This window comes from Lepidochelys kempii, chromosome 4, assembly GCF_965140285.1.
Source record: "Lepidochelys kempii isolate rLepKem1 chromosome 4, rLepKem1.hap1, whole genome shotgun sequence".
Taxonomy (NCBI): Eukaryota; Metazoa; Chordata; order Testudines; family Cheloniidae; genus Lepidochelys; species Lepidochelys kempii.
In genome coordinates, this window is record NC_136383.1 from 80,590,004 (window position 1) to 80,878,361 (window position 288,358).

At 42.7% G+C, this 288,358-nt stretch overlaps 4 protein-coding genes and 1 pseudogene across 9 annotated transcripts; all 5 read left to right on the forward strand.

The window, feature by feature from the left end:
- The first annotated feature begins 5,249 nt into the window (after nucleotides 1–5,249).
- Nucleotides 5,250–31,379, forward strand: TLR3 (toll like receptor 3). 2 transcript variants are annotated; one of them, XM_073341859.2, is made up of 5 exons: nucleotides 5,250–5,788; nucleotides 10,409–10,857; nucleotides 18,433–18,624; nucleotides 21,872–23,700; nucleotides 24,646–31,379. In XM_073341859.2, exons 1-5 carry the CDS (start codon nucleotides 5,692–5,694, stop codon nucleotides 24,872–24,874), a joined length of 2,796 nt encoding a protein of 931 aa, XP_073197960.1. In that variant the 5' UTR covers nucleotides 5,250–5,691; the 3' UTR covers nucleotides 24,875–31,379. The 2 variants fall into 2 exon arrangements, with proteins under 2 accessions (XP_073197960.1, XP_073197961.1); XM_073341860.2 differs by having other exon boundaries at nucleotides 5,251–5,925.
- An 8,911-nt stretch (nucleotides 31,380–40,290) lies between these two features.
- On the forward strand, nucleotides 40,291–116,620 carry FAM149A (family with sequence similarity 149 member A). 2 transcript variants are annotated; one of them, XM_073341861.2, is made up of 14 exons: nucleotides 40,291–40,904; nucleotides 91,089–91,196; nucleotides 100,358–100,490; nucleotides 100,793–100,935; nucleotides 104,851–104,976; nucleotides 105,418–105,594; nucleotides 106,846–107,036; nucleotides 108,786–108,940; nucleotides 110,907–111,010; nucleotides 111,210–111,437; nucleotides 111,698–111,818; nucleotides 113,167–113,295; nucleotides 113,776–113,854; nucleotides 115,661–116,620. In XM_073341861.2, the coding sequence occupies exons 1-14, from the start codon at nucleotides 40,411–40,413 to the stop codon at nucleotides 115,732–115,734; spliced, it is 2,262 nt and encodes a 753-aa protein (XP_073197962.2). In that variant the 5' UTR covers nucleotides 40,291–40,410; the 3' UTR covers nucleotides 115,735–116,620. The 2 variants fall into 2 exon arrangements, with proteins under 2 accessions (XP_073197962.2, XP_073197963.1); XM_073341862.2 differs by lacking the exon at nucleotides 40,291–40,904 and adding an exon at nucleotides 87,235–87,634.
- A 25,148-nt stretch (nucleotides 116,621–141,768) lies between these two features.
- CYP4V2 (cytochrome P450 family 4 subfamily V member 2) lies at nucleotides 141,769–172,073 on the forward strand. Of its 2 annotated transcripts, XM_073341865.2 has the most exons (11): nucleotides 141,769–142,084; nucleotides 152,180–152,292; nucleotides 156,515–156,600; nucleotides 163,467–163,657; nucleotides 164,100–164,169; nucleotides 165,343–165,469; nucleotides 166,555–166,746; nucleotides 167,737–167,839; nucleotides 168,335–168,469; nucleotides 168,626–168,805; nucleotides 170,567–172,073. In XM_073341865.2, exons 1-11 carry the CDS (start codon nucleotides 141,874–141,876, stop codon nucleotides 170,737–170,739), a joined length of 1,581 nt encoding a protein of 526 aa, XP_073197966.1. In that variant the 5' UTR covers nucleotides 141,769–141,873; the 3' UTR covers nucleotides 170,740–172,073. The 2 variants fall into 2 exon arrangements, with proteins under 2 accessions (XP_073197966.1, XP_073197967.1); XM_073341866.1 differs by lacking the exon at nucleotides 152,180–152,292 and having other exon boundaries at nucleotides 141,969–142,084.
- Nucleotides 172,074–183,417: 11,344 nt separating this feature from the next.
- On the forward strand, nucleotides 183,418–221,880 carry LOC140910580 (cytochrome P450 4V2). 3 transcript variants are annotated; one of them, XM_073341867.1, is made up of 11 exons: nucleotides 183,418–183,687; nucleotides 191,031–191,143; nucleotides 193,821–193,906; nucleotides 201,410–201,600; nucleotides 202,062–202,131; nucleotides 205,040–205,166; nucleotides 206,408–206,599; nucleotides 210,558–210,660; nucleotides 213,971–214,105; nucleotides 214,915–215,094; nucleotides 218,627–221,880. In XM_073341867.1, exons 1-11 carry the CDS (start codon nucleotides 183,477–183,479, stop codon nucleotides 218,797–218,799), a joined length of 1,581 nt encoding a protein of 526 aa, XP_073197968.1. In that variant the 5' UTR covers nucleotides 183,418–183,476; the 3' UTR covers nucleotides 218,800–221,880. The 3 variants fall into 3 exon arrangements, with proteins under 3 accessions (XP_073197968.1, XP_073197969.1, XP_073197970.1); XM_073341868.1 differs by lacking the exon at nucleotides 218,627–221,880 and adding an exon at nucleotides 216,225–216,672; XM_073341869.2 differs by lacking the exon at nucleotides 191,031–191,143 and having other exon boundaries at nucleotides 183,568–183,687.
- Nucleotides 221,881–231,484: 9,604 nt separating this feature from the next.
- LOC140909991 (coagulation factor XI-like) lies at nucleotides 231,485–241,469 on the forward strand (annotated as a pseudogene).
- Nucleotides 241,470–288,358: the final 46,889 nt, after the last annotated feature.

The following is a 288,358-nucleotide window of genomic DNA, read 5'->3' on the forward strand; positions in this document are numbered from 1 at the left end:
GTAATGTTAACGTAAGGCACTCTTCTTTAATAAGTTATTATATGTACATAATCTTTTGCTGTTTGTAATATGAATGCAAGTGTGTGAGAGTATTTTATCATTTGATTTGTTGCTGAGGAACAAGCGATTCCAAACTGGAGCTGGGGGAAATTTTATAACAAGCAGTCTATTTTCTTTTGTTTGGTTTGTCAGTTTTCTGCCACTAGATTGAGAGTCCAAAATTTCTTCTGACTTTAGAGTCATTTAATTAATAATTTCAGTGAAAATGCCTCGTTCTGCAGCTCAATTGCAGGCAGCTAGTGGCAAATATTCCATATGCAAAATGGGAGCTGTTTTGATTAGGCAGAGTTCACAGAGCTTGTTTTTGTGAGGATAAGAATCAGGTTTTCAGGGCTTGTACTCATGGAGGCTGAAATCATAAGTCATTTCCTGAAATACACACTTCAAGTTCTTACTAGTGAACTTATATTACTTAATGATGGAGGGGGCTCGGGGATGAGCTAAGGAAGGTGATAAACCTTACACAGTAACCACCTCTCCTATATGCCCAGTGTATCAGACAATGTAGAAGCGTGACTCACCACCGGCATGCCCCTCATGGGATGGATGGATCCTCAGCTAGCACCCCCTACTGACAGCCACTTCAGCCCTGTGTTATCTGCCTCTTCTCATTAGCTCTTCAGCCAGGTCATTTAGAGTCACCCCCATACCGGTGGGGCACAAAATCCAAACAAACAATAATCCCCATGGCCTTAAACCAGGTCCCAGCTCAGTAATCCTTCAACCCCTGGTCTGCAGAATCTTCATACCACCTTTTTCCAGCTGCCAGTAGGGGAACCGAGCCTCCCCCACTTCTTGGGGACCTAGCTCAGGGACCTTGCATTGACAGGACCTGCTTCCTCCTTGTGGACTTCCTACCTCAGCCATTTGCCCACCTTCCCAACAGCCCCCTTTCCAGGCTCACTGTGTAGCAACACTCCTGTCAAACTCCCTAAGGTCTCGGCCTTCACGGCTACAACTTAAAGGATTCCCTCTGGAGTTCTCTAGTAGGTCCTCAACCAAAAGTGTAACTAACTTCTGCCCTCCCCAGGTTTGAACTTTAGCCCTTCCCAAGTACTCTGCTCCTTAGCTGAACACCAGCATCCCAGGACTGCCTCCCTAGAATCTTGCCCTTATTTTGAGACCCACCACAAGAGCTAACTCCCCTCCTTTGGCTTTTTCTCAATTCACTTGATTGCTATCAGACCATTCGGAGACAGCAGAAACACCCAACCTTCCACTTTCCTGGGTCTCTCCCTTTATACTCATCACTTGACCCAGCTTCTCCCGCAGTGGGCTTCATGTTAAGATAGGGCTGGCCCACTCTTCAGGTGCACTAACTGCTCTCTGTTTCCAGTTTACTCTGTGTGGGGTAGGTACATACAAGGATAGATATCAAAAGCAAAAGACCTCTAGGTCACCTAGTCTATCCTACTCTAAATGCATGATTGCTCCCTGCAGTACATTTTCCAGTGTTTTCTCCAGTCTAGTTTTAAATGTCCCGCATGATGAGGCTTCTTCTACACCTTTTCTTGGGAAATAGTTTCAGTGAGATCTATTAGGCTGGGGAACAAAGTTTTCCCTTTCTTAACGTTATCACAACTTCTGTCAGAGTTTCAACCACACTAAATAACTCTTCCCCTTCCTTAGTATTTTGGTATTGCTAACTCCAAGCTTTCAAAAACGAGTCAGGCCCCCAAAATCAGGAGATTGGTTTAAAAATCAAGAGACCTAAAAAAATTTAGGATCCTTTTTATTTACCGGTGCCCAAGTCTGGACTGTGGTGAGGTATATAGCTCTGCATAGCCATCCGTGAACAGAAGCCAGCCACCTGGAGTCAGATTAAATCTTTTGTTGTGGAACCCAGTTAGGTACTCCACATAGAATGACCAGAGGAGGAGGAGGTGCTGCCACCCATTTATACTTTTAGCCCAGTGATTAGAGCAGTCATCTAAGATACGGGAGGACCCTGATTCAATTCCCTCCTCTCTGCCAGAAGGGGAGAAAGGATCTGAACAGGAGAGTGCTCTGACCACTGAGTCAGGGAGCATTCTGAGGCATGGCTCCCTCAGTCTCTGATGCTGATGTTGTTGCACTGTGGATAACTAATAAAAGAGTCACTGGAGCGGGGAGACTGATCCCAGGGCTCCCAAGTCTGTCCTAATTAGGGTGACCAGGTGTCTGGTTTTTAACCAGAACACCCAGCTGAAAATGGATCCTGGCAGCTCCAGTCAGCACCGCTCACTGGGCCATTGACTGTCTGGTTGGCAGTGCCATGCAGCAGGGTTGGCAGTTCCCTGCTAGCCTCCGGGCCACATGCTCCCAGGAAGCAGTCGGCATGTCCCCACTCCGGCTCCTACACTGTCCCCCCCCCCCCCCCTCCAAGTGCCACCCCTGCAACTCCCACAGACTGTGGTTCCCAGTCAACGGGAGCTGTGGGGGTGGCGCCTGTGGATGGGACAGCAAGCAAAGCCGCCTGGCTGCACCTCCACATAGGAGCCAGAGGGGGGACATGCCACTGCTTCCAGGAGCTGCTTGAGGTAAGCACCGCCTGGAGCCTAAACCCCTGACCCCCTCTTGGGCACCAACCCCCTGCCCTCATCCCCCTCTTGCCCTCTGAACCCCTTGATCCCAGCCCAGAGCACCCCCCTGCACTACAAACCCCTCATCCCCACCCCCAGCCAGAGTCCTCACCCCCCCACCCCAGCCCTGATCTCCCTCCTACCCTCCAAACCCCTCAGTCCCAGCCTGGAGCACCCTCCTATACCCCAAACTCCTCATCCACAGCCAGAGCCCTCACACCCCCTGTCCCTGCCCAGAGCCCCCTCCTGCACCCTGAACCCCTCATTTCTGGCCCCACCCTGGAACCTGCACCCCCAGCTTAGAGTCCATACATCCTCCCACACCCCGATCCCCTGCCTCAGCCCAGAGCCCCCTCCCATACTCCAAACCCCTCAGCCCAACCCCCCAGCCTCCTCCTGCACCCCAAACTCCTCATCCCTGGCACCACCCCAGAGCCCACACCCCCCAGTTGGAACCCTCACCCTCTCTTGCTTCCCAAGCCACTGCATCAGCCTGGAGCCCCCTCCTGCACTCTGAACTCTTCATTTCTGGCCCCCCCCATCCCCTGTCTCAGCCTGGTGAAAATGAGTGAGTGAGGGTGGGGAGAGTGAGTGGGGGGTGGGTGTGGGGAAATGGAGTGAGCGCAGCTGGGGCCTTGGAGGAGAGGCAGGGCATGGGGCAGGGCAAGGGTGTAGTAGAAAGTTAGTAACCCTAGCCCTAACCACTGGATTAGGGTCAGTCATTCTCACTCACTCTCTCTAACCCTTTGAGGATAAATATAACCGTCACTGGGCTAGAGGTAGAGAAAGCAAAGAGTGTAAGAATTAACCTGTAGTCCAGCGGTTGATGCATAGTCAAGTATATTTAGCAGCCTGTTCTGATTTGTTGGTTTCTCCATGGCTGGAAGTAGAGATGGCAACTGTTTGCAGCTGAAGCACAGAACTCCAGGAACTGGGGCCTTACAATGAAAGGAAAAGGAGGGAGGATCCCTTCTGATGAATGAGACTTGGCAGTTCTGTTTATTTTACCACGGAAAAAAAGACCTTCTGAGGCAGAGCTTTATTGTTCCATAGGCTGCTCGGTGTTATCGCTTGCTTATCTGGTAATGGTAGAAAGAAATCAAAGGGCATAAGGAACAGGTGCCATTCATGCTCTCTAGAGGAGTCACTTCTGCTTCAAAACATTAGTGAGCAGCGCAGCCAAGGTGCTGTGCAGTGTATGGGGGAGGGGAGGGAAGGGAAAGGGCTTGTATTTGTTCGCTCTCTTTCTGCTGTCCTTACCCCTGTTAGGCTCTGTGGGCTCCAGGTAAATCAGACTCCTCAAGGCCTTCACCCCACATTGAATGGAGCAGAAAGAAAGTTTGCAAATGGCTAAAGTGCAGGGATGTAATTATTGCTTTTATATTTTACTGAACTGAGGGATCAAGCTGGAAATCTAATGTGATTACAACTTTTATTTTTAATATGGTTCAGCTTTAGAAGCTGGATGCGTTGTTCTGCTGCCCCTTAAGGCATTGTGTACGCTGGAAAAAGGCAAACCTGTATTCCAGCACCAGTGCAGCTGCACCAGTGCTAGCAATCATGTAAGCACTAGTGTGATCTGGGTGCTGGCATTTTGACCACTTTATCATGAAAGCTTCTTGCGACCAGGGTAGTAAAAACACCAGTGCCTTGGCTGCATAGAACGGGTGCCGAGTGCAACAGCACATTGCCAGAATAAGGGTATACATTTTTCTGGTGCAGACCCACTCTTAATGGAAAGACATGAAAATTAAGCAGAACTGGGCAGAAGGAGAGGGAGAATAGGGCAAAGAGAAGGGATTAAGAAGCCAGGCAATTTTGAAATACCTTGGAAAGATAATGGGGAATGGAAACTGTTAGGATATAGATATTCAGGCCTGTCTGCAAAGGCCTGTACTCTAAGAATTTAGGTGTATTCTTATCACTTGGCTAGTGATAGAGGTATAAAAGAAAGAATCAAAATCACTGTCTGCTGGTGTAAGGGCCTTCTCTTACTGTGACAGTCTGAGGCCCTGTTCTTAGGCTAAGGCCTTTGGCTAAGCAGCAGAGGCAGCCATAAGCTGGGAAGCGGTCACATCCTCACATTCCAAACTAGTCACATTGAAATAAGGTGCTATTGGGCTGTTAGGCACTATCAGGACAGGATTGTATTCCTATCACCTCCAGAGAAAGGGAAGTGCCTAGAAAATGTAAAAGGAAACTTAGTTTGATAGCATCCTGTCTGGCAAGAACTCACTTATCAATAGCTGGGATGTGAAATCCTCACTTCTGTATTGTTTTGTCATTATAGTTCCCACTTTGCTGCTGTTTGTCTGTATAATCTCTGTCTGGTTCTGTGATTGTTCCTGTCTGCTGTATAATTAATTTTGCTGGGTGTAAACTAATTGAGGTGGTGGGATATAATTGGTTACATAATCATGTTACAATATGTTAGGATTGGTTAGTTAAATTTCAGGAAAATGATTGGCTAAGGTATAGCTAAGCAGAACTCAAGTTTTACTATATAATCTGTAGTCAATGAGGAAGTGACTGGGGTGTGGGTGGGCATGTGTGAGATGGGAACAGGGAATGGGAGTAAGGAAGTTGGAATCATGTTTTGCTAAAGGGGGAGATGGGAACAGGGAAGGGGGGTAAGAAAATTGGAATAATGTTTTGCTAAAGGGGGAAATGGGAACAGGGAATGGGAGTAAGGAAGTTGGAATCATGTTTGGCTAAGGGCAGGAATGGGAACAGGGACACAGGTGTAAGGCTTTGTGGTGTTAGAGCTGGGAAGGAGGATACTAAGGAAGGAAACTGGAATCATGCTTGCTGGAAGTTCACCCCAATAAACATCGAATTGTTTGCACCTTTGGACTTCGGGTATTGTTGCTCTCTGTTCATGCGAGAAGGACCAGGGAAGTAAGTGGGTGAAGGAATAAGCCCCCTAACAGAAACTACTGCGGGCTGAAAAAAGTAACAATGCTTAATGGCTTGGATTAGTTGTTGGAAATGAACCTTGGGTAACATCAAGGCTTAAGGAGGCTGCTGTCTCTTTAAATGGAACGAGCTGATCAGATGCACGGAAACAGGAATGGTTTGTTCAAAGCAAACAATGAAGGAAGGGAGAAGTAGGAAGAGGGAGAGTTTTCTGTGCAGCTGCAAACAGGACGGTGTAGCTTCTCCTTTTGGTACTTTCCTCGGCTTTTACTGTATGACACAGCTTTTGCATAGAAGGTTTATCGCGGTGAAGTCCCCTTTCCTAAGAACAAACCAGCAGGAAAAAAGAGGGAACTTTCCCAAAGCAGACATTGTCTGCCGGAGTCTGGTGAGTGGGGGGGTGGGGAAATCCTATTTTTAACAGCTTTGAATTAAGGAAAAACTAGAGCGGGTTCTCAATAAACAGAAGTTACCAATAAAACATTGACAAGTGTGCAGCAATTACAAACGTAAAAACCCAGATGAGGATATGTACAAGCAATGTAGTTTTTAAACCTTAAAACGCTGTATTTGTTAGCCTCAGGTCTTCTGTTGATTTTCTATGACTCCACAGATCTGTGTGCTACTGGCTAAGGATTACATTATTTGTACGAAAAATTGAAAATTCTAATCTCCAAAGAGTCTGAGATTAAAAAAAATAAATAAATAGAGAAGCTACTCAACCTATTTTTTTTTTTAAAGTCGTATTTGTTACAGCAGAAAACGCCCACGGCATATGTACTCCCCTCCGGTATCATATTTCAAGGGATCTTTAAAACAATCCTGTAAAATGCTAATTGCTCCTTGGGAAGCACTAAGCATCCTCAGTTCTGAATGTCACTGGAAGTTGGGAATGTTCAGTATCTTCCAGATGGCGCTCATGACCATACAGGATTGGGCCCTGGACCCAAGGGTGAACGTTAGTGAGGTTTGCTTTGTTAAAATTCTGACCCTATTGAAGCCATTGATTTCAGGGTAGCCAGGATTTCACCTTATGTTTTTAAAAGCAAAGGAAGTTAGGGTTTGCAAGATCAGGCCCTTATTTATAAGAGTAAGTTTTACATAATGGGGATACTTGCATGAGCAAAGATTTTGTGCAGCAATAAGGATGTATTCCATAGAGTTTACAGCAAGCTTTAGAGTTGTATTGTAGTCTTATTAGGAAGAGGATCAGCATTTTCTTGTGGTATTGTGAAAAGTACAAGCAGGATCCTGTAGTCAGGGAGCTGTGCTAGTGACATCAAAGGACTGCTTTGGAGGGCTGGAGTCCAACTGGATTGCAGTGTTCTGCAGTGTGTATGAACAGAATGTATTCCTGCACAATAGATCTGGCAGAAATGTTTTAAAAAGCAATACAACATAACATGGGGAAGGGGAAAGCAGAAATGGCACATTTAACTGAAGTTGTGTTACGCTCAGCAGAATGGTGCTTCTGTGGCTGGCAGCAAACACAGGCTCAGATTTTGCAGTAGGATCTTCATGGTCAGATCCTTGCAATTGCATGAAGTCCGACTCAATTTAATTGAGCTGTGCTTGGGTTCAAGGGTCCCACACCAGATCTGATTAAAGGATTAGGACTGTAGGTGTGTGCTCTACTTATGGTAGATTTTAAACTAGTCCATAATCCAACAATATATATTTCGCAATATCACATGGTGGGAATATGGGGAAATGGAAAAATTTAAAGACTCAATGCAAAAATCTGTTAATGATTCATACAATGTATCAGTACATTAATTGAACCAATGGTCATAATGGGTCAAGTTCTTCTTTATAGCAGTGTAAATATGGAATAATTCCACTGAATTAGGCCTGTAATAAGCTCTATGAGAGCTTACTCTTGCTTCATTTCAAGAAAATAAGAGCTTTCATGGAGCAACAAGAGAAAGAAAGATTTAAAATATTATTGTAAAACAATTTGGCAGCAGAACACAGGTATAGAAGCAGTACCTGTAACTTAATTTGCTTTTTGAAATAGGCTTGTTATTTTTACTGTAAAACAAAAGTGTCTAACATGTTTAAACATTCATTTTTAATATCTTTTCAAATGAGCTAATTGAATAGTCTATAGAAACTGACTATCTACTTGTACTCTTTCAAAACGACACTTAAAAAAGAATGTTCTGTTGTATTGAGAACAAGAGTCAAAAAGATACCTGGCTTCAGAATACTTATTCTAATAAAGCAGGGATGGCCAACCTGCAGCTCTGGAGCCACATGCGGCTCCTTGTATAGACACCAACTCCGGAGCTGGAGCTACAGGTGCCAACTTTGCAAGGTGCCAGGGAATGCTCACTGCTCAACCCCTGGCCCTGCCACAGGCTCTGCCCCCACTCCACCCCTTCCCGCCCCCTCCCCTAAGCCTGCAGTGCCCTCACTCTTCCCCCACAAGCCTCCTGCATGCCACAAAACAGGTGATTGGGAGGTGAGGGGAGGGAGAGGGAGGCGCTGACCAGGGGGGCTGCTAGTGGGCAGGGGGCGCTGGGAGCGGGAGAGCTAATGTGGGGCTGCTGACATATTACTGTGGCTCTTTGGCAATGTACCCTGGTAAATTCTGGCTCCTTCTCAGGCTCAGGTTGGCCGCCCTTGTAATAAAGCATTGGAAACACTCTAAATTGGAAGGTTTCAGAGTAACAGCCGTGTTAGTCTGTATTCGCAAAAAGAAAAGGAGGACTTGTGGCACCTTAGAGACTAACCAATTTATTAGAGCATAAGCTTTCGTGAGCTACAGCTCACTTCTTCAGATGTGAGCTGTAGCTCACGAAAGCTTATGCTCTAATAAATTGGTTAGTCTCTAAGGTGCCACAAGTCCTCCTTTTCTTTTTTCTAAATTGGAAAGTTGTCTAAAAGGGACAATTCTGCTCTGAGGTCTATCTAGGACTGGATTTAGCCCCTGATTCTACAAAGCATTATGTATTTTAATTAATCCTTATTCAGTATGGCACACAAGTACATGGTAACTAAGTGCACGAGCAGTCTAACCAATGGGACTACTTGTGTTTATAGTCAGGCAGGTGCTTAAGCACCTTACTGCATCTGAACCTAAAATCATTGTGGATACATGGGTGTACCTAATTGCAGGATTTGGTCTGATATACTTGCAAGACCACAAATGTTCTTACCGCTATTCCCAGTAACATCACTGGTTAGTTGGATGAAGAATTTTATTTAAAGGTAAAAATGATCACTTCTGCATTTTATTTGCCCATTCTGGTGCTCTTACCTTAAATTTTGACTATTTAGTTTCACTTTCATTTCTTATCTGTTTCTTAGTAGCTTGTTTTTCCAATCCTCATGCAGTTAGGACAATGCTGAAATGTTTGGGTTCTAAAAGGGGATGTTTAAAGAAACATTGTTTAGTTTAAAAGATTAACTGTAAGTAAATCTCCTACCAATACATTAGAATATTAAAAATGGGAAAATGTTAAAAATCCAATATACCCATCACTTTAACTTGTTTTTTATATTTCTCAACTTGGAGAGAAGTCAGTCAGTTTCACTACTGGATTCTTAAGGTTGAAGTTTCAAAGAGTACAGGGAAGTGTTTATTTTTTGTTTGTAAAACCAGCTGGTTTAAGAGTGATATTGTTGGACTATTTCGGTTGGTGTTAGGTTTTATTAAAAATCCCCATGACAGGGTGACCTCACCTGAAGCATCTTCCAGCATCAGGTTGCAGCAGAGCAGGCATCCCGGCTTCAGCATTCCTCCTTCAGGGTGCCTAGTAACACCACACAAGTGTCTCTGATTCACTAATATCCTCCAGGGGTGGGCAGGGGAGGATTTACTAAAACATAGATCAAATAATCCATAGCAAAAGCCCCAACCAGTCCATTTCTCATACCCAGTGATATAGTTAGTAAAATCCTATAGCCTTTAGTCCATCCCCATAACACATACCACACTCCAGCATCTTCCACCACACACAGGTTCTTCTTCAGTCATCTCCTGTCCTTTTACCACAACAGTCACCCCAGCCCTCCTAGCTAAAGTGAAACCCTACTGTTCTCAGGAGGAATCCTCCACAGCCTCTCCGCTGGGAGTTCATCCTCACTAAGGTAGTGTCCCTCACTTCCCTTGACCTTCTCACTGGGCAGCTGAGCCCAGATGACCATGCTTGGAGACACCAGTAGGTAAGACCCACTGCTGTTCCCTGGCCTTTCACCTTCTGGCTTAGATGTCACAAGCAAGTCCCTCTGGCCTTCAACCCTCTCCAGTCCTGGATTTTTGGCTTGAGAATGCACCCCTCTTGTTAATCACCTACCTTCAGGCACTACCAAAAGCTTCCTTCAGAGACCCTTGCAACTCTCACCTGTCCTGACAGACCTTTCAAGGACCTCCTATTTATAGGACCCAGGTGCCCTCTCTTAAGCTTCACTTAGGAGGGAGCTGGTGAATAACAGGCACACTGGCTTCTTCCTTCTTTAGGGCTAGTACCACCCTGTGACACCTTGATTTTACAAAATTTTAATTTTGGGCCAAGTTTAAATTGGCATTTAAAAAAACAAAAACAAAAACCACCCCGTTTTCACTGAAATAAAAAAGTTAAAACATTTCCAGTCGGACTTTAAACAACAAAGACAAAGTTTAAACAAAACCTAAATTTTTGGTATGTGATTGAGTTTAATTTTTTCAACAAGGGAGTGCTACTGTATGGGAGGGGCAGATTAAATGTTTTAGGTAATTTTAAAATTATCAAATTGTGTTGTAGTGTATATAGCATAGGTGAGAGTACTTGATTATAAGTCTGGCTTACTTTACAGTAGGTGTTAATATACATATTTTACCAAAATGATTATAACTTGTACTGTATGTGTTCATTTTTCTTTTGTAGATAGAACAATGAGAGATCCTCTTCCCAGTTGGGCCTGCTTGTCTTTCAGCCTGTTGACCTTCTCCTTGCTTTGTGTAACGGCTGAGAACCAATGTAAGATCAGAAATCAAGTGGCTGACTGCAGTCATCTAAAGCTGAAACAAATTCCTTCAGATCTTCCAATTAATATAACAGCGTTGGACATTTCTCATAACCAGCTAAACAAGCTACCACCTGCAAATTTAACAAAGTACAGCCAGCTTATTTACTTGGATGCAGGATCCAACAGCCTCTCTAAACTTCAGCCAGAACTGTGTCAAACTTTGCCCCTGTTAAAAGTTTTGAAACTGCAGCATAATCAGTTGCGTGAGCTCACTGACAATGTTTTTGCTTCCTGTGCCAGCCTGACTGAGCTCAATTTAGGGTACAACATAATAGAGATCAAAAGCAATCCTTTCAAAAACCTGAAGGTAAGATATATAGAAATATTGCTTTTCATTTTCTAAAAGGGAAGAGAAGAAATTACTGAATTAAAATCCAATGCATCTCCAGAGCAGGTCATGGTCCTCATCTGGGAAGGTCCAATACACTTAAAATTCAATTTTTAATTTTGTCAGCTAATACTGATGTTTATTTTTAAGCATTTTATTATTTTTATCAGTTTGAATGGTCACAGCTATGGGAAATTATGGGTTGGGCGAGACAATTCTTTAATGGCAGTAGATGTTGAGATTCAAAAAGTTAAAGTTTATAACTGTTAAAACACAAGTTGTTAACATCATATGTCAAAATATACAAGGTAAATAACCTTAAATCAAACTCAAGCAGAATTTTTCTTACTTTTTGTATCTGTAAATTTTGATTATAATTGGTGGAAATATTTCCATCAGTCGGTTTGTGTGTGTACAGTTAAATTGATGTTTATCGACATTTACCTATAAATAGCTATGCCTTCCAAGCCTAAATATACCCTCCTTCTTTCTCTGGAGAAGAAGCAACCTATTGTTACTATTAACTTCTTGAGCCCTTTTATTTTCCCAAAGAATGTTCCAGATAGGGCCCACTGGATTAGAGCAAAATGGAGTCTCTGCCACCTCTGTGGGGTCCTTCCCTCTATCCCCTTCTTCCTCTTCTGAAGTCTCTGTGTCCAGGGTCTGTGATGGGGGAAGAGGGGCAAGTAGGCAGGTCTGGAGAGGTGGGTGAGGTGGAGGCGGAGTTTGAGGTTACATATCATTCCCCCTCAGTCCCTGTGGAAATGAGAGAAGATAATGTAACCTGAAGAAAATGAAAAATCAAATAGGAAAAACAGCAGAATGTAGAATGACTTAAAATCTCCTAAATTTACTGCAAGTTTTCTTCTTTTTGGCCAAGTCTAGTAGGTAGTATATTTTGTGTGTCAACTTTCCATACTCCAAGCACACACATTTGTGGCTTTTTTTACCAAGCTGAGGGGATTACATTTCTTTCCTTTTTCAGGCCTCTATGAGCTTTTTGGGGCCTATATGAATTTGTAGCTGCTAGCCAACATGGTCATCTGCTTAGAATTTGTTAGCATTCTTCTGCCTTGGGTGGTTGTCAAAGTAACCACAATTTATTTATCTGTAAACTGATCTCCAGCAGCTCAAGTGAGTGTTGTGGTTACCCTGACCAGCTAAGCTCTCTCTTGGCAGTTGGGGAATCATGAGAACACAGAATTGCTCTGGCTATGCTCCTGGCATTCCCCCTATGCTACTTGGTGATTACCCCAGAGTGTAGGGATATGATTATTTAGATAAACAGGTTTTGTGCCTTTAGCCACTTCAGGGTCTAGCCTTAGCTAATACTGTGAGGCTGGCAAAATAGTATTAAAATTCCCATTTTTTATTTTGAGGCAATAGAGCCTCAAATATATTAACAAGCTTGCCCAAGGTCACAAATTATTAGAATTCAAGTCTAACTGTGAAGGCCAATGTTTAATGTACTAAAATACAGTGCCTCCCAGTTTACTTTAACTGTCTGTTTGACCACTTATAAAAATAGGACTGTGGTCATACTTCATTTGTAATCTCAAAGGACATAGCAAAAGTGGGTAATAATTATTAGATACATTTTACATGTGGGTTAAGTAACATGGTAAGGAGAGTTTCGCGAGGGAGTTCTCCAGGTGAAGGAGGAGTGATTACGGTTGGGGTAAGTTTGTTGTCTGTAGCATGTGTGTGTTTGTGCTTGTGGTGTGCTGAACTGGAGGAGCAAAGGGAGACAGAGAGGTATAGAGACAAGACTTTCCATGACACAGTAGAATGGTCCTACCCCTGTTCTGACAGCCTTTGTGCTGTGGAGGAGGATGAAAGTCTCAGGGAAGGAGAACATCCAACTGGAGCAGAGGGAAATGAATCCATACTTGGGACCCTCCTTCCAGATGATGATGTGGTATCCTCTCGCACTGAGGTTACCTCTCCAAAGGAGGGAACTCCAGTTATTAGAAAGAGACAGGTAATCGTTATGGGGGATTCGATCATTAGAAACATAGGTAGCTGGGTTTGAGATGACCGGGAGAACTGCATGGTGGCTTGCCTGCCTGGTGCAAAGGTTGTAGATCTCTCAAGGCATCTAGGTATTATGTGTAGTGCTGGGGAGGAGCCGGTGGTTGTGGTACATATAGTACCAATGCCATAGGGAAGGATAGGAGAGAGGTCTGGAGGCCAAATTTAGGCTGCTATGTAAGAGATTGAAGTCCAGGTCCTCCATGGTAGCATCCTCTGAAATGCTTCCAGTTCCATGCGCAGCGCCACTTAGGCAGGCAGAACAGCAGGGTCTCAATGCATGGATGAGATGATGGTGTAGGTAGGGAGGAGGAGTTTAGATTTATTAGGAACTGGTGAAACTTTTGGGAAAGGGGGAGCCTATACAGGAAGGATGGGCTCCACCTAAACCAAAATGGAACCAGATTGTTGGCATTTAAAATTAAAAAGATCGTAGAGCAGCTTTTAAAATAAAGGCTGGGGGAAAGCCGACAGGTGTGGAGGAGCACATGGTTCGGACAGCGACATCCTTAGGGGAGGATCTACTAATGGAGATTCTCTGTATCCTAGTAAGGAGGAGAGGATGGAAGATGATAAAATACAGGTAGGCTCTGATGAGAAACAGTCAAATGAAGAAAAGTCCCATTCAATTACATCATGCAATGGCAGACAGCTGAAAAGTGACAAGTTTTTAAAGTGCTTATATACCAATGCTAGAAGTCTAAATAATAAGATGGGTGAACTAGAGTGCCTCATATTAAATGAGGATATTGATATAATAGGCATCACAGAAACTTGGTGGAATGAAGATAACCAATGGGACACAGTAATACCAGGGTACAAAATATCTTGGAAGGATAGAACAGGTCATGCTGATGGGGGAATAGCACTATATGTGAAAGAAAGCGTAGAATTAAATGACGTAAAAATCATAAATGAACCAAACTGTACCATAGAATCTCTATGGATAGTAATTCCATGCTCTAATAATAAGAATATAGCAGGGATATATTGTTATACCAATAAAATAAAAACCAGCAGGATCTTATTAAAGGGGATGAGACATAATGTCACATTTGTTGTGAATACAAAAAGAATCGTAGTAGGCAGTCAGTTATAGCTATAACATTTCATTCAGTTTCACATTCATTCACACTTTCGTTCATACACACATATTCTGCAGCTGCTGTATAGTTACTGGTCCTGAATGTAGCTTGAGTTTGTGGCTTGCATTTGTAGCTTGTGGCAGCTAACTGGCCAGGAAAGCTGGGCACAAGGAAGAGCTGGGTCTCTGTTGGGTATGCACCGATGCCCTTCCATGTTGGCAGCAGAATGTTGCCCTTCAAGGTCTTCCATCTCACCCATCCTTTTTGTAGGCTTTAGTTTGAATCCAGCGTCTATGGGTCTTGCTGTGTCACGCTGCCTCTGGGTCCGGTGTGATCGATCACCCGTCAAATGCAGACATGACTTTCAGCCTAGGACCTGGCTTTGATGTTTCTTCAAGTGTACTTTGGTTCTTTTCTTTTGAGGGTGGACTCCTCTTACTTTGTCAGGGCTGTTGTCTGCATCTTCAGCTGTTGGGTGTTTACACTTTATTTCATCAGGGCAGGCTGGGGCTGGAGGTTGAGTCCATCATCCATCCATACCTCATTCATACATCTAAACTGATAAGATTACAGCAGGGTTTTGCAAAAATGAAGGTTGCAGCAAGCTTTTACAAAATGAAGTGAGCATTTTAAAATGGAGTTTGGGACAAGTTAAAATGGAGTTTGAGTTACAATATGGACAAGTGTAAGGAATGTCAAATAGTGAACAGAAGTTACAATAGAGACAAGTATAATGAATGACAAACAGTGAGCAGAAGGTACGATGTTGAAACAGTGTAAGTTTCAGCGATTTAAGCAGCATTTGGATTGAAAGTGAAACTCAATTAGCCAGTTATTGGGGTAACCGGCTTTATGAATGAATGTTGTTTCATTCATAAAACTTTGCTTATGAAGTTATATTAATAAAGTGAACAATTAAAAACAATTTCATTGATCAGTTCTATGATATTACCGACCACCTGACCAGGATGGCGATAGTGGCTGTGAAATAATGAGGGAGATTAGAGAGGCTATTAAAATAAAAAACTCAAAAATAATGAGGGATTTCAATTATCCCCATATTGACTGGCTTCATGTCACCTCAGGACACAATGCAGACACCTTAAATGACTGCTTCTTGGAGCAGCTAGTCCTGGAACCCATAAAAGGAGAGGCAATTCTTGATTTAGTCCTAAGTGGAGCACAGGATCTGGTCCAAGAGGTGACTATAGTTGGACCACTTGGTAATAGTGACCATAATATAACTAAATTTAACAGCCCTATGGTGGGGAAAACACCACAGCAGCCCAACACTGTAGCATTTAGTTTCAGAAAGGGAGAATACACAAACATTAGGAGGTTAGTTAAACAGAAATTAAAAGGTACAGCGCCAAAAATGAAATCTCTGTAAGCTGCATGGAAACTTTTTAAAGACACCAGAATAGAGGCTCAACTTAAATGTATGCCCCAAATTAAAAAACATAGAGAACCAAAAAAGTGCCACTGTAGCAAAACAGCAAAGTAAAAGAAGCCGTGAGAGGCAAAAAGGCATCCTTAAAAAGGGGAAGTGAAGTCCTCATGAGGAAAATAGAAAGGAGCATAAACTCTGGCAAATGAAGTGTAAAAATATAATTAGGAAGGCCAAAAAAGAATCTGAAGAACAGCTAGCTAAAGACTGAAAAAGTAATAGCAACATTTTTTTTTAAGTTCATCAGAAACAGGAAGCCTGCTAAACAACCAGTGGGGCCACTGGACAATCAAGATGCTAAAGGAGCACCCAAGGATGATAAAGCCATTGCAGAGAAACTAAATGAATTCTTTGCGTCGGTCTTCATGGCTGAGGATGTGAGAGAGATTCTCAAACCTGAACCATTCTTTTTAGGTGACAAATCTGAGGAACTGTCTGAGATTGAGGTGTCATTAGAGGAGGTTTGGGAACAAATTGATAAACTAAACAGTAATAAGTCACCAGGACAAGATGGTATTCAAGAGTTCTGAAGGAACTCAAATGTATAATTGCAGAACTACTAACCATAGTCTGTAACTGATCATTTAAATCCACTTCTGTACCAAATGGCTGGAGGATAGCGAATTTGATGCCATTTTTTAAAAAGGGCTCTAAAGGTGATCCCGGGAATTACAGGCTGGTAAGCCTGACTTCAGTACCGGGCAAACTGGTTGAAACTATAGTAAAGAACAAAATTGTTAGACACATAGATGAACATAATTTATTGGGGAAGAGTCAACATGTAAAGGGAAATCATGCCTCACCAATCTACTATAATTCTTGAGGGGGTCAACAAGTAGGTAGATGGGGGGATCTAGTGCATATAGTGTACTTAGATTTTCATAAAGCCTTTGACGAGGTCCCTCACCAAAGGCTCTTAAGCAAATAAGCTGTCCTGGGATAAGAGGGAAGGTCCTCTCATGGATTGGTAACTGGTTAAAATATAGGAAACAAAGGGTAGGAATAAATGGTCAGTTTTCAGACTAGAGAAAGAGGGAAATAGTGGTGTCCCCCAGGGGTCTGTACTGGGCTCAGTCCTATTCAACATATTCATAAATGATCTGGAAAAAGGGGTAAATAGTGAGGTGGCAAAATTTGCCACATGATCCAAAATTACTCAAGACAGTTAAGTCCTGGGCAGACTTGAGAGATCCTTTTGTAGCTCTTCGCAAACAGCGTGACTGGGCAACAAAATGGCAGATGAAATTCAATGTTGATAAATGCAAAGTAATGCACACTGGAAAACATAATCTCAACTATACATATAAAATGATGGGGTCTAAATTAGCTGTTACCACTCAAGAAAGAGATCTTGGAGTCATTGTGGATTGTTCTCTGAAAATGTTCACTCAATATGCAGCAGCAGTCAAAAAAGCAAACAGAATGTTGGGAATCATTAAGAAATGGATTGATAATAAGACATAAAATTTCATATTGCCTCTATATAAATCCATGGTATGCCCATATCTTGAATACTGCATGCAAATGTGGTGGCCCCATCTCAAAAAAGATATATTGGAATTGGAAAAGGTTCAGAAAAGGGTAACAAAAAAGATTAGGGGTATGGATCAGTTGCCGTATGAGGAGAGATTAACAAGACTGGGACTTTTCAGCTTGGAAAAGAGACGACTAAGGGGAGATATGATAGAGGTCTATAAAATCATGACTTGTGTGGAGAAAGTAAATAAGGAAGTGTTATTTACACAAGAACTAGGGGTCACCAAATGAAATTAATAGGCATCAGGTTTAAAACAAACTAAAGGAAGTACTTCTTCACACAATGCACCATCAACCTGTTGAACTTCTTGTCAGAGGATGTTATGAAGGCCAAGACTATAATAGGGTTAAAAAAAGATCTAGATAAGTTCATGGAGGATAGGTCTATCAATGGCTATTAGCAGGGATGGTATCCCTAGCCTTGGTTTGCCAGAAGCTGGGAATGGGCGACAGGATGGATAGCTTGATTATTACCTGTGCTGTTCATTCCCTGGCATTGGCCACTGTAGGAAGACAGGATACTGGGCTGGATGGATCTTTGGTCTGACCCAGTATGGCTGTTCTTATGTTCTTATAAGCTATTGCCTACCGTGTCAGAGACAAAATATTTTATTCTCCATTTCATTTGATTAACACAGTGCAGGAGAGAGTGGGGGAAAGCAAAAATGGTTCTAAGCCTCCTTTACGCTAGTTCCTGCTGTTCTGGCTTGGCTGAATAGCCTCTCCTTACTATAGCATGGGGGGCTGTGATAAAGAGTGAACATAGGGTTATTCCATCAGCTCAGCATCAATCTGGGGGTCGCATAAAAGGGCCTTAGAACAACAGAGAACTGGTCCAATGGATAGGTTCTAAACACTTTTCTCACATTGGTTGGCTGTCTTAGGCAAGTCTGAGCAAACCCCTTAAACTCTGTGCTCCAGTTAACTGCTCTGTAAAATGTAGATACTTGCTTACCCCATCGGAATGTTGAAATGCAACTAAATAATGTTTACTAAGTAAAAGGATTAAGGCCACTCAGAGGGAGTGGTGAGAATAGAATTCAAGTCCTGGGCTACCTGTCTGCTGACCTTTAGGCCTTTAGCAGGAGGAGGAGTTTTAGATAAGCAGCTTGCTTTTTACCATGTCATGGCAGGTCAAGATCACCCAGTGGTTGAGGCTGGAGGTAGCTCGCTGGTTCCTTTTCCCTGTGTGTGATGTCAGAGGGCTTTCTCCTGCAGGAGGCTGGAGGTTGGCAGCCTGCTGCCATGTTGGTCATCTAGTTTAAGGATTCCCATAATGAGTGACATCTGATGTAGACAAACTATTGCCTTCCAACGTATGTGTTTCTCCCTGTTACAGTGTTTGTTCTGTTGCTCCCTTAATTGTGATGTGACCAATTTTTAACCTCAGAATGGCTAAAATAATTCCAAAGGTATCTAACTTGTTACTGTATTTTCACCTGTTCTTTTTTCCAGAATTTGAACATACTGGATGTATCTCATAATCATTTGCTTTCTACAAAATTAGGATCCCAGCCACAGTTGGACAGCCTTCGTGAGCTTGTGCTGTCAGAGAATAAAATCACTGAGTTAAAAAAGGAAGAACTAGATTTTCTTAGCAACACTTCCTTAAATAGGCTTGACTTATCATCAAACCCACTGAAAGAGGTAAGAAATACAAGACCACAACCTCAGCTGGTATAAATGATTTATACCATAATTTTTCTATTTTGCAATCACTGATAAAAGAACAGTATTCATTTTGGTCAGAGGTAATAATGTTCTGTTGTAATAAAATACACATTATTTTATTCTTGATATTGTGAGTTGATTTATTATGTAGGTGGAGTAAGATTTCTGATGCACTTAACTACTCATTTCTTTTTGTTTAAGCATTTGGGATTTGTAAAGATGCAATATTATCACTCAGTCTTAACTTGTTGTAAAGGGAATGATCCAGCTTCCACTGAAATAAATGGAAGCAGGATCGTGTCACAATTAGTAACCAAAAGTACATCTGTTGTACCAATAAAATAAAAACCAGCAGGATCTTATTAAAGGGAAAAAGGCAAAATACCACATTTATTGTGAATACAGAAAGAATCATAGTAAGCAGTTAGTTATAGCTATAACATTCCATTCAATCTCATATTTATTCACACATTCATTCATACAAACACACACACACACACACATACACACCCACACACACAGGTTCTGCAAGGTTGTTATCATAGTTACCAGCCTTAGAGTTGCTCATGCCAAGCCACTGGCCAGGTGGCCTGGACATGAGGAGGGAGCAGGGCCTTGTCAGATGCTCATCTGATGCTCCTGGAAGTTGGTTTGCAGAATCAGACCCCAAAGTTCTCACTTTTTAGAGTCTATTTTTATAGGAATTTCTTCCTATGCCAGTCTATGGGAATTGCTTCATCATGCTGTTGCTGAATCAATCAGCAGATAGCACATTCCTGACAGCTCCAAGATGTTATCTTGTTCTTTGGTTCTCCCATTCTTGAGGCTGTTGGGTGGATTCCAGTCTGCCCTCCGGGGGGTCCTCTGGTTATTTCCACTTGACGCCTTCTTCAGCCGATGGACACTGGATTCTTAGGCTGGCACCTCCCTGATCATTCAGTTATTATCTACACCAAGCATCCATCCACATACATCCTCTATCTCTATTTTAATCACAATTGTTAATACAACAAAAGGGCGGGGAGTCTCTGGGTGCTGTTTCTGTTGTTAGAGTATTGCTTTGAGTCTCTCTCTCTCTGTGAATTGCTTTGAGAACAGACTCTGTCTTCGAATGTACTAACACAATTAGCAGCTTGCAAGTTTCACACACAGAGGGAGAGAAACAGTACCAAAAACCAAGAGACCTCTTAATTAGTAATACCCTGGAATTTAAACTCTGGGGAATCAAACTCATTTGTGATTTTAATACAGAACTTCTTTAATATGATCCAACACATCTATGCTGCATTTTAAAACCTGTGGCAGTGAGTCTCAGAGCCCAGGTCTCGTACTAAAATCAGATAAATCAGCTACATGTGGACAAAGCGTTCAGGCTCTGAAGGTTGGGTTGGGGAGGGCTTCAGAGCCTGAGCTCCAGTCCAAGCCACAGCTTCTGCACTGCTGTTTTTAGTGCCATAGGTCGAGGCCTGTGAGTTTGAGTCTATAGACCAGGCCTCTGAAACTTGCTGCTGTGGATTTTAAAATGTAGTGTAGACATATCCTAAGAAACCACATTCAACCATAGTAGCTAGAGAAGATAAGCAGCAGCATGAATGCTCAAAATAGCCATACCATCTCTTCCCCCAAAACTTAGAGATTTTTCGACCAGGGAAACGCAACAAAATACTACAAAACCAAAAAATAAATGTACTAATCTCTTTTTTTCCACAATACTGTCTGTCTGTTTTATGTTTCTCTCTAGTTTTTTTCTTGAAAAGAAGCATTGGTTTTTTCTTTCCCTCTTTCTCCTTTGCATTTGTTCGCTGCTGTTCACTTCCTTTGCTCTCTTGCATTGTATTCTCTTCCCCATTGCCCTTCCTTTGTTCATTGTCACCCTCTTTCCTTGTTTCTTACCTGTGTGCCATTGCCCTCTTTTGCTTTTCGGTTTCTTGTCTTCCTTTCTTCTCTCTCCTGCATATTTCTCCCCCTCCTATGGCATCACCACTACCTCTCTGACTCTTTAAACTGAAGTTCCAGTGGCTCAGCTTATCAATGCATTGTACTAGAAATGCCAACATCTAGGTTTTATTCCTAGTTCTGCCATAAACAGTCCTCTGGTATCTTGGACAAACTAGTTAATCAGTCTGTCCCTTCATTTTCTAACCTTTGCCTAGCTCACAGAGATGGTGTTAAGCTAAATTCATTCATGTATGCAAAGTGCTCAGATACTATGGAAATGAGCACAATAGAAAAGCATACAAATAGATTAAAAAGTGGATGTCCTCTATCCAAGTTTACTCCATGTATGCTATTTTATGTACTACACATGCACACTCCAATCAATGCAGCATTAAAATATGGTTCTGCTCTGAAAAGTGATTGCAAAAATGACATTGTTGAGTTCTGAATTTGTCTCCCTGACTTTCAGGATAAGTGTACTCATTTCACAAGTAAATTGATGTTGGTTTTGCTTTGTTTTGTCTTCCCACGCCCCTGACAGCTCTGCAAACACAATGTGGGATCTGAAAGTCAAACTGTGTTCTTTCTGGCGCATGTATTTAAATTACTGCCACAAATGAGTACTTGTGCCTATCACTCATCAATTCTGGTAACGAATCAAGAAGAGGGGCAAATATTCTGATTTGTAGCTGCCATTCATTTTGAGGAAGCAAATGTTTGAGCTCTAGTTTTATGAGTGCATACTGTGCCCATAAAAAGGAGACTGAGTTCATCTTGACTGTTATTGTAGGCCTAAATACTCCCCCCGCCGTGTGCCAAAGTATTCCATGTTCTCTTTCATTTAGTGTCATATTGACACTTCTTGACAACAGATCAGTAAATGAAACCCCACAGAAAATGCATGGCAGAGAGATTTGTTGTATATATATTTACAAGTTACCTCTAAAGATTCAGAGTCAAATGAAAATTAGACACACAATTTCAAATCACTTTCATCTATTTACTGTAAAAGTAAGGTAGGTTTTTCCATTACTGATACAAAATATTAATTTTCAGGGGTATTACTACAGGGTTTTGAACCATTACTATAGAAATATAATGCATTTTAAACCAAAGTTTGGTTAAGTCCTGTGGAATTTAGTGAAAATCTATGAGTTAATTTAAATTGTGTGCTTGGTCTATGGTAGTGATTTGAAGAACTTTCTATGTTTTGGTTTTGTGGAACAACTTTCTTGGATGATTTTTTTCTTTTAATGTCAAAATCATTAATTTTTTTCCCTTCTAGTTTCACACAGGCTGTTTATGTGCAATTGGAAATCTGTATGGTCTTGTGCTGAACAATGTTGAGCTTGGTGAAAATCTCACAGAGAAACTTTGCTTGGAATTATCAGACACAAGAATTCAGAATCTGTCACTGAGCCAGATCCAGCTTTCTTTTATTCACAAGTCAACCTTTCACGGACTGCAAACAACAAACCTCACAGCTTTAAACCTTTCCAAAAATTATTTGAACATGATAGAAAATGACTCTCTTACCTGGCTTTCAAGCTTAGAGAATTTAAACCTAGAGGATAATAGGATTTATCACTTATTTTCTCATTCATTGTATGGATTATCCAATGTCAAATATTTGAATCTGAGAAGATCACGTGTCAGAAAAATTGATGATTTCTCCTTTCGTTGGCTAAGCCATTTAGAGTATCTTCTTATAGATAGTAATAGTTTTCAAGAAATTACTCCTAATATGTTCACAGGCTTGGACAATCTGAAATATCTGAGTCTATGTAACTGGACCAATGGCTTACAAATAATAACTAATAAAACATTTTCATCACTTGCTAATTCTACTCTGCAGTTTCTTAATCTTACAAAAAGTAGAATCACAAAAATAGAAGGTGGAGCATTTTCTTGGTTGGGACACCTAAAAATTCTTGATTTGGGACTCAATGAAATAAACCAGGTGCTCACAGGTCATGAATTTAAAGGTCTGCAAAATATTGAGGATATCTACCTTTCCTACAACAAAGAGTTGACTTTGACAAGCGAATCATTTGCTTTTGTTCCAAGCCTTAGAAAACTGATGCTACGGAAGGTAGCTTGTAGCAATCTGGACCTCTCTCCTTCACCTTTTCACCCTCTACGGAATCTAACCATCCTGGATATCAGCAACAACAATCTAGCTAACGTAAAAGATGACTTGTTTGATGGACTTCACAAACTTGAAATTCTGGATTTGCAACATAATAATTTGGCTCGACTTTGGAAACATGCCAATCCAGGTGGTCCTGTCCTTTTTTTAAAAGATCTTCTTAACCTGCATATACTTAATTTGAAGTCTAATGGCTTGGATGAGATTCCCGTACAAGTTTTCAAGGGCTTGTTTCAATTAAGAAGCCTGGATTTAGGATCAAATAATTTGAACTTACTTCCAGCATCTTTGTTTGATGACCAGATATCTCTGAATTCATTAATCCTTCAGAAAAATCTTATAACATCTGTTGAAGAAAAAGTGTTTGGTTCAGCTTTCAAGAATCTGAAAGAACTAGAGATGGATTCCAATCCATTTGACTGCACCTGTGAAAGTATCTCCTGGTTTGTTAATTGGCTTAATGTGACCCAAACAAACATACCTGGATTAGATACTCATTACCTTTGCAACACCCCACCTAAATATCATAGTACTCTGGTGATGTATTTTGACATTTCACCCTGCAAAGATAGTGCACCTTTTCAATTACTGTATATAATAAGCACCACTGTGATAATGCTCTTCATCTTTATTGTCATTCTTATCCATTTTGAAGGCTGGAGGATAGCATTTTACTGGAATGTGTCAGTAAATCGAGTACTTGGTTTTACAGAAATAGACAGGCAACAGGAAGAGTTTGATTATGATGCCTACATTATTCATGCAAGAAGGGACAGGAATTGGGTGTCCAAGAACTTCATTCCTCTGGAAGAAAATGATCAGTCTCAAATTAGGTTTTGTTTAGAGGAACGAGACTTTGAAGCAGGCATATCTGAATTTGAAGCCACTATTAATAGTATAAAAAGAAGTCGGAAGATTATCTTTGTTGTCACTGACCATCTCTTAAAAGATCCCTGGTGCAAAAAGTGAGTATGTGCATGCATGTATGAATAACACTTGTTCAGCAGATCTTTAATGCAGTCATCTCTAAGCCCTGGTCTACCCTGGGGGCGATTGATCTAAGTTACGCAACTTCAGCTACGTTGCATTACATTGACTTACCGTGGAGTCTTCCCTGCAGTGAGTTGACTACTGCTGCTCCCCCGTTGACTTTGCCTGTGCCTCTCGCGGCACTGGAGTACAGGAGTCGACGGGAGAGCGCTCGGGATCGATTTATCGTGTCTAGACTAGATGTGATAAATCGATCCCCACTGGACTGATTGCTGTCCGCTGATCCGGCGGGTAGTGAAGACATACCCTAAGACAGTGGTCTACTTTCTTGAAAACAGAAAGTACAGGGAAAATTATACTTTGTGACATGAGTGTAACTGTCTGAAATTTAATGGAGGTACTCCAGATGTACCCCGGGGTAACTGAAAGCAGAATTTGGCTCATAAACTACCTGCTTATCTAGTCAATCAAACCATCATTGCCCTTCAGATGATCTTCCATAAAAATAGATGTTTGAGACAAGACAGCGATTGGTGAGATTGTTAACATACAAAGATCATTTTTTGAGCCAGGGCCTTACCACTGCCGGTTTGTGTGGCTGACAGAAAGAAGACTGTATACTAAGGGAGCCTAAAATTAAGATGGTTAATTTCTTGGAGGGCAGATTATTCTCTTTTTTAGTTACATAAATAACTCATTTTTTAATTTATTACAAGTATTATCATAAAGGTTAAATGTTAAAAACTATATACAAATTAAAGCCCTGATCTGGCACTGACCTTTGTGGGGCTATCACAGAAAATTATTTGATGTCACTCATCCCTACATAAATCAGCTGATTCAATGATTCATAAGCTCTGTGTAGTTCTATAGCATGTACTTTCAAGACACCAGTTTTTAATTCTTATTTTTTGCTTAAGGTTCAAGGTGTACCATGCTGTTCAGCAAGCTATTGAGCAAAGTCGGGATTCCATCATACTGATCTTTCTTCATGACATTCCAGATTACAAACTGAATCATGCACTTTGCTTGAGAAGAGGAATGTTCAAATCTCGTTGCATCTTGGATTGGCCAGCTCAGAAAGAACGGGTCAATGCATTTCATCAGCAATTAAAAATGGCACTTAAATCTAGCAGCAACATACATTGAATTTCTAAAGTATAAGATTGAACTGTTAGGACACTTCATTTCAGACTGACTAAAGGACAACAGTCCTTGTGGGGAAAAATTAAACCAATCCACAGCAACTCCTCTATTTTTCCTATTATGTGTTTTTAATTGGTAATTGTTCTTATCCTTTGTATATTGTTTCACCTGTGTTCTGAGTTCATACAATGGTCACGACGGACACAAAAAATAGGACCAACAACTCTTTCAATCTGTGACCAAAAAGAATCAGCCTATTTAAAATAGAGCAGAAATAGAGTGAAGAAAGGGGTGGTGAGAAAGAGTAGGGGCCAGGTAAATTTCCACATGAAGGAGTGCTGAAAGACTGGAGGAAATGAGAGGAAATGAATAAAAGGGAGGAAATGTGATACAGATATACAAAGTAATGAATGCTAGAGAGGGAGTAAGTGCCTGGGCACGTAGACCTCATTTGTTAATTCCTTCAATGTTGCAGAGGGCTGTGTGCAGGCCCTCTGGATTAAGATGAATTTCAAGCAATGTGAGAGGATCCAGAACCTCTCTCCTGTTTCTTAATTCTAATAGTCTTCTATCTAGATGCCTCCCCTCTAAAATAGCTTGAATTTAGGGCATCCCCAAAGGAAATGTTATAGAATTCTATAAATTCAAGAACAGTAAATTGATATTTCTAGTCCTTAATTTTTTTTTCAAATGGAAGATGCAGTTTGATAAATATTGCTTCCATAGCAGATAGAAAATGTATTTCAGATAACTGGGTATAAGGACCTTATCTTGCAAAGTTCTAAGCACTCTCAACTCCCATTAAATTCAATCCATTGCAGTCTTGGGACCTAATTGCCACAGGTACAGTGTATATAGTTCTAATTCCTGAAATATTAGGATTACACAGAACTTTTTGTATATAAAACAAATAATATTAGAGGGGACATCCTGGCTCTACTGAAGTCAGTGGCATTTTGCTATTGCCATCATCTACAGTGCCTAATCTTGCTTCAATTCAGTGGGTGGAGATATGGATCAAAGAAATGAAATGTGCTTTGTTTTAGTCTTTTGTGCATTTGTATCATATATGCAGTATGGATGCGTCTAGTGTGTAGCATGTATTTTTAGTGTCTTAGATCAGTGCTACTTGAAGTGGTGGTCCGCGGACCAGTGCCGGTCTGTGAGCCATCGGCTGCCAGTCTGCATGCACATTGGAAAAAAAAATTGCCGGTCCCTCACATCAGACAGTGCTTCTCAAGCTATCTTAGATGATATGTACTTTTTTCTTTTTAGTTCTACCTTTTGGTTTTGTCACTTAAAATGAGTTGGAGAAAAGTGTTTAAATAAGAACAGCATACTAGTACTATGTGTTTTGTAAACGGTACGATTAATACTCAAAGGGAAAATAAGAGTTGTAAAAGTGACTTGACAAGAGCACACTCACAGCTACTCATAGGACAGAATTTGATGGAGGAACCAGGCTATTGCTCTGACAGTACTGAACATTGAGGCCCTAATTCCCTACTCCCTTGTACCAGGCTACTATTCTGATCTGGTGAAGTCTCAGGCTCATTTGTATAAATGACTATACAAGCTGCAAGGCAGTGAAGAATCAGCCCCTAAAACTTTTAAACCCTTTTAGGGGCAAATCTTCCATCTCCCATAATGGAATGTCCCCACTAAGCAGAGAAATTGGTATGATTCTACTGCATTGGGTGTCTAGACCATGGAAGCCTATGCAAGGGGGTATATACCTTCTGTGGTGCTTGGAGTTCAGCTTCCCAGCCATGTGGGGAGGATTCTTTCTACCTTGGTCTCTGTGGATTTCGCTGATATTAAGCCTGTTAGTTGTGCTGTGCACTGAATGGGGCCTTTGTAGTTTTGTACAGACATAATCACATACTATTCAAAATACAATATGTCTCTTTAAGAGGTTGTCTCTTTACCTAGAAATCTATTACTAAAACATAGGAAAATTCTTGTGGATCGTATCAGTGAAAGAAAACCACAGCATCCTGATTTGCATGACATTTTACATGCACATAAATCTTAGTGTGAATGACGGCAACAGTCAACTCCTCTTCTCCTGCTGCCAGCTTGAATCAAGTGGCAGCTAAAAATACATTCCTATTTAAGTATACAATTTCTTTGTTTCCCATAGGGAAACTGGGACCGTGACTAGCAAAGGAGGTTGCTTGTAGGATAGCCAATGATAGAGGAGGCGGTCCACATCACAATCTTTCTATTGAAATTTGATGCATGTTGTGGGGGAAACCTTTGAGGAACCCTGAACTAAGAAACAGGCTCTGTTTGAAATGTGTAGATTTTACATTGGATTTTTAACTATTTTTTCCTTGTAATTTTCAGATATCTATTTTTATTGGTAAGCTGTTGCACACTGGAGCTTTGCAAATCCTCATGGTTTTACAATTAACACGGTATTTAATTCAGCCCTGAGTTGTATATGCAGCTCACTTAGATTTTCCTCCTTCAGTGAAAACTGTTCTAATATGCATAAAACTCTAGAAGCAAGATAAGAAATAAGTGCTATTTCCTGTGAGCAGCTGGATAGAGTACCTACCAGAAATCAATATTTAGTTGGAGAATGTAAAAAATCCTATCATACTATTTTACCAATATTACTATTATTTCTTAGTGTTCCTAAAAAATATCTATAGGTACCCACCTCTGGCTTTGCGCTCCTCTCCCATAAATTAGAAATATACAAATGAAAGCTTCTCATATTCATCCACCAAATCCTCAGCCCCTCCCTTCTTCAATAAGTTGAGAGAACAGATGGGTTCTGCAGGCTTCCCAAATACAGGATCTGGTGGACCAAAGAGAAAATAGGTCCCACAATGAAGTACCCTTTTCAGAGAACACCCTGACAGCACCTCCCTTTCATTTACACTGAGGGTGATCAACCATGAGCATTCATGCTGATCTCTACAATGGCTTATGGCAGGGAAAGAGAGGTGGTTTCTCAGGTAACTATGTCCCAAGCTATTTACGACTTTAGAGTTAAAACCAATACCTAGAATTCCACCTAGAAGATTATTGTGAGGAAGCAGAGATCTTGGAGTACTATTAAGGTGCAGTTCCACTGAATAAGTGGCCCGCTACATGGTGCATTAGCTTCAGCTTCTGACTGGTCCCAAGGTAGCCTCCCATACCTCACATTACAGCAATCTAATCTTGAGGTGACAAAGGCATGAATAGCAGCATCAGAGAGGAAAGGCAGCATTCTTCTCACCAGGCTCAGACAGAAAAGTGCCCATGGTTGCAACCACTGTCTGAACATCCAAGAGCAGCTCAGGATTTAACAACACTGTTACAAATGATGGTCACAATCCCTCAGTGATGGGGTGCTCAGATAAGTTCCATTAAACCATGTGGCTGTTTCCCCAAGCCCACCCTCCTATCTGTGCCTTGTCTAGATTAAATCACAGCCAGCTCACTCTCATCCACATTCTAACTTCACCTGAGATGTTGTGTAATTCACTGGGTAACTTATACTTGGCTGGGTCACTCATGACTGAGACATAGAGCTGGATGAATGCATTGTGGCCTATATCATATAGCAAGAAAAAATCAATACTAAACCATGTGGGTGCACAAGGCTCAAAAACTAATTATGCTAGTAACCTCTGCAGGAAACTCCTCATAAATATTCTTCTGAGGAAAAAGTTATTCATGGGAAAAACAAACTCCCAAAGCAAGCATATGGAAGGATATTTTCTCATGCTCATAATTAATAATTTCTATGGATTGACCTGCTTGGTTGAACTTCCTCCCACTCTGATACCAAAATGTATATGCATATAAATTGTCCTGAGTGACTTGTCAAATGTTTTGTGGGAGGCACCTCTGCTATTCTACTTGAGCTCAACATGGATGTAGGATCTTCCAAAGATTTTGAAAGGTTTTTTTAAATTCATGAGTCAAAACCACATTTGATTTTGTAACTGAAATACAACACACATTTTCTCTCATCTGTAATATATCTTTTCTATTTGAAAAAAATTATATTGCAGTAGAAGTATGTCAGCACACTAGGAGAGTCCATTAAACTTTAGCATTACTCTGAAAATAGGCTAAATATAGCTCCTTACTCTGTGGGTATGTGTCTATATTCAAAGTAATAACTGCTTAGTTTAGGGGCTAAAGTGAGGGTTTTGTTTTACTCCTGTAGATCTGGAAAACTAAGAATAAACTGAGTTTTATTCCTTCTTGTAAATCAAAAGAGTTGTTCACTAAATTGCAGTTATAAGGCCCATCAGTTATATCTGTACAAACCAAATGAAGGCAGTGAAGTTGGACAGGGGTTGCTGTGGCATCTCTGTGACAATGGGGGCTGCACTGTGACTGTGGGCAGAATTACATTACCATTACTTTTATTACTGATGAAACATGCAAAGGAAAGAATTCAGGATAGCTGACTTGAAGAACAGCAGAAATCGTAATATGTGTTGTCTATATAAGCATTTTGTTAATATTGTAGCTGAAGACTAAAGCGCTGTAGATGTGAGTGGGGAGAAAAATCTTAAAAGTAAATTAACTACCCAGTTGTTTGTTCTATTGCCTTTTGCTTTGGATCACTTTCTTTTGATCCATAATCTTTTTTCCCCCCTTTGGCAGAAGGAAGGGAAGAATTATAAAGAATACTATAATTCAGCTGGGTGTGTATTGTACTCATTTGTTTCTGCTTTAATTGTATGACTTTTACTATATATATAGAATCCACACAAATATGGGTTAGCTGGCTTCAGCAAAGCATTCAGGCTCAAATCCTCAAAGGAAGATAGGTACTTGAACCCCAGATTTTGGGGTAGGAGTCAGAGGCCATCCATTTCCTTTCAGCTGTAGCCTTGGGTACTTACCTGAGTGTGGGAAACCTTGGTTCATTTCCCCATGCTGTTTGAAGAGAAGAGTTTTAAGCACACTCACTGATCTCCAGGAGATTCTGTTTGGGGGCTCTCCCAGTTTCTCTTGTTGAAGTTTTAATTGCATAATTAAATATTAATTAGGCCCAAGAGAGAGTGAAAACACCTCTAAAGCCCAGTAGTTAGGACAGGCACCTGAGAGGTGGGAAATCACTATTCAATTCCCTTCTTCTCATGACGTAGAGAAGGGAATGGAGCTAGGAATACTGACATCTTAGGTTAATACCCTAAACACTGGGCTAAAGGCTTTGAGGAAGGCTACTGCCTCCACTCCCCTGGTCATTTTATGTGGACTTAGGCAAGCACCCAACTCCTTCTCACAAGAAGTTGTTTAGTGGCCTAATTCATCTGACTGCAGGAGATGGGTTCTTCTTGGTTGTGGATTGCTAGCAGACATAGGCACCTCCCTGCAACCTGGACCTAGGTACTGAACTCAGAGACAGAGATAGAACTTTGGACATACCTTTCTCATCAGCTAACTTAGCCATTGGCTATCTTAGGCAGCTCTGCAGCTAGTGTACTGGCTTTTGTAGATCCCATTCTTCGGAACATCTCTCTCCCTATGCATTGTATAGGGAGCCTAGGTGCCTAACTCAGGGTTTGTGGAGTCCATTATTGTTCCAGTGACTTTCTAGGCAGTTAAAGTTAGGTGTTGCAACACTGAGTGTTGTAATGTCCTAATCCATTTGTCAACCTGGGCCAAAGCCACAGACAGATACATAACTGCGGAGGGAGTTGGGAATTAGCAAAGCCCCCACAAAGGGGACTGTGACTACTTGTGGACTTCTGTTACTGTAAAACCATTTGTTTTACAGTAACAGATTTCATACGATGTACCTCTTTATGTAAATAAGTCATACAAGAAAAGCTGTTTTGCCTGTCAAATGTACATGTCAATCTGTAAAAGCATCAGTTTTAAGAGCTTTTTTAAAAATGCACCGATTCTATGATAACAGATGCCATATAATAAAGTTTAGCTAAAGAGAAAAAATTAACAAAAAAGAACAAATACCCTTTGTGTGCATTGGTAGAGATTGAAGGATACATACAGCTGATTACAGAAGATCTAACATGAAAATAAAGGGCTTTGTTTACAGATGAACTGATATGTGATGATTCCTTAATTACAGTAACAGGATTATCCTCATTGTGATGCTCTCATCTCATCTTTCTCATCGTCTTTTCAGTCCAAGTGACAAATTCTCTCTTCTTGTTTAAGCCATGAAAGTTGAGGAGGCGAGGTGTTAAGGATGTGATGCCAAGTTTACACTTTCACTTACCCTTGCCTCTATTTAAAGATTAACTTGTGGACCATTCCTTGTGTGTTCTCTAAATCTTTACTGTAATGAAAAATAGCAAAATTAGACTTCTCATCCCAATTCAATATAACATGCTGTCTAACAAATGTTAGCTATTAACATGTGTAATAAAGGTATTAGTTGTGAAACAGACTAAATATTGTCTGTACTTCAATATTTACAAGTTAAAATTTTCATACTGAGTTCTTAAAAAATTGTTTGTTCTACAGAAGGGATTTCAAGGAAAACAATGTGCCTGAAATGACTGAGTAAAATGATATTAAATCAATACACTAATACTGTTTTTATATTATCATAGAATCATAGGACAGGAGGAGACCTTGAAAGGTCATCTAGTCCAGTCCCCTGCACTCATGGCAGGACTAAGTATTATCTAGACCAGGGGTTCTCAAACTGGGGGTTGGGACCCCTCAGCGGGTCGTGAGGTTATTACATGGGGGGTTGTGAGCTGTCAACCTCCACCCCAAATCCCGCTTTGCCTCCAGCATTTATAATGGTGTTAAATATATATATAAAAGTGTTTTTAATTTATAAGAGGGGGTTGCACTCAGGCTTGCGATGTGAAAGGGGTCACCAGTAAAAAAGTTTGAGAGCCACTGATCTAGACCATCCCTGACAGATGTTTGTCTAATCTACTCTTTAAAATTGCGAATGATGGAGATTCCACAACCCCCAGGGCAATTTATTCCTGTGCTTAACCACCCTGACAATTAAGAACTTTTTCCTAATGTCCAACCTAAATCACCCTTGTTGCAGTTTAAGACCACTGCTTCTTGTCCTGTCCTAAGAGGTTAAAGGGAACAATTTTTCTCCTCCTTGTAACAACCTTTTATGTACTTGTGGTTCATCCTGTACACTCATGCAGGGCAGATACTCCCCTGCGCAAGTGTACAGGATGAACCACAATGTGCCCCGTATGTAGCTATTTTCCTGTACATGGTTGTAAACCCAAATATTTCAAGATAGGGCTATTAGAGTGAAGCTCTACTGTCTCACTAACGAGTGTAGGGGTCCCTCGCTCTCCAGTCCAGAGGGAGGCCACTCTGCCTCACTAACCTCCCCCTCAAGTCCATCTCCAGGGAACTGGAGATGGCAATATCGCCTTCCCCCATCCGAGAGAAGAAGTAGGCGTTGGTATGGTCTCTACCTGCTTGATGACGTACCATGAAAGCATACAGCTGCAGGGCCAAATACCAGCGCATTAGTCACTGATTCGTTTCCTTAACAGTGTTCAATCACTTAAGTGTTCAGCCAGGCATGGTCGGTCACTAGCACGAAGGGCGCCCCTAGGAGGAAGTATCTCAGGGCGTCCACGGCCCACTTAGCCGCCAAGTGGTGTTGACTCTCTTGGCTTGAGCTTCCTTCTCAACAACTGAGTAGTTCTGTTCTCAGGGTAACAACTTGCAGCTGATATATAATATGGGGTGCTCATCTCCATTTACCTACTGGGAGAGGACAGCTCCCAGGCCCACCTCCGATGCGTCCGCCTGTAACATAAACTCCCAGTTAAAGTCCGGGCTGAAGATTATGGGCTCTCGGCAGAGTTGGTCTTTGAGGGTTTGGAAGGCCTGTCTGCACTCATCGGTCCAACACACACCTCAGGGGCTCTCCTTCAGGAGCTCTGTCAGCAGTGCTGCAATCAAGGCAAAGTCGGGGACAAAGCAGTGATAGTAGCCAGCTAGCCCAAGAAATTGCAACATCTGTCTCTTTGTGGTAGGGGCCGATTAGGCCTGCAGTGCCTGGATCTTCCCTACCAGGAGTCGTACTTGGCCTCATGCGAGGGTGTACCCCAAATAGGTGGTTTCCTGCCAGACAATTTTACACTTCTTGGGGTTGGCAGTCAGGCTGGTGTCCCGTAAGACTAAGGACGGCAACTAACTGGTTGAGATGGTCCTCCCAGTGGCTGCTGTAAATCACTACATCATTGAGGTAGGCTGCGGCACAGGCACAGGGAGGCTGTAGGATCTGGTCCATCAGCCGCTGGAAGGTGACCGGGGCCCCGTGGAGACCAAAAGGCACCCAGGCAAATTGGTAAAACCCAGTCAGGGAGGCAAAGGCAGTCTTCTCCCCGGAGCTTGGTCCAGGGGAATTTGCCAGTACCCCTTTGTGAGAATCAGAGTACTGATGTATTGGGTATCACCGAGGCGGTCTAGTAGCTCATCAATACACGGCATTGGGTACATGTCCAATTTCGAGATGGTGTTGACTCTCTTAAAATTGATGCAGAACCTAAGGGTCCCATCCGGCTTTGGGACCAGGATGATGGGGCTGTGCCAGTCACTTTGTGACTGCTCTATTACATCTAGCTCCAGCATGGTCTGGACCTCCTTCTCCACTATTTCATGGGTGTGGCAGGGCAATGACCTCTTGATCTCTCAGATGACTTCTCCCAGGTTCGTCAATATTCTATGTTGAACGAGTGTGGTCTGCCCTGTCTGCACCATGGAAGTTTTGGGGAACGACTTCAACAGGTTCCTGTTGCTCCTCAGTCAGGGTATCCCCCAGCTGGCTCCTCTGAGTTGGTGGAACCAGGGGGTTTGGGTCCTAGGTCTAGTTCCAGGGAGTGATTAGCAGCCTCTCCCACTCCCGCAATGCCTTTAACAAATTGACATGATAGACCTGTCATTTTTTTGTTTTGGTCAGGTTGGGACAACTCAGGTGACCGGCCCGACCTGACGAATAATTTCATAAGGCTCCTGCCAGCATGCAAGGAGCTTTGATTCTTCAGAGGGTAGTAGGAGCAGTATCTTTTGCCGGGTGCAAAGGTCCTCCTCTGGGCTCCCTTGTTATATATTCGCTCTTGTTCCTTCTGCGCATTCTGTAGATTTTTGTTCACCAGATCCCCCGCCCCAGTTATCTGCTCCTGAAGCTGCAGGACATACTGGAGGAGGCCCTGCAATGGAAATGGTGTTTGCTCCCAGTTTTCCCCCATAAGGTCTAGCAGCCCCCTTGGCTGCCAGCCATATAACAACTCAAAGGGGGAGAACCTGGTCAAAGACTGGGTGACCTCCCGCACAGCCAGTAACAGGGGTGGGATAAGTTGGTCCTGTGATGAGTTGGGTCACAGAAACCCCCTTGGGACTGTCACCTGATGTGCTGAGACTACCTCTGAGCCCGTTTTCCCTGCCAGCTTGGGACTTCAAAGCTTGGGATGTCCCCCCAAAACTGCCGACTTAACGGAAAACAGCTTAAGAAGTGCTTCTGTCTCTAGGACCCAGACATCCAGCTCCCAATGGGATTCAAACCCCAAATAAATCTGTTTTACTTTATATAAAGCTTATACAGGGTAACCTCATAAATTGTCCACCCTCTATAACACTGATAGAGAGATATGCACAGCTGTTTGCTCCCCCAGGAATTAATTGCTTACTCTAGGTTAATTAATAAACACAAGTGATTTTATTAAATATAACAAGTAGGATTTAAAGAAAAGGAGTACTTGTGGCACCTTAGAGACTAACAAATTTATTTGAACATAAGCTTTCATGAGCTACAGCTCACTAAGTGGTTCTAAGTAATAACAGACAGAACAAAGTAAGTTACCAAGCAAAATAAAATAAAACACACAAATCTAAGCCTAATACAGTAGAAAACTGAATATAGATGAAATCTCACCCTCAGAGGTGTTCCAATAAACTTCTTTCACCAACTAGACTCCTTTCTAGTCTGGGCCCAATCCTTTCCCCTGGTACAGTCCCTGTTCCAGCTCAGGTGGTAACTAGGGGATTTATCATGACTGTAGCCCCGCTTTGTTCTGTTCCACCCCCTTATATATCTTTTGCACAAGGCACGAATCTTTTGTCTCTTTAGGTCCCCACTCCTCCTTCTAAATGGAAAAGCACCAGGTTTAAGATGGATTCCAGTACCAGGTGACGTGGTCACATGTCCTGTGAGACCCCAAGCCTGACTCACAGGAAGGCTTGCAAGTAAACAGAGCCATTTGCAGTCAATTGTCCCAGTTGATGGGAGCCATCAAGATTCTAAACCAACATTAGTGGCCTCACTTTGCATAACTACAATAGGACCTCAGAGTTATATTTTATATTTCTAGCTTCAGATACAAGAATGATACATTCATACAAATAGGATGAACACACTCAGTAGATTATAAGCTTTGTAATGATACCTTACAAGAGACTTTTGCATGAAGCATATTCCAGTTACATTATATTCACACTTATTAGCATATTTTCATAAAATCATATGGAGTGCAACGTCACAGGTCCCACTGGTGAAGATCTTTTGGGGGGAACTTCCACAACATTTCCTTCAGTGTTTGGTTAAAAAGTTCCACCAGCCCATCCGTCTGTGGGTGGTATATGGAGGTCTGTAATTTTTTTATTCCCAGTAGGCTTGTGAGAGGGTGCTGAGTGAGAAGCACTTAATCAGCCCCTGTCACTCCAGCCCCAATCAAAGGTAATGAACTGGGGCTGGTCAGATAGCCCTGTGTCTGCTTGGTAACAGGCAGCCCCTGCCAGCCTCATTAGCCAGGGCTATAAAGGCTGGGCAGAAACCAGAGAGAAGGGGGAAGGGAGAAAGGCTAGGCTCAGAGGGAGGTGGGAGGTGAGAGCCAGGAGCCTTCTGGTCCGTTGCTGGCCAAGCCTGCACTTGGCAAAATTGGCTGTGAAACCTGTACACAGGTGCTGGGAAAACAACTGTAAATAAAGAACACTGGTATTACATCAAGCTGAGATGTTCCTGACTGATTGGAGAGGGCAACAGGGGCTGAAACCATAGGGGCCCAGTGTGGGCCTCGCTACAAGGCTACAGACTTGGCGAAAGAGTTTTGATGTGAAGTTTGTGCCCTAGTCTGTCAGGACTTCTGGTGGGAGGCCTACACAGGCAAAGACTTTCAGGAGCTTTGCGGCAATCATCCGGGCAGTGATGTTTCGACAGGGAATCAGCTCTGGAAACTGAGTGGCATAATCTAGAACCACCAGAATGAATTAGAATCCCCTGACACTCTTCAGGAGGGGCCCCATGAGATCCATGGCAATCCTCTCGAATGGGGTGCCAACCACTAGCAATGGGATGAGATGCGCCCTTGGTACGTCCCTCAGGACTGCTCACTGGCACTCAGGTCAGGAGTCACAAAAATCGTTCACCTCCCTATGCATTCCAGGCCAGAAGAATCAGGCCAGAACTCATGCTAGGGTTTTCTCATGGCCCAGGTGCCCAGCTGCTGAACAAGACACAAGACTGCACGTCGGTAGCACTGGCCTACCACCAGCTGGGCTCAAGTTTCATGGGTCTGAGGGTCACAGGCAGTGTTCCCTCAAATGTGCGGAATGAATTTTGTTTTGTGCTCCAATATGGAGGTGATTTTGTTCTGTGCACCAACATATCACCTCCATATTGGTGCAAAGAACAAAATTCATGTGGTGAGGGTGGGGCCAAAGGGTTTTTGTGGGAGGGGGCTCAGGGCTGGGGCAGAGGGTGGGGTGCAGGGCGTGAGAGCTCTGGGGTGGGGCCGCATGGTGAGCTGGGGCTAGGGGAGGGTTCCCTAAGCGCCTGCATGGCGCTAAATAGGCTGCTGTGCGGCTGCGCAGCTTACAGGGAATTTAGGTCACGGGTGGTCTAGGCCATCACCAGTCAATTTGAAGTGGGGGTATACCGTTGCCTGGTGGGGTTCCATCAGAGCCCTATTAATGCAAGCCAGCTGTTCATAGGCCTGGCTAAGTGAGGGATCCTCTCGTTGGTCCCAGCTGAAGTAGGCTCCCAAATTTGGGGATTCTTCCTGAGTTTTCTGGGCTCAATCTCTTTCTTTGGGGGTCAGGGTTAGGGTTGCTAGCCCGATGGTCCTCCCTGTTGGGGTCCTCAGAGATTCTGTCTGCTCCCCTTGTGGGCTACTTCAGGCTGGGGGGGGCCCTGTAGTCGTCATACACAGGACCTCTGGGAACCCCCTCCAGTCACGGCCCAAGATGATGGGGTATGCCAGCCTTGGTGCCAGCCCAACCATCATGGGCTGTGTCTCCCCTTTCGCAGTCAGGGTGGTTAGGGTCTTGGGATAGGGCTTCTCATCCCCGTGGATGCATTGCAGCTGAATGACACCCAGCGGTGGGTCTGGAGACAGGATGAGATCCTGGTGGATGTGAGTTTGCCTGCACCCCGAATCAAGGAGGGTGGATACCTGGACTCTGTTCACGCTAAGGGGGATTGTCAGCTTATCTGAGGGCTGCTTATGGGCCCAGGGCCTTCCCAGAACAGACTTGGCCAAAACTGCAGTCCATCATGGGACATTCCCATTTGAGATGTTCGAATCGGCCTCAAGTGAAACAAAGGCTGATCTTGGGGCATCAGAGCCGTTCTGCAGAGCTGGGTGAGAACATTGGCGTGCCTGCAGTCTGGGGCTTCCCCATGATGACTATGTCCTCAGGTAGTCCCAGCGCTGTAGGGGGTGGGCGTTGGGGCTTGCCAACCTCCCATCCCTCAGGCTGTCTTGGGCTGGGTCAGGGTTTGCTCCTTTGGCCCCTGGGGGGCATCACCAGGTTCATGGGCCGAGCCCCAGGCTATGCCACCAACAAGTTGTCCATCAGGGCCACAGTCATGCTCAGGGTCACTGGCTGGTGGTGGAGGACCCAGGTTCTTCCTTGCATTGGAAGGATATGTATGACTTGTTCGAGCACAACTCATTCAGTGACTTCGGCCCCCTACACCGTTCGGGCTGCAGCTGGAGTTGCCGCCAGAACGTCTCTGGTGTGATCTCAAGTGCATCAAGGATGGCGGCTTTCAACCACCAATACTCTTGAGCTTCCCTACTGGGAGCCCCCCAGTAGACAGCATGGGCCATGCCTCTCCAGTACGGAGCCAATAGGCTGGCCCATTGCTCCAGGGGCCACTTAGCTGTGTAGGCGACCCCGTCAAACATGATAAAGAAGGCCTTGGGATCATCTTTGGGGCCCATTTTTGCCAAGTGCACCGGCATCGTGGTGGGTGCTGCAGCACCCCTGGGGTTGGGGCCCATGGGGGTTGGCAGAAGTGCTGCAAGCTGCTGCAAGCACTGTTGTTGTTGCTCACAGTTCTGGGCCCCCAGTTCTTGAATCAGTTGCTGTTGCTGACTCCCAAGCTGTTGCAGCAGTTGTTGCTGCTGGCTCTTGGCAAGCCATTTAATCAACTTCTTGGCTTCCATCCTTCCTAAATTGAGGAAGGGTGAAGGGGTTCTGTCTACCGCTGTCATTGGCTTGTCCCCTTATCTCAGAGGAGGGGGTGCTACCTGTGTTCTCCACCAAGTGTAGTGGTCCCTTGCTCTCCAGTGGGGAAGGTAGGGAGGTCACTCTGCTTCACTACACCCACACTCCACTTTGTGTCCAAATCTGCTGCTTCTTTTTCCATAGAGTTTCTCTCTCGTTTCATATTTTCTTTCTATTTGGCTGCTGAAAGTCTTGTGCAGGCTCATCTCTTGTCTTGACTACTGTACCCTTTTTGACCTCTCTCTTTGGTCCAATCCTAAATGAATCCTCTGAATGGTATTTGTATTACTAATTCTTATTGTCAGTAAGATTATTATGATTATTTGTGTAATAATAACCTGTTTGTAATATTTCCCTCCATACCTACACTTTATTCAGATATGTACATTTTCAAAATGTCTCTTTTGCTGAAAATTAACTGAAGAACATTAAGATAGATCAATTGCAGTTTGATTTCCTGTAATCAATCATAATGTATTTATACACATAGACTACGTAGCCTCACAAAGGAGACTCCCTGATGAGTAAACTCTAACAATCTAAATGATCATCTCACTAAATACTTTAATGGTTTATTCTGTAAAAAAAGGTAGACTTTATGCACAAGCAACAGTATTAAACCAGTGTGTGGGTGTGCACACTCAAAATGGAAGACAATTTTCATAATTTTAGTTTGTGATACCCCTTGAGAGGCACCAATCAATAGTGAAACACTTGACCGGACCCTGGTCTGACCAAGCTGTGGTTGACACAAAATGAGGGGTGATGGGCAAAAGTGGCTTCCAGATACCTTTGTGGCCCCAGATCTTGGGGCAAACTGCTCTAACTTATGTTGCCTACAGGTCTTAAGGGGAACATTCCAACAGCCTAGAATCTCCAAGCCATAGTGACTTGCAATCTGCACTAGCTTCAGCTTCAAACAGTAGTCTTCAGGTGCCCTACCCTATAAAGCACACTGCCATAATCCAAACTGAAACTATGGCAAGGATAACTGTGGTTGTGATCTCTGCATCTTATGGGAAAAGTTGCAATGTCTCCACCAAGCAAAACTGCAAAACTGCACTCTTCATTATTGTTATCCAAAGATCCATGAACAACTGAGAAGCCATTTAGACTTCTAAATCCCACTCTTGCAACTTTTAGCTTGCAGATGGATCTCTGTGCCTGTGCAGAGCCTCATTATGCAGTTATCCACCCAAGTGTTGGAGTTGCAGTATCAGGACCCTGGTTTGCAAACCTTGCTAATGGGAAGTGGTGTTCTACCTTAATCAAAGGGGGAAAAATTACTTCTGCTGTTTCCCCCAGTCCCTCCCACCTAACCCAACAACATCACTGGATTTAGCAGGATTGAGCCTAGGCATCCAGCTTTCATCCATTCTTCTCAGGAGTGATTTGTCACTTGGCCAGAAAAAGTTAACACCTTTTTACCACAAACCCTTGTTTGACAGACTCACCTAAGAGCTGATTTGGCTGGGATTGTAGCTTTAAGAACTACGTTCCTCATTCCAAACAGAGTACATTATTTAAAACCAAAAGCCTTTTCAGACACATGCTTTGTTTGCTATGCAAAAAGTATCCCATTTTCTTTTGCACGTTCCCCTTCCCCACCTCCCACAGAGCTCTTGCTTTGACCAGCCAGGAATTGTTCCAACGGGGTTCAGCTCCAGCAGCCTGTTTTTGTCCAGCCCAGATGATCTATAATTTGGACAGGTCTGTTTCTTCAGCAACACGTTCCCTGTTAAGGGCTATGCCGGGTGGAGCTGCGCGTGATGCTCACTGTCAATTTCCACGCACGGCCCAGGCCCCGGAGCTGCAGTCAAGCGCCCAATTACCGCAGCTCCTGGGTTTTTGTTTAGCTTAGCAACCCCCGCCCCCTCCCCTCCCCTCCCCTCGGGCACCTGCGGCAACCTGCCAGCCCGGAGCCCCTAGCAGCGAGCGCGGCCCGCGCCGCTGGCCAGTGACAGGGGGACACTCCGCCCTGGCCCCGGGGTTGGCTTCGGCTGGCTGGAGGCTCAGCCCCCTCCCCGCCTGGCGGGCGCTGCCCGCTCCGCGCTCTGCTCTCGCTGTGCGTGGGGCTGCGAGCGGCTGCGGCCGGGCGCGCAGCCATGAAGGTGGCGGTGTTGGACCTGGGCACCATTTTCGCCAGGCTCTTCAAGCCCTCCGCGGCTCCAGCCCCGGGCCCCGCCGCCTCCTGCTCCCCCGTGCCCGGGGCGGCTCCCGGCTGCCCTGCCGCGTCCAGGGCGCCGCCTCCCCCGTCCCCCCTCCACCCCCGGCCCGCCCCGTCCTTCCCCCGCGCTCCCTTGCCCAGCTCCCTGCCCGCCAGCCCCCGGCCGCTCCCTCCACTAGCGGGGGGCTCCCCGGCTGCCGCCGCCGCGGCGCTCCCAGGGCGGGCGGCTCCCGGTGGCGGGGCTGGGGCGGCGTACCCGGGCGGAGGCTCCCCGCGCCAGGCAGCGGCTCCCGCGGACAGAGAGCCCGGCGCCTGGTCAGCCCTCGGCGCCAAGCCGCTGCTCTTCGTCACCCTGCCCGACATCGGCGAGGAGGGGGTGGCCGAGAGCGACCCGGAGGGCGGAGCCTGCGCCCCCAGCGCCGCCGACCCAGCGTGAGTGGGGAAACTGGGGGCGGGAGGCGACTGTGTCTGGGTCCGAAATGGCGCAGGATTTCCCCCTGCCCAGGGGGTGGGGGGCTGCTGGGAGAGCCTGGCTCTTTGGACGAGGAAAGGCTCAGCTTTGTGTTTGGCGGGTAGGGTAAGGGGGGGGGTGTTACCCTCCCTTAAAAGTATGGAGCTTGCGTCCTGCCCACCTAATGGGTAACCGCCCCAATCATGCAGCGAGCCCCCGGGGTGCCCAAAGCGCTAATGAACTTTCCCCTCTGGGAAGGACCCATGGTTGGGGGAAAAGGTTTAAAATGCTCCTGTGCACAGCTGTGCCCCTGGGGACAGGGGCCTGGATTCTGCACTGGGTTACGCAGGTGTAATAAATCCAGAGCAACTCTACCACCGTCAACAAGGTGACTGGATTTATGTTAAGGTAGCTGAGATCCGATTCTGTCCTCCCAAGACTTGTAATAATCTCCTAAATGGAGTTTCACCTATTTCCTTTTATCCTGGTAGGGTAAAATCATTCTGTTAGAATTAGAAATGGGGCTCAGCAGAGAAACCAACTAAGGCAAAGGAGAGGGTAAAAGGGCCTGACAGCTCAAATGAGGAGGTGTTGCTTAGGATTATTTGTACACTTGTGCTCATTGTAAAAGGCTGCTTCAACATGCCTGCTGTGTGTTGAAGTACACATTTGAATTATGTTCATAATGTAAAGAGTTACTTTAAAACAGATTGGAAACTTTCTTTAAATCTGAATTTTCCCGGCATTGAGTCTCAAAATGCTTAACTTCGATTATAGTTAAAGAGAACTACACATATCCAGCCACTTAAATGTGGATTTTGTGTGATTCTACTGGGGGATGTTCTGCTTACAAAAAGTTGTACCACATTAAAAAACAGGGCAGTTTCTCAGCTGATGTAAAGCAGCATAGCTCCAATAACATCAAGTGTAGGTAAGCCGATTTACCAGCTAATTACCTTGTCTAAAGTTTTAAAAGGAAAAATACATTCTAAAATTATAAAGTTATGGATATTATATTATACCCACATCATGCTTCAGTTGTGGCTAAAGTTAGCACAGTTATGATCAGAGAAAAACAAATATTTGGTAATGCCCTAGTGAGAACATATTTTAATTGGGGTATTTAAAAACAGCTTTGTGTTGCAAAATGTGTGTCTGGATTTCTTTTAGTCCTTAATATAAAATTAATATGTGAAATCTACTATTATTTTGATGTGAAAATCATGTTGGACAAAGCTGTAACATTGATTGCTGAGGTCACTTATGATTTCAATTTTCTTGACTTTCTCAGCATAAACACTGAATATACATCAATGTGATACTAAATTAATATTCATAACTTATTGTAATGAAATATAGGATGGGAGCATGTGAAGGAGGAGAATGTGCAGTGTTCTGAACATAAAGTTACTTGAACTTTGTGAGGAAAACAGGAATTCTGGAGGTGCAGAAAGTCACACTGGTAGAAAAGGAAGAAGAGTGTTTGAGGATAATAGGGTTATAAATAATAGCCAACATGGATTTGTCAAGAATAAATCATGCCAAAGCTATCTATTTTCCTTCTTTGACAAGGTTACTGGCCTAATGGATGGGGGAAGATGTAAACGTGATATATCTTGATTTTAGTAAGCTTTTTGGGGCAGTCCCACATGACATTCTCATAAGCAAAACTATGGAAATGTGGTCTAGGTGAAATTATAAGGCTGGTGCTCAATTGATTGAAAGACCAGGAGTACTTGTGGCACCTTAGAGACTAACCAGTACTCCTTTTCTTTTTGCGAATACAGACTAACACGGCTGTTACTCTGAAACCTGATTGAAAGACTGTACACCAAGAGTAGTTATCAAGGTTTCCTGTCAGATGAGGGGGGTGCATCTAGGGGGTCCTGCAAGGGTCTGTCCTGGGTCTGGTAATATTCAATATTCCATTAATGAAAACGTGCATAATGAAATGGAGAGGAGTTGTTGTCGTCTTTTATTCCTGTCTGTCAGCTCAAAAGCAACGATGGGGCTGATTGAAGTCCATGGACAAGGGGGATCCAGTGGACATAGTGTACTTAGATTTCCAGAAAGCCTTTGACAAGGTCCCTCACCAAAGGCTCTTGTGTAAATTAAGCTGTCATGGGATAAAAGGGAAGATCCTTTCATGGATTGAGAGCCGGTTAAAAGACAGGGAACAAAGGGTAGGAATAAATGGTAAATTTTCAGAATGGAGAGGGGTAACTAGTGGAGTTCTGCAAGGGTCAGTCCTAGGACCAATCCTATTCAACTTATTCATAAATGATCTGAGAAAGGGGTAAACAGTGAAGTTGCAAAGTTTGCAGATGATACTAAACTGCTCAAGATAGTTAAGACCAAAGCAGACTGTGAAGAACATCAAAAAGATCTCACAAAGCTAAGTGATTAGGCAACAAAATGGCAAATGAAATTTCATGTGGATAAATGTAAAGTAAGGCACATTGGAAAAAGTAACCCCAACTATACATACAATATGATGGGGGTTAATTTAGCTACAACAAATCAGGAGAAAGATCTTGGAGTCATCATGGATAGTTCTCCGAAGAAGTCCACGCAGTGTGCAGCAGCAGTCAAAAAAGCAAACGGGATGTTAGGAGTCATTAAAAAAGGGATAGAGAATAAGACTGAGAATATCTTGTTGCCCTTATATAAATCCATGGTACGCCCACATCTTGAATACTGTGTAGAGATGTGGTCCCCTCATCTCAAAAAAGATATACTGGCATTAGAAAAGGTTCAGAAAAGGGCAACTAAAATGAAAAGGGGTTTGGAATGGGTCCTATATGAAGAGAGATTAAAGAGGATAGGACTTTTCATCTTGGAAAAGAGGAGACTAAGGGGGAATATGATAGAGGTATATAAAATCATGAGTGGTGTGGAGAAAGTGAATAAGGAAAAGTGATTAACTTGTTCCAGTAATATAAGAACTAGGGGCCACTAAATGAAATTAATGGGCAGCAGGTTTAAAACAAATAAAAGGAAGTTCGTCTTCACACAGCGCACAGTCAACCTGTGGAATTCCTTGCCTGAGGAGGTTGTGAAGGCTAGGAGTATAACAGGGTTTAAAAGAGAGCTGGGTAAATTAATGGAGGTTAAGTCCATTAATAGCTATTAGCCAGGATGGGTAAGGAATGGTGTCCCTAGCCTCTGTTTGTGGTGGAGATGGATGGCAGGAGAGAGATCACTGATCATTACCTGTTAGGTTCATTCCCTCTGGGGCACCTGGTATTGGCCACTGTCGGTAGACAGGATACTGGGCTGGATGGACCTTTGGTCTGACCCAGTATGGCCCTTCTTATGTCCACTACTCTGTATTGTACCAGCTTCACAGCTTTGTTCATCTTGAAATCTTTTTGTTCTATGCCATTCTTCATCATGTCTATCCAACACATCCTTGGTCTTCCTCTTATTCCCCGGTCTTTGCACTCTGGTATGTATTTCCATGTATGGTATACTTTTCAGCTGCATTCTTGACACATTTCCAAACCACCACAGTTGTCTTTTTTGAATTTTCTGTAATAGCATTATTTCTTGCTCTAGCTGTTTTCTTATCTCTTCATCTTTTTGTTTTCTGCAGTTTTGGAACTGTCAGTATTAGCCTGAGCAAGTTTATTTCTGCAGTCAAAATCTTTCATTGTCAGAAATACTCGTACTTCCGCATTCTGACCCATAGTGCATTATTGGCATGATAGTTGTCTGGTATATGTTGAGTTTTGTTTTTATTGAAATGTTTTTAACCTTACAGATCTTGCATAGTTTTGCAAATACAGTCGTGGCCAGTCTGATTTTTCTTTGTATATCGTCTTCATAATTCCCGTTCTTTGATAGTAGTCCTCCAAGGTATGCAAATTTTTCCGCTTCTTCTAGTCCTTTGTCTCTGAATTTGATCTTTACCTCTTGTCTTCCAACTGCCATAATTTTTGTGTTCTCCATGCTGATGTTCAATATGAATTTTCTGCTTTTATCATCAACCTTGTCAGTTATTCTCTGTAAATCCTCCTTGCTCAGTACCATGAGGTCAATATCCTCTGCAAATCTAAGGTTATGCATTGTCGTTCTACATATTAACATGACTCGTCCCATTTCATCTGTCAGTGCTACAGCTATTACTGCTTCCAGAACCAAGCTGAACAAATCTTGTGATACCATTCATCCTTTTGTCGCTTCTCCAGTGATCCTGAACCATTTCATCAGCTTCTTGTCTAATCTCACTGCACTCATCAACTTGCTGTAGATGTTTTCTATCAGCTTGATCCATTTTTCAGAGATGACATACATTCTTATAACTTGCCATGAGAATGGAGTGAAGAGTATGATTGTAAAATTTGTGGATGACACCAAGTTGAGGGAGTTTGCTAGCACCTTGAGGACAGGATTAGAATTCAAAACTACCTTGACAAATTGGAAAATTTATCTGAAGTCAACAATATGAAAGGCAATAAACGCAAGTTCAAAATACTACGCTTAGGAAGAAAAAAAACAAATACACAGCTACAAAGTGGGGATAGCTGGCGAGATGGAAGTACTGCTGAAAAGGATCTGGGGGGTTATAGTGGATGACAAATTGAATATGAGTGAGCAATGTGGTGCAGTTGCAAAAAAGGCAAAAATCATTCTGGGTTGTATTAACGGGATTGTCATATGTAAGATGCAGGAGGAAGTTGTCCTGCTCTACTTTGCACTGGTAAGGCCTCAGCTGGAGTACTGTGTCCAGTTTTGGGTGCTACACTCTAAGAAAGATGTGGACAAATTGTGGAATCCAGTGGAGAACAACAAAAGGTTGTTGATAAAAGGTTCAGAAAGCATGACCTATGAAGAAAACTTAAAAACCTCGGCATGTTTAATCTTGAAAAAAGAAGATTGAGCAGGGCCTGATAAATCTTGCAGTGTGTTAAAGGGCTGTTACGAAGAGGTTCAGTTGTTCTACATGTCCACTAAAAGTAGGACAAGAAATAATGGGCTTAATCTACAGCAAAGAGATTTAGGTTAGGTATTAGCAAAACATTTCTAATTGTAAGAATAGTTAAGCTCTGGAATAGACTTCCAAGGGAGGTTGTGGAATCCCTGTCATTGGAGGCTTTTAACAACAGGTTAGACAAAGGTCAGAATATACTTTGTCCTGTCTTAGTGCAGGAGAATGGACTAGCTGACCTCTTGAGGTCCCTTCCAGCTCTACATTTCTATGATTCTGTGATTTTTGGGAACTGTTTTGGATAAGAGAGCTGAAGGCTACAGTAGTTAAGAAGAGAGCAAGAGGGTATGGGCTAGTATGTTGGCAGTAATCATAAAAGAAGTGACAAAGTTTGGTATTGTAGAGGAAGAAACAAAAGGACTTGTAAGGGCCTAGATAGAAGGGGAGGGGAGGATGTTGAAGATGACTTCATAGAAGTTGATGATGACTTATGGTTATGACTTGGTAATAACATATAGTGGTACTATCAACAGAAATGGAGAAAGGGGTAGAGGAAAAGATTTAGGAGTGAAGATAAATCAGTTTGATTCATTGAGTTGAAGTTCTGGGGAGAGATCTGGGGGAAGTGTTGGAGAGAGGCAGAGGCAGGAGTATAAGATGGGAGGTCAAGAAAGGAGAAGTAGATTTGGGAGTCATGAGCATAAAGACAGTGGCTGAAGTCAAGGGAATGAATGAGATCACATAGTTGAACAGAGTGTAGTATGAAAAAAGAAGGGACAGTGGATGGATCCTGTAGGACTCGGACCGAGTGTGCTGTAGGGGCGCTTTGCTGGTATATGTATATACACATATATACACAGATCTACCCCGCTTTAAAATGGGAGAAGATTTAAATATACTAGGGAACTTATGGTATGCGGCAGCAGGATCTGCAAGGACAGATAGAATGTGGCAGGCCGGTGCCAGGTAGATTTACACTCCAGCTTGTTGCAAACTAAATGTTCCTATAGACATGCCCTGGCAAAAGTGCAGTTTTGCTAGTATAACTGCATCTGTAGTATGGGATTTTTGTCGGCATAGCTGTCCGTCAGAGATCATTCCTCACCCAGTCCTGACCAGCATAGCTATGCTGGCAAAAGTTTGTAGAGTAGACTGGGCTCAAACAGATGTGGAGGAAAAGATGGAGCCACCAAAAGAGACATTGAAAGAACAAGTTGTAAGGTAAGAGGAGGAGGAGGAAAGTCCTGAGTTGAGAAAGGAGAGGTTATGAAAAAAAGCAAAAGAATTAGAGTCAAAAGCAGCAGAAAGATCAATGAGAATGAGTCTTACACTTCAAACTTTTTTTTTTTTTTAAAGGAAATTAGAGAGGACTTGGGACCTAAGTGCCAAATGCCTGAAACAAGATTAAAGCTACTCTTAGTTGGAATAGCCTGTGCTCTGTATTATACAGTTATACGACTAGCTGTGTGTTAGAAAATTTCCTCTGGCATAACTCCTGAAATTCCTGTTCATAATGGTTGTGTTTCGGCTTGTGAGCCCACACAAATGCTGTTGCTGTAACAGAAGGCTGTAGTCTGATTACCATGTGTTGCAAAACTTGGTCATTACATGAACAAAAAGAGGCCTTGGTGAGAGAATAGACTTGGTGTCCATCCAAAATTATGAACATGTACCACAGCATTGTAATTTAATTTATCATGGTATTTGTGATATTTCCCTTTTAAAGTAGAAAATATCACGTAGGTCATAGAAAGGTGCCTATCTGTAATGTGGAAAGTCCATTTGGCAAATACTTAGGGTTTACACTTCACATGCTGCCTTGTGCTTTTTGCTTTGTTACAGTGGGATGCCTCTGAAGTTAATGTTGTTTCTGGGAACCTTTTATTTGATATGCATTTATGCAGGGATGGAGTAGTAATATCAGTGTTTAGTTACAGTAGACACGTGACTGACTATCCATCCTTTAAGATAAGAAGTAAACAATATTGCTTATTGCCAGCTAACCAGCAATAAGTTTTAACAACAGCACCCTGTCATGTGGGTGACATGATCTTAATGGTACTATTTTAATCCAGCTAGCAGTTTCTGCTTATCTAAAACATTGGATGAACAATAAAGTCTCCATCGCTATATTTTCTGTGATCTGATTCTCTCTCTCTCTCTTTTTTTCTTTTTTCAGCCTTGTGATTCACATTTGATTATTAGTTGATGTGATTTTTATCAGTGATGCTACATTTTTGGGGGGTGAAAAGCACTGTCCACACGAGTTACTAAGCCTAACTAATTTAAAGCTTTAATAAGAAATTTTTAGGATAATATATTACCATCTTAATCAAGCATAAAACATAAGTAAAGTAGAGAGAGCAGGGATAGGATAATGTGGCACAGGTAAGCCACTTGTCATCATAAAGGTGGTCTGTCATAAATATAAAGGGAAGGGTAAACACCTTTAAATCCCTCCTGGCCAGAGGAAAAACCCTTTCACCTGTAAAGGGTTAAGAAGCTAGGATAACCTCGCTGGCACCTGACCAAAATGACCAATGAGGAGACAAGATACTTTCAAAGCTGGAGTGGAGGAGAAACAAAGGTTCTCTCTGTCTGTGTGTTGCCTTTGCCGGGATCAGAGCAGGAATGCAGGTCAAAAGTCCTGTAAAGAGTTAGTAAGCAATCTAGTTAGATATGCGTTAGATTCTGTTTTGTTTAAATGGCTGATAAAATAAGTTGTGTTGAATGGAATGTATATTCCTGTTTTTGTGTCTTTTTGTAATTTAAGGTTTTGCGTAGAGGGATTCTCTATGTTTTGAATCTGATGACCCTGTAAAGTATTTACCATCCTGATTTTACAGAGGTGATTCTTTTACTTCAATTAAAATTCTTTTTTTAAGAACCTGATTGTTTTTTCATTGTTCTTCAGATCCAAGGGTTTGGGTCTGTGTTCACCTATGCAAATTGGTGAGGATTTTTATCAAACCTTCCCCAGGAAAGGGGGTGTAGGGTTTGGGAGGAAAGACGTTTCCAAGCGGGCTCTTTCCTTGTTATATATTTGTTAGATGCTTGGTGGTGGCAGCAATAAAGTCCAAGGGCAAAAGGTAAAATAGTTTGTACCTTGGGGAAGTTTAAAAATAACCATGCAGGTCCCCACATCTGTACCCTAGAGTTCAGAGTGGGGAAGGAACCTTGACATGGTCCAATCTGGATTGCTCCATCCGCCTCCCCATTAAACACACACATTCTTTATACCTTGTCTTGTAACATTACATAGGTGCAATTTATTAAAACTACCTCATCTGTAAATATTTCATTCTAAATATATTTTCTAATGCATTTTTACTTATTCTGCTAATGCTCAAATGTGTAGCTTTTTATCTTTTTTAACTCATTGCTTTCATTTATTCAATATTTCTTACAACAGTTGTCTTATTGTTACTTATGTGCTTCTTGTGGCCTTGGAGTTGCTGACTAGTTTTGTCCAGTCAGTGTTTATCCTCGCTATGTTTATCCTCGCTAGACATTCTTCCCTGCATCTGGCTAATACATTACACTTTGCCCTGTTGTCTATATAGACTAAGAATCCACTGTAGAAAAGACACAAACTAACTTTCTGCTTTTTTTAAATTCAATCTTTGAAAGCTGTGTCAATAAGATACACAGCAAAAAAAGTTTACATTTTCTTATAACAGTGTACATTTATTTCTTTACACTTTAATGACGTTGTCAGTTTTGTGTCTCTTTCAAAAATTAGATTTTTCAAATTGTTATGTATTTATCAAAATTCAAATCCAGTGTTTTGGGCACTATGCAATGCAGAAAATCTGATCAGCACTATACACACAAGACTTACAACTAATTATCCTTTTATTGGATTGTACTAATTAACCTGAACATAATCTTCTCTTCGAAAAGTTGAAAAAAGTATCATCCATCTGTTTAAAAAATAGGAACAGAAAGTAACACATATATTGAATTATTACACAGATTATAACCAAATATAATTATGAGGACATTTAGTATCTCAGAACTTTTGGTAGGGCCTTTTTTCATTTTATGTATGTATGTACGGTGCTTACTATGGTGGGGTCCTGATCCTTCCCGGAGGCCTCTAGATGCTACCATAATGCAAATAATAATTAAAGACTTGCTGTTTGCTTTTTAGATGCTCAAGGGTTACACTAAAAGAAAAAAACAGGGAAGGATTTGTGGCCCTTAAATGAGCAGTTTATTAGGTAAGTTTACTAACCACACAGGACTTGATTCAATTAGTGTCTGATTCAGTGGTCATTGAAGCCGGTTGAAATACTCTCATTGACTTCAGTGACTTTGGCTCAGGATCTTAGGTCCTGCTGAATTGGGGCCTTTGATATTAATAGCACCTGTAAACAAAAGATTTCCTGAATTACCCCTTGGAGCTAGAAATAAATGATGGAAAAACACTAGAACATATATGAATAAACCCTAAAAATAAAAGACTTTGCTAATTTATCAACTAAATGAATAGTTTAAAATCTCACTTGGCATAGTTTAAGCCAAGGATTTGCGAAACGCCAGCAGAAACAGTCAGGCTAAGCTTCTTATTCATCACTAACAAGTGTAATATCTATACAAAGTAAAACTAAGCTCTATTGAGGCAAAGCAAAAATAAATGTAAGCCTTCCAAATGATAGATATTACTGAAGCTCCTATTAAAAAGTTAAAATATATCCACAAACACAGATAAATGTAGAGGAGCCATATAAAAATGGATATTATCAAAATGCCAAAATCATATACTCAGTAGCTTTCATAATCCAAATGCACTTCTAAGTGTATATGTCAGTGCAGAATACATCTACATAAAAAGCAAAACAAAAATAACCCATAAGATGTTCTTCTTTCTCTCCTTTCCCCTTGTTACAGGGTGGACATTTTTTGGTTTGGAGGAAACACAGTTGGACTTAGACTTAGCTGAGAAAGTGAGCTGTACATTTTGATCTGAACACTGTTTAGTGTGTACTTGGTATGTTCTTCAGCAAACTTTGGATCTGATGGACCTAAATGAAATTTGGATAATGGGTTTGCCTGTATTTTAATAGAAAATAGATGTAAAAACATTTCTCTTCTGAAATAAAAAAAACCCATCAAAATTAACTTCTGCAGTTGAGTACTAAAGCCAACTGTATTTAATACTGCAAACTAAAATAATTCAGCTTAGATATTTAAATTATTTATAATACAAGTTAGAATAATTAAGGTGTTTAACTAATTGTTTCTTTTTATTAAATGTTTCCCATAAAACAAACAGTATTGGTAATATAGTTTAAAAACTGCAGAGGAGTGGGGACATTTTTATCTTTCAGTGTTTCTTATCATGATGTAAAATGTTAATTTGAAAAACAGATACATTAAATGTCCACAAACACTTATTGAGCAAACAGTTTGTTTCATTAGCAGATATCTGTTCCAACCCCCCCCCCAAAACAACAGTTTTGGACTTTGAACTGAAGTGTTTGGTTTAAAAATATGAAAGAGAATCAAATCACAAATATTTGGGATCTTTTTCAATCTTTTATATAATGCAGTGGAAATAGTGCACTAGCCATTTACTTTTTGTGAATAAAGTTCAAATCAATGTTTAGATCACTGCCCTCTCCTCTTTCTAATTCTGCCTCAAGACCCAGTTCTGCTGTGATGCCTGTGAGAAATTGGACAACCAATGCTGATTATACAGTAATTGGAGATAGATAGTGTCAAGGTTCCTTCCCCACTCTGAACTCTAGTGTACAGATGTGAGGACCTGCATGAAAACCTCCTAAGCTTACTTTTACCAGCTTAGGTTAAACTTCCCCAAGATACAGACTATTTTACCTTTTGCCCTTAGACTTTATCGCTGCCACCACCAAAAGTCTAACAGATATATAATTGGGAAAGAGCCTGTTTGGAAATGTCTTTCCCCCAAAAATCCTCCCAACCCTTACACCCCCTTTCCTGGGGAAGGCTTGATAAAAATCCTCACCAATTTGCATAGGTGAACACAGACCCAAACCCTTGGATCTTAAGAACAATGAAAAAGCAATCAGATTCTTAAAAGAAGAATTTTAATAGAAGTAAAAAGAATCACCTCTGTAAAATCAGGATGGTAAATACCTTACAGAGTAATTAGATTCAAAACACAGAGTATCCTTCTAGGCAAAACCTTTTAAGTTACAAAAAGACACAAAAACAGGAACCTACATTCCATTCAGCACAGCTTATTTTCTCAGCCATTTAAAGGAATCAGAATCTAACACATATCTAGCTAGATTACTTACTAAGTTCTAAGACTCCATTCCTGTTCTGTCCCCAGCAAAAGCATCACACAGACAGAAACTTTGTTTCTCCCTCCCCCCAGCTTTTGAAAGTATCTTGTCTTCTCATTGGTCATTTTGGTTAGGTGTCAGCGAGGTTATCCTAGCTTCTTAACCCTTTACAGGTGAAAGGGTTTTTCCTCTGGCCAGGAGGGATTTTAAAGCTGTTTACCCTTCCCTTTATATTTATGACAGGTAGTTACGTAGTTATTTATTAGAAGCAAAACAACACAGATGATTTGGAACCTATAAGTTGTGCAATAGCTGACTGGGTGGTGGTGGTTGGGGCTCCCTTGAGTCCCCACCAGATCCCAATTCGGATTGTTTATGATATCCATCTGCTGTTTGTACCACAAAGGAGTTTTCCAAACAAAATAAACACAAACAAAAGAGAGAACTTTTCTCTCTCTCCCTTAAGAGAGAAGGGAATCAGAGTAAAAGAAAAGAAAGGCAAAGGTGGTTTGTCTCTTAGTCTTTTTTTGGGGTCACCCCTCTGGGGCTTGGTTTATCAGCAGGTATAGTGTCTATAATTAGGGTCTGTCTCCTGCCCCTCCTCCTGTGGGGCACCCTGCTTTATAGCTGATCCATGTAGGTTCAGGGGTGGTAAGGCCTGCAACTGTCTTTCTGTTGGCTTATCTGTCTCTGTGTTCAGTAGTCTCAGAGATACAGCAGTCTTCCTCCTGTTCACCAAGCCTTCCTGTAGCAGGTTTTCCCTTTGTAAGCTCCTCTTCCAGGCATAGCAAGCCTTACAGGTGTGCCTAGTAATGCTGAAGGAGCACAGAAGAGCTTGTTAGTCTTTGCTATACTAGAGTGGGGGTGTGCCCCGTCACACTAACATACATAACTGTATGGTTCTATCTTTATAAGTCATCCTCCCTGCCCACTTCCCTTCCTTTTTTGTTACATTGTGTCTTCAGAATAATTTGAAAGCTCTTTGGGGCATTGACTGTGCTCTCTGTACGTTTATACAGGACCTGACTCCTAGTTGTGTTACTCCTAGTTGTGTTACTGCAATACAAATAACAAGAATGGTTAGAAATTAGTGTAGTGGTCTTATCCTCATCTCCATTTGTTCACATCACAAAAGCTCAGATAATTGTGTGAGTGCATGACTTGCACTCTGCTCAAAAAAGTACAGGACTGGCGTAACAGGGTTGTTGTAGGTGTGAATTGAGGTTCATCGGCAGAGTTGTCTGAGGAAGGCTATGCAGTGCCTGCGTACATCATGCCTGAATCAGGTCAATGCTGTGTGTCTAATTTCATGAATACTAAATGTATCCTTTTGTTTTTTCTTTTTTGAGTAAGAAAAATAAAGCAGAATATAATGCAATCTGAATTTGTTTTCCTAGTGAAAAGTAGAGGATGTAATCTATTAGACAAATTAAAAGATGGATCTGATTATTGTTAGTTAATTGTTGAAGAGAAATTGCTGCCTATCTTACAAGGGCTGATCAGTAAACACTTTAAAATGTACTTTCTGTCATTTAAAGTTGGTTGCATATTCTTGCTAAGATCCAAGATAGACATGCACTACAAAATGCTTACTTCCTTTTATTAGACCATGCCCTTCAGAGTTCAGACCCCTCTATTTGATATAATTTTTGTTCTTTTGTGTATTTTTAATTGCAAATCAAATATTTTATTCATACCCAAAAGCCATGTAGTGAACATGTATTGTCTGTTTTAAAAAGAAAAAAACATACCAAGAAGATGAAGAAGAAGGAATAAGATATGGCACTTGGAGAAGGAAAGTCTATACCTCTACATTAGCATTTTTTTAATTAGATGATTCCACTTAAGCTTTTAGAAGCACCCAAATTAAATATTGATAACTATAGTCCTCCTTACCTTGAGTTCAGATTTAAGTTGGTCTAAATTATAAAGTATATATTTTTTCGCTTAGTATTTAAGCAGATGAGGCAGCTCATCCAAACATAAAATCCTTTTCCATTCGTTTTTTTTTAAATGTTAAAATGTGATCTTTTAAAAAAACATTTATGGAAAAGTAATCATTCAAATAAATAAGTGTTCATGTTCTACTTCATCACCGTTTTCTTCAATTACTTTAGCATGATTGCATCCTCAATAAATTGAAGTACCAAAAAGACCCACAATCTGGAATTCAGTTTTCCCTATTGTAGGCTGAATATTGAATATGCCAATCACTCAAATTCTTTCAATTCCATAATAATCAGTGAACAGCCTGAAGCACTGGAGGAGGTGTAAACTGCTGCTGTGGTCAAAAAGGATTCCATCCTTCCATCCCCACTGCCTCATTGGCTAGGTATATAATGAATTCCTCTCCAACAGGGCCCAAGAATGCTAATATGCAATTGTTAGTCTCCCCGCACCCCCACCACCAAAAAAACCTCCTAACCCCAAAACAAACAAAAACAAAGCACCCTCCCCTGCAGAGTTCTGTAAAATCTATCCTGCTCTGCACTATTCAATATGAAATCATTTGGAAATGAGATGCCATAGACTCCACCACCATCAGCAGTACATTGGTGACACCCAACTGTATACGACCTCTTCCAGAGTTGTAACCAGTGCCATTTTAAGAATGAAAAAATGGCTAGAGGAGATCAGTGTATAGATGAAGAACAGCTGGCTCAAACTTAAAGTGGACAAGACTGGAGTGATATTGGTTGGAAGAGGGAAATACTTTGAAGAACTTATTGAGTCACAGCCAATATCTATCTCTCAAAAGCATCTGCCCCCATTTGTCAAAGTGGTACTAATCTCTGGAGGTCCTGTTTAACTGTGCACTTAACTTTTAATATGTCAGAATTTAGAAGATCAAGTTCCATCCATGATGTCATCCTCCACCTCCAGTTTGGTCCTCTGAGTCTTGGCTTCAGCATTCAAAATCAATGGTCACATCGAAAAAGGGGGCATAAGTGTCTTGCGGAAGGTGACAGAGTGAGATGGAAACAGAATCCTAATCCCTTGAGTCCCCTTCTCCTTTTCCAAGTGCTAGACAATTAACATATATCTTTTTCACTCTGTGTAGTATCCTATACATAACATTATAGTGTCACTTAAAAATATTGTAACTAGAAGAAAGCTTTAAAATAATTTGTGGTGCATTGGCAGGATATTTTTGGATTTGGGATTGAGTGAAAATATATCAGTAACAAAATATTTAGTGCTAAATCCTAATTAACACAACACCTCTGAAATCAATGAGAACTCTTCTTTTAACTTGCCTGGGACTAGGATTTGCTCCTATATAACTGTTCTTTGGATAGTGCTCTTAATGAAAAGAACGTTTGGTCCCCAGGGCTAGCTGCCCGGGGCCAACCGAGCAGCGGCCAGTTTGGCTGGTCCCGGGGCCACTCCAGCAGCCACTGGTGCAGCTGGCTGTGGGGCTGCTTCAGCAGCAGCCAGTGTGGCTGTCCCCAGAGCCACCTGATTAGCTGGCCCCGGAGCCAGCTGCTTGGGCAGCCCTGGGGTCAGCCACACTGGCTGCCGCAGAAGCCATGGAGGTTGCAACAAATCACGGAATTTGTGAGTTCCGTGACAAACACAGAACCCTATTTATAAACAATTAAGAAGATGGTGTTATATGCAAGTTCATACATTTTTCCAAAGGTTCAGGGGCCAATTTTGACTCCTACCCCAATATGCTACTCCACTAGTTTATAGGGGCTGTGGAGGAGTCACATCAGGCCAGAGAAGAATTTCCCTGACACAGAAGCAGATTATGGCACCTTGTAGCCCCTGACATGTGGAGTGTGCTGGGAGCCGAACCAGGACAGGAGGGGTTATATACATAGTGCCAGCCACTGGCATTTCTAAGGCTGTAGCTCAGCCCATACATAGCCATGGGGAGGCTGCTGTAAATGAGAAGGTTGCTGCTGTAATTTGTGTTGCGCGGCTCTGGAGTCAGCCACAGTGGACCCCGCAGAAGTCAGAGGCCAGACTCTGGGCACTGGAAAACAAGCTTAATGCTATGTTTTCTCCTTTTCCCCCCTGGACTGTGCCTTCTGAACCTCTTAAAATATGTCTGCACTGCGCACCACTGGCAGCTGTGTGTAGGTTATGTGTGTAGCAACACACTGCAGTGAAAAGCAAGCTATGCCCACGTGGCATTAATTGTGTGTGTCAATGAAAGGCTCTGGTGGTGGGGCAGCAGTGGAGAAAGGTTCTGGCATCGCCTGTGGTGGGGAAAGGCTCTGGCAGTGGGACACTACACAGCTAAAAATAGCAATGTAGACAGGAGAGACACCGCTTGAGTGTGTAGAGAGCCATGTAGGGTACATACCCACAGGGGTGTCTTTATTCGCATAAGCAGTGCCTCACCATCTACATGGGTATTTATACCTGTGCTCGGAAGTGTGCAATGTATGTACTTTAAACGCCACCATAAAGAGGGTGTAATGTAGAGGTACCTTCAGGAAGGGCAGCACAGAACCTGTCCCTTGTTGGATTGGGAGGACTGTGTTCCATTTATCTTCATATAATTTCTCTGGTATTTCAAAATGAGGGCATGAGTGTATAATTTATTCCTTCTCTGTACAGAAAAAAGACAGGATTAGATGAATTTCCAGAAGATGGTGTGTTGTGTGTGTATTGGTATACATAGGCTGTAGGGAGCGAGGGAAAGTGCTTCACAGCATTTTGAATATTGTGGCTAAGAACTATAGCAAACTGTAAATCCTTCTAATAAACCATCCTTTTTCATACTTTCTTGGCTCCTAATTTTGTTTCAGAACATATCATTTTATTTTTTAGCAATAATACTTACACAGCCTTAAGAATGGTATTTCTATTCAATTCTCCTCTGCCTCTTGTATTCTTTTGTGCCAGCAAGCTGATTACAAAACAATACTATATAACTGGGTAGGTGATCTCACTTGAACTACTGATATCAAAAAGTTTGCAAATGCTTGAGGGGAGTGGCCAATATCTTAGGGTTTCAAAACCCCTATCCAGTTTGTGACGTAGGATATTTTTAAATTTTAACCTCTTCTCTTTTACTTTTAAAGGTGACTTTGTTTACAGTAGTCAAAAAAGTTTGTTTTTGTTTTTTGCTGGGGAGGTTTGCAAAATAAATAAATAAATAAAAAAACAAAAACAAACAAAAAAAACCCAGGTAAAAATTATTCACAACTTTAGTTCACAGTAATGGTTTTCCTCATTGCCAATCCCAAAAATAATGGTTTTCCTCATTGCCAGTTCAGCATCTTCTCCTTGGGAAGGGGCTTGTGGACATAAAAGGGAATAGAAAGTGAATTTCAATTTGTGCAGTATAAGACTGATCATCCCATGGACAAATGTGGTTTCTCCTACTCTACTGAATGATCATGAACTTTGGCCCAAAACGTCCATTTTAGAGAATTTGCACCAAACCTTTAGACAACTGAAGGGGCTTTAGCTAGTACATGTGTGGTTTCTAGGCACTCCATGTGTAACCCACACACCTTGTGGGTATGGTGTTCTATCCTGTCGAGTGGCATCGAGACCACTGAGAGAGAGATAAAATGAGTCTGCTCTAGAGCCTTAGCTAACAGGCAGTTGGCTTTTAGCTCATGTGGTAGAGGCTCATGCACTTAAGCTCCAGAGGTCCCCGGTTTGATTCTGCCTGCTGATGAGGGGTCTGTCGGCTCTACACGTGTACAGAAAGTGACCACATGATTTGGGATCCTGCCTAAGATCTGTAAATCAAGCTATATTCACACATCAGTAACAAATTTGTGTAATTTAGCACTTAGTTAACAATTATTTTGATGATGCATGAGCCATAAGAGAATCCAGGTTAATTCCCATAGCTGGATGAACATCATAGTGTTAACAAGAGTAAAAAATAACTTTTTCTCACTAAAGTACAATAAACAGATACAGTATGACTCATAATAAAAGGATCTATTGGAAGGGAGATATTTTGCTGCTATAACTAAAATTTAAATAGAAAAAATACCACTACAGTGTGCAGCTGATGGCAGCATCCAGGGCCTGTCCTGACAGAAGTAACAAAGAGTTCTCTTTGCCTTGCTATGGAAATTGACTCTGAAACTGAAGAATTACAGCTCAGACAAGCCAGAGTGAATTTGGAAGGAAGCCCATTGCTGGATTGTCTGTGAAACATACTGCCATTAGGGAAGGAAAGTTTTATACTGCTAGTTTGCATGTTTGTTTCAAATTATTTTTTTTACTTCTTGATGGTGTCTGTATCACGTGTTGCTATTATTTTCTGCATATATTGGCCACAAATACCTTGTCTCTGCTTTTTCATATTTAAAATCTTTGGGCCTCCAATATTTGCTCCTTTTTACCAATAATTAAGGTTTTTCTTCTGATCAAGATGGAATGCTGGTAAAACCCTGTGCTCATCACATGGCCACATTCCCCTACTTCTGGAAGGAAGAAATACAGGGTGCTTCTGTTGGATGACCACACATATTTTTTCAGTCAGGCTTCTGTCTGTTGTGGAATTTTGCCATGGAAAGGGAGCATTTGTTGCTGTGGTTGCAATTTATGGATGGGGGGGGGAAGTTACTTTGTGAAAAATATATTCCCGCAATCTGATTAAATGATTCTCATATCCTAGAATAAGATGTAGCAAAATTTCACCTCATTATTGTATTGAGCGCATCACCATGGTATCTGAGCACTTTACAAGCTAATATATCTGGTACGTGTAAAAAACAAAAACAAATTCTCCCTCACTATAGTGGGTTTTTATTTTAATTGTGGGAAAGCTATACTCACAAGTAAAAAAGTTTTACGTTTTGACTTTCCCTTGTTTCCTCATTCAGTATTTAGGTAGTGTATTTTCGATTGTTTCATCTAATAGCCTATTCTGAAAAGCAGTAATATACTTGTATTTATGACCTTGATATGGCAGAGTACAGTACAGAGTATATAGTCCTTCTAGTGTCTGAAGTAGTTTGTTGGTAATAGCAGGGTTACAAAATTCAGTTCAAAGATATTATAAGAAGGGCATTATGAAGATATACTTTATTTATTTGGCTGAAAATATACTGCAGTGAGGTGAACTATATGAGTATCATGCAAATAGCTGATATAGTGGAATGTATTTATTTACTACTGGTAATACTACTCTTGAAATTCTCCATTCACCAGAAACAAGCATTGTACAATTTGTCAGCTTTCACATGTAAAGACTGAACACTTGGTCATTTTGTAAAAATAAAATAATACTGTCTCTTGATTTGGTTGATGCGGGTTAAGACTTTGATTAATAATGTGAGCTTTGTTCAGGAAATATTGAACCAGATTATTATAGGTATCTCCACCAGCACCATCCTTAATTAAGGTAGCCTGATACTTCTGTTATATGCAACTGAAAACATGACCGTATAACTCTGCCATACTTTAATTGTTTAGGCTGAAAATTTCCATGCCTTTTGCCAGCCGCAGGCTGTATTTGTCTGGAAAATTTCAGCAAAAATGGTTCAGCCATTTCTGAGAACAATATTAGAAAAAATATTATTTCTCCCATGTTAAAAATAATGTTTACAATTGTTTTTATTGAGAATCTTTAGTGCGTCCATGCTTTGGAGAAAGGGCTTGAAATTTGGCTGGGAGGTTGGGTTTGTGTCAGAGTTGTGCCTTTTTGAAACAGCATCCAAATGATAAGCCTTTGAAAAATCTCAGTTTGCAAATGCTGAGTGGAGACTTGTGAGAGTTTGCAGCCAAATTCTCAGAAGATTAATCTGTACAGAATTTCACTGAAACCAAGGACTGTAGTTGCTGACCAGGACTTTCCCTGCAATTGCCATTCCTGGAAGCTGTGGTTTTGGGCACTGGATTAGTAAGAAATATATTTGATATGATCTGAAAATTATCCAAGAGTAACAATTTTAATGTGGAACAGAAGAGTTGTTTTTAAAAAAATCAGTAATAGAGGCAAATTTGTAGACTATACAATTCCTTACCAACATGTAGAGTTTGTGGCTTTAGCTTGCTATTCCTAAAAATAAAAAATAATTCCTTAAGTGTTTTTTGTTGCGATAGTAGTGGTGGTATTTTGTTTACATGTCTGGTACTATGGGGACATCTTATCACAGTTTATCAAAACCTGAGTTGGTTACTCAATATGTTTTAAAGGAGACTTTCATTTGAGTGTGAGCCATACTGTAGGTGCACACATCTGCATGTACATTATTTTATTACTTTCACTTGAATACTCTGGTGATAGTGGAGGGACAATGTATGTGCATGCTTGTGCACAAAGTTGCATGTGCACAGAGAAAAGCTAGGTTGGAAATGGGGTTGAAAATCAGGCCATTTATTTACAATGTTTTAAAAACTGTGTGAAGTCAAACTGATTTCTCTTCTGAAAGAGAAATTTGCATTAAAATTCAAATATGGAATGCATATTTATTAATGACTCCTTCACATTTTTGTTTCATTTTTACAAATTTTTAAAAAAGCCTGGAACTATGTTAGGATCAACACTAAATTTTTGCATGAGCTAGATCAAGCTATATGCTGAATGCATCCGATGAAGTGAGCTGTGGCTCACGAAAGCTTATGCTCAAATAAATTGGTTAGTCTCTAAGGTGCCACAAGTACTCCTTTTCTTTTTGCGAATACAGACTAACACGGCTGCTACTCTGAAATCTGTCATTAATAATTGAATAACTAAACATCATGTACATTATTCTAATAGAGCTTAAAGTGTTTCTTGTAAAAGCTTATATCTGTAAGCTTTGAGTGGAATCTTATATACAATACTTTGAACAGCACAGCGAAATATCCTGCAATGAACCGGTTTAACTGTTTCTGAGAATATTATTGTGGTGTTTCCATCCAGACTGAAACCTTCATCGTGAGACACAAGTTAGATATAGCCTTCATGTATATGGTAAATAAGACAAAGAAGCCCATATCAAAGTGTTCTAAAATTTTAATTGTTGAAAAGTATCTGGTTGCATATGTCAAGGCTGAACAAGTTCTAGTTTATTTTATCAGCAGAGCTACAATAACTTGCACTAGTCATTCTCTGGAACATGTTCAACTAACTACCTATGTGATGTAGAAAGAAAACATTAAATAATGCATAAATACTGAGCTGCAGTAAAAACAGGTCATGTGTAGGGTTTGAGAGAATACATGTTTGCAGTTCTTCAGACAATTAAAAAGTACACCTAGTTTGTGACTGGGAAATGAGTTTTATTAGAGTATGGTTGGAGATACTAGTTGTTCAAAGCCATGGGTTTGCTTTGGCTGCTTAGGCCTTTTTGGTGATGGCACAACCATGCACCAACTCCCAACAGAATATAGCTGGGATTTCATCCCTCTCTCCCTCAAAATAAATACCTGCTGCTCTAGCAAGCACTCCCTCCTGGCATCCACTTAGGACAGTTGTGAGAACAATCTGAGTCTTTGTGCTGTGGATTTCTTGGTGTGTGTTAAGCTTCTTGAGCCTTGTAGTGGGGTGGTCACCCCTCCTGCCTGGAAGGGCCTAAAACAGCCCTTGGTACGGCATACTGGCAAGAGCCGGTGCGCCGTACTGGGGCAGCCCAGCTTCCCCGGGGGCAATTTAAAGGGCGTGGGGCTCCCAGCAGTGGCTGGAACCCCAGACCCTTTAAATTGCCTCCAGAGCCCTGCTGCTGGAGCCCTGGGGTAGCGGCTGCAGGGCTTCAGTGGCTATTTAAAGAGCCCAGGGCTCCCCTGCTTCTGTGGCCCCGGCCCTTTATATAGCTGCCGGAGCCCTGCCGCTGCTGCTATGGGGGCTAATTAAAGGACCGGGGCAGTAAAGCGGGGGAGTCCCGGGCCCTTTAAATAGCCCCTGGAGCCCTGGGGTATTGAGGGCTCCAGGGGCTATTTAAAGGGTCCAGGGCCCAGCTGCCTCTGCTGCCCCATCCTTTAAATAGCCGCTTGAGCCCCGCCGCTTCCCCAGGGCTCTGGCGGCTATTTAAAGGGCCGGGGCAGTAGAAGAGGGGAGCCCTGGGTCCTTTAAATGGCTCCTAGAGCCCCGGGCTGCTGCTGCTACCCCGGTGCAGGGTGGAGCGGGACCACTTACCTTACAGGGTGGGCTGGGGCTGGCTCTGACCCCCTCAACCCTGCCCCTTCCGGGGGCCAGAGCTGGGCCCAGCGTACCGGTAAGTCACTCAACTTACTTTCATCCCTGGCCACACCCCAAACAGACCCCACAGCTGGCCTTTATAAAAGGGCTGTGGGCCACGCACTGAGAGAGTCTCCTCTAGCCGTAGAGGGAGAAGCCCCTGGCTGCTGGGGAGTGTACCTGGGTACCTAAGGTGAAGCAGGCCTGGGGAAGGCCAGAGGAGCTGGGGAGCTCCTGCCTGGAAACCTCCCAGCGTGCAGCCTAGTATAAGGCCAAATAGGTACTGGGGTTGCAGAGGGCAGCCCACGGGTAGGCAGAGGCAGCAGGTCCAAACCCCCCTTTGCCTGTGATGATTGGCTTATATACTGCAGTCTGCCCCAGTGAACAGGGGCTAGATGATGACTGGGCAGTAGCCATATGCTGAGGCGAGGTGGGGATAGTGGGTAGGGGTTCCCCTGGGAGGGGGAGGCCCAGATCTGTGGTGGGGTACTGCAGGGGGCAGCACCCCGGGTAAAGGGGCACCGTGGTCCGGGAGGGACACGGGGGGGCAGCAGCAAGCGGGACACTGGCCTGCAGAGGGCACTCTGGAGGCTTGAAGAGCTAATTCCCAAGGACGACCAGCAGGAGGCACCACAGGGTTGAGTCCTGCCCCGTTACAAGCCTCAACAGATTGCAGCACTGGTTTTTCTCTTGGTTTTTCTGGCAGATTTTCTTCTATGTGCCCTAGGTCCCGCAACCAGTGCTGACCCTGAAATATCTCACTTACTTAAATGGATCAACACTCCAACTCAAAGGTGTCAAGCTTCTGGTTTATACTTTAACTCTTTTGAGGCACCCAGTAGTTGTGAAGCATATATACACGCACACTCTGTATGGTGTAAAACCCTTATTCTCTTTTATACATAATCATGTAAAGCACAGGAGAATACAGATAAAAAATAATGAACATCTCAAAACTGCAAATGTCCCTCACTTTCTAGCTTACCTGTCCCTTGTGAGTCCTTGGGGAACCAACAGGGTCCCAGAGGGCAGATAACCAGGATGTCCCCTCCTCATTCAGTCTGCTGCATGCTAGCTTGCCTCTCTCCCTCATGAAACCCTTTATCCAGCATCTGTGGCCTCGCTTTCTCCTGCCCCATGCTGCTTGTTCTATTTCTCTGTGTGTTCATGTCTTTTAAACCCCTTCTGGTCACCCGGCCTCTTTTGTTCTCCTCAGGGTAACTTCCACTGCTCACCTGCTCCCTTCTCTTCAGAGGAATCAGCTAAACAGGTTTTTCGAAGGATGTGGATGCTTTTTTTTTGTTTTTTTTGCGTCTAAACTTGTGAGGTCTAAGTACTGTTGTTAACCTTAAGTGTTTCTCTTTGTAACTGTCTGGGATGTACATGCTAAAGGCACTGTCAGCAATGATGGATTCGCATATATATAGGCACTTACAACAGAGCAGTTTTTTTCATAATACAACTTCACAATAGCAGTTAGAATTCATAAGTGGTATAGATATAGCCCCAATTAATCACATATGGGTAAAACTATAAGAAACTGGAGAAGGAGAAAAGATATTTACTACTATCTCTTGCTCTCTATTAAACATCTGTCTACCACAATGGCTATAATATAATACCCAGTTTTCTTTTATTTTTCCCCTTTAACTATCCCTTCCCTTATAGCCTTTCCCAACCATCTATACCTTGGCCATGAAGTTCTTTCAGCCTCACTGTTTCCCTTCCAGGTCTTCTGTTCTAGGCTTGTTTAAACTTTTAACCTTAAGAAACTGAACAGAGAGCCCTAAAACAGCTACCTCCAATTTGATTGGCTGCTAGCCTCAGAACATCTCATTTCAATAAATGTGGTCCCCATAGTTTCTGATAGACTGTCCAACCTGTCACCATCTTTCACTGCCCTCTTACTCTAAGATAGCCTTAGGATAATATGTCTACACTGCAACTAGACACCTACAGCTGGCCTGTGCCAGCCGGCTTGGGTCTGTGGGGCTCCGGCTGTGGAGCTGTTTCATTGCTGTGTAGACTTCCGGGCTTGGGCTGGAGCCCAAGCTCTGTAACCTTCCCACATCCTAGGCTCCAGCCCGAGCCCAGAAGTCTACACAGCAATGAAACAGACCCACAGTCCAAGCCCTGTGAGCCCAAGTAAGCTGGCATGGACCAGCCATGGGTGTCTAGTTACTGTGTAGACATACCCTTAGTCCCCTTTCTTCTACTAAGTAAGAGTAATTCCTTTGTTAATCAACTTGCATTTAATATCTGGGAATATAGCTTCATTATTTCTGTTGCAACTTTTACAGTATTTAAGTGTCAGAGGGGTAGCAGTGTTAGTCTGTATCCACAAAAACAATGAGGAGTTCAGTGGCACCTTAAAGTCTAACAGATTTATTTGGGCATAAACTTTCGTGGGTAAAAAACCCACTTCTTCAGATGCATTGGGTGAAAATTACAGATACAGGCATAAATATACTGGCACATAAAGAGAAGGGAGTTACCTTACAAGTGGAGAACCAGTATTAACCAGGCCAATTTACTCAGGGTGGATGTGGTCCACTCCCAATAATTGATGAGGAGATGTCAATACTAAGAGAGAGAAAATTGCTTTTGTAGTGAGCCAGCCACTCCCAGTCCCTATTCAAGGCCAAATTAAAGGTGTTAAGTTTGCAAATGAATTGTAGCTCTGTAGTTTCTCTTTGAATTCTGTTTTTGAAGGTTTTTTTGTTGAAGGATGGCTATTTTTAAATCTGTTGTTGAATGTACGGGAAGATTGAAGTGTTCTTCTGGTGGCTTTTGTATGTTACCGTTCCTGATATCTGATTTGTGTCCATTTATTCTTTTACGTACAGACTGTCTGGTTTTGCCAATGTACAAGGCAGAGGGGCATTGCTGGCACATAATGGCATATATCACATTAGTAGATATGCAGGTGAATGAGCCTCTGATGGTGTGGCTGATGATGTTGGGTCCCCTGATGGTGTCGCTGGAGTAGATATGGGGACAGAGTAGGCAACGGGGATTGTTACTGGGATTGGTTCGTGGGTTAGTGTTTCTGTGGTGTAGTGTGTAGTTGCTGGTGAGTATTTGCTTCAGGTTGGGGGGCTGTCTGTAAATGAGGACTGGCCTGCCTCCCAAGGTCTGTGAAGGTGAGGGATCATTTTCCAGGATAGGTTGTAGATCCTTGATGATGTGCTGGAGAGGTTTAAGCTTGGGGCTGTACGTGATGGTCAGTGGTGTTCTGTTGTTTTCCTTGTTGGGGCTGTCCTGTAGTAGGTGACTTCTGGGTACCCGTCTCACTCTGTCAATCTGTGTTCTCACTTCCCCAGATGGGTATTGTAGTTTTAAGAATGGTTGATGGGGATCTTGTAGGTATTTGTCTCTGTCTGAGAGATTGGAGCAAATGTGGTTGTATCTTACGGCTTGGCTGTAGACAATGGATTGTGTGATGTGTCCTGGATGGAAGCTGGAGGCGTGTAGGTAAGTATAGCAGTCAGTAGGTTTCAGGTATAGGGTGGTGTTTATGTGACCATTACTTATTTGTCCTGTAGTGTCCAGGAAGTAGATCTCTTGTGTGGATTGGTCTGGGCTAAGGTTGATGGTGGGGTGGAAATTGTTGAAATCCAGATGGAATTCTTCAAGGGCCTCCTTCCCCTGGGCCCCTATGATGAAGATGTCATCAATGTAGCACAAGTAGAGGAGGGGCGCTAGGGGACGAGAACTGAGGAAGCCTTGTTTTAAGTCATCCATAAAAATGTTGGCATGCTGTGGGGCCATGCGGGTACCCATAGCAGTGCCACTGACTTGAAGGTATAAGTTGTCCTCAAGTCTGAAATGGTTGTGGGTGAGGACAAGTCACAAAGCTCAGCCACCAGGTGTGCCGTGGCCTCATCAGGGATACTGTTCCTGACAGCTTGCAGTCTATCCTCATGTGGAATATTGGGGTAAGGAGCTTCTACATCCATGGTGGCCAGGATGGTGTTTTCAGGAAGATCACCAGTGCATTGTAGTTTTCTCAGGAAGTTGGTGATGTCTTGAAGATAGCTAGGAGTGCTGGTAGTGTAGGGTCTGAGGAGAGACTCCAAATAGCCAGAGAATCCTGCTGTAAGGGTTCCAGTGCCTGAGATGGTGGGGCGTCCAGGATTTCCAGGTTTATGGATCTTGGGTAGCAGATAGAATACCCCTGCTCAGGGCTCTAGGGGTGTGTCTGTGAAGATTTGTTCCTGTGCTGAAGCAAGGAGTTTCTTGAGCAGATGATATAGTTTCTTTTGGTACTCCTCAGTGGGGTCGGAGGATAATGGCTTGTAGAATGTGGTATTGACACCTCCTCATCAGTTATTGGGAGTGGACCACATCCACCCTGACTAAATTGGCCTGGTCAGCACTGGTTCTCCACTTGTAAGGTAACTCTCTTCTCTTCATGTGACAGTATATTTATGTCAGTATCTGTAATTTTCACTCCATGCATTTGAAGAAGTGGGTTTTTTACTCATGAAAGCTTATGCCCAAATAAATCTGTTAGTCTTTAAAGTGCCACTGGACTCCTCATTGTTTTTGTGGTATTTAAGTGCTGACAATAGGTGGGAATGGGGTCAGATATTGATGTGGCTTTGTTTTTGGCTTCTGGATACAGAGTTGTAAACGCTGCATCCAGTGAGAGAGAGGGATTTGCATAATCACAAGTGATTATTTCTCAGTAACTGTGCAAAGATTATGCAGATTAGACTCACATAAATCATTGTGCAGGGAATTGCATAACTGCAAAATTATTGTACATTTACAGTCAGTAACTGTAAATCTTCCCTTCACTCTGGCTGAGACCATTCCATATCACCATAAAGAAATTAAGTATCAAACTGATCTGATTTTAAAAATGTATGTGTTTTTGATGCAGTGCTTGTGAAGGAGAAGTGTTTCCTTATACAAAGGGAGAACAGAATATTGGAGTAAAGATTTGTCAAGTAAATCGGAGAAGAGAACTTGCTCTATGATTAGAATTAAGTTAAGAGGCTCTGGAAGAAGAGTACTTCTTAACATAAATTTCAAAATATACTTAGGCCTGTATTATATCCATGGCAATTGCAGGATTTAAATTGAATTCTTAGTTTTATTAGTAATTGTTCCAGAGATGGGAGGATTAGGGAGATGTGCTTGTCTACTTTATAAAATGTAATATTGTGGAAGAGGAATTTTACATTCACTGAAGCTTGATATTAAAAGTACTTGTCAACTCAGCAGATGGAGTATTATAATATAGTAAAAAGAAAAGGAGTACTTGTGCTTTCGTGAGCTACAGCTCACTTCATCGGATGCATACCGTGGAAACTGCAGCAGACTTTATATACACACAGAGATCATAAAACAATACCTCCAGGGCCATTTCCTGCACACCCCCTCCAAAACACACACACACAAACTCACTATCCTGCTGGTAGCAGGATAGTGAGTTTGTGTGTGTGTGTTTTGGAGGGGGGGTGAGGGGGTGAGAGAACCTGGATTTGTGCAGGAAATGACCCACCTTGATTATCATGCACCTTGTGTAGAGAGTTGTCACTTTGGATGGGCTATTACCAGCAGGAGAGTGAGTTTGTGTGTGTGGGGGGGGTGGAGGGTGAGAAAACCTGGATTTGTGCTGGAAATGGCCCAACTTGGTGATCACTTTAGATAAGCTATTACCAGCAGGACAATGGGGTGGGAGGAGGTATTGTTTTATGATCTCTGTGTGTATATAAAGTCTGCTGCAGTTTCCACGGTATGCATCCGATGAAGTGAGCTGTAGCTCACGAAAGCTCATGCTCAAATAAATTGGTTAGTCTCTAAGGTGCCACAAGTACTCCTTTTCTTTTTGCGAATACAGACTAACACGGCTGTTACTCTGAAACCTATAATATAGTAGTCTACAGTAAATGAAAGCAAGGATATGCTTCTTAAATGCATCCAAGGCCCAATCCCTATCAGTGTTTTATATTTCCATTTGTTAGATGCCTCAGTATTCTACTAGACATAAAAATATCAAACAAGTTTACCACTTGAAAGAAAATTATTATTTTGTAAGCCGACAGACCATAATACTGAATGGTGTCTTTGAAAATGAGTACACGTGTGCTGTGAAATCCAGGAGTTTCAGTACATAATTTTTTTAAGAAAAGAGAGAGATAAGTCGGGGTGTAGTTTGTAACCTTTAGCAATTTCTCAATTGAAAATTATTGGTCTTAACTGTCATTTTGTTGTTTTTGATGTTTTTTTTTAAGAATGAGGGCTCGAGCAAACTGCCAAGCAGAAAAGAGAACTGAAGCCTTTATCACCAAATTATAGTTTTCCCACTACCACATATTACTGGGTAGCAACAAGTTGAAGAAGTTTACTGAATGACCATTTTTGACTCTCTGTGATAGTTTTAAGTAGTCAATGGAAGGTCACCTTGTGTTCTATTTGGAATTGGCTGGTGACAAGAGTGCACTTGGATATTAGACTCGGAAAGGATTGGCATGTTAATGTTCTGGCGTCACTTGCCGTGGAAAAGGTTAAAAAGAGAAATAGCTAAATAATTAGTACTTCCCTCACAGACACCTATGCCATATTCATTGTGGGAGGTGGAGCTATTCTGAAATTCAGCTGCCCTAGAGCAGAGAGGACTTGCCTTGGCAGCTGACTCTGCAACTTGCATAGAGAATAGTGTTCTTAACATTTTGCTTCAGTGGCCTTGTCCTGGGAACCCCATATACTTTCTGGTGGGTCTATATATGAGTTATTTCCATCAGGCCTATCAGCAGGACTCCCTGAGACCGGCTGATGTTTGTGGAATGTACCATGGGCTCTCCTTCATGGGCTTTTTTTTGCCTTTTTTTTAATGGATGATTAAGGAGACATATCAACAGGCACCTCCTGGACTTCTCAGGCTTGTGTCTTGGGCCTTTGTAAAGCATGGTGGTAAGTTGAAAGACTCATGTATGGCTTTCTCTGTAAACATCTTTCACCATGGCCTCTGCTCCACCATGCACTAACAGGACCTAGCTCTAGAGTGGTAGAGAAGAGACTTTGAAATCCAAGCACTTTTCAGGATGATAGCCATTGAGACTCTCCCTGGTCCCCCTACTCACTACAGTTAGAGACCTCTGTACTGGAACAATACCTGAAGCCCGTGGCCCTCCTGCCACTAAATCCATGCTAGACAACAGAACCTAAACAACCTAACTTTCCCATAAAAATTAATAAATAAACATTCAAACATGGCAGGCATGCCATCTTGATAGCAGAAGAAGATTATTGATCTTGGTTTGGGTAGTATATTATGTGTGGGTGAGTTATTTTCAAGTGTTTATGTATGAAAGCAAAGTGGGTATCTGCTAACAGTGACCTTATTCTTGTGTTTATGCAATTTAATGCAATGTTTGTGACAAGTAAAATTTTATCCATCCATAACTAGATCAGGGAAGTGACCCCAGACTTTACATGTAAAATTGGGAGATGAACAAATGAAGTCATTAGCTCTTTGTTGTATTGGCTTTCTTCAGAGGAAAATGAGAACCACCACACTGGATCAGATCAGTGATACAGCTAAAGTAGTGCCCTGTCTCCAGCACTGGCCACTAATAGATTCATAGATTGTAAAGGACAATTCTGATAATCTAGTTTGATCTTCTGCTTAACACAGGCATACAACTTCTCCAAAATAATTCCAGTTTGAAACAGGATTTCTTTTAGAAAAACATACAATCTTGATTTAAAAATTGCCAGTGATGGAGCATCCACTATGACCCTAGGGAAATCGTCCCTATGACTAATTATGCTCACTTGTAGAAATGTGCACCTAATTTCCAGTCTGACTTTGTTAGCTTCAGCTAGCCATTGGCTCTTTTTTATACCTATGTTGCTAGATTAAAGAGTTCATTATCAAATATTTGTTCTCCATGTAGGTAGTTCTAGTCTGTGATCAAGTTGCTCCTTAGCCTTCTTTGTGCTAAGCTAAATAGATAAAAAAATCATTGAGTCTATCATTATGAGGCATGTTTTCCAATCCTTTAATCATTCTCATAGCTCTTCTCTGAACCTTCTCCAGTTTATCAACATCCTTCTTCATCTGCAGATGCCTGGACTAGAGATGATATTCCAGTAATGATTGCACAAGTGCCAAATACAGAAGCAATAATACCTCCTTGCTCCTACTTGAGATTTCTCTGTTGTATGCATCTAAGGATCACATTAGCCCTTTTGCCACAGTGTCACACTGGGAGCTCATGTTCAGCTGATTATCAGCCATGACCCCCAAGTCACTTTCAGAGCCACTGCTTCCCAGGATAGAGTCTCCCATCATGTAAGTGTGGCCTATTTTCTTTGTTCCTAGATGTGTACATTGATATTTAGCCATATTGAAACATGTTTGTTTGCTAGTGCTCAACTTATCAAGCAATACAGATTGCTCTGTATCAGTGACCTGTCCTCTTAATTATATACCACTCCCCAAACCTTTTTGTTCTCTTAAAACTTTATCATGATTATTTTGTTTTCTTCCAAGTAATTGATAAATATTTTAAATAGCGTAGGGTCAAAAATCAATCCCTATGGGACTCCACTAGAAACATACATGCTCCATGGTGATTCCCCATTTACAATTACATTTTGAGACCTTGTATTTAGCTAGTTTTTAATACATTTAATGTGAAGCACGTTAATTTTTGTTTTAGTTTTTTAATCAAAATATAATGCAGTACAAAGTCAAATGCTCTGTAGAAGTCTAAATATATTACATCAACACTATTACCTTTATCAACCAAACTTGTAATTTCATCAAGAAAGTTTGACAGGATCTATTTAAACCCATGTTGATTGGCATTAATTGTATTACCCTCCTTTAATTCTTTATTAATTTAGTCCCATATTAACTACTCCATTATTTTGCCTGGGATCGATGTCAGCCTGACAGGCTTGTAGTTACCCAAGTTATCCTGATTATCCTCTTTAAATATTGGCAAAACATTAGCCTTCTTCCAATCTTCTGTGTTCCAAGAGTTAGTGGAAGGCAACATTAATTGTCCAATAAGCTCTGGGGCTAGCTGTTTTTAAACTCTTAAATCAGCAGGTCCAGATAACCTGCATCCAAAAATGTCTGACTGTGGTAGCTGCTGAGACGGAACAATGTATACAGTGGGGGTACTGAGAGCTGTTGAACCGAACTGTAAACCCTGTATAAGATGGAAACCCCTTCAAGCCAGGGACTGCGGTTGCACAGCGGGCACCTAAGCTGAGATGATAGTGGAATGGGATGAGTATCATCATCATGATATGACTACATGGCTGTTTTCCACCCCGGATATAGAACAATACTATTTATTGAACATATCTGGCTTTTCTGCATTTTTACTGATAATTCTACCGTTTCCATCTAGTAATAGACCAATATGATTTTCAGGATTTTTTTTTGTTCCTAATATACTTACAATCTCTTTCTTATTATCCTCAACTCTGCTGGCCATAGATTTTTTTTTTCCTGTGTGTCCTTTGTTTCCCTTACCAATTTTCTGCAATTCCTAGCTTCTGATTTATATTCATTACTATCTTTACTTTCCTTCATTTGTTACATATGTTTCATTTTTTATAGCTGCCTCCACATCCCCTCTAAGCTTGGTTGTTTTTTTAACCAGTGCAGACTTTTCTTTATTGTTGTTTTTTGAGCATCTAATAAGCCATTCACAGATATTCACATTTTTCCATTTAAATTCTCCCCTATCCCCAGCTGATTTGGCTCATAATTGTTTTCAGCTTTGTGAAATTGGCCCTTTCTAAATTACCCAGATGCTTTGAACGAAGGTGTCAATCCCCAAAATAAGCAAATATACAGTAGTATGCCTGTGAGGATAGTTTTCAGTCTGGTATTCGGTATTATATGAACGGCGAGAAGGTCAGGGACATCAAATGTCTGAGGCATTGCACATTAAATATTGATTTGTTGGAGCATACTCACCTTGTGTGCATGTCTTGGGATAGCTGTGACTCTGGGACACAGGCTGTCCTGCTGCACCTCTGAATACCCCTCCAGATTAAACCAAGTTTTTGTCTGGTTTAGTGTTGCACACATGTTGGACCAAATTACCTCTGTGCTGTTGGTGAGCCTGGTACAGTGACCAAGGTATGGGCCTTCCTGTGCCTTGGCTGCCAGGAGCTAGTCTGGCTCCTTGCACAAGTTAGAGCAGACTCTTTCTCCGACCTTCTCCAAACATGGCTTGAGCACTCCTGCTGTGCTCAGACCTCCTGTGAGTGGTGGAGGTTTATTTGAAACAATTTAATGCAAACTCTAAAGTACATTGTTATCTTAGCTGCTCAGTAGTACCTGATATACAGTGGATCAAATAGTTCTGATGGTGGCCGTGTGATCATGGCTTTTTGGGTTAAGAAAAAGAGAAAAGAAAGATTTACTGACCACTTTGATATAATCATTATGTTGATAAAAGAAATCCATTGTATGCGAAAAGAATAGTAATTGTGTTTTCCCTGTATTTTATCATTGTATTCTTATTACTGATGTGCTTTGAAAGCCTTATGGACCATTTCCAAGAATTTTATTCAACCCTTTTTTTTTTTTCCCCTTCCCCCTTCAGTTCCAGGGACACTTGATCCTGCTGTAGTAAATGCTTCCTATCAGATCCCAAAGAAATAAAACACCTCTACCAAAACACTAATTAGCTTTCTTTGTTATTGTAGTTAATTAAGATGATTGCATTTTCTTGACATTAATTCATAATTTATGTAAAAATATGATAAAATGTCAGATTTGCCTTTAAAGATAAATGAACTCCTAAGTATGTATGCCTTATCTCAGTAGCGTTCAGAAGCTCAGTCTAAGAAATAATGTATATAATACATCATCTGACAGATGACCCTGTTGCTTTGGGAAATACAAGTTTTTTGCACCAAATCAGGATTAAAAAAGATATAAATAAAACATGCATGAGTTAATACTCAGCAAATGCTCAGGTTATTGCATATTAAAGTTTAATATTTGTTTTCAGGCAGTTTTGTTATCAAGTTTTTTTTTGTTTCCCATTTTCTATTTTCTGGGTAATGTTAGATTCAAACCGTGTACAGTACTTCAGAATGATGTCCAAACTTTGGCAGTCATTCAGCTGCGAGAAAGTTTTCAGACACCATTTGCATAGAATATGAATGAGGGCATGCAGGATTAGGCCATAATTGTGAAAGGCTAGTGCACTACCGACACAATAAAACAAAAGACAATAAAAATAGTTCAAAAGTATAAGCTAAAAGCAAATGTGTATGATGTTGCTATTCACCAGAAAGGAAGGAACTTAAGTTTACATTACAGGCCGCAAGACCTGGTGCTTCTGCTTGAGGAAGTGATCTGTAAGCACTTACTATCAGATGTGCCACTCATTACTATGAGCAGTCTTATTAACTTCCTTGAGACTATTCATAGTGAGCATTACACTTAGCAAAGTGATTCTGCGAAATAACAAATGTACTTTTAATCAGGTAAGCAAAAACAAACAAAAAAAACTAGGTATCAATATTTATTCTTCCAAATTAGTGTCAAAGGATTTTTTTTCAATATTTAGTCTCCTTCGATAGATGTATCTATTGCTTTTATGTTAAAGACATCTTATGGTTCATTTGTTCAGCAAGATGACAAATGTTATAGTGGCTTTCATTCATGGATCTCAAAGCTCTCTCTAAAAATAAAATAAAAAAAAGTCTATGAGGCCAGTAATAGTAATATACTCATTTAGTATGTGGATAAAATGAAGCATAGAAAGGGTCAGTGACTTTCCCAAACTTGCATATCAGTACAGAAAAAGAGATCAGAATAACATTTCGTGGTACTGACCTCTAGTCCCCCTGCTATAACCCGTTACCGTTGCCAAGAATTGTAGTAGAGACACATGATAGGCCTGAAAGCTGCAAAATTCAGATCTGGATTTTGAATCCCCCTTTCACTCCCCCCCAGCCCACCCACACAGACTGAAGTTTTGTGGGAAGGGGGATCAGATCCAGGGTTTGGATGCAGGTCCATCTCTAGTGGAGAGTTAATATTTCAAGCATTTTAGCTTCATCACACAGAGTTCTGTGAGAAGGTAAATATCATCATTGTATTAAAGTTTCCTTTTAGCCATGTAGATGTTACTATGGAAGATACCCATGAATTTCTCCAGTGAAATATCAGTGCATACTGTTTCATTTTTATGAAACAAGAGTGACATCTAGTGACCATCTAGTTTTGTAACTATAACAGTGCTGTATTCTATACATAAACAGAGCTGTATTTTCAGCTAGTGCAAATTGGGTAGTTGCATTAACTTCAGTAGAGCTGTGTTGACTTAAATCAGCTGAGAATCTGACCCAGTATCTTCATATTGTGTCTACAAACAGGTTGAAAACTGGCATCGGGTATCAGCCATGTGCTTTCCTGTTATTTAAAGTAATAAAGCTCTTTTTACAAATGCAATTACACTTCCCCCGAGTTTTCCCTTCATTTAGAACCCTGATATGACATCAGGACTCAAAGAGAGAAAACTCATGAAATGTCCAACGGCAAGATCAACTTTTCCCTTTTTCTTTCTCTGCCTATGTATTTCTAATCTGTTTATCACTGTGGGATGTAAGTGCCAAATACTCATTTAAAAAACAGTAAATTTCATATATAAGGGACTCCGCTCTCCATCTCCTTTATTCAGATGCTATTATGTAGAGTTTAATTTTATATATGTATCAGGAATTACGCTAGGTTCTTAAATCCTCATTATTGAGAGGCTTGTGTGGGGGAATAAAAATCCAGTTAAGTTTAAAACAAACAAAATTATTGGTGGCTGAGTGATTAAGGTGCTTGACTACAACCCTGAAGGTCGTGTTCAAGTCTCTCTTGATATCACACTTAATGGCCAGCTCCGGTTCACCCAGGTGCAAAATGAATACCTGATCCATTAGGCAACCAAAGGCAATTGTAAGGATGTGTGGGACTAGAACCTGGGTCTGCAGAGTCTAGGATAGCAGATGTTTCCACATCACCAGAGAGAGACCATGCAGAGCCTCATCCAAGGAACACTTAAGTGCCATAGGAAATACCACCCGAAGGGTCCACAGTGAAAGCACCCTGCGGCCCTCTGCTTGGCCCATGATCACTATTTAACCTTGGAGAGTGTTCCAAGAAGTTGTCTGGGCAACCATACAGATTTCTGGCATTGGCTAGCCAGAAGGAATTGCTCTCAAGCTTCCCAAGAAAAATGCAGACATGCTACATCTGCACTGGAACTATGACTACTCCTTAGACCTGCATCCTGTGATGAAGGTCCTTTATGGATGGATCTATGCAATGTCTGAGCCAGAACTGGCAGCCCTTTGTTCATACATCCAGGAAAATCTGGCCTAGGGCTACATCCAGCACTCCACCTCCCTGCCAGGGGCTCTGGTCCTTTTCGTTAAGAAAAAGGATGGAATGCTATTCCTCTGTGTAGGCTTTCGGGCCCGAAGCCAGGTAATGGTCTGACACCGGTATCCCCTGCCCCTAATCTCAGAATTATTAGATCATGTATGGTCTTCCTGAATTTTCACCAAACTGGATCTCTGGAGGGCTTACAACCTAATGTACCTTCGAGCAGGAGACGAATGGAAGACGGCCTTTTTAACCTGCTGTGGGCACTACGAATATTTAGTAATTCCATATAGTCTGACCAATGCTCCCATAACCTTTCAACACTTCATTCTGGGCCAATATACAGTCCCGTATCTTGGTGACATACTTGTGTTTTCAAAGAACCCTGATCAACATTGTTACCATGTTCATTCCATCTGGAAAAGACTACGGAAGCAGAGTGTATATGTGAAACTGGAAAAATGTATCTGACCAATCCTCCACAGAATTTTTGGGTTATATCCTTTTCCCAAAGGGCATTAAGATGGACCCGCAAAAGATGGAGGCTGTCTGCAGCTGGGCAGTACCCAGGTCCTCCTGGGAGTTATAGGGCTTTCTGGACTTGCAAATTTTTAACCGATGGTTAATTCCAGGCTTCTCAGGGCAAATACCCACCATGACAAACCTCCTCTGGAAAGCCATCAAATTTGTTTAGATGCCTGAAGTTCACCATGCCTTTAAATAGCTTAAGCCACTTTTATGACTGCTCCTGATCTAGCACATATGGACCTGTCCCAAGCATTCATAGTGGAGGCCGATGCATCCAGTGTTGTGATTGAGGCTGTACTCATTCAGAGGTGCAGGCTACAGCAAGTGCTGTACCACTGTTCAAACTCCTCCCAAAAACTCACCTCTGCTGAATGGAATTATGAAATATTAGACAAAGAACTGCTTGTGATTAAATCGGCCTTTGAAGAGTGGTGCCATCACCTCAAGGGAGTCTGACACCAGATGCAAGTCTTTTTCTGACCATAATAACCTTGATTAGCCTCATAAGGCTTGACCCTTAAACCAAAGACAGCTCAGGTAGGCATTGTTCTTCCCTTGGTTTGGTTTCATCATTACCTATCGCCCAGGAGCCAGGAATGGGAAAGCCGATGCCTTATTCCAAAAGGGTGAACATTACCAAGAGAATGAGGAGACTAACCAAAAACACCCTATCTCCTAAAAACTCACCATTTCCTTAGTGTTGCAATACATCAAGACCTGATTGACCTAACCCGATCTGCTTTGTGGCGTGATCTGTAAGCCCAGGAGGTGACTGAACAAATGAAAGTCAGAACCAAAATGCAATGATCCACACAGAACACGATCACATAACTCAATGGGCTTATTTACATTCCACCAGGGCGTCCCAGGCCAGAAGTGCGTCATATGTGCCATGATATTCCATTGGTGGGCTATTTTGGCTGCCTTAAGACTTCCTGCATGGCTTTCCATTTCTTCTGGTGACCCCATTTACAAGTTGAAGTCTGGGATTATGTTGATTCTCATGACCTGGGTGCACACACCAAGAGACCCCATGCTAAGCCCATTGGCATTCTCCTTATCTATAACCTGGGCCTCGATCACTCTGGATTTTCAGGAACTCCCTGACTCTGATGGCCACACAGTGGTCTTGACCATTGTGGACTAAGTGAACAAAATGATGCATTTCATCTCCTTTGGCTCCCTGCTCTCTGCTGAAGCAACGGCTCAGCTGCTAGTGGTGTGTGTTAATCCATCATCATGGGCTTCTGGACTGTATTATCTTGGACCAAGGTCAACAGTTTGTCTCATGCTTTTGGCATGAAATGCTCCGGTTACTTTTGCGCTTTTACCTCCTCTATGTACCACTTTCAGACAGATGGGCAGACAGAGAAGGTGGATCAAGTACTAGAGCAATACCGAAGGTGCTTTGTCAACTACCATTCTGATAACTGTTCTCCCTCCTGTCTTATGCTGAATTCTCATACAACGATGCTGACCATGCCTCCCCATTTTTGCAAATTATGGGTTCCACCCAGCTTTGCCGGCAGCCTGCCCAAACCCAGCAGCCACTGGCTGTATCCAATGAATTAAACATATCCAGGAGGAGCTTAAAGACCACCATGAAGACATGAAAAAGGACTACAAGTGGTATGTGGACTATTGATGCCAGGAAGGCCCAGCTCTCCCAGGAGGCCAAATGGTCTGGCCTGCAGCAAAACATTTCTGTATGAACAGGCTGATCTGCAAGCTAGACCACCAGTTACTTGGACCATTCTGGATTTATCATCAAATCAACTCTGTAACCTTCAAATTGCAGCTCCCTCAATCCTTTAAGACATATCATGATTTCAGTGTATCCCTCCTGAAGCCTTATATGGAGGACCCTTTTCCTGACCGGTCCCAACAGCCACCCCCACCAGTCCAGGTCCAAGGGCATGAGGGTAGTCCATACTATCCTGTTCTCTTAAACTGCAGAATGGGAGACTGTACTAGCTTAGTGACTGGGAGGGTTATGATCCTGAAGAGCATTGCTGCTGCCCGTGTCATGCCCTGACCTGGTGAAAAGGTTTCCTCAAGACCAGCTGGATAAAACAGGCCTGAGGCCAACCCCAACGAAGTGGTGAGTATAATGTATTGATCCATGTGACTAGAACCCAGATCTGCAGAGCCTGGGACATGTGATGTTGCCACCAGGAGACCATGCACTACCATATCCAAGGGGCACTATGGAGATTAGGTGCTGCAGGAAGTACCGTCCAGAGTGACAGCAATCTATGACCCTCTGATTGTCCCATACTTGCTATTTAAACGTAGAAGGTACACCAGGAAGTTGTCTGGGCAACTACACAGATTTCTGGCCTGCTGTGACTCCAGACCTCACCTCTTTTCCTGATTTCCAGTCTCCAACCCCTGCTTGACTCTCTCTTCTTCTTGCCTCCTGATTCCAGCCTAACTACCTCTGATCTCTGGCCTCTGACCCTGCCTTGACTCTGACCCTGACTCTTGCTTATTGATCTTGGCTCTAGTGATTATTCTGATCCCTGCTTGCTGACTTCTGCCTTGTAGCCATCCTTGACATGTGGGTTGGCCCAGCTGTGACTGCTAGGCAAGACTGCCTATGCCCTGATCCCTTACAGTCAGACATGATGCTGGCCATGTCACTCCCCTGGGTATGCTGACTGTGAAACTGACCTGTCTTCACTGTGTCAGCCCAGTGAACCATTGACTTGGGGGAACTTTGAGTTTGACCGTGCCAATGACCATACTCTTAGTATTGCCGAAGTGTGGTACCCTACGTCACCCTCCCCACATTGTCCAAATCAAATAAGATTGTTGCTATTGTGATGCTGTCCACCTCAAGCCATTCTTATCTATTCCAATCTCTCTTCTTGAATTTAAAGTACTACTTCCTTTCTGGTCTTCCTGATTGTTTCCCCTTTAGTTTGTCCAAAATTAGATGTGAAAATGATCTGACACCTCTCTCTTATTATGTTCAGTCCCTCTTCACTGGCTTTCTCTTTCTGTAACAAATCCAAGCTCCTTTGAGGCCATGCACAACTCAAGCTATGTCTATACTAGCAGCGCTTTACTGGTCTAGGAATACCGGCACACTTCAGTGACAAAGCACTCCTCACATGGCTACAGCTATATTGGCAAAGGTGTGCTTTGTACCAGTATAGTAAAACCATCCCCTACACGTGAAGCAAGCTACACCAGTAAAAGCACAGATTTGCCAGTGTAACTGTGTCTACGCTACAGATGTCTGTCAGCATAGCTGCGTCAGTCAGTGATCACACCTCTTTACACCCCAATCAACATATATATCTACTGGCGGAAGTCTGTAGCATAGACATAGTCTTAGTTTTTTGCATCTCTCTCCATTTGCATTTATTTTGATGCTCCTCCACCTCCTCTTCACTCTTCCCCTCACCTCTTCATTCAGCTTAAGCCACAGGTCTAACAACCTCCTTCATTTCTTCCTCACATGTTCTTCTCCTCACTTTCTTTTATGTGGCTCCTAAGTCTGGAACTCCTTTCTTGACCTTCTCTGTCATCTCTCCACTCTGTCAAGTCCCTCACATATTGTGAGATCTATAAACCTTACTTTCCCCTGCTAAATAGTGAGGCTGAAGGGAAATAATGAAACTCTCAATGCTATATGCATTAATCCCTAAAATATGAATCATGCGATCTTACTGTAATCACCCTCATTCTCTCTTCCTGTTCTCTCTCCTTCCCCTGTCTGCCCAGGAAGGACTACAGAGGAAAGCAGTCTGGGAATTATAGTGAATCACAAGTTAAATATGAGTCAACAGTGTAGCACTGTTGCAGAAAACGCAAACACCTGGGATGTACATTCTGGGATGTATTAGCAGGATTGTTGTAAGCAAGACACGAGAAGTAATTCTTCCACTCTTCTCCATGCCGATATTGCCTCAACTGGAGTATTGTGTCCAGTTCTGGGTGCCACATTTCAGGAAAGATGTGGACAAATTGGAGAAAGTCCAAAGGAGAGCAACAAAAATGATTAAAGGTCTAGAAAACTTGACCTATGAGGTGAGATTGAAAAAACTGGGTTTGTTTTGTCTGGAGAAGAGAAGACTGAGAGGGAACGTTATAACAGTTTTCAAGTACATAAAAGGTTGTTACAAGGAGATGGGTGAAAAATTGTTCTCTTTAACCTCTAAGGATAGGACAAGAAGCAATGGGTTTAAATTGCAGCAAGGGAGGGTTATTTTGGACATTAGGAAAAACTACCTGTCAGGGTTGTTAAGCACTGGAACAAATTGCCTAGAGAGGTTGTGGAATCTCCATACTTGCATGTTTTTAAGAACAGGTTAGACAAACACCTATCAGGAATGGTCAAGTTATTACGTTCTGCCTTGAGTGCAGGGGTCTGGATTAGATGACCTACTGAGGTCCCTTCCAGTTTTACACTTCTATGATTCTATGTATCTGTACCTGCGCTGGTCAATTTCTTCTTAACTAGATAGTAAGCTTTTCAGGGGAGGGACTGTTTTGTCCCCTCTATAGCACTGCAAACATTTATTGTGTAGATAATAATGTACCGAGCCTAACTTAAGTTTTAAATACAGTTGTGAAGGTTTTGTATTTCTATTGGGACTGTAAATTCAAGTGGCATTCCCATTTGCATTATTTTGATAGTGATTTTGTCCTATATGTCCTTTTAATTTATTTATTTATTTTTAAGTTTTCACAGGGTAGCTTTACAGACAGCCTTTTTTCACTTCCCTTTTCTATCTGTAATTCTCCATATCTTGAACTTCCTCTTTGGCAAACTATAGCATGTATGTTCCAGCCTGCAATAAATCATATTAGAGTCACTAAACATTTTTCTTCTAATATTTTGTTTCCTTTGGCACCCACTTGTTCAGATGATATGATAGTCTATCATTTCCATAATCTTATTCTTCTTATTTATTTCTTGATGTAACAGAGCTGTAATTTTACCATCTTCATTCTAGAAATATATTTTCTTTAGGTCTTTGCAAACCACTATAAAATGCATATTTTAAGGCACAAGATATAATTTAAGAGGGGAGAAAAAAAGGAAGTTGAGGTGACTGCAGTTGTTGTTTGAGGTGTGGAAGCTCGCCACTGATTTCTTCTTATGGTTTCACTTTGTAGCGTAGTTAGTTATCTAACATCTATTATAGTATACTCTCTGAGGATACAGGAGTTTAAACAAGGCATGATATTGCAGTTATCCTACATATGCGGCATCTGCAGTTTCCCTCCCCACCACATTCCCCACACACTAATAGTTATTTCCACAGGATTCTCCCATCAGCAACATTGTATTTGTCCTGCTGCAGAGTATTATTTCCTTGGATGTGCTTGCAGCAGTAGCAGCTTGAAGATGATTAGTCAAAACTAGTTTAATTTACACTACTGTAGCCAGTGCTTCTGGGAAAATATTGCTCAACACTGCATGGGCAAATTCATGTTGATTGTTAATTTTCTTCTGCTGCTTAGTATGCTGTAGTGGAAGAAAAAGAGAAGATTGCATGTGGTTGCCTTGCCCTTTATGGACAGTTAGTGTGCTCCTGAATTCACCTGTAAAGACCTCGTGTTGCCACACCCTATTTCTCTCTAATGTGCTTTGTCACCACTCTAAAGATTGCTTGAAGCACTGTAGTTCCTGATAGGTTTCAGAGTAGCAGCCCTGTTAGTCTGTATTTGCAAAAAGAAAAGGAGTACTAGTGGCACCTTAGAGACTAACCAATTTATTTGAGCATAAGCTTTTGTGAGCTTATGAAAGCTTATGCTCAAATAAATTGGTTAGTCTCTAAGGTGCCACTAGTACTCCTTTTCTTTTTGTAGTTCCTGACATATCCAAGAACCCTAATTTTAAAGATTTTATGCTCCTTTGTTTCCTTTCCTTTGCTCTGAGTATCCATTTCTCTTGGAGATCACCCATACACTTCCATATATTCTCACCATAGAAGTTCCAAGTACTTTTTGTACCCTTCCTCTAATGACCCCAATTCTCTATCACAGCCATACACTTCTGTTAACTCATTTGAAAATGTCAGTAGTCTCTGTTTTCCTGTTTAGAGACCTTCAAGTGCTCCACAACTTTCCCCTAGAAACTTTTACCACACCTCTCTTATAGAGATACCCTGTGTTACTCCATTTCTTTTTAAATGCTTGATGCTTTTTGCACACCACTCAGAAGCCTTCCTGTGCACTTTAAACACATTTTCAGTTTCCTTATATAATTCAACATCCCCTGTGAATATCTCTTCTGCACCCCTCCTGTTTAATATTTCATTTAAGTGCTCCTGCTTTGTAGATGCTCCTCAGTGTTTTCCTGAATCTGTCCATTTGCTAAGATTCCTACATGCTCACAAACCTTCTTTTAGAAACTTTTGAGATATTTACACATTCCCCTAAAGTGTTCCCTTATGTGTTCCCGGACCTATTTCAAAGGTATATATTGTATTGCATTTGTAGCATCTAGAGGGCTCAGTCATAGACCAGGCCCCCATTGGGCGAAGCATTGTACAAACACAAAAGAAGACAGTCCCTGCCTTCAGGAGCTTACAATCTAAAATTCCCTCATGCGCTCCTGACCTCTATGTAAAACACAGCAGTTCTGTACTCTTTTATATAAACCTCTGGTGCTCTCTTGCACCCTTCCTATAGAGAGCCCAGTATTCTCTCCTTCTCTCCCATCCACAGAGTCTTCCATGAGTACTTCAGCACCCTCTGTGCAACTTCTTTGGCATTATGCACTACCATACGCTTCTGCTCTCTCATTTGAGGCCCTATATTCTCCTCTACATCAAGGTGTTGAAACAAAACAGAGTAAAAAGGAACATGGAAGGGTTCTAAGCCCATGAAAGGGTACAGTAGAGCCTACATAGCATGCAGTCTTCATTTTCTCTGAGCCAGCAAAAGGTGCTGTGCACCAACTCCACACAGCTGGGCTTCAGCTGGCATTCAGGACACATACTGAGGGTGGGGATGGAGAGGAAGCAATCACTCTATGCAGAACACTTTACTCCAAGACTGAAGGATATTGAGACAGGAGTTAATGATGCTTCAACCAGCATTGACTTCCACACCAAACTCCTTCCACTTGGAGGGATTGGTAGAAACTCTAATGACAGTACAGGTCATGAAAGGCATGCTGTCGGGTGAGTGGCGAGGAAGCAATGTGGAGGGCCCAGCACATGCAGAGGCCTCAAGACCTATGGGTTCTTTCTCTCTTGTCTTCTTTAAGGCAGGGTGTAGCCCTTAATGACCACTGAATGATATTTAACATCTTATCCCTCCTTGGGAAATTCACTGCACTCCAACCTGTGCAGGTGCTCCATGCCCTGCCTCCCTCTTTGGGTGAGGGGATTTTTGTCCTCCAAGCCGCTGTATAAGTCTCCTGTGCAAAACCCTTTTACTTGAACTCCATGTAGGGGATGAAGATTTGGCCCCCTTTCAGCCACAATTCTGTCCTCTTCCTAGTCCATTCACTAAGTGTTGTAAGATACCATGGTAACCATGTCCTAATTGCTGCTTTCACAATTGCTACCGCTAGTGGAGCTCCACAGGGGAATTATGGCTTTAGTGGTTCCTCCCTTTGTGATCCATCTGACTCAGCTTCCCTGGTTCCCCTCAGTATTTGTGATATCCAAGTAGAGGAAAAAAATAATTAGTTTTACCTGGTGAAAATCGCCCTGTCCACAATATCTCAGGCAACCAAATGGAATTTTTGTCAAATTTTTCCATAAAATTCATCTCTGGACTGACCAAATATGAAAAATGTCAGCCTCAGGGTGTGGTGTTGTGGTTTTTTTTGTTTTGTTTTTTTTAAAAAAAAGACTGTCACCAGCATCTGTAAATTAGGGTCTTATAACTGAAGTGACTTGTCGATAAGAGCTGCTGTATTGTGTTTGAGCATAAGCTTTCGTGAGCTACAGCTCACTTCATCGGATGCATACTGTGGAAAGTTTAGAAGATCTTATTATATACACACAAAGCATGAAAAAATACCTCCTCCCACCCCACTCTCCTGCTGGAAATAGCTTATCTAAAGTGATCACTCTCCTTACAATGTGTATGATCATCAAGTTGGGCCATTTCCAGCACAAATCCCGGTTTTCTCACCCCCCACCCCCACCAGCAACCACATACCACACAACAGAACCACTAACCCAGGAACCTATCCTTGCAACAAAGCCCGTTGCCAACTGTGGCCACATATCTATTCAGGGGACACCATCACAGGGCCTAATAACATCAGCCACACTATCAGAGGCTCGTTCACCTGCACATCCACCAATGTGAGATATGCCATCATGTGCCAGCAATGCCAGCTACGTAAAAGAATCAATGGACACAAATCAGATGTCAAAAATTATAACATTCATAAACCAGCCGGAGAACACTTCAATCTCTCTGGTCACGCAATTACAGACATGAAAGTCGCTATTTTACAACAAAAAAACTTCAAATCCAGACTCCAGCGAGAAACTGCTGAATTGGAATTCATTTGCAAATTGGATACAATTAACTTAGGCTTGAATAGAGACTGGGAGTGGCTTAGTCATTATGCAAGGTAACCTATTTCCCCTTGTTTTTTCCTACCCCCCTCTCCAGACGTTCTTGTTAAACACTGGATTTGTGCTGGAAATGGCCCAACTTGATTATCATACACAATGTAAGGAGAGTGGTCACTTTAGATAAGCTATTACCAGCAGGAGAGTGGGGTGGGAGGAGGTATTGTTTCATGCTTTGTGTGTATATAATAAGATCTTCTAAACTTTCCACAGAATGCATCCGATGAAGTGAGCTGTAGCTCATGAAAGCTTATGCTCAAATAAATTGGTTAGTCTCTAAGGTGCCACAAGTACTCCTTTTCTTTTTGGGAATACAGACTAACACAGCTGTTACACTAACACCACAATACAGGTTTCAGAGTAACACTCTGATAAACAAAGTAGCCACCTAGTGGCAGTATAAAACTACATTATAGTTTAGAACAAAGCAAATATTTCTCATTTATACTTAAAGATGTACAGTTCATAAGTTGCATTTTGTTAATGTCTTTATTCATCATGGCTTACAATTAAAATTATGTTGCAATGTTCTTTTGTGCTTATTGTCTGGATTGTATAATTATTATTATTTAGTGTTGTAGTGGTTCAGAAGAATCTGTAAAGTAAATGTTTTTCAATCTTATATGTGAGGATAACTGTATTAGTAAACATTAGAAATATTTCTGCATACTTTCCTTTTCATTCCTGTCTCTTAAAACAAACCAAAATAAAAAAAATCCTATATCTAAATATTACATTTTCAAGATCTAAATAATATTTTAATATAGCTTAGCAAATTGTTATATATTCCTGCTATTTTAGCAGTTTATTTTTAGCTCCCCTAAGACCTCTCCCTTTCCTGGTAGTGCTTGTTTATGGCGAGTTGTACAGTATTTATCTGAGATGTACATGTTTTGTTGGAACCTGTACACTGGTAGCAGTGGGAAGTGCTCGGGTGTAAATATACACCTTCCCCCATTGCCTGTAGCATGAAAATTAGCTATACTTTAAACTGGGATAGTGAAGGGGGAAACTGGTGTGGATTAATTTATCTGAGATGGCCCTCCTTCTGCCCCCACAGAAGGATTTTGAGGGAGAGGCTGCTAGCCAACTCTTTGCTCTGGATTGACTCATTTTCCCAAATTCATTAACTCCTGCAAAGGAAAGCCAAGGCCTGATGTAGTGTTATCTGGTGCTTCGCCTTTCTCGTGCATCAAACCAAGCATAGAGGAATTGTTTCAGAAACAACTGGGGAAATTCGGGTAGGGGTGGGAGTGTGTGGAATTGTTTAAGGCATATAATTAGTACAGAGAAATTTTTAAATGGTACAGTTTGGAAATACTCAATAGGCTACACCTGCCAGTCCCATGGGCAAGCACAGGAATTTTGTAGTGAATAAACTGCATTAGAAACTCGTTTCTGAAATAAACCTTCATTTAAAGTCAGTTGGTGGAAATCTCCCTTGGAATTTCTTTATTAAATCATGCTTTTGAAATAAAAATTCTCACACTTAGGCAAAGGAGGAATCACCATAATTCCCCAGAGTGACACTAATTATCTTATTTTCTCCATATATTTATGGTTTACTGTGCATTAAGGATGTGCATGCATTCTTGTTGCCTGGACTGATGCTGTAGCTCCCTCCAACTCCTATGCCTGGTACTATTTTCTGAACAAGAGTATTTTTAACTCCTGTTTGTAGCAATTGTCCCTACCTCTGTTGTTTTTTGTTTTGTTCTTGCATTTTTCCCTTCCACATAAGGTGGGCCAGATTCCACCACTAGGATTCATTGAGTAGTATCTTTCTTTTTGAGTCACCCTGTCATTCAGTAGGGTTATGAGGACAGTAAAGTGCTACTCGATGCTGGCTGAATCTGGATTCTGGTGAGTAGTCCATCAGCAGCCTTGTCCTGAAAATCCTGTGAAGAAGGGGCAGAAGGAAGACAATGGACTTGACCTGCACAGGTGTATGTGAACCACTGGTTTCCTTTCTTAAAACTCACAGTTTAATTGGTCATTGTGTGTGAGATCTTCCTGCTTGTAGGTGGGATGGGAAAGGGGGGTGGGGTGGGTGGAAGGACTTGGCCTGCGTACCTTACGATGGTGGGTATGGCTTTTCCTATTGGCTCAGAGGAGGGTGGGGAACTGCCAGTGCTGCAGCACCCCTTGGCTTGAAGTGGTTTCCATTATATACAGGGTTAACAGTTTGGTTCAATAGCTCTCAGCACCCCCCCCCCCCCATACAAATTACTCCAGCCTGCCTGGGGGATGGGTAGGGCTTTGTTGGGTTTAGGGGGCATTGGCATTAGGGCATTAAGGCTCTTGTTCCTGGAAGGGGGAGAATAATTGGTAGGAGGGAAGGGGCCTGTGTGTGGGGTGGGGTGTGATGGTGATGGGGTAGTGGTCAGGGCTCTCCCTACCGCGTGAGAAAAGAGGGCAGGGTCTGGCAGCTGGATGGGTCGGTGGGGCGGGAGGTGGGGGCTGTTCGGGCAGTGGAGGAGGCTGGCTCGAGTGGGGTTTCCGGGCGCGTGGGCCCGCGCGGCGCAGTGTCTGCCCAGGGGAGAGCTGCGCCCTGGGCAGAAGGAGCCGCCCAGCCCCGCTTACTGCAGCTGTCGTGGAATTCCGCTCCCCGCCACCTGCGGCCCTCGGGAAGGGGCGCTCAGAGCCCGCAGCGAGCGGAGGGTGAAGCTCCAGCGTCTCCGGAGCAGCCCGACCCCGCAGACCCCTTTGCCACCCCCTCCCGGCCGCCCCCGGCCTCTCTCCCGACGGGAGATGGAGGGTCACAATGAGAAATGACAGGGGGGCGCCGCTTGCGGCCGCCAGGACAGGAAGGGACCCTGCTGGGCTGCTGCGAGCCCGGGCGCCGCTCTTCTCTGCGCCTTTCATGCGCGTGGCTAGCGGGGTGCGGCGCCCCTGCCCCCCGCCCGTGACTTCCGACCCGCCGCGGCCTGCCCGTGATCCAGAGCTGGTGGTCGTAGGGTAAGGCTGGAAAACACGGGGGGCTGCGGGCGCGCCTCGGGGCACCCTCCCTGCGGAGACTCCGGCCTCAGCCTCCGCGCGTGTGCAAGCGGAGGTCGGAATTCCCTGGGGCAGGGCGTGGGCAGGGCTGTGTTACACGTGTCCAGTGTGTGTGTATATCTGTATACAGCCTATTACGAATAGGGTACGTGAATGGTGTATAAAATACATGGTGGGGTGGCAGCAAGATGTATTGGTGTAAATTTGGCATGACTGTATTACCGACAACGAGTCATCTCAAAGAGTCACCGGTAAAACCTTGAAAGCATACCATCAAGTGTTTTTCCTGGCGAAAAAGCCCGTTTTAGAGCACTTGCATTTTTTTTTATTATTGTTACTTTTTCATACCTCAGCCTGTAGCTCCATGCTCTCCCAGTGCCAGGAGAACAACTCACACAGACCTCTGAGGGAGCAAGAAAATCTCTTACATTAAAAATTCTGTACAAATAGATTTTGTTTATACATACAAATGTCATGATTTCCAGGTCAGTATCTCAGCGCCTTTTGGGAATCTCTCTTTTTGCAAAGTATGAGGTTCTTTTTCTAGCATTCAGGAGGCACAAGATATCTGACCATGAATACCATCGCCATTGTAGACTGACTGTTGTCCAACTGGCGCTTCAGGTCATTTTAAGCATAGGCATGTGAGGTGTGAGTTTCACATCTCGGAAGAGAAAAAAGGAAACATTTCTGTGGCCAGTGGATTTAATTAAAATAATGGTGTCTGTTTTGAAGCTGTTCAGAAGTTTGGAATTTAGAATTCTCTGGGGAGATAGATTAAAGAGCAGAGTGCAGCTGAGGCAGTCAAAGGTTCATGATAGATGCAGGATTAAATAGGAGGAGTGTACATGTATGTAATAATTTTTATGTCTGATTAGTGATTTGATTCTGTATTTGACCCTTGTTCTTTAGAAATAAACAAATATGTCCAATTGAAATCAGTGGAAGGCCCACATTTGGAACAAGGGTAGAATATAGCTCAAGTGACTGTTCTTATTTTAATTTAAGGCTTTAGTTGCTCCTGTCATTCTTAACAGAACTCTTCTCATAACCATAGACAGTGGCTTTATGCATTATATTAAATCCCAGTCAACATTAAGACAAATTGGAAAATAGTATGGCCGATCATATAATCTTTACATGGGTATTACTTAAGGTAGGAATTATACATCTCAGAAAAGGTTGCAGGACTGAGCCTGTATATTGTGTTTACAAATGCGTGTATTTCTTCTAAAGAGATTTTAGTTTTTTTTCTGAGCAAGGTGATTTCTCTAAAGAAAACTATATTGTAATATTACATGCAGTGTTAGTTATCCAAGAAAAATGTCTAAGAAATATCTGCATCAAAATAGAACACAGTTGTCCCATCACGCTACCATTCAAATAGTGCTTTGAACCCTCTCCTGTCTGTGCAAAATATTGTATGTGTGTTCTGAATATATATATTTATACTTCATAAATTGCTATATAATGATTTAACAACAATACTATGTTGAATAGAAATTGTGTGTTCAAATTTAACTAAAAGTAAGTATTAAAATTAAGATGTTATCTGAGATTATATTAATATGGCAATATTGGAAAAAATTACTGTTGTATTTTATGGGGTTTTTGGAGAGAGATGAGGTTATATTACTGTGTGTGATCTAAGGATGAGAGGGGTTTTTTGGAGTATTTCTGATTTTATTGTCTGCTGGCTGAGGTAAATTGTTTCATGAATTTAACTATTTAAGGCTGCTAGCTGGCAGAGTAATGTTATTTGTATATTAGTATTAAGGTCGCTGAGTGATTGTTATAAGTTTAATGATTGTCAGGGTACTCTTGTCAGAGTTGTTATACGTGAGTTCTCAGTGTTGTATGTTCTAAAGGGATCAGTTTAATTTATCTATTGTACAACTGAGTTAGATTATAGCCATTTAGGATTGTAAACCAACAACTACTCCAGTTAAAAAATACTAACTTTTCTCTCCACACTAAGATATTGTTGTAGAAATAGCAATAAAGCAACAGTATAGTTTTCCTCATCTGTGTATTTTAAAATATGTAGTTTAAGGTTTATAGACTCTTTAAGTTATTGAGGGTGGCGACATAGAACTACATTTTATAAATAGCAATCAAAATGAGTCAGAAGATCAGTACTAACATTTGTTACATTGGAAAGGGCAGAGTAATGAAAAATGTTATGGCCTATTCCCTAATGCAAAAGTCATGGTGCTTTTTGCAGCTCATGAAAATTTTGATATGTGCATGTTTCTTGATATTTAACTAGCATTTCAGATTTCCTAATGAAAATGTTAAGTTGACTGTTTAAAGACTCTTTGAAAAGGTCCTTTTCCACTTAGTAGCATATTTGTAATTTATCTTCCTGCAGACTTTACAGGCAGTGAAACCAGCTGCAGGTTAATGATTGAACAACAAAATTTATTTAACTAAGTACTGTCTGAACAATTACTGTTTTGTGCTTTTGAAGTACCTCTGGTGACGGGAGGGAATACTGCATGAGTGTTTTTCCTGTGGTTTCTGCATGGCAAAATGCAGGGTAAAGAAATGCTTGAAGAATAACATGTAGATTTCTGTAAAGATTCATACCACTCTTAACATAAGCCTTCAATTCCATTAAAACTACACTCACATTTTATTCCTCAGGAAAGCTCTTGTAAATTGACTTACTGTATCTTAAAATTGTTTGAGCAAACATTTTTGTTAATTAACACTTTTAAGGAGTTGGCCGAGACGGAAATTCAAGTCATTGTTCAGAATACTGAATATAGAATAGTCCAGATACTTTTCAGCCAGTGTTCCTGTCTAGTGGTGAGAGGTGCAATCATACAGTCGTTGGTCCAGATCCTGCAAATAAGCTGTTGGAGTCTGTAAAGAAAAATAGGTTGCAGGAGATGGAAAATAATACTTTTTTTTCCTATAAATGGACCAAATGCAAAGCTAATTTATTTTATTTTTTTCATTGCTATCTTGGCACCCAATCCTCCAGACCTTTAAACAAATAATCCCATTGACTGATGACTGTGTGCAAAAGGTTTGTGGGATCTCCCCTCCGATCCCTGATTGTAGTACTAGTTCCTAGGCAAAAGCCTTCTTATTTGTCAGTTTGGGAGCAAATACATTCTGTCTTACAGTGCTGTACTACTACTCTCACCATAAGTGCACATTCTTGAGTGTTGTACAGGAATCCAGAGCTATCTTCTTTTACTTGTGACTGGAATTTACAGTATCAATTGCAGTGTGAAAATCATTTGCTCCGAACCTCTCTTAAATCTGCTCTGCTCTTTTCATTTGGCTATACAGTAGTATGCTGTATGAGTAGTTAGTTTCTACTTTCTGTTTTTGATTGTGAGACATGAGTTATGATTATGTACAGACTATAGAAATGAATATTGTTTTCTTGTGGTGTTTTCAGAAAGGGGTTGTCCAAAGGATCTACAGATCATTGTTTCCCAGGGAAGAGTGGAGATCTTCCAGCAATTTTTAGGAGAAATGTACAGGACGCCATTGACAATTTTACCTGGTATGCATTAACATTTGAAATAGTACTTATTAATAATAGAACAATGGTCTAAGTATGGTAATATAATCCATTATAATTAAATATTACAATGTGTCTACAGCAAATCTGGATGATTAACAGGTTGTTTTATTATTTTGGAAAAAAGTGGCTACATTTAATATTATGCTTTTATACAAATGTAGTGCAGTTTCTTTCCACTGAAGTATATTCTCTAACATAGTTAAAATGAATATCATCAATCATTTTTAGGTAAGCTTTTCCTGCAGGAGTATTGGGTCAAGAAACATCATCTTTTAATTCAAGTGATTATTTTCAGAATAGCTCTTGGATTTCATTGGTCATTTCCAGGTCATTTTCATGGATGACAGGTGTTAAGTGAGGACTTCAACTTTCCAAATAAACATTATGCCATGCAAGGGAAGCAGCAGTTTAACTAGCTGAGATAGCAAGTAAATTCAACTTTTTATGTATTAGTCTGCTTAACTTAAAGTTTGTCTTTGCCGCGTTTCAGGCAGATAACATTTGCTTTTGGTCTGCATTTTCTCCAGTGTACTTAATATTTTGTACAACCATGATTCTTTCCTTCTCAGAGTTTATTTTTCCTTTCCTCTCCTCTGCCCCCACTTGCTGAGTAATATAATCCCACATTCTTCTTTTTTTATAAAACTATTATTATTGTATCTGAATGCATTTAATCTAGGAACAGAAACACACAGGCTCTGTACTGCACAAAATACAAATAACCTTTGTTAATCAGATCGTCTGTAAATATCTCTGGGTTTGAACTACACTACTGGGCTCCAGGGCGCCACAACCTCAGAGCAAAATGAAGAGGCACCTGCCAGCATGGAGAGCCCAGGTTCAAACTTCAGAGTTCAGTGACGAGAAAGCTGTTTTTGTAGATCAGCTAACTTTAAAGAGGCCTCATTCCAACTACCACTGTCTAGACCAGTGGTTCCCAAACTTGTTCCGCCGCTTGTGCAGGGAAAGCCCCTGGCGGGCCGCGCCGATTTGTTTACCTGCCGCGTCTGCAGGTTCAGCCGATCGCGGCTGTCAGTGGCCGCGGTTCACTGCTCCAGGCCAATGGGAGCTACTGGAAGCAGCGTGGGCTGAGGGATGTGCTGGCCGCTGCTTCCAGCAGCTCCCATTGGCCTGGAGCAGCGAACCGCGGCCACTGGGAGCCGCGATTGGCCGAACCTGCAGATGCGGCAGGTAAACAAACTGGCGTGGCCTGCCAGGGGCTTTCCCTGCACAAGCAGCGGAACAAGTTTGGGAACCACTGGCCTAGACATTGGTTGGTCTGCAAAGATGGTTGCCTAGATCTTCACTGCATTCCGGTGTTGGAGGATCTGGAGTACAGCCATATAAAAGCCGCCTGACAAACTAAAAACCCATAACTGAAAGTTTGGAATGGGTCCTGTGATGTTTCACTCCATATTCTTTATGAAAATATGATTATGATATGAATATGACATAACTGAGGAATACTTTATGGAAGATAGGTCTGTAAGGTGTCATTGGAAAGGTTATGATTTACTGAATGTGATTATCCAATTTGTATGCCTGTATTATTTCTGTATCTGAAGTTAGGAATATTGGAGATGTATCTGTATTTCAACTTTGCTACTTTGGGTGATGCCCATTGCTAACACTTCAGGTACAACAATGGAAAAGCCAGAGAGGGCTGAAGACCCATCAGCGAGGACGATGGACTGTGAAAAGGCTTGGCCTTCCTGTGGACAATCCACACTGCAACTGACTCATGGACGCTGTAATACTACAGAGTCAGGTGATCTTGTCACCTGATACTAAACATTACCTGGAACTTCTTGTAACTTTCCATTGGAAGGGAAGGGAGGTCAGTTTGGGAAACAAAGGATTCCCACCTTATGTAAATGCTACTTAAGGGTGGGGAGGAAGGCAAACAAGACTGCCGCTCTCCATGGTCTATCTGCCCAAGAAGAAAGACTGCTAAAGCCACCTGAAGGGAAGGCAAGGGGGGAGTCCAGGCTGAGACAGAGATCCAGTCTGAAAAGGAATATAACTGGAACTCTGAACCACAGAAACATTGCAACCTGCCTAAAATAACATTTAGGGTGATTAATTTACATTTTGTAACCTTTTTCTTAAGTATATTGAGCGTAGCTTGTGTACTTTGTTTTATTTGCTCAGTAATCTGCTTTGTTCTGTTATCTCTTATATTCACTTAAAATTCACCTTTTCTAGTTAATAAACTTATTTCTTGTTTATAATATAACCCAGTTTATGTAATTGCTAACTGGGTGGGGAGGGGCAAGAAGTTGTTCATATGTCCCTCCACATTGAGGGAGGGGGCGAATTTCATAAAACCTTTCGGTTTGTACCTCTTAAAGGGAGTGGGCAGCAGAATGGATCTCTGTCTGTCTATGCAGCTGGGTGTGGCCCTGCCTGTGTGCTTGACTGGAAGAGGCTTGTGAGCTTAGCCCGGTAAGGCCAGGTAAAGGGGACCCCAGGCTGGCAGAATAAGCTGACTTGGTGGCATCTCAGCACATCAGGTGACACCCCAAAGGGCCCAGACCTGTCACAGTGTTGTAAGCAGCAGGATAGTGTGCACAGCTTATTGCCCTGAAACACTGGTGGTGATTTTAAGTGAATTTTAAGTGTGGTGACTAGAGAACAGACAAAGTGGTTACTGGTTTGTTATTTTCTGTTTGCTTATTTCTGGCAAGAGAAAAAGGGACAGGAAAAAACAGCAAAATGAGTGAAAGTGAAGCTACCAAAAAGTTGGAGCTCTGCAGATTTCAGATAGTGGCAAATGAGAAAGAGCATAAAAGACGTATGGAATTACAAGAAGCATAAAATGCCAGGGAGAAAGCAGCCCACGAGAGGGCCATGGAAGCCCAGAAGCAAGCCCTGGAATTGAAAGACAAAGAAATTGAGGCCCAGAAAGCAGCCCACCAGAGGGCCATGGAATTGAGGCAGCTCGAGGCTGACAGGGAAAGGGAAGCTCAGAATCATGAACTGGCTGTAATGGAATGGAGGAGACAAAACCCCACACCAGAGGGCGCCACCTCTCCAAAAATCCACAAGTGGAAGTGGTTGTGTCCACTATATAGCGAATCTGGTGATCCTGCTGAATATTTCATCACCTTTGAGAGGCTGTGTATGCGCCATGTGATTCCTGACGATCCAAAGATGACCATTTTGGTTGCAAAATTGACTGGGAGAGCTCTGGACATATTCAAAAATTCTGCTGCCTGAAATCTCATATTCAATAAGATGTCCATGGGTGATGCTTCCAATTGTGGTAAATTTAAGGATTCGGTTTTGAACAGTTTCAGATTACACCTGAAATGTATAGAGTAAAATTTAGAAGCTTTAAGAGAGGGTCTGGATTAAGTAATGTGGCTTATGTGAACCAAAATGAGAGATTTACTGGATAAGTGGGTGAGGGGAAAAGATACTTATACAAGTTTTGAAGGAATGTATGATTTGGTTGGTCAGGAACAGTTCCTGAATATGTCTAGTGTTAATGTAAAACAGTGTTTAAGGGATAAAAAGATGGAAACTGTTGATGAACTTGCAGTTTATGCTGATAAATTGGAGCAATCTGAAGCACCTAGTGGAATAAATCACAGGCAGAGGAGTTTAATTTTGGTGGGAAGCAAAGTCCTTGTTTTACCCCAGGAAGGAGGGTGGATGGGAGGCTGGACACTCACTTCCCCAAGTTCACTTCTGCAGTCCTTGTCCCAAATCTCCTGTGAAAGCAGAAGAGCCCAGCAGGTGCTATCGTAATTCCACTGAGCACCTGAAGAATATATGCCTTCTGCTGAGTGGGAACAGGCAGCAGGCAACTCATGGAAATGCTGCTACCCAGAGCACAGAGGCACCTCAGGCAGTTGCCACTTATCACACAGGATTTGTAAAGGTTGCCACTGCACAGCCAGGCAGTAAGCACATGAAGGCTGTCAAAGTAATTGGCAGAGAACTCCCTGCATGGAGAGATACTGGTACAGAAATCTCTGTGGTCAGGAGAGACCTGGTTCAGGAGAAAGACATACTGCCAGGACAAATGGCAGAGCTTTTGTTGGTATGGGGTCACAAAATCTTTGTGCCTTTGGCTAAAGTGCACATGGAAACTGAGATTTGAAAGCTGAATTAACCATGGCTGCGGTTGCTCAAAATCCTACCCAGATTCTTCTGGGAAATTACTTTTTCAATGTGGCTAGGGCTATGCAGGGGTCTGTCAACAGCAAGGAGAAATCTTGTGCTGAAGCCCCAGTGGAAAGGAGCAAAGCTACAGAAACTGCTGAGGAAATGAGAGAATGTCTCCTTAATTCCTCTACTGCCCTGCAAAGCAATTTGCTACCAAAGGTGGGAGTGGGTAAAACCAGCTCCTGTCCTGTTGCTATCCCCTCGGGTGATGGGAGTGTTTTGTCTGATAGTAGGGAGTGTGTCGAGGTTGCTGGCTGCCAGGAATTGGCAGTTAAGCACGAAACAGAACTCACTGTAAAATTCATAGGAAAATGTGTCCTAGAAGAAAGCCCAGAGAAAGGGGGTGAAATCCTGGAGACTGCTGCAGTGGTTAAGGTATCCTTGGGCCCTGTAACTGGAGGCAAACCCAATTACCAGTGAAGGCTGTTAGCTCTGAGCCCACAGCTGAACAGAGGGCAGATGCCGCCCTGAGGACACAGAGGTGTGTTCCTTGGGAGAGAAGGGACAAGGAAAGGAGTTAAGAAGGAATGTGGGGGAGTACATGAGTGTCCCCCTACTTATTACAGGGAAGGGTAACACGAGAAATTTGCTGGATCTGCATCTGCACTCCCAGGCACATCACCTGTGGCCAGCACTATTGCAAAATGTTTTTTTTCCTGTTGTGCCTGTGAAAACCAACTCCCTCCCTTTAAGGTGGAGGGGGGGACGGTATTCTTCCAGGCATTCTGGTGTCAGTGGATATGCAAATGAACCATCTCATGCAGAGACCGCCACTTCCCAGGCAGGTAAACCCCTCCCCACAGCTAAGCATCAGACACTGAGTGATGGGGTCTGGCAACGCAAAGGAACCCCGGGGATGTGTGTGTAGGAGTGGATTCTTCCAATGGGATTAACCCTAGCGAGGAAATGCTACTCCACAGGGGGTGGGCCAGTAACATACAAGGTCTCCATACACCCTTTCCGTACCAAAACTCCAAAGACATACCTAAACTAAGAACCTTTACTGAGGGGATGAGAAATACAGTAAATGTTAAACAAACTGATTTGTTTAGACAGAGGATGTGGTATGATGATCTTACTTGGAAGCGCCTCTCTTTCAAGAATTTGCTGGTAATTTTATGTCTCTTACTACACACACTTTGGGTCAAGACAAAGAATTTGATACTGGTGGTAAATACTTCAAAATGTGTAACATGCATGATTGTTGGAAGAATCTTTGGTACGGACTGGGAGTGGTAACAAGAAAGTCCTTTAACAGTGCTGCTTCTGAGCTAGTACCTGTAAACAGGCTTAGAGCTGGACACACCAGAAAAAGCACAACTAATCTAGACTGCTGTGTGAAAGGGGAAACTGAGGCCCACCACCTCATGGTATTGGTGGCTAAATGCCAAGACACCTACACTTTAAAAGATATTGATATCTGCATTATGTTCACAATACTACACACCAAAATGTTTTCAGGCAACCTGAGACCAGAAACTCAGGACTTTGCAAAAGCACCTGTGGATAATGTTACAATGTTTTGATAACTCTTGGCGATTGTATAACCAAAGCCAAAAAAGGGATTTTAGGCATACTGCCTCCGTATTGGTCGATGATCAAACCTCTGGCAGTAATCTCGAAGGGAAGGTGTGATGTTTCACTCCATATTCTTTATGAAAATATGCTTATGATATGGGAATAACAGCTGAGAAATACTTTATGCAGGATGGGTCTTGTGAGGTGTCATTGGAAAGGTTATGATTTACTGAATGTGATTATCCAATTTGTATGCCTGTATCATTTCTGTATCTGAAGTTAGGAATATTGACTTTGTATTTCAACTATGCTACTTTGGGTGACGCCCACTGCTAACACTTCAGGTACAACAATGGAAAAGCCAGACAGGGTTCATGGCCCATCAGTGAGGACAATGGACTGTCAAAAGGTTTGGCCTTCCTGTGGACAGTCCATACTGCCACTGACTCAAGTTGTGCATATCTCCCTCCCCATTGAGGGAGAGGGCGAATTTCATAAAACCTTTGGGTTTGTACCCCTTAAAGAGAGTGGGCACCAGAATGGATCTCTGTCTGTCTATGCAGCTGGGTGTGGGCTCTGCCTGTGTGCTTGACTGGAAGAGGCTTGTGAGCCTAGGCCCAGCAAGGCCAGGTAAAGGGGACCCAGGCTGGAAGAATAGGCTGACTCAGTGACACCCCAGCACATCAGGTGACACCTCAAAGGGCGCAAACCATCACAAGCCCACTCTCTGTATGTGTAAAGTATAATAAGTAGCAGTAAATATAATAAAGCAATACTAATTGAAACTTTTGTAGTTTTAAACACTTTACTGTAAGAAATAATGCAAATTGAGCCTATCAATTTCTAATAGATTTCAAAAAGTTTACTTGTTGTGACAGACCCAGACCAGTGGGGTACAGGAGTCTGGTAAAAGGCAAATATACTGGCCACTGGATGAATAGTTTTCTGTTCCCTGAGTGACCAGAGCAGGGACTGTCCTAGAGCAATCAGGAACCTGCTAGAACCAATTAAGATCGGTAAGCTAATTAAGACACCTGAAGCCAATTAAGAACATACTAGAATCAGTTATGGCAGGCAGACTAATCAGGATACCTGGTTTAAAAAGGACCTCCCATCAGTTAGTGGAGGGCGAGCAAGGTGTGAGAAGATGTTCTGCTGGAGGACTGAGAAGTACAAGCATGATCAGGCTTCAGGAGAAAGATCCTGCAGTGAGGATAAAGAAGGTTCTGGGGGGTGGACATGGGGAAGTAGCCCAGGGAGTTGTAGCTATAGCTGTCACGCAGCTGATACAGGAGGCATAGACAGCTACTATCCACAGGGCCCTGGGCTGGAGCCCGGTGTAGAGGGCGGGCCTGGGTTGCCTCTATCCCTCCAACTGCTGATCGGACACAGGAGGAGTTGATCTGGTCTGTGAGCAACACCAAAAGGGAAGTTCTAATTTGGAAAGGGATCTGGCCTGTCCTCGACCCACTAGGTGGGTCAACAGAGACTGCAGAGATTGTTCTCCATTTCCCCCATGCTGGCCAGTGATGAGGTTAGCTGAGTGAACAGCAGGTTTGAGCCTCTAGCAGAAGAGGCCAAACTGAGGGCTGCCGTGAACCTCTGAGGTGGGCAAATCTGCCAAAAAGTGGAGAACCCACCAAGGCAGAGGGGGAACTTTGTCACACTGTCTATAACTTGTACGATTTTGGCTTCACTGTCTTTAACTGTGCAGGAGGGACCATGTTATTCTTTCAGCACCTTTCACATATTGAGTATGTATGCATGTGCATGGTCGCATGTGTAAAGTAAATCCCTATACACATGTTCAGGGTGTCCTGGTAATAGTTAAAATGATAATCATCCAGCAGTGTAATGTGGTAGAAAAGTTAACCTATCAATCGGGCCCTACCAAATTTGCAGCCATGAAAAACTTGTCACGGACCATGAAATCTGGTCTCCCACTGTGAAATTTGGTCTTTTGTGTGCTTTTACCTGATACTGTGCAGATTTCACAGGGGAGACCGTAGTTTCTCAAACGGGGGGTCCTGATCCAAAATGGAGTTGCAGGGGGTTAAAGGATTATTTTAGGGGTGGGTGTGGTATTGCTACCCTTACTTCTGTGCTGTCTTCAGAGCTGGGTGACTGGAGAGTGGCAGCTGCTGACTGCGGGGCCAGCTCTGCAACAGCAAAGATGGCAATACTATACCATGCTATCCTTACTTCTGCACTGCTGCAGGAGGCGACTCTGCCTCCAGAGCTGGGCTTGTGGTCAGCAGCCATCTCTCTCCAGCTGCCCAGCTCTGAAGGCAGCGCTGCAGCCAGGAGCAGTGCAAAAGTAAGGGCAGCAGTACTGCAACCCCCCGGCCACTTCTTTTTGGGTCAGGACCCGTAAAATTACAAGACTGTGAAATTTTAGATTTTAATAGCTGAAATCATGAAATTAGCCATTTTTAAAATCGTATGACCGTGAATTTGACCAAAATGGATCGTGAATTTGGTAGGGCCCTACCTATCAGCCTTTGGATGATAGGTATGATTGCAGCATACACCCATCCCGCTCTACCTAAAAGCCTATACCCCTCTCATTACCCTTATTTAACAGATGGATTTCACAGCATGTTCTGAAAGTCATGTGTGTCTGTCATAAACATGAAGGGAAGGCTAACCAGCTTTAAATCCCTCCTGGCCAGAGGAAAAACCCTTTCACCTGTAAAGGGTTAAGAAGCTAAAGATAACCTCGCTGGCACGTGACCAAAATGACCAATGAGGAGACATTGGTAAAGGGTTAATAAGCAATTTAGTTAGATATGCGTTAGATTCTGTTTTGTTTAAATGGCTGATAAAATAAGCTGTGCTGAATGGAATGTATATTCCTGTTTTTGTGTCTTTTTGTAACTTAAGGTTTAGCCTAGAGGGATTCTCTATGTTTTGAATCTGATTACCCTGTAAGGTATTTACCATCCTGATTTTACATAGCTGATTCTTTTACTTTTTCTGTAATTAAAATTCTTTTTTTAAGAACCTGATTGTTTTTTCATTGTTCTTCAGATCCAAGGGTTTGGGTCTGTGTTCCCTTATGCATATTGATGAGGATTTTTATCAAGCCTTCTTCAGGAAAGGAGGTGTAGTGCTTGGGGAGATTATGGGGGGGAAAGACGTTTCCAAGTGGGCTCTTTCCCGGTTATATTTGTTAGACGCTTGGTGGTGGCAGCAATAAAGTCCAGGGACAAAAGGAAAAGTAGTTTGTACCTTGGGGAAGTTTTAACATAAGCTGGTAAAAATAAGCTTAGGGGTTTTTTCATGCAGGTCCCCACATCTGTACCCTAGAGTTCAGAGTGGGGAAGGAACCTTGACAGTGTCACACACAGGCATACATCACTACCATATATATGGTATATGTGCAATGTTACTTTTAGTATGTTTGTGTAAAATACATTTGATTCTTATTACTTTGTTTCTTTCCACAGTGAAACTGTTTCATCACTGTCTTCTAGCAGTCCTATAACACCAACAGACTTGAATAATTCTTGGTCTGGAATACAAAGCTATACTACAGGGTTGTCCACTGAAAGAAGCTCAATTTACTCTTGGAGGGATGATGTATGTCACAAATTTTTATTAATAGTACTTTTTGTCTAATTTACTGATGAAAGATTAAACTGTTTTACAGAAAACTAAGGTTTTGAATCAACGTACAGCACATGACTTGTAATCGAAAAGTTACTTTTTTTCCAGTGCAGGACAGCTGCTATAGCAGTAAAGAAAACCAAATTAGTAACAAGGTCATTTGTTAACTCAGTTGTGTCTCCAGTGACTACTACTAATAATGTCTTATATTTGGTATGGTTCTCATTTTAAATATGTTTAGCTGTATTTCCTAAAAACAGTCTTATAATTTGTAGGAATATGACAAAGCTAATACACAAAGAGTGCATCAGTCATTCTGGGATGTGGATGAAATGTTGTTTGAAGGAAAAGTGAGTTCTCAAACCCAGAGTCTGCAGGCAGAATGTAAAGAGTGGACCAAAAGGTCTCTTCATCTGAGGTAAGGGAATTGCTTACTAGAATTAGTTTGAAGCTATCAGAATTTTGTTTGATTAATTTATTTTATTTTCTAGGTATCTCAATCTGAGCTGTTCTTATTGGCATATATTTGTAGTACTATTTTCACAATTGTGTTCAAATTCATCTGCAGTTCAATGGTCAAACTTCAGAGGGGTAGCCATGTTAGTCTGTGTCCACAAAAACAACAAGGAGTCCAGTGGCACCTTAAAGACTAACAGATTTATTTGGGCATAAGCTTTTATGCCTGCATCTGTAATTTTCTCTCCATGCATCTGAAGAAGTGGGATTTTTAACCCACAGAAGTTTATGCCCAAATAAATCTGTTAGTCTTTAAAGTGCCACTGGACTCCTCATTGTTTTAGTGGTCAAACTGGGTGTCAGTCCTTAGCCATGCATGGACTCTCTGTGCCCTACCTGCTCATGATGTTCTTCCTAAGTAATGTAGTAATCGCAAAAGATTTTATATTAGTGCAGGATCATGAGAATAGTTATGTGTGTGAAAATTAATATGAGAAAAGAAGAAAAATTTATTTCAGTAGTGACTTTTAATATTTACAGCATACATCTAATAGTGCAATTAATACTCTATTTATAAAAACTAACCTCAGTGAAGACATACAACAAAATCCTGTGTGCCCTGAAGTCAATACAAAGACACCCATGCTGCCAATTCTACCCTGTTGAATGCAGTCCTTTTTAGGAGTAGGGAGAAAAGAGTGTGTCCATAGGCTGCAGGAATAGTATGTGGCTATGGTGATGTCACCATCCTGAGGCATGTAAACCAGTATGAACCAAAGTGAAATGTTAGCAAAGCAATAAGTAGTTCTATAAATGGAGAGATATGTACTTATGGAGAAAATGTCCTTGGCTCTTTCATGGTGGTGCAAGGTGCCTGCGGAACACAGGGACTGCTCTTTCCTTCGATCTCTAGCACAGCAAACCACCCAACGAGGGCAGGGAGGAGACCCATGCCCTGTTATGTGCTCAGAGGGTCACACAACACCATTAAAGTGGTACTGCCTTGTGTGCGCACATATGTACACTCTTATTGTCATAGGGTGGCTCCACACCATTCTAATGTGAGCCTGTGTGTATCTGGATAACCTAGTCCTTAATCTTTAAAAGGATTTTAGTTTTAAGTTTCCAGAGAATCATAATTACCAAATGTCAATGAAAAAAGATTTAGAATGTGTTGTTAAGGTTGACAATAATAATAACTAATAAATACTACAATCCTTTATGTGAATCAGGAGACATTAAATACATAAACTTGAAGCAACATTTCCGTATTGTTATACAAAATCTTTTCTTTCTTTAAATGCTATAACAATTCATAGGATATGCAGAAATCCTGCTGTTGTGTAGAAGTGTAGCTAATTCAATATATGCATTCTCAGCTGATTACATTTTTACAGTATTTTCACTGGACTAGAGTTCATATGAATGTTGGGTACTTAGCTCTGATAACGATGGTAAAAAGTAAATGGAACTTATTAATGAGCTCCTGGAAATAGGTAGATTGAACCTGCCTACCAGTACATGATTCAGGAGGGAAATATATTAACTTAATTTGAGCCAATTTAAAGATTATAGACTAGATAGTAGAGAGACAAGATGGACAAGGAAATATCTTTTAATGAACCAAATTCTGTTGGTGAGAGGGACAAGTTGGTTCAATAAAAGATATTGCCTTATCTACCCTGTTTCTCTAATATCCTGGGACCAACATAGCTACAATAACACTGGATAGACTAGTTATGGAATATAAGTGTCATTAACTATTTTGTTAAGTTATTTTGAAAAAAGATGAGTATAGTAGAAAAGAAAGCTTGATACAGTGGTCCTCATGCTCTTCTCCAGTCTGGATTGTTTCTGTATGCTCTGTTTCTTCTCCGGGAATCTGCCGAAGCCTCTTGTAATGATTGCAAGTGTATGTCAGGACTGGGGGTGGAGGTTGGAAGCAGTTGTTCTGAGTGACTGGCTCCCTTGGGAACTTGGTAGATTTCTGCTTGGAAATTTGTACAAGTTAATGAGTGAACCAACATAAACTTTGCCTCTGCAACTCTCTACCCTGTCAAATGGAGAATAGTGCACAGCTCTAGCACTATAGCAATATGATTTCTGAAGGAGCTATCCTACTAGGTGAGGTGTTAGCAAGAGAGCCACACAACGCTGTCATTATGGATTCTTGAGAGTCCATTGCATTGGCCCTTCAGTTCTCTGTGGATCTTTAGGCTTTCAAGTTCATATCCCCTGTCCTGTGAGTGGAACATTCTTGCAAATCCTGTCATGTAGATTTTTCAGAGCTATATCTCTCCTCCACAGACAGAGATTGTTTTTTAAATCAAGTTTGTATGTTTTTCTAAAATATCTGCTCTAGGAATTATTTTGTGGAAGTGCTATGCCCTGTGTTATACAGGAGGTCAGACTAGATGATCACAGTGGTTTCTTTTGATCTTGGAATCTATGAATTACTGGAAAGGTATGGAAAAATTCTAGTGATATAGAAAAAGCCTGTCTGACATGAATGTCAGCTCTCGAAGAAATATTCACAGGTACGAGAAGTTCTGTGAACATTACAGTGCTTAATTACAGGTGCTAAGGGAGTTTATTTTAGGGAATTTTCTACCACCTGATATTGAAAAATGCATAGTGTGCCATAGTTAACTCTGAGCTTTAAAAAAAAAAACCCTTAGTTCTCAGTCAGGGCTAGATTGTGAACGCCTTTACTCACAGTGTTGAGCAATTTCAGGAGTTGCTCCATTGACTCTAGTGGGACTGCTGCTCTGAGTAATTGTTCCCCAGTGTGAAAAAGTGGTTTACAGTCAGTCCTTCCAATAGGTAAGTCATGCTGGTCTCTGTTTGAACAGCAAAACATATTTAGTTGCTCAGACTGGGCCTGAACATTGCCATTGATTTCATTAGGCATGGGATCAAACCTAATAAAAGAAAAGGTCTTTACTTACTGCGTCAGTTTATAAAGTAGAGAATTTGTAATAATTAATGAGTTATTGACTAATGAACATGACTCAGAACTTTCTTATTTACAGTGCCATTCAGTGAAAAAGTAGGAGTTTCTCAAGGAAGAGTTTCCAAGTATTTGAACGAACCTGAGAATCTCAGATTGAAATATACAAGTTCCTACTTATTACCTGTAGACTCCCCTCAAGAGCCCTTGAAAATGTTTAGGGGAAAGCAATGTAAAGTAATGAGCATTAATCAGATAAATAATGATCCAAAATTCTCTATTTCACAAAGGGATTGTGTATACATTAAAAGAAAAATAAACTTCCCTTCCCCCCCCCCCCAGTTGCAGCCTATACATTAAAGCCTTATCTGGTCCCAATTTCAATAACATGTACATTAGCAGCCACCTTTATAAACATTTTGGGTCAGATCCTTTGTCCCCAGGGAGGTCACTTTTGTGTTACTAGAGTTGTGCAGAGTGATGTTAAAGTAACCCTATTGGGATCGTGTTCTCCATGTATTTTAAAATTTTCTCTTTCTATGTTGTCTGATGGACTGTTGATATGAAAGAAAGTTTTATGTTCTGTATGCAAATCAACTTTTATAACATAGTTCATGTAGCTCGTGTGGGTGTTATCTGTTGTCCTTTCAGTAAATGTCTGGCTATTTTTAAAGCTTATAGGCCTGATCCTCAACTGGTTTAAATTAGCATAGATCTACTGGCTTCAGTGCAGCTACACCACTTTACATTATCTGAGGATCTGGCCCCTTGTTCCCATTAATTACTCAGAATAAATGTATGGAAGCTATTATTAAATTATTTCTACCTGTTTGTTGGTATTGCAGGTGTCTGTATTTTTCACATTGCTGCACTTCCTGGTATTCTGATTTGATTACGTGTAACTACTTCACATTCTGTATTTTGCAGGATTTTAGGAAAACAGCTTCTTTTTCCTAGGGGTGAAGGCTTTCAGCATTTTCAGAGCAGAACAACTAGCTCGGCATACACCAAATCTTTACTTGGCCTCTGTGAAAGTACTAGCAACACAAAAGAGTATGTTAACAGTTTCATATATGTTACTTTTTAAGCATTTCTATTGACATTACATTTTTTTCATATATTCCTAATATTTATAGCAACTAAATATAGTTACAGTTAACATAAAAAAACCTCAGTCACAAATACATAAACATTACCTCTTATAGATGATCAAATAAGTGAAAAGTTTGTATGACCTATCAAAGAGTTCCCTGATTGTGCAGCAATTGTATCGTAGGCTTTTAAGACCTTATTAGGATATCATTTCAGTATGTTGTCTTTATGTAGTGGAAATAAAATTTACTTAGTCAAAAGCACTTCACTTTGATCTATCATATCTTTTCATAGGTTTATAGGCATATTATTTTAATAACCTTAAAACACCTCAGTATAATGCAGCATCTGCCTATTTACACTTCTTTCCATGTATATTTAATTCTAATTCTTTTATTTCAGGCTGTGCGTTTCGGGATCTAAATTAGTTCCAATAGCATCCCCAGTACACAAATCATTAAACTGTGGTTCCCCAAGGATTTCTGTTTCTGAGTCATCTGAGTATTCATTCCTGGAAGAAGAAATCTATGAGGTGGATGGAAAAATTGAAGAATATCTTGCTTTTGACAACAAGGAGCTGTAAATAAATTATATATATTTTTTGAAGAATATAATGAGAAACTGTCATGAAATTGCTTAAAACCTGGTGCTTTGCTTCTCTCTAAACCTACTTCCAATTAATTTAGAAAATTCCTTAGTTCTCACTTCTGTGGTTCAGAAGTACACTGTGTAGCTCAAAAAGGGGGGATGCAAAAGTGATTTTAAGCCCCCTTTCCATTCCCTTCCAACCCTGGGCTACCGATGTGTCCCCTGGCATAAGTTAAAGGAGCCTGAAGAGTGAGAGTGCAGGGAAACCACATACCTAGCGCTGGCTGTAGGGTTGGGAAGTTATGGTAAAGGAACCATTGTGCCCTCTCCCTGTCCCTGAACTAGTTTGATTCTTCTGGGGCCAGCTACACCACCTTTAGGGTCACTTTCCATCGGCACATCTAGAATGCAGCCAAGGATGAGGCCTTTCTGAATTGAGATTATAGAGGTTGTTTTTAATATAATTTTTTTCATTTTCTTAAATTGTAATATGATATAGTTAATGTTAGAATAAGCACAGAATAAAATTTAGTTCCAGAAAGCTCTTTTCATACTAAGTGTATCATGAGGCAGTGAGTAAGGGTTCTGTGACACACCTGTTCCCCAGTCCAGACAGGAAGAGAGAGAAATAAAGAGGGGTGAAAATGTCCATATAATAATGGAAGGGTGGGTGTGGCACATGAAGTTACATGGTCCCCTGCTCCTGCAAAGCTGTAGAAATCCCTCCAAGTCATTCCACATGGTCATGGCAAATGTGTCGGGATGAGCAGGATGTGGAGCTAAGGATCTACTCTACACAATATTCTCCCCTTCAGAGCTGGTGGGATGGTATTTTCCTTAGGTGGTGGTGAAGTAAGGGGGTGTGGGATTCTAGCCCCCCGTGCCCAAGTCCATCAGTTTTGTCTCATTCCTGCTATACTATCTATGTCTATGGCTGCTATATCAAGAGTCTCAAAAACTTCTTGCTGTAATGCTCCAGTTTAATTTTTCATGCTGCTACCACCTCCATTCAACCAGCAAGAGGCAACAAAGCAAAGTAAAACCAATTCATAATTTCAGTTTAGAGCGGTTCTGTTTTCTTCCCACAGTACTTGGGTCATGTATAATATGAACCTTGATCTTTTAAATACAAATCTATTTTATGCTTTTCTGGATCCATAAGAAAATATGTTAGTTTCACTGTTTTTGTTAACAGAAACATGTAGAAGTTGATAATAAAGCTGAATTTGCTTCAATCATTAGTGGTGATGAGTGTTTGGAACAAAAGAAAACCCAGCTTGCTCGAAAGAGGAATAAATGTGGCATTCCTCCAGTTTCTCCCAATGCCTGTATCAAAGACGCAGTGGCTGCTGAAGTGTTTGATGGTGTCTGGAGCAATATAGTTGAAATATTGGAGGAGCTGATTAGAAAAAACTGGGAAACTGCTATCACAGGTACTCAGAGTTTTTGTAGATGGCACTTATAGACTTGTACTTGGAACAGTAATTTAGTTTCACCAATTAATTAAATATGGCTTAGCAAACATCTTTATTATTATTCTTAAATATCACTTTGTGTTTACATGGCACTTTATAAAATTCATGCACATTCTCCCAATGGAAAGATTCTTACTGACTTCAGTGGGCTTTGGATCAGCCCCATAAAGAGAGGTCTCTCACAAGAAGTGCTTGTGGGCACAAAGAGATCCTTGGTGCAATATATAACATGATGCCTCTTGGAAGCTCTTCAGCAGTAAGGATTGAATCTGGGACCTGGGTATTTAAAAGCATTAGCCTTTAATGTTTAAGCTAAAAGACCCAAGTTTGTTAGCAAAATCACAGTAGAGACTCATCAAACTCTGTGTGGTCCAGCCACTAAAGGAGGAGAGAGAGCTACGCTGACTCTGGGTTATGCAGAAATGAACATAGGATGAAAGAACATAGTTCACTGTGATTAAATTTAACTCTTCCTGGTGTTTTCAACAGACTGTTGCACAGAAAAGCAGAAGGTAAAGAACTAACTATTGGTGAAATGTTGTCCTCTGGCATGTGCATGGAGTTGCCTTTAGAAGATAATGGGATATACATTTTAAGAAACAATGCAGATTAACAGAAGAAACAATGCCAGAAAAACATACATAAAATTAATCTTAAATAAAAAGGAAAAACATATCAATGGAAACAAGTAAAATAATAAACCTCAAATTCATTTTAAAACTATGGCTGGTCTACACGTAAATATTCACAGCTCTGAGTGGGGTAGCTGTGCAGCCTAACCACTGGCATAGACACAGCTAGGTTGACAGAAGAATGCTTCTAGTGACCTAGTTACTATTTCAGTGGGAACATTACCTCCCTAAGCAATGTAGAAACCCGTTCCAGTGCTCTAGCTGTGTCTACACTTTGGAGTTATGCTGGCATAGCTACAGGGCTGTAACTATGCCATTATAGCCCCCATAGTGTAGAAACGGTCTAAGTAGAAGTTGTTAAATATTTGCAGGAATCTATGCTGGTAGAACTGAGTGTTGCGTGTGTAATTGCCAGACTGCACAAGAATTGTTCAGGCTACAAGTGAATTGTTTAGCTCAGTATTATGCATTAAAGATGATTTAGGTTTGCTACCTTGTCCTCTAAGAAGGAAATCCACTTGTGGAGAATAAGCTGCTAAGCAAAGTATGTGGGCTAGGACTGTTGAGAAATTTAAGGATATGATAGAAATAATATAATGGCTTATACTCACTGGAAAAGTAGCAATTCAGCTTTTGGCAGGCAGGAATGGATTAAGAGGACATTTGGTTGCTTCTGTTCACACATTTTTCTGTTTCTAACACACCTTACATGAGAATGTTTCAATAATGTTCCAGTTGTTTTACCAGTGTTTTCTAAAAAAAAAGCAAATTACATCTCTTCCACGTACATGGCCCAACTGATTTTATCATTGACAGAGAAAATACAGTCATTTTGAAAATGTTTTTAGAAATAAATGCTTTTAATCTCACAACTAGTTTATTTTTAAATGTCATGAAGGCTTAAATTAAAACTAATCTAAGACAAAATGTCAACATTTATAATAAATGTGGAATACTGTTTTTCTAGCAGATAATATGTCAAACCTGAGTCACTGATATTTTCCTACCATCATCAATTTGTTTAACTGCATAAAATTTTGTTTCTTAATCACTTGTATGTTCTACACTGGTGCAGAGAATGACAAGCAGGTGGAGAAATTGAAAGCTATTACAAGTAAATTGCCACATCAACTAGTCTCCCGTATTACAGCAGATACAGCAAGTGTCCCCCCATCAAGAGGCTCTGAGGCACGAAGCACATCTTTTGGTTCGCATTTTGTTCCATCTCAGGTAAAATATTGTTCCACAAAACAGAATTCTGTTTTCAGTTGGCCTAGGCCTTTTCTAACTTAGATCTGAAAAGTTTCCATTTTATTGATTTATGCATATATAAGGTATTTAGTTTGACTTTCCATCTTTGAGTCTGGTTTTTAAAAAAACACAAGTCTACATCATTGTTATAACCACTTTTTATTTGGACCCCAATTAGAATTGAGACCTTATTGTGTTAGGTGCAATAAAAACAGATAGCGGTACTCCCTATTCCCTCCCAGAAAATCATACCCTTTATATTGAGAGACAATCCTTCCCTTTCAATAGAACCATGAAAGAACTCTTCCCTGCAAGGTGCATGTGAAGTTCCAGCTTAACTCCCCTCGTTCAAAACCCCTAACATCAGGTTGTCTTAGTTGCTCCTCTTCTCTCTCTCTTCCCTTCCCTCTCTCTCCCCTTCCGCTCCCCACTGCATTATGGGTTGGTGGACAAAGGGACTTGTTCAGTGTCTGCCTCAGTGTTGGAACTTGGGAGTCTTGGGTTCTATTTGAGTTTCTGGAGGTGGGTATGCTCTAGCAGTTACATACTCTTCTGTTTCTTTTCTTTAGCCTGTCCCTTTCTGTCTCTGTCCCCTATGCTTCTGTTTCCCATAGTCTGTTCCTATTCACATCCAGCATGTCCTTACCCCTGCATTCAAGCAGATTTCTTCTTCTCCTCCATGCTTCCTAGGCGTCCACAGAGGGAACTTTGAGAACATAGGAGAGACAGCTTCTCTGCTCTTAGGGCTTGTCTACACTTATGGGGGATCAGTGAGCAGCGATTGATGCATCGATGGTTGATTTAGTGGGTCTAGTGAAGACCCACTAAATCAACCGCAGATCGCTCTCCTGTCAGCTCCTGTACTCCACCGGATTGAGAAGCGTAGGGGGAGTCGAGCGGAGAGCGTCTCCTGTCGACATTGCGTAGTGTCAACCCCACGGTAAGAGGATCTAAGCTATGTCTATTTGAGTTACGCTATTCATGTAACTCATATTGCATAGCTTAGATTGAATTTTCCCTGTAGTGTAGACAAGGCCTTAGTTCCAGTGCTTGGTACTGTAGTGGCCCAGCAGCCAGGAGTAAATTGCAACCAAAAAAAAAGTCCTATTCAGCCCCTGCAGCCTTGATCTAGAATATGCCCAGTGAAAATGGAATATTTTGAGAATTTAACTACCATCCTCTAACAAACCTTTACTGACTAAGTGCAGACAGCAATGGTCAGAGGTTTATAATTTGGCCAAATTTGGATGGATTTTCATGGGGGCATTTCAAGTCGCCTCTCTGTCCCTACAGCAACTCCTCTGCTAAATTTTTGAGTCCCTACTCCAAAGCCTGGTGGTGGTAGAGCTTCTCTGTAAAGTGGTTGTAAGAATTTTTTAATAGTAACAAAACGTATTTTTCACTAACCTCATTCTCAGAAATGGCTGAACCATTTTTGGTGGAACTTTTCAAAAAGTAAGTAAATAAATTATATATATAAATTATATATAAAAGCCTGAAGTGGACACACAATAGGAAAAATTTTAGCCTGAAGAAAAAGCTTTAGGCAAAGTTATAGGGCTCTGTTTTCAATGACTTACAATAGAATGGAAAAGCAACCCTAATTATAGTCATTGCTGTCATCTCTGCCTATAATAGCAATAAATAATGGGATACATATTACTTATGTTTGCAGTGATAATATTCAAGAGTTCTTTCTTGTAATATGTATGGTTAGTTTTAGTTTTCCAGCTTTGTTTTGTGGAGTATTAACCCTTATTTGTTTGCATTTTATCTTCTTTATGGGAGACATTTTCCATTATGATCTGAAGTGGGATTTCTCTTGCATACTGTTTTTAAGCATTTTTTGACCTAACTATGTGGGTTTTGGGGGTTTTGAAGCCTTCCTCCATAGAAGGTAATGAGACTGAAAGGTTAAATACATTTATTTTTTTGCTCTGTTTAGGTTCACCGTTTCTCCAGCAATTTCTATAGTGATTTGAATGGCGTCATGACAATTCAAGCTAAACCACTCCAACAGAGGCATACAAGCTTGGCAGACAAGATACAGTAAATATTGCTATGAAAATAGTACACTTTTTTTATGCTGTACTTTGTCATTTTGGCCATATAAAATATGCTTTGGGATTTCAAAAATGTAATTAAAAATGCAGACATCTTTCTGTCAATAATAGATATGACTGAGTTTTAATTTATAAAAGTAACAATTATATTCTTCTAAAAAGTGTGTGTTTTGTTTTCTCTCTAGGAATGAACAAGAAGACAAACAACATAGTATAGGCTCCAGTGTTCTCAACTCAGTGCGGACTCGGCGGGGGCGAATTACTGATAACAGTATTCTCTCATCATCTCGGGTACTGCTGGCATCTTCTAGGAAAATGCCAACCCATCGTAGGCTACCATCTCTCACTTCAGATCCACTATGCTCAAAAACTCCTAATGTGTACAGTGATGAAGTCCTTAGGGGCACTAAATTGTGAGTTTTTAGTTTCACTTTCTTCTTCCTTGCTGAACTTGAACAAGAGCATTCATTGTTACAGGGTTTAGTGAAGTATTGTAAAAGATTGCTGAAAGATTCCACACTTCATACAGAAAAATGAAGCATACATAAAGCATGTTCTGAGAGCTGCCGCTGCATTAAGTGTTCTGCTATTTACAGTAACTTAAATGTATTAAGAAATGTTGTCCCCGGTGTATTAGATGGAATATGAAATCTGTTTAATCTGAATCCTACAGGTATACTGGCTTAGATCGCTTGTCCTCTCCACTTGTACATACAGCCCAGAACAAGTTACCACCAATAAACACGGAGACTGTTGAACAGTATCTTTCAGTACCTGGATCACGGCAAGGCTTTGTAAGATGTGCTTGTTAATATTGTTAAAGGACATCAGTAACTTGAACAAAAAAATTCCCCAAACCCACTTTGTATCACTGGTTGAAATTAGTACTTTGGGGAGAGTTGTATTCAATCATATTTTATTGTGATACAAGGCCTTAAGATATGTGAGAATTTATAGTTACGTTTTGAAGGGACATTGGGAGATATTTTAGGTCCCAAATGTAGGTTATTTTAAAGATATTTTTCTAAAATTAAATAATTTTTTCTTGAATTTCTAAAGAGCAGATATAAATGAATTTTGTATCTGTGTTTTAGATTTATATATTGCCTTGCAGTGTTTTCTGCGTTGTGCCAGTGCATGAGAAGTAGAAATTGAAATTGACTAAAAGTGAATATAAATAAAAGTGAAACTGATCCATTTTCATTGTCCAAGAAGTATGAAGTACAAGAAAAGAGAAAAATGATGAAAAGTAAATTAGAATTTTGAAATTATTTCAGTTTGAATAATATATTTCCAAATATTTTTAAAATTATAAATATGGACATACATGAAGAAACCCATAACTTTTATGGTTTTGTATGTTCTTATGCTCCTTAATGAGATGGTGTAGTGGTTGGGGCATTATCCTAGGACTTAGAAGACCCTGGTTCAAGTCCCTACTCTGGCAAAGACATCCAGTGTGACTGTGAGCATGTCACTTGCTTTACTGTGCCTCACTTCCTCATCTCTAAAATGGACATAGTCAGTAGAGATGTTGAGGAGAGGGGTGAGGTCTAAGCATTGCCCCTCAAAGGATGTTAGGTGCCTAACTCTGTGCTGGGAGGGAGGTGCTTCAGGATTCCTACATGTAAACTCTTTCCTAGAATTAAGCATTTTAGCCAACTCAGTCCTTTCTCATGAAAAACAGTACTGGTGGTGGTCCTGCACCCCCACTCCTTCTACTAAAAACTCAGTGGTTAGAGGACTCACCTGGGATGTGGAAGACCCTCCTAGCCGTCTTTTATAATAGGTACAGTAGGGTCTAGCATAACCCTCTCAAATTATGTAGAACATGAGAGATAGACACATGCTGTTAACACAGCTATCATTCTTCGTCTTAAACAGAGCCTCTTGCAATTACACTTACCCCTCTCCTACCCTCTCTATAAAACATGTTATCTTAATTTTTAGACACTTGAAATCCAATTGAAAAGCCCAAAATAGTTATTTTAAAAACTCTTAACTCAAGCCTTTCACTTAATGGAGAATTAGCTCTTTGCTTTTTTTTTTTTCTTTTAATTTAAGCAAAGGTCAAAAGGATTCTTATTTTAGCCTGCCAATATTTGCATTTATTTCAATGCTCAATTTTTTTTTCTCTTTCAGCATAGAGGGAGATATCCTCATAGTAGAGTGTCAAGTGCAGTACCTGACAGTACAGAGCAACGACCACTTAGAGAACGAACTGTCATTATTGATCAGTTTTCAAGACCCAACACAACTAACACATTCAGGGTGGGTTTTTGTGTGATTAGAGATGTTGGGCCAGACATCTATGGAAGGGTGGGACAGAGAGAGATGCAGAAAACCTGCCTCCCCAACACCACCACCATCTTTGTATGACTGCAAAACAGCCTCCCACAGTACCAGACCTTGTGATCTCAGGCGTGAAGGGACTGCTTACTCCTACTCCCTCCAGAGAGCAGGATGTCTAAAAGAGGGTGGGACCACATTCCTGCACCCCATCTACACGGGTCTGAAGAGTGGGGTTAGTGTGCTGGGAAGAGAGATCTGCTGCATCCTAGTGAGTGAAGCAGATTGCGCCACCTCCATATGCAAGAAAGATGCCTGTGGAGGCACAATGTCTCTTATACTCCTAGAGCAGTGCAACTCCACCACTGCCCTCTGTGCTGGGCTGTGGTGTGAAAGTCACAATCAAATCCTTAATCTGTGAGAGGACCATAATGAACAAAAATATTTCCCCCCTTTTTACAGTCAGATACCCCTCATAAAAGGTTGTTGACGCCCATGGATTTTGCTAACCATACATGGACAGGTCAAGGCTTTTTAACAGGTAAGCAAAACCAAAAGATTAATTTAAAAAAGAACACACAGAACGCCTGATGAGGGGGAAATTGGGGGTACCTTGTGTGCGGGAGCACACAGAGCCTCTGACATGGGGGGGAAGAGGAGAAAGGAGGGCATGGAAGAGATGGGAATGGTGGGGATAATGGGGACCCTGGTATGGGTGGAGAGGGGAATGGGGGGATACACGGAGCCCCTGGCAGGGAGGAGATTGGAGGAGTTCCTGAAATAGAGGGGAGGGCAGCATGCAGGGAGCTTTTGCGGCAGGGTGGAGGTATGCAAGGAGCCCCTGGTGTGTACAATAAGCTTGGCCTACAAAAGCTATGAAGTGTGCAACCCCCTCATTGTAGGTTCTATATAAATGGCAGCAGTGGTGGTGGTTGTTTATATTTTTTTTCCAGACACTTACTCATAGATGTGTATTGCACATGACATTCCACACTAGATTATAAAATGTCTAAACATACTCCATATAATTATGCTTTTTCATTGGCTGAGGCTGCAAAAGCTTTACACCCAACTTTTAATAGCATTTCTCTGTTTGTCTGTCTGTCTATGTAATGCAAAAACTTTTGAACACTGCATCTAATCAATTCCAAAATATCAGAGTCCCTTCTAGGCATCAGTGGCCAGAACCCTATTGGGTTTTTTTTTGGCGGGGGGCAAATCAGAACATTGAAAGGGAGGAAGTGGGGGCACATTGACACGTGAATGACAACACCCAGACAGATAACACTGAGGTGGGAAATGTGGGTGTACACACAGAGCCCCTGTCACTCAGGGGAGAATGTGGGACACTGGTATAGGGCAAGAGAGGGAATGGATGGCAATTGGTGGGGGTGATATAAGGGGAATAGGTGAAAGGTTTGCAAGCAGAGTCCCTGCCAAGGGGGATGGGGAGAGTGGGGGGACCCTGGTGTGGGGGGATATTTGTGAATCCCTTGCATGGGGGGGAGGAGGGAGACAGACCCTTTGGCATAGGGAGATGGGGGGAGGAGTGCGTGGGATGACGTGGGAATGGGGAGACACAGAGCCACTAGCATGGGGGATAGAAAGGGTAGCCTTTACATGGGAGGAAGGGGAAATTGGGGGCACAAACAACTCCTGGCAGCGAGAAGATTGGGGGGAGTTGCAGGAAGTCCCTGAAAAAGAGGGGGATGGTACGGTGACACATAAGAAGCTGGAGGTGGGGGGAAATGGAGGGATGCAAGGAGCCCCTGATGTGTGTGATAAGATTGGCTTACATGAGCTACAAAGTGTAAAAGTCCCTTATTTATTAATAGCATATTGAACATAAACAAGTAACTTTAATGTGAAAAAGAAAATGGAAATTTTTTGTTTATAATGTTCTTTAAATCAAATATTAAATTAAATCATTGTTGGATTTCAGCTAAGGTCTTTCCTTTGCTGTACCAGCAAAACAAGGAGGTACTGGATATTGGATTCAGTATTAAAATGAATCTTCGTATGGGGCTCTCTAACTTCTGGGATAAAGCAGTACTTCTTATGTTAGGTTGCATTCAGCCAATGAAAGTCTGCCATTCCCACATTGTGTGTCCATTCTCATTTCTAAGAATTGTAGGTTTTCCTGAGTTTTGTGTAATTCTTTAGTTAAAGCATTGTGTAGAGAAACTAATACAAACCAAAAGAACTACTTCGATAAAAAAGGTGACGTGAGAATACAATCAAGCTAATAAATGTTCTTCTAAAGGAGGCCTACGGAAACAACCCAAATACAGGGTTGATGTGACTTTTGGTTATAGTACACTTACTAAATAATGTTTTTTATTTTCAGGTTCACAACATTACTCCAAATCCTTTCAAAGAAATCCATCCACTTCCAGGAAGAGATTTCAAGTAGCCTCTTAATACAACTTGGAAAGAGACAGAAAATCCATGGCACTAATTGGAGGACTACGCTGCTTGGCCTACTAGCTATTGTCACAAGGAATAAAGAAAGAGTATTGCAGCATACTGTATGCTACTTCGTCTTCCAGTCCTGGGCATATGTGTATGGCCTTGTTCAAAAGTAGCATCAGCAGAGATTGGAGCAAAATGAAAGAAAATAAAACCAATGGATTAAATCTAGACTGTAGGAATTTGGTGTCTTTCCAGGGTAAAGATGAGGCCACTGTCTCTTTCACACACATACACTGACTTAGTCCTTCATTTGGGAAGCAACTTCATAGTTCTGCTTCTCTTTTGGCAGAAGCAAGTAACAACCTGCTTAAGTCCTTGTAGCTATATTCCCCTTCCTCTTTCCAGTGTTACAGGCATTTTGTACTGTCCTTGCACTGATTATGTACAAAGTTAATGTCTTTTTAAATAAGAGTTTGTAGTACCCCGTGTTTATTATGCCCTTTCGCTTTTCTAGTCTCGGACTGTTCCTGTTGCTCTCTGTAAAAATTGCCTGTCCCTAGCCTTTCTTCCTTGTTTAATTTATCTTCATCTGAACAGTGATTAGAGAGCTGTATTTCATTCATTATTAGTAATTAAGCTGTTCAGAATGTTAAGTGTTCTGTAGCTCAAATGGAATTGTTCTCAGGAAACAACAGTTGTCTTGTCAGGCTGAATTATTCATTACAGTCTCAAGATTTGAATCGCTGACCTGTGAATAAGACAGGTCTCACTTACCAAACCAGTTATTATTGAAGTTTTTTAATGACACATACTAATGTGAAACCTAATAAAAATTCCTGTATCTAATTCTGCAGCAGATTTGTTTTAACATTAAAATATTTACTTAATGAATAGAGGCAGCATTTCATACTCCCTGCATCTGTTTAGACCATACAAAAAAACAAAAAGTAACTTAAAAATGTTTGTTGTTTATTATGTGTAGTGCAGTAGTGCCTAGAGGGCACTGCCAAGATCAGGGCTCCAGTGTGTTAGCCCTGTACATATATACAATAGGTGACAGTCCCTGTCCCAGAAAGCCAACAGTCTAAATAGACAAGATAGGCTAAAAATTAGAGGGGAAACAGGAGCACAGAGAAATTTAGTGACTTTCCCAAAGCACCCAGCAGGTGAGTAGCAGAGCTGAGAATAGAATCCAGGTCTGCTGAGTCCCAGTCCTGTCCCCTGTTCATTGGACAACATAATTCTTGTCAGCCATGCTTGATCAGGAAATTGTCATGCAGCACTGTGGGTTCTTTGCTTGGCACTGTTCCCAGCACCCAATCTGATTGCTTGAACAAGAGGCAGGTCGATGCTGATTGGGAGTGCTCTAAGGTGTGGTTATCACCCCTGGTTTGGAAATAAGTGGTCTTCAGGTGCTTATCGTGCTCCCAGTATTGATCACATGCCAGTGGTGGTTCTTCAAATGATTGCTCATATCGATTCCAATTAGGTGTGCGTGTGCCACGTGCATAGTTGTTGGAAAGTTTTTTCCCCTAGCAGCACCCGTCAGGTCGGCTGTGGAGTCCCCTGGAGTGGCGCCTTCATGGCGTTCAAAATATGACCCTGCTGACCCGGCACCTCCTCAGTTCCTTCTTACTGCCAGTGACAGTCGTTGGAACTGTGGCGTATTGCTCAGCAAGTTCTACCACGTTTCCCCAGCCTCTTTATTTTGTCTCTGTTCTTTATACATTTTAGTTAGTTTAATTTTTAGTTAGTATTAGTTCTTAGCAGTTGGGCTGGGGGGTTTACCCTCTATCCCAACTGCTTTTTCTTGGGAGGGCTTTTATGCGCAAGTCCCAGGGGTTCAAGCCCTGCAAGTCCTGCTCCAAGCTGATGCCAACGGGCGACCCCCATGACGTTTGTCTGAAGTGTCTGGAAGAGGCTCCCCAAGCCGATTAGTGCAGGATTTGTAAAGGGTTTCACCCCAGAACCAAAAAGGAGTGAGACTTTTGCCTTAAGCAGCTCCTTAAGGAGGTGACACTTAAACCTCAGCCTCTGCCGGTGCGGCAGGACCTGGTACCAAGTTCTTTGGTGCGTAGAACCCTGGCGACAGCGGTGGAAGTGGTACCGCGGATGGACTCTACTAGAGACCGGTAGCACCGCTGCTCCTCGGTGCCGAAACCAACAGGATCGACCCGGCACCGCTCCCACTCCCCAGTGCAGAAGCAGCACTGGAAGCAAGGGAGGAGCAGTTCTTCGTCCCAGAGACCCACCCCTCTGGAGTCGGCCAATGGGCCGCATCCTCGTGAGGAGCACTCAGTGCCGAAGCCTGCAGAGATGGCACCATTGACTTCGGCCCCGCAAGGGGGACCGTTGAGTCTGGTGCCATTGGATTTCCCAGCCTACATCATTGAGGAAGTGGAGCTGCCATCCACCCCGCCATCCACCCCAGACACCTTTTGCTGCTGCAAGGAACCTCATTGCCATGACAGCGCCGAGGTCACCTACGATTTGAGCCAAACCTCTGGTACCACATCGTATGGCACCGTCTCGAGGCAAACCAGCGATGATCCAACGCTTGGTACCACTGATAGAATCGCGGAACCGGTTGGACTCGCAGCACCGCTCCAGGTTGCGCCAGCGCTCACCATCGCAATGCTGATCCATGTGTCGGTCCCCATCGCGCAGCAGGTCCCGGACCTGGCACCAGTCCCAACACTGCTCAGTGACCCCGCATAGCTCCAGATCCCAGTACTGCTCCAGATTATGGCATTGTCCAGGTCGCGGCACCACTCCCCAGCACAGCGCTGTTTGCCAGATCAGCTTTGCTCAGCACCACCCTGGCCCTTGCGGTCCTGATCCTAGTCCTCGGACTCGGCATCTAGGTACTCAGGGCAGGTCACCGGTCAGGCACCGGTCAGGCTGTGGATGCCCTGTGGTGGGGGCAGGGCCATGGCCTGCACAGTGGCAGGGACCAGCACCGTGGTCATTCTGGACCCTGTGGGTGTACCACTAGGCCCAGGGCGCCCAGTCTAAATGCTTCTGATTGGCACCTCTTAACCTAGGGTGCCGGAGGCTTCAGCCAGTCGCCCCACGCCTAGGGATGCTAAGAAGGCACTGTGCCCCCGCCCCCCCCCCCCAAACCAACTCCAACTTTGGTTCCTGAGCCTGGTACAGCCAGCGAGACAGGTAGTCAGGCTCCTGATGAGCAGGAGGGACAGGAGGACCTGGTTCCCCCATTAGCCTCTTCGTCCTTCTCCCCGAACGAGGCTGTTGCAGGCACTTCCATCTCCGGACCACCTCCTGTAGTCGCACCCACCAGCACCTCTTGTGCAGGGTGGCACACATGAGTCTGAAGGCCGAGGAGGTAGTGGAGTCAGAGGACCCGGTGGTCGACATTTCAGCCCCAAAGGGTCCTTTGAGGGTGGCTCTGCCCCTCATCAAAACTATACAGACCAATGCTAAGACCATCTGTCAGACCCTGACCTCCATCCCTCTCACCTCCAAGGGCGTTGAAAGGAAATACTTCATGCCTTAAAAGGGGTACGAATACCTCTTTATGCACCCACAGCCCTGTTCATTGGTGGTTGCGGCTATAAATGAGAGAGAGAGGCGGGGCAGCAAGCCCCAGCTCCCAAGTCCAAAGAAGCCAAATGACTGGACTTGTTCGGACGTAAAGTGTACTCCACAGTGTGGGGCTCCAGCTCAGGATTGCCAACCAGCAGGCAATTCTGAACCAGTATAACTTCAACTCCTGGAACTCAATGCTCAAGTTCAAGGAGCTTGTGCCAACTGAGTCCAGGGAGGAGTTTGGAGCCATAGTAGAGGAGGGCAAGGTGGTGGCACAGACCTCTTTACAGGCCTCACTGGATGTTGTGGACTCGGTGGTGTGCACCTTGTCCTCCGGTATTGCCATGAGGTGCACCTCATGGGTGCAAGCCTTGAGCCTACTGCCCGAGGTTCAACAGACAATGCAAGACCTGCCTTTTGATGGGGCAGGCCTGTTCGTGGAGCAGACTGACTTTCAGTTGCATAGCCTCAAAGACTCAAGGGTTACTATGAAATCCTTGGGTATGCACACGCTGACAACCCAATGTAAACATTTTAAGCCACTACAGGAGCAGCAGCTCTCCTACCCTCCTCGACTAAGGCAGGAATTTTATGGAAGAAGGGGCAAGAACAGCAGAAGGAAGCCTTCCAACCCCACCTCCCCCTTCCGGAAAAGGCCAGGGCCCAACCAAACCATCGTTGGGTTCCAAGCAAGCCTTTTGAAGGGGTGCTTGAGGACGGTGCACCAGACTCATTCCCGGATCCTTCCCCGCCCTTTTTGAATGGTTTGTCCCACGTCTAACGTGCTTGGTCCCAAATAACCTCGGACTGCTGGGTCCAGTTCTGCTCCTACCCTCCCTCCCACCCCCCTTCTGTGTCCCTCTTCAGGGACCCCTCTCATGAGCAACTCCTTATCCAGGAGGTGCAGGTGCTCCTCACCATAGAAGCGGTGGAGGAGCTTCCTCAGGAGCTAAAGGGCAAGGGATTCTACTCCCAATACTTCCTAATCCCCAAGGCCAAGGGGGATCTCAGACCTATTCTAGACCTGCACGGACTCAACAAATTAATGGTAAAGTTGATGTTCTGCATGGTCTCTCTGGGCACTATTATCCCTTCCCTGCATCCGGGAAACTGGTATGACGCCCTCAACATGAAGAGTCCGTACTTCCACATAGCGATTTGTCCAGCACACAGGCGCTTCCTATACTTTGTGGTCAACCACAAGCATTACCAATTCACTGCCCTACCATTCAGCCTCTCAACAGCCTCCTGAGTGTTCACCAAGTGCGTGTCAGTTGTGACTGCTTTCCTCCATTGCCAGCAGGTGCAAGTATACCCCTACCTAGACGACTGGCTGCTCAGGGGCTGCACCAGAGCACAGGTGCAGTCCCAAATCCGTTTGGTCAATTGCATGTTTGAGTAGCTTGGTCTCCTCAACTTGGGGAAGTCGACCTTGGAACCAACCCAGAGAATAGAATTCGTTGTGGCAGTGTTAGACTCGGTACAGACGCAAGCTCTTCTGCTGGAGTCCCGATTTTGAGCCATCACAGACATAATTCAAAGCCTCCAGCAATTCTCAACCACAACAGCAAGCGGGTGCCTGAGTCTCCTTGGCCAATGGCTTCTTGCACTGACGTGACCCGGCATGCTAGGCTCTGGCTCAGACTGTTGCAGACATGGCTCACGTTGGCCTACCGCCTGGGGCGCAACAGCTCGAATTCATTGGTCACGGTGCCAGGGCAGGTCCTCACATCCCTTCGCTGGTGGCTTGACCCCCGAAGCGGTGTGGGGAGGAGTACCCTTCCACAACCCTCAACCTTCCTTGTCCCTGGTTATGGATGTGTTGGCTCTGGTATGGGGCGGGGGGGCATCTGGGGGACCTCCAGACACAAGGCCTGTGGTCGCAGCTCTCCCTAAATATCAACATCAAGGAGCTGAGGGTGGTGCGCCTCGCTTGCCAGGCCTTTTAGGCCCGACTGCAAGGCCAATGCATAGCAGTCCTAATGGACAACACCACTGCCATGTTTTACATCAAAAAGCAAGGGGGAGCCCGTACTTCTTGCCTATGCCAGGAGGTCCTCTGACTGTGGGAGTTCTGCATCGCCCACTCCATTCACCTGGAAGCATCCTTTCTACCAGGAGTTCAGAACACACTGGCCGACCGCCTCAGCAGGGCCATCCTTAGGATTTATGGGGCCCTACGCAGTATTATTAAACTGGTGCCCCTATGTCCGATGGCAGCCTGGGCTCACAGCCCAGGGCGCGGGCGACAAGGCAGCAAAGGATACTGAGCAGCTCGGCCTGCCTCATGGCGGTGGAGAATCACAGTTCCCCGCAGAGACCCACATACCCTCTCCCTCATGCAGAATGTGTGGCACCAAAAATGCATTTGGCTCTGTGAATATGGCCCCTGCTTAAGGAGTCTCCAGTGCACACTGGGTGTGCGGGAGCCAACCCATTATTACCTGCTGTCATGGGCGGTGGGTGAAGCTGCCGCTTGGGGAGGCTAGCTCCCCAGTCTGCCTCTTCTGCCTGTGGCCTCGCCCATACTCCACCCCCTGCTCTGCTCCAGGCCCTGCCCCCACTCCAGCCAAATCCCTGAATCGAAATAAAGCAAATGACATTTGAAAAAAACACTCTTCTGCAATTTCTTTCTAAAGAAAATGGAGCATGTTTTCCACTGCATGTCAGATGGTGAAGATTGGAGATGAAGAAGGTACCTAATTAAAAGCACCATATTTGGGAATAAAAAATGTCAGTCACGGGTTTTTTGATATACCCTGAAGTTTGTCAGAGATTTATTTGCAAAAACTTTGTAGTAAGGGTAAGTCAGCTGAATACAACATTCAATATTATGCAATACATGATGCAGCTCTTCTCTGATTTACATTTTCTTAATCAATATTTCTAAGGTGATTTTATATTTTAAATGTACTCTTAAACCTTCATAAAGTAATCATTCCAGATTACTACATATTTAACTCACTGAAATGAAGACATTATTTTAAATTAATCAGTCACAGAGGTTTAGTTTGTTTATAACAATGTTCATTGTTTTAGAAAAAGGGAACACTAATTTATTTTGTGTGATCTCCATAACAATGGACCTGTTTATGAAATTTCACCAACTTTAAAAAATATGTTTCCAAAGATTTTAGGCATAACAAAGGATTTTATATCTTACTAAGATACTGATTTTGCTAGAGGGTTCTCTTAAAACTAGTTCATCAAATAGAAGGGAAGAAAGGGAAACTTATTTGTCCGGCTATCTGGAAGGAAAGGGGTGTTGTCCCTTTAAGGCTCTCTTCAACAGGGGTGCGAAGGGAGAAAGAGGTGGACAGAAAGGACAGGACGACGTTGGAAGCTAGGTTTTTTTTTACTATGGTAATTAAAATTAAAATGTGTATTGAAGGATTTATGTAAAAAAATATATGTCTGAAGAGTTAAGCATTTAAGGCTAAAGATGAATAGTCAGATTGTGCATCTAAATATCTATGCAAGGATTTTTTAGAGATGTGATTTTATAATCTTCAGCAACACACTAATGAAATATTTTTAAAGCAAATTTTAAACGAAGGTCCTGTAGACTAATATTTACTCAGAACATGTTACAGTAACGCACAACTGTTTTTGTCAGTAAATTCAGAAACTGACAGTATATACCTAGGGGTTGGCAAATGCCTGTTAAATGGCTTCATGACTACTTGAATGGCTCTTTAACAGTTTCAGTGTTGTGCTAATAGGCCTGGAAGACATTTTCACTTTTAAGTTACTAGATTCCCTTCCCTGGAAGACTTACCAGGCTGCAGCAGGTAGCTGTGGGAGCCTGCAGGAGGGGTCAGAACAGAAATAGGAAGAGGAGGGACGGTGGACACTAAGACCCAGAGGTACCCCAAATTTTCGGGTGCCTTATGCAGCCACACATGCTGTGTATGCCTAAGGGTGGCCCTGCACCTCAGCAGGTCATTCCGCACACACGAGTGGTCCATCCGGCCAGATATCATACACCTCATTTTCCAAAGGTGGGAGTTTCCCCAGGTTGACCTGTTTTTTTCACCCAACGCAACAGGAAGTGCCCAATGTTCTGTTCCTTCCAGGGTCACAGCCCAGGCTCCCTCATGGACGCATTCCTGCTACCCTGGAAAGGTTGCCTGCTCTACGCCTTTCCCCAGTTCCCTCTCTTGCACAAGGTCCTGCTCAAGGTCTGCAAGGAGGGGGCAAAGATAATTCTGATAACTCCAGTGTGGCCTCACCAGCACTGGTACACCACGCTACTGGAGCTGTCAGTGGACGCACCGGTCATGTTCCCTCTCTTTCCCGACTTACTCAGGACCATGGTCGCCTCCATCATCCTGACCTATAGTCCCTCCACCTCATGGCTTGGAAGCTTCATGACTGAACCCCCTGGAACTTCCATGCTTGGAACAAGTAAGGGAGGTCCTCCTTGGCAGCAGGAAGCCCTCTACTAGAGCCATGTATCTGGCGAAGTGGAAGAGATTCTTGTGTTGGTGTGACCAGCATTGCATACCCCCTCTCTAGGCTCCAGTACCTCTCATCTTGGAGTACCTCCTACACCAGAAACATCAAGGCCTGGCAATGTCCTCCATAAGAGTACACCTCGCTGCTATCTTGGCCTTCCACCCAGGAGCGTCTGGTCAATCTGTGTTCGCCAACCCTATGGTTGGTTGCTTCCTTAAAGGTTTGGACTGCCTACATCCCCAGATCTGGCAACCTGTCCCTGTGTGGGACCTTAACCTGGTCCTTTCCAGGCTCCTGGGGCCCCCATTCGAACCACTGGCAACTTGCTCCCTCCTGTACCTGTCTTGGAAGATAGCATTCCCGGTCGCCATTACATCTGCGAGGAGGGTGTCTGAGGTAAAGGCCCTCATTTCTGATGCACCTTCCACAGTTTTCCATAAAGATAAGGTGAAACTCAGGCCATGTCTGGCCTTTCTCCCCAAGGTGATGTCATACTTCCACACCAGTCAGGACATTTTCCTGCCCATCTTTTACCCTAAGCCTCATGCCAGTAACTAGGAACAGCGGCTTCACTCCTTCGATGTTCACTGAGAACTAGCTTTCTACATCGAGTACACTAAGCCATTCAGAAAGTCGAACCAGCTGTTCATAGCATTGGCAGACTGGATGAAATGACTCCCAGTCTCATCTCAAGGAATATCCTCTTGGATCATGTCATGCATCCGCACGTGCTATGAGCTGGCCAGACTACCAGCCCTGGCTTTTATAGCACACTCCACGAGGGCCCAGGCCTCATCAGTGGTGTTCTTGACCCAAGTCCTTATCCAAGAAATCTGCAGGGCAGCAACTTTGGTCCTTGGTGTATATCTTCACCTCTCATTACGCCATTGTCCGGCACGCCAGAGATGATGTGGCTTTCGGCAGAGCGGTGCTGCAATCAGCGTTCTCTTAACTCTGACCTCACCGCCTAGGTAAGGCTTGGGAGTCACTTAATTGGAATCGATATGAGCAATCACGCGAAGAAGAAAAAACGGTTACTCACCTCTTGTAGCTGTTGTTCTTTGAGATGTGTTGTTCGTATCCCTTCCAAACCCACCCACCTTCCCCTCTGTCGGAGTAGCCGGCAAGAAAGAACTGAGGAGGTGCCGGGTCGGCAGGGTCATTTATTGAGTGCCATGAAGGCGCCACTCCAGGGGGCCCCACAGCCGAGCTGACGAGTGCTGCTAGGGGAAAAACTTTCCGACGACTGAGCACACGACATATACACATCTAATTGGAATCGATATGAGCAACACATCTCGAAGAACAACAGTTACAAGAGGTGAGTAACTGTTTTTTCCCCAACACTCCCAGGTAAGATACTTTTGTACCCACGATCATTTCTTGTGCTCTGATGAAGTCAAATGTCTTGCACTCCTTCCACTGCAGTTTTACCAGAATCTGGCTGTATTCCTCTGGTCAGCTAACAGTGTGCTTGATGTAGGGCTTCTTCTTAGTGACGGACTTAGCTAACACACAATAGGTTAACTGTGTTTACAGTAAGAAAAGGAGGACTTGTGGCACCTTAGAGACTAACCAATTTATTAGAGCATAAGCTTTCGTGAGCTACAGCTCACTTCTTCAGATGCATATCGTGGAAACTGCAGCAGGCTTTATATATACACAGAGAATATGAAACAATACCTATTCCCACCCCACTGTCCTGCTGGTAATAGCTTATCTAAAGTGATTTCCAGCACAAATCCAGGTTTTCTCACCCTCCACCCCCCCACACAAATTCACTCTCCTGCTGGTGATAGCCCATCCAAAGTGATAACTCTTTACACAATGTGCATGACAATTAAGCTGGGCTATTTCCTGCATAAATCCAGGTTCTCACATCCCCCCCACCCCCATACACACACAAACTCACTCTCCTGCTGGTAATAGCTCATCCAAACTGACCACTCTTCAAGTTAAAATCCAAGTTAAACCAGAACATCTGGGGGGGGGGGGTAGGAAAAAACAAGAGGAAACAGGCTACCTTGCATAATGACTTAGCCACTCCAAGTCTCTATTTAAGCCTAAATTAATAGTATCCAATTTGCAAATGAATTCCTGTAGCTCACGAAAGCTCATGCTCAAATAAATTGGTTAGTCTCTAAGGTGCCACAAGTACTCCTTTTCTTTTTCCAATTCAGCAGTTTCTCGCTGGAGTCTGGATTTGAAGTTTTTTTGTTTTAAGATAGCGACCTTCATGTCTGTGATCGCGTGACCAGAGAGATTGAAGTGTTCTCCGACTGGTTTATGAATGTTATAATTCTTGACATCTGATTTGTGTCCATTTATTCTTTTACGTAGAGACTGTCCAGTTTGACCAATGTACATGGCAGAGGGGCATTGCTGGCACATGATGGCATATATCACATTGGTGGATGTGCAGGTGAACGAGCCTCTGATAGTGTGGCTGATGTTATTAGGCCCTGTGATGGTGTCCCCTGAATAGATATGTGGGCACAGTTGGCAACGGGCTTTGTTGCAAGGATAAGTTCCTGGGTTAGTGGTTCTGTTGTGTGGTATGTGGTTGTTGGTGAGTATTTGCTTCAGGTTGCGGGGCTGTCTGTAGGCAAGGACTGGCCTGTCTCCCAAGATTTGTGAGAGTGTTGGGTCATCCTTTAGGATAGGTTGTAGATCCTTAATAATGCGTTGGAGGGGTTTTAGTTGGGGGCTGAAGGTGACGGCTAGTGGCGTTCTGTTATTTTCTTTGTTAGGCCTGTCCTGTAGTAGGTAACTTCTGGGAACTCTTCTGGCTCTATCAATCTGTTTCTTTACTTCTGCAGGTGGGTATTGTAGTTGTAAGAAAGCTTGACAGAGATCTTGTAGGTGTTTGTCTCTGTCTGAGGGGTTGGAGCAAATGCGGTTGTATCGCAGAGCTTGGCTGTAGACGATGGATCGTGTGGTGTGGTCAGGGTGAAAGCTGGAGGCATGCAGGTAGGAATAGCGGTCAGTAGGTTTCCGGTATAGGGTGGTGTTTATGTGACCATTGTTTATTAGCACTGTAGTGTCCAGGAAGTGGATCTCTTGTGTGGACTGGACCAGGCTGAGGTTGGTGGTGGGATGGAAATTGTTGAAATCATGGTGGAATTCCTCAAGGGCTTCTTTTCCATGGGTCCAGATGATGAAGATGTCATCAATATAGCGCAAGTAGAGTAGGGGCTTTAGGGGACGAGAGCTGAGGAAGCGTTGTTCTAAATCAGCCATAAAAATGTTGGCATACTGTGGGGCCATGCGGGTACCCATAGCAGTGCCGCTGATCTGAAGGTATACATTGTCCCCAAATGTGAAGTAGTTATGGGTAAGGACAAAGTCACAAAGTTCAGCCACCAGGTTAGCCGTGACATTATCGGGGATAGTGTTCTTGACGGCTTGTAGTCCATCTTTGTGTGGAATGTTGGTGTAGAGGGCTTCTACATCCATAGTGGCCAGGATGGTGTTATCAGGAAGATCACCGATGGATTGTAGTTTCCTCAGGAAGTCAGTGGTGTCTCGAAGGTAGCTGGGAGTGCTGGTAGCGTAGGGCCTGAGGAGGGAGTCTACATAGCCAGACAATCCTGCTGTCAGGGTGCCAATGCCTGAGATGATGGGGCGCCCAGGATTTCCAGGTTTATGGATCTTGGGTAGTAGATAGAATATCCCAGGTCGGGGTTCCAGGGGTGTGTCTGTGCGGATTTGATCTTGTGCTTTTTCAGGAAGTTTCTTGAGCAAATGCTGTAGTTGCTTTTGGTAACTCTCAGTGGGATCAGAGGGTAATGGCTTGTAGAAACTCGTGTTGGAGAGCTGCCGAGCAGCCTCTTGTTCATATTCCGACCTATTCATGACGACAACAGTTTGGATGAGCTATTACCAGCAGGAGAGTGAGTTTGTGTGTGTATGGGGGTGGGGGGGATGTGAGAACCTGGATTTATGCAGGAAATAGCCCAGCTTAATTGTCATGCACATTGTGTAAAGACAGGTTTCAGAGGAACAGCCGTGTTAGTCTGTATTCGCAAAAAGAAAAGGAGTACTTGTGGCACCTTAGAGACTAACCAATTTATTTGAGCATGAGCTTTCGTGAGCTACAGCTCACTTCATCAGATGTTTACCGTGGAAACTGCAGCAGACTTTATATACACACAGAAATCATGAAACAATACCTCCTCCCACCCCACTGTCCTGCTGGTAATAGCTTATCTAAAGTGATCAACAGGTGGGCCATTTCCAGCACAAATCCAGGTTTTCTCACCCTCCACCCCCCCACACAAATTCACTCTCCTGCTGGTGCTAGCCCATCCAAAGTGACAACTCTTTACATAATCAAGTCGGGCTATTTCCTGCATAGATCAAGGTTTTCTCACATCCCCCCCACCCCCATACACACACAAACTCACTCTCCTGCTGGTAATAGCTCATCTAAACTGACCATTCTCCAGGTTTAAATCCAAGTTAAACCAGAACATCTGGGGGGGGGGTAGGAAAAAACAAGAGGAAACAGGCTACCTGGTACCTGTTTTTTCCTACCCCCCCCCCCCCAGATGTTCTGGTTTAACTTGGATTTAAACCTGGAGAATGGTCAGTTTAGATGAGCTATTACCAGCAGGAGAGTGAGTTTGTGTGTGTATGGGGGTGGGGGGGATGTGAGAAAACCTTGATCTATGCAGGAAATAGCCCGACTTGATTATGTAAAGAGTTGTCACTTTGGATGGGCTAGCACCAGCAGGAGAGTGAATTTGTGTGGGGGGGTGGAGGGTGAGAAAACCTGGATTTGTGCTGGAAATGGCCCACCTGTTGATCACTTTAGATAAGCTATTACCAGCAGGACAGTGGGGTGGGAGGAGGTATTGTTTCATGATTTCTGTGTGTATATAAAGTCTGCTGCAGTTTCCACGGTAAACATCTGATGAAGTGAGCTGTAGCTCACGAAAGCTCATGCTCAAATAAATTGGTTAGTCTCTAAGGTGCCACAAGTACTCCTTTTCTTATTGTGTAAAGAGTTATCACTTTGGATGGGCTATCACCAGCAGGAGAGTGAATTTGTGTGGGGGGGTGGAGGGTGAGAAAACCTGGATTTGTGCTGGAAATCACTTTAGATAAGCTATTACCAGCAGGACAGTGGGGTGGGAATAGGTATTGTTTCATATTCTCTGTGTATATATAAAGCCTGCTGCAGTTTCCACGATATGCATCTGAAGAAGTGAGCTGTAGCTCACGAAAGCTTATGCTCTAATAAATTGGTTAGTCTCTAAGGTGCCACAAGTCCTCCTTTTCTTTTTGCGAATACAGACTAACACGGCTGTTACTCTGAAACCTGTGTTTACAGTTGAGCAGTCGGCATGGAAAGGAAGGGTTAAACACATAGAGTTGTGTTTGAACCAGGAGAGTGCTTCCGGTTCCTGGGAATCAAGTGGTAAATTTGGGGTAGAAGGGTTGGGACACACAGGCCTAGGTGATTGTGAGATAATGCTGGCCGACTCTCTGGATGTGAGTTTGGTGACCCAGGCATCAGCTGTATCCACGCTGTAAAATGAGTGGCTTTTACCCATGTCACAGTGTAGAGGTAAAAATCCTAAGGCCATCTTGCATCCTCTAAAGGACAACTAGGCATCCATTTTGTAAGCCCTTCTTGTCCCCTCCTCACTCCGAATTTGGCGACTTTTTATGTTTAGGCGGGAAGAGGAGGTTACTCACTCTGTGCAGTAACTGATGTTCTTCGAGATGAGTGTCCTGTGGGTGCTCCACTTCAGGTCAAGGTGCATCCCAGTACCTTTGATTGGAGATTTCTACAGCAGTACCCCTGTGGACCGTGCATGTGCTGTGCCTGCCTCACTAGCTGTCAGTGTTTGAATAGCCGCGTGCACGGCCCGGGCTTCTCAGTTCCTTCTCTACAATGGAGTGCATTCCAGATTCCGAAGTACAGGGGAGGGGGGCGGGTAGTGGAGCACCCACAAGGACACGCATCTTGAAGAACGTCAGTTACTGCACAGGGTAAGTAACCTCTTCGAGAGAGAGATGTCCCTGTGGGTGCTCCACTTCAGATGACTGAAAAGCAGTATCCCTTAGGATGGTTGGGACCTTGGATCAGGTAAGAAGGCTGTTGACAAGACAGCGTTACCCATCTTGGTTTCGTATGTTGCAGTGAGCATGAGAGTGTAGTGCTGCCCAAGGTAGCTGCCTTGTATATGTCAAAAAACGGGACGTTATGGAGAAAGGCAGTGAAGGTGGAGACAGCCCTAGTAGAGTGTGTCCTAATTGATGTAGGAGGGTGTATTTGCCTCAGCTGGTAACAGATGTATGCAGTCAGCAATCCATTTGGAGAGTCTCTGGGTAGAGAGAGCTTTTTCCTGTGATCACTGAGTAGTAGAGACAAAAAGTTTGGGGGGTTTTCTAAACGGTTTTGTTCTATCCAGGTAAAAGGACAGTGCTGTGCATAAGGTGGAGTTCAATGGACAGGCTGCTAAATTGCCACTGTTTTGTGGTGAGAGGTAATTACTCAGCCTTAATGGGTAGGTCTTGGCTTGGGAAGATTAAGCTGAATTGGGCAGAAGTGCACCGAATGACTAAAGAAGAAACCGGTTTGACCACTATACTAACGAAACGTGCTGCTGTTTTTGAAGAGGATCTGGGAAGTATGAAGGGAATCACTGTGACATTGAACATTAAACCTGACAGTCAACCAAAATATCTGAAAGCCTGAACTGTGCAGTATGCCATCAGGCCGAAAGTTGAAGCAGACCTGGAGTGCCTGGTCACCAATGGAGTCCTAATACCAGTTTCCCATAGCCCATGGGCCACTCCTATCATTCCAATAGTGAAGAAAGATGGCTCCCTCCGGATTTGTGGTGATTTTAAAGTCACTGTCAACCCGGTGTTGTGTGCAGAGCAATACCCGCTTCCCCGCATCGATGACCTCTTCGCGGGCCTGGCAAAAGAAAGGGGGACAAAAGTTCATTAAGATTGATCTGAGTCAAGCGTATTTACAGATGCATGTTGATGAAAAGTCCCAAGAGCTGTTGACTATTGTGACTCATAAGGGGCTTTATCGATACAGTCGCCTACCCTTCAGAATAACGTCTGCTCCCGCCCTGTTCCAGAGGGCTATGGACCAGATCTTGTGTGTCTTGCCAGGAGTCCAGTGCTATCTGGATGACATCCTGGTCACTGGAAGGAATGAAGAGGATCACTTAAAGAATTTAGAGGCTACCCTACAAAGACTGGAAGAGTATGGCCTACGAGTCTGCAAAGACAAATGTGAATTCTTCCAGCCCTCTGTAGAATATTTGGGACACATCATTGATGCTGCAGGTCTTCATAAGGCCCCTGCAAAAGTTAAGGCTATTGTAGAGGTTCCCCCACCTCAGAATGTTAGCCAGCTGCACTTGGTTCTAGGACTATTGAACTATTATGGAAAGTTCATCTCACAGTTAGCCACACTGCTAAAACCACTTCACGAACTTCTTGGGCAGAACAAGACCTGGAAGTGGACTGAAGCCTGTAATGTTGCATTTAACAAAGCTAAGGATGCATTGCTAAATTCTGAAGTTCTAACGCACTTTGATCCATCCTTACCCCTACAATTGGCCTGCAATGCCTCCCCTTATGGAGTGGGAGCAGTCGTGTCACACATTATGCCTTCGGGAGAAGAGAAACCTATTGCTTTTGCTTCATGCACTCTAAGCAAAGCAGAAACTAACTATGTCCAAATCGAATGTGAGGCACTGGGAATTGTTTTTGGAATTCAGAAGTTTCATCAGTACCTGTTTGTGCGGAAGTTTACTCTTCTTACGGACCATCGACCTCTGACGTCAATTTTTGGACCCTACACAGGCATTCCTCCATTAGCTGCTAGTCGTATGCAATGTTGAGCATTGTTACTTTCAGCGCACACATGAGATCAAATATCGGAAATCCACTCTGCACGGCAATGCAGATGGTCTCTCAAGGTTGCCTTTGCCAGTCGAACATCAAGATACTGCCCAAAAGGAAATCTTCTAGTTTGAACACTTAGAGAATACACCCATCACTGCTACTCCGATAAAGAAGGCAACTCGCGTTGACCCAGTATTGTCCCAAGTTGTGGACCTGGTGATGCATGGAACATCTCGATGAACCTCTCTGGTCTCACCCGGCCTTATTACCTATATGTCCAGGAGGACGGAGTTATCGATCCAATCTGGTTGTTTGTTGTGGGGGAGACATGTCATTTTCCCACCACCACTGAGATCACAGATGTTAGAACAGCTACATTCTGGACACTGTGGAACAGTGCATATGAAGGAAATTGCACAAAGCTATTTTTGGTGGCCTGGATTGGACAGTGCTATTGAAGAGAAGGCAAGAGCTTGTATGTCATGTCAGGGTGTCAGGAATGCACCCCAGTGGGGGTGCCCCTACACCCATGGGACTGGCCTGAAAACCCGTGGCAACGTATTCATGTTGACTTCGCTGGCCCCCTTGAAGGCAGCATATTCTTGGTGATGGTAGATGCCCATTCTAAATGGCCAGAAGTCTCTATAATGCAGTCCACTACTGCAGAGAGTACTATCCAAAAACTGCGGGGACTCTTTTTAGTCGTTTCGGTCTGCCAGAACAACTTGTGAGCGACAACGGAATGCAGTTCGTCTCTCAGGAGTTTCAAAATTTTATGAAGGCAAATGGGATACACCACATCACTTCAGCACCATATCATCCATCCACCAATGGATTATCTGAAAGGTCTGTGCAGACAATGAAACAAACTTTGAAATCAGCAAGGGGACAACACTCCATTCAAGAGCGTCTGGACACCTTCTTACTTTCCTACAGAAACACACCTCATGCTATGACCAAGGCATCCCCGGCCTTTCTAATGATGGGATGACAGCTGCGCACTTGCTTTGATCTGCTGAAACCTTCTGAACCCAGACAAACTGTGCAACATCAGCAGCAATATCAAGTCAGCAGATGTGCACCCAGAGCAAAAGACCGAACCTTTAGCTCGGGAGAGCCTGTTTTGGCTTGGAATTGTACTTCTGGAGCTAAATGGGTACCTGCCACGATCATCACTCAAACAGGACCTGTTTCCTACACAGTCTGGACTGCAGAGAATCTCACCTGGTGGCAACATGTAGATCAGCTGTTGCCAGGTCATGCCAGTCCTCAGGACACATCTTCAGTTGAGTTGTCTGACTTCGCCTCTTCTGGCGAATCAAAAATCACCTGTTCCTGACTGTTCTCCTCCATTATTGCTGGTGGCTGAGATACCCCCTTGCCCGGAACAAGCTGATAACACCTCCTCACCTGTTTGCGCTACGAACCCTGAGCCCATTGTCAGGCCTGCGCCCAAGGTACTTTTGGGTGTAACAACACCAGCAGTTTGCCGTAATCTACCTAGAGACAGACGACCTCCTCAATGGCTGGATCTTTAGCGAGGACGAACCCACGGTTATGGGGCAACATAATCCCTGGGGTTTAGCTGGGAATGGAGGCAGTCTACTCTCCTTCTCTAGTTTAGGGGATGTTCTTATTAAGGGGGGAGGAATATGTTGTGTATTTGGTTGTCGTGGTAACAGCACCTTGTTGTTGCTATGGCAACTGAGTTAGATTATTAGGGGATAGCCCAGCCAGTTTTGGCTGGTTTGGTTAGTTCAGTGTGTGAAAATAAATGACTGCTTTCATGGCTCACAGCTCTCTGTGTCTCAAGTGATTTCTTCCTAAAACTGCTGCTCCCAAGGATATGACACCCAGGGAAGGGCATAGGTGGTCCCATCCAGGGGTTGCCATAGCAGTGCAGGTAGCCGCTAGGATAGGGAAACTGTGCTGTAATGCATCTCCCAGTTGCAGGTAATGGAACCTGGGAAGAATATGTGAGGAAAACATATGTTCACCGTCTTCCTCGTCGTTGTCCTCTTCATTTGAGAGGCTTGAAGTGGTAGGGTAGTACTGTAGAAAGGGTGCTGAAGGTCTCAGTGATAGATTGGTGCCGAGTAATGGAGACTCAGGGGCATGGGACACACTTAAGTCCCCGGAATGTAAAAACTGAGGCGGTGCAGTGAGACCAGGTGCCGAATGGTAAGGTGACTGAAATGGGGCTGGTGCTGCTGTAGATGATGGATAAAGGGGTAAGAGAAGGAAAATTATTCAGTCTGTTAGAGGCTTCCTTCTGGGTTCAATACTGAGTGAGAGCTGGATGGTAAAATACATGAAAATCACAAATAGCTTCTCTAATAATAATAATAATAATTAATAATAAAAGAGCTGTTTAATAAAACTGGGATATATTTGCATATACTGTATCTACAAACTATTCACTATGATTGTGGTATATAGAGTTCACACCTACTTTCCTAATGCCCTATGTTTCTTATACATATGTTACGTGTGGGGGGGATTCTGCACCAATGCGGGGGCACAGAATTCATATGGCCTGCATTTTTCTGTGCCCCCCGTGCAGAAAAATGCAAAAAAATCTCTGCCGGGGGACACGTGCCTCTCCCCCAGCAACATGTCTGTTTCATAGAATCATAGAATATCAGAGTTGGAAGGGACCTCCGGAGGTCATCTAGTCCAACCCCCTGCCCAGAGCAGGACCAATCCCCAACTAAATCATCCCAGCCAGGGCTTTGTCAAGCCTGACCTTAAAAACTTCTAAGGAAGGGGATTCCACCACCTCCCTAGGTAATGCATTCCAGTGTTTCACCACCCTCCTAGTGAAAAAGTTTTTCCTAATATCCAACCTAAATCTCCCCCACTGCAACTTGAGACCATTACTCCTTGTCCTGTCATCTGCTATCACTGAGAATAGTCTAGATCCATTCTCTTTGGATCCACCTTTCAGGTAGTTTAAAAGCAGCTATCAAATCCCCCCTCATTCTTCTCTTCCGTAGACTAAACAATCCCAGTTCCCTCACCCTCTCCTCATAAGTCATGTGTTCCAGACCCCTAATTGTTTTTGTTGCCCTTCGCTGGACTCTCTCCAATTTTTCCACATCCTTCTTGTAGTGTGGGGCCTAAAACTGGACACAGTACTCCAGATGAGGCCTCACCAATGTCGAATAGAGGGGAACAATCACGTCCCTCGATCTGCTGGCTATGCCCCTACTTACACAGTGCAAAATGCCATTGGCCTTCTTGGCAACAAGGGCACACTCTTGACTCATATCCAGCTTCTCGTCCACTGTCACCCCTAGGTCCTTCTCTGCAGAACTTCTGCCTAGCCATTCGGTCCCTAGTCTATAGCGGTGCATTGGATTCTTCCATCCTAAGTGCAGGACTCTGCACTTGTCCTTGTTGAACATCATCAGATTTCTTTTGGCCCAATCCTCCAATTTGTCTAGGTCCCTCTGTATCCTATCCCTACCCTCCAGCGTATCTACCACTCCACCCAGTTTAGTGTCATCCGCAAACTTGCTGAGGGTGCAATCCACACCATCCTCCAGATCATTAATGAAGATATTGAACAAAATCAGCCCCAGGACCGACCCTTGGGGCACTCCGCTAGATACCGGCTGCCAACTAGACATGGAGCCATTGATCACTACCCGTTGAGCCCGACAATCTAGCCAACTTTCTACCCACCTTGTAGTGCATCCATCCAGCCCATACTTCTTTAACTTGCTGGTAAGAATACTGTGGGAGACCATATCAAAAGCTTTGCTAAAGTAAAGGAATAACACGTCCACTGCTTTCCCTTGATCCACAGAACCAGTTATCTCATCATAGAAGGCAATTAAATTAGTCAGGCATGACTTTCCCTTGGTGAATCCAGGCTGACTGTTCCTGATCACTTTCCTCTCGTCAAAGTGCTTCAGAATTGATTCCTTGAGGACATACTCCATGATTTTTCCAGGGACTGAGGTGAGGTTGACTGGCCCGTAGTTCCCAGGATCCTCCTCCTTCCCTTTTTTGAAGATTGGCACTACATTAGCCTTTTTCCAGTCTTCCAGGACTTCCCCCGATCGCCATCAGTTTTCAAAGATAATGGCCAGTGGCTGTGCAATCACATCCGCCAATTCCTTTAGCACTCTTGGATGCAACGCATCTGGCCCTGTCATAAATATAAAGGGAAGGGTAAACCCCTTTAAAATCCCTCCTGGGCAGAGGAAATATCCTCTCACCTGTAAAGGGTTAAGAAGCTAAAGGTAACCTCGCTGGCACCTGACCAAAATGACCAATGAGGAGACAAGATACTTTCAAAAGCTGGGAGGAGGGAGAGAAACAAAGGGTCTGTGTGTCTGTTGGTATGCTATTTTTGCCAGGGATAGAACAGGAATGGAGTCTACTTACTAAAAGTTCTAAATCTAGCTAGGTATGCGTTAGATTATGATTTCTTTAAATGGCTGAGAAAAGAATTGTGCTGAATAGAATGACTATTTGTGTCTGTGTGTCTTTTTTGTGACTTAAGGTTTTGCCTAGAGGGATTCTCTATGTTTTGAATCTAATTACCCTGTAAGGTATCTACCATCCTGATTTTACAGGGGTGATTCCTTTACTTCTATCTACTTCTATTTCTATTAAAAGTCTTCTTGTAAGAAAACTGAATGCTTTTTCATTGTTCTCAGATCCAAGGGTTTGGGTCTGTGGTCACCTATGCAAATTGGTGAGGATTTTTACCAAACCTTTCCCAGGAAGTGGGGTGCAAGGGTTGCGAGGATTTGGGGGGGAAAGACGTGTCCAAACTGCGTTTCCCAGTAAACCCAGTTAGAGTTTAGTGGTGGCAGTGGTTATTCCAAGGACAAAGGATAAAATAAATTTGTACCTTGGGGAAGTTTTAACCTAAGCTGGTAAAAGTAAGCTTAGGAGGTTTTCATGCAGGTCCCCACATCTGTACCCTAGAGTTCAGAGTGGGGGAGGAACCTTGACAGGCCTCATGGACTTGTGCACGTCCAGCTTTTCTAAATAGTCCCGAACCACTTCTTTCTTCACAGAGGGCTGGCCACCTCCTCCCCATGCTGTGCTGCCTAGTGCAGTAATCTGGGAGCTGACCTTGTTCATGAAGACAGAGGCAAAAAAAGCATTGAGTACATTAGCTTTTTCCGCATCCTCTGTCTCTAGGTTGCCTCCCTCATTCAGTAAGGGGCCCACACTTTCCTTGGCTTTCTTCTTGTTGCCAACATACCTGAAGAACCCTGCTTGTTACTCTTAACATCTCTCACTAGCTGCAACTCCAGGTGTGATTTAGCCTTCCTGATTTCACTCCTACATGCCCAAGCAATATTTTTATACTCATCCCTGGTCATTTATCCAATCTTCCACTTCTTGTAAGCTTCTTTTTTGTGTTTAACATCAGCAAGGATTTCACTGTTAAGCCAAGCTGGTCGCCTGCCATATTTACTATTCTTTCTACACATTGGGATGGTTTCAGTGTGCCTGGAGCAGCCTCAGAGACAGGAGCGGGGTTGGGGGCGCATGCCTGCGTGATCACCGTCGGGGGTGGGTGGGCGGCAGAGCTGAGTGTATGTGCATGCCAACAAGCGAGAGAGAGAGAGAGAGAGATACTCACCCTCCCATTGGCTACTGCAGCTCACTGGCGTGTAAGGGTAGGGCTTTTTATTCTGCACGAAGCAGGCTAGAGGCACAATTATGTGGCCAATAGTTTTATGATAGTCTTAATCCTGTGTTTCTGTCTGGTTATTCCATTTTCCCACATGTTATGTTAGAATCATAGATGATTAGTTTTGGAAGAGACCTCAGGAGGTCATCTAGTCCAAGCCCCTGCTCAAAGTAGGACCAACCCCAACTAAATCATCCCAGCCAGGGTTTTGTCAAGCTGGACCTTTAAAACCTCTAAAGATGGAGATTCCACCACTTCCCTAGGTAACCCATTCCAGTGCTTCACCACCCTCCTAGTGAAACAGTGTTTCCTAATAGCCAACCTAGACCTCCCCCATTGTTACTCAGGACAGCAATTAAGTAGGGAGGAAGATAACTACTGTGATTGCCCTTGAAACAAAGTTACAGGGATCAAGGAAGTTAGGCCTTAGCCTCAGTTTAATATTCAGATGTAATCAGGGTTAAGTGTGGCATCAATATACCTTTTACTAAAATGAATCTCATTTTAGTTTTTGTTCTTGTCTCTAATCCCTCCAGTTAACTATCAATCTCACAGATTATTCCTGTTGCTTCACCGGTATCCTTAAATCCCAAAGGCACAGAAAGGGTATGTGATTTTCCAAAGGTCACAAGACAAATCAGTGGCAAGGCTGTGACTAGAATTCATATCCCTTGACTTGTATTTCTGGACCACACCAGCTGTATTACTGACTTGATGTGAGACCTTCAGCAAGCTGCAGGCATGGTGATTTTCAAAGGTGGCAATAGGATCATGCAGCAGACTGCTGAAGTGGTCAGTTAGACCCTTAAAATAGGAGAAATTTTTAGAACTTTGTCAGTAGCAGCCCAGAAGTTCTGAGTGATGAGCCAGGAAGATAATCCCTAGCTGGAACATTTTAAATGGCTTTAGGAAGGCAATTTGTCTTGCCTCAAAGCCAGAGAAAGGGAGATTATAGTAGTGAAAGTGTTAACCCTGCAACGTTAACTGTGATGGTGAGGATGGTAAAGGCCAGCTATCCCTTGCAGCTAATTAGCAGCATCTTAGATACCAGACGAAGGTCCATCAGCTGGGGGTTAGAAGGGAAAGATAGTGTGCCTTCCTATCCCATGATGCAAATGGATAAAGAAGAGAGAAGAATAAAGTAAACAGATGACAGCTTTTATTTAGAACAGATAACTTATTAAGAAGAAACAGCGAGATGTGGTTTGACAATTTGGATTTAAAATCCAGGCCCAACCAAACAGATACTCTGGCAATAAACCTAAAACCAAAATACCCTAGATACTCCACCGTTTCTAGGTGTTGATAAGCAATAGATGGCACGACACCGTTGTCACAGCCAACTGATGGACCCTGGGTCTCAACTGCTTCTTAGTGGGAGATCAACAGGATCTGCTGATGCTAAAGAGAGGCCTGGCTCTGCGATCACCCAAGGGTGTGTGATCTACAGGACCTCTGTACCTTTCTCTGAAAATAATGTGGGGTTTAGAGATTGGTAGCACAGTCACAGTTCTTAATGCTGATGTTTTCAGATATTGATCTTCTGGTCCATGTAGCCGCGCAGATACAACGGTACCGTGGCTGCCTCTAGGACAGCGGGCGCTCAGAGTTTATATAGGAACAAGTGCACCAAAGTTCTGAGATAAAACTGGCAGCTCCCCTGCTGGAACCAGTTTTGTGCTAATGGTTAACTGCCTTTCCTGCCAAAGTTCCAAAAGGGCGTGAAAACTTCAACAAGAAGCTAAACAAAGATGGAGTCGAGCAGTTGTTTGGCAGACACACCATTTTGAATTTCAGACTCCACATCTAATACATGGTCAACTACCTTAACCAAATGTAAAGGCATAAAGTACAACTTATTCTAAAGTACAAAACAATTTATAATCTCTATTTCATATACAAAAACATGTTACAAAAGCATGAGATGATGAAGGCCTGAACAATAGCCTCGGCAATCCAGAGAGACAGAAAAAGGCTAAAACTTTGAAATATTATGCAGAGAGAAGTGGTGATACTTGGAGAGACCCTGGATGGCCTCTAAAGAGAGGGCTCAGTCAAAAATGACATCCAGATTTTGGGCATGAGTGACTGGGAGGATGGTGGTGTAATCCACTGTGATGGAAAATTTGTGAGTGAAGATTGTAAGCTCAATTTTGGCCATGTTGAAGATAAATTGCTAGCTGGGTATCCACAAGGAAATGTCAAAAAGACAGGCTTAACTGTGTGTTTGGATGGAAAGAGACAAGTTTTCATCATGGAGGAAATGTAGCAGAGTTGGCTTCACTAAGGGCATTGAAGGAGGGATCTCTCTCTAACTAATGTACTAAAATATTGTTAAGTTACTTGGATATGTCAGGAGTTGTGCACCTCAACAACAAGGACTAGACTAAGATCAGAAAGAAAATCAATAACTTTGAGAAGTTATAGATTTTTAAGTCCACAAGGGATCATTATGATCATCTCTAGTCTGACTACCTACACAATTTAGGTTAGTGTTTTCTAAGCCAGTGGCTTGTGATCCCCTTGTGTACGTGTGCGGTGGGGGGGGGGGTGGGAGGGTCACAAAGCATTGAAAATTTTATTACAATCTATAGTAAAGAAAATCTCACTCCCCACATATCCTCACCTACAAAGTCAAGTATTCTATGGCAACCTCTTAAACCACGCACCCAAATAAATTATAAAGGGTTATGATTGTTACCATCTATACATTTTTTACTCTTACTTTTTATAGTAAATGTAATGGAGTTGTGAAAAATGTTGACTTCAAATAAGGGGTTGCCAACCTGCAATGTTTGAGAAGCACTGATTTAGGGTATGTCTATGCTAGAAAGTTGACCTATATTCGGCTGGCTTACAGCTGTCGTCAAGTGTCACCAGTGCGGTGTTCTGCTCTATTCAATGTTGATAACAGTTGGCTTCGTGCTGCCCTGGCTCTGCACAGATAGCTGGCACAGCAGACCCCAAGAGAAACCCCAAGGACCACAGACTCTGATAAGGTACGAAGGCACCTGGCCAGGTTTATTGCCAAATGAAACACAGTCTCTAGCTCCCCGGATCAGATGTCTACAGCTCTACCAGTACATATATGCTCCCTGACAATGGACCGGCTCAGTCAGTGATGGGATTTACCACTGCCCCCTATGCCAGACAAAGACAACCCCTCAGGAGTGCATTCTTATATACAGGTACAAACAAATTACACCTCACTCCTGACATACTGAGGTACAACCCCTCTACGTAGTAAGGTGCAGCCTATTACCTTGTACATGTTGGTTTGATCAAAACAACCCCATCCATCATATTAACCTTCTGCCCCTGTCTTTAGGATGGGTCAGCTTGTTCCTTGTTGTCTGTGTGGAATGTGCAAGTATCGGAGTGTTCTGGTACCATCCTGGCACGTGTTTATATCTCTAGTGTCAAGTACCTTTTAGGTATGTGTGTTTTTGAAACATCAGCCCTTTCCTTGCCAGATTCTGAGCAGTGCCTGCCTTTTGCTCACAGCTTAACTTTGCTTTATGTTAACAAAGTCTTGACCGTTACTTTAGTTCAGGCCTTAGGCCTCATACCAGGCCTCTGATACAAGGGTTTATGTTTCAGGGCCTCATCTAACTACAGTCTACATTACTACAACAGCCACTGTAGTAATTTCTGCAGTGATTCACATCCAGCTACCCTCCTTGTGTCAGTGGTGCGCATCCTCACCAGGAGTGCTTCCACTGACCTAAGAAGGGAGCCAGTGGACTTAGGCTCACAGGTTGGGCTGTGGGGCTGTTTCATTGCTGTGTAGACTTCCAGGCTTGGGCTGGAGGACCGAGCTCTGGGCCCTCTACCCCACAGGGTATCAACTCATGACTATACTTGGTTGTTGTAGTTTGTCCCTCTCCCACACTGACCCTGCCCTCATATGTAATATTGCCTGTGCCCTGAAGGTATTCTCAGTGTTGCCCATGAGGCCAGTAGTTGTGCCCTGGACCTTGCAGTAGCTGAGTGAAAGATGGTTTGACCCCTCTACCTATGAGCAGTGGTAGTTAGGGTCACTGACAACCACAGGGAGACCTCACTTGACCCTCCAAGTTCAGATCCCAGGCTGCACAGGCTCAGGGGTATCACGTTCAGAGTTGGGGCTCCTGGTCCTTGGCAGCTGAAAGCTGAAGTATTTACTCCTAGGGTCACACTTTGCCTTTTGCTGCAGGCATGTGGCCTAACAGAAGCTGAGGGAGTTGCATGGAGTCTGTGCCTTTGCTGAGTCTGTCTTCTCTGATGCTTCCCTCCTTCGTGGTCTTTCCCCTGCTGTGGGCTCGTGTCACCTCCTGCAGATCCCAGCTTACACAGTGAGAACAAGGCCAACCATAGATCACAGCCGCGTTTCCTTCCTCTGCTGCTCTGCTCGCTCATGCTCGCTCCCTGTCTAGAGATCCCTCCTTCCCTGCCACTTTGTTCCCCGGCCTCCCGCTCCAGCCCAGCCCCCGGGGCTCGAGCTCCGCCTCCGCCCCGTGGAGTCCCCTGGCGCAGCCGCTCAGCTCGGGCTCGAGGAGAGGGGAACTGTTCTCGGGACAACGGCTCAGTGCGCGCCCAGCGGCCGGGTCGGGGCAGCGATGGGGGCTCTGCAGCTGCCCCAGGAGGGGGACCGGCTGCTCTACTGGGGGGCTGGAGCCGTCACTCTGCTCTTCACGCTGCTGGCAGCCTTCACGTGCCGCCTGCTGCCGGGTTACCTGGGGAAGTGGAAGGCGCTGAAGCCGATTCCGGGGCTCAGCCCCTGTTACCCGCTGCTGGGAAATGCTCTGCTCTTCGAGCGCAAAGGGGAAGGTAACGGCCGCCCAGACACGTAGCGGGGGGTGCCTGCAAACCCCTCTTCCCTCCTGGAGCTGCTGCCTGCGGCACCCTCTCTCCCGGGTGACCGCAATGCCCTGGGGATCAGCCCCGGCAACAGGGCGTACAGCGGTGTAGACATTAGTAAAGTGCTCGGGAAGTGGCTGGCGATTTCCAGGGGCTGTAGAAATAGGAGCTGATTTGCAGCCGTGGAGCTGGACTGGTCCCATCACTAAGTGGTGGTGGTGTTGGTGTTGTAGAATAACAGAGTAGGAGCGAGCTGGTCTTAGGTTAAAGGATTTTTTCCAAGCTGCAGACAAAAACAAAACAGTTCATTACTCAGCATCCTGCTGCATTTCTAGATCCAGGCAAAACAGACAGGCCGTATTACCGAGACTCTACTTCTACCAACCAAGCCTCCCCCAGAAACCTCTGACACCTCTTTATGGTTCCTGGGGTATTCTCCCCCCCCCCGCTATTTGCAACGAGTTTATAAATGGATTATAATTTGTTTCATGAAAACAAGTTCTTAATTATGATGTCCTGTCCTTTTAATTATTTGAGCACTTCCCCTCCCCATTGCAAAGCCTCCTGTGTTAGTTTCTCTTTTGCAGCCGGAATAATAGCTAGCCGGCAGACAGCTGTGTTGCTTTCAGCTCCCCCTCTGTCTTGGTCCAAACGTAACATTAAACTTGGACGAATTGTTTGTTTTGATTTTTACCAGATATTTCCTAACTGATGTCAAATATTTTTAACTTTCAAGAGTTCAAAAGGACATTTTGAAGTTTACCTTTTTCAGAAGCTACCTTTCCACCCCTGTATGCTTTGAAATCCATTTCTTGTCTTTCAGTGAAACTTTAGAGATCATTGGTCAGCCTCTTTATGGCTAATACATTTAAAAACAACTGCCATGGTACATGCTTTCCCACTAGATTCTACGGTAAAGGAGTCTTATGCTAAAGTGCTGGATAATTACATAATTAGATGAGCTTGTTATGTACATAGGAATTGTTGTTTCAGAACAAACTTTCAAAGTGTATGCAGTATTTATGCAAAACTGGAACAGTTCCACATTACAGTGTTATGAGTCCATTCATTATGCTCCTCTGATTTTCAAGACAAATCGGACATTACTAATTCTTTTTCTACTGTGAGACTTTTTTATACACCTATATTCATATGAGTCTTAAGATGCTGAAGTTACTGTGCCTTTCTCCCCAGTGAGATAGTAAAAATATCAATAAGCATGGATTTCTGTGCTTTTTGTACCTGTGCAACTATGGGCTTTTGTTCTGTATTATTGAGCCTTGATTTTTTTTTTAACAAAAGGGATCTTTCAGGTAAATTATACCTGAAGTGGAAAGAAGAAAAAGGATTATTTTTTTGCTTAACTTTGCTGCAGGGTGGGTGTGGTGGTTGTGCTGAAGAAGACAATACTATAAATGTAGGTTTAATGCTCCTGCTGGTGAAGTTTTTTCTTTTTGATGTCATTTGGGAAAACAATATGCCAGACCTGCAACTGGTGTAAATCCGGTGTCTTCAGTGGAGTGCTGCTGATTTACAACAACTGAACACCTAATACGGTGAATTTTATCTGGTGTCTGGATATCCCAAAAGGTAGCTGATCTGGTTTATTGTTAGCTTTTTGCTAAATGTACAGGCCCGATCCTGCCCTTCTCACACTTGTAGAATTTTCATTAAAATATAGATTGATATGGCCTTCCATCTACAAAATGCTTCTGTGGCAAAACAGAAGTATAATAGATGTACTATAGGTTATAAATTGTGAGCTGTATTTCACGTTGTGTTCTTCTATCTGTAAAATATGAAGTCCACATTTTATAACACTATATAACTCCTGGACTTAGTATCTTATGTAATTATTTTATGTGTAATTAAAGTACATCTGCCACAACTCTCTTACTAGAGAAACAACACAAAGTCCATTTGTAGCACATTATATATAACTGTTATGTAACCTCTTGGACCCTTCCCTACCTGCTGGAGCTAAGGCAAATGCAGCGGGGCACATTGGCTCCTCTCAGCACCTCCCACTCCATGGCCCCAACAGCTGCCGGCACAGGCCTTGTAGATGGGAGCTTTAAAGTTCCAAGCTGCCCCAGAGCTCTTTGCTGCAGCACAGCCACCATGAGAAACTACAATGGCCTGGGCCTTTTACACTTGGGCAGGGAACCCATCTAGAGGCACTGGGTCCCAGTTGGTGCACAAGTGCTCACAAAGAGCAGCTTCAATTAGCCACCAGGCCAGTATAGGTATTCTGAGGGTGGAGCTTTGAAGCACTAACACCTCAAGAGCCTCAAAGACCCAGGGGTCCCTTATCCTTTAATCAAACTCCTGGGAGGGACAATTAAAACTATGAGCAGACATTTCGGCACAGAGCCCTGTGTTGGGGCCCCTCTGGCCATCCCAACAGACAGCTTTGTCTGTGTTGAGAGCTAGATGAAACTCTGCTTGGGGTAGGTTGTGGATGATGGACTTAGCATCCTCCTCCTCTGTTGCTATAGCAAGAGAGACTCTTCTCCACAGAACTGTTTCTAAGGGGTGATGGGGTGTTGTTGATGTCCCCACCTACACCTAAAGAGCCTTCTATTTGGGAGACTGAATACTCCCATGGACTCTTGCTTTAGGAGGTGAGACTGCACCCAAGTCTCTGTTCCAGTAGGTGGGAAGTGCAGCCCTCCTACAAACTTACACACACGGAACCCTTCTCCTAACGGTGGCAGCTCTTTCCCCTTCCAAAAGCCTAACCAGCACAATCTTTCTGTTGATTTAGAAAGGTCCTCAAAGAAACCATTTTGAAGCATTTTGGAGGAGAGGAGGGTAATCAGGAACAGTCAACATGGATTCACCAAGGGCAAGTCATGCCTGACCAACATGATTGCCTTCTATGATGAGATAACTGGCTCTGTGGATATGGAGAAAGCAGTGGACGTGACATATCTTTGACTTTAGCAAAGCTTTTGATACGGTCTCCCACAGTATTTTTGCCAGCAAGTTAAAAAAGTATAGATTGGATGAATGGACTATAAGATGGATAGAAAGCTGGCTAGATTGTTGGGCTCAATGGGTAGTGATCAACAGCTCGATGTTTAGTTGGCAGCCGGTATCAAGCGGAGTGCTCCACGGATCGGTCCTGGGGCCGGTTTTGTTCAACATCTTTGTTAATGATCTGGATGATGGGATGGATTGCACCCTCAGCAAGTTCACCGATTACACAAAGATGGGGGGAGAGGTAGATATGCTGGAGGGTAGGGATAGGGTCCAGAGTGACCTAGACATATTGAAGGATTGGGCCAAAGGAAATCTGATGAGGTTCAACAAAGACAAGTACAGAGTCCTTCACTTAGAATGGAAGAATCCCATGCACTGCTATAGACTGGGGACCGACTAGCTAAGCAGCAGTTCTGCAGAAAAGGACTTGGGGATCACAGTGGATGAGAAGCTGGATATGAGTCAGCAGTGTGCCCTTGTTGCCAAGAAGGCTAATGGCATATTGGGCTGCATTAGTAGGAGCATTGCCAGCGGATCGAGGGAAGTGATTATTCCCTTCTGTTTGGCCCTGGTGAGGCCACCTGCTCCAGTTTTGGGCCTCCCACTATAGAAAGATGTGGACAAATTGGAGAGTCCAGCGGAGGGCAATGAAAATGATCAGCAGACTGGGGCACATGACGAGAGGCTGAGGGAACTGGGCTTTTTTAGTCTGCAGAAGAGAAGAGTGAGGGGGGATTTGATAGCAGCCTTCAACTACCTGAAGGGGGGTTCCAAAGAGGATGGAGCTCGGCTGTTCTCAGTGGTGGCAGATGACAGAACAAGGGGCAATGGTCTCAAGTTGCAGTGGGGGAGGTCTAGGTTGGCTATTAGGAAACACTGTTTCACTAGGAGGGTGATGAAGCACTGGAATGAGTTCCCTAGGGAGATGGTGGAATCTCCATCGTTAGAGGTTTTTAAGGCCCGGCTTGACAAAGCCCTGCCAGGGATAATTTAGTTGGTGTTGGTCCTGCTTTGAGCAGGGGATTGGACTAGATGACCTCCTAAGGTCTCTTCCAACCGTAATCTTCTATGATTCTATGAAAGACCAGGAAATGCTGCATCAGATCATACTTGGGTCATGTTTGGAAAGTTATCTTCACAACCACGAGAAGCAGAAATCTTAGATTCTACGGAAACCAATAGCTCTCGCTTAGTGAAGATTCCAAGTCTTACTGTTTCAATTCCTTGCCCAGGGCCTGGAAACCAGTTATAGAGCAGACAGGGCTCAGATTTGAAAATGTTACAGTATTTTATTTGGAAAGCCAACGAGTGTCTTTAAAAGCAGAATTTTGTTTTGATCAGGGTAAGCATAAATAATGCTTCTGTAGGTATGTCTTGCCAGTACCAGGGAAATTTTCAAGGTTCTGGGTTGTTTAAATGTGTTTCTTTTGCATCATACATTCTGATGAAGATCTAGTTGGCTGAACTGCTCTTTTTACATGTCATTTCTGACTTTGTACTATGACATAAGTGGGTTAAAAGACATACACTAGGGCCACAATCCTGCCATTTGCTCTGGTGCAGGCGGCTGCCTGTGTGGAATTCCTTGCAAGTTCAGAGCCTAAGACAGCATTTGCTACATTTATATCTATCTCACACACAAATTTATTTTAAAAGAACATTATGAAGGTTTTCAAGTCAAGCACTCAAAAGTTAGGAAATGCCAGAATTAAGGTTGGCTATACAACCTTAAAAGAGCTCTGTTTGTGCATAAGGATTATGATCTAGTCTTTAATTACAGGATCACATACTATATTTTCCATAGGACCCCAGCGTCATTCTGCATGTAGGATGGACAGTGCTCAGTTAATGAGCAGCTATTCAATGTTTTGTTTTAACCCCATAGTTCAGTATGTTGCCATAGGCTGTATTTACTGCATGCTAGTCAAATTCTGATATGAAGATAGAATTATTAGTTTCCTCGAGGTCTCTTCTATGATACTGATCACAGTAGTATCCATCTGCTTCTCAAACATTAATTAATTATTTTTTTTGCATCACCACTGTGAGGTGAGGGGGTGTTATTATGGGGAAGTGAGGCACAGAGAGATTAAGGTAAAAAATATCCACTGATTTTAGGTGCTCAATCTGAGATGCTGAAGACCTGATTTTTTATAGTACTTAACAATGTATCACACTTTATATATTCAAGCACAGCTCCCGCTGCCTTCAGCTGCAATTATGAGCCCCCTGCACTTCTCCTGAACAGGCCACGTTTGGGCATCCAGAAAATGAGGAACACACAATTAATGACTACCTGTGGAAAATTTGGGTTAAGTGACCTGCTTAGCATCACCCTCTGTGGCAGAGGGTGGGATAGAAGCCAGTTCTCCAGGGCAGAATTCCACTGTCTAAACTACCAGATCCTCCTTTCTCTTCCTGCAACCCCTTGCCCTCATCTGCTATGCATAGGGCCCTACGAAATTCACAGCCATGAAAAAAGCTTTACCGTGAAGTCCCCCTCCCCCGTGTGAAATGTGGTCTTTTGTGTTCTTGTCGCCTATACTATACAGATTTCACATGGGGGAGGGGGAGCGGAGAGGGGAAGGGAAGAAACAGTGTTTCTCAAATTGGGGGTCCTGACCCAAAAGGGAGTTGCAGGGGGGTTGCAATGTTATTTTAGGTCGGGTTGTGGTATTGCCACCCTTACTTCTGTGCTGCCTTCAGAGTTGGGTGGCCAGAGAGCGACGGCTGTTGGCTGGGTGCCCAGCTCTGAAGGCAGCGCTCTGCCAGCAGCAGTGCAGAAGTAAGGTTAGCAATACCATACCATTGCCATCCTTACTTCTGCGCTGCTGCCTTCAGAGGTGGGTGGCTGGAGAGTGGCAGCTGCTGACTGAGGGCCCAGCTCTGCAGGTAGCTCTGCCTTCAGAGCTGGGCTCTCGGCCAGCAGCCGTCACTCTCACAGCCAGTGGTGCCGCCAGCAGCCGCACAGAAGTAAGGGTAGCAGTACTGCAACCCTCCGTACAATGATCTTGCAACCCTGCCCACAGCTCCTTTTTGGGTAGGGACCCCTACAATTACAACACCATGACATTTCACATTTAAATAACTGAAATCATGAAATGTATGATTTTAAACGTACTCTGATTGTGAAATTGACCAAAGTGGACCGTGAATTTGGTAGAGCCCAAACTATGCACCTTTTCTATAACATATGAGGCAGGGATCCTACAGACAGCAGATTCCTTCACTTACACGGCCCTGATTAATCCTCAGAGCAGTTCCATCCCATTCACTGAATCAGGCACGGGGCTCATGGAAAAAAATATGTGATCATGTAGATAAAGACTGTCTCATAATGTATATTCTTAAGGATGCACAGGGAACCTTAACTCTGGCATTTCCTAACTTTTAAGTGATTGACTTTTTAACCTTTAACAATGTTTTTAAACATAGTTTGTGTGTGTATAATTTTCAGAATTTTTAAAAAAGCAAGCTGAAAACACAGAAATTCCATCATGTAGTCCATCATTGGATTGACACCCACATGGTTCATCAGCAAGGTTGAGACCATTAAATCCACTGCACAGACCTCTGCCACTTAAACTAATGGAGTATCTGATAGCAATAGTACAGTGTCATCTCTTTGTGGGCCAGCACTAGAGAGGGATGAGACACAGATTTGCCAGTTAGTGTCACAGATATTTGTTGTCAACAGAGGAATGATGAGATTCAGGAATTTAGGCTTTTATTCCAGACTCTGGAGGCTTATGTTCTCCACAAACTCTTCTGCCTGTTTTCCCCAAGCTTTGATCCCTTTCTTCCCTGTTCCCTCCAACCTGTTCCTATCCCTGTTCTAGTCCTATATCTTCCTCACTTCTGGGTTCCTGTTCCAGCCTTGGCCTCCTTGCCTACCCAGTCACCTCTTATCAGGCTTTTTATCTTAGTCCCAGTCTTCTTACCCAGCCAGTCTTTGTCTTCCCCTCTGGTCTCACTGTCTGAATCCAAATATCCCAATGATTCCAAATCTCTCCCTGTCCCCACATCCAGTCGTTGTCTGTTTGCCCAGCAACTCTCCGTTTTCCCATCTGGCTCCTCATCTGATATGCCTTTTCTCTCCCTCTTGTACTGTCTGTCGGTCCCAGTCTCCCTCTCGGGATTCTTTATCCAGTCTCAGTATCTCTCTCTTCCCTCCCTAGCTCCTTGTCCCAGTCTCTTTGCCCAGCCAGTCTCACTTCCTTCCACTCTCCCCAGTTCCTTGTCAGATCTGTCTCTCCTCTCACCTGCTCCCATTTCCCCCTGGTTCCTTGTCCTCGTCTTGTGGCCAGACAGTCCCAGTTTCCCTCCCTCCACCCAGCCCTCTAGCTAACTGTATCCTAGTCCCCTATCTTCCCATTTCCCTCAATGATTCCTGTCTCCTTGCCCAATTAATCCCTGTCTCCCCACCCAACAAATCCCAACATGCCCTTCCTTCCCCAGCTCCCAGTCTCCTTGCCCAGTCAGCCCAGTATTCCCTGTCCAATCCCAGTCAGAGTTTCTCTCCCCCCTTGGTCCCAGTTTCATTAGCTCTCTTGTCCCAATCTACTCCTTTCCTTCCCCCCAGTCTGACTTTTTTCCTCGTCTGCAGTTTCCTTCTCCATGCTGCCTGGGTACCAGCAGGAGGGTCATAGAGAGCACAGAAGAGAGAGGGTCCCTGCTCTGAGTTGTGGTGCCCAGTTGCACCCTGGGCTGAAGCAGCCATTATGGGGAAAGTTCTTCTGAGCCTCGTAACCCTTGTCTGGAGAGGGCATGTGCAGTCCAGTCCCATGCAGGAGCTGTTGAGGGGATGGAGGCAGCTCAGTCACTCTGTGAGGATGGCACATGCATGGTCTGGTCACATGTGAGGGTGGGGAGGGCTTGCAGCATAGCCAGTTGCTCTGCAGGGATGGCACATAAAATGTGTGGTCACACAAAGGAGCTGTGAGAGACTCAAGCATGCTCAGTGAAGAAGGAATCTTCAGAGATTTTTAGCTTTTAAAACCCAGCAAGTCTCTATTGAACAAGTACAAAATGTTTTTTTTCAAAGGCTAAAGATGGTCAAATTTGGGTGGATTTTTACTGGGGTGGCACAAGGTACATTCCTGACACACAGTCCATTCCCTTGCAAGTAGGTGTTAAGGCATTTAAAAGTAAAGGTCTCAAGAATTTTTTAACATGAGCAAAACAATAACATATTTGTACTTAGCCTTGTTCAACTTGTTCAAAACAACTGAATGGTTTTGGCTGAAATTTGGCTTGAGGTGGGCACCTGGCGTGGAAATTTGCAACCCAAACTGTTAAAGTTTGGCAAAATTATAAGCAACTAAAAATGAGGCCTTACAGTGGAAAGTGTCAGGCAATGTTTATAATAGGTGGTGACCCTCTGGTCTTTTGTGTATAAATCTCTTTCGAATGTGGGACTCTAGCATTATTGTGGAATGATTTATTAATCTGCACAATCTCATTTCCCCTTTTATCTCAGATGCTCGTGGTGTCATTTTAGAGGGACTCAATTAATGTCTATAAAGTCAGTTAGTAGAGGTTCTCTTGTACTTAATAGATGATCCTTACCTCCCCCCCCCAAGATTTATATTCAGTCTTCCATGTTGTTCAGAAAAATTAATCAGTGTGAGGATGGGTTTGTGTTAATGCACTGGACTGGGACTCTGGAGAAATGTATTCAATTTCTAGCTTTGCCATAGACTTCCTTGGGCAAGACTTCCTTTGGCAAGTCATAGTCTTCTTTTGCAATGGACTTCCTTGAGCAAGTCACATAACCTGTTGTGTGTTGGATCCCCATCTGTAAAAAGGGGATAAAAATATTTCCTTTATACTCTTTCATTTGTCCTTTCTATTTAAGTTGCAAGATTCCTGTGTCTGTACAGTACTTAGAATCATAGAATCATAGAATATCAGGGTTGGAAGGGACCCCAGAAGGTCATCTAGTCCAACCCCCTGCACAAAGCAGGACCAATTCCCAGTTAAATCATCCCAGCCAGGGCTTTGTCAAGCCTGACCTTAAAAACCTCTAAGGAAGGAGATTCTACCACCTCCCTAGGTAACGCATTCCAGTGTTTCACCACCCTCTTAGTGAAAAAGTTTTTCCTAATATCCAATCTAAACCTCCCCCACTGCAACTTGAGACCATTACTCCTCGTTCTGTCATCTGCTACCATTGAGAACAGTCTAGAGCCATCCTCTTTGGAACCCCCTTTCAGGTAGTTGAAAGCAGCTATCAAATCCCCCCTCATTCTTCTCTTCTGCAGGCTAAACAATCCCAGCTCCCTCAGCCTCTCCTCATAACTCATGTGTTCCAGTCCCCTAATCATTTTTGTTGCCCTTCGCTGGACTCTCTCCAATTTATCCACATCCTTCTTGAAGTGTGGGGCCCAAAACTGGACACAGTACTCCAGATGAGGCCTCACCAATGTCGAATAGAGGGGAACGATCACGTCCCTTGATCTGCTGGCAATGCCCCTACTTATACATCCCAAAATGCCATTGGCCTTCTTGGCAACAAGGGCACACTGCTGACTCATATCCAGCTTCTCGTCCACTGTCACCCCTAGGTCCTTTTCCGCAGAACTGCTGCCTAGCCATTCGGTCCCTAGTCTGTAGCTGTGCATTGGGTTCTTCCGTCCTAAGTGCAGGACCCTGCACTTATCCTTATTGAACCTCATCAGATTCCTTTTGGCCCAATCTTCCAATTGGTCTAGGTCCTTCTGTATCCTATCCCTCCCCTCCAGCGTATCTACCACTCCTCCCAGTTTAGTATCATCCGCAAATTTGCTGAGAGTGCAATCCACACCATCCTCCAGATCATTTATGAAGATATTGAATAAAACCGGCCCCAGGACCGACCCTTGGGGCACTCCACTTGATACCGGCTGCCAACTAGACATGGAGCCACTTATAACAATCTCGACTGAGACCCCTCTGTGCTACTATGATCAAAATAATAAATAAGTGCAAAACTTGCTTTGTCACAGTAGCAAAACTAACACTACGGTGAACTCATGATCAATTACATGATTACAGAAGTTCTGGTTTTGGCCTATTCAAATTGATTTTTCCCCCCCACAGATTTCTTTAAACAAATAGTAGACAAATTTGAAGAATACAGGAATCTACCACTGCTAAAACTTTGGATAGGACCATTGCCTTTTGTGATTTTATATCATCCAGATGCTGTAGAGGTGAGTGTTTGTATCTCAGGTTTAATAGATTTGTTTGTACAAGTCATACAATTTATGACAGTTATTCCCTAATTTGAAATTTTGTGTTGTTTCATCTCCAGAGTTTATAGTAAACATTGAAAATGGCTGGTCATGAAGCACAGATGCCAGTCACCAAACTTCTTGTTAGTTCTACAGCTTAGGCTTCATGCTGGTCTCCTCCTCCTCCCTGCCTGCCCTCCCTCCCTACTTTTGTGCAGGTGCTTTATAGCTCTAGGCACTCAGGGGAGCATAGGGACTGCATGCCAGATGCTCCTCGCAGTGGTATGCTGCCTGAGCTAAAGGAGTGACACAAATCACTCCCTGTCAGTCCAGCTGAGACACAATACCCCTGGTGTTCTCACTGCAGGGGTGCGAGTACCATCCCTTTTATTATGGCAGTGTGCAAATAGTGCAGTCTAGACCTGAATGGTTTGTAGTTTGCTTGGAGATAAATGCAAAATTTCTTGTTCTGTGTCTTTACGTTGATTAACAATACTTCTGTGATTCTCAACTAAGTGAGAGGAAATGTTTATCCAGGTTTTGGACTGTGGAAAACCTTGAACTTCACTTTGCATGATCAACTTAAGAGGTTCTGAATGCAGATACTGTGTTAATGATCTACTGATTTAAAATGTCAGTGTTGTGCTATTATTTTCGAGGCACAGTTGTGTTTTATAAGCAAGTGATATATGGGTGAGATACATTTTATTGGTTTCAGAGTAACAGCCGTGTTAGTCTGTATTCGCAAAAAGAAAAGGAGGACTTGTGGCACCTTAGAGACTAACCAATTTATTTGAGCATAAGCTTTCGTGAGCTACAGCTCACTTCATCGGATGCATACTGTGGAAAGTATAGAAGATCTTTTATACACACAAAGCATGAAAAAATGGGTGTTTACCACTACAAAAAGTTTTGTCTCCCCCCACCCCGCTTTCCTGCTGGTAATAGCTTATCTAAAGTGATCACTCTCCTTACAATGTATATGATAATCAAGTTGGGCCATTTCCAGCACAAATCCAGGTTCCCCCCCCACACACCCCCACTCTCCTGTTGGTAATAGCTTATCTAAAGTGATCACTCTCCTTACAATGTGTATGATAATCAAGGTGGGTCATTTCTAGCACAAAGCCAGGGTTTAACAGGAACGTCTGGGGGGGGGGGGGTAGGAAAAAACAAGGGGAAATAGGTTACCTTGCATAATGACTTAGCCACTCCCAGTCTCTATTCAAGCCTAAGTTAATTGTATCCAGTTTGCAAATGAATTCCAATTCAACAGTCTCTTGCTGGAGTCTGGTTTTGGAGTTTTTTTGTTGTAATATCGCAACTTTCATGTCTGTAATCGCGTGACCAGAGAGATTGAAGTGTTCTCCGACTGGTTTATGAAAGTTATAATTCTTGACATCTGATTTGTGTCCATTTATTCTTTTACGTAGAGACTGTCCAGTTTGATCAATAGGTTCCTGGGTTAGTGGTTCTGTTGTGTGGTATATGGTTGCTGGTGAGTATTTGCTTCAAATTGGGGGGCTGTCTGTAGGCAAGGACTGGCCAGTCTCCCAAGATTTGTGAGAGTGATGGGTCATCCTTCAGGATAGGTTGTAGATCCTTAATAATGCATTGGAGGGGTTTTAGTTGGGGGCTGAAGGTGACGGCTAGTGGCGTTCTGTTATTTTCTTCGTTAGGCCTGTCCTGTAGTAGGTGACTTCTGGGAACTCTTCTGGCTCTATCAATCTTCACTTCCGCAGGTGGGTATTGTAGTTGTAAGAATGCTTGATAGAGATCTTGTAGGTGTTTATCTCTGTCTGAGGGGTTGGAGCAAATGCGGTTGTATCGCAGAGCTTGGCTGTAGACAATGGATCGTGTGGTGTGGTCAGGCTGAAAGCTGGAGGCGTGTAGGTAGGAATAGCGGTCAGTAGGTTTCCAGTATAGGGTGGTGTTTATGTGACCATCGTTTATTAGCACTGTAGTGTCCAGGAAGTGGATCTCTTGTGTGGACTGGACCAGGCTGAGGTTGATGGTGGGATGGAAATTGTTGAAATCATGGTGGAATTCCGCAAGGGCTTCTTTTCCATGGGTCCAGATGATGAAGGTGTATCAATATAGCGCAAGTAGAGTAGGGGCGTTAGGGGACAAGAGCTGAGGAAGCGTTTTTCTAAGTCAGCCATAAAAATGTTGGCATACTGTGGGGCCATGCGGGTACCCATAGCAGTGCCGCTGATTTGAAGGTATACATTGTCCCCAAATGTAAAGTAGTTATGGGTAAGGACAAAGTCACAAAGTTCAGCCACCAGGTTAGCCATGACATTATCGGGGATAGTGTTCTTGACGGCTTGTAGTCCATCTTTGTGTGGAATGTTGGTGTAGAGGGCTTCTACATCCATAGTGGCCAGGATGGTGTTATCAGGAAGATCACCTCAGGGCCTACGCTACCAGCACTCCCAGCTACCTTCGAGACACCACTGACTCCTGAGGAAACTACAATCCATCGGTGATCTTCCTGATAACACCACCGTTCCTCAGACGTTCTTGTTAAACCCTGGATTTGTGCTGGAAATGGCCCACCTTGATTATCATACACATTGTAAGGAGAGTGATCACTTTAGATAAGCTATTACCAGCAGGAGAGTGAGGTGGGGGGAGAGAAAACCTTTTGTAGTGGTAAACACCCATTTTTTCATGCTTTGTGTGTATAAAAGATCTTCTATACTTTCCGCAGTATGTATCCGATGAAGTGAGCTGCAGCTCACGAAAGCTTATGCTCAAATAAATTGGTTAGTCTCTAAGGTGCCACAAGTATTCCTTTTCTTTTTGTGAATACATTTTATTGTATTTATTAAATAAAGTGCATACAAAGAAATCTCTCAACAGGACTTGAGGACAGACAGTTTATCTGATGGAAATGATTTAACTTGCATCAATCAGATTAAAACTGAAAAAAGTGTTTTAATTAAAACCATAGGCATTATTTTATAAAGGAGAATGCATTATTTAGAGTAGCCTTAAGGCAGCTTTGTTGTTCAGGTATCTCTTCTGCCACTGATTATCAGGACACTTGTTTATGTATTTCAGTGTATAAAATCTGCCCACTACCATCAGCCTCTAGGTGTGTATATAATTCAATCTTTAAATATATGTCCAAGAAATTCAGGTTGACTCAGTGTCACCCCTAGGAGCCCCTTCTACCGTATGTCGTGGACTGGAGTAAATCTGCCTCTTTAGTTTGCTCGCCCATTCCTCCTGACCCCATGGAAATTTCTCTGGGGATATGTCAGTTCTATGGAGCTAAGAGGGGTAGTTAAATGAGCTGCTTGGAGAGCCCCTGGAAGCACAGCACCAGTTTATACCTGCAGAATTCCTATAAAAATCTACTAGCCCAACTAAAACTCCAGGAGACTGACAAAATGACTTATCTTACTGTTAATAAGAGTCTGTGTTTATGTCCACCGCCCTTTCTCAAGAAAACAACCCATTTTTTGCCTCTGAAAAGACTCTTCTTCATAAACATGTGGTTCTCGCTCTCAGCCCCGCTCCGGAGACTGACCTCCTTTGTCTTGGGAAGATGTTGCTGCCTTGGTGTAAACCATCCAACCAGAAATCAAGTTATTTTCACAAGACGAAGGGCTAGAAACCTAACTTTAAAAATGAAAGCTTAGATTCTGCACAAGATGGTGTTGTTCCCCAAAAAAGACTCCTACTCTAGTTGGGCAAAGTTTGTAGATATATTACATAAATAATTATATTCTGTGTCTCATGTTTAATATTACTGTTTGGAAGATGTACTTTTACCAGTCACATGAGAGAGACAGAACCTCTGTTGCAGTTCAGGTTGTCAGTCCAGATATCCAGCTTCTCTTTGGCCTGGGAGATATTGCAATATATTAAAAAGGAATGTCGCATTCAGACTATTGACTATTACAATCCAGTGGAACATTTTCCTGGTCTTACAGTCAAAGTGATGTATTTTTATTGTGATAAATATTTCCTTGTTAATGACCTCTCCTGTACCTCCAGGGTTTGTAAAGTTGACTGAGCCATATAAAGCAATCTCTGATTGTAAATGAGTGTGCAAGTATATAGGAGAGCAGTCATATCTTTGAATATATTTTGCAAGTGCCCTCCTCCTTAAAAATAGGATGAGTATACAGTGTTACCAACTTCTTCTTTTAAAGAGATATTTCCCCTCTGTCTTTTCTCCTGCTGGTAGGTTGTTCTGAACAGTTCAAAGCACATAGAAAAATCTTTTCTGTACAAATTTCTACATCCATGGCTTGGCACAGGACTTCTGACAAGGTATAGTAATATATAAATAGAGTCATGTACCTTTAAAGTTATGCAAAGTTTAATTCTAAGATATTATGTATATTTACTGCCTGAAGACTAGAATGTGTTATATTTTATTCGCTAATAGGCAGAATAAAAGGCATAATTAGTGTCTGAATATTAGAATCTAAAGTACAGATGCCCAAAAGCAGCTTTAGGCCCACGTATCGCCTGCAGGGCCATAAAATGGGGTCCTCCTGCCACCATCTGGAGTCTAGAAAGGATCAATTCTTGAAAGGATCATGTGATGTGAGGAATGTGAATGGGACTTTAGAGCAAATGATGTAGCAAGACCTCACTTGGATGCACTGAGCTCGAGCTTTCATAATCGTTAGAAACAACTTTTAATTTTTCAGCAAAAGAATATCAGTCAATTATAATCCAGCAATATCAAATATTGTCCCCACACAAATGACACAAGTAGTCTTTTTGAGCTAGCCCTCAGCTGTCCTCAGACTCAGCTTCATGAACTTCAAGGCGAGCCATGTGCAAGGGCACCCACTCTAGGCTCCCAACTCCTCACCCATCACCTTTTCATGTCTCTCTCCCTCCTGATGGAGTTTTTCTAGGCTGCACGGTTCTCTGCCTATACTGTGATATTCCCAGCAAGCCAGACTGCCTGAACAGGCCAGTGTCTGTGTTTTGCTTTTTCTCCAAAGGCTATAGACAGTTAAATTGCACACAGTTATAAGTTACCACACAGATCTTTCTAAGCAAGCACACTTATTTTTAAGGTGAAAGGATTACAGGGAAAATATATAAAAAACAATAAAAGAATCTACACATGTGCTGAAAAGCTTACCAAAGATGACCCGCCCACCACTCCCTACTCCAGCAGGGACTTTGGTAGGAGTCAGTCCTTCCAACCGCACCAAAGGGTTTTTCTGTAGTTACAAGTTCATTCAGCTTTTGCTCAGAACAAGCACACCGATGCATAGGTTCATCTTTCCTTTACACAGCTTGGTCCTTTGATCTCGGGATTCTGGAATCAGCTGATGATTGTGCTGTCCTTAGGGTGCAGTTGCATAACCATAGGTGGGGTTGGGGTGGGTGTGAAATTTGCATTCACCTCCCCCTAGATTTTTCCCAGGAAATCCATTTTACTGGTATTATCCCAAAAATCCATTTTTGTCTGCTACTTTGTTCAATGTAGTCATTTGATCATCCAGGCCCACAACCATTCATTTAATGCAATGTACCCCAAACATATGTAAACTTAATTCCCAAGGATATTGCGGGAAGTTGCCATATCTGTCACACTTGGGTTAAAGTAAAGTATTTCAGTTCCCAGGAGACGAAACTGTGGTGTGCTATGGGCAGAGAACAAGAAAGACTAAGGTGCTATCAATACCCAATGCCCTTGCAATGGCAGGGAATTGATTAGGTAAACTACACACAGATGATCCTGGCTGATAATCCACACACTGTGCTACTGAGGATGGCAAAAAATGCCCAAGTACCCTTCCCATCTGACTTGCTGATTCTTTCCTGACCCCAAATTGGGTGATCAATTTGAGCCTGAGCCTGTGTGCAAGACACACCAGGCATTCTCTGAGAGAGAGGATTTTCTGTACCATTCAGAGCAGTGGTCCACCCTGCCTGGTGTCCTGTCTCCAGTAGTGGCCAATCCTTGATGTTTCAGAGAAAGGTGAACCCCGAGGTTAAAATAAGTCGGTACGGTATGGTACTGCGTACATAGCTAACCGTACCAGCAGGGGACAGCTTCCCCAGGCTGGCAATTTAAAAGGGCCCTGGGCTCTGGGCAGCGGCCAGATCCCCCGGTCCTTTAAATCTCTGCCAGAGCCCTGCTGCCGGAACCCTGGAGTAGCGGCCGTGAGCCCTAGGGCTCTGGTGGTGATTTAAAAGGGCGAGGGGCTCCGCTGTGGTAGCAGCGGCTGGGAACCTCAGGCCCTTTAAATCTCCACTGGAGCTCCGGGGCCCTTTAAATTGTGATTTAAAGGGCCTGGGGATTTAAAAGCCCCGCCCCTTCCAGTTGAGGCCCGGGCCCTGAGTACCAGTAAGTCCCTTTAGTTACTTTCACCGCGGGTGAACCCACACAAACCCCCACAAGAAATCTGGCCAATTGTGCATTGTGGAAAAAATTCCTCCCTGATGCTTACAGGTGACTGGCTGAAACCCTGAAGAATGAGATTTGATGATAATCATTGTCTTAATACAGAGCTGTAAGTGTAAATGAGTATGCTGAGGGCAATGCAGACACACCTACTTCTCCCTATGGCCCATGAAAAAAGGGACGAAGGGGGGAATTAATAAATTCACAGATTCTGAGCCCAAAGAGCCCACAATGACCATCCAGCCTGAAGGTGGATTAAAGCATATTTTTTAGAGAGCTATATAATCTCATTTTAAAGACTCTAGGTAACGATGAGCCTTCCACCTACGTTGGTAAATTGTTCCAAAGTCTAATTACCCCCACGGCTAGGAAATGGCAACTTATTTCAAGGTTGAATTTGTCTAACTTCCAGCTGTTGGATTGAGTTCTGCCTTTGTCAGAGGTGAAAGTAAGCCGGTACGATACGGCGTACCTGCAAGAGCTTTGCACAGCCATCTGTACCAGTAGGGGGCAGCTTCTCCAGGCCGGCAATTTAAAAGGGCCCTAGGCTCCGGGCAGCAGCCGGAGGCTCGAGCACTTTAAATTGCTGCCAGAGCCCCGCTGCCAGAGCCTTGGGGTAGCGGCAGCAGCTGGAAGACCTAGGGCTCCGGCAGCGATTTAAAGGACCTGGGGCTCTCCGCAGCGGCAGATACAAAATAACAGCAAGTTAATTTGATGAGACCTACCTTCTATGAAACCATGTTGACTGGCATTAATTATATTTGTAGCCTCTAATTCTTTTTTAATAAGAGTCCCAAATTAACTATTCCATCATTTTATTTGGGATCAGCATCAGGCTATCCAGTGTATAGTTCCTTGGGTCATCCCTGTTTCCCTTTCTAAATACTAGAACTACGTTGGCAATGCTCTCATCCTTTGGCATTTCCTCAGTTTTCTAAGATTTGTTAAAAATTAACATTAGTGATTGAGAGAGATCCTCAGCTAGTTCCTTTAAGGCTCTTGGGTGTACGTTATCTGTGGATTTGGAAATGTTTAATTTAAGCAGATGCTGTGTGCCAGGGAAGACTAGGCTCACAGGCCCCCTGCTGGAGACCTCAGGGTCCTGCCACACCTCGTCCCAGAGAAGAGCAGAAGAGAAGTACTCCAAGCAGCCTAGGGGTGATTGAAAGGAAGGCAGCCAATCAGAGAGACTGCTGGAGCAGCCGATCAGGGGCCAGAAGGACAATATAAAAAGGAGCAAGAGGCCCAGAGCAGTCAGCTGCTGGGTGGAGCTGGAAGGGAGAGGACCAGGTTACTGGCTGTCTGAAAGAACAGCAGGACAACGGACAGCTCAGTTTGGGCAGTGACTGGGGGAGCTAAGAAGGAGCTCCTGGCTAGTTGCTGGGACTGAGTCTGGGGAGGGCTGCAGGGGCCCGTACCCATACCAGGGCCGAGACTACTTAGAGACTGAGCTCGGGGAGGGATAGAGAGACAGGCCTCTGGTGGACTGTATATCCTGGAAAGGGTCTGTTCTGATTCACATATAGACAGTGTGGGTGACTCAGCCAGAGGGCTGAATTACTGAAAAACCACCTGAGGAACCACCAGCAGAGGCCACCAGAACTGAAAGACTGTAGACACATCCAACCAGAAGGGGTGCTCGTGAGAGGTGAGTGTCACTTCCTCACATTCTCCTTTGTTATAGATGTTGACCTTTCTGTTCCATCCACAATATTGTGTGTAATGGGTTCAGGCTGCTGCATGGTTCCAAACACAGAACAGAAATATCTGTTGAACATTTCTCCCTTTTCTGCATCAGTATTTACAATTAAATCATTTACATCTAGCAATGTTCTGCTACCTGACATAGGGTTGTTTTGCTCCTGATATGTTTAAAAAATACCTTATTATTGTCTCTAACCCATTTGGACATTGATATTTCATATATTTCTTTATCTTCGTATATCAGTTGCCTACATTTTTAACTTATATTCATTGCCATTTACTTCCCCTTCCTTCCATCCTTTAAATATTTTTGAGTGTGTTTTATTGCTACTTCTACTTGCCTCTCATGTATCACTTCTAATTTGTTGATCTCAAAGAGCCTTTAAAAGAAGGGTAAATATTATTCTCATTTTACATTTTGGGAAACTGAGGTACGGAAAGGTGAAGTGACTTTCCCAAGTTCATCTAGCAGAACAGCGGCACAAAACCCCAGGTCTTTTGACTCCTATTCTAGTACCTGATCGGTTGGACCACACTGCCCCTCAACAGGGCTACCGAGCAGCTTAGATGCAGAGCAAGTGGCACAATAAACATAGCTCATTTTCAAACCCTGGGGCTCAAAAGAAGGAGAATAGTGCATGCGTTGAGCACCACTATGTGGGGGAATGGAGCAGGAGAGTCCTTCTCCACCCTTCAAAGCTGCAGAGCAGCTCCTTAGCCACCACTGTAACATTGCATTCATTATTAGGGCCTTTTGTACTTGTAGCAGTCTAGACCTAAATTCTGCACAAGGTATCTGAATTCAGCACTTAACTCCCTTTGTGAAGCACACCCTGAGCACCTTGCCAGTTATCTGATTCAGAATTATTAAATTCTGCCTTCATTTATGTTCTTAGAACTTTAAGTGCAGCTGCTGGGGTGTAATGAAAAGCAAGCTTGCAGACAGAATCTGACTCACAGTCAGCTTGGATTTATGTGCTATATCAAAGGTGGTGTGTTTATGTATTTATCAGTTATACACACTTATACCTCTGCTGAAGGGACAGTCTGTTGTTATTATGAATCATGATTATTAGGGTAATGCCTTGGGCCCCTTTGTGCTAAGCACCATACACATTCACAGCAGTAGATACACCCTTCCATGAAGAGCTTACAGTATAAGTAGACAAGACAGACACAGGGTGAGGGAAAGGGATATGACCCACAAGCAAAGTGAATAATGTGAAAGCACAGATGTCATACTAGTGTGATGATTTTTTCTGAAGGGGGCTAAGAGGAGATTCACACAACAGAAAAGGCAGGAAAGGAGAGTGATGAGAGGGACAGAGCAGATGAGAAGCAGGACGGGAGGAAGGTATATGGGGAAGGTTAGATGTGAAGGGAGGCTGAGGAGTAGAGATGTTGGCTGTTTGCTCCAGTCCCTTCCCCCAGTCAGCACAAGGCAGAGAAAGTCCAGTCAAAGCTGTGGAAAATATTAGTGTTCCTGGGTGCCTGCTTCAATTGCTTCCACTGCTGCTCTGCTGGCTTCAGACTCTGGCTGGCTCCTCTGCTGTTTTTTTGCCCCAGCAGACATGTGCCTGGGAAGGGAAGGCACCTAATGTCCACCGGGGATGTCTCCCCTGTACAGTGCTGGGGATACCATTCATGAGGGAGGGAGGGGTGGCCCTGGCTGGGCCCCACTTTACTCCTCCCCCAGTGCAATAGTACCTACTTATGCTGTTCTGGAAGCACAAGTGTAATGTAGGTATTTGCCATTTCAGATCTTTTGTAAATATTTTAGTGATTATTTCCCCCATAATTTTTTGCTGATTAGAGACTCAGAATGAATAACACTGTGGCTGGATCTCAGCAATGCTGTGTTCCTGACTTTCACTCAATAGACAAAGGAGGGTCAGTTCAAGGAAATGCTCAGTTTGGGGACATTTAAAAATAAGCGATTTAGGGGTGGGGGGTTTGTGAGATTCCCTGCTCAAAACAGGAAGATGCTGTGTTCCCTGCTGAAACCATCTGAGACACAGGCTAGGTCTCCTCTTAAGATTGCAGTAGGGATTCAGCATAAGGAGCAGACAGGCTAGAGTAGCTAAGAAGAGAAGGCCCACTGTCTCCTTTGGCCAGCCTGTGTTGTGATGGTGCAAGATCAAGCACATCCTTAAAGACTAGCAGTAATTGGGAGAGGGGCCTGGAGAAGCATCAGTGGCACCCCAGGAGAGGGGAGGTGAAGTAGATTTGGCCCACCCAGAATGAGCCAGATGGCTTGGGAGGCTGGGATCAAGCACCCTGAAAGAGGTTCATGGGAGGAACGAAACTAGTTGGTCTCACTGCAATAGAAACAGCTCCCTGCAACGGGGAGGGACCACAGAAACGTATACTTGGGCAGTCTCTGTCCCATCACCTTAACAGCTCTGTGGGAGATGAATCCTATTCTCTGAGAAACGTTTGGTAGATGATACTGACGTAAAAAATTGGACATTAGGCTATAACTATCCCTAAACCTCACTTTTCTACATAGTGGAAAAATGAGGGCAGCCACCATTTACGATTATCAGTGAAGATGGGCTTAGCCGCAGCTGAGATGCTAAATATTTAACAAGGGACTTTTTATTTACCCTTATCCTCATCCCCTTACACCCCAAGTGCCTTCTCAATGTCAGCCCTTGCCTTAGAGTAATTTTGTTCACCGTATTTGTCTTGCAGCAGCTACAGTTAGCACCAAACTGTTAGGAGCACTGTATGATTAGATGTTTTTTTTTAGCAAAATGCACTTCCATTTTTCCCCTAATGGTGAGTGGTGCTGGCTGCAACTACCGACATTAATTTAGGTATGAAAAATGTTACTAGTCATTACAGCCACTCTTTAGTGTCATCAATGAAGATGGACTGACAAAGACTACATTGTCCACTGGCAACATTTGAAAAGATTAGCTTTAAGAATCTATCTACCAGTTGTAGCTACTCTAGTGCCAGGAATTGTATGTTCACTGAGCACTTCCACAAGCAATTAATTGTTTCCTTTTTGGTGAGGTTTTTTATACTTAATTTCCAACTCTTTATTCTGTAGCACTGGAGATAAGTGGCGTTCCAGAAGGAAAATGATAACTCCCACGTTCCACTTCACAATCTTAGCTGATTTTCTAGAAGTTATGAACGAACAAGCCAGTATTTTGATTGATAAACTTGAAAAGCACGTTGACAAAGAGCCCTTTGATTGCTTTCTAGACATCACTCTCTGTGCCCTGGATATAATCTGTGGTAAGTCCTGGTGATGATTCAACAGTTGCTATAAAAAGTCCTGTAAATGATGAGGAGAGTACAGCTGTCCACAATGCTACAGTTTCATTTGTTGTGATAATTGACAAAAAAGCCCTGCTGGTTTTGTACCACTGTTTTTGTATTATCAACACTGAACACATCTTTTCTGTTTTAATTATGTTGTGTCTATCTGAACAATCAAACATTGTGTTATGGGGTAAAACAGGGACATGGAATCTAAACTGAGGGAGAGTTAAAGGAACAGGAATATTAGGACTAGACTCAAAGAGAGTACATATTCTAAAAAAAGAGAAATGCCATGAGATGAGGATGTAAATGACTGCAATGCTTTCATGCAACTCCTGGCCGTATGTTGTCAATGTACTTTGGGCTTTCCACCCCACTAATGTACTCTTCAAAAATTTCTCTTTTCTCTTCCTAGAAACTGCAATGGGCAAGAATGTTGGTGCGCAGAACAACAGGGATTCTGAATATGTCCGTGCTGTTTATAAGTAAGTGTAGATCTTTCATGTCTGTCTTATAGTTTTGTTGGTGAAGGATTGAGAACGCCAATGCCAGCTATAGCACCTCAAAGCTTACGAAAGCAAAATCTGGTAGGACAACCAGGCCTGCACAAGAGCAACAGTTCACCCAAGCACAAGGCCCGCTGATGTGCAAGTTAGGTCCTGCATTGCCCTATGCGTGGGGATGGGGGAGTGTATATGGAGGTAGAGTGGCAGGATGATGGTAGAACCTATGCAAGCTGTATGTGCACAGAGGAGACCTCTGTATTGGCTCTGCAAGGCCAGCTGCTATAACGGTGTGAACAGGTTGCAGTTGCAAATCAGCCCTTCCATAGCTAACATTGGCTGGACTAGCCACCACAGCTCCTTTCGGTCTTCTTTATGGGTGGCATGAGGACACTGAATCTATATGGCACATTGGGCCCAACTCACTGTTGATTTGCACCTGTATAGGCATTTACACAGTGCAAAGTGAGTACGAAATGATGATGTTTTGCACTCGTCATGCGTTAGTGTAAAAGACTACAGGAGGTGCAACACAACAATGAAGTGAGAATAAATTAGTCACACCATAGCAGCGTAAAGGGAGCTTACAGTGGGTGTAACTGTAATTTATTCTAATTCAAAAGCCCCTTTTTATTGCCACAGCAGTATAAAGGCACCTTATTGACCATAAGAATCAGACCATATGGGTCTACATTAGATTATATTAGAACAAGCATTGCATTGGTTATACAATAATTTGTTTTGTGACTGATCCTTTTGCAAATGCAGATTAATATTGTGGACTTCAGTAGAGTTATTCCAGATTTACATTAGTGTGACCAAGAGAAAAAGTTGAGCTTAGGTTTTTTTTTCATAGTGACAAACTTCTTGAATTAATACTGCTTTTGTATGGGAAAATAGATTTCACTGGACAGAAGCATTTCTATAAATAAAAATGTGAAAAGTATTATAGCTGGGAGTGAGCATTATAATGAATTAAAAATGGAGTGAGGGCATCTCTAAAGATTAGACCAAATGGTTTGTGTCTGCAACATCAAGCAGTGCTTGCATCATCCTGTCCAGGACCAGGAAATTTAGACCCTATTAGACTCTTGTAGTCATGTTGTGAATATGTTTTCAGAAATAAATATTACAATGCTATTTTTGTTACCCTAGGATGAGCGACCTCATTCATCATAGACAGAAGTCTCCTTGGCTTTGGTCTAACTTGATGTACCCTATGTTCCAAGAAGGAAGGGAACATACTAGAAGCCTCAAGATCCTTCACAGTTTTACTGACAGTGTAACCTGTTATTCCTTTTTCTATTGTGTTCCCATTAAAGGAGAGAAATAATGTAGTAAATATAGAGATTCCAGGTTGTGAATGTGGTGACAGGGAATCAGTCACTGGGAATATCACCTTATCTGTGGTACATATATAATAGGAGAACTGAATATTTATGATATTCAGTCCCTAAAGAAATCCTCTGAAGAGGAGAGATAATGTGACTTAGAACTCGTTGCTTGAGTGTTGGTTTTAGTCAATGGGTCACCCTCACATGGTAATAGTATGACATAGTTGTAATTGGTGGTAAAAAAAAAATCACACAGAATCATCCTAATTCCTTTAACGTACAATGTTCTCAACATTTTAAAATAATTGGTGCACTTCACCCTAAGGCTTGTAACAGCTAAAATATTTGAAAACGGCATTCTGCTTTGTTCTGGTGCTTTGTCCAGTACTTAAATATTTCAGTTCAGATCTGAATTTTGAGAAAATGATAGAAATTTGGACTGCATGGAATACTTAAAAATAAAAACCCCAATGAATACACTTCAGCAAGAAAATATACGCGGAGATGACCTACTTTTTTTTACCCACTATTTTCTCTTAATTTTAAATCCATAAAAGTAACATCTGATTTTAATTAATTTTCTCCAGCTACAATGGTGTGCTTAACATGGGTTACCATTCAAATCCTGTCTTTCTTTCTTTCTATAACAACTTGATGCTGATTAGCATTTTGTGTGATGTACTATCACTATACAGTATTATAATATTGCTTACTAGAGACACGGTGTTGAAGACTCAGAAATGAAGGACAATCAAAGTAAAGAGCCAGCATGGATTTAAAAACTCAGATTCTACATGATTCACAACCCTGACCTGTGCAAACTCAGTGTACAATAGGAAAACAAATATGGAGGGGGTGGGTATAGATGTCGCTTCCTATCACCAACCAGTGCATAGTATGGAGTCAGAGGTAGAATCGGTTTTTAAATATCTGGGGTAAAAGTTATTTTAAAGTATGTATGCAGTGGCCACACACTTAGATTGTGGAATCTAAATTGTGGAAAAAATAACATATTGATTTCTTTATATCTAAGGTTATTGAAGAAAAAGCCCGTGAAATAAAGAACCACACACAACAGAAAGATGACTTTGATGACAACTGTGAACAAAGTGGGCCCAAAAGGAGAAGGGCTTTTCTTGATATGCTTCTCAATGCAACTGATGATGAAGGGAACAAACTGAGCTACATGGATATTCGAGAAGAAGTGGATACTTTCATGTTTGAGGTACTCCAACTAAACTGAATGGTCCCAGTCTCTTCCCACAATGAATCTCTTTATACTTCTAATCGCTTTTGTCAGCTGTCTTTGGACCCTTTCCATAACACTTAGATCCGTTGTGACACAGGATGACTGGAAAAGATCACACTGGGTCTGGTTCCCTGCTGTACTGCTCCAGTTTTCTGATGATGTAACTCTGTACTCCCAGAGGCAGTGGAATTAATTGTACTGTGGTTGCTATTACTCTATGGCATAATTAGAGTACATTTGATTAAAATTAAACTTCGTGTACTAAAATCTGTTGCTAGTGAACATTATCTTGTTTTCTTTAGCATATAGTACCTGAATGGATGAGTTTTATGTTTGTAATATATAATCTTAGCAAAATTAAATTTCTTTGCCTTCTTCCGGTAATTGATGGTAATACTGTATATTTTATCATGGGATAGTAATGATAGTGAGTAACTAAAAAGTCGGGCATACTTACATTTCATTGTAAAGTGGTGAAGAAGGGCAAATGCCCTTCCAACAGTTGACTGAGGAAAAAAATAGTGAATTTAAGATTGCTATATAATGTTTAAATTATTGTGACTGTCCAGAGCAATTTAGTGGGTCAACAAGTTTATGTCTACAAGGAAGCAATGGCAAACCACTTCCTCATAGAGACTGAATGTGGAGGAAGACCCTTCACCCAGGCAACATAGAAAAGCTAAGTAATAGAAGAGGGATGGCAAAGGGACTTCTGCTTATTAATTATTATGATTTGTTTTAGCTTTTTTCTTATCTTAGTCTCCATCCATCCTATTACATAATTGGTTATTTTTGTTATGTCTTGGGTGCCAAATTGTTACATGGATTCATATAGTCTTACCTTTTCTTCTGTATCTGTACAGTTAGGCTATACCACTATAATATCCCTAATTATTTGTATATATTTATCTTCATATGCATGAGGATAATGCAGATCTGAACATCTGAATAAATCTGTACCTCTAGGGGCATGATACAACAGCTGCTGCTATGAACTGGGTCATCTACTTACTTGGATGCCATCCTGAAGCCCAGAAGAAAGTTCACAGAGAATTGGATGAAGTGTTTGGTAAGTTTCTACTCTTTCCTTGGATGTGGGTGTAAGTTTGCATGGTACAGTATATGGTTTATATATTAATTTCTGTATAGAGGTTTAGAAAGGCAAACCACTCTACTGCCACTGTATGTGCTGTAACTCTTCTGTGGAGAAAGAGATGTCACTAGGAGTTGGTCTGATGCTAAGGGAGTTGTGACAGACTTCAGTACTGACATTGTAAGCTTTTTGGGCAAGAACCATCTCTTCTATATTTGTACAGTGCCTAGCACAATGGGGTCCTAGTCCATGACTGGGGCTCTTTGATGCTACCTCAATACAAACAATAAATAACAATAGTTTAAGGACATCGCAAGAATGAAAATTGAGATAAATGATTCAAATCCGTAAGCACAGTGGTGCAGTTGTAGTTTTGTCATCGTTTAAGATAGCTGTGAGCCTCTTCAGCTAGCTTGTGTTTAGTCTGATTAGGACAGTTGTTTCTCACACCCCTGTTGTGATTCTGATCAGGTAACTCTGACCGGCCAGTCACAATGGATGACTTGAAGAAGCTCCGATATCTTGAGTGTGTTGTTAAAGAAGCCCTTCGTCTCTTCCCTTCTGTTCCATTTTTTGCCCGCACCACAAGTGAAGATTGCCATATTAGTAAGTAGTTCTCAGCCTTTTGTATGTATTCATCATTTTAGGTATGATAAATATCTGCTCCGTCAAGATGGTGCACAAGTCAAGAATTGGTTTTGAGCTTTGTATCCATTAGAGAAAGCCACTTACTTCACTGGCATGTTGATACTGTTTTTGCAGGCGGATTTAAGATACCAAAGGCAACAGAGGTAATCGTGGTTCCTTATGTGCTGCACAGACAACCGGAGATTTTCCCAGACCCAGAAGAATTCAGGCCTGAGCGATTCTTCCCTGAGAATTCTAAGGGAAGGCACCCATATGCATATGTGCCCTTCTCTGCTGGACCCAGAAACTGTATTGGTACATGATAAAGTGTAATAAGGCCCATATGTGGTTATTTTCTTACCACTTAGGTGAAGGTGCCTTTGCTGTAGTACTCACAACAGAGCCTATGAATTTGAATGGAGATTTCAGATCTCTGTGGCTGATAACTGCAGCAAAGCAGTACCAGTATCTCACATTATCATTGTCACAACATTTCCTTTCTTCCCGTGGGGTTCTTTAGAGTCCACATTACACCCACTTTATTGTTTTCCTCCTTGTTGGGACATGCTCCATATGTAGCATTGTATCATGCTAACTTCAGTTCTGCTCAAGAGGGCTGGACACATCCTCAAGACTCCAGAACCCATCAATGACACCCTGACAACTCACTAGGGAACAACATGAGCCACTGTCTGTCTTTTCTTTCCCTTGGGATATGTTTGCTGGCTATACAATGATCCTAACCTGCAGGCTGGAGGGGAAAATTTAAGAACCCTCCTCTGTCTTCTGCACTGGTTGCTGGGGTGTTCGCTCAATTCCTAAACTTGTAAGCTGTTCAGGGAATGGACTGTGTCTGCAATTGTTTCTCTGAAGCACCTAACACAGCTATGAGTGTTCAAAAATAAAGAGCTTTTGGAGTATTGTATGTATTATATAGTTGTTGTGACGTCAGAGAAGCTGTCCCTCCATTGACCCTTCATCTAGAAGCACTATTATATTAACAGCCTTGAATGGGTCAAAATACTGAGAGGAAGGTAAATTTCCATGGGTGTGATCTCATTTCATTTTCAGGATTTCATTCCATTTTGTATGGGTCAGTCCCAATGACAGAATCACGGGCAATGCTCTTCTTCTGTCAGCAGTGCGAAGTTCTAGTAGATATTCTCAGGAGTCCAAATATTAAGTGAAGCTAAAATTAATCCCCCCCCTCAAAGATTACTTTTTTGTTCTTGATCAGATCTTCGTGTGTTGAAAGCTGATCTAATTTATTATACCCAGGCTGATTAATTATTGTTTCTAGAGCACCCAAAGAAGTCTGGACGCTTTGCAGACATAATGATTCCTGCCTAGATAGATGGCAGTCTGAATAGACAATGTACAGAGTAGGTGTTGATGGAAGGGTGAGATGCAACAGAAAACAACTTTTTTAAATCCACACCTCTTTTGAGTTAAATCTTTGGCTAAGGGCTTGTCTACACTTGAAACACTACAGCAGCACAGCTGCAGTGCTTCAGTGTAGACACTGTGTATGCTGACAGGAAGGATTCTCCCCTCGGTGTAGATAATCCATGTCCCCGAGAGGCGGTAGCTAGGGCAAGGAAAGAATTCTTCCATCGACCTAGCACTGTCTACCCCGGGGGTTAGGTTGGTATAGCTGCGTGCCTCAGAGAAGTGGATTTTTCACGCCCTTGAGAGACGAAGCTATACTGATGTCAATTTCTCGTGTAGACCCAGGCGAACTGTCTGGTCTGTGACCCTTGTCACTTTGCTTAGTTCTTTTTTTATTTCTGTCTATTTTTTCGCCCCTCCTCTTTTCTTGTAAACCTTTGATCATCTGCCTAATTCCTCTCCCTGTCTACCACACCAGCACACTCCACTTTTAGGATAAAAAATAGACATAATTCTATCATTTCCCCTGTGTGTGCACACCCATTCAACCCTGAATTTGGCCCATATTGGTTTATAATCTGTGACACCAGATGCACAGTTATTCCCATGCTGCATCTTGTGGGAAACCTTTGCCGTGTAAGTACAATTTCTAAACTATTACTGGTTTTGTTCCAATTTAACTTGAAGGCCAGCGCTTTGCACAGATGGAAGAGAGAGCTGTTCTAGCCATCATCCTACGGCGCTTTTGGGTGGAAACAAGTCAAGAGCGAGAAGGGCTTAGCCTCGTGGGAGAACTAATACTTCGCCCAAATAAGGGCATCTGGATCCAACTGAAGAGGAGAAGAGTGTGTGTGTTATAAGAAGAAAGCTCCTAAAACATGTTCCATTATAAGATCAGCTAGCAGTTGATTCTCGCTGAGATTTATGTAAATCTCTGCATTTTAAATTATTGTAACCATTTATAAAGGAACTCAGTATCAAATTATTAGAAGGGGTTTTTCTTGTTGTTCAGTTTGTATTTCTGGCACTTTGTTCACACAGCACGATTTTCACGTTACAATGAAAACGGAGGTAGTGTCGAGCGTAACCTCCCTCCCTTAATAGAGCAGGTACTGGAGGACAAGGTGGGGGTTCTATATCTGCCTCGTCTGTGCACAAAATAAGAAGTTTGGTTGCCAGCACAAATAATTCTAACAATTTAGCATGCAGGGCCAGAATCTGTTGAGATACCCAGGTCCTATGGAAAAACAAGTATGTTGATCATGTAATTAAAGACTATATCATACTTAGAGCTGCATGAATAATGGATTTGTAAGTTTGCTGGCAAGTAAAAAAAAAAATAAAAACCATTTTGTTTTAGATTGAACCATTATGAAATTATTCAGTGTATTGAACAGTCAACAGATTTTAAATTGGGTCAAAACAAAATGTTTTGAGCTGAAAATTTTCATTCTAGTTTTGGGCATTTTTATAAAAACAAAGGCTGGATTCATGAGAAGGGGTGGGAAAGAGCTTCCTAGTACCCTTTAGCCGAGGGGTTTGGGTACTTTCCTAGGATGTGGTAGACTCAGATTCATTTCTCTCCTTCCCTGATATAGAGAATGTATTTGAACTTCACAAATACTCTCCACATTCAGGAGAGTGTCCTCGCTTCTGAGCTATGGCATATTCTGATGCAGGATATGGGCTACGGAGTCATTGTCTGGCTTTTCTCTAGCCCTATGATTATCCATTGTTATCATGAATTACTAGGAATTGCAACCTCTGTTCTGACACGGCTGAGCAGCTGGACATCTAAACCCCAGCAGGATCCTCAGTCTAGGCGGTCACCCTCCTATCTTATCTGATCTGGTAGGCATGCTTAGTAGCTGTCTACCAGATTGTACCCCACACAAAACACAGCTGAGGGAGGTGCTGCTGCCCCCACCCCATACTCTAAGAGAGCACTCACTTGGGATGGGGAAGATATGGATTCATATCCCCACTTTACCTGCTTCAAAGCAGAGATCTGAAACCCTCCCCCTCCATTTCTCATCTTATAGGTGAGTGCCCAAAGCACCAGGCTACAGGGTAGGGTGTTCTGATCAGGTTGTCTTTCAGTCTGTCCTGATGAAGCTGTTCCACTTGTATAAATGAATGTTATAATAAATGAAATGAAATAAATGAAGCTGTTCGACTTGTATAAATAAAATATTCATTGGAGCTTGGACTGTAGCCGGGGTCACCCATATGAGTGCTCTAGCTGCTGGGCTACTGAGTCATTCTCACTATCTTTCAGGCTCAATATCCCTTTAAGGGCTGGGGGCTTAGGCATTTCCCACTGGCTAGCTTATTTGGCTTCCTGGTCAGCTTGTTGGCTTTTATGAATCCACTTCTTAGCCACTTAACTCTCCCCAGGCATTAGGTGGCAGGGCACCTTAATCTCAGGCATTGTAACACCGAATCTAAATCCCCACTTTGAACCTAGGCCCACATCCTCAAAAGTATTGAGGTGCCTAATTCTATCTGATTTCTTTGAGAGTTAGGCAGCTAAATATCTTTGAGGAGCTGGTTCCTAGCCCCTACTTGCCACCAGTGGGTGTGAGTCTCCTGCAACAGCAAGGAATCATTTAGGTGAGATATGCCCAGATAATCTTAGCAGGCGATCCATACTCCTATGCTGCTGAGGAAGCCAAAACCCCACCAAAGTCCCTGCCTATCTGACCTAAGGAAAATTCATTCCTGACCTGAAATGTGGCAATCAGTTTAACCCTGAGCCTGTGAGAAACACACACCAGCCAGGCAGCTGAGAAAAAGGATTTTCTCTGTATCATCTCAGATCACTGGTCCACCCTGTCCTATGTTCTGTTTCCAGCTGTGGCCAATTCTTGATGTTTCAGAGGAAGGCAGAAAAACCCCCAAAATACATCTGGCCAACTATTCATTAGGGAAAGAGATTCTTTTCTGGCCACTGTAGGTGACCAACTGAGACATGAGAGCCGATTATAGTCATTGTCTTAATGCAGAGCTGCAAGTGTTATGAGCATGTTGAAGCAGTGCAGGTAATCCTATTCTTTTCTTGGCCCACAAAGGAAGGTCATGAACAGGGGATTCATAAAATTCACAGATTCCAAAACCAGAAGGGACTACCATGACCATGCAGCCCACCCACCCAAAAACATAGGCCATACAATTTCTCCCAGAAGCTGGACTAAAGCATATCTCTTAAAAACATGTCTAATCTCACCTTAAAGACTCTAAGTGATTGTGAATTGACCTAAGGAATTGCATCCTATCTCAAGGTTAAATTGTTTCACTGCAGTTCTAGCAATTGGATCTATGTTATGCCCGTGAAAAGCTCTCCACTATCAGATATCTTTTCCATGGGTATGTACCTAAGCACAGCCATCAAAGCTCTTCTCAACCTGCCCATCAATAAGCTTGTGATAGGCCTTGCCTTCCTCAGGGGTCACCCTGAGGCAGTTTCAGATCCTATACCCATCCTGTAGGTATAGCCTGCATTCCTTGTTCCCAGATGTATTATCTTCCATTTGGCTGTACTAAAACACATTTTGTTCGATTGTGATTATTTAAATAGGTGATTCAGATTGTTTTGTAATGGTAACCTAGCCTCCTTGTTATTTATGACCCCACCAATGTTTGTGTCACCTGCAAACTTTACCAGCAAAGATTTTGTATCATCGTCTACATGACTGATAAAAATACTGAATAGTATTGGACCAAGAGCCCATCACTGGGTTCTCATAGGTGATAGGAGACATGAATTGGGTTGCATCTCTACAAGTGCAAATGCAGCAGTCTTCTCAGTGGAACGGATCCCTTTTCATATCCTATTTTTGTGTCCTGGATGACTCAGGTTAAGACATGGATGAAGCAGGTTAGGCTGTCACAGTGGGAGAAAAGGAGTAATCCTGACATGTAAATTAGAGTGGATGCTGTCTTCAGATTATCAGGCCTACATGGAATATTTACTTAATTATAGATTATACATGTCATGAATGTGTAATTGCTAGGAGTAGGCTTACACATATGGGGTGGCTAGATGAGTGTGTATCTGATTCATGACAAATATTAACACAAGGGACCACATATACATTAGTATTATATTCTATTCTGTTCCATTCCGTATAGGTTCTCATGTCACCCTCATCACTGTAGTATCCAAATACCTTCCAGTACTGCATTAAGCATCGTGACTATGACTTGTTACATGTTGTTCACAATCTCAGAAGAGGGTGATTGTATCTGGGGATTTGGAAACAATACACAATTAGTGGAGCATCACAACAGATAGGTTGTGCGCATACCCATATATTAGTACTACAACCCAGCACTTAGCCAACACTTTACAAACATTGACAAATGACTCCGTTAAACCTTCCTCCGCTCATTTGAGGTAGATAAGTAAATATCCCCATTGTTCAGATGGAGAATCAGAGAGGTCAGGTGAGTCACCCAATGGCACAGGGTGATTGGATTAGTATTCCAGGAGTTCCTGACTCCAACTCTTTCCCTCATTCCTCCGAACTACAATTATTAATGATAATAATGGTTAAATTATTTGTTACCAGTTCTTAAAAAAACATTCATTATGAATTAGCCCCACTTTTTGGCTAGGGAATCATTTGTGAACCCATCCTGATTTTCTTTGAACATATTAATTATTCATACACATTCGGCAAATAGTTCAGAAGACTAAATTTTAGAATCGGAGTTGTTTGCCCCCCCTCACTTTGACTGTTCCATGTTTGCTATTTGTTCCTGGTGCTATGTTAAATTATATGGTATTTATGTTAGGGTGATAGATTTTTTTTTAAACAGGAGAATCAAACTTCTAGAATTAAATTTTAGAATAAAAATGTGTGTAGCTTTTGGGATACACAAATATTTTCTCAGATACCAGCAGTTGTCAAAATATTCACATATAATGAATAACATCAACCCACAAATCACAGTAACCATATTCACTTGGCATTTGTATTCATGAAAATATACCCAAATCCATTTTTTTTACTATTTGACCAGCTCTTTTCTAAACTATGCTATGTCTCAGGGACTCATGTGTCCCAAATAACTCTGGTCAATGGTTTCAACAAGGTAGAAGAGAGTTGTATCTAAAGGAGGAGGAGGCTATAGATATGTGCACGTTATATTCTATAGGTCATTCCTTTTGTTGACTTCAGTAGGCTTTGGATCAAGCCCACTGAGCACGCTGTAGCATTTTATCCCAAATACGTCCCATTGGCTGCTGTTGTACTATTCTGTATAATGAGTAGCTGGCAATAACCATTGTTTTATAAATCAATTACATAGAACAGGAGGTGTACAAGCTGCTTTAAAAACATGTAAGAAGACATGATTCCACCTCCAAGTAGCTTACAGAGCTAAGGGCTAGATTGTCACTAGCTCTACGTGCCTGTGCATAGGTGGAAGGGAGTGTAAATTCTAAATAAGACCTAACCTCGCAGTGTAGACCAGATCTAAGACCTCATCTTGTTCTCTTGCATGGGCTACTTATTCCACTAGTTGCAGCCTGAGAGGGAAGCAGGAGGAAATGTGAAAAGGTCAGGGACTTGGCTCTGCACCCTCAGTGCACTGACTAGGGTGTTTGTTGATTAACACTGTACCAGTTGAGGCCGGTTATCGTTTTCTACCTCCCTACAGCAGAGAGTAGCTCAGAGGCACAGTCTGCTTCCCTAGCTGTTCCTTTCCTGGAGCAGCACAACTATACATGACCCCCTTTTTCAGGCAGATTGTAAAGTTATAATCCAGCCTTAAATTATACAGATAAATAAGGGTCATGAACAAGAGAGGGGACAGACAGAATGAAGAGGAGATCACCATTCTAAGACTAAGTCAGGAGGACTATGTGATTGCTGCCTATAAATACATTAGGGGTAAATGCTAGTGAGGGTAAAGAGCTATTTAAGCTAAAGGACATGTTGACACAAGAACAAAGGGGTGTAATCTGACCGGGAAAAAATTAAGGCTGGAAATTAGAAGAATGTTTCTAACCCTCAGAGGGACGAGGCTCTGAAACAGCCTCCCAGTACTAGTTGTGGGGGCAAACAACTTAATCAGTTTTGAGAGAGAATTGGACAAATTTATGAGTCCAATTGTCTGACAGGGTTGTTTGTGATGGTAGGGGGCAGGGCTCAGGCTCACTTCCAGTTTTTGTCTTATATTCCTAGAAGCTCAGGCTTCAGGATTTCTGTTGGCCATGTGCAGGGGTCAGGATGCGATTTCCACCCCCCAGCAAATTCTTTGGGGTTTTTTTAATGTCCTTCCTCTGGCCAGAGCTGAAGATGGGACACTGGACAGGGAGGGCCAGGTCTGTGAGGTGGCACCAAGCATTCTCTCTCTCAGGTGCTTGGCTGGCTGTTTCACGCTCAGGATCTAACTGATCCTAAACTGTGTGGTTGGGAAGGAATTGACAGTGACCTTTGTGGTGCTTCACCTTCCTCTGCAGTAAGTGGGTGTGGTTCACTGGCCAGGATTATCTGGGTGTATCTCAATCATTTCCCTATCTCTACAGGCGTGCAGAGCACTAGTGTACCTTGGTCCCTGCTTTCTCTGCCTGTGATGCATTGTAGTCTAGTCTCCTGTGGGCTATAATACTCTGCTCTAATATCCTTTGTTGGGTTTAGTGTGTGGATGCCATGTGGTGTTGGTGGCCTGTGATATGCAACAGGTCTGACTAGATGATCTGGTGGTCCCTTCTGGCCTTAAACTCTATATTGGCTAAGATTTTCCAAAGCAACTCAGGATTTTGGTTGCCTTGGTTTTTGGGGCATGATTTTCAGAGAGTGCTCAGCAGTCTCTGAAAGTTAAGCCCCATTTAAAGTGTCTCCCGCTGAGCACCAAAAAGTTGAGGCAATCATGACTTTGCTTCAGTGGGCCCTATGGAATGAAACTTGCTCCCCTTGGCATGGGTCTCAGTCCATCCCTTCCCACTTTATATAAAAAACACAAACAAGGCAAGTTTCTTTGGAAAGGTGCTTTTCTTCTTATTCTGATTTTTTTGGCTCCATATTTAGGACTTTCTCTTCTCCTGGCTCTCGTTGCCCCATTCTTTTTGCATTAAGACCCATGATTTTTTTTTTTAAGTTACTATTCTGGTCTTCTTACCTTTGTGTGTATGCTTTTACATTTGGTTTGCACTACCTAATTCCTTCTATGGAGAACTATAAGAAGTATGCTTTGATGAGGATCCCAATAAGCATTTGTATCTTCTGGGCTCAGCTGTGCAGTGAAACCAAGTCACTAACTTGATCATTAGCTTCACCTAAGCACCCTAGTCTCTTCTTTGCCTGTTGGCAGTACACATGGTACATCAAAGTGTATTGTTGAAAGGACCCCCCACCAAACTGAATCTGGTAAGGTTAAGTGCTAATTACCCATGTAGTCTTTCAGGCCAATGTTACCTTGCATGCTGTTTATTTACAGAAGTGGAATGCAGAGAAGAGCTTGGATCAGATTTTCAGATATACGGAACTCCTGGAGCAAGTGGCGGCCACTAAAAGGTCAAGAGTGGGTGTCAACACATTTTAAGGGATTGTGAATGACCTTGATATGCAAAAAGTTTAAATTTTTTAGTTAACATAATAAGAGGTTCCAACAAGGTTGGAAAACTGTAGCCAGGTTTGAGCCCTTCAGTTGTCTCAGTAGGGTCCAAAATTCTGATAATTATTCAGGCATATTTTGTAACATGTTGTTTTACAATACACTGTTTCAGTAGGTTTAATTGTTAATATCCATTGAGAGGAAGCTCACTATCATGTGAGGAAGCACGTTCCCTGTGCAAGGGCCTCATTCCATTTTTGACACCACCTCCCCCTGTGACCTTGATCAAATTACCTAGACAAAACTTTTCAAACTGGGTGTCCTAGAGTTAGGCACCTAGTTCTATAAGGGCTTAATCCTGTGCAGATTGAAGTCAATGGCAAATCTTTCACTGACTTTAATGGTGCAGGATCAGGCCTTAAGTGCGGAGTACCTGCAGCTTTCACTGCAGCTTTTCACTTAATGCCAGTTACAGGATAAATCAGTGTAGGGAATCCACAAAAATGAGAACATCAATAGTTGTTTAAAATGTCTTTTTTGTCACTTATCTTTTATCGAGCTCACTAACTTGCTTTGTCCAATGGTAAGGAGTGTGCAATAGTAACGAGACAAAAACAGATGCAGTTTTGAATACAGATAATCTATAGTGTCGGCATCCTTTTTAGAGGTACCTAGTCGCAGAAATCTTGGCTGTCTATTTTACTCAAAAGCAATTGACACCACACCTCACAGAAGGTGGAAAAGAAAAATATATGTTTGGAATCCAAGTAGCCATAATCCCTCGGGTAATGCTGGGCCTACGTACGCCCATAGAAGGAGTATTATGCTGAAGCAGGAAAGATTATGCAAAAAGGAAGATATTGTGTAACTGGGTTACCAATTTCATGTGGGGGAAAACACCTGCTGATGTGTAGATGCAGACAGCTTTGACGGTCTGGTGCACCATCTTTCCCTATAGAATGCTGCAGGCTGTCACATTCAGGGATCTGTGCAGTTAGCCTATTATAACATGAATGACTGGTTGACTTGGAATATGTCCCATGTACTTACTACTATGTATTAGCAGATTGTATGGCTGTTTAATGCAGACATCTTGACTGTAGTGTGTTAAAGCTTTGGTATACTGGGATAAAGTAACCAGGTGAAGAACTTTGCCTTGCTGAGTCTTTGTTGTGTGTTTGTGCCTTTTTGGATGACTGAATAACCTTCTGACAGCAGTAAATTATGTACACTAAATTACATACCTGAGCTGTAGTATGATAAAAACTACTATTATTATACAGTGATCTCAGAACTGGGTTTTAACATTAGGGTAATGCCGCGAATTGTAGAAAAATACTTGATATGGAAGCCTTGTACATAGAGGAGCCACTAAGTTGCTCTTATGTCAGAGAGCGATGCTATGTTTAATCAATGCTCCACAGTCATCTGTCAGGTGGAAACGTTCATAGGTTGGGAATTTTGGGGTGTGTCATGACTAATGTGCTGTTCTTACATTCAGGGACCAAACGGAAAAACTAAGCTAGTCAGACTTGAGCTTTTCAGGTTCTTGCTTCAATAAGAAAAAAATATCTGTTTCAGAAACACTGCCAGGTTGTATTTCCAAAAGGAACTGTACTTCTCTGGGCCAGCAGCTGCTGAAAAACATGGATGGGTCTGCCACAAGATACACTTCATACGCTGTGTTCATAACTTTGCAGTGTGGTTCTGACTGCATATTACAGAAGTGCCTGTTGCTTACTGTTGTTTAAAAATGTCATCAGAAATAGCGCAAAGATGCCAGTGGTATATAATTACACATCTCTTACCTACAGAGCCTGCAAATTCACTGTCTGGACTCGGGAAATACTGAGTGAATCTTATTAGCTCTGTGTCAGCACGACATGTTATACTGTTATAGCCTTCTCAGAATAATCAGGCAAAGTCTTCCCTTATTGTCATGCTTACTGAAGGTACTCAAATGGAGTCGGGTTAAGAATCCTGGCATCCCTTTATCTCTGTACTTTCAGTGGCAGAGTGGGTGCAGACTAGGACCTTGCAATAGCTACACACGGTGTCATGACCACCTCCAGGTTTCATTATTGTCATTCTCTCTTAACAGGGCTTGCGACATTGGATCTCTGTTACTACTGCATTCTAAAAGTATGTTTGTTCACTGTTTTGAGCAACTGCGAGCATAATATGCCCACTTTATGGTCTTTATGGCCACTTAAGAAGTAGTACATTGATTCTCTGAACCCTCTCCAGTTTATTAGCATCTTTCCTGAACAGTGACACCAGAACTGGGCACAGTAGCCATTGTACCAGTTCCAAATACAAAGGTACTAGAACTTTTTCACACCTATTCCATATTCCCCTGTTTATGCATCTAAGGATTGCATTAGCCTTTTTGGCTGCAGATCGCACTGAGGGCTTGTGTTCACTTGATTATCCACCATGACCTCAGTCTTTTTCAGAATTACTGCTTCCCAGGATAAAGTCCCCCCCACATTCTGTAAATCTGGCCTGCATTCCTTGTTCTTATCTCATTCTTTGGCTCCAGGCTGCCCCTCCCAAGCATCTCTGGGCCTGGCACTTCTGCTCCTGGCAATTTCCCATGGTTTCTCTACAATTATTGCGCTGTAGCACTTAATGAAGAGGCTACTTATGCCAACAGGAGACCTGTTGAACTGTTAGCCCGCTTGTTAGGGCACTCACCTGGGAAGTAGGAGACCTGGCTTCAAATCCCTGCCCCAAATCAGGCAGAGTGGGGATTTGAACTTGGGTCTTCCACATCCCAGCCAAGTACTCAAACTATTCGGTTATTCAGAATTAACAGGGCCTTGTATACATCATGATTTTCATACTTTTTTTTGTAGAAAATTCATGACAGTGTAAATGGCAAAATATTGAATTTCACAGATTTTCCATGGATTTTAAAGTAATGCTACTGAATTTCTAGGAAGGAATGAAATTTAGAAGCAACCTCAGTCAATTTTGACTAGTTACTTGTAAAATTCTTTCCATCCTTTAAAACTGACTAGCTAAAATAATTATTGTATTAAAGACTTTGTAGCCATTTTTCTTAAGGAAGGAGGGGAAAAACAAAGAAAAGATCACAGTTTGGGGGCATTTTCATAATTTCCATGCCTTCCAGGAAATTTAGACAGGGCACTGACTGTAAGGGAAGTAGCATACTCCTCTGCTCCTTTTTGTGTGGTTGAGTGTGCAAAGAGCACGCTTACTGGATCAGGCCCAGCTGAGGAAATCAGTATGTGAATCCCACTAGGGCTTAGATGTAAAGAGCAGCTTGATAGTGTCAGGACTTAGATTTGCGCATGCCCACTGACAGAAATGTAGGGGACTTTACCAGCAGAAACTTAGGCACGTAGGGACTTTGGGCACCTAAAGGGTCAAGCAGCAGCCTTTCATGAATGCCAGTGGTGCCTAGATGTTAGATTCAGGCACCTAAGGGTATGCCTATACTGAAATTAAGAACCCAATGCTGGCCTGTGCCATCTGACAGGCTAAGGGGCTGTTTAATTCCCAGGCTTGGGCTCTAGGACTCTGTGAGGTGAGAGGGTCCCAGAACAGGGGCACCGAACAGGGGGGCCAAGGGGCAATGGCCCTCCCACTTTTTGCCACAGTCCTGGTCTTCTGCCTCTCCTCTTTGGTCACCAAGGCAACACCCTCAGGCCAGGCCAGAAGCCGGAGCCGGGTTGGGGTAAGAGCTGTGTGGAGAGCCACAGACCTCCACCTGCCCTGGGTTGGGGGGGCCAGGGACATGGGCCGGGGGCTGCTCTTGTGTAGATGGAGCCAGGCTGGGGAGCACAGTCAGGTGGAGGAGCCTGGGCTCCCCGGCCTGGCTCCAGCTTCTGGCTTGGGTGGGACCTCAGGAGGAAGAGGACTATGGGGCAGGGATGGGGCCATGGAGGGGGTGGGACCTTATGGCCCCCGCACATTTAGGAAGAATCCATTGCCCCTGCCCTATCCCGAGTCCTGCAAGTCAGATGCCATGGGCCAGATGTCTGTGCCACCCCGGGCCGCACCTGGGTCTGGTGGATAGAAAGCTGGCTCTATTTTCGGGTTCAATGGGTAGTGATCACTGGATGATGGGATGGATTGCACCCTCAGCAAGTTTGCAGATGACATTAAGCTTGGGGGAGAGGTATATATGCTGGAGGGTAGGGCTAGGGTTCAGAGTGACCTAGACAAATTGGAGGATTGGGCCAAAAGAAATCTGATGAGGTTCAGCAAGGACAAGAGTCCTGCACTTAAGAGTCCTGCACTTAGAACGGAAGAATCCCAGTGCACTCTTAAGTGTACTCTTAAGTTCACTTAAGAGTCCTGCACTTAAGAGCCCTGCACTTAGAATGGAAGAATCCCATGCACTGCTCCAGGCTGGGGACAGACTAGCTAAGCAGCAGTTCTGCAGAAAACGATCTGGGGATTACAGTGGATGAGAAGCTGGATGTAGGTCAGAAGTGTGCCCTTGTTGCCAAGAAGGCTAATGGCATATTGGGCTGCATTAGTTGGGGCATTGCCAGCAGATTGAGGGAAGTGATTATTACCCTCTGTTCGTCACTGATGAGGCCTGTGTCCAGTTTTGGGCCCCCCACTACAGAAAGGATGTGGACAAATTGGAGAGTCCAGGGGAGGGCAATGAAAATGATCAGCAGACTGGGGCACATGATGAGAGGCTGAGGGAACTGGTCTTATTTAGTCTGCAGAAGAGAAGAGTGAGAGGGGATTTGATATCAGCCTTTAACTACCTGAAGGGGGGTCCAAAGAGGATGGAGCTTGACTGTTCTCAGTGGTGGCAGATGACAGAACAAGGAGCAATGGTCTCAAGTTGCAGGGGAGGAGGTCTTGGTTGGATATTAGAAAAAACTATTTCACTAGGAGGGTGGTGAAGCACTGGAATGGGTTACCTAGGGAGATGGTGGAATCTCCATCCTTAGAGGTTTTTAAGGTCAAGCTTGACAAAGCCCTGGCTGGGATGATTTAGTTGGGGTTGGTCCTGCTTTGAGCAGGGGTTGGACTAGATGACCTCCTGAGGTCTCTTCCAACTTTTAAGTCTTCTATGATTCTCTCTGCCCCCTGGCCAGGCCCCAGTGCACCTCTGGGTCTGTGCAGTCTCTGCTTCCCACCACCTGAGCTGAGCCACCTGGGACTGGTGCAGAAAACTGGCCAGTCTCAGCCAGTTGATGGGGGGCAGTGTGGGGGACATGGCTGGGCCCTTCCAGGCAAGTGGCTCCTGAAGGAGGCTGGCTGGGGCAGGCCCTGGTCTGGCTGAACATGCCACTCTCGGGGGACCGGAGTGATTGTTCACCCCGGAACCAGCCCTGGCTGCACTGGCAGCTCATCCTGCCAGACACAGTTGCCTCCCATCAGGGCTGATGCGTGTGGCCAGGAGGCAGGGCATGGGGGAGTGTGTCTCTGGGAGACATGGGGTGGGGTGCTGGGCGGTGAGGGAGCGGGGAAGATCTGTGTGTTGGAGCACTGGGGAGTGGGGGCTCTGTGTGGGGCGCTGGGCAGTTGTGGTGGGGCTGTGGGCAAGGGGGTGCTGGGTAGGACTGGTGGTGTGCAGGGCGCTGTGCATTTGTGGCAGGGTCTGCGGAGGGGGCACTGGGCGTAGCAGGTCTGAGGGGGCTCTGGCCATAGGAAATCAGGGAAGTGGGGGGCAGTCCGATGTTGGGCAAGGGTATGTGTGGCACCTGGAGCAAATTGTAAAGTGGGGGTGCTGAGAGCCATTGAACCAAACTGTAAACTCTGTATGTGATGGAAACCACTTTAAGCCAGGGGGTGCGGCAGCTCCCCCAGCACCTCTAGTTCCAACACCTATGCCTTCGCTGCTCTGCCCCCTCCTCAGGCAGCCTCTGGGGATCCCTCCTGCCCTCCCACTCCTTTGTTCCTGGGCCTCTCCCCCCACTGCAGCGGGCCACGCCCCTGGGCTCCACTTCCCTCGGCTGGAGCCCGCCTCCGGGTTCTACTCCCGGTGCAGCACCCCAGGACTGTGGCTCAGTGCGCGCCCAGCGGCCGGGTCGGGGCAGCGATGGGGGCTCTGCAGCTGCCCCAGGAGGGGGACCGGCTGCTCTACTGGGGGGCTGGAGCCGTCACTCTGCTCTTCACGCTGCTGGCAGCCTTCACGTGCCGCCTGCTGCCGGGTTACCTGGGGAAGTGGAAGGCGCTGAAGCCGATTCCGGGGCTCAGCCCCTGTTACCCGCTGCTGGGAAATGCTCTGCTCTTCGAGCGCAAAGGGGAAGGTAACGGCCGCCCAGACACGTAGCGGGGGGTGCCTGCAAACCCCTCTTCCCTCCTGGAGCTGCTGCCTGCGGCACCCTCTCTCCCGGGTGACCGCAATGCCCTGGGGATCAGCCCCGGCAACAGGGCGTACAGCGGTGTAGACATTAGTAAAGTGCTCGGGAAGTGGCTGGCGATTTCCAGGGGCTGTAGAAATAGGAGCTGATTTGCAGCCGTGGAGCTGGACTGGTCCCATCACTAAGTGGTGGTGGTGTTGGTGTTGTAGAATAACAGAGTAGGAGCGAGCTGGTCTTAGGTTAAAGGATTTTTTCCAAGCTGCAGACAAAAACAAAACAGTTCATTACTCAGCATCCTGCTGCATTTCTAGATCCAGGCAAAACAGACAGGCCGCATTACCGAGACTCTACTTCTACCAACCAAGCCTCCCCCAGAAACCTCTGACACCTCTTTATGGTTCAGCGTGTTGCTCCTGTTTATCCCTATTTCTAAGGAGCTTATTATTAGAATATGTAAATAAGCTCTTAACTGTGGACAAATGTTTTATTTTGATCTTTGTCAAGTTTTCCCTAATTTATTTGTTATTTTTTGTTTTGGGTGTTCAAGAAGTTAACTTTTTTCAGAGGCGACCTTTCCACACATTTAAGGTTTAAATATATATAATGGCCCATATCACCAGTACAAATTAAGATATACAGCAGAGATGGTTTGTCAAATGGACAGTCAGGTCAGTAAAACAATTAAAATGAGAGAGACCTGAAACATCTACTTTCTCGGTTTATATGCTTAAAAACAACTGCCTAGATACATGTCTTTGAATCTCTTGCAAAAACAAAGGAGTCATACTAAATTGTTGGATAATTACAAATTTAGTTGCTTCCCTCATAGGCATAAGAGTTGTTTGCAAACAAACAGAAGCTGGGAATGGGTGACGGGATGGATCGCTTGAGGATTACCTGTTCTGTTCATTCCCTCTGGGGCACCTGGCATTGGGCACTGTCAGAAGACAGGATACTGGGCTAGATGGACCTTTGGTCTGACCCAGTATGGCCGTTCTTATGTTAACTCTGGAACTGTATGCAGGGTTTACCTCAAAACTTGTACAGGCAGACGTGCAGTATCATGAGACCATTCATTACACTTGTGGGGTTTTCAAGACTAATCAGGCCTGGTGCTAGTTCCTTTTCTCCCATGAGCTTTTTTTCATACACCCACAATTATTATTATGTAATATTTTGTAGGGACCTGAAGGTACTGTGCCACTCTCTGCACAATGAGATTGTGAAAATATCAATATGCTTGTGATGTCTGTGAATTTTTTAGCTGTGCAAATATGCATTTTTGTTTGTGCAGTGTTCTATAGCTCTAATTGTTTAACAAAAGTGATCTTTCAGAGAAGTAATACTTGCTTTGTAACCTCTAGTGGAATCAAGAAAATAATTATTTAATTTCTTTCTTTTTTAAGGGTAATTTAATTTCTTTAACTTCGATGCAGGTGGGTGGTGGTCGTGATGTGGAAGACAATACTGTAGGCCAGATACTTGCACACACTTAGGATAGTGACTCTCCAAATGGACACACATGTGCATTGCCAGAACCAGGATTAATATAACTCCAAGTTCTGTGGGCCCCAAACTACTCCCATAAGAAGGCAGTCTTTCTTGCTGACTTGAATGGGAGTAGGATCTGAACCAGAGTGCGAGAAGTTTCCACAATGCAAATTGTTTTTGAAAGACTTTTCAAAAGTTTTCACAGGAGTACTGTAAGGTTTTGGGGATCACTCAGACCATAAGGGGTTCTATCACTGCCTGCATTGTAACTGTGGGTGCCTTAATGCTATGCTATTATGGCTCAGAGCCCTGACACCAGTAGCCAGCCTACGGCCATAAAGATTTCACTCTGGCTTCTGCCAGCCTAGTTACTCCTTGTAGGGTGACCTCAACAGCCCCTTCCAGTCTTGACTACCAGACACTTGGTCTTTTCCTCTCTGGTTTGTCAACTCCGAAGGAGTGAAACCTTCCCCCAGTGATCAGATCACTTTGGACACGCATTCTATATAGTTTGCACAGCAGAGACCTGCTTGCGGCAAAAAATAACAAAAGCTTTATTTAATAGCAAAATCACAGATTCAAAGATGACATAGTAAGGCAGAGCAAATGCATACAAGTTACACAGAAAATAAACATAAAGCTTCAACTTCAGCCTTTACACTTCTATATTAGACAAATTACCTTTTCTAGTACAAGTTACGTACTGTTTCTAAACACTTGCCCAGCATGCTTCTGTTGTAGATGGGATCCAGTGTTTCATGGACAGCATCCTACTTTGATGCTGCCTAGTTTCTGAATAGCCTTCCCTTCAAACCCCTTTCCTTTTAATAGGGTTTTCAGGGTTTTTTTCTTCTTCTTTTTCTCAGACTATGGTGATTCATGGTGCGGGAAATTCCCTCCTTTCTTAATTTCTCAAGACTGGGGTTTTCTTTTCAGTTTCAAGTTGTTTCAGTGTGTCCCCATTCATTTTAATGGCCCATCCGATGTCTCTTCCTGACTTGTAGGATGCGAAGTGTTTGGAGCCAGTCTCATCTTGTGGGGAAGGCAGCCCCTTTTTGCCTGGCTGATCACCTCCCTGTTGTGAGGTGGAGCTGAATGTTGTAGCACAAATTATGAACACATTTTATAGCTATACAAATCCACAAATTCATAACCACAATCTGTATACATATCTTATCATTAAGGCTACGATTTAATCATAGGTATTTTTAGTAAAAGTCATGGATAGGTCATGGGCAAGAAACAAAAAATCACAGCCTGTGACCTGTCCATGAGTTACACCATAAATACTCCTGATTTAATCCTATGGGACGAAGGGTTCCATGGGGGGGGGGGGGTGCCCACAGCACCAGCTATGGAAGGAGTGTGTGAGCCCCTGGCCCCAGATGCTGGGGGGAGGGAGCCTCGGGGGCCAGTGACTGCTCTGGCCCACCCGGGACCACTTCCAGGAGCCACCAAGCTGTGGCGGCTCCCACTGCCCTTGGGACTGCTGCTCAGGTGGTCTCCAGGGCCAGCTGCCCAGGGCCGCCAAAGCAATGGCTGGTGCGTACGGCCCCAGGGCTGGGACTGCTCCAGCAGCGTCCGGTGTGGCTGTCCCCAGGGCTGCCTGAGCCCTGGGGACAGCCACACTGGCTGCTGCAGAAGTCACAGAGGTCACAAGAAGTCACAGAGCGCTATTCATAATGACCACCAAATTCAGAATGTTACAAGCTTTCATAAAAGAGCTTACTTGACATGACAGTCTGTTTATACACAATGACATTCCATGCAGCCGGTTGATTCAGTTACTTACCCTGATTATCACAACTACTCTGTGTCAGTTTGAGGGTAACTGCACCTGTACTTCCCTCCCTCCCTACTCGGTCACCCACTATGGTCTGGTCCACTTCAGGAGTTCCCAGTTAGGTCTCAGGTCTGCAGCCATCACCTGTGTCTGGGCAGGGTCCCTTATCCCATTTCCTTCTGACTGGAGGTTTTAAGGCTATAGAGCTCCCTTCCTTACACTGATATCTTCAGCAAGCCAATGTGCATAAAGGCTAGTGCCTGTGCTTTGCTTTCTCTCCAAGGGCTATCAACAGTGTAAGGTAGGAAGCTACCTGGTTTTCTGTGAAAATGTAAAGGACCTAGAATCTGGTTGGGGAAGAACTGATGCTCACCTTGACTCAGTGTATGGGAATCAATACTCATTCCCCTTGCTGAAATTAGGTCAAATTTTAGGTCCTCATGCTTCAGTCTCTGAGGCTCAGAGAAAAGAATTTGGCTATGGGGGAGGTTTGAAGAATTTCCTTTGCCCTCCCCTGCCACCTTCCACTGTTAAAATAATGGTTAAGATTTGCTTTCCAGGGAGCCAGCCCTGCCTTCTTTCTCCATTTTGTCCAAAAACATGCTTCATGGAATATACCAAAGGGGGATGAGGAAACTTCACCCATCTTCAGGGCAGCCAAAAGGGCACCACACACATTCCCTAGGAGCCAGATGGGAGATGGGTGTGGGAGCACCAGGGTATCAAACTCACACCCAAAAATATTGGAATGACAAGGGTAAGAGAAGGTGATTGACAACCCTCTACAGGCCGAAAGAGAGATATTACACAGGACATTTGTCAAACGACTCTATATGAAATTTTGAATGATGTGTGCTCGATTGTTAGAATATTTATTATACGAATAGTTAAAATGTGAAATTATGAAAGGTAATGGAAGAAAATTCTCCATGAGTGCCCTTAGGATGTCGGTTGGAAACCCTAGGGACACCCATTTATTTCTAGGGGAGACATGACAGATAATGACAGGTTTCAGAGTAGCAGCTGTGTTAGTCTGTATCCGCAAAAAGAAAAGGAGTACTTGTGGCACGTTAGAGACTAACCAATTTATTTGAGCATAAGCTTTCATGAGCTACAGCTCACTTCATCGAATGCCACAAGTCCTCCTTTTCTTTATGACAGATAATGTAACCACATGTAGTATATTTGGGGGGATGAATTGTATTAAGTTTATGTATCACTGTGGGCCAGGAATCGTATGTATGATTGTATTCTACTCTACAAGGGAGGTTTACCATTGCTCCTTCAGAAACTAGATCAGAAGGAGGTGATTAAGGTGAAACACTGAGACTAAACAACTCTAAAGAGGTGCCACCCTCTGGAGTGGTTTTCATATACTGGTTTGCAGTTGGGTTTTCCAGAGATTAGGGTACAAAGAAAAGTCTTTTGGTATAAAAGGATGAACTTGAACTGACAAAGGACCTTTTTTCTGATACAGCAAACAGACTGCACCTTCTTTCCAAGGAGGGCCACCAACCCTTGCAGAAGGGTTGGAAAGACTCTGGCCTACTAGGGCCCCATAAGACTAATGCATGACCACTGGCAAGCTTCTGGCATGCATATAGGAACTTTATTTTTTTTTGTTTTCTCTATAATGCTTTTTCCTTAGGAATAAAAGTGCTTGCTTCGAAAGAGCTGTATGATAACTTGTACCTGCTGGGAATACATTGTTCATAGCCCTTGGAGAAAAAGGCACTGGCTGTTAGGCAGACTGGATTTCTTTGAACATCACAGTGTGAGGCAGGGAGCTGTGCAACCTTAAAGCCCCTGGTCAGAATGGAGTGGGCCACGGATCCCTACCCAGAGAGAGGTGACAGCGAAGGTCCTGAGACCTGACTGGGCGAGCTTGAAATTTACCACAAAGGGGGCGATACAGATGCAATTACCCTGAAACTGATACTTTGCACAGAGGGCTTTTTTGTACAGCCATTGCACTGTCAGGGAGCATACACCCTCTTTAACAGGAGTCATAGGACCTCAATTCCCTGGCTACACCCAGTAACATCCCTGTCTGATCCTGTGCAATCCAAAGTTGTAATTTAGTCTTGGCAACTATTTGTTTAAATTATGATAATATGAAAATATATTGTTTCTGATTTTATTTGACTGTGCACCACCCAGTATATTTTATAGATCAGGGTTGGGCTTGAAAACACCCACCACCTACTAGCTCAAGGACTATACCTACTCTGCAAGCTACAGTATAGTGGTACACTGAGCTGCAAACCCACCCTTGCTGGCTCCCATGATGATTCAGTATATCTCACTTCTTGGGTCTGAAGACACTGGTCTACTGTTGGCTGAACTCTGAGCCTCCAGCTAATGCTGCCACCACTGTACACAGCACGGCAATCTGTTAATATAAGGCCCCATGCCCAATCTATTAATGCTGGTCCCCACTCCTCAAATAAAACAATGCACGCCTGCCATGACAAACTGGTGCTGGACAACCCGCCTTCTAATAAATCAATGTTTGCTCGCCTCACAGTGACAGTCCTCTACTGGGGTGGCAGAGGGAGACCATGGTGCGTGCATATCTGCAGCTTGAAGCCCCTTTTCTGCCTCCTTCTCTTGTTGAGGTTTTGGCTGGACTATTCCACTCTTTTTAAAAATTTATTCACATCCTATTTGTGGCCCCCACAAAGTCTTGGGGTCTCCTCCTAGCCCCGACCAAAATGGCTATTTATCAGTTGAGGAGGAGGAGGAGGTTGGAATGGGAACATTCTTTGTGATTGTGACCATGGTGCCCATTTCTGATCACTTATTTGTTTACGTCTCTGGGCAGAGTTCCTCAGGATGGGGTCTATTAGCTCCAATTTGTCCACATCTTTCCTGAAATGTGGTGCCCAGAACTGGACACGATACTCCAGTTAAGGCCTAATCAGTGTGGAGTAGAGCAGAATAATTACTTTTTGTCTTGCTTATAGCACTTTTGCTAGTGCAGCCCAGAATGATTTTTTTCTTTACAGTGTTGACTCACATTTAGCTTGTGATCTACTATGACCCCTAGATCCCTTTCTGCAGTACTCTTTCCTAGGCAGTCATTTCCCATTTTGTATGTGTTCAACTGATTCTTCCTTCCTGAATCGAGTACTCTGCATTTGTCCTGATTGAATTTCATCCTATTTACTTCAGACCATTTCTCCAGTTTGTCAAGATTATTTTGAATTTGAATCCTATCCTCCAAAGCACTTGCAACCCCTCCCAGCTTGCTATCATCCACAAACTTTGTAAGTGTACTCTCTATGCGGTTATCTAAATCATTGATAAAGATATGGAACAGAACTGGACCCAGAACTATCCTTGCAGGACCTCACTTGATATGCTGTTCCAGCTTGACTATGAACCACTGATAACTACTCTCTAGGAACAGTTTTCTAACCAGTTAAGCACCCACCTTATAACTTCCCCCCATCCACAAGACTCGTTACTCTGAAAGAAAGCAGTTAAGTTGGTTTGACATGATTTGTTCTTGACAAATCCATGCTGACTGTTACTTATAACCTTCTTATCTTTTAGGTGTCTGCAAACTGATTGCTTAAATATTTGCTCCATTATCTTTCTGGATACTGAAAAGGATATATCCTTTCTGTTTAGATTAGGGTGACCAGACAGTGAAAAATTGGAACAGGGTGTGTGTGTGTGTGTGTGTGGGGGGGGGGGGGGGTAATAGGAGCCTATATAAGAAAAAGATCCAAAAATTGGGACTGTCCCTATAAAATCGGGACATCTGGGCACCCTAGTAGATTGCAAGCAGGGGAGGAGGGTGGCTCTTTCTTTGTGTCTGTAGAGTGCTTTTCAGATTAAGGCCATGATTTCTGTTTGGATCCCTAAGTGCTACGGTAATCAAAATAATAAATAAGTGCAAAACAAACCAGCTTTGTTACAGTAACAAATATAATGCTACAGTGAATTTATAATCAGTTAATCACAGAAGTCCTGGTTTGGGCCCATTCAAACAGATTTTCTTTTCCAGATTTCTTTAAACAAATGATGCAATACTATAATGATTTCAGGAATCAACCACTGTTAAAACTTTGGTTTGGACCATTGCCTTTTCTGTTTTTATATCATCCAGATACTGTTGAGGTGAGTATTCTGATCTCATTTTTAATAAATCTGTTTGTATAAGTCATGCAATTGTAGCACAAAACATGTCAGAAATTTTACATTCCCTCAGTGTAATTTATAAATCAGGAACGTCAAAATATTTGAACTGATGTAATTTCAAGGTTCAAGGGCAACAATTTGTGAACCAGTGCTAATAAAGTTTCAATATAAAGAGCAAATTGCCAAGGAAAATTTCAGTATAAAAATTTAAGAAATGACTGATTATTTTTTCAACTTTATTTGAAGTTTTTGCCATGAATGGGTCTCTCTTTCCCCTTTATTTCTATGTGCACTGTATGTGCCGCTGATGACAACTGAAGCTTACCTACACATCAGTGGACAACAGGACCCCTAAAATGTAAATTGCAATACTGATATAATCTTGTTTCATTTTTTTTTAAATTAAACCCTGTTTTCTCTTCACTTGAGTGAGCAAATATGGGCACATCCAGGGATTTAATTAATCATTATAGTTATTCCCTAATTTGAAATTTTAAGTTGCTTTATCTCCAGAATTTACAGAAAAGATTGAAAATAGCTGGCCATTCACTACTGACACCAGTCTTCAAAACTTCTTGATGGCCCTAGAGCCTAGGCTTCATGCTGGTCTCCCTGCTCCCTTTTACACAGGGGCATTATAACTCTAAGTGTAACCCACACACCTCGTGGGTGTAACCCACAAACCTCCCATCTAGTGGCACCGAGATCACTTAAAGAGAGAGATTTATTACTGGGGTCTGTCAGTGTTACAAGTGGGGGCTTGTCCAGGATTTCAACTGGGAAGTATCTGACATTTGGGATGCACTTCCTCAGCTAGGGGAAGTATGTAACCCACACACCTCCTGGGTGTGGTGCTCCATCCCATGTAGTGGCACCAAGACCACTTAAAGAGAGAGCTAAAATGAGTCTGCTCTACAGCCTTAGCTAAGAGTTGTATGGCTTTTAGCTCATGCAGTAGAAGCTCATACAGTAAGCTCCAAAGGTCTCAGATTTGATCCCACCTGCCGCCGAGCGGGGTCTGTCGGTGTTACATAGGCACGTAGGGGAGCACAGGGACTGCATGCCAGATGCTCCTCCCAGGAGTATGTTGCATGAGCTAAAGGGATGACACAAATCACTCCCTGTCAGTCCAACTGTGACACAATACCCTTGGTGTTCTCACTGCAGGGGTGTGAGTACCAATCCCCTTTACTATGGCAGCGTGCAAATAGTGCAGTCTAGCCCTGAATGGTTTGTAGTCTGCTCGGAGATAAATGCAGAAATTCTTGTTCTGTGCCTTTACATTGATTGAAAATACTTCTGTGATTCTCGACTAAGTGAGAGGAAATGTTTATCCAAGTTTTGGACTGTGGAAAACCTTGAACTTCACTTTGCATGATCAACATAACAGGTTCTGAATGCAGATACTGTGTTAAGGATCCACTAGTTTTCAGACATTAGTGTAGTGCTATCATCTTCATGGTACAGTTTTTCTTATTAGCAAGTGATATATGGGTGAGATAAATGTTATAGCATTTATTTAATAAAGTGCAAAGAATACAAAGAAATCTCTCTACAGGACTTGATATTGGACAGTCTATCTCAGCGGTTCTCAACAGGGGGTCTGTGAACCCTTTCAAGAGGGCTGTGCTGCCCCATGGCTAAAACCCAGAGTCAGAGCCTCAGCACATCCCGCAGGTCTGAAGCCAGGACCTGAGGGGTTGAAGCCTTGATCCCCAGTGCCCCCTACGGGGCTGAAGCCAGGAGCAGCGGGGCTGAATCCCAGAGCTCCATGCCCTGGTGCTCCCCATGGGGCAGAAGCCCTGAGCCTCTGGGTAGAGTTGGGAGGCAAAGGGGTGTTGCCCCTCCCTCTCCCCCCCCCCCCCCCCCGAAACTACACTGCAAGAGCAGGGCAGTCCTGGGGCAGCTTCACCCCCGCCACACACCTCCTTCTGTCCTTGTCGCCTGGCCAGGTCGGAGGCGGGAAGCCGGAGCTGGGCAATAGGGGACAGCTGCTGCTCTGGCTGGTGCCATGAAGCAGGCAGCTGCGGTGTTCCCTCATTGCCTGCTGGTGGTGGTGCAGGGGTTGAAGCTCCTTTGCTCCCAGCCCGCTTTGCTCTCAGGGAACAGAGACTGTAGGGGAGCCCTCCTCGCACACAACCCCTAGCTACCCCCCTGACTGCACCCTGAGCTACTCCCCTGCCTGCACTAGAAGCCACTCTTGCAATTTTGCAGTTACATTAATGACAATCCAGCCAAAAAACGGGACTAACATTTCATTCCTCTGACCTTTTAACTGATATTACAATATATGTTCACGTCCAATTTTTTAAATTTTGTACTATAATAATCATTTCAAAATGAAAAACTGAAATATTACTCTCCAAAATGTCAAAACAAGACATTGTCAGAACTTGTTTAATACATTTTCCCCTCCAGAATAATATTTCAATGAAATCCACATGATTTTCTGAAGCATTTCAATTGTGATGGAACTGCAGTTTTGAACAGAAAATGGTTCTGTCAAAGTTTTCAGACTAGCTTTATTGACTGAGTCATGTGTGTCATAGTTTTGGCCATACCTTGCAAATGTCCTCTTGCAAAATAGAATGAGTAAACAATTTTACTAACTTCATCTAACGAGAGATTTCCCCTCCATCTTTTCTTCTTTTGGTAGGTTATTCTAAGCAGTTCAAAGCACATGGAAAAATCCTATCTATACAAATTTCTGCAACCATGGCTTGGCACAGGACTTCTAACAAGGTATAGTAATATACAAATAGAGTCATGTCCCTTTAAAGTTATGCAAAGTTGAATTTTAAGTTATAATGTATATGGACTGCCTTAAAACTATAATGTTACATTTTATTTGCAAATAGGCAGAATAACTCAGTTATGATATAAATATTTGAATAAAAAGTACAGATGCCCAAAGAGCCATGTGTGGCCTGTAGTGTTCTAAAATGGGGTCTCTCTGCCACTATCAAGAGCCTAGAAAAAAACCACAGTTCTTGAAAAGGTCATGTGATGTGAAGAATGTGAATGCTACGTTAGAGCAAATGATGTAGCAAGACCTCACTCAAATGCACAGAGCTCGAGTTTTCATAATTTTGATAGAAAAAACTTTCAGTTCTTCAACAAAAGAATATCAGCCAATTATAATCTAGGAAAATCAATTAGTATCCCCACACAAATGACACACATACTCTTAGTGATTTAGCTCCCAGCTGTGCTCAGACTCACCTTCATGAACTTCAATGGGAGCCATGTGCCTCTAAGAGCAGAACTCAGCTCTGTTTGCACCCCTCAGGAAGGGGCTGCTGGGCCAAACCCGAGCAGTGCTGCACCCCCATGATTGGGTCGCAATGCCACTTACTGACATTTTATTTTTATTAGTTGTCTGTTTTGCTGCTAAATGTAAGCTAAAAAAGTGAATATGTAGACACCATGCTAAGTTCAAGTGAGAGTAATTCAGTGGTGCATACCATGCAAAGAACTTCTAGGGGCACACCTGCTGGTTACTGCCTTAGATTAAAGGATTCATATTTAAAACTGATGCAGCTGAACTAACCTTCCTAGCTATAACGCTCAAGATCTATGACACTGAAAACCCCTAGAAAGCCTCTCAACAATTTTTTTTATATTTTATCAGAGGTAATTCATGCCCAGAATGAGTGTGGACTATACCCCTTGTTTACTGCTAATTGATCATAAGAGATTGTCCTATCTACATGTGCAATCTAAGGGGTAATACATACTACCTCCTGGAAAGTGCTGTTTCATAAATTGGCTCATCGTCTTATGATCATGAGCCAAATTCCCTTATTTCCATTGAAGTCAGTGGGGTCCAAGTCAACACTGTATATGGTATAATTTCTCAATATGGTTACATACATGAACAATATTAATCAGCAAAAACTCCCACAGTATTTGAAAGTAAATGTTTGTAAGTGGCATTGTTAACTGACTGTATTTTGGTAGAGATCAACTGTCATTTCAAAACAAAAAACATCAAAATATTTCATTCTGAGAGTGTCAAAACGGAACATTTCAGAACTGCAGAAAGGTCAGAACTTTCCCCCCCAGTTTTATTTTGAAACAAAACTCTGGTGAAATCCACCCAGTTTTGCAAATTGTTTCAATTTTGACAGAACTGCAGATTCTGACAGAATATGGTTTTGTCAAAACTTCTTGATTTAGGACCCTTTAGCAGAATCCTGGTTGCTTGGAAATGAGCTCTTTGCCACAGGATAAGAGCTCTTTTCCCCGTCCAGAGGTTCTCTGAGAGCTCATTACCCACCTTGCTGATGGCCGCTCTGATCCTCCAGTGGTCCATCTCTTCCTGTGATTTGACCCTCTGGCCAGGTCACAATTTAAGACCACCCCTTCCCAGGTAACAAAGTCCTACAGATAAACCCAATGCCCTCATAACAAGGCCTTCAGCTCCACCCCTGGGCCCTGTTATCCTCACACCTTTCTCTCAGGGCTCTGTAATCCTTGTCTCCTTCTCTGGCTTCATGTCCATTATCTTTGGCCTCAGCAGAGGACACAGACATGGCGGGGTGGGGGAGTGTGGGGGAGCTGATTTAAACGCATGCCTGCTGTGATGGCTTCCTTGTTCTGGCAGCAAACAAGAAATCGAAACTGAAGTGAGGCTCAGCACTGGGAAGGACAAGTGCAGAGCACCCAAATATTTAAAGGAACAGGACATCGCAATGCCACCTTCTGCAGTGCCTGATAGGGGAACCCAGGCCCTCCCACTACAGTAGGGTTCCATCCCAGGGATCCTATAATCAGTCACCAAGGTCTGCTCCTTCAGACTACTTGCTTCCGTTTCCTTGGGCTTCTTGTAACTATGACTGTTCTTAGGCCTTCTCCCAGCTAACCTTTCTCCCTTTTTTACCACTGGAGCCTGCTCCACTCCCAGTGGTTGCTTCATCTCTCTTGGCTGCTTGCCAGCCTTCTCCACTGATGCAAAGGTCTCAGGGCTAACTTTCCCACCGCCTGGTTTCCCCCTCACAATCTCTGTATTCCCAGAGAGTGACTGCAGACTCTCTCCCAGCAGTCCCCTTCTGCTTTAAACGTCTTTCTTTATAGTAACCACCCACTCCTCCCTATCTGGGCTTCTTTATCAATTATGCTTGGCCCAATCTCCAGGTTGGATGGTTGGCCTCTCAGGCCCAGGTTAATCCTTTCCGGGTCTGTGTAGGGTACATACCCCATCACACTTCCCAAGTGTCACTAGAGGAATTGTGGGTGCAAATGAAGCTCTTCTATGAGAGCACTCCCCCACCTGCACTTTTCACCAACAGACAGAGTGAAGAGCTCTTTGCTCTCTGGAGTTTCTGTCCATAGGGCTTAGATTAGGAAGAGTGTGGCTTGATCAAAATGTTGCTGGGACATGGAACAGTCTATCAAAGGGAACACATTAAGGTGAAAGCATTTAAGGCTGATATTTCTGAGAGCTCATACCCATTTGCCTCATTGTTTCTTTGTGTTCCCCCATCTATCTGTCTCCATTGATTCTCTCTTGTCTTATGTGTAGATTGTAAGATCCTTGGGGCAGGGACCATCTTTTTGTTCTGCCTTTGGACAGTACCTAGAACAATGATCTATAACTAGGGCTCCTTGGCACTATGAAAATATTGCTAGTAATAATAATAATTAATAGTCAGAGGACAGTGGCTCTGGAACACTTTTTTAAGCATGGGGGTGCTGATAGCCAGCTCTCTTACCCCTGTCTGCCTCCTCCCCACAGAGCTAGGGCTGGGAGCAGGGCCGTGTCTCTGAGAGGTGGGGACCCAGACAGGAGTAAAGGGGCCAATGCTGGGCCCACAGCTGGGGGCGGATGCGGGGCCAGCAGCAGAGGAGCCCTGGGCATGGAGCCGGGAGCCTGCATGTGGGGCTGGCAGCCAGACCCCGCGTGGGGGGCCAGAAGCGAAGCCCCGGGTGTGGGGCTGGAACCCCGCATGCGGGGATGGAAGCAGAGCTCTGCATAAAACCTGGGGGTGCTGCAGCACCCCCTGCATCTCTAGTTCCCGTGCATATGTCAGAGGGTCCATTTCTTTTGATCCTATCAGGTGACCGTACAGACACTTAACAGACACTATATATTCCTCAACAAATGTACAGCTTCAGTGCATATACATAATAATAATCACGTATCTCTTATGTGTTGATTTTCAAGTGCCTTTACAAAGGAGGATACATTTTATTACCCTCATTTTACAGACTAGGAAACTGAGATACAGAGAGATGATGTGACTTTCCCAAGGTCATGTAGCAGGTCAGCGGCCAACCCCGGAACAGAATCCATTGCTCCTGTCTCCTTGCCCAAAGTGCTGAATAACACTGCCTACCTTCAGGTTTGAAGAGTGGCTTAGATTCAGAGCAGGTGGTGCCAAACGGGCAGCTCATTCTCAACCTCTGACACCCAAATTCAGGACAACAGTGCACACTCTGCTGCTTGGGGAATGGAGCGGTAGGAATCCTCCCCATGCCTTTGGAGCTGCAGAGCAGCTCCTTAGCTAATATGGTAGCATTGCATTCATTATTAATAAGGCCCTGTGTACTTTGCAGCAAACTAGGCCTACCTTCTGAACAAGGTGTCTGAATTCAGTCAGACTTTGGTGCCCTGCCCTGAAGAGCTTGCAGAGTCTACACTTCAAACTGTAGGTGTAAATTCTAGCTTGAGGAGGCATACCCAAGCTATTTCAAGTGTAGCCCCAGTGTTTCTGAGCGATGGGAGGGACTAGCTGCACCAACTATGTATCCATCCAAGATGCTAGGTACATACCTGGGGTGGCTAGTATAGCCTGTGGAGCTAGCTTTAGCATTTTATTTTACTCAGAAGTTACACAAAGGAATCTACAGGCCTGTATCCTGTAAGACATTAGCTTAAACACTTAGCATAAGGCTTTGAAACCTGTGAACTCTGGCACAGATCACCCTGAGTTTTGGGGAACTGGGAAAGGTGTGTTTAAAGGGGAAGTTTATACCAGGTAACCACAAGAACATTGAATTGATACTAGGTTTTGATATTTTAGGATAAAATGTTAGCAAATGTTTAACTACGAACTTGCCTTGGCAATGAATTGACGTAGATGATAAATAGTTGAAATCATTAATATACTAACCTACAGGATAAAGATACCCCAACATTATTAAGGTGAGGAAATTACATATGGACAAGGGAGGCTGGGCATTTGAATGAATATTCGTGACCGCCTCTAGGCTCTATAGCCAGAGGCCAGACCACCATGTAAGAGGGAGATCTGGACCATCGGACAAGTTTGGCACGTCAGGGACAGGGCTGGACCTTTGTCTCTTACCACAAAATTCCCAAGGAAGGTTATGAATATATGAATATATAGGTGAAGAATGGGTGCAGGATATTACCTTAAGTCTGAATTTTTGCTATCTTTTTATGTGGTTTGAAGCTTTTCTGTCTTTACTAATTGTGCTAATAAAAGTGGTTAAAGTTTTGCTCTGACCTTAGTGTGAGTGTCTCTGTTGTGCACATTGGGATTCCCAACCAGATGTTGAACCTTGATTCTGTTGTGCCTGACTCTGGGACCAGAACGCTACAGTCCCCCAGCTCTTTAAATCAGAATTAATTGGAAATCAATAATAATCAATAACCACTAAAGAATCAGGCAACACTAGCCACTTGCACTCTCATGGCTACGCTATTTTTATTGTGGTAGCTTGATCAGAGCTAGTGTGGGTTTATCTCCTTGAGCTGGAATTCATACCTCCAGCTCGAAGTGCAGCATACCCTGCATGGACAAGACAGGCACAGGGAAATGGATATCTCACACCCAATCAAGTTCATTCCATATTTTTGGGTGAGTGTGTGTGGGGGGGATGGTGGTGGTGGTTAATGATATATGTGCTAAATGGGAAGATAAGAGAAGGGAGAAAGGTGAGGGGAAGAAGGAACATGAGAGGCAGATGTGGCGTGAGGTTGAAGTGAAGAGACAGTGAGAAGAGGAGGAGATGACTGGAGCAAAAGGCTGGTCAGCACAGGTCAGAGAAAGTCCAGTCAAAGCTGTGGAAAATATTATCAGTGTTTTGGATCCCTGTTTAAACTGCTTCTGCAGGTGCTCTGCCAGATTCATTCTCTGGCTGGTTCCTTCCTGCAGTTTCTTTCTCAGAGGACAGGTGGCTGGAGGGTGGGGAGACACCATTAGTCCTGGTGACCCCAAAATTAGGGAGTATCTCTCTTACACAATTCTACATCTGGAGAGTTCTTGGGTTACTGGGTGAGGGAGAAGCCTGGACAGGCTCCATTTCCCCTCTCTCCATCCTACTGTGCATAGAATCAGAGAAATGTAGGGCTCAAAGTGACCTCATGAGGTCATCTAGCCCTTCCTCCTACACTGAGGAAGGATTAAATATATCTAGGCACTGTCCATGACAGGTGTTCATCTACTTAAAAACCTCCAATGATGGGGATTCAACAACCCTCCTAGGTAACATATTCCCTACTTAATTATCCTTATAGCTAGAAAGCTTTTTGCTAATATCCAGTCTAAATCTCCTTTTCTGCAAACTAAGCTGATTACTTCTTGTCTGACCCTTGGTGGATATGGAGGAAACTTGATCACTATCCTTATTATAACAACCTATTACATATTTGAAGACTGTTATTAAGTCCTCCCTTAACATTTTCTTCTCTAGTCTAAACATGGCCAGTTCTTTCAACCTTTCTGCATAGATCATGCTTCTAAACACTTTATCATTTTTTGTTGCTCTTCTCTGGGGTCTCTACAATTTGTCCACATTTTTCCTAATGTGTAGTGCCCAAAACTGGACACAGTGCTCCAGCTGAGGCCTCACCAATGCCAAGTAGAGCAGAACAATTATTTCCCATGTCTTACATATGACACTTGTTAATAAATCCCAGAATGACATTTGCCTCTTTTGTGACAGTACTTGCTTACACTGCTTTTGCAAGCACCTGTCTAACATGTATCTGCCATTTCAGATATTTTTAAATTATTTTTTTTTTTTGGTGTTTTAGAAAGTCGGAATGAACTAACACTGTGGCTGGATCACATAGTATGAGAATGATCTCATAGCAATGCTGTCTTCCTGATTTCCATGATAGAAAAGGGAGGGCCAGGTTCAAGGAAATGCTGTTTGGGGTCACTTAAAAATTGGAAGGAAGTTTAGGGGCTTCTGGGAGCTCTCCTGCTAAAAACAGGAATGTTCTGTACTGATGCTATCTGAGACACAGCCTAGGTCTACTCTTAAGATTGCAAAATTAGCAGACGAGCTGCTGAATAGCTAAATGGAGAAGGCCCACTGGCTCCTTTGGCTAGCCAGCTGTTATGATGAGACAAGATCAAGCACATCCATACCTCAAACTCCAGCAAGGAGGGGACTGGAGAAGCATCATTAGGCACTCTAGTACATGGGGCAATGGAGTAGACCTGGTCCACCCCAGAGTGAGCTGGATGGCTGGGGAGGCTGGGATCAAGTATCCCAAAAGAGCTCCGTGGGAAGAGGGGAAACTATCTGGACTCACTGCAATGGAAACAGCTACTTGTGTGCTGATTCTTTCTGCAGACAGCGCTGTTTGGGGGCACCCTGCTCCCTGCACGGGGGAGGGACCACAGAAACATATACTTGCCCAGCGTCTGTCTCACCACCTTAACAGCTCTGTGAGAGATGAATCCTCTTCTCTGAGTAACGGTTGGTAGATGATACTGATGCAAAAAACTAGATCCATATTAGGCTATAACTATCCCTAACCCTCACTTTTCTACATAGGGGAAAAATGAGGGCAGCCACCATTTACGATTATCAGTGAAGACAAGCTTAGCCAGGGCTGGGATACTAAATATTTAACAAGGGCCTTTTTATTTACCCTTCTCCTCACCCACTTCCACCCCAAGTGCCTAACTTTGTTCACAGTATTTATCTTGCAGCAGCTACAGTTAGCACCAAGCTGTTAGTAGCACTGTATGATTAGAAGAGTTTTGTAGCAAAATGTACTTCCACTTTGCCCCTTATGGTGATTGGTGCTGGCTGCAACTACCGACATTAATTTATGTATTAAAATGTTACAAATCATTAGAGCTAGTTATCAATGTCATTAATGAAGATGGGTTGACAGAGAGACTACATTGGCCATTGGCAACCTTCTCAAATATTAGCTTTAAGAACCTGTCTACAAGATGTAGCTACTCAAGCGTTTTATTATTTCCTTTTTGATGAGTTGTTTATACTGTGCTTAATTTCCAACGCTTTACTTTGTAGCACTGGGGATAAGTGGCGTTCCAGAAGGAAAATGATAACTCCCACATTCCACTTCACAATCTTAGCTGATTTTCTAGAAGTTATGAATGAACAAGCCACTATTTTGGTTGATAAACTTGAAAAGCACGTTGACAAAGAGCCCTTTGATTGCTTTCTAGACATCACTCTCTGTGCCCTGGATATAATCTGTGGTAAGTCCTGGTGATGATTCAGCAGTCGCTATAAAAGTGCTGTAAATGATAAGGAGACTTAAGGTACAGCAGTTACAATGCTGCAATTTCATTAGTTGAGATAACTGACAAAAAGGCCCTGCCTGTCTTGTAACAATACTTCTGCATTATCTACACTGAATGCGTCTTTTCTATTTTAATTATTTTTGTATTTGTCTGAACAATCAAATATTGTGTTATGAGAATCCTTTGTCCATGGGGTAAAACAGGGACATGGAATCTAAACTGAGGGAGGATGAAAGGAATAGGGATATTAGGACTAGACTCACAAAGAGAGTACATATTCTATAAAAAGAGAAATGCCATGAGATGAGGATGTAAATGGCTGCAATGCTTTCATGCAACACCTGGCCGTATGTTGTCAATGAATTTGACTTTTCACCCAGTTAACTTTAGTAAATTTATCTTTTCTCTTTTTCTAGAAACTGCGATGGGCAAGAATGTCGGTGCACAGAACAATAAGGATTCTGAATATGTCCGTGCTGTTTATAAGTAGGCGTAGACCTGTACAAGGCATTCTGTGCCACCTTGGTCCTCCCTTGCTTATCTGTGGGGCTGAGGGAGGCTGTATATGGAGGTAGGGTGTCAGGACGATGGTAGAACCTATGGAAGCTGTCCATGCACAGAGGAAACCTCTATAATGGCTGCACAAGACCAGCTGCTCCAACCTGTGAACAGGTTTCAGTTGCAGTTCAGTCTCTCCATGGCTAATATTGGCTGGAATAGCCGCCATGGCTCTTTTGAGCCTTCTCTGGAGGGTGGGACATTGAATCCACATAGCACATTGGGCCCAATTCACTGTTGGTTTGCACCTTGTCCAATCATTCCCACTGGTGCAAAGCGGGAGTGAAATGCTATCTGATTAGAATGGTAATGTTTTGCACCCAGGATGCAGTACTGTAAAAAAACCAGAAAAATCAACCAGACCAAAAAACAAACAAACAAACAAAAAAAACCGTACGCAAGATGCAGTGCTACAGTGCATGACTTCAATGGAGTTGCATGTTGCATATATATCAACATAAAATATGGCCTAATTTGGAGTTAAAGTACCTGATTCTCATTTGCACCAAAGTCCGTTTATACTACTCTAGTAGCATAAAGTGGGTGCATCTTTAATTTACTCATGCTTCAAGGTTCCTTTATGCTGCCAGAGATAAATGAGTATCAGACCCTAAAAGGTTGTATAAGATCATATTTGAACAACCCTCAGTCACATGATAGCTATGAGCCACCAATGTAATGTGTCTGCGGAAAAAGGCAACTCAAATACTAGTTTATATTGGGCAAGGCATTTCTACTAGAGATAGAGAAGTGTTGATGCTATTGTACAAGGCACTGGTAAGATCTCATTTGGAATAGTGTGTACAGTTCTGTTCATCTATGTTCAAGAAAGATGAATTCAAACTGGAACAGGTGCAGAGAAGAGCTAATGGGATGATCAATGGAGTGGAGAGTCTATCTTTTATGAGAGGAGACTGGAAGAGTTGTCTTGTTTAACTTAGCAAAAAGAAGGCTCAGAGAGGATATGATTGGTCTCCTTACTCTGAAGCATCGGAGATGGCCACAGCTAGAGATGGGCTATTGGACGGGGAGGGCCAGTGCTTTGAGGTGGCACTAAGCATTCTCTCTCGCAGGTGCTTGGCTGGATAGTTTTTGCTCACATGCTAAGGTCACATATATAAGGTCAGCAAGGACTTGTCCGCAGGTCAGATTGGCAGTGACTTTGGATGGTTTTTGTCTTCCTTTGCAGTATGTGGGGGCAGGTCACATGTCAGGATTACCTGGGTATTCCTCATTTATTAATTTCCCTACCATTGCATGGGCCTTTGGCACTGGTACACCGCAATACCTGTTATTCTCTGTGGCTCATAATAGTCTAGTCTCCTCTGGGCTGTAATACTTTGGTCTCATTGCTGTTGCTGGGTTTAGTGTGTTGGTGGCGGTGGTGGCCTGTAATATACAGGAGGTCAGTCTAAATGATATGGTGGTCCCCTCTGCCTTAAATTCTATGACAATGATTTCTTTTGTGACTGACTCTTAGGTTTTGTAAAATATTTGAAGCTATGTTGCAAATGCCTGGGCCAAACCCCTCATAGGGCAAGGCTAATACTTCTGTTCCATAATTTCTATTTAGTCACAATTGTGTGATTGTCTCACTGAAAAATTGTCCTGGCAGAATTTCTTTCCATAATTTGTTTATCAGATGGCATTGCTTATGCTTCTGAATTGTGGAGAGGTTGAAATTGGAGGAAAGGTCATGTAAATTGTTAGATTTAATTAAAAAAACCCTCAACCTTTTGTTCTCAGTATACCCACTGACATCAGAGCTAGTACAGAAATATACTTGTGTGAGAGAAAATGGGGGCACATGTTCTTTTCTCATAGTGACCAACTTTTTTTTATTAATACTGATTTTTAGATGGGAATAGATTTAATTTGTGTGGCAGAGGGCTATGCAATTCCCCTTGTGGCACAGTGAGATCCTACAGGCACACTTCCCGCAGTTCTCTCTATAGGAGTTCAGAAGAAATTCACTCGCCTCTGGAGTCTTTAAACATTTCCTCTTCTCCTGGGCTCAGATTTATTTAGTTTACATAGCTTCCCCAAAAGCTGTGGGGTCTTAACAGCTCTCTCCCTTGTGGCTGAGGTTTTCTATCAAGCTGTTCCCTTTGGGACACATGAAGCCCACAGTGCCCCTTAATGGTCTGAAGTAACATGCACAGCCCAGCTGTTGCTTTCAACCACCTTCTCCTTCACCTAGTCTCTTTCTCCAGTTAGTCCCTAGGTTCCAGGGGTTCAGCAGGTCACCTTGTCCTGCTGGTGTCTCCCTCTTCTGAGGGAGGAGGCAGCAGCATAGATACAGTCCTCTTTCCCTGAGCTGGTTCCGGTTGGTTGGGAGAGAGAAGCCTTGCCCCACCTTTTCTTTGCAAGGCTCCTGGTTCTGGCCCCTTGAAGGAATAGAAGCACAGGTTTTCCTCAAATACAGACTATTCTCCTTGAACCTCTTCTTCTCTCCTTATATCTGCCTTATGTCACTTTCCTAGACTCTTGGATACCAAACCTTAAAAGGACCACACCATGGGACAGAGGTGGGATGATCCCTAGGCCCTACTACCCTTAAGGGGACAGACCACTCCTGTCACAACCTGACAGAAGCATTTCTGTCCAAAGAAATGTGAAAAATAAGATAGATGATACTGAGCATTGTAATTAATAATAAAAAGTGGATTGATGGCATCCCTAATGACTAGAGAAAATGATTGTGTCTGGAACATCAGATGGTACTTACATCATCGTGTCCCCGACTAGGAAATTTAGACCCTGTTAGGCTCTTGTGGATGTGCTGGGGATGTTTTTCAGAAATAACTATAATTTAATGTTATTTTTGTTACCCTAGGATGAGTGGCCTCCTTCATCAGAGACAGAGGTGTCCTTGGTTTTGGTCTGACTTGATATACCTTATGTTCCAAGAAGGAAGGGAACATAATAGAAGTCTCAAGATTCTTCACAGTTTTACTGACAATGTAACCCTGTTATTCCTTTTTTTTATTGTGTCCCAGTCAAAGGAGAGAAATACTGTAGTAAATATAGAGATTTCAGATTGTGAATGTGGTGGCTGGGCATTCAACCATTGGAAATATCACCTTATCTGAGAGATGTGTCTGAGATAGGAAAACAGAATGTTTATAATATTTAGGCCCTAAAGGAATGCCCTGAAGGGAAAGACACGATAACTAAGAATTTATTGCCTGAGTGTTGGTTTCAGCTAAAGGGTAACACTTACATGGGAATAGTACAACCATTTATACTTGTACACTTTAGTTGGGGGAGGAGGGGAAGCCACAGAAAATTATCTTAATTCCCTTAACATACAGTGTACTGAACAGCTTAAAATAATCTAGCACTTCACCATTAGTCTTGTAACAGCTCTAAAAATCACAGCTGTTGCAAATGCTAAGACTCATTCTTTATTATTCCATGCTTTAAATAAAGAGTTTAAAAACTGCCCTACCTTTATTTTTAAATCTGTTTCAATCAAGCAATACAAAGTGATTACTACCTAAAGACCAGGTTCTGTGGTGACAGGAAGTTGAGTTAATGGAAGCTGTGCACCCATATCTGAGATCAGAATTTGCCCTTTAAAGAAGAAAGTTCAGTCACAGGACCTGATTTTCCTCTCATTTAGAGTCAGTCCCTATGCCCATTGTCTTCAGTGGCGCAGGAATCAGCCCTTAAATCACTGTAGCTCCATGGCAGTCAATGGAGTTACACCAGTGAAAAGGCCAGGAGACTCAGGTACCACATCTGAATGGGATTCTTCATCCTTTTGGTGTTGATTTGCATTCTGTGCAATGCCTCATTACTATACAGTTTTGTGATGTTGCCTGCTAAGGCAGCAGCACTGTGCTGAGGCTCAGAAATGAAGAACAATCAAAGCAAGGAGTCAACAAAGTGTTCCTGTCTGTAGCACAGGTGCATACTCCTAAGTAGCCTGTTTGTGAAAAAGCAGGACATAAAACCTCAGAATATATATGATTCACTGCATGGACAAGTGCAATCTCAACGTGCAATAGCGAAACAAGTACGAGGGGGATGGGATAGGTCCTTTTCTACCCCCAACCAATGCATAGTATAGAGTCAGGGATACAGTGAATTTTTAAATATGTGGGATAAAAATTATTTTTAAGTATATACAAACAGGGGCCACACATCATTAGATTGTGGAATTTAAGCCATGAACTATGTATACATTTCTATATTAAAGATTATTGCAGAAAAATCCCGTGAAATAAAGAACCATGAACAACATAAAACTGACTTTGAAGGCAAATGTGAACAAAGTGGATCCAAAAAGAGAAGAGCTTTTCTTGATATGCTTCTGAATGCAACTGATGACAAAGGGAACAGACTGAGTTACATGGATATTCGAGAGGAAGTGGATACTTTCATGTTTGAGGTACCCCAAAGAGCTGTAGACTTTCAGAACTTGAGATCTGTTACAGAACTGAAGTTTTCCTCTTACTGGAACAGAAGCTTTACTTTTATTATTCAGTCATAACTGTAATTGTGTAGGAGGAATGTAAGAAGAGTCTGATGCACATATTGCAATATAGAATCTCATTCTTCAGAATAAAAAATATATCCAGAGCAAGAAATCTTCAATATTGTGAGTTGCAATGTTGTGGTGAAAAGAAAAGGAGGACTTGTGGCACCTTAGAGACTAACCCATTTATTTGAGCATGAGCTTCGATGAAGTGAGCTGTAGCTCACGAAAGCTCATGCTCAAATAAATGGGTTAGTCTCTAAGGTGCCACAAGTACTCCTTTTCTTTTTGCGAATACAGACTAACATGGCTGTTACTCTGAAATGTTGTGGTAGAAAGTTGCACTGGCAGAACTATGTGCCCAGTCCTGCAAAGTGAGCACTCCCCACTCACACCAATAGTCCAATGACTATTGTGGAACTACTGCCAGGGGCCAGGGTTTGCAGGCCTGGACCTGTAGGTCCTCATCCAAAGCCTATCCAAGTCAAAGGGAGTCTTTCTGTTGACTTGAATGGACTTTGGATCAGGCTCTTAGTGAGGAAGCTGTATAATACCTACCTAGACTAGATAGATATATACCTAGAAATAAAGAAATTGCTGCACCTGATATGAACTGTGCTAATCTCTTCCCACACTGAAATCTCTCCATGCTACTAATCGCGTTGTCAGCTGTCTTTAGTACCTTTCCATTACTGTTATATCCATTGTGACACAGGATAACTGGAAGTGATCGCACTGGGCCTGATTCACTGCTGTATTGCTCGTTTTCTGCTGGTGTAACTCTTTATTCCCAGAGGCAGTGGAATTAATTGTACCATGGTCACTATTAATCTGGGGCTCGATTATAGCAAATTTGATTAAAATTAAGATATTGATCAAATCTGTTGCTAGTGAACATTCCCTTGTTTTCATTAGCATACAGTACCTGACTGGATCAGTTTTATGTTTATAACATATAATTTTAGGAAAATTATATTCCTATGCCCTTTTGTGGTAATTGATGGTAATACTGTATTTACAGTCCCATGATGAAAAAGATAATAGTGAGTAACTTATATACTTTATATTTCATTGTAAAGCAGTGAAGAAAGGTAAATGTCCCTCCAACAATTGACTGTGGGGGAAAATAGTGACTTTAAGATTACTGTATAGTGTTTAAATTATTGTGACTGTCCAGAGAGATTTAGTGAGTCAACCAGTTTATGTCTAAAAGGAAGTAATAGCAAACCTCTTCCTCAGAGTTTGAATGCAGAGGAAGACCGTTCACCGGGTCAGCATAGACTAGCTATGTAATAGAAGAGGGATGGCAAAGTTAACAAGTCTGCTTGTTAACATTATGATTCTGCCCCCGCCCCCATATTAGTCTCCATCCATCATATTACACAACTGGTTATTTCCAGTTCAATCTTAGGTACTGGATTGTTACATGGATTCATATATTCTTAGCTTTTCTTCTGTATCTGTACAAAAAGAAACGGAGTACTTGTGGCACCTTAGAGACTAACCAATTTATTTGATTAAATACTACAAGTATTTGTATAAATACTACAGCTCACTTCATCGGATGCATACTGTGGAAAATACAGAAGATGTTCGTATACATACAAACCATGAAAAAATGGGTGTTTACCACTACAAAAGGTTTTCTCTCCCCCCACCCCACTCTCCTGCTGGTAATAGCTTATCTAAAGTGATCACTCTCCTTACAATGTATATGATAATCAAGTTGGGCCATTTCCAGCACAAATCCAGGTTTCCCCCCCACACACACACACACACTCCCACTCTCCTGTTGGTAATAGCTTATCTAAAGTGATCACTCTCCTTACAATGTGTATGATAATCAAGGTGGGCCATTTCCAGCACAAATCCAGAGTTTAACAAGAACTTCAGAGGGGCGGGTGGAGGGGTAGGAAAAAACAAGGGGAAATAGGTTACCTTGCAAAATGACTTAGCCACTCCCAGTCTCTATTCAAGCCTAAGTTAATTGTATCCAATTTACAAATGAATTCCCATTCAACAGTCTCTTGCTGGAGTCTGGTTTTGAAGTTTTTCTGTTGTAATATCGCAACTTTCATGTCTGTAATCGCGTGACCAGAGAGATTGAAGTGTTCTCCGACTGGTTTATGAAAGTTATAATTCTTGACATCTGATTTGTGTCCATTTATTCTTTTACGTAGAGACTGTCCAGTTTGCCCAATGCACATGGCAGAGGGGTATTGCTGGCACATGATGGCATTTATCACATTGGTAGATGTGCAGGTGAATGAGCCTCTGATAGTGTGGCTGATGTTATTAGGCCCTGTGATGGTGTCCCCTGAATAGATATGTGGGCACAGTTGGCAACGGGCTTTGTTGCAAGGATAGGTTCCTGAATTAATGGTTCTGTTGTGTAGTATGTGGTTGCTGGTGAGTATTCGCTTCATGTTGGTGGGCTGTCTGTAGGCAAGGGCTGGCTTGTCTCCCAAGATTTGTGAGAGTGTTGGGTCATCCTTCAGGATAGGTTGTAGATCCTTAATAATGCGTTGGAGGGGTTTTAGTTGGGGGCTGAAGGTGACGGCTAGTGGCGTTCTGTTATTTTCTTCGTTAGGCCTGTCCTGTGGTAGGTGACTTCTGGGAACTCTTCTGGCTCTATCAATCTGTTTCTTCACTTCTGCAGGTGGGTATTGTAGTTGTAAGAATGCTTGATAGAGATCTTGTAGGTGTTTGTCTCTGTCTGAGGGGTTGGAGCAAATGCACTTGTATCGCAGAGCTTGGCTGTAGACGATGGATCGTGTGGTGTGGTCAGGGTGAAAGCTGGAGGCATGTAAGTAGGAATAGCGGTCAGTACGTTTCCGGTATAGGGTGGTGTTTATGTGACCATCGTTTATTAGCACTGTAGTGTCCAGGAAGTGGATCTCTTGTGTGGACTGGACCAGGCTGAGGTTGATGGTGGGATGGAAATTGTTGAAATCGTGGTGGAATTCCTCAAGGGCTTCTTTTCCATGGGTCCAGATGATGATGATGTTATCAATATAGCGCAAGTAGAGTAGGGGCGTTAGGGGACGAGAGCTGAGGAAGCGTTGTTCTAAGTCAGCGATAAAAATGTTGGCATACTGTGGGGCCATGCGGGTACCCATAGCAGTGCCGCTGATTTGAAGGTATACATTGTCCCCAAATGTAAAATAGTTATGGGTAAGGACAAAGTCACAAAGTTCAGCCACCAGGTTAGCCGTGACATTATCGGGGATAGTGTTCTTGATGGCTTGTAGTCCATCTTTGTGTGGAATGTTGGTGTAGAGGGCTTCTACATCCATAGTGGCCAGGATGGTGTTATCAGGAAGATCACCTCAGGGCCTACGCTACCAGCACTCCCAACTACCTTCGAGACACCACTGACTCCTGAGGAAACTACAATCCATCGGTGATCTTCCTGATAACACCACCGTTCCTCAGACGTTCTTGTTAAACCCTGGATTTGTGCTGGAAATGGCCCACCTTGATTATCATACACATTGTAAGGAGAGTGATCACTTTAGATAAGCTATTACCAGCAGGAGAGTGGGGTGGGGGGAGAGAAAACCTTTTGTAGTGGTAAACACCCATTTTTTCATGGTTTGTATGTATAAGAACATCTTCTGTATTTTCCACAGTATGCATCCGATGAAGTGAGCTGTAGCTCACGAAAGCTTATGCTCAAATAAATTGGTTAGTCTCTAAAGTGCCACAAGTACTCCTTTTCTTTTTGCGAATACAGACTAACACGGCTGTTACTCTGTATCTATACAGTTAGGCTACATCACTAAAATATCTCTAATTCCTTGAATATATTTAATTTCATATTCATGAGGATAATGCAGATCTGAACATCTGAGTAAATCTGTACCTCTAGGGGCATGATACAACAGCTGCTGCTATGAGCTGGGCCATCTACTTACTTGGATGTCATCCAGAAGCCCAGAAGAAAGTTCACAGAGAATTGGATGAAGTGTTTGGTTAGTTTCTATCCTTTGCTTCTTTGTAGGTGTAAGTTTGCACTGACAGTATATGGTTTAATAGTCATTTCTATCTAGAGATTTATAAAGGAAAATAAACACCTGCTGTGCCACTGTACATGCTGTAACTCTTCTGTGTATAAAGACACGCCAGTGGTAGTTGGTTTGATGCTAAGGGAAGTATGACAGATCTCAAAGATTGCAAAGTCTTTCGGGCAGGTACCATCTCTTTGTTGTATATTTGTACCGCGCTTATCACAATGGAATCCTGGTCCATGACTTGGGCTCCTAGGTGCTACTGCAATAAAAATAATCCGTAGGGCTCTGAGTCTATCCCAGAGGTCACGGAAGTCACGGATTCCTTGATTTTCCATGACCTCCATGACTTCTGCAGCAGCCGGTGTGCCTGACTCCAGGGCCACCCAGGCAGCTGGCCCCGGGGACAGCCACTCCAGCCACTGCTGGAGCAGCTCTGCAGCCAGCTGCTGGGGTGGCCCCTGGGCCGGCTGCACTGTTCCCCGCTGGGGCAGCCCCGGGGTCCGCTCCAGCAGTGGCTGGAGCAGCTGGCCCCGGGGACTGCCTGAGCAGTGGGGGTGGTGGGAGCAGAAGCGAGTGGGTGGCCCCGAGGGCAGCTGGACCAGTTGCTGCGGGGTAGCCCCCAACAGCTGGTGCCACTGGCCCCTGCCCTCCCTGAGCAATGTCCCCCTAGCCTCTCCCCCCCAGAGCAGCGTCCCACTTTCCCAGCTAAGATTTAGTCAGGGGTATATAGAAAAGTCCCAGACAGGCCATCTATGACGTTCCCCTCTGGTGTTATCTAGACTGGTGATCTGCTAGGTCACTCCAGTTCTTGACTCTGGGAGCCAGCCTTACCCTGCTCTGCTGTGAGAACCCCCATTCCTAGGCTGTTCACGCACAGCCTCTGGCACGTAAGCTGCTCTTTGGATTGTGCAACTGAATGATACTAGCCAATATCTGCGGTCCCAGACACAAACCCTAGGAACCTCCATCTTGCAGTGTCCAGTTATGCCTGCTGGATGCTGAAAGCTTATATTAGTTCGTCAGTTTAACGAATAAATTGCTATGTACCAGGCTTGTTATCCCAAGGGGAGTCTCTGACACGCTTTAAACCAAGCACACTGCTTCAGGTAGAATAAACAAAGAGATTTATTACTATAAAGATAGATTTTAAGTGATTATAAGACAAAGCATAACAAGGTGGATTTGGTCAAATGAAATAAAAGTAAAATGCATTCTAAGCTGATCTTAACACTTTCAGTGCCCTTACAAACTGAGATGCGTCTCACCACAAGCTGGCTGGTTGCCCTTCAGCCAGGCTCTCCCCTTTGATCAGCGCTTCAGTCGCTTGGTGTGGTGTCTGTAGATGGAGGTAGAAGAGAGAGGAAGAGCATGGCAAATCTCTCTTCCTTTTTCTTTTATCATGTTCTTTCTTCCCTCTTGGCTTCGCCCCTTCCCCCCGGTCCCCCGAGTCAGGTGAGCATTACCTCATCACAGTCCCAAACTGACCAAAGGAAGGGGAGTGACTCACTCAAAAGTCCAACAGATCCTTTGTTGTTGCCTAAGCCAGTGTCCTTTGTTCCTGTGAGGCTGGGCTGGGTTTGTCCCATACATGCCCTGATGAGGTGTGAACTGCCCCTCTGCTCTTGGGGACTTTTTGCCTGGGCTTACTTTAAGCCATGAAGACACATTTTCAGCCTCATAATTATGTACATGAAATTACAACCTATAACATTACTATAACAACAATTACTATAACATCAGTATAACAACAATGCTCATGTTGCCTTCCAAAGACACCTGACATGACAAACTTTGCATTGGATACCACGCAGTCATTTTACAAGGATGAACATGGGGATGCGGGGTGTTTCCCCTGAGGTACTGAGCATCACACCATGAATTTTTGTTTATTGCATGTGACCTGTCTGACTTTTACTAAAAATACCCATGATTAAATTGTAGGCTTAATAATAATAATTGTAGTTGAAGAAAGTCACAAGAATAAATATTTGGACAAATGATTCAAACTCATAAGTGTAACCCACATGCCTAACAGGGAGATATCTCTTTAAGAGATCTGTAGGGGGTAGGAATGAGTTGTGTCTGGGTCATTGTTGCTAGGCAAATGCACAATTAACTCTCCACACTCAGAAGTTTCTGGAATTGTGGGTGGCAATTTTGGGTATGCTCAAAAGGTTCCCTGTTACTGGACTCAAACTCCATGAGGGCTAGTAGTCACGGCAGCTGCTTTACAAAAGACCATGTTCCTTGTGTGGGTTCGAAGAAGCTGAGCCACAGGAGCTGAAAGCAGGCTGTTGTAATTAATTCTGAAGTATTTTGCAGCAGGTTTTTTTTAATCTGTATACTTAAAGTGAGTGCTCGTTTAATTAATTAGCTGACTAGTGTGTGCCCCCCCTTTGGGGATGCTATGCAGCCCCGCCCCTTCCACAGGAGGCCCCGCCTCATCACCGCTCCCATCTGCCACAGCCCTGAGCTCCCCCACCCCCACAGCTGGAGGAACCCCAGCCATCCCCAGCACTGGGCTTGGGGAAAGGGTGGAGCATGGGCAGGGCCAGGGCTTGGCTTAGGGGAGGCTTAGCCTCCCCTGGCCTATTATACCCGCCACCCATGCTAGCTAACTGAGTGATTGCAGCAGAGGAAGAGGAACGGTCTGCATGAATTCCAGTTGGAGGTTTCTGCAAGCAAGAGGAAAGAATTTATTGCTGCAGTGCTTTTAACTCAGCAGACTGTAACTGAGACTCAGGTGAATTCTACCTTAGCTTTTGGGAACTCTGAGTTTCTTATCACTGTGTTTCTGTGGGGACTGACCTGTTAAGATTTAATTTGTCTTCTTTATTTCTGTTATGTTTAATTGTGAAGATCATGTATGTGGATTATAAAGGAGCCATGTTATGATGTAGAAATTAAGTTGTTATTATGACTATTATTATTATGTTTTTGTCATTATAAAGTTGGTACTTAAGAATTAAGTTAATTCCTTTTGTTCTTTTTGGATTTGAATGTGGGGAGGTTGATCTTGTGCAATCCTAGCTGAAAATCCTCAGTGACTGAATTCTGGGTCTCCAGGTGCTTTTCGATGGGAGCTGGGTTCTTTTAAGCACTGGAGAAGGGCAATGATGTAAACTCTAGCCCATTCAAAGGTTATGTAAGCCCAGTGGTGGAGTTGTACTTTTGTCAGCATTTAAGAGAGTTGGGAGCCCCTTAAGATAGCTTGTGTCTTTAGTCTGATTAGGACAGTTGTTTCTCACACCCCTGTTGTCATTCTGATCAGGGAACTCTGACCGGCCTGTCACAATGGATGACCTTAAGAAGCTCCGGTATCTTGAGTGTGTCATTAAAGAAGCCCTTCGTCTCTTCCCTTCTGTTCCATCCTTTGCCCGCACCACAAGTGAAGATTGCCATATTAGTAAGTAGTAGTATTTATTATTATTTTTTATTTTCATAGTGTGTAGGTGCCCCTGCCATGTACCAGGACCCTTTTAGGCTAGGTACTACTGTACAAAGAAAGTACAAAAAGATGTTCCCTGTCCCAAAGGACTTACAATCTACATATAAGACAAGGAAGAGCAGATGGATACAGACAGACCAATGTGGAGTACAAGAAAGCAATAAGACACTATTGGTTAGCAGGTTAGCCTCTTACGTCAGCACAACTGTAGTCTAGTCCAGGGATAGGCAACCTATGGCATGGGTATCAAAGGCGGCACGTGAGCTGATTTTCAGTGGTACTCACAGTGCCTGGGTCCTGGCCACCGGTCTGAGGGGCTCGGCATTTTAATTTAATTTTAAATGAAGCTTCTGAAACATTTTTAAAAACCTTGTTTACTTTACATACAACAATAGGTTAGTTATGTATTATAGACTTATAGAAAGAAACCTAAAAATGCTAAAATGTATTACTGGCATGTGAAACCTTAAATTAGAGTGAATAAATGAAGACTCGGCACACCACTTCTGAAAGGTTGCCAACCCCTGGTCTAGACATTGTCAAGTTTTTGAAGGGCTCGCTGCAAAAGAGAGTTTTGAAGGAGGAGGATGAGTTAGTTTTGTGGATGTTTACAGGTAGTAGATCTCAGCCTTGTCTGTATTCATCATTTTTAGGTATGAGAGGTATCTGCTGTCACGGTGATGCATAAGTAAAGAACCGTTTTTGTGCTTTCTATCCATTTATAGGAAGCCACTTACTTTACCGGCTTGTTGTTTCTTTTTTTGCAGGAGGATTTAAGATACCAAAAGGTACACAGGTAATCATTGTTACTTATGCACTGCACAGAGATCCAGAGGTTTTCCCAGATCCTGAGGAATTCAGGCCTGAGCGATTCTTCCCTGAGAATTCTAGTGGAAGGCATATATATGCGTATGTGCCCTTCTCTGCTGGATCCAGAAACTGCATTGGTACGTAGGTGATAAAAACCAAAGTGTAATAGGCCTCTGTTGGGAGGCTAACACTGGCCCTTTATGAAGGAATATATCAGTGCACCTAAGACTGGTTAGTTGACCCCTCCTCCCCATTAGACTTAAGAGAGGATACTTGGGCCATAGAGGGAAGGAGAAACGGTGAGCCAGAGACATGGAGTATCAGAGCTTGAGAGGAGTCAGAGACAGGAAGCACCAGGAAAGAGCTGTCAAGCGTTGCTTGGGAGAGCTACAAGAGACCTGGTAGTTACAGCTGAGTTCTGAGGAGAGCTGGAACAGAACTGCTGGTGAGAACTGACTGAAGTTGGGACCCTGATGAGCAGAAGGCTTGGGCAGTGGCCGCGAGGCAAAAAGGAAAGATCCAGCTTGGCCAGGGGAAGCTGAGCCTGGAAGCAAGAGGGTGGACTCTGGAAGGATGTTCCCTGAGCAGGGGTAGGGCTCCCAGACAGCGAGACCTGGGGAATAGAATGCTGTGGAGAGCTCTCTTGTGGGAGACCTGACTTGGGGGAGCTGTGGGAAGAATCATGAGACTGGTCACTCTCTGGTGCATTACCTGGAGAGCAGGCCCTGCCTAGATCAGGAGTCAAAGGGTCTGGGAACACAGGACTGCTGTTGACTGCCAGTGGGTAACCTGGAGGTAACCTGGAGGGGAATGGAAAAATAGTTGTACCTTTATGCTTACTGTGGGTTTGTCAAGAATGGTTTTTCTACAAGGGTTTTGGGGGAATTAATACACTGGTATATTTGAATAAATTACTCTGAGTGGCAGGCTTTGTATTGGACACTGAGAGACTGTTTCATAGGTGAACAAAAAGGGGAAACTGAGGCAGGGGCACCTGTCATGCTGTAGCCTGCTGTTGGAGGGTGCTGTGTAGCATGCCCCACACAAGGTTGCCTCATGATAGCCTTCATACTTGGTTATTGAACTTACCACTAAGACTGGTTAGATGAAGTTACCTTTGCTGCAGTACCCACAGCAGAGCTTATGCATTCGAATGGAAATGTAATCCTGTGTGCTTAATAACTGAGGCAGAGCAATTCTTACTGGTACCTCATTCTTCAGACTGATGAAATATTTACATTTTCTTTCTTCCCATGGGGTTCTTCAGAGTCTACTTTGTTTCCTCCTTACTGGGACTTGATCCACATGTAACTCTGTGTCATGCTAACATCAGTTCTGTCTCAAGAGGGCTGGGCCTGGTTTCCATCAGAGTTCAGAGCCACTCAAAGACACCATGGCAGCTCACTAGGGAACAGCATGAGCCACTCTCTCTCTCCCTCCCCTTGGGATATGTTTGCTGGCTATTCTATGATCCCAACCACTGGTGGACTGCAGCCTGGAGGAGAAAATTTAAGACCCCCTTTCAGTCTTCTGCAGTAACTGCTGAGGTGTTCACTGAGCTCCTAAAACTTGTAAGCAGTCCAGGGAAGGGACTGTGTCTGCACTTGTTTCTCTGAAGCACCTAACACAGTTGTGTAGGTTCAGAAATAAACAACTTTTGGAGAATTGTATGTAGTATATAGTTGGTGTGACATTAAAGGAACTGTTTCTTTGTGGATCCTTATTCCGGAGGTTCTGTTCTACCACATTAACTATGAATGATGCAAAGTATTGAGAGGAAGGCAAATTTCTGTTGTTCTGATCTCATTTCATTTTCAGGATTTCATTCCATTTTGAATGGGTCAGTCCCAATGACAGAAGCACAATTGCAGGCAAAGCTCTCAGCAACAGCTGTTGAGACTCTTCTGTCAGCAATACAAAGTAGACATTCTTAGGAGTCCAAATACAAATGAAGTTAATTAAAAAAAACCAAACCCAAATCAAACAAACAAAGCCAAAGATTACGTTTTACTCTTGAGCAGATCTTTGCACATTGAAAGACGATCTAACTTATCATAATCAGGCTAATTATTGTTTCTAGTGCACCCAAATTGTTTGAGGTATTTTACAGGCATACAGATTCCTGCCTAGGCAGCTTGCAGTCTGAACAGACAATGTACAGAGAAGGGGTTGAGGGAAGGGAGAGAGACACTGTCAGACTTCAAAGCAACTGCATATATGTTTTCCCTTTATGATCAGCAAGGGCACCCACTCTAGGCTTCCAGCTCCTCAGCCATCACATCTCTGGGGTGGAGACTCATGACTCTCTCCCTCCTGACCAAGGTTTTTCTAGGTTGCAGAGTTCCCTGCCTCCTGTGAATTTCCCAGCAACTTGGACTGCCTATGCAGAGCTGCTTTGATTTTCTCCTCAGAGACTATAAACAGAAAAAGGACCCACCATTATAAGTTACCACACAGCTTTTTCTAAGCAAGCACACTTTTTCTTAAGATAAAAGCATTACAGAGAAAACATATTAAAAACAAACAAACAAAAAGTACACATCACTACACATATACACATTACTACACATGTACTAATAAACTTATCAAAGATTACCCCCATCTCCACAAGGGCTCTGGTTGGTTTCAGTCCTTCCAACCCTTCCCAAAAGATTGGGGCCCTTCCTGTGGACAGCAAGTCCTGTCTATTTGCTGGGTCAGAAAGAAGGCCCCAAGTCAGTTTAAATTCAAACTATTTATCCAAAAGTCCTTTCTTTGTCTGTTGGCCTCTGGAGAACCCAGTCTGAACTAGTATATGCGGGCCTTTCTAGGTGGTGGTACCTCATTGGAGGCTTTACTATCTGAGTGAATTTGCCTTATCACCTTGCAACTGTTCTTAGTTCCTGGAGGGGCTGTGGTTACCTGCCCCATGGAATTACATATAATCCCTGGCCCACAATGATATATAAACTTAATACAGTAAGATCTCCCAAAGATATTGCAGGAAACCGCCATAGCTCTCACAGACAGCACAACACAACTTTTAAAATCCTCTGCCTCTATAATCTTTGGCTAGCTGCCTGGTCTGTGACCCTTGTCAATTTGCTTAGCTCCTTTTTCTTTTTCTTTCTATTTTCTCCTCTCTCTACTTTTCTCTTAAACCTTTGATTATTTGTCTAATTTCTCCCTTCCCTATTTCACCAGCACACTCTACTTTTAGGATAACAATGAAATCAACAAAGCTCTCTCTTTTTTCCTTCTATGTGTGCTCTTCCTCTTCCTGCTGTCCATGTGCGGTGATCCTGGAGCTGAGCCCTTCTCTTCCTCCTCCTCCTCATTTAGGCCTAAATGTAACATAACAGGGTCACATTTTGTATTAGGTTTTCCTCCATGATACTTTAACTTTAAGTTTAAGTTTAACTTTAAGGCCAACTTTAAGCTCCAAGTGGAGGCTATGCATATTTTAAATCTGATTCTTTCCTGCTGTAGATATGGAAGGAAACAGATCTATCACAAATCCCATTCTTGGTAATATCTGTACTATCCTGAATTTGGACCATATTGGTTTATAATCTGTGACTGCAGATGCACAGTTATTCCCATGCTGCATTTTGTGAGAAATCTTTAAGTGTAATTATGAGGGCTGTTAGTACTAAACTACTATTGTTTATGTTCCAATTTAACCTGAAGGCCAGCGCTTTGCACAGGTGGAAGAGAGAGCTGTTCTAGCCATCATCCTACAACGCTTTTGGGTGGAAACAAGTCAAAAGCGAGAAGATCTTGATTTGGTCGCAGAATTAATTCTTCGCCCAAATAAGGGCATCTGGATCCAGCTGAAGAGGAGAAGAGAGTGTGTGTCATAAGAATAAAGCTTACAAGGATTTTAGATCCTAGAACATGTGCTCAGTAGTATCCTGTAGTTTATTCATCTTTAATCACATAAGAAGACTTAACAGAATTGTAAATATATCAAAATATTTCAGAATCTCTTGACCTTTTACCTATAAATATTTATCTCAGGATGTGATCTTTCCCTCCCATTCAGTTGGCTCAGGATGTCTCAGAAAGTAGCATTGACAGTTGAATGCCTTGTATCCTTACTATCCATTGTCATGGCACTTTACATCACTTTCTCTGAGACCACCATTCATATTGCTCCATGAAATGGTCAGCTGACTGACTTCTCACCCTGGAGGAAAAGTTACTAAGGTGTAGGACATGCCCAGCTTCCACTCTCCCAAGGGTAAAGGTATGGAGGTGGTCTTCCACCCACTGTCTCTTAATTAATTAATCAGTGGAGCTGTGTGAGTTTTCACCAGCTCAGGATCTGGCTCAGTACATTTAGCGATTATTCATCCAAAATTGTTTTTTTGTTGTTGTTGAGTTCATTCTGCAGTTTATGGCATGTCCCAAACTCTCCTCTCACTTAAAGCAGTGCTGTCTTACTGGCTTCAACAGAGTTATTCCTGCGTGAATGAGGGGAGAATTTCACAAATGACTTTCAGTGTGCCTATTGAAGGGAGGGAAATATATTTTCCAAAATGTATGTGTTTTTCACAGTTATTTTTGAATGTTATTGCGGCCTTGACTGTTGGATTAATTTGTCACGTAACTTATATTATATAGTATGATATAGTACATTCAGCTAACAGTCAAATCTGATTGAGATTTATATAAACCTCTGCACTTTAAATGATATTGACATTCTTTACAAATGGTTATAAATTATTAGAATGGATTTTTTGTTCAGTTTCTGGCATTTGGCTCGCAAAAGCAATCAGTAGATGAGCGTCTTTCCTTAGGAGAAAAAGAAAATTGAGGTAGCTGGATGATGAACTACCTCCCTTAATAGAGCAAAAAGAAAAGGAGTACTTGTGGCACCTTAGAGACTAACAAATTTATTAGAGCATGAGCTTTCGTGGGCTACAGCCCACTTCATCGGATGCATAGAATGGAACATATAGTAAGAATATATATATATATATATATATATACACACACACACACACACATACGAAGAACATGAAAAGGTGGACGTAGCCATACCAACTGTAAGAGGCTAATTAATTAAGATGAGCTATTATCAGCAGGAGAAAAAAAACTTTTGTAGTGATAATCAAGATGGCCCATTTAGACAGTTGACAAGAAGGTGTGAGGATACTTAACATAGGGAAATAGATTCAATATGTGTAATGACCCAGCCACTCCTATTCTCTATTCAAACCCAAGTTAATAGTATCTACTTTGTATATTAATTCAAGCTCAGCAGTTTCTCATTGGAGTCTGTTTTTGAAGCTTTTCTGTTGCAAAATTGCCACGTTTAAGTCTGTTACTGAGTGGCCAGAGAGGTTGAAGTGTTCTCCTACCGGTTTTCGAATGTTATGATTCCTGAAGTCAGATTTGTGTCCATTTATTCTTTTGTGTAGAGACTGTCCGTTTTGGCCAATGTACATGGCAGAGGGGCATTGCTGGCACATGATGACATATATCACATTGGTAGATGTGCAGGTGAACGAGCCCCTGATGGCGTGGCTAATGTGATTAGATCCTATGATGGTGTCACTTGAATAAATATGTGGACAGAGTTGGCATCGGGCTTTGTTGCAAGGATAGGTTACATAGGTTATAGAGCAGTTACTCCAGCACAAGGTGGATCTGTGTTTGCCTGGCCTGTGCACAAAGTGAGAATTTTGGTTGCCAGCACAAATAATTGTAACAATTTGACATTCAGGGTCAAAGTCTGCTCTGAGATCCGACTCCTGGTCCAAATCCTACTTGAGTCAGTTGGTGCTGCACCTAGTAATTGAGAATAGAATTTGACCCCCCCCCCAGTCATGAATTGCTGCTATTCTCACAGGGTGGACAAAGAGCTGACACGGAAGTGAAATATCATGGCAGTTTATGATTTTGTACTGTGGGGCTGGGCAGAAAGCTCTTCTCTCTCTCTACAACTCCATGAAGCACACACTTGATTGACTGTGTGGGGAGTGCCCCTCAAAAACAAGGACACTGAATTAACTCTGAAAGGGTTTGAGCCAATGAGCAGACAGGAGGTGGGATGGTTCACCAGCCTGGGAAGATTCAGAGAAGAAATAAAGAAGAAGCTGGCTAGCAAGCAGTAGCCCTGAGCTGGGGCAGAGAGAGAGAGAGACTGAACCTGGAGCTGCTGGGAGGAGAGCCAGTTGCTTGCAAAAGGGGACTTTCATAAATGCATAGCCTGGAGTTCACAAGACAGCTGAGACCACTGTTCTGAGCTCACAGGTTAGCCTGACCCAAGGGGTGGGGGATTGCATTGGCATGGGGCAGAGAGTCTGTGTGTATCTAGCCAGCCAGCGCGGGAGGGACTGCGGCTCTATCGGGGCAAGAAAGTCTGTATAACCCCTGCTAGAGTTCCTGACCTAGGTCTACTCCTTGTTTGCTTGGGTGAGATAAGTGTTGTTCTATTGTTAAGTGTAGTGCATACTCCTGACCCCTGTAGGAGAGAGTGTTGGTGTTTGTGAAGAGGTGTGTGGCTGGGACCTGGGACCCCTCTCCAATTGTTGGAATCCCCCACCTTACAATACTTTCATATAGGAAATATTGGTAATGTATTTAATGTACCTAACCTTGGTCTATTTTTAGCTATCTGGACAATATGCATTATTTTTCAATAAAGTTGTTATTAGTTAAAGATATTTTTAAACTGAAGACATATTACACAGTGTACATTTCCATGTAAAAATATAGTGGGGATGTTACAAAATGGAAAGATTAAAATTGCAACAGAGGGACACTTAATATGTTAAAAGAAAAGGAATACTTGTGGCACCTTAGAGACTAACAAATTTATTTGAGCATAAGCTTTCGTGAGCTACAGCTCACTTCATCGGATGCATTCTGTAATACATTGTTGTCTTACAGTGTTGTGAATTTGTTTATAAAATGTTGACTTTGCTACATTGCTCCCTAGATCAATAAAACAATATATCTTAAATAATCTGTTTGTACTGTGACAGTTAATGCAATGATTTTTAATATTTTTCTAATTACAAATATCTTTGAGAAATGCAAATACAATTTTCTGTGTGTATGGGTGCGCAAGCCAGGAATTGAATGATGTCCATGAAAGACTCAGAGAAGATAAATTGTTTCTAATTTGAAATTCAGAGGTCACATCCACTCTTTACTAGAGCTGGTCGAATAATTCAAAAAGTGACTTGTAAATAATTTCATGAACAAAAATAGCAAGTTCATAGAATCATAGAATCATAGAATATCAGGGTTGGAAGGGACCCCAGAAGGTCATCTAGTCCAACCCCCTGCTCAAAGCAGGACCAATTCCCAGTTAAATCATCCCAGCCAGGGCTTTGTCAAGCCTGACCTTAAAAACCTCTAAGGAAGGAGATTCTACCACCTCCCTAGGTAACGCATTCCAGTGTTTCACCACCCTCTTAGTGAAAAAGTTTTTCCTAATATCCAATCTAAACCTCCCCCACTGCAACTTGAGCTTGCTCTTGTATTCAGACAAGTGCTGAGGTTTTGTGAAAATGTTAATATCTGAATAGTTGAGATTTTAATAGTTTTTAGCACAAATAATCATTCTTTCAAAAATTTGTGCCAGAAATAAAATAATAAACAGTGTGAATAAAGTATGTATAAAAGTTTTAGTCACCCTGTCAGGAACAGGAAACAATACTACTGGCCAATCACACACCTAAAATAGAGAGCAGTAAACAGCTAAACTGCACAATGTTTGGGATGAAATTTGTACACAGAAATTATTCACTGAATACCTGTGACACAGAATTCCACTTAGTCAATTCAAAGGTTTGTAAACTAGAAAAAGGTGTTGCAATGACTTAGTTCTTATAGGTTTCAGAGTATCAGCCATGTTAGTCTGTATCTATTCAGGGGACACCATCATAGGGCCTAATCACATCAGCCACACTATCAGAGGCTCATTCACCTGCGCATCTACCAATGTGATATATGCCATCATGTGCCAGCAATGCCCCTCTGCCATGTCCATTGGTCAAACTGGACCGTCTCTACGTAAAAGAATAAATGGACACAAATCAGACGTCAAGAATTATAACATTCAAAAACCAGTCGGAGAACACTTCAATCTCTCTGGTCACTCGATTACAGACCTAAAAGTGGCACTTCTTCAACAAAAGAACTTCAAAAACAGACTCCAATGAGAGACTGCTGAATTGGAATTAATTTGCAAACTGGATACAATTAACTTAGGCTTGAATAGAGACTGGGAGTGGATGGGTCATTACAGAAGGTAAAACTATTTCCCCATGTTTATTCCCCCCACCCATCCCCCACTGTTCCTCAGACGTTCTTGTCAACTGCTGGAAATGGCCCACCTTGATTATCACGACAAAAGGTTTCCGCCCCCCTCCCCCCCGCTCTCCTGCTGGTAATAGCTCACCTTACCTGATCACTCTCATTACAGTGTGTATGGTAACACCCATTGTTTCATGTTCTCTATGTATATAAATCTCCCCACTATATTTTCCACTGAATGCATCCTATGAAGTGAGCTGTAGCTCATGAAAGCTTATGCTCAAATAAATTTGTTAGTCTCTAAGGTGCCACAAGTCCTCCTTTTCTTTTTAATTCTTACAGCTATTGCCTCAGCTTCCCTCTTGCTGGTTGGGTAGTTTAGCCATCCAGCTAAACCAAAAACTCCACCCCTTCCATGTTAACAAGGGAAAAAATATCTTTCCCAGTCTTTACCTAGGGTGGAGGCTTTTTTTCCTCCTCGTGGTGGAACTGGACATGACGGGCAGAAACTTCGGCAGCTAAATATGCAGATGCCCATTCCAGGCCTCAAGCCCAGTCTGCCTCTTTGCCATTGAACAAGGTGAGGCCATTCTCTCACCTTGTTCAAACTTTCTCCTGCACTAGGCTTCCAATAAAAAATTCTCAGTCAACAATATTTCCACTGATAAATAAATCCAACAGTTCTCTTCCTCGGCTTTCACAGGGCTACCCAGTGCCTTTCTTGGGTTCTTTGTCCTTTTGTCTGAGAGTGGAGAAAGGCAGAGCTCCTGCTCCTTCCACATATCTCTCTAGTCTGATGAAAAAGGAGCTTGTGTGTATTCTGGCCCTGTTTCCCTGCATTTTTCTCTATGATACTTGTATGGCTCCCATTACAATAGTATCTGAGTGCCTTACAATCTTTTAATCTATTTATCCTCACACACCCCTGGGAAGCAGGAAAGTACTGTTATTCTCATTTTATGGATGGAGACTGATGCACAGAGAGGCCAATGGCTAAATCCACAAAGGGATTTAGGTGCCTAACTTCCGCTTAAGGCACTTAAATCCAAAAGTGAGCCCCTCAAAACCCCTGCTAGGGTTCTGCTAACCCTGTAGGTGCCTAAACTCCCTGGACACTTAAATTTCATGGGTGAGCATTCAGACTGCTGCCTCAGTCCTGATGCCCAGCATATAGCTCATGCCTAAGCCCTAGCAGAATTCTGAAACTCTGCATTCCCCCACCTATCTTGCCTGGGGGGCCCCAGTCTGGTAGGTGTCTCAGAGCATGCCTACTGAATTGGGCTCTGCATAAAGCACAACCAGAAGAAGTGGTACCATTGACCAGGGTGTAGGAGGCTGTTGGCCAAATTCCTCCTCTGCCTGATTCACTGGGCTAGAGAGTAAGAGCAAGAATCATTCTATAAGCCAAAGGTTAGGGCAGCCAAGATCGCTCAGGAAGTCTGTGGCAGAGTAGGCTAGGGATAATAGGGTATTTCTTTCCATAGCCTAGAATCCAACGGTCCCTCTATATGTACAGCCTCCAGAATGCCATTGTTTTGGGTGAAACAGGTAGGGTGACCAGATGTCCCGATTTTATAGGGACAATCCAGATTTTTGGGTCTTTTTCTTATATAGGCTCCTATTACGCCCCACCCGTCCCGATTTTTCACATTTAATGTCTGGTCACCATAGAAACAGGATAATGCTGCAGACCTGTGGTCTGTTTGTAAAAGGTCACGTGTCTCATTACAGGGGTAAATTAGCGAAGGAAAGGAAAGGCACTGGGTACACAGGTCGCAAAGTCAGTATCAACCACAAGGAGAAATGAAAAGATATCAATGCAGAAGAAGCCAATAGTAAGGAAGTGGTTAAGAAAGAGGATGTTGGGGGGCATAACAAGTGAGAAAAACTGTAGGGAAAATTGAGTTTGGAGACACAGGTGGGGTAGCTGATGGAGACCCTTTTGAAAATTAGGAATTCAAATATGTTAGAGACAGCAGAATACAGTCCCCCTAACTGAAAAGAATATTGGTTTCCACTTGCTAAATGCAGCACTTCAGGAATTTGTGGTAAAAGGAAAGAAACATCAGACTTGAATCTCTCCTCAGTGTAAGCAGTGTCAGGATGAGCTCCACCCTGACATCTGGTGGTGAGGTGTGGCAAGTTGTGGAAAAGAACTTCAGGGGCCGATCTCATTTGCATAGGCACACCCACCACGCCTAGAATGAGACCATAGCTGCCCAAATGGTCACTTTGGCTGCTGTGGGATCCCCAGTGTCTCTGTTATTGGGGCAGGAAGAATAAATTGTTATTACCCTGATTATGGGAACTGTGCTTGGAACTGTACGTGGCCTTTTGTTACGATGGAGGGATTCACCATCATCTAAGTAGCACTCGCTACGCAAGGGTCATGGGTTCCAAAACTGTGTGAATGGAGAGAGGCTGGGGACAAGTATTAATACTTGGTGGCATGGGCCCCTTGGTGAGGGCCTTACATGCTGATTGCACTTCCTCCTCTCTCCACTGTGGAATATCAGAGCTAATTGTGATTTCATTAGAAGTCTAGTTATAGGCTGCTGAGCTCACTTTGGGCTGACAGTGCACCAGCACTGGGGCTCCCCTACTATAAGCTGAATTCACCTAAGAGCTGAAATCACTGAGTGTTGTGTTAAGTAGTGGGGGAGCCTGAAGATATATTGTGGAGCAGTTTGCGGGACGGCTGGTGAAGCAGTTCGACGCGGAGCAGTGTGTGGATGGCAGGAGCTGCTTGTGGGCCGTGGAGCTGAGTGAAGGAGTTCGTGGGGCGGCTGGCGGAGCGGAGCGCAGCTGAGCGAAGGAATTCGTGGGGCGGCTGGCGGAGCGGAGCGCAGCTGAGCGAAGGAGTTCGTGGGGCGGCTGGCGGAGCGGAGTGCAGCTGAGCGAAGGAGTTCGTGGGGCGGCTGGTGGAGCGGAGTGCAGCTGCGCGAAGGAGTTTTGTGGGGCGGCTGGCGGAGCGGAGCGCCGCTATGGAGCTATGGGGCGGTCAGCTTCAGATCACGTAAGGTGCCTCTTACCCCCGTCCCATTTCCACCCAGGTTGGGAGGTAAAGCTCCGCCGATAAACTTTCGAACTCTGGGGCTGCCCTGACCAGGGACAGAGACTTTTGGGGCATTGGACTTTTGGGGTTGCTGGACTCAAGAACCAAAGGGAAAAGGGCATGCCCCAATTTGCCTGGGGTGGGGTTGTTTTTGCTCATGGGTTGTGTTATGAATCCGGTTGGTGGTGTTTCCCCAACATAATGCCACATTGTTTCTCTCTGTTATTAAAAGACTTTTGCTACACTCAGACTATGTGCTTGCGAGAGGGGAAGTATTGCCTCTTGGAGGCGCCCAGCGGGGGTGGTATATATTTGTCCCAGGTCACTGGGTGGGGGCTCGAGCCGGTTTGCATTGTGTTATTGGAATGGAACCCCTAGATATTGAACCCGGCCCTTGTTGCTGCCAACTCTGACGGGCAGAAGGGTTACATCAGTTACACCAGATTTCCACAGTGTAACTCACTTGGGCTTGAGTCACCATTTCACTAACACACAAGTGATATAATTGTAAGATTCATACTGATGTAAGTGAGGCGAGATCAGGCCCATTTCCTGGTGGGGGAGGGAAAGAGGGAAGAACAGGACTGAGGAAGGAGGATTCTCTTTTGTCTATGCCCTGAAGATTTCCTTAAACATAAATGTTTGCTAGTTCGTGCAGAGCGCCACATTAAGCCGAAGAAGATTTGACTATTGTAAAACAGGGATTAGACATTTATTTTTTTAAAAAGGGTCAGATCCTCAGCAGGTGTAAACTGCTGTGGCTACATTGACTTCATTGGAGTGCTACCACTTTACACCAGCTAAGGATCTGGCCCAAAGACAGAAACAATGTTGACATTGTGAGTACCCATTAAAAGTAAATATACAAATCAGGCAAACATTGCATGCAAAATAATATTTAACATAATTGGAAGTGCTGTTTTTTTTCCTAGCAGAGCATACACATTATCCAACCAGCCAGAACTACTCACACATGTGCAGCTATTGTGCTTTCAAGTAAATAACTTCCATTGTTTTAATTGCTATCAAATAAAACATTGGCAGTATCCACTCCACAATACATGTTGATCTGATTATCGGTTGTGTTATCTTGCTGACATAAACATTTATTTGCTGCTCCTAAAATTTGCAGCGTAACATTTTTAGTGGTGAAGAATTTAAGATTCATTTTGTAAGCTTTCATATTTTGCTAAAATACTAAGGTTAAATGCAATGCCTACACTGTTGCTAGGAGCTGTTTAGATTAAAAACTATTTGGAAATAAAGGACTAGGAGGAGGTGGTCATATTGGTAATACTGAAATTTATAATTAGCAAGGCAGTTTGGCTCCCAGTTTAATCATGTGAAAATCCAGGGTAACTCCATTGGAGAGCCGAGCAGAATTTGTCCCAATATTTGTAAATTTAATTCATTCTTGTAGTCATAAACAAGGTATGAAACTTTTGCTGCTAATACATGCTATTGTATCTATACCAGCATGGTCATTCCACTTGTATCCTACGACTTTGCATGTTATTTTTAAATGACTGTCCGACAGAAAAATTGTATGTAAATCACCCAATAATGGGTAGCTCTAGTACTCTTTAAAATGAGTTGCATCACATGTTAATTATATTCTAAAGAAACATTTTGATGTATTTATTTTTTTAGATGGTTTGGATTTATCAGACCTTTAATTTCATTTTCTTATCAACTCGTTCCTTTTTTGGAACCTGTAGCTAGTAGCCTATGCCAGTAAACGTCAAACTACAGGTCCTGACTCTTTTAACTTTCTTCTCTTATCATTGCTATGGGAAATGCCTTTGGCGATGAAGATCTCAAAATTTTGATTCTGTGTTTTACCTTTGTATCATAGATACAAAAGTTGTAAGATAAAATTCCATCAAAGTCTGAAAATTAGGAATAGACTAAATTTTGCTGCTTCAAATTATGTGCAATGTATACACTTGGGGCTTGGCTACACTATCACTTAAATCAATGTAACTTACATCACTCAAAGATGTGAAAAAGCTACCCCTTGAGCGATTCAAGTTGTATTGACTTAAAGCTGTGTCCACACCACACTATGTCAGCAGGAGCTGCTCTCTCCCTACCTAGCTTCCAGCTCTCATTGAGGTAATTATGCCGATGGGAGAGCAATCTCCTGTCAGCATAGCACATCTTCGCCAGATGCGCTACAGCGGTGCAGCCACGCCGATGTAGCGCGGAAGTGTAGACTAGCTCTTGGAGACCTTTAAAGCAAGTATAAAACTGACCAGAGAATAAGTTTTCTGTAAAATGTGGGAATCCTGTTGCTAAGCCTAATGTATGATTTAAGCCTGTTCCTGTTATCCAGGCAAAATTCTCAGGACTGCAGGCTCAGATTCTGGGTATTATTCCCAGATTCTGTGTATTACTATTATGTAACATCCTACTTCATCCTTTTCTTATCTCTCTCATCCTTTTCATATTGTCTGGCATTCTCCTATCTTAGTTGTGACATTGTTCTTCTTCATGCATTATCTTAGTTCACAGATTCATAGACTCCAAGGCCGGAAGAGATCTCTGTGATCATCTCTCCTGTACAACACAGGCCATAGAACTTCCTTCACTAGAAATCTCTTTTAATAATTGTAACACCATTTTGATCTTTCTGTTATTTGTCTCTTTCTGCATTAGAGTGTCTTATCAGACTCTACTAGTCCCATTAAAGAAATATTCTCTGGAAACTATCTCAAAAATAGTGTAATCCAACTCTTTACAATATTAATATGACCAATGATGACACCTGCTCACTAAAGTGCAGAAGATAATGAAGAGGAACTCGTGGGATAGGGGTGTGAATAAGGGAGAAGATGTTAAGAGGTATCTGTGCCCATACCAGCCATAAAGCAGTAGCAACTAAGGAATGGTTTTTCACGTTGTCCAGTTTTAGTTTATATTAGATAGACACACACATGGATATGGAAGAAATTCCACTGACATTTAGTGAATCACACTTACTGGTTTTGGCCATCGTAGATGGGAGGCTAAAATATATGGAAATATAATGTGTTTTTAAGTATGAGAAAAAATTCAGACCAATTTGAAAGTTATCAGAAGAATTGCATGAGTTACAGTAGTTGTGATGTCACAAGTAGCTATCGCAAACATCCTGAAATCAAACTACTAAATACATTTGAAAAATATTAGGGCTGTCAAGCAATTAAAAAAATTAATCGCAAATAATCATATGATTAAAAAATTAATCGTGATTAATCGCGCTGTTAAACAACAATAGAATACCATTTATTTTAAATATTTTTGGATGTTTACTACATTTTCAAATATATTAATTTCAATTACAACACAGAATACAAAGTGTATAGTGCTTACTTAATATTTATTTTTGATTACAAATATTTTCACTGTAAAAACAAAAAAAATATTTTTCAATTCACCTCATACAAGTACTGTAGTGCAATCTCTTTATCATGAAAGTTGAACTTACAAATGTAGAATTATGTACCAAAAAAACCTGCATTCAAAAATAAATGTAAAACTTTAGCGCCTAAAAGTCCACTCAGTCCTACTTCTTGGTCAGCTAATCACGCAGACAAAGTTGGTTACAATTTACAGGAGATTATGCTTCCTGCTTCTTGTTTACAATGTCACCTGAAAGTGAGAACAGGTATTCACATGGCACTGTTGTAGCTGGCGTTGCAAGATATTTAGTTTCAACCACCATTCCAGAGGACATACTTCCATGCTGATGATGGGTTCTGCTTGATAATGATCCAAAGCATGCGGGCTTACGCATGTTCATTTTCATCATCTGAGTCAGATGCCACCAACAGAAGGTTGATTTTCTTTTTTGGTGGTTTGGGTTCTGTAGTTTCCTCATCAAAGTGTTGCTCTTTTAAGACCTCTACAAGCATGCTCCACACCTCGTCCCTCTCAGATTTTGGATGGCACTTCAGATTCTTAAACTTTGGGTCGAATGCTGTAGTTATTTTTAGAAATCTCACATTGATACCTTCTTTGCATTTTGTCAAATCTGCTGTGAAAAGGTTCTTAAAACTAACATGTGCTGGGTCATCATCCGAGTCTGCTATAACATTAAATATATGCAGAATTCAGGTAAAACAGAGCAGGAGACGTACAATTCTCCACCCAAGGCGTACAGTCACAAATTTAATTGACGCATTATTTTTTTAATGAGAATCATCAGCATGGAAGCATGTCATCTGGAATGGTGGCTGAAGCATGAAGGGACATACGAATGTTTAGCATATCTGGCATGTAAATACCTTGCAACACTGGCTACAAAAGTGCCATGATATTGTAAATAAGTGCCATGCCATTGTAAATAAGAAGCAGGCAGCACTATCTCCCGTCAATGTAAACAAACTTGTCTTAGCGATTGGCAGAATAAGAAGTAGGACTGAGTAGACTTGTAGGCTCTAAAGTTTTACACTGTTTTGTTTTTGAGTGCAGTTATGTAACTCCAAAAAATCTGCGTTTGTAAATTACACTTTCACGATAAAGAGATTGCACTACGGTACTTGTATGAGGGGAATTGAAAAAGACTATTTCTTTTGTTTATCATTTTTACAGTGCATATATTTGTAATAAAAAATAATAGTATAAAGTGAGCACTGTGCACTTTGTATTCTGTGTTGTAATTGAAATAATACTGAAAATGTAGAAAAACATCCAAAAATATTTAACACATTTCAATTGGTATTCTATTGTTATAAGTGCGATTAATCATGATTTGGGGGGGAGGGATAGCTCAGTGGTTTGAGCATTGGCCTGCTAAACCCAGGGTTGTGGTTCAATCCTTGAGGGGGCCATTTAGTGATTGGGGCAAAAATTGGGGATTGGTCCTGCTTTGAGCACGGGGTTGGACTAGGTGACCTCCTGAGGTCCCTTCCAACCCTGATATTCTATGATTCTGATTAATTTTTTTAATCATGATTAATTTTTTTGAGTTAATCGTGTAAGTTAACTGCAATTAATTGACAGCCCTAAAATATTTGTCTTTTTCCTTTTGCTTCTTGAAATAAATGTGAAGGAGCACAAAGAAAGATCTTTTTAAAAAGATGTTGATAAAAATATGATTTCTTATTAAAATCTTATGATATCCTTCAAACAGAGGAAAACTAGTAAGGCTTGTATATAAATGCATCTCAGAAATCTGCTTTCAGAAATTACTAGAGTTTAGATATTTTTTCTTCTTCTTTTATACAGATTGTCGTATGGACATTTTTCAACAAACAACATTTTCAGGAATTGATCTTACAAGTGTTTTCACTCCCGATAGCTTTGTATGTCGAACAATTTGTACTTATTATCCAAACTGCTTATTCTTTACATTTTTTTACCAGGGAATGGAAAGTAGGAACACAAAGGTGAATATGACAGTTAATTTTTAACATTCTAATTAGAAGTATTAAAAATACATATGTCCATTTTTAATAACAAACCATAAAAGTTCTATTAATATAGCTGTGGGAATGCTCACTAAAGTACAGCTTTACAAATGTTTTATTCATATGTGTATGTTTTCAAAGGGGGCATTTAATCTCTCAAAGGGCCAAATTCTTTCCTCCAGTGTATACAGGGGGCTGTTATTGAAATTGCATATCTAGAGGTACGTACTGTAAAAGTTAATCAGAAAATACATATCAAAGAGGGAATAAACTTCAAATTCTCCTAAATAATCAAAAGCAAAAGATGAATCCGTATTAAACTTTTAAAACAGGTATCTGATGCTCGGGCTCTGAACCCCTCTCTCTAGGCTTCAGAGCCCAAGCTCCAGCCTGAGCCACAACTTCACTGTATTTTCCACTGAATGCATCCAATGAAGTGAGCTGTAGCTCACGAAAGCTTATGCTCAAATACATTTGTTAGTCTCTAAGGTGCCAAAAGTACTCCTTTTCTTTTAACTTCAAAGCACTGTCTACACAGCTATTTATGGAGCACTAATACGAGCCCCACTAGCCTGTCAGTCCAGGCTGGGCAAATTGCTACTGTGGGCTGTGTAGACATACTCATAAAGTCTTATGTGAAAAGAATGTTGAAGTCATCGGTGCTAACTTCCTCAATTTCTGGGGCGTCCTTGACCCCAGCTTTGCCCCAGGACCTGCCTGCACTCTGCCCCTTCTTCCAACCCCCCCTCTCCCCCCGCCTGCCTCTTCCTGCCCCTGCCACTAAGCAGCTGATTGTGGCGGGTGGAAGGCACTGGAAGGAAGAGGGAAGAGCTGATCAGCGGGGCTGCCAGTGGGCGGGAGGCGCTGGCGGGAGATAGGGGGCAGCACTGATTGACGGGGCCACTGGTGGGTGCTGAGCATCCACTATTTTTTCCCGTGGGTGCTCCGGCAAAACTACTTTGGAAAGCTTTGGCTCTGGGCGCACGGCATGCACGCATAACCCTCACTAGAATACGGATAGGGACCACACATCTCAAAGAACCTCCACTTACAGGTAGAGTAACCTCCTCTTTCCTTGTGAAGCTCAGGCTGTGCAGAACCTAAACTCACCCCTTTTGCATAATCATTATTACCAGGCAGTTTTTAATAGCATAACCACATGGCATTTCACAAAAATACTACCATACGCTTTCTTTTCTAGCACCTTAGCTGTCAAACCCTGGAACCTTAGCATTCTCTGAATGTCTTTTTATATGGAATTATTTTTGCAGTAATGTAAAACAATACAGATGAAAAAGGAGCTTCACTTGCTCGGACTTGGAGGCGCTGCTGCTTTGCAAAACCTTGGTAATAACAGGCCAGATCCCCAACTGGTACAGTGCAGTGCTATGCCAATTTACACAATGTCTCATTTCCCTAGAGCCAGACTGTGCAATTTACAGTTTGATCTATACTGGTGGGTATTTAGTTTGGGAGATCAGTGTTCGGACATGTTCGGTGACTTAATACTATTTTTAATTTTTCTTTTAGAAAGCTTTGTTTCCTTAAGACCTCAGGAAATGGGGTACCACATGGACGTGTAGAAAGGGAAAATGCTATCTCTGGTTTTAGTCTTCTAAACTGCAGAAGATCTTTTCCTGGTAAAGCATGCGTTACAGTAAAAACCCAGATCAATTTCAAATGATTAATTTTAATAAGCAATAGAAAATTAGTCTGAGAATGGAGCACCAGTGCAAGGAACATGTTGATTTATTAACATATGCAATGTTAATGCCTTACAGGCTACCATTCCCGCACTTACACGGACACAAACTTTTTGGGAGATGAGTTGAATGTTACCTATGTTGAAGGGCACAAAGCTTGTCAGCAAGTTTGCACAGACACACTCTGCTGCCAGGTTTTTACTTATTTTCCACTCCAAGAATCATGCAACAAGGAAGGGTAAGATAATTTTTTGTAATGTTTTAAAGTTTGCTGAAGAAGTCATACAGCAAGTATATTAGGTAAAAAATTATAATTTAATCTGAAAATTCATTGGATCTACAGTAAATGCAAATGCTACTTGAGAATGTCCTCAAATGGGTCCCCAATTGGAATAGTGCATGAGAAAGGAAGGATCTCTGGCTACACATTAAGGTTATGTAAAAGAAAAGCCAGCACTGGTAAGCAAAAGTTTCACTTAATAAAGCTGTGCAAAGTTAATGAGCAAAATTCCATGGTGGTGTATAGCTCCATTGACATCAATATGAGTATACCTAATTACCACCATGACTCACATAAATGGTATATTTTTCCACGAGGTGTTATTCCACAAGAGTAAGAGTGGCAGAATCTAGTGGTAAATAATGTAAACAATAGATTTACACTGAGATCATACTCATAAAGGGCTCAGAATTCGGTAGGTGTCACTCTTCCTCTTAGTACTTAACTGATGCTCCAGACGTGGCTGAAATTCCACTGGTGGGTGAAATGTTTCCGACATATAGTTCATATATCATTTGCAGAACACTTTCAGATCTTTTGGGATGCAAACTGCTAAATAGAGCTGTATAGGCTTTTAATTCTTTCCATAATGTGTATGCAACTACGTAAACCAGATGACAGAGTTGTCGGAGGGACTGATTCTTTCCACGGTGAATGGCCATGACAAGTGAGCTTGCAAGTCAAGTTATCTACTCAGAGACATCTCTGTGGAGGGTCAATTATCAGCAATCAGAGGATTCTAACAGCTGCACATTGCACTGATAAGTGAGTACTACTCATAAAGGAATGAATTAGTGTAAGATCTTTGACACCACATGAGGTCTCAGTTAACACCTGTCTTTCACAAAAAATAAATATAAATAGTAAAAAAGAGGAGTAGGGAGAAACCAACTATTTTAATGAAACAAAAAGCTGAGATTTTTAAAGCAGAAAATTCAGGTTTCCACAACAACTGGAGCTCAGCACTATTGTCCCGTACCAGAAGACACTTCCAATATTTTCAGTCATTTACAATATCTTTTAAAACCCCACAGACTGAAATTTCTCAGGCTTGTTTTCAGCTCAAAAGTGAATTTCACTGGAAAATGTTGTCTAGTTCTGTGTGGCCACTGTACAGTGAGTGTGAAAAAAAATGTATTTTTCACCAAGTTATTCCCTCCCCCCCCAAAAAAGGGTGTTGTGTTCTGAGGGCTTTTGTTGAAAACAAAATTTGTCAAAGACTTGGACATGAATGGAGATTAGTATCTTTGATATGGTGAAGAAAGTTTGCCTACAAATAAAGTGTTGAATAATTGCATACAGTGTTGAACATGAGCTGTATGCTAATCTCTGGGGTTTCTCTAATCTGTTCTAATCTATGACAGCTGGTAATAGCCCCTAGGATCTGGTTGCCAGTTGAAAATAGCTAGAATAAAGCAGCACTGTATCCATGCCCTCTTCTTCCGACAGCACATCCCCCAACACTGGCTGTGAGACATAGGAACTAGTTCTTTGCTAACTGAGGACTCTGCAATGCTAGGGAAACTCTCAGCTGGCAAGATCTGGTCAATTTCCATTCTGTTTGCCTGGAATAGTGTCAAGAGGCTGGAGCACCTCAGAGATTCTGCCCTACTCTGTTTAAAAGTTCCTGGAAACAGGGATTTACACTGGAACTAATCACTAGAGTAAAAAGAAAAGGAGTACTTGTGGCACCTTAGAGACTAACCCATTTATTTAAATAAATGGGTTAGTCTCTAAGGTGCCACAAGTACTCCTTTTCTTTTTGCGAATACAGACTAACACGGCTGCTACTCTGAAACCAATCACTAGAGTATAATTACTAGGATGTTACATTTGAAATGCTTCAATTTAAATGACTCATTGTATAGCCTGTCCCTCTTCTAAAACTTCTTTGTATGAATCAGTTATTTTTATGTTCTAATTATTAGGGAATTGTAGAACTACTGTGGAATTTAGTGCAACCAGCAAGTACTGAATGCTACAGTGCATAGAAACATACAATACATACCTTTAATGATTGACAAGTTGGTGAGTACATATGAAGCCATTAACATTTTGGAGACCAGTTATACACAACTGACATTCAGCTGCTCCCTTTGCCTCATTGGTCTGTCTACATTTTAAAAAAGCAGCTCATCCTGTCAGTTACTGATGAAAGTGCTGTCTCTGGATGCTGCCCCAGTGCTGTGGGAACCATGCTGAACATGAAGGAGATGACAGGTGACAGGCCCAAAAGACGGCGAGCATTGATCCAGTAACATTGGCTACCTTTAGTCACATGGACCTCTGCAAGTAGTCTTACCTAAGGGTGTCAAACTCTGGCCCAGAGTGTCAAGTCCAATAGTGTAAAGATTATCTTTATATGCATGTTATCAAAAGTTTATTTATAGGAGTAGAACCTTACCAATATTTTAAAAGACAAGAGAGCACCCTATTTAAAAAATAGCTTTACTTTGTTGATGGAAAATTAGTTAACTGATATTTTCTAGTTCACATATAAACTTTCTGTAGCAAATCAATTCAAGAGAATTTATATTACTTAATTTATGCACTTACTGAACTTTTAACAATGACTTACTAGTATAATACTGAAATCAAAAAATCTCATACAAAGTCACTAGTACATGCACTCATATGAAATTTGAATCTAGAGAAATGAACTGGAATGTTTCATATAGCTCTATGCAATTACATTTTCTCCTCTACATTTACAGCAAATTTTTTAGTGGTAAGAGACATCTCTATATTTGATAAGTCTTTGAATATACTCTACTGGAATTTACATTCCCAATTCTATTTTGGCTAATAAAAATGGCACACTAAAGTCAATGGAAAGATTCACATTGACTTCAGTGTGGCTTGGATCAGGATCAGGCCCTTAGAAAGGAAAATAAGGAGAGAAGAGACTAAAAAGAGACCAGAAGGGAGAAAAAGAGAAAGATGAAAAGGGATCAGAAACAATGGGAATATAAAGGAGAGAGAAAGCTGATGTGAAGATGGGAATGTAAATGAGAACAGGAACAGGAGACATGCAAAGCAGAGGAGAGGGAAAAGCTGAATCTCTTTTTAGTTTGACACGATGAAAATGCAGCAATGGAAAGAATGGCATCCGTGCTCTCCTCTGTGCACTCAGGGGTAACTGAAAACATTGGCACCTGCAAACAATATAAAATAGTGAAATTCTCTGAACCTGAGATTGCTTGTTTGTCTTTTTCCTTTAGTCTTGAGAATCCCAACATTTGGCGTGTTTATGCTGGCATTTTAAAACTATCAGAAATAAATGAGGATACACCTGTCTTCAAAGTCCAAGAGATTATTATTCACCCTCAATATGTGATCGCAGAAACTGGATATGACATCGCCTTAATGAAACTTGATAAGCCTATGAATTTTACAGGTACATAGACTATTCCATTATAATAAAATTATTTCTCTAAATTTGGAAGCCTGGCAGGGTGACCTAATGGTAGTTCTCAGCACTGCTGTGCATGAAGCTAGGGTTCCTTTACTAGGTTGATGGGGTCTGGGGGGAGTCAGAAGCTGGGAATGGGCGACAGGGGATGGACCACTTGATGATTACCTGTTCTGTTCATTCCCTCTGGGGCACCTGGCATCGGATACTGTCGGAAGACAGGATACTGGGCTAGATGGACCTTTGGTCTGACCAGTATGGCTGTTCTTATGAGTCTCACCCTGTCCACCTTGGACAGGAACATAGTGGCACTGTACAGTCTGCAGGGAGAAGCCTAAGGAGAAGAATAGCATCAGGGCTTCAATGGGGACACAGAGAACCTTAAAGTTAAATCTTTCTTCTGACTAAACTAATATTTTTAATGAAATTTTAGATTTACAACAGCCCATATGCTTGCCACCAGAAGAAGAAACAAACACATTTATACCGACTGCCGGGTGACCGGATGGCGTTACACAAAAGAACAAGGTACAGACAAATATTTAACCCATGAATAGCTACATTTTTAAGGACCATTTCATGCTGATACCTGTGAATAGGAACTGAGGTTTCACTCTACACATATGGCAGTGCATTTGCTCACTATTTTACTTAAATGAGCTCCCACCAGAATGAGTGTGCATGAATAAGACTATTCCTAAACTATACAAGGACCCTTTAGATTTATACTGTATATGTCTTCTAGAAGCCTTACTGATGTTACAGCTGTGAGTGCAATTTACTCCTTGTGTTGTGCCACTTCAGATTGTAAGCTCAGTGCATTCCCAACAAGTCACAAATAAATGTCACATACACTGATGGAAATATGATAATGAGGTAAATGATGCCGATTTGTTGGTCCATAGGATATCCATTTCAAAGTGCATCCATGTACCTGTTATACATTTAGGGCCTGGTCCTCCAAACGTTTACACAATTGAGTAATTTTTCTTACTGGGGCTAGATTGCGAACCCCTCACTCATCCTAGTGAGCAGTTATTCACATGAATATTTCCCCTGACCATTGTGAGGAGATGGTTCACAATCTAGCCCATTGAGTCAAGGCACTTCAGCAAACTCCATATCATGACAAGAAATAGGGTGAGGGATGATATCTTAAATAAGTGGCTCTCAGAACATAATTATGGTGGGTGTGGAGCTCTTTTAGAACCCAGAGTGAGGGGGAAAGAGCTGATTGGCTGGCTGGGCTGTCAGTCATCCAGAGAAACAGGGGAGGATCTTCTCTTTCTACCAAAGGATTCTGGGTAGGGGAGCCCTTTGTAAAACTCCCCAGCTTCCAGTTGAGAGTGGGAACTGCATTAGGAAGGGTCACTTGGAGGAACCTGGGCCCCCTGGAGTTGTGTTATGGAATCTATTCCTTTAAAAAAATATTTAAAAAATCTGAGCTTTTAAATTTTTTTTTTAAAGAACCCCTCTGAAATGGGTCTTGCTACTTATTGGACAACCTTGCTGCTGCACTTTGCCAGAATTATATAGGTATGGCTGAGGCCTCACTGAAAATCAGGTCCTTTTTTTAATTCACTGATCCACAGCTAAAAAAAATGGAGTACAAATTTTTCTCAAAAATATTCACTTTGGGTTGAAATTGCCAAAGAAGAAGGTGTTGGTATCAAAGTAGAAGTTTCCAAAAGTTATAGGCATGTGACATGAATGAATGATTCTGATATCACTTATTCAAATTTTACACGTTGTAACTCTTTTGATTTTATTAGCGGCACGTTCTTCTTTCACATTGGTGTATATACGATCAGACTCAGGGCTAGAGTGTTTTTAAAGAAAATTCTATCATGACCTTTGTTACAGGTATTGCCACCAGGCAACCACTATAATATAACCCCAGCATTGCCCCAAATTCTTTTAATCTCCATTATAAAAAGTGAGTATCAAAGACTTATTAAACAATGCTAAGTTTATTGACTAAAATTACAAGAGGTTCCTCACAAAGACCCTAATTCTGTGATTTAAGAAATGGAAATGCTCGAGAATACAACCTTGATCTGAAATGTAGATTTTAGTATGTTAAGTACTGAAATCCAGTATAATTTTTCAGTTTCTAGCTGATTGTTAATCTAGACAACAATATGTAGCTAAAATAGATATTTCCCTCTCAGTCTGTCTAAAGAGCAAGCTCAGGAACAAAAAGATTGAGCTTAGTTTTGTTTGTATAGCCCTGTACCTTGCTTTTGAACAATAAAAGATTAAAATCGTATACATTATAATATTACATAGGGATCGCTCCTTCATCCATCTTCCTACTCTGATTTGAGAGCTAATGTTTAATGTGAAATTTGATGAAGTTACACAAATAAAATATACGTTGGATTCCTTCTAATCTAATGACTAAGTGCCTCTATCACTGTTGTCAGTTTGAATGCATGCACATATCTGCACGTGTTGAGCTAGGGCCTGAGCACCACAGCTGTTGCAGCTGGGGAATCTAGATGCTACTGTAATACAAATACATAATTATTTATAATATGCAGTGCTCACAACTACTTGCAAAAACAGGACTACAATCTGCAAGGGACCCTCTCCTGAAATCCTCAGGGAACAGCGGATTCACAGTAGCCAGTTCTGCACATGGTTTGTTGATGCAAATATGGAAAACAGGGTAGATATTAATATGGTGCATAACTGCACCATCAGCATGGGTGTCACTGAGTACAGCATCCACAGTGAATAGCTGGTGATAACCCTCAATTCAGCACTTTAGCAGCAATATGGGGAGGTGAGGAGGAACCCACACGTACTCAGTGGAGACAGACAATATGCCATGTGTAAAGGAGATTGAGGGGTACCAGAGCAAGCAGCATAGTAAATTCAAGATATAGCCATGCCACACACCATAGCCTGTTGCATCACACCCAGAGGCCACACTAATAGTGACCAGGGGCAGCCTAATATGTGGCTAGACAGGCAGACAGAGGCACCTATAAGTGATAACATATGACACCTATACTTCACCTTTACCCCTTCTCCAATGGGGGCTGATGATGTACCTTAACTTGCCATCCCATACTGGCTCTGTCAACAATCCGTGGCATTATTCTGGATTTACACTGCCTTATCTGAGCAGATTCTGGCCCATGGTGCTTGCACGTTCATGTTGAGTGGGCTCTTGTTCAGTGCGCCCTCTTTGTAATAACTCTATGTTGGGATTCCTAGAGTTTTATTTTCCTTGTTTTGATACAACTGACACTTCTGTGATCTTAGCCATGTATTGTGTTGCTAATAGATCAAGTGCAAGATATTCTTCAGAAGGCTACTATTCCTCTAATATCAAATGAAGAATGCCAGACAAGATATCAGCAGGACAGAATAAACGACAAGATGATATGTGCTGGTTATAGAGAAGGTGGAAAGGATGCTTGTAAGGTAATGGGATGATAAGTGCCCAATCGTGCATTCTAATCACTGGCTACAATCTTGTAGAAACACTTTAAAAATAGCATCAGCTATTAAGAAATAGATGGATGCATAGATATATGCATGGCGATAACATAAATTCTCACTTGTATCTGCCAAAAGCATAGATGACTGAGACAAAGATGGAACCCTTTTCAGTTAACACGCAGGAACAATAATGCACCTGCTTTTTTGGCACAGTACAGTAGCAGTGGGGAGGAGATGGTCTCCCTAACAGAGGACAAACCAGATAGAATGTTTATGCTACATTTGACCTTAGTCAAAAGGCTGAGGACAAAGAGATGTTAAGATGAAGATCACAAGATAAAAGCCTGCGAATTGGCATCTCCCCCCCCACTAGTATATAAAGGAGAAGAAACTCTTAATTAGAAATGCAAATGTGTATTTTCATTAGGCTTTAAACAAGCAGATGTAAATATTGGTTGGAACTCTGCTGGATAGCATCGAGTAGAAATTGGTCTAACTGAATGAAAAATATGTAGAAGTTAACTTTCCTGAAACACATGAGCCTGATTCACCCCTGTAGCTCAGATCTTCAAAGGCATTTAGGTGCCTAGCTCCCAGTGAAATCAGTTGGAATTAAGCACCTAATAACTTTGTGGATCTGGGCCTGTGTTATGCAGTACAACTCCATGGAAACGGATGGATTTAGAATGGTCTGAAATGGGAGTAATGCTGTGGTGAATCTGGCCCTCCTTTGTAAAAGAAGCACTAACCAAAACCATCTTTTGCACATCTTGTCTTTTCCTTCTGTGATACAGGGAGACTCAGGTGGGCCATTATCATGCAAACATGAGAATATCTGATATATGGTGGGCATTACCAGCTGGGGTGAAGGATGCGCTCGCCCAGAACAACCAGGTATTTATACAAAAGTGGCGGAATATGCAGACTGGATTCTAGAAAAAACCATGTAGCACAAGAAAATTCTTGAAAATATTTGGATTCCTAAATCATGGCATGCAACAATAATCCTGAAAGCAATTTTGTGACACACGTTGAAATACTGTAAATTGTGGTCTTCTTTAGTCTAAAGCACAGCAGATAAACTTAGTAAGGCAGAAATGCAAGAATGAACTGACTTTACTATTGTATGTCATAAAAAGATCAATAAAAATAAAATCCTGCTTTGTAGTCACTGATCTGGAATAATAAAGACTATGTTCTAAACCATTGATTTCCACATGCATACCAATAATCATTCTCCTGGACCTGGTCCCTCTCCCACTGAAGTCAGTGAGAAGATTTGCCTTTCTCTTCAGCATAAGAAAGAGGTGAGTGGACACAGATACATTCTGGGTTCAGAAAAAAAGCATAAAAAATTCAGGACAGTCTTGGTTGATGCTGCCTCTACAAAGTTCAATAGTCATTAGCCTCAGGTTGGGATTCAATATCAAAACATTTTTCAGCTCTGTTTGGTGACAAGATGGTTATTTACCATTGGTGATGTGAGGAGGTTAATAGGCTAGGGGATCATTGTTAGTGGAATATGTATTCTCCTGAAGTAACATTTAGATTATTACAAGGAAGGAGGGCACACAATTTCTGTAATTGTTTAGTAAACTTCATACAAAGATATTTCTATATCCCATCCCTGTAGCAGCTAAGCGCTGCACAAACAAATTTTTACATTGTGTCTTTTATATTTACTTTAGACTTATTTCTTCAAAAATATATATTTTTTTTATGAAGGATCAGAAGGAAATCTAGTCAGATCCCTTGGTGATCCTTCAGTGAATGGCTTATTTACGCATCATAACATTATCTCTTTTTTTTAATGTTCTGTAACTTTGACTGAAAATTGCCTCGACAGCTACTTCTAAGACTGAAATCTGAAATGGGATTTCAGATTTTTAATTGGGTTGTAAACACAACAGCAGCATTCACTTTTCTTGAATTGGTGCTGACCGTGGTTTATTCTCCTCCACACTTATAGACTAATTGCTGGTTGGAGCAGAACTTATAAGAACAACCATACTGGGTCAGACCAATGGTCCGTCTAACTCAGTATCCTGTCTTCTGACAGGGCCAGTGCCAGATGCTTCAGAGGGAATGAACAGGACAGGACAATTATTGAGTGATCCAATCCCAGCATCCGGCAGTCAGAGGCTTAGGGAGACACAGAGCATGGGGTTGCATCCCTGACCATCCTGGCTAGTAGCCATTGATGGACCTATCCTCCATTAACTTATCTAATTCTTTTTTGAACCTAGTTATATTTTTGGCCTTCACAACAACCCCTGACAGTGAGTTCCACAAGCTGACTGCATTATGTGAAGAAGTATTTACTTTTGTTTGTTTTAAACAGCTACCCATTAATTTAATTGGGTGACCCATGGTTCTTATGTTATGTGAAGGGGTAAATAACATTTCCTTATTCACTTTCACTTATTCACTTTCACTATTTGCAGCTCTCCATTCTGAAAAGTGACCATTTTTTCATACTCTTTGTTTCCTGTTTTTTTTAAATCTAGTTACTGGTCCATTAGAGGATCTTCCCTCTTATCCCATGACAGCTTTCTTTGCTTAACAGTTTTTGGAGAGGGACCTTGTCAAAGGCTTTCCGAAAGTCCAAGTACACTATATCCACTGGTTCACTCTTGTCCACATACTTGCTGATATCCTCAAAGAATTCTAATGGATTGGTCAGGCATGATTTCTGTTTACTAAAGCTGTGTTGATTCTTCTCCAACAAATCATTTCCATTTATGTGACTGATAATTCTGTTCTTTACTATAGTTTCAGCCAATTTGCCTAGTACTGGTTAAGCTTACCGGCCTGTAATTGCCTGGATAGTCTCTGGAGACTTTTTAAAAAATCTGCATCACATTAGCTATCTTCTAGTCATCTGGCACAGAGTCTGATTTAAGTGACAGGTTACATACCACAGTTAGTAGTTCTGCAATTTCATTTATGAGTTCCTTCAGAACTCTTAGTTGAACACCATCTTGACCTGGTGACCTATCTCCATGCCACTGGACTTCTAGGTGGTTTGTGGAGACCAGCTAAAGCTCAGTCAATAGCAATTAAACTTACATGACCAAGTGCTGAAATGGTACTATTTACATGAGGTAAGGCCACCAAGGTCTGTGATTTGGAGGGTGTATGGGTAGCAAGGGATGGAAATAGGTGATCTATCTGAGGGAGGATTCAGGTGTCACTCTGTTCAAAAACCAGTCGGAGAACACTTCAATCTCTTTGGTCACTTGATTACAGACTTAAAAGTGGCAATTCTTCAACAAAAGAACTTCAAAAACAGACTCCAACGAGAGACTGCTGAATTGGATTAATTTGCAAACTGGATACAATTAATTTAGGCTTGAATAAAGACTGGGTGTGGATGGGTCATTACACAAAGTAAAACTATTTCCCCATGTTTATCCCACCCACCCCCACTGTTCCTCAGACGTTCTTGTCAACTGATGGAAATGGCCCACCTTGATTATCACTACAAAAGGTTTCCGCCCTCCTTCCCCCCCCCCCCCCCCGCACTCTCTTGCTGGTAATAGCTCACCTTACCTGATCACTCTCGTTACAGTGTGTATGGTAACACCCATTGTTTCATGTTCTCTGTGTTCTCAGCCTACTACTTGGTCCCTAGCTCATGAAGGCGACCACAGAGCACCTTGACAGCACCATGGAAAGATCCAAACTACTGGCTGAATAGGTACAGAAAGACAACTGCATGTGCTTTTTGGTAGATTTAAGGGATGTTGGCATTGTTTACTCACAAGATCGGATCTCTTTGAGGAAAAAAAATCCCAGTTGTTCCAACTGCCTGCTGTGTCCTGCATAACATCTGTGAGCCAATGGGAGAAAAGCTGCTGCTGGGGTGGAAGGTGGAGGTGAAGTGGGCAGTTGCACACAACAAGGGAGAGCTGCTAGGTATACTTGCCAAGCTGGGCAACCAGAAAAAGGCTTTTAAAAATATGCAGAGTTATTAAGGTGGGGAGGTGGCTTCTGGTCTCCCTGATCCTTGGGCAGTGGAATTCATAATTGTGACAAGAACAGTCAGTGGCAGGCATTGTGGGACAGCTGCTGGAGGACTGTTAGAATCGACACAGGTAATGCAATGACCTCAATATGCCAACCACCACTCAACACTGTTTGGGGAGGTGGTGTTGCTGTGTCACCATAACAGGGCATATACAGCAGCAAGAGACGAAGTTAAATGTAGACATATGCACAGCTAGGTCAATAAAAGGCAGCTTATGTCGACTAACTGTGTCGTGTAAACAAGGCCTAAAGTTACTGAACTTCTCAGGTCCTTGCCTGTGTGTAAAGAGATTTGGTACCTTTTTTCATGTTTGGTATCCTCTTTACTCTTAGAGTAGTCTTACTGAAATCAATGAGACTACTCAAGAAGTAGGGTGCTAATCCAAGCCAGTAAAGTATCAAAATTTGGCTCTCAATTCATACTTTACAGTGCCTTGAGATCCTAAGGCTAGAGAGTGCCTTACCTCAACTTTGGGGTAGATCGTGACGTGGAGTGCACAACCATGCAAAGGCGGGTTCTTACTCCCTTGGACTCTCCTGTGCATGCTCGTAGTCTGTCACTAAAAATCCAAGTTTATGCAAAATTACAATTCACCCATGAATTTAAAATCAAAATCTTGGGTTAAATTGTGTCTTAGGCTATACCCCCCTTTCAGGGAGCAAGAGGGGGTGAGAACCTGCCTTACACTGTTGAATGAGTTACATGGCTATGTGCATGCTTATTCCCTTGCTAGAACTGAGGAAAGACCAGAGCTGTGGCTCTAATCCCCCACTTGCTGGGCAGCATGGCAGGGGACCATTTCAGATTTTGGTGGTGGTGGTGAGGGGGATGGGACAACTTTAACTGTGTTTCTAGGTGCTAGTTAGGCACCTGAAATCTCTAGGGTGTTTTTTTGTGTGAGTGTGTGTAGATAATAATGTAGAAATTAGCTGACAGGAGCACTGTATTAATTCCTATATAAAGAAAGAAAAAATATATACAAACATCAATTAAAGCATATTTTAAATTAATATGTAAATTTAGAACAATCAGGAGATAATTCAGCAAGATATTCCCAATCCCAAACCTTGGGGTATCAATTTTGAAGCCTTAACACAGATATTAGAAAAACAGGTTTGATACTTTGTACACTATCTTTAGTAGGGATAAATACATAGAAATAAAATCTGCTTACTTTCTCTAACAGACACGCTCTGTGTTACTGCCATTATATCCTCTATTTTAGTCAATTGTTTTTCACTCCATTAAAATGTATTTATTTAATTTTAATATATGTGATTGTTTTTTTTCTCTTTTATTAAGAAAGGGAATTTATTTTTCTAGTTATTTTGGCATTTATGGTTACTGATCACAGTCACGTACGTGACTCACTAATATTTGACTCCGTCATTACTATTATTATCCAACTTGGAACCATATTTATTTTTGTACAAATTTTAAATTATTTTACAGATATCACTAAAAATACAATTTGAAAATCAGTGACCTTCATCTTCACAGTGACTAAAGTTGTGTGTTTAGCCAATGTTTTTGTTTTTAAACTGGCACCGCTAAGGTGAGTACAAGCTAAATTACACTCGAGAAGCACACTATTCTTTGATTGTACCATTTCAACTAATGAATGACAAAGCACAATATGGTAATATGATAATTACTGCAGCCAGGACACGTTAGGCATTTTAGAACTCACTACACAAAGAATTAAATTTAAGCATAAAAGAGAAATAAAATTATGAAAGACACAGACCAGTCAAAAAACTAATATAACTGTACTGGAATCCTTAACAAACTTGGAAAGAATAAAATTACAGAGAATATATATGCATTGGGTATGTTGACAGGAAGTAACAAGAAGCAGCAACAACAACAACAACAATAAAAATACAAGTGTGTGTGTAAGAGAAACTGTGTGTGTTGTGGGGGGTATCTCTGTGCGTGTGTGTGTGTGTGAGAGAGAGAGAGAGACATTGTGGGGGAGAGACAGTGTACTGAGGGACTGTGTGTGTGTGTGTGTGTGTGTGAGACTGTGTGTATGTCAGCACGCTGTCTCTTTAAGCTGAGCACTTAGGAGCCTGAATGCTTGTTCAGTATGGCAGCAGCCGCAGCTCCCACTCCTGAGCCAGAGGCACCAGCACAGACAGGCTCCCAGTCTCCCCACCCCAGCTCAGCATGGGCAGGGGGAGTGGGACATGGACAGGGGGAGAGGGTCAGCCCCCGCTTAAGTCTGCACAGCAGATCAGGAGGCAGGCCCCTGGTCCCAAGTAGGTTGGCCCGTGGTGGCTCTATGGTGGGGTGGGGGACAGGGCAGGGGCAGAGCTGTGCTTTCAGATGGCAGTGGGGCAGGACAGTGCGGGGAGGAGGGGCAGCAACTTCCCTCCTGCTGCAAACTTCATCCAAATGTGGTATGAAACTCGGGGTGGGGGTGGGGGGCAGTTTCATAACTGCTGTTGATATAGCAATAAAAAGTCACAACTCCTCCTCTGCTTCCCCCTTTCTCAGGGCACAGGCAGGGGAGGAAGTAATGGCCAGATCCACAAAGGGCCACAGGGATGTCCACACAGCCCATGGCAGTGAGCCTCCCAGCCTGGGCCAACAGACTCAGGTTCACAGGGCTTGTGCTACCATGCTAAAGATAGCTGTGTAGACATTATGATTTGGGTTCTGAAGCCTAGTGAGTGGGGTCGGCTTCAGAGACCAACCTCCGGCCCAAGCCACAACTTTAAAACACTGTGTAGACATACCTGTAGGTGTCTAAACCCCAGATCTAGACACTATTGCAATTCACAAAACCCCTACTTGGCTGCTGCCTAACCCTGCAGCCATAGAAACTCAGTTAGTTTTGGTGCAAAAGTTCCCTAGGCTTCCATAAGTTTCTGCCTCTGGGCATGCACACTCCCTTACTTTAGGTGTCCAGATGTCTATTTCTTACCTAAATGCCAGCACCATCCATAAGCCAGGGGAAGATAGGTGGAGGGCTGCCAATCTTGCCTGATCTGGTGTGTGTGTGCCTAGAGACTGCCTAACCCTGAAAAAGGAGTAGATGTTCCCTTCAGCCTAGTATTTAGGGTACTCACCCAGCAGCTGGGGGATCCTCCTTCAATGTTTCACTTTGCCTGATAAGGACAAGGGATCTGAGGTAGGGTATTGTAGATTTCCCTACCTTACCTTTCAGCTGAGTGCCCTGAACACTGGACTATAGAGTGATTTCCACTCTCTTTAGCTCAATTGATATTTAATTAAAGTGAAATAACTTCAGCAGGAGAGACTGAAGGAGCCTCACATCAGAATAACCCATAACTCAGTTCTATAGGTACTTGCCTGAGAGGTGGGGGTATGTGCATCTGAAACTCTTTACTTGTCAGACAGGGCGGGGAATTGCACCCACTTCCCAAGTGAGTCTCCCACTTCCCAGGTGAGTACCCGAACCACTGGGCTAAAGGATATAAGCTGCTCCTGCTCCTCTTCAATTTTTTGTGGTTAGGTAGGTGTCCAAGCTGCCTGACTCCAGAAGAGGGGTTCCCAGTTGTAGATCACAAGCAGAGACAGACACCTCCCTGCAGCCCAGATTTAGGCCCCTAAATTTGTAAAAGGGACAGGAATCTTTGGCATCTCCCTTTGGTTAGTTAGGTGGCTCCCTGCACAGCATGCTGGCTTTTGTGGATCCCATTCTTAGGCACCTCTCTTCCCATTCATTGTACTGAAAGCCTGGATGCCTAACTCAGGATTTGTGGATCCCATTGTTCCTCCAGTGCTTTTGTAGGTGCCTAAAATTAGTATCTCAATGCGCAGTGTTGCAATACCTCAGTTACTTCCACCCTTTGGAGGAGCTCAGCTATTGAGAAACTAAGGGCATGTCTACACTTACCTCCAGAACGATTGATCCAGCAGGGGTCGATTTATTGCGTCTGGTGAAGACGCGATAAATCGACTGCCGAGCGCTCTCCTGTGGACTCCGGTAGTCCACTGGAGCGAGAAGCGTAGGCGGAGTCGACGGTGGAGTGTCAGCAGTCAACCTACTGCAGTGAAGACACCGTGGTAAGTAGATCTAAGTACGTTGACCTCAGCTTCCTTATTCACGTAGCTGAAGTTGCGTAACTTACATCGATCTCCTTCCTGACCCTCCCCAGTGTAGACCAGGCCTAAGGTTCCTTCCACTCCCTGTCTTTCTCCTCCTGTCCTGCCCATTTGCTTGCAGTGGGGAGCAGTCTCTACTCTCCTCCTCTCTTACCCACAGCCAGTCACAATCTGAGCAGGGCCAAGAGAGGAATAAGGCTCTATTCCCCCTTACTTCCCTTTGCAGCTGACTACAGCAAAATTCAGAAAAACACCTAAGCATGCACTTTTAACGTGGCCTGTTGACTTCAACAGTATTTAAGCATGTGCTTAAGTGCTGAAAAGGAAAGGTTTCCTGAATTGGGGTGTAAGGGCTGAGACAATATAGTCCTACGAGTGGAAGTCCGTCCAGTCCAGTGTATAGAGCATTGACTGGGCTGCAGATCTGAATCTCGTTGAAGTCCATAGGAATTAAGCATGCTTAAGGACCTTACTTTATAAAATAACCAAAGGTAGGATTAGCTTTGTCACTTTGGCGTTTCAGAAGATAGAGGCCTAAGACAGCATGAAACACAAGCTGCTTGCTGCTGTTGCTGCTTCTATTTTCCCTCCATTTTTTCTCCAGCTGTAACAAAACCTTTGCTTTTTCAGCCTGAGAATCTAAGAATAAAGTTAACTTATGGCTAAAATTTGCTGAACATTCAAATGAGCACATAAAAGAAGCAAATTCCATTCTTTGGGGGCATTTGTGTGAGAGAGCCAGAATTGGAGACAACTTTTCAATCAAAAGGAGAATCTTTGGAAACTGCTTTCAGACAATAATTCTCCATGCAGATAACTAGTAGTGGTGCAGGCAGAGGAAGAGGCAGAAATACAGAAAAGTCAATACACAAAAGGAACAAGAATTTCAACAACTTCAGTCAGAAAATGGAAAGCCTCAGACAAATTTAGATCAGCAATTTGAGATTTCTCAGCAAATGAAGCTCTTGCTGTAGAGAAGCAGAGATTTCTATGCTAATTTCTTTTTAAAATGAAGAACTTGCTGAGTGCCTAGCCACAGTTGCAGAGTTCATAAGATGAATGCTAGTAAAGACTCTTTGTAAATCAAAACCCAGATGAACCTTTTTGGAGGATTGACTGAGCTGAGTGGTCTCCAAATGAAACCTGAAAAATAAAAGTTACAGTCAAAGAGACTAATTTATTCTTCTATTAATGTGTGAAGGATTTATGAGTGCAACCTCAAGTTACATTTATGGGAGTTACGTATGTTAATCGGAGAATACCCCGACCCCAAAACTAAGGTTCTGTGATTAAATTGACACTTGCTTCACCTCCTAAATCTCCCATAGTTAACATTTTTCTGACTGCAGTATAAAGATCTGGACCCTTGTTATGATAAAATGTCTTTCTGGCAGTAAACAATGTTATGTAGTTGACACTTCTAAAATAACATTGCTCTCAAAAAGAAACATTCATAATGGCCTCTAGTCATGCTGAAAACACAATGCAATTCAGTGGGTGCAACTGGTAAAGATCCAGCAATTTTAACGAGGTGAAAGAATTGCTTTAGCACCAGTTATGTTGTACTACCGTCATCACTACTTACTATTTGTATTGTGATGGGTCCTAGTGCCTCCAGTCAGGGATAGGCCTCAGTTGTTCTTTGCCACTCTCCCTTCTGGTGCATCTAGCAAATTCATTCTCCTCCAAGGTCTTTCTAAAATGTACTCCTTTTACCAACCATCCATTAGCCTGTTCTCCTTGAAGGCCACCCTTCATAATAATGTAAATGATATATTATTTTAGCAAGAGATATGAACCATACAGAAACTACCTACTTCCCTTCACAGTTATATTAAATGCCTTTTCCTAATTCAGAGCTCTATTTTATCTTGCTGGAGGCTGACTCACATTGGGGAGGGAAAGAGGTGCACCCTCAGAGCTTTGATGCCCGGAGGCATTATAAGAAAATGATCTATAATAAAGATCAAAAGAAATGTACAGCCTGACTCTCTCTCTCTCTCTCTCCTTTTGCAGAAGTTCATTGAGGGGAGGGACTGATAAGGTTGCTTATTTATTCAGCTGAAAAACCTGGCCATTATTCAAGAATGGGAAGTTCATATGTTGGTGAGCTACAGCTTTCTTTTGTTCAGAATGTCTGGCTCGCTAGGTTGATATATAGCCCACCATCAGTTTAATATCTAGTTTGCCTTAAACAACTGCCTCTGTCCAGAGAGAAGACAGAGGGAGAAAATAAAAAATGGAAATGAAATAAGAATGATGCTTTGGGATTAATGTGATTTAAAATTATTATAATCCGGATTTTCTCATTTTACAAGCTAAAGGTTTAATGTTTTTAAAGGAAATCTTTTTGGGATGCTGTTTGTGATTTACAATAGAAAATGACTATTCTGCTGAGACAAACACTGTGCATAAAATGTTTGAAAGCATGGGACTGGGTAGATCAAAAATTATTTGCAAGGCAGTTCTTTACAGTGAAAGAATTTGCCCAATTAAATTGAAATGTGGATTCTCAATCCTTGCCTAGTTTTCACTCTGTAGGGAGAATCCATTGGCTGATTTAATTTGTAAAAAATCTGGATTATGCACTATTTCAAGTCCACTTCCCTTCCAATGGAGGGCTATGTGCATTTGGCTCTCTTGGACAAGAAAATACTAGAAACAGGATATTAAATATTCATGCTCCAGCATCTACTTGAATAATAAGTGGAGAGATTTTTCCTGTGATTTTTATGTTGTGAATGAAGTTGTAGTTTCTTTGAAAAAGCTATTCCTGTTTGTCATAAGTACTGAGTATAAAATTAAATTTGTTTTGTGAGCTGAGCTGGGTTGGGGGGGACGACCCCATTAAAAAGAGAGTGAAACCAGCCAGTCACACCACTTTGGACTCATTTGTGTATGTGCAATATGAAAGATATATTGTAAACCAGGAGTGATAATGAGACAAAAGGAGAAAACAGAAGCTCCCACCTGGTACCTGGCTTGCTACCCAATTGATACAATATTTTTTTGGAAGCCTCATTCAACATGATGACTCCAGACCTGGGATCCAGCTAATGACTCAAGGTGATTGGGTAAGTAGGGAGTGAATGTGGCTGCATGCCACATGGTGAGTTGCAAAGATGTACCATCTTTATACTTCCCTGATCTTTATAGCTCAGTGGTTTGAGCATTGGCCTGCTAAACCCAGGGTTGTGAGTTCAATCCTTGAGGGGGCCATTTAGGGATCTGGGGCAAACATTGGGTACTGGTCCTGCTTTGAGCAGGGGGTTGGACTAGATGACCTACTGAGGTCCCTTCCAACTCTGATATTCTATGATTCTATGGCTTCCTTAGACCAGGCTAAGGAACTGATCTAACTGATGCCTTGAAGAAACAACCCCCTAGGGAATCACTGGAGCACAGCAACTATCCTACACAGCCTGATATCAGGGGCCATGGTGGTGGCACGAGCTAGCTGTCATCTTCCTGCTATTCCACATCAGTGGATTTTTCAATAGGCCACTCAGGCCAGTTTTAAGTCTGTTTTGTGCCTCTGTAGCAGTAAAAGTAGCCTTAAGGTAGGAAAGGTCTGCTCCATTGATTATGCTCAGCCCCTGCCAATCCATGCATCCCTTTCACTGCACTGTATTTATATTTCTAGAAATAATACCTTGGGTTTGATTAACAGTTTTGATTCTGTTCACCAGTAAGTGGTCATATAGTGAAGAATGAACTTGTCAGTTTATGCAGAATGGGCTGATGGAGGCATTTAAAAATGATAAACACCAGTTTAATGGTAGGAGAAGAGGTGGCATGAATTTCTTCCCTAGAAAGGAGCCCTTGTCCAGGTTACCACAGATATCTGAAAATGTCTAGTTTCTTTGTCATTGTCCACTCCATGCTCAATTAAATTATACAAAAAGGGAGATTGCTTTTCATTGTGAATCATTGTGGCTATATGTCACTAGGTGGCACTTTTGCTCTAATTTGTCTTGCATTTAACAAATGGTGAGAAAAGAGGTAAATTATTTTCACATTTTTATAGGGCTTTGTTATAGCAGTTGGTAAAAGTGGCATAGATCTGAGAAGATGACATTTTCCTACCTATATCTACCATAGAAAAATGACAGTTAATGTGTAGCATTTTTATTTGTAGAGCTCAAAGGGCTCTAAGATGGTTGGTATCATTAGTCATCCTTTTCCGTATGGTGCAAGTGAGGTACAGAATAGCTTAGAGACTTGCTCAGTGTCACATAGAGTCAGGACATTGTTGGAATCCAACAATTGTGCTCTGCCCAATTTAGCTGCTTTTCTACAAGACTCAATGATATTTCACTTTTTTATAAGCTGTACATTATAAGGGTGAAGGTCACTGAAAATGTAATTTCCTTGTGCTGCAGTGTACCTTTAGACTTAAGCCTAAGTACTATGAATTAGTTATAGTTGTTTTTGCAAAGTTAACGTAGCAAACTCACTTTACGATCTATATCTACACCAAATTTCACCAGTGTAAGCCGCAGAAGAAAGTTTGATAGAGGAGGTGGGGAAGGTACCATGGAAGCAAGTGACTGAAACCTTCCATCAAGTGGGTGCCAGGGTGCCCATAGAGTATATGTTGCTGACAAAAAGACAGGTTGGCTAGGTGGTGGGGACATTGGGCACATTAGACACATTTTGTCAGCCAGCAGGCACAATAAACACAATGTATATCACGTTTAAGCGTAATCTAGAAGATTCATTAGTAATATATTTCTTGTTCTCAACACCCAAAACAAGAGCTTCTTTAGCTAGTAACATTTCATAATCTTTCCTGTCTTAAAATCTGTTGTTTCTACATAATTTAGAGATAAAAACAAATCTGAATGTCAGAGCAACTTACATTTGAAAAATTTGCATTCAAATACCTCAAGAATGATGTTCTTTACAGTATTTCCCTCCTCAGGAACAGAAGGTAAATATGTTGCAATTCTACTGTTAGTTCAGTGTTTCAGAAAGTTACTGGTCCTAGTGAGGATGGCATCATTTACTGCAGATGGAGAATACTTTTAGTAGGTGTGGGTGGGATGAGGTGGATAAATTTTGTATAACGTAAACAAACAAGACTATCAAAAATAATAAGATGCGGGTCTTTTCCTTTAAATATATGCAAACTTTTCAGACTTGAATTATCATCAGTAGAAAGAAACAGTTTTCTTTTTAGACATTTTTTGCCTATTCACTCAGTTCATTTTACTTCAAATAACAGTGTTTTACATTTAGTACATTTTCATTTCTCTGTTTTTGTTTATTTAAAAAAATTCATTTAATTTTTTAAACACAAGAAAAGGAAGGTAACCAAGAACAAATGAAAAGGAGTGGAGTGGGAGAAAATGAAAGGTAGGAAGAAAGGATCTGGGCTTAAATGTGACAAATATGCAGGCATGGGCTCGCAGTCTAGTTGAAGATTCACCTGTGGGAACAGAGGCATCCAAGCAAAAAACAGAAAGACAACCCAAGGGCTAGGACACAAAGCTAAGTTTTGAGGATCCTTCACCATAAACGTAACAACCAGAGGAAAAAAGAACTTTATATTGTGGTGCAAACACACAGTTTAATATGTGTTCAGCCAGGGCCAATCCCTCCCCCCGAACCTCCCAGAACGGTGCTGGGGAGATAACCCATCATCTCTGAGGGCACTCGGACCCATGTTGGGCTCCCCTTCCCTCTAGGCATGTGGGTTTGAAGAAGAAAAATGGCAGGGAGGAGCCAGACAAATTCAAGCTGCCAGGAGCAGCCCCAGAAGCAGTTGGGTCCCTTCAGACAGCGAGGATGTCATCAGACTTCTTGTTGCAATTTTGGCTGGATGTTCCCCCCCTGCTATTGATTGGCTGTTTGCGCCCGCCTCCTTTTGCCTCCTCCCTCACAGTCTCTTTGTCTCAACTTTCACCTGCTCCAAGTGCCTCCGGTTCTCCCTTCCCTCCTGCCCTTGCCCCCCTTTGGCTTTTTATTTAGCTAATCCTGAACTAAACCCCTACCCTAAGAGTTTAAAACAAAATAATCATGGCACTAACATGAAGTTTGCCAGCCATCACTCTGTTCACTCAACTTGCCTGTCGTATCTCTTTCCCCTGGCCTTTGTGTTTTGTCTGTTTAGACTGTAAGCTCTTCAGGGCAGGTACCATCTAATACTCTGCTTTTAGAGTGCCAAGCACAATGGGACCTTGTTCTTGGTTAGCCTTTAGGCACTACTATAATACAATTAATAAAGTATAGCATAAGTAACCTATATCTAACCTATAAATCTATATCCTGTTACATTTTAGATGTGTGCTGCAATGACATATCTTGGCAAGTACTAATGTCACAAATGGTTTATACTGAGTTTTACAGTGTATATATATCATGATGGTAACTCTCATAGTGAGTCTCTTGATAAAATCATATTTTAATTTTTTTCTTGAAGCCCAAACTCCTGGATTCATGGGATTAGGTGAGAATCTCAGCTTTCAAGTTATTCATGTATTTTTAAAGTAAGTTTGCAGCCGTCATGTTTGTGGAGAAAATGTTACTCAAGTGCAGCATAAAGGCTCAGAAAGGAGCCCTGAATTTATTATTTAAAAAATTTCTCATAATTTTTGAGGCCTGACTCATGATTTTTTGTATGCTTGGGCAGTATACTTTGTATACCTGATGACCAGAGGGTGAGTAAGTCAGTTTAGATAAAATGCAAACTAGACATTCCACCAAAACTCAACCTAAACCAAATCTAACCTGAACCCTTTGCAAGTTTGAAAAAGTTCTCCTCCTGCCAAAACAGACTTCAATTGGTGGTTTGTTCGATTCTCCATAGAAAAATGTCCACATCACGAAACTTACCACCACCATTGGGAGCCTTTGGCAGTTTCAGCAGAGGCAATAGGTGAAAGGGCAGTGAGATGTGATTACACTTTCATTCCAGAATGAAGCAGTCCTTCCAGTTCAACATTAGAAGAACCTAGATAAATAGATTAAATAGGGTAGGGTAGAAATGCATTAGAAGATGTGAGAGGCAGGCTGATCTTGTGGGTTAGAATGGGATCCAGGGGATCTTGGTTCAATTCCCAGCCATTATAGCCTTCCCGTTTTTCCTTGTGCAAGTAACAATCTTTCAGTGCTTCAAGGACTATTTCTTACTATGAGTCTGCATGGGCTTCCATATGCTACTGTAACATAAAAATCAATAATTAGGAAAGTATAGCAAAGCTTTCACTGCTGCTGTCTATGCCACTGGTATTGATGGACAAATGGGTTCTGTCAGTCTCTAGATTGTGCTGTTTTATGCTATGTGGTTGTAATGGTTCTGGCCATGCGATATGATCTATTTCAGGCAAGGTTCCAGACAGAAAGCTCAGGCCACTAAATGCCCGATGTGAATGCAAAGGATACACATCCCAGGGTGGGTCTCAACTGCTCTGTAAATGAGACTTTTATTTTCAACCAATTGTTTCCAGAGTCTTATTACATGGAGGTGCACTTGACATCCAATCACCCTATTATTTGGTACAGTATCTGATGAAGTCAAAAAGGTAGATTCATAACATGCCTACAGTTACAGTTGGCTCCAACCAATATCCCAGATCACGTTCTATAAATTTTGAGGAAGGAAGTGACATACTTTGGAATCCAAACCTACAACTGGATCTGAATTTTACAAATGGACCTTGTGATTAGACTTGGCTAAACTTACACCTCAGATCCAAAGAACCTAAGATCTGGGTCTGATGAGATGAATACCCCACACTGGCAAATAAAGGGTTAACAGTCTTCTGGCTTAAGTAGCCCAACAGTTTACACCTGCATGAGAAGGGAGATGGTAAGGCCCAATTCAGTATCAGGCCTAGCTGAGAAGGAGGATAGGGCTCCAAAGAAGTAGGCCTGGAGAAAAGTTGGGGAAAGACTGTGGCTGGGGAAAAAGCTGCATAAGGAGACCACTCCAGGGGAGGAATAGTGGTGGAGGCTTCAGCCCTGTGAGAGACACTGATAAAGAGGGAAAAGGTAGGAGCAGCCCAGGAAAGTGGTGATGGTTTGTAAGAAGTAGTCTGCAGCTGCCTAACACAGTTATCTCTGGGCTTCAGCCCAGAGGAGAGAGTGGGCCTGGGTTACCCTACCTCTCCCCCTGAAAGAGGGGAAGACGACTAAAAGAGGCGAAGACTGAGTCCCAGATGGGGACTTAAGGCCTGGTGTAAAGGCCGTGAGACTTTGTGTTTTTCTGTTTGGATTATGCTGGAAGGGGACTGAAGCTGAAAGGTGACCTGGCTAGAAGGCTGGGACATGGAAGCTTCAGGTTGCTGCAGAACCAGAATGGCAGACAAGAGAGGGTGCAACACAATCTCTTCCATTGAGGGTGTGCTCTGGAAGTTTGTTTCCCCGTTACATTGGGGTTTTCGAAATCCAGATACTAATTTTCTGGCTTAGAGCTCTATTTACTAAAGCACCTCTATACTCTCAGAGTAGTATAAAGGGGCCTTAATGTAAATGAGAATCAGGGTGTTTTAGGTAGTGATGTAGTGATATTCTGTAAAGTGTTTCTTTGGCAACTACAATCTTTCTTGCACAGATATTTATAGACCAATTTGTTACAACATATGAAAAGGAAATAATGGACAAATGCTAAACAGGCTGAAATAGATGTTATACACTAATATCATCATGGGTTCACTGCAAGTTTCTTTCTCAGAAAATAGAATTACAGTTTTCAAGTCTACAACCCTGTTAACATTAGCAATTGGAACTTTGTTGAAGTACAAGAGCAAAATCCTTGAATTCTGGACTCGAGTGAAAAGATGAAATCCATTGCGAAGTAATGGCTTTAATATTTGTTACAATGTTGTTGTTGCACACTCTTCTTCAGGTGTGGCCAACAACAATTTCTGAGCTGTTGGGATCATTCAATATTTATGTTTTGTTAACATGTACTTAGGACTTCTGATTTTAGGTTTTAACCAATAAACACTGATAAAACACCCCAGATTAAAATTAAAATAATTAAATACATAAAAATGTGTTTACCCAATAAGCACCAGAAATGGTTATTCAATTCATTATGACTTCACTCTTTTCCTAGTGCAGTTTGTCTATTCAGGCAATGTCTTCACTCCCTCCTTGTATCTAATGGCTTGTCTACACAGAGCATTAATGCAGATTATGGGGGTGTGACTTCTAAAGTGCACTAATTGTGTCGCACATTAATTGGCCCTATAGACTGTGATGCTGTGCATTAAGGTTCCCTAGTCACTTTCATGTAGTGGTGTTTGAAACAGTACTATGTTGAAATGCACTAGGAAATAAACACTAAACTGGGGTTCACTAACTAAATAGAGCTTAAACTAACCTAATTTATTGTATGTATAATAAAAATTAAAATGATCCTATTTAGATAAAAAGAAAAGGAGTACTTCTGGCACCCTAGAGACTAACGAATGTATTTGAGCATAAGCTTTCATGAGCTACAGCTCACTTCATCAGATGCATTCAGTGGAAAATACAGTGGGGAGATTTATATATACAGAGAACATGAAACAATGGGTGTTACTATACACACTGTAATGAGAGTGATCAGGTAATGTGAGCTATTACCAGCAGGAGAGTGCGGGTGGGGGGAACCTTTTGTAGTGATCATCAAGGTGGGCCATTTTCAGCAGTTGACAAGAATGTCTGAGGAACGGGGGGGGATGGGAATAGTTTTACTTTGTGTAATGACCCATCCACTCCCAGTCTCTATTCAAGCCTAAGTTAATTGTATCCAGTTTGCAAATTAATTCCAATTCAGCAGTCTCTCGTTGGAGTCTGTTTTTGAAGTTTTTTTGTTGGAGAAGTGCCACTTTTAGGTCTATAATCGAGTGACCAAAGAGATTGAAGTGTTCTCCAACTGGTTTTTGAGTGTTATAATTCTTGATGTCTGATTTGTGTCCATTTATTCTTTTACGTAGAGACTGTCCAGTTTGGCCAACGTACATGGCAGAGGGGCATTGCTGGCATATATCACATTGGTAGATGTGCAGGTGAACGAGCCTCTGATAGTGTGGCTGATGTGATTAGGCCCTGTCAAGGTTCCCCAAGGTACAAACTGTTTTACCCTTTGCCCTTGGACTTCCACTGCCACCACCGAACGTTTATCTGGGTTAATTTTATTAGGAAAGCGTTGTTTGGAAATGTCTTTCCCCCCAAAATCCTCCCAACCCTTGCACCCCACTTGCTGGGGAAGGTTTGGTAAAAATCCTCACCAATTTGCATAGGTGACCACAGACCCAAACCCTTGGATCTTAAGAACAATGAAAAAAAGCATTCAGTTCTCGAAAAGAAGAATTTTAATAGAAGTAACAATAAAAAGAATCACCTCTGTAAAATCAGGATGGTAAATACCTTACAGGGTAATTAGATTCAAAACATAGAGAATCCCTCTAGGCAAAACCTTAAGTTACAAAAAGACACACAGACAGGAATATCCATTCTATTCAGCACAGCTTATTTTCTCAGCCATTTAAAGAAATCATAATCTAACGCATATCTAGCTAGATTACTTACTAAGTTCTAAGACTCCATTCCTGTTCTGTCCCTGGCAAAAGCATCACACAGACAGACTCTTTGTTTTTTCCTCTCCCCAGCTTTTGAAAGTATCTTGTCTCCTCATTGGTCATTTTGGTCAGGTGCCAGCGAGGTTATCCTAGCTTCTTAACCCTTTACAGGTGAGAGGATTTTTCCTCTGGCCAGGAGGGATTTTAAAGGGGTTTACCCTTCCCTTTATATTTATGACAGGCCCTATGATGGTGTCCCCTGAATAGATATGTGGACACAGTTGGCAACAGGCTTTGTTGCAAGGATAGGTTCCTGGGTTAGTGGTTCTGTTGTGTGGCTGCTGGTAACCCCCCCCCCACTGTTCCTCAGACGTTCTTGTCAACTGCTGGAAATGGCCCACCTTGATTATCACGACAAAAGGTTTCCGCCCCCCTCCCCCCCGCTCTCCTGCTGGTAATAACTCACCTTACCTGATCACTCTCGTTACAGTGTGTATGGTAACACCCATTGTTTCATGTTCTCTGTGTACATAAATCTCCCCACTGTATTTTCCACTGAATGCATCCGATGAAGTGAGCTGTAGCTCACGAAAGCTTATGCTCAAATAAATTTGTTAGTCTCTAAGGTGCCACAAGTACTCCTTTTCTTTTTGCGAATACAGACTAACATGGCTGCTACTCTGAAACCTATTTAGATAATAATTTTGGGAAGTACATGAAAAAGTCTTCTCATTACAGTATCAGAGTCCTGAAAAAACCCCAGTTTTTGACATTTATATAGAACTCAAATGAATAAAAGTAAACTAAATCCTGAAAAACAGAAGCCCTACATTTAGAGTATGAAATGTTTACAGTGAATCAAATCTAATCAAGCCAACTAAACAGATATACTCGAGCAGTTTGTAGAATGAATGCACAGCTCTGAAGGTTTACTTGTAAGTTTTACTTCAAAAGAATAGTTAAGTTCACCTGACTATTTCTAAATATAAAAATATATAAATTCTGTATCTAAAGCATCAACATCCAGACAGATGTTAGTCATATTAGTATACTTGATAGTTAGTCTGTTAGAGGACATGAAAGAAAATGGAGGGTTTTCCCCCTTTAAAAATACTTTGTAAACATATCTAACAAAATCAGGGAACATTTTCAAGTATTAGATCAAGTTTTTAGTCATTTATGATGAAGTTGGTGTGCCTAGTGTTTGTACACTGCATTATTTATGTATGTTTAAAGTTTGTTGGTTTTTTTTTTAGAAATTTGGCATGTTTCAATTGCTACAGTCTCTAGTTAAATGAATATTGTTCAGGAAAAAATCATTCATTTAGTTTTGATTTCTATTTTAATGTGCTTTAACAATCTAAATCTCTGTTTGCACTACAGATAAGCCATGTTTTGAAAACTAAATTCTTTGATCCTTCAGAAACCATAAGGCATGCTTGAGACTGTGCCTTAGTGGGCTTTGTATATTTGTTAAAATATTGTTGTGATAAAAATGTTGGCAAACTTGAGTGTTTAAAGTTAGGCACCTAAATACACGGTCAGAGTTTCAGAAGTGCTAAGCACCCTCCATTAACTTACAATGGACTTCCATGAGAAGTACAGGTTCTCAGTACCTCTGAAAATGCAGCAACTTATTTATTTACCTAAATGTGGACTTGCTTAGCTTTAAGCATTCAAGTTTGAAAGTTTTTGCCTATGGTTTTAAAAAGCTGTTTTCTCTGATTAACACATATTGCATCCACAAACAGTGGTCAATGGTTTAAAAATAGAAATAACAAAACACTCTCTTCACAAAAAAGCTTTCAAGATGTCTGTATGGATACTTTCAGCATGAGTACTTGGGTGAATTCACACAGGTATTTGTGGTGCACTTGCTTTTCACAAACATTATTTGTCAATAAATTCACTCATGCCAATGTTTATGGAATGTGAACAGAGGGCTTTTGTATACTGCCTTAGCAGACCTATAGCTTTTATCTGTATGAATGTTTATGAATACTTTTTTTTTTCTGCAGCCAAGTGAGCTGCTTTGGCATATACATACATTCTTAAATAAGCCGACAAGAACCATGAACTGCAAATGTATCCTCTACAGTTATCTACAAAACCTTTTATGGTTCTGATAAGTGCCAAAAGATTTTGAATTCTAACTATTCTCTATTTCCACGGATCCACAAGTCTGCTGGAACCTGATTAATATGTCCTATGCAAGCTCTCTCTAAGTTTCATCTGCAGTTCGGGATTCAGTGATTTTAGCTTATGCTGTACTTATTAACAGTATCTGAGTGGAAACACAGTACCCACAGATAAAGGTGGACAAGAATTGAATAGAGTATGATATTTCTGAGGATACCAAATGAAGTCAAGTAGAAAAGATTAAGCAGGATGGGAGGGCTGAAAAAGGTAGCCAAATTCATACTTGGTGTAATTGCTTTGTGGCCAATTGAGTTAGATCTGGGATGAATGTGTCCCAGAGTCTATATTTTCTATTTTTCCTCCAGAAAAGCCTGTTTCCTGCTTTAAAGGGCTGGATTGTTACTTCAGCAGTCAAATCCACTTCTAGTTAACCCATCAGCTTAGCAAAAATGCTTTCCTTGTGGGATTTGAATAAATAAATATAGATTTCCTGAATTAATTTTAGATTGTTGGCTACAGAAAGCCTACATGTGTCAATCTAGGAAATGAAATTCAGCCCCTTAAAATAAAATTGGTCTTTTGTACAAAATGCTATATGGGAATATAGACCAGAAGCCTATGAATATACCCATCTAGTCTTTCTCCCTTGTAGAATATGAGCAGAAATTTTTCTAAACTGAGGAAAATAGAAGGAAGTATAAAATGGGCAGAAGTATCAGTTTAAGTAGTTGACCAGTTACCAGTCAAGGGTGATTCAGGAAAAGGCTGAAGATGAGAGGGGCTTTAAAAAGCTCTTAGCTGACTGATGATTTCTATCAGACCAAACTATGAAGTGCAGGAAGCTTTTCTTGAAACCTCAAATCAAAAGTATTTGTCTGTAATTTCTGCTCTACATGTTTCTAGTTCTGGTGCTGTTTGGTAGAAATGATTCTGGAATATACCTTTCCTGCTGCTACCCAAGGAGGCATGGTAAGCACTATTGGTACTGTGCATAAGGGCCTCTAAAGACATTGTCTTTAGTGAGACACACCCAAGGTCTCAAGACATGGAGCAATATGTGACTAATGAAATATCTCTGAAAAGAGAGAAGCTATGACTAGGTTCCTTTAAAAGTCACAGAGCCTGATGTTTGATCTTTAGTTTAAATCAGGAATAACTCCACCAAGGTCAATGGAGTTATACTAGTATAGCTAGAGAGTGGAGGATCAGGTGTCTGGTGACTACTGTTTGTTTAACAATGGATGAAGTTGAAAGCTTCCAGTACTGCGAGCATCACTGTGCTGAGGAGTACAGTGTTACTGAAGTCACAGTTCCAGGATGGAATATAAATCTCAGGGTGACTAAATACTGGAATCACTCACCACCTGTCACAGGGGTCCTCTGTAGTGAGTGCACGTAGCCTGAGTGTAGACAAGGCACAAAATACAGACAGAGTTGCTATTGCGATGTGTGTGTTAGCAAAAAAACCATCAAAACAGGTAAGCGGAAGGTGCAGGTTCACAGCACATCTGACAGTTAGGTGCTAAATGTTGAACTCTTGTCCTAGGAGGATCACATTCCTGAGTTAGAATCCACAGAGAGCACACTTTTTCATTGTGTTTGTAAACAGTTACAAGAATATGAATACCCAGATTTTGATGCTTAAACTAAAAACTTTTCAGTCTTTTGGCTTGACTTGAATATAAAAGTTTCCCTTTGACTTCTGGATCATTGCCCTCTAACTTCAGAAATCATTTTTCATAGTGCCATACAATTACAAGGTGCTTTTTAAACACAGGCTAAGCCACTTTATCTACTAGCTGAACTTACAATCAAAGTACAGCAGCACAATAGAGGTACTGGTGTGGGAGGACTGAATAAGTGTTCTGCTGCTTTTATGAGTAACTGGGAAAATGGGAGTTCAATTTGACCCACAAGGGAAGGGGATAGATACTGGGTAGAGGAAAAGAAATTCTCACTAGTCCAAATAGAAAGACTAGTCATTCCAATACACTTTAAATATACACGAAGATTAAAATATGTGGCTGAAAGGAAGATTGATGAAAGAACTTACCCGCACAAACAAAATATTGATAAGAAATGGGAGTGACTGAAAGGACTAAATATATTCTAGCAGTCAGAGTGCAGGAATCAAATAAGGCAGGGAAGAAAGGAAAATGCTAGCATCTGGAGTTAAATTGTTCCATAAATACATTTTATGCTTTTTGCCAGGGTGGGGGTGTTTAATGTTAGTATCCTGGTTTCATTTCAACGTTGGGCTCTGATTACACGTTATTCCCATCTACATTTTTCTAGCAGTTTCATTTGGAGAAGCTTTTCTCGCCTTTCCATCTTAAAGGTGGCTGTGAAGCATTATCAGAAGAGAATGGTTGCTAATGCCTTTCCACCCCACCATTAGCTGCATTTCAAATGTGGGTGAAGCAGTCCATGCGCAGTTAGGGACATATCCCAGTCCCATTAACTTCAAATCTGATAAGATTTGACACACGGGACCTGATTCACATGTACATTAATTCTCCTTTATATTGCTCCAGCAATGTAGACGGGGCTTGAAGTGGGCATCTGTTACAGTGACATTCACACTAAGGCTCCTTTATACTGCCAGGGACTAAGGGCTATGGCACAGAATTGTACCCCTTGACTTTTAAGTGTTTGGAGATGCATGTGTATGGGAGGCCCTATGTACATGACCATTTTTATTTGTCCATAATTTTACCAATTGTCTTTCTTTTCTCATGAACTTTCAGTGTTTAATTAGTTGGCAGAGCTTCTGCTTTTCCTTTGACCTTGTATGTGTTAGCTGGGATTTAAACGATGTTCCTTTACCTGAATAAGTATTTGTGAGATATAAAATACATTTAAATGCAAGCAATATTTCAAAGACTTAAAAAAGTTGTGAATTAAATCTGTTCCACTTACGAAACTGCAGGTCTCCCCAAATGCAAGTTTTTAAAAATGTTCTGTATTTTACAGCCTAATTTGTCTTTTGAAAATAGAAAGCTTACATTAGTAGCAGGGTACTTAGTTCCAATCAGTCAGCAGCTTTTATTTCACCAATAGTGGATTCACAAAACTGTTTTCTATAAAAAATAGAGTAGGCTTTAAAAGTGGTTGCTACAGAAAACATATTAAATACACTGTCAGTATTCATTCAAGGTTCAGAAAGTAGACTTTGTGCATCTAAGTCAGAATCCCAGCTAGGTTTTTCCTGCATACTTAAAAAGGAACCATGACCTCATGTCTTTGCAGGTGTGTTCATTGTCTGAACATTATCCAAGGTATTACCAATAAAGGTAGATGAAGACTTCAGGCATGTAATGGAAAACATATCTAAAGAATGGAGGGTAAAAATCAATATTTTTCATTTTAAGACCAACTTTCACCTGTGGCTTTACTGCACCAAATGCTGGAGCAGGAAAGGAGACTATTCTTTTTGGAAATGTGCAAAAATTAAGTTTTCTTTACACCACCCTTTTCAGATGTACACTGCATATGGTTGCAAAAGCCCAACCAATGGGCTGGGCAGAGAAACTAGATCCTCAGTCCTGATAGTTCACAGTTGTGCTGAACTTTGGGCCCAGGTAGCCCCACCCAGCCAGGCCTGCAGAGCATGCTCCAGCTGAGGAAAAAGCTTCAAAGGGAGCAACTCAGCTCAGAAGAGGGAAAGACAGGGAGGAAGGCATCAATGCTATAAGGGACCCTGAACAAGGATGCTGAAGAAGCCTCACTGTGAGGAGGAAGACTATGTGCTGAGACAAGTAGGGGCTGAAGAATTAGTTATCTCCCCTCCCCCTTTTATTTGACTATCTTACATTGGACTTGGAGACTTTGGGGGAGATGTATGGTAGGAAGTGACCAAAGAAGGCAGCTCTGGAGCATTCCAGAGTGCTGGACACTGTTGTCTCTCACAGGGCGCTGGGTCAGAGCCTGGTGGAGTGGAAGGGCCAGGGATCCCTTACCAACTTCCCTTGTTGCAGAAGGGGCATAAACCTTATTTTTGCCCCACCTCCCCTGCTAGTAAGGAATGGGTAAGGCACTGAAAAACCTTGAGGTGAGGATACGCTACGTACAAGGGTGAGGAACTTGACCGAGGGGCCTTTCTGCTAGAAGGCAAGAGACTGAAAACTGGGTGTGCTATCCACTAGGCCACCAAGCTCTCTGAGGGCTCTACTATATATCTGTAAAGGCAGGGTCATAGATTTTCATTCTCATCTCATTTACAGTTGTGCAAATGGGGATCATTCCACTAAAGTCAACAGTTAATGTTTCATAAGAGAAGAATCAGGCCCATTGTACCACTATGCATCCCAAATAAATAGAATTGCCTATGCTTAATATTAAACAGAATCTGATTTCTGTTTTGTATAACAGAAAATTTTTAATTATGGTAGAAAAATGTATATATACACCTGTCAGTCTCATTGTTTCAGGTACAGTATTAACTGTACAGTCTGATTGTGAGAATAGCATACAATATACCTTTGATAGTGACATATCGTCCACCAATAACCAAGGAGTACCAGCTATTCTATGTTGCACTGATCCCCCATGTTGCGAGTCCACACCCTGTCCAGGAGCCTTTCTTTTCCTTTTTACTCCTTTTTGCTGATAGTTCTGTGCTACTATATGCTAGTTATTACACACTGAATTTTAAGTATTGCAAGAATAGCATACTTGGTATGCTTAGACTACTAATTATTTACTATTTTAAAATAGTGAAATTCAGCAAAGAATATGAATATATATATTAGTTTAACTATTATAAAGAAATTAAGTTGTGATGGAGATCATGCTAATTTCAGGCCACTGAATTATTAACATGTAACATTACTAATTCAGAAATTTTAATTTAATTAGCTGTTTTAATCTTTCCCCATAATCAGTTATTGCAATAACGTGAGAATATATTACATTTCAGGAGTTCCTATGAAGAGGATGGTAGGTTCAAGAGACGAACTGACTTCACTCAATAATTGGGGCCAGGTATTTCACCCTGGAATTTTGTGCTGTGATGGTATTGTAGTTCATGCCTGTCAGGTCAAGTGGGTCCTATTAACTCCAATCCAGAAGTTTAGCGGGGTAGGAGTGTTGCTCTCAGACATAGGGAATTAAGGGTAAGGACAGAGAGAGAAAGTGTCCTGCAGACAAACTCTAGGTACAGCCAAGCTCAGGAGGAAGCTTGGGCTGATGTTTATAATAATGCCTCACTCTTATCCATGGATCTCAAAGCACTTTACCAAGAAAGTTAGTATCATTATCCCGATCTTACATATGGGAAAACTGAGGCACAGGGAGAGAAGTGACTTGCCCAAGGTCACCCAGAAGGCCAATGGAAGAGCTGGGAAGTGAACTGGGTATTGATTCCTATTCTAGTGCCCTATCATAGGCTGTATTGCTTCCCTGTGCTTACCTTTTGTTATTTAACAATAAAGGTGAAGCCAAGGAAACTGGTAAATGTGAAACTTTTGCAGTATACTTGGAGCAGGGTCAGAACTTCATCTGCTTACACTGTTATAAACAGTTTCTTTTTCAAAATCCACTCAGTCCAAAACTAGAAAATGTAATGCCTTGATAAAGCTCCATATAAGTGATGGAACTTTAATGAAATAAAAACAGATTGAAATTATTTTGAATCATAACAATATCTTTTCATTAGGAAAGAAAGAAATTCTAGAATTCAAAATGCTGCACAAATGTAAAAGACTTTCTTTTGCTGTGTCATATAACATTATTTCTCAGATTATAGATGAAATACAGAGAGACAAATTCTTCCCCATTGTGACTTTAAAAGAATTAAAGTATGAATTCGATAGAAGGTGAAATCTTAGCACCCTTTGAAGTCCATGGCAAAAACCCCATTGACTTCTGTGGGGAAGGATTTCACCCATTGTTTAAGTGGAAGACAATCTATATAATACACAGAGGACTGTTTCTGCTCCGAGGAAGGTTAATGGAAGAAGAATTGGGGACCAAACTGGGTTTACAAAATAATGAATATTAACATTCAGAAGTTTAACAAATAAAGTGAAAGCTAAATGTTGTCCTAACTGAAGGTGCAACATTCAGACTACATTAAAATTGTGTTTTAAATTGAGTCATAAATATTGAAAAAAACATATTTTGTCTACAGCGGACTCATGTTAAATGACAAAACTGTCAGAAAAGATACAGCAGCATTTCTCTTCCGGCAGGGAAAAATGTAGTGTGTTATGGTGGATTCAGATAGCTTGAGCGTTTTATTGCACAGATGGTGGTAGGATTATGTCAGCCTCTTGCTGCATCTTTCTAACTAATATTTAAGTATGATTTTGTAAGCCTATTATGGTCCAAATTCTCCTTCCATTGACTTTGCTGGGAAAAGGATGAGGCCTCATTTGTTACAAGGTTATCAAATGCTATTGAACTGAAGAATTCTGGGCTTAATTCTCAGGTAACCAGGGGTCTGCTTAATGCATCTGAAAGGGGAAGCAGGGGTATTATTTTGCCATTTTTCTGCCTCTCTATCCCTGGCGCAAACAGGAGCTGGTTCAGCACACAGTGCCATGTTAGCAAGGATTGTCAGTGCAGCACGTTTCAGCCATGCACTCTCCTGCCCCTAGCGTAACCTGTACTCCAGGGGGCAGGAGCAGGTGGCAGAAAGCTGGCTATGCCAGCTCTACTCCACCCAGAGATTCCTCTACACAAGCCAAGTCCCAAGCTGCCCCTTTAAGGTGGCTTTCAATCCTTTTTGTGCTGCAGGAGTGGTGGTAAGAGGATTTAGCATCAGGCAAAATAGCATCTTCATGTCAAATTCATTTTTGGTGTAACTGCTTAAAAGTCAGCGGAGAGATGCCAGACATAAATTTTGCTTCCATTATTTAATCTTTAGCTTTGAAACACTGTGTCTTTGCCATAGCATGCTCTGGGAAGTAGAAAATCTCTCCAATATATGCAGAGTTTTCAATTCCAGCTATGTGTTTTTCCAGATAGGTATTTTAATTATTTAAAATAATTTAAAGCAACTTTAATGACAGTTTAATCATTCATAGACAGCCTTACACAGTGGCTTTATTTTTAGCGTGTCATTTCCTAATTTTTGATTGAATGGATTTTGATTAAAAATAACTTTGTATAACAGCTAAAGCATGTGGAATTCCCACCCTGCTCCAGAGTACACACATGTAACTCAGCTCTGTCTATTTAAGTGTATATATGTAAGATTACCTGTAGGGCCCCAATCTGGCACCTTAAATACATGCTGAATAGGGATGGATTTAAGCATATTCTTAAGGTTAAGCATATAGTCAAATATTTTTTCTGATTCAAGACCTAGATGCCGAGGGGCAAATTTTGCCCTAGTTTACAGCCATGGAGCCTAAAAATGAAACCACCTTCTTTTTGTCAGGAACTTAGTCTTATTCCATTTGATTCAGTTTGCAGGGCAGGGTATTCCACGCATGAGTGGTGGGATTTTAATATTCCAGGTCTGTATCATTAAAATCAATGGGGTCTCACAGGATTTAAGTCACAGCAGAATCTGGCCAACAGAATATATCCTGAAAGAAGATAAAGAAAAGGGTAAAAGAAAGGGCAGAGACCAGACATAAAATAGAGAGACAAGCAATTATAAAATCTTGTAAAACATCTCAGGTGAAATAAAATTGGTCCAAGTTGTTGTTTTTGGCCACTGATTTGCCAAGTGACCAGGATAGCAGTTAGCTCCGTCTCATATTCAATGCTACCACGAGACTTTGGATTTTAAAAAGGGTGATTTTTTTTTTAAGACGTGACAGATATCAATGTTGCTTTCTGGGATGGTTAGGAACGAGTATGAAATAGGGTACTTTAGGGCCAGAAAAAAAAATTGCATAGCTCTTCCCCCAAAGAGAAGGCACTTAATTCCAATGTCAGACAACATGTGAGCATGGCTGGAATATAGCAGCTACACAATAATTAGTAAAATGAGATAATTTGGCTGAGTGAAGTCTTGCAGCTTGCCAATAATGTTTGGTGAAGGTCTTATTTTGCATGAGATGGTAAAGCCAATGTAACAATGAGACAGAAAGAATGACATTAAATTCAATGCTCCTTTTAAAATCCTGATGAGCAACAAGAAGAGTAATACAGAATCATAGAATATCAGGGTTGGAAGGAACCTCAGGAGGTCATCTAGTTCAACCCCCTGCTCAAAGCAGGACCAATCCCCAACTAAATCATCCCAGCCAGGGCTTTGTCAAGCCTGACCTTCAAAACTTCAAAGGAAGGAGATTCCACCACCTCCCTAGGTAACGCATTCCAGTGCTTCACCACTCTCCTGCTGAAAAAGTTTTTCCTAATATCCAACCTAAACCTCCCACACTGCAACTTGAGATCATTACTCCTCGTTCTGTCATCTGCTACCACTGAGAACAGTCTAGATCCATCCTCTTTGGAACCCCCTTTCAGGTAGCTGAAAGCCGCTATCAAATCCCCCTTCATTCTTCTCTTCCGCAGACTAAACAATCCCAGTTCCCTCAGCCTCTCCTCATAAGTCATGTGTTCTAGTCCCCTAATCATTTTTGTTGCCCTCCGCTGGACGCTTTCCAATTTTTCCGTATCCTTCTTGTAGTGTGAGGCCCAAAACTGGACACAGTACTCCAGATGAGGCCTCACCAATGTCGAATAGAGGGGAGTGATCACATCCCTCGATCTGCTGGCAATGCCCCTACTTATACATCCCAAAATGTCAGTGGCCTTCTTGGCAACAAGGGCACACTGTTGACTCATATCCAGCTTCTAGTCCACTGTCACCCCTAGGTCCTTTTCCGCAGAACTGCTGCCTAGCCATTCGGTCCCTAGTCTGTAGCGGTGCATGGGTTTCTTCTGTCCTAAGTGCAGGACTCTGCACTTGTCCTTATTGAACCTCATCAGATTTCTTTTGGCCCAATCCTCCAATTTGTCTAGGTCCCTCTGTATCCTATCCCTGCCTTCCAGTGTATCTACCACTCCTCCTAGTTTAGTATCATCCGCAAATTTGCTGAGAGTGCAATCCACACCTTCCTCCAGATCATTTATGAAGATATTGAACAAAATCGGCCCCAGGACTGACCCTTGGGGCACTCCACTTGATACCAGCTGCCAACTAGACATGGAGCCACATTGATCACTACCCATTGAGCCCGACAATCTAGCCAACTTTCTATACACCTTATAGTCCATTGATCCAGCTCATACTTCTTAAACTTGCTGGCAAGAATACTGTGGGAGACGGTATCAAAAGCTTTGCTAAAGTCAAGGAATAACACACCCACTGCTTTCCCCTCATCCACACAGACAGTTATCTCATCATAGAAGGCAATTAGATTAGTCAGGCATGACTTGCCCTTGGTGAATCCATGCTGACTGTTCCTGATCACTTTCCTCTCCTCTAAGTGCTTCAGAATTGATTCCTTGAGGACCTGCTCCATGATTTTTCCAGGGACTGAGGTAAGGCTGACTGGCCTGTAGTTCCCTGGATCCTCCTCCTTCCCTTTTTTAAAGATGGGTACTACATTAGCCTTTTTCCAGTCTTCCGGGACTTCCCCCGATCGCCATGAGTTTTCAAAGATAATGGCCAATGGCTCTGCAATCACATCCGCCAACTCCTTTAGCACTCTCAGATGCAGCACATCCGGCCCCATGGACTTGTGCTCGTCCAGCTTTTCTAAATAGTCCCGAACCACTTCTTTCTCCACAGAGGGCTGGGCACCTCCTCCCCATGCTGTGCTGCCCAGTGCAGTAATCTGGGAGCTGACCTTGTTCGTGAAGACAGAGGCAAAAAAGCATTGAGTACATTAGCTTTTTCCACATCCTCTGTCACTAGGTTGCCTCCCTCATTCAGTAAGGGGCCCACACTTTCCTTGACCTTCTTCTTGTTGCTAACATACCTGAAGAAACCCTTCTTGTTATTCTTAACATCTCTTGCTAGCTGCAACTCCAAGTGTGATTTGGCCTTCCTGATTTCACTCCTGCATCCCCGAGCAATATTTTTATAGTCTTCCCTGGTCATTTGTCCAATCTTCCACTTGTTGTAAACTTCTTTTTTGTGTTTAAGATGAGCAAGGATTTCACTGTTAAGCCGAGCTGGTCGCCTGCCATATTTGCTATTCTTTCTACACTTCGGGATGGTTTGTCCCTGTAATCTCAATAAGGATTCTTTAAAATACAGCCAGCTCTCCTGGGCTCCTTTCCCCCTCATGTTATTCTCCCAGGGGATCCTGCCCATCAGTTCCCTGAGGGAGTCAAAGTCTGCTTTTCTGAAGTCCAGGGTCCGTATTCTGCTGGTCTCCTTTCTTCCTTGTGTCAGGATCCTGAACTTGACCATCTCATGGTCACTGCCTCCCAGGTTCCCATCCACTTTTGCTTCCCCTACTAATTCTTCCCTGTTTGTGAGCAGCAGGTCAAGAAGAGCTCTGCCCCTAGTTGGTTCCTCCAACACTTGCACCAGAAAATTGTCCCCTACACTTTCCAAAAATGTCCTGGATTGTCTGTGCACTGCTGTATTGCTCTCCCAGCAGATATCAGGGTGATTCAAGTCTCCCATGAGAACCAGGGCCTGCGATCTAGTAACTTCTGTGAGTTGATGGAAGAAAGCCTCGTCCACCTCATCCCCCTGGTCCGGTGGTCTATAACAGACTCTCACCACGACATCACCCTTGTTGCTCACACTTCTAAACTTAATCCAGAGACTCAGGTTTTTCTGCAGTTTCATACCGGAGCTCTGATCAGTCATACTGCTCTCTTACATACAATGCAACTCCCCCACCTTTTCTGCCCTGCCTGTTTTTCCTAAACAGTTTATATCCAACCATGACAGTACTTCAGTCATGTGAGTTATCCCACCAAGTCTCTGTTATTCCAATCACATCATAATTCCTTGACTGTGCCAGGACTTCCAGTTCTCCCTGCTTGTTTCCCAGGCTTCTTGCATTTGTGTATAGGCACTTGAGATAACTCACTGATCGTCCCTCTTTCTCAGTATGAGGTAGGAGCCCTCCCCTCTCACGTTCTCCTGCTTGTGCTTCCTCCCGGTATCCCATGTCCGCACTTATCTCAGGGGTTTGGTCTCCTTCCCCCGGTGAACCTAGTTTAAAGCCCTCCTCACTAGGTTAGCCAGCCTGCTTGCGAAGATGCTCTTCCCTCTCTTCATTAGGTGGAGCCCGTCTCTGCCTAGCACTCCTCCTTCTTGGAACACCACCCCATGGTCAAAGAATCCAAAGCCTTCTCTCCGACACCACCTGCGTAGCCATTCATTGACTTCCACAATTTGATGGTCTCTACCCAGGCCTTTTCCTTCCATGGGGAGGATGGAGAACACCACTTGCACCTCAAACTCCTTTATCCTTCTTCCCAGAGCCACACAGTCTGCAGTGATCTGCTCAAGGTCATTCTTGGCAGTATAATTGGTGCCCATATGGAGAAGCTGGAAGGGGTAGCGATCCGAGGGCTTGATGAGTTTCAGCAGTCTCTCTGTCACATTGTGAATCCTAGCTCCTGGCAAGGATAGACTGTATTTAACCAGCTGTATCAATGTCTTGCAAGGTGAGGATGGCCACAAACATGCCCATCCCATCTCTGATCTCATGTAGAGAGTTCCACCTTTTGATCCATGAACTTTTCCAAATGAGGTTGTTTTAGCTGATACAAGGGATACTGAATGAGTCTCCATTATCTTTAATGGAGAAAAGTTCAGAAGGCTTCTTCCTGTTATCAGGGGCTCACACACACAGAATAAAAAGGCAGGGATTGTATTTTAATTACATGTGGCTAAAGTGCCTGGTCTCGCTGAACTCTGACTGGGGCCTGTATGTGCCAGGGCAATACAAAATGATGATTAATGTTGTGATTCCTATAAGTATAGTTGACACTTTTTGCCCTGGGAAAATTGTTGCTGTGTGAGTGAAGAAACCAAAAGCTTTAAATCACTTCATTTCAGATAAAGCAGAACCTTGATTCTGACCTATTCTTGGTTTTGGTTTTGCAAAACCTGCCTGGAACAAGTATTACCAACTCAACACCCAAATATCGCCTCCTGAGCCATCACCCAAACTCTCAATAGAGCCCCAACATTTTGAACTGGAAATCTCCAGCATAGCATTGAACTTTAAATAGCTGATATATGTTACTTGTGGGAAATTATTGATATCAGCATATATGTATCTGTAGGAGCTGGCTGTCTATAAAGAGACCCATTTTCTGAGCTGTGATTTAATATTGTCCTTAATTGCCTCTCATTTCACTCACAGCTGGCAGATGAGGTGATATAGTGCATTTATAAGAAAACTGCTGTTATGCAGTGCATTTTGTCCCAATACATCCATGCACTTCAGAGTTTACTAATAAATGTTTTGTCTTTCAGTGCTGTTAGATGACAAATTACATATCATGGACAGCACTGTACTTGTATCATATACCATTTTGATGTACTGCACCAATGTAACTTTAAAATATGCAGCATATATATTTACTGTGATTTTAAAAATAAAAATATTCATTGACTTTCAGTAATATCTTGCATTTTTATTCCCAGGGATTCCAAGGCACTTTAGAGATGCTGGGTTTGATCCTGCAATCATTATTCAGGCAGCACTTTCACTCACTTCAGTGAGAAGTTTGCCTAAGAAAGGACTGCAGGGTCCAGACATCAGGTACACCCAGAGCCATTGAAATTTGGCTCCTTGAAGGTAGAGGGTATTAACAAACTGGTACACAACACAGTGTATGATACTGTGGATAGTTTTGACCCAAGACACTAGGGCAAAATCCTATTTTTACAAAAAGTGCCATGAAGTCTTGAAATGTCCACACAGGACAAATTATATATTGGTGGAAGAATGAATAGTAAAAGAAGGTAAATCAGATGGTTCTATTAATCCTTTATCACAATGCAAAAGCAAGGGGCTAGTCAATTAAATTAAAAGGCAACAATTTAAAAGTAATACAATGCAATATATTTTACACAACACATAAGTAATCTGTGGAACTCAGTGCCACAAGCTAGCTGAGAAGTATAGGCAGGCCATTTGTCTGGTTTTATGCTGGACAGTCCTGCTTTTCTAAGGTTTGTCCCTGTCTCATATTGTGACAAAACCAGATGTGCTTTTATCCAGTACTGGATGGGTGATGCCACTTTGAAAAGCATGCTGCTCCGCCCCCATTGGTGTGACCTTCCATGCACCACGTTGGCAGGAGCAGGTCCAGACCATTCCTGGAAGTACTGGAATGTCCAGTATTCTGGGAATGTGTGAGTGGCCACCCTGGAGAAGGATTAGCCATAATATGTGAGTTATGGGAACGTCTTCAGTTACACTAGGATAGGCTATTCCCTTTTTATATGGAATATAAACCATCATGCTTCAGGTCACAAACCAATCTCTGACTTTTGCAATTTATTCCATAATTCACTACAAGAGGATTTTTTGCTCCTTCCTCTCAGCATCTGGTAATGGCCAGTGTCAGAAAACTAAATACATCCTCATTTTGATATGATTCTCTATACCTGCCAAGGAACTGGTCCTGTAGTGGAAATCACTCATGCAGTATGAGATGTTGGCAAAACCCAGTTTTACATACTAATCACTTGTGACTGGGGAGGGATAGCTCAGTGGTTTGAGCATTGGCCTGCTAAACCCAGGATTGTGAGTTCAATCCTTGAGGGGGCCACTTAGGGATCTGGGGCAAAAACTGGGGATTGGCCCTGCTTTGAGCAGGGGGTTGGACTAGATGCTTTTTTTGCCTCTGTTTTCACTAACAAGGTCAGCTCCCAGACTGCTGCGCTGGGCATCACAAAATGGGGAAGAGATGGCCAGCCCTCTGTGGAGATAGAGGTGGTTAGGGACTATTTAGAAAAGCTGGACGTGCACAAGTCCATGGGGCCGGACGAGTTGCATCCGAGAGTGCTGAAGGAATTGGCAGCTGTGATTGCAGAGCCATTGGCCATTATCTTTGAAAACTCGTGGCGAACCGGGGAAGTCCCGGATGACTGGAAAAAGGCTAATGTAGTGCCAATCTTTAAAAAAGGGAAGAAGAAGGATCCTGGGAACTACAGGCCAGTCAGCCTCACCTCAGTCCCTGGAAAAATCATGGAGCAGGTCCTCAAAGAATCAATCCTGAAGCACTTGCCTGAGAGGAAAGTGATCAGGAACAGCCAGCATGGATTCACCAAGGGAAGGTCATGCCTGACTAATCTAATAGCCTTTTATGATGAGATTACTGGTTCTGTGGATGAAGGGAAAGCAGTGGATGTATTGTTTCTTGACTTTAGCAAAGCTTTTGACACGGTCTCCCACAGTATTCTTGTCGGCAAGTTAAGGAAGTATGGGCTGGATGAATGCACCATAAGGTGGGTAGAAAGCTGGCTAGATTGTCGGGCTCAACGGGTAGTGATCAATGGCTCCATGTCTAGTTGGCAGCCGGTATCAAGTGGAGTGCCCCAAGGGTCGGTCCTGGGGCCGGTTTTGTTCAATATCTTCATAAATGATCTGGAGGATGGTGTGGGCAACAAAAATGATTAGGGGTCTAGAACACATGAGTTATGAGGAGAGGCTGAGGGAGCTGGGATTGTTTAGCCTGCAGAAGAGAAGAATGAGGGGGGATTTGATAGCTGCTTTCAACTACCTGAAAGGGGGTTCCAAAGAGGATGGCTCTAGACTGTTCTCAATGGTAGCAGATGACAGAACGAGGAGTAATGGTCTCAAGTTGCAGTTGGGGAGGTTTAGATTGGATATTAGGAAAAACTTTTTCACTAAGAGGGTGGTGAAACACTGGAATGCGTTACCTAGGGAGGTGGTAGAATCTCCTTCCTTAGAGGTTTTTAAGGTCAGGCTTGACAAAGCCCTGGCTGGGATGATTTAACTGGGAATTGGTCCTGTTTCGAGCAGGGGGTTGGACTAGATGACCTTCTGGGGTCCCTTCCAACCCTGATATTCTATTATTCTATGATTCTATGATTCTATGACCTCCTGAGGTCCCTTCCAACCCTGATATTCTATGACATTTTAATGATACTCTGCCTCAATATTTTATTATACAACAAAGTATCCCATTTGTCCATTGTTGGTATCTGCTGTAATGACTATGGTATTTCCTTCATGTTTACTGGAAAATATGCATTGTTATATTAAAATTCTTCTAAAACAGTGGAAAGTGAAATTAACATTTACAGTAAATGGGGGAGGGAAAGTATGGTAAGTAGAGAGGCTCATTTGGGACTCAAGACTGAATACTGCTGTGTTAAAAATCTAAGATCTCTTAGATGTACAAATAGATGGAAAATTTAGGTTACTCCTTTTCTCTCTCTCTTTTTTTTCTTTTCTATAAGTAGTTAGTTTTTGTTGTTGATGTTTAGCTCACAGCTCCAACCTTGGCTGTTGTATGTGCCCAGAATACTTGTAGGACCACTTGTGTTGCTTGGAAATACCTGTCTTTGAGGATATCAATACTGAAGGGAGCTTTTTGGGGACAATGGTCTGTAAAATAAGGCTAGTTTGTGCTCCATAAATGTGTCAAGGCTTTTAAGCTTATTGTGTATTCTTCTGGGTCCAAAGGAGAAATTTGAATCAGTCTCCTCACTCCTATAGAATACAATATTGGCAAATACTTTTCACCTGATAGTCAGAGGTAAATCCCATAATAGGCCATTAAATATATATAAAATATATATAAACATTAAATGAATTTTGGTTATGCTCTAGAAAAAATGTGTTAAAGAATTATATTCCCCTATTTTGTGTGAGATAAATAACAACTTTGTTCCAGTGTTAGCTTAAGAATTGTTGTGGTTTCATCACCTGTCAGAAAATGCATTTCTGTCAAAGTCAGCTTGCCTGGTCAGAAAGCAATTATTAGGGATGGGATGTCTGTGCTGCCCCAGCAACAGAAGGAAGTAGAAGTTAAGGTACAAAAAAAACCCCTTTTTGCTGCTGGAAGGGGGTAAGAATTGGCTTGTTTGCACTGATGGTGCAAACTGAAACTAAAATCATGGCTACACTTATAGAGCCACTGGAACCTTTTGGAGAGACTATAGTGCAATGGCATGTATATACTGAGCGTTTTGAGCTTTTTGTTATTGCAAATGACATTACAGAAGAGAAGAAAGTGCCAATATTCTTAAGTGTTGTAGGGGCTAAGACCTACTCCCTGCTATGCAGTTTACTACACCCTGTTAAGCCAGAGACTAAATCTTACAGTGACATTGTGGAAATCCTGGGGTCCCATTTTTCTCCAAAACCACTGGTAATTGCTGAAAGATATAGGTTCCACAAAAGAGACCAGAAAGAAGACGAAACAGTTGTACAATTTGTAGCAACTTTGAGAAAGCTTGCAGAACACTGTGAATTTAAGGAGATACTAAATGATGCCCTAATGACAGGTTAGTGTGTGGCCTGCACAGTGAAGCTATACGGAAGCGCTTTTTGACAGAGGCTCAGCTTACCTTACAGAAGGCTGTTGACATTGCAGTCTCTGTGGAACTAGCTACGAAGGAGGCACAATACATCAGTGCATCCCATAGGGTACATGCGGTGTCACAAGAACCTACCCACAAAACGTGTGGGGAGTCAGGAACGTTACCGCTGTGGTAAGGCGGGTCACCAGGCATTAGAATGCTGGTGTAAGGACCTGGTGTGTCGACACTGTGGCAAAAAGGGACACATTGAGTGTGCCTGTAAACAAAACAAAAAGAGGCCTGTGGTCTGGCCGACCAAAAAGGGAAATCTGCATACCCTAGAGCAGACCCAGGATGACAAAGGAGACACCTCATCGTAAGAAGAAGAGCCACTCCATGTTTTGTCTTTGGCAGTGCGCTGACATGAATACTGGGTAACCCCGTTGTTGGACGGGAAACCTATATGCATGGAACTGGACACTGGTGCAGCTGTCTCACTAGTCTCTGAGACTGTGGATAAAGAGAAGCTACAGCATCTTCCGCTTAAAGCAAAAACCAAAACAAAACAAAAACCCAGATCTGAAGACATATACAGGAGAAGCTGTGTCCATGTTGAACACTACTGATGTTAAGGTGGAGCTCAATGGACAGGCTGCTAAATTGCCACTGTTTGTGGTGAGAGATAGTTACCCAGCCTTAATGGGTAGGTCTTGGCTTAGGAAGATCCAGCTGAACTGGGCAGAAGTGCACCGAATGACTGAGCCCTGGTCTACACTAGGAGTTGAGGTCGAATTTAGCAGCGTTAAATCAATTTAACCCTGCACCCATCCACACGACAAAGCCCTTTTTTTTGACTTAAAGGGCTCTTAAAATCGATTTCCTTACTCCACCCCCGACAAGGGGATTAGCGCTGAAATCGGCCTTGCTGGGTCGAATTTGGGGTACTGTGGACACAATTAGATGGTATTGGCCTCTGTGAGCTATCCCAGAGTGCCCCATTGTGACCGCTCTGGACAGGACTCTCAACTCAGATGCACTGGCCAGGTAGACAGGAAAAGGCCTGCGAACTTTTGAATTTCAATTTCCTGTTTGGCCAGCGTGGCAAGCTGCAGGTGACCATGCAGAGCTCATCAGCAGAAGTGACCATGATGGAGTCCCAGAATCTCAAAAGAGCTCCAGCATGGACTGAACGGGAGGTATGGGATCTGATCGCTGTATGGGGAGAGAAATCCGTGCTATCAGAACTCCGTTCCAGTTTTCAAAATGCCAAAACATTTGTCAAAATCTCCCAGGGCATGAAGGACAGAGGCCATAACAGGGACCCAAAGCAATGCCACGTGAAACTTAAGGAGCTGAGGCAAGCCTACCAGAAAACCAGAGAGGCAAACAACCGCTCCGGGTCAGAGCCCCAAACATGCCGCTTCTATGATGAGCTGCATGCCATTTTAGGGGGGTTCGGCCACCACTACTCAGCGTGTTGTTTGACTCCTTCAATGGAGATAGAGGCAACACAGAAGCAGGTTTTGGGGACGAGGAAGATGATGATGATGAAGTTGTAGATAGCTCACAGCAAGCAAGCAGAGAAACCGTTTTTCCCGGCAGCCAGGAACTATTTCTCACCCTGGACCTGGAGCCAATACCCCGCGAACCCACCCAAGACTGCCTCCCGGACCCGCCAGGCAGAGAAGGGGCCTCTGGTGAGTGTACCTTTTAAAATACTATACATGGTTTAAAAGCAAGGATGTTTAATGATTAATTTGCCCTGGCATTTGCGGCTCTCCTGGATGTACTCCCAAAGCCTTTGCAAAAGGTTTCTGGGGAGGGCAGCCTTATTCCGTCCACCATGGTAGGACACTTTACCACACCAGGCCAGTAGCACGTACTCAGGATTTGTAGAACAAAGCATTGCAGTGTATGTTTGCTGGCATTCAAACAACATCCGTTCTTTATCTCTCTGTGTTATCCTCAGGAGAGGGATATCATTCATGGTCACCTCGTTCAAATAGGGTGCTTTTCTTAAGGGGACATTCAGAGGTGCCCGTTCCTGCTGGGCTGTTTGCCTATGGCTGAATAGAAATGTTCCCAGCTGTTAGCCACGGGGAGGGGTGAGGGGCTAGCCACGTGGTGGGGGGAGGCAAAATGCGACCTTGGAACGAAAGCACATGTGCTGTGCATGTAATGTTAACAGCAAGGTTTACTGTGAAAGAGTGTAGCCATTGTTCTATAAAATGTGTCTTTTTAAATACCACTGTCCCTTTTTTTTTCTTCACCAGCTGCATGTGTTTCAAGGATCACAGGATCTTCTCCTTCCCAGAGGCTAGTGAAGATTAGAAGGCAAAAAAAATGCACTCGTGATGAAATGTTCTCTGAGCTCATGCTGTCCTCCCACACTAACAGAGCACAGACGAATGTGTGGAGGCAGACAATGTCAGAGTGCAGGAAAGCACAAAATGACCTGGAGGAGAGGTGGCAGGCTGAAGAGAGTAAGTGGCGGGCTGAAGAGAGGGCTTAAGCTGAAAGGTGGTGGCAGCATGGCGAGAAGAGGCAGGATTCAATGCTGAGGCTGCTGGAGGATCAAACCAATATGCTCCAGCGTATGGTTGAGCTGCAGGAAGGCAGCAGGAACACAGACTGCCGCTACAGCCCCTGTGTAACCAACCACCCTCCTCCCCAGGTTCCATAGCCTCCTCACCCAGATGCCCAAGAACGTGGGCGGGGGGCCTCTGGCCACACAGCCACTCCACCCCAGAGGATTGCCCAAGCAACAGAAGGCTGGCATTCAATAAGTTTTAAAGTTTTAAACTTTTAAAGTGCTGTGTGGCCTTGTCCTTCCCTCCTCCACCACCCCTCCTGGTGCTTCTCTCCTCCTCCACCCCTCCTGGGCTACCTTGGTAGTCATCCCCCTATTTGCGTGATGAATGAATAAAGAATGCATGAATGTGAAGCAACAATGACTTTATTGCCTCTGCAAGTGGTGATTGAAGGGAGGAGGGGAGGGTGGTTAGCTTACAGGGAAGTAGAGTGAACCAAGGGGCAGGGGGGTTTCATCAAGAAGAAACAAACAGAACTTTCACACCATAGCCTGTCCAGTCATGAAACTGGTTTTCAAAGCTTCTCTGATGTGTACCACGCCCTCCTGTGCTCTTCTAACTGCCCTGGTGTCTGGCTTTGCGTAACCAGCAGCCAGGCGATTTGCCTCAACCTCCCACCCCACCATAAACGTCTCCCCCTTACTCCCACAGATATTGTGGAGTGTGCAGCAAGCAGTAATAACAGTGGGAATATTGGTTTCGCTGAGGTCTAACCGAGTCAGTAAACTGCGCCAGTGTGCTTTTAAACGTCCAAATGCACATTCTATCACCATTCTGCACTTGCTCAGCCTGTAGCTGAACAGCTCCTGACTACTTTCCAGGCTGCCTGTGTACGGCTTCATGAGCCATGGCATTAAGGGGTAGGCTGGTCCCCAAGGATAACTATAGGCATTTCAACATCCCCAATGGTTATTTTCTGGTCTGGGAATAAAGTCCCTTCCTGCAGCTTTTGAAACAGACCAGAGTTCTTGAAGATGCGAGCATCATGTACCTTTCCCGGCCATCCCACGTTGATATTGGTGAAACGTCCCTTGTGATCCACCAGTGCTTGCAGCACTATTGAAAAGTATCCCTTGTGGTTTATGTACTCGCCGGCTTGGTGCTCCGGTGCCAAGATAGGGATATGGGTTCAGTCTATTGCCCCACCACAGTTAGGGAATCCCATTGCAGCAAAGCCATCCACTATGACCTGCACATTTCCCAGGGTCACTACCCTTGATATCAGCAGATCTTTGATTGCGTTGGCTACTTGTATCACAGCAACCCCCACAGTAGATTGGCCCACTCCAAATTGATTCCCAACTGATCGGTAGCTGTCTGGCATTGCAAGCTTCCACAGGGCTATCGCCACTCGTTTCTCAACTGTGAGGGCTGCTCTCATCTTGGTATTCTTGCGCCTCAGAGCAGGGGAAAGCAAGTCACAAAGTTCCATGAAAGTGCCCTTACGCATGCGAAAGTTTCGCAACCACTGGGAATCGCCCTGCAACACTATGCGGTCCCACCAGTCTGTGCTTGTTTCCCGAGCCCAGAATCGGTATTCCACTGCATGAACCTGCCCCATTAGCACCATGATGCCCACATTGCCAGGGCCCGTGCTTTGAGAGAAGTCTGTGTCCATGTCCTCATCACTCACGTCACCGCGCTGACGTCGCCTACTCGCCCGGTATCGCTCTGCCAGGTTCTGGTGCTGCATATACTGCTGGATAATGCGTGTGGTGTTTAATGTGCTCCTAATTGCCAAAGTGATCTGAGCGGGCCCCATGCTTGCCACGTTATGGCGTCTGCACAGAAAAAAGGCGCGGAACAATTGTCTGCCGTTGCCCTGACAGAGGGAGGGGTGACTTACGACATGGCTTACAGGGTTGGCTTACAGGGAATTAAAATCAACAAAGGGGGTGGCTTTGCGAGAAACTGAATGGCCCCCTCAAGGATAGAACTCAAAACTGGGTTTAGCAGGCCGTTGATTTCACAGAGGGAGGGAGGGAAGAGAAAATGAATACAAAACAAATCTGGTCTATTTCTTGTTTTGAGCCACTTCATCTATCTTTATATATCTTGCTGGCAGCAGACTGTGCAGTACGACCGCTAGCCATTGTCAACACCTGGGTGCTTGGCAGAAGACGGTGCAGTATGACGACTAGCCATCATCTTCTGCTGCCTGCAGGTTAAAAGACAGTGCACTGCCGGTAGGACTCAATCGCCATGAGACGAAACAAGGGAAATGACCTGGCTGAGTCACTCCCATGTTTGCCCAGGCGCCTGGTTAAAAGAGCACCCAGGACTATGTCGATGACGACTACCAGTCATACTGCACTGTCTGCTGCCAAAAGGCAATAAACTGCTGCTGTGTAGCAATGCAGTACCACGTCTGCCAGCACCCAGGAGACATACCGTGATGGTTAGCTGAGCGGGCTCCATGCTTGCTGTGGTATGGCGTCTGCGCAGGTAACTCAAGAAAAAAAGGTGCAAAACGATTGTCTGCCCTTGCTTTCACGGAGGGAGGGAGGGAACGGGGGGGGCCTGACGATATGTACCCAGAACCACCTGCGACAATGTTTTAGCCCCATCAGGCATTGGGATTTCTACCCAGAATTCAAATGGGTGGCGGAGACTGCGAGAACTGTGGGATAGCCACCCACAGTGCAAAGCTCCGGAAGTCAACGGTTGCCTCGGTACTGTGGACACACTCCGCCGACTACATACACTTAGAGCATTTGTGTGGGGACACACACAATCAACTGTATAAAAACGCTTTCTACAAAACCGACTTCTATAAATTTGACCTAATTTTGTAGTGTAGACATACCCTTATTGTAAATTACAGTAACAGAATCCTCAGCTAGGAAGGTCTATGTGCTTTCTTGCTTTTTTACTGTGCCAGAGAGGCACAATGAGGTTAGATTACAGCTCAGGATCTATTTTACTTATCCATTTAAAAAAAAATGCAGGACAGTGATAGCAAAACTGTGTGACTTTCATGTGTGAAAGTCTGAGCAATTTAAAGTGAGATTCTACTTTACTTTTATTCTGGTGTTCTATAATGCAATTTAAATAAAAATCCAGGATTATAACTGGAATGCAGGGTCTTGGTTACCAAGTATTTGTAACTTAACTTTCATGTGTTTAGGAAATGCTGAACAGTTGTGTGGTGTGTTAGAGGGCTTATTCCTTCACCCACTTACTTCCCTAGTCCTTCTCGCATGAACAGAGAGCAACAATACCCGAAGTCCAAAGGTGCAAACAATTAGATGTTTATTGGGGTGAACTTCCCGCAAGCATGATTCCAGTTTCCTTCCTTAGTATCCTCCTTCCCAGCTCTGACACCACAGAGCCTTACACCTGTGTCCCTGTTCCCATTCCTGCCCTTAGCAAAACATGATTCCAATTTCCCCACTCCCATTCCCTGTTCCCATTTCCCCCTTTAGCAAAACATGATTGCAATTTCCTTACCCCCATTCCCTGTTCCCATTTCCCCACCCACACCCCCACCCCCTCACTTCCTGGTTGACTGCACACTATATAGTAAAACTTGAGTTCTGCTAAGCTATACCTTAACCAATCATTTTCCTGAAATTTAACTAACCAATCCTAACATATTGTAACATGATTATGTAACCAATTATATCCCACCACCTTAATTAGTTTACACCCAGCAAAATTAATTATACAGCAGACAGGAACAATCACAGAACCAGACAGAGATTATACAGACAAACAATAGCAAAGTGGGAACTATAATGACAAAACAATACAGAAGTGAGGATTTCACATCCCAGCTATTGATAAGTGAGTTCTTGCCAGACAGGATGCTATCAAACTAAAGGAGTACTTGTGGCACCTTAGAGACTAACCAATTTATTTGAGCATGAGCTTTCGTGAGCTCCTTTTCTTTTTGCGAATACAGACTAACACGGCTGTTACTCTGAAACCTATCGAACTAAGTTTCCTTTTACATTTTCTAGGCACTTCCCTTTCTCTGGAGGTGATAGGCACTATCAGGACAGGACTGTATTCCTAACAGCCCAATAGCACCTTATTTCAATGTGACTAGTTTGGAATGTGAGGATGTGACTGTTCACTTCCCAGCTTATGGCTGCCTCTGCTGCTTAGCCAAAGGCCTTAGCCTAAGAACAGGGCCTCAGACTGTCACAGTAAGAGAAGGACCTTACACTGGCAGACAGTGATTTTGATTCTTTCTTTTATACCTCTAACTAGCCAAGTGATAAGAATACACCTAAATTCTTGAAGTACAGACCTTTGCAGACAGGCCTGAATATCTATATCCTAACATGGTGTTCCGTTATCCCCCCCAGCCCCGTATGGTAGTTTAAATAAATTACCGAAATAAGTGAAACTCGTGTGATTATATTGTATTATTTTGACAAAATATGCAGAATTTAGGAATTTTTTGGGTGCGGAATTCTCTGAGGAATAGGATTAATGACCTAAAAGCTCTTTTCCATCTCTAGCTTCTATGGGTCAATCCTGCTATGTACAGAGTGCTTGAAACTCTAACTGAGGTCAATGGGAATTGAGAATGTTCAGCACTTATAATAATGCAGAATTGGCTTGAATGATTTTGGGTCTATTGGATCATTTATTTTAAATGAGTAAAAGCTGTGAAAGTTTACAGGACTCATTCATCACCATTCTCTTCAGCCATTATCCAGATAGCTAAAATGAAAATGTAAATTCTGGGCGCTCACAATTACACATCTGCTCACTCACTGATTTCCCAGAGCTCCACACTCTCTTCGGACATGGTAAAATATCTTAGGAAACACTCATAGGAGAATCTTATGGATTAAGAGATGCATGCAATTATTTCACTCAAGTAGCTTTATTTTGAAGGAAATGAGCAAGTGGGCTTCAAGGCTGTGAAGCACCTACATCAATACATTTCAAAAACATTTTGTAAAGATTTTAACATGCTCAATATTGAGCAGTGAGCATCACCCTGCATAAATTGTGTGAAGCTCTGTCGTCTAGGTAATCCCCCATTTTAACTAAAGGGTGAATATATACATGACTAATTATGAAATCTTTCTCTACCTGTGTCATAAATATAAAGGGAAGGGTAGCCACCTTTCTGTATACAGAACTATAAAATCCCTCCTGACCAGAGGCAAAACCCTTTCACCTGTAAAGGGTTAAGAAGCTAAGATAACCTCACTGGCACCTGACCAAAATGACCAATGAGGAGACAAGTTACTTTCAAAGCTGGAGCGGATGGGTGGGGGGAAACAAAGGGTCTGTCTGTCTGTGTGGTGCTTTTGCCGGGACCAGGTCAGGAATGTTCTTCAGAACTTCTGTTAAGTTAGTAAGTAATCTAGCTAGAAATGTGTTAGATTTTCTTTTGTTTAAACAGCTGGTAAATTGTTGAATGGAATGTATATTAAGGTTTTGCCTAGAGGGATTCTCTGTTTTGAATCTGATTACCCTGTAAGGTATTTACTATCCTGATTTTACAGAGGTGATTCTTTTACTTTTTCTTTAATTAAAATTCTTCTTTGAAGAACCTGATTGCTTTTTCATTGTTAAGATCCAAGGGTTTGGGTCTATGTTCACCCCTATGCAAATTGATGAGGATTTTTATCAAGCCTTCCCCAGGAAAGGGGGTGTAGGGCTTGTGGGGGATATTTTTTGGGGGAAGACGTCTCCAAGTGGGCTCTTTCCCTATTCTTTGTTTCAGATGCTTGGTGGTGGTAGCATAGGGTTCAAGGACAAGGCAAAGTTTGTACCTTGAGGTTCTTAACCTAAGCTGGTAAGAATAAGCTTAGGGGGGTCTTTCATGCAGGTCCCCACATCTGTACCCTAGAGTTCAGAGTGGGGAAGGAACCTTGACAACCTGCCACTTAATTAACATTTAAAACAAATAGGGAAACTGAATACAAAACATGTTGTTGCATAGCAAAGATGAAAGCAAGATATAGTGCACTGTATGAAATAGAGTTTAGAAATGATCACCTGGTTAATCTAAAGAGATAAAGCAGTTATTTAATGAACAGAGTTACTAAAATAGCATTTCCATAGATGTCATGAGTGAGTTGATTAAAATTACCATTTTGTTACATCAGCTTATGGCTTCCCTTTCACTTATTTAAATACAAACTTGCCAATAGACTTTAAACAAGAAATTACACAGTCCATTGCTTGCTTTCTTCAGGGAAGATTTATTGCTTTTCTTATATTAATTTAGAAATATCGAGTCAAGTGCACCTTCTGACTTTCTTTTTAACTTTTGTTTTAAAGTGTGGGGTGAATGCAGCCCTAATGAAAATGAAAGACTAATAACCTTGGTTGAGCCAGACACAGAACTGCAGATCTTCAAAAATTGGAATAATTTATGTATTAGAGGGGCTGACAAGAGCTTGCACGGTCAGGTATGACTACGCTACAGCATTTGATTGACGTAATTTACTTTGCAAGCAATATCCAAACTTGCCTGCTTGCTTAGGTGCTGTGCATCCTCACCATGAGTGGTTGCACTGATGCAAAATGCAGTGCGTTACAGGTAGATATCCCAGTGTGTTCCATGTCACTATCCAATGCAATGCCTTGTGAGACACTTTCACAATGCTTGGTAGGATACCAGCAGTGGATAAATTGGAGAGAGTCCAGCGAAGGGCAACAAAAATGATTAGGGGACTGGAACACATGAGTTATGAGGAGAGGCTGAGGGAGCTGGGATTGTTTAGCCTGCAGAAGAGAAGAATGAGGGGGGATTTGATAGCTGCTTTCAACTACCTGAAAGGGGGTTCCAAAGAGGATGGCTCTAGACTGTTCTCAATGGTAGCAGATGACAGAACGAGGAGTAATGGTCTCAAGTTGCAGTTGGGGAGGTTTAGATTGGATATTAGGAAAAACTTTTTCACTAAGAGGGTGGTGAAACACTGGAATGCGTTACCTAGGGAGGTGGTAGAATCTCCTTCCTTAGAGGTTTTTAAGGTCAGGCTTGACAAAGCCCTGGCTGGGATGATTTAACTGGGAATTGGTCCTGCTTTGAGCAGGGGGTTGGACTAGATGACCTTCTGGGGTCCCTTCCAACCCTGATATTCTATGATTCTATGATTCTAGTTCACCCAGGGGTTTTTGGGAACTAGGGGTCAAGTTGCTAAAAGTCCACTTTTCCCATCTTTAATACATATTCCATCCCATAATATTTGAGCTATTTTTAAAATTCCCACATCATGCACACTGCTTTTCAATCTTCACCATCCCTGGGAAAGAAGTGTGCACCTTGCCAAGCTCAGTGCAGTTCCAATCACCATTGCTAATATAGAACACGTGATTCTACTGCATGTGTGCATTTCCATGAGTACTGCTAGACCTGGTGGCGTGAGGAGGAAGAAGAGATGTTTGACTGGACACTGGCTGACACGGAGAATAAAAATGTTCAGTTTTGGTTGGCATTCATGGAGCAGCTCCATATGACGGATTGACTCTTCTAAGCCTACGAGCTAGCACTGATTGGTGGTATCACATCATGATGCAGTTTAGGGTGATTAAAAAGTAGCTCCAGAACGTTTGGATGTGAAAGGCCACATACCTGAAGGTATGTGCTGCGCTCACCCCAGCCCACCAGAATGAGAGCTGCATCAACAGTGGAGAAGCAAGTGATGACCACACTCTGGAAACTTACAATGCCAGATTGCGATTGGTCAGTGGGCAATCTGTTTGCAGTTGGAATATGAACACTTGGATGACAATGGCCCCCACTGTGGAAGGCCATTAAGCATATCCTGTTACACAGGACTATGACTTTTGGCAGTGTGCAGGAAATAATAGATGGATTTGACGCAATGGCGCTCCCAAACTGCAGTGGAGCAATAGGTGGGACACTCCTCTATTCTGGTACCCTCTCTCCATGTCAGTGAGTACATAAACAAAAATGGTTGCTTTTCAATAGTTATACAAATGCTGGTGGATCGCCAGGGATGCTTCAGTGACATCAGTGTGAGCTGGTCAAGGAAGGTGCATGATCTTCACATCCCTAAGAACAGAAGACACTTTCAGACATCCTAGACTTTGACGATATGCTGAAATACCAATAGACATTATGAGGGGCCCAGTTTACCTATTACTCCCCTGGTTGATTAAGCTATACACTGTCCACCTTGACA

Bases quoted from the DNA above. Each gene is read 5' to 3' on its own strand.
- TLR3 (XM_073341859.2), top strand. From the start codon at position 5,692: ATGGTTTGTTCAAAGCAAACAATGAAGGAAGGGAGAAGTAGGAAGAGG. The intron at 10,858-18,432 runs GTAAGATATATA...TCTTTTTTCCAG, and splicing joins ATCCTTTCAAAAACCTGAAG to AATTTGAACATACTGGATGT. The intron at 18,625-21,871 runs GTAAGAAATACA...TTTCCCTTCTAG, and splicing joins CATCAAACCCACTGAAAGAG to TTTCACACAGGCTGTTTATG.
- FAM149A (XM_073341861.2), top strand. From the start codon at position 40,411: ATGAAGGTGGCGGTGTTGGACCTGGGCACCATTTTCGCCAGGCTCTTC. The intron at 105,595-106,845 runs GTAAATAAATTA...TTCAATCATTAG, and splicing joins GCTTTTGACAACAAGGAGCT to TGGTGATGAGTGTTTGGAAC. The intron at 107,037-108,785 runs GTACTCAGAGTT...ACACTGGTGCAG, and splicing joins CTGGGAAACTGCTATCACAG to AGAATGACAAGCAGGTGGAG.
- CYP4V2 (XM_073341865.2), top strand. From the start codon at position 141,874: ATGGGGGCTCTGCAGCTGCCCCAGGAGGGGGACCGGCTGCTCTACTGG. The intron at 164,170-165,342 runs GTAAGTGTAGAT...TTGTTACCCTAG, and splicing joins TATGTCCGTGCTGTTTATAA to GATGAGCGACCTCATTCATC. The intron at 168,806-170,566 runs GTACATGATAAA...TTTAACTTGAAG, and splicing joins TGGACCCAGAAACTGTATTG to GCCAGCGCTTTGCACAGATG.
- LOC140910580 (XM_073341867.1), top strand. From the start codon at position 183,477: ATGGGGGCTCTGCAGCTGCCCCAGGAGGGGGACCGGCTGCTCTACTGG. The intron at 183,688-191,030 runs GTAACGGCCGCC...TTTCTTTTCCAG, and splicing joins CTTCGAGCGCAAAGGGGAAG to ATTTCTTTAAACAAATGATG. The intron at 214,106-214,914 runs GTAAGTAGTAGT...CTTTTTTTGCAG, and splicing joins AAGTGAAGATTGCCATATTA to GAGGATTTAAGATACCAAAA.